Here is a 288,358-nt window from a genome sequence, read left to right on the forward strand (position 1 = left end):
TTTAATACCTGCTATGTTTCCATCCATGCTCGCCAGCTTGTAGTCTTCTTCACAGCCTTTTCTGGTCCATTACTGTGTTTCTTGAGACATTAACGCCACCTGTTGATCAGTGGAACAGTGTGAGACCATTGGCAACATGCAACCTTTTAACATACAGTCTATGATTGCGACATACCATTTCTCTGACCTTGTGGTTGATTTGAAATGCAATTAAGAAAAAAAAAAGTTATGTTGTTTTCGGTGTTTAGCATATCAAAGAGGAGGGCTGCTCAGGAAAAATACGAGTCATTTCAGGCTGTCTACAGGAACTTCTGCTCAGGTTTCTACTCTATAAGCTTTTCTCAGTTGTGAGGCCCCTGCTGGCTAACATTTGGATGACTTTCAAGTCCCTCTGCACACCATTGTTATTCCTCTGTCTTTCCCTCAGATGTCCTTTTCTCACCACAATCACTCACTTGCTCTCGACTCAGAGAGGAAAGCAAGCATGCTAGCTCCTCAGAAGACACACAAACTGGTGAGTACTGTCAAAAGAACAGAACAATTTGCACAAAGCTTTTGTTTCCAGCCCTTTGAGTGGGAGACAGGTAGGCACTGTGGGAATAACTTGGCTTTCGCTTTGAAAAACTGTGGGGACAGAGGTGTCAAGTACAGACGAACCACAAGAACAAGAAGAGGATTTGTGTTTAAGCACTAAGCATATAATATGGGACATTGTATTCTATTCTGTCCTATTCTGTTCTACCCTATTATGTTCTGGTCTCATTTTCTATGGAAAATTTATATGACACAGCACATAAAATATTCCTTTTCTTTATTTTTTCATTAGTTGCAGGTATGGCACAAAAAATGGGTGACAAATCCAAAGAAATACAGTGAAAAAGAAGCCTGATCATATATAAATATAAGCACAAAACAGAGAAGAGTGACAGGTCATCATTACAGGGTGTCAGCACAGAACAAGATAAATAACATCACTGAAACACAGCTTTCTCAACAACCTTGATATTACAGCATCAAATCTCATTATTTCCAAGGGTCTTTTCAAGAGTGAGGAGGTGGAGAGGGGGCATTCCTCAACTGCGGCAAACATCTTCGTTTTGTCATCCAGCACACAGTTGGCTGCACTGATGGTAAATAACTGGACATGGAAAATGTTGCTCCTGCCTAGTCAGTGATTCCTGATCAAAGCAGGTGAAAGAGAAAGAGAGGACAGGCAGAGGAGGAAAGCCACCGAGGAGCGGTGAGATGAAAGAGTAGGTACCAAGAGGTGGCAGTTTTCCCACAGGTAAAGTTGTCACACTGAGCAGCCAAGCTATCAAATAGCGACATACTGCTTCTTCCCTGACAGAGTAAAATGAGATCTCTGAAATGTGTCTACCTTTTCCAGTTATTTAGTGAGACTGCACTCAGCCTCCTGTCGAGAAGTTGCTCACTACTGCCTATCCACTGTTTGGAAGTGAAAGAAGTGCACCACATTAAAATGGCAGTTTTACTATTTAAAAAGAAAACTGAACACTGTGGGTAAAGTTTTAGGTTTAATATGACAGACATTTTGTTCCTGTTTAAATCCTTAAAATGAACTCTTGACTGCCAAATTCAGTGTGACTGTTACTTCTGCCGGGCCATGCTCAACCTCCATACTTTTCCCCACTTTTGGTTCTCGATGTCTTTGCTGAACCGATACCAAGAAAACTGGTTGTGTATAGTGATAATTAGGGCTACCAGCTGCATTAATATGACACTAGTGGAACTGAATCATTTCTTTCGGGGGTGGGACGGGGAGGGGGCTAAAATAGGATGATGAATGGCACAATGTGACAAAGCCCTTCTTAGATTGAACAGAAAATGAGAACTTTTCCACTCATAAAGAAATGTTGGCACTGTTCCTCTTAGAGACCTCCAGTTAAATACAAGGTTCGAATAATAAAGTAGCAGGTAATTACAGTTGTAATTACGTAGGTAAAAATATGACAATTACAGCTGAATTACAGCTGAATTTCTTTAAAAACACCATCCAGGTAACAACATTACTGCCTGAGTTCAGCAGCACAACTGAACAGGACTTCTTTACAAGATCTTTTCCACTTCATAATATTACAAGGTATGCACTTTCTAAGAATTAAGGCAATAGTTTGTTTTAAATTACATTTTTTTTTACATACCAACTGGCCATGGTTCTACTCACATGAATAGCTTTAATCAAATTTACCAGAGAACCTGGGAAATTGTTTCGACATAGTGCAGGTTACAGCAATTAAATTCAGTCTACAGCCTGCACAAACTCTGACAGACACCATCCCTTAATGCTACAATACCTCTATTTTAATGGTGTTAATGTAAGCACTGGGTACATTTATGCACAACTGCAAAATTCATTAATGTAATCATCAATGCACAAAAGAAATAGCACTTTTTTTTTTTTCTTATATGAAACAGCATTGAAAGCAGTTTCTGTTTGTTTTCTTGGTATTTCAGGACCTCACCATATCTGACAATAGCTTATTTTCTTTTTAGTTTAGTTAAGGTTAATATGTACCTTCTATGTTACACAAAGGTAGCATGTCAAACGTTTTCAGTATGCAAAGAGAAACTGCATTCAAAAAGGAAAACACTCTCTCTGTCTCTCTACCCTGCACTGCACACTGCTCCCCTCCTCCCATCTGCCGAATGGTTACATGCTCTCCCTCCCTCTCCTGCTATGAAGATCGACTTGTGTTGTTTGTTTTCAGCAGCGTTACAAAGCAAATAGGCAGTTCCCATTGTATACTGTGACCAATGCAATGTATAGCAATGCAATACAACTGATCCAAACACCTTATTATTAATGTTCTGTATTTGTTGAGACTATAAGCTTTAACACTTTAGCTTTTTGTGTTGACTGAATTCTATGGGGCGTTTTCAGACTATAGTGGTTTTATCCTATTGTATCAGATTGAAAGGGGCTATAAAAATGTGTCTACCTCAAGTACATTAAAAAATTACTATAGATTCAAAGCACCACTTTTCTGGCATGATGTCAGCAATACATAACTATGTTTGGGTCTGAGACACATCAAGGAATTTATAGAAAATGGTTATTGAGTTAGAGCTGGTGAAAAAGGCTGAGGTGAGTGAGGAGCTGTGGCAGCAAACAACATTAGCATAAATATATCAGAAGAATAATAGTGAGAAGTATCAGGTTATAATGGCACCTGCAGGAAAATGATTGGATGTTATGAGTCAGCTGATTAAGCCTGTGATTGTGGTGCATGAATGGAACAGCTGATGCAAAATTAGTTCAATGCTCTGCCGACCACCGCATTAATGCTACGATCGATTTGAGCAGTTATTACTAGACAGTTGTATTAGATTGCAGGACCTACATTCCCATTCTTAGAGACAAAATCTAAAATAAATACAAACCTTTAAATTTCATTTTACTGTGAAAGGTCTACTTTGTAGAAAAGAGAAAAAAAAAGGTACTGTCATTTTGTCTTTGGAAACTTCTATTAAAAACTGTGGCACTATTACCATAACCATGAACTCTTACATGAGTGTCAAACTTAAGTAGCTGCTGTGAGAAAAATCTCATACTGTACTAGTTGGTGGGAAAAGCAACACACACAAAATGTCTTGGGCCCAGGTACAGTGATGTAAAAACAAAACACTTGGCAGATGTGGACACATTCAGCTCCAGCACCTAAACGAATCAGAAACTAGAAATACCTCAAAGCCATTCCCCCTTGTTAGTTTATGAACACTTTCCACCTTCTGCGACTACAGAAGCCTTTCATCATTAAAATACAGTCAGTCAACACTGTAAGAAAGCACACTGTCACGTAACACTGTTTACATATTCAAAACCTGTTAATCCCCTCCAATTGTACTTTGAAGCAGCTTAGAGGACTTTTATCAATAAATAGAGCAGAGCTGAGAGTGTAAGCCACTCACCAGGCTCACATCCCTCATACACATAAAGGGCAGAGGCTGACACAGGGTATGTGAATTGCACAAAAATGGAAATCAAGGATATGGTGAGAGCTGTAATACCACGAGCCCAAACAATGATTCATTTTTCTGTCCAATTTCAATTGTGGTTCTGGGAAAATTAGACAATATTCCTTCACACACACGACAATTTTGCAGATATGTATGAATGTACCCAATATTTAATGATGTATACACCATAAAACTAGGATAAAAATGAGGTCTGTCATAGTTTCTGCCGAAATAATTCCATAATACACATAACAAATTTTACAGTATGGTGACTGAGAGCAAATACACAGAGGACATTTTGCATACTTTAAAACTCAGGCTGTTATTTTAAAGCAAAAGTTTGACATTTTGTGAAACACTTGTTAATCAATGAGCTTTAAACTTTGGAGATAGCCAAGCTAGCTGATAACCACCTCCCACTTCTAGCTCAGTACTGATAGGGATAGTTTGACATTTAGAGAAATACACTTGTTCACAATTCTTGTCCAGAGTTAGTAATATCACTTTTACAGCTGTACATTTAATATGAAGCTACCAGCAGACAGTTAGCCTGGCTTAGCACAACGCCTTTAAACGGGGAGAAACAGCTATCCAGGCCCTGTTCCAAGACAACAAAATCAACTTGCCAGCACCTCTAAAGTTCACAAATTAGCATGTTACATCTTATTTGTGTAATTTATACAAAAATTGCAACAATTTGTGGTTTTGCAGGGCTAACATACAAGACTATTTACTTGGTATGGGGAGCAGCGACTTCCTGTGAAATCTCTGCTAGTTTTCTGGCAACCTGCTTAAAATACAACTAGTTTTTACTCTTTGGTTTTTGTACAGATTAAACAAAAGAGATATGTTTTAACTTGTGAGCTTTATAGTTGCTGGTAAGTGGATTTTGTTCAGACAGAGTTTAGGTTGATGTTTCCCTCCTTTTCCTGCCTTTGTGCTAAGCTAACAGTCTCCTGGCCGTAGCTTCACATTTAACCGAGAACTAAGTGGTACCAATCTCCTCATCTAACCTTTGGCAAGAAAGTGAATAATCTAATTTCCCAAAATGTTACACTATTCCTTTAAACCACTCACAACAATACCGAATTATAACCAAAGGTGTTCTTTTATGTAAATCCAGCTGTAATTTCTGATTATTTGTGTGGCTACTATCATATGGTGATTTTCTGTTCTCATCATGAATTGACCAGGTGCTCAGGATGGCTGTAAAAGGAACAGTTACCAAAATATCTTAAGAAACTCATATCCATACTTAGTAACAGTGATGGCTACACAGGGCACTTTGGCACTTTTCATTACCTACTATACCACAGGAGGATATAGCGACTAGCTAATGGATATTTTATCTGAGTTCATATTTTTGGAAACTGTGTCAAGCTCTGTGCCAAAATCGGATGAACCTCCTGTTGTTGACATGTCCAAAACAACCTACGAAAGTCTGAAAGTTCTCATCATCAAAAGCACACAAAGGACATGTTTTCTTTAAAACATTACATCTAGAAAGACTGTAAGAAAACAACTCTCCCCAGAACTCCTTTTACATTCATTGTGATCTGGGCCTTTTGAAAATAAAAACATACAAATGAAAATGTCTGAAATTATCTAAAAAACCAAAAAAACCAAAAACAAACAAAAACAAAACAGAAATGGATAGCATATAATACCTGTGATTATGTCTCTATAATAACATCATACAGACCATAATGATATTGTAAGGATGCCCTGAAATGTTCATCATTCTGCTCTGTTTTGCTTAGCATATTTATCTTCTTTACATGTATCAGTTTCTTATCACACCTATTGTACACAGCTTTTATGCTCACACATGTACATGACCCACTCAGACTAACCCAGGCTTCCACTGAAGAGGCTACATTTGCTGGACAGCCACAACACCATGAACCTTTGACCAGTCGGCATTCATGAAGATTTCATTTATACTTTTGACTGGGTTCCTTTGCGTTCTGTAGCATTGTGTTTGCACTATAAATATGAATGTATCAAGTAAAAAAATGATCAATTTGCTGTTAAACATAAACTTGAGTGTCAATAAGCCTGAATTTGTGGAAGTAGGTCACGTATGTGTCGAGAAATATAAAATGGATTTTATATGTTGAGACCTTGAACTGTATGTTGTGCTTCCTGTACTCCAACATAAAACATTTATCATAAACCTTTGAATAGAGCTTCTTTAACATTTACAAGTTATACAGTTACCAAATTGGTTTACTTCTTATGCTTCCATCAGCTTTGATACTTCAGCAATGCAAAGGGAGACAACAAGAAGAGAAAGGAAGTTAAGTCATCTTCAACAGAAAAAATAAGAAACAAGACACAAGTCCTCAAAACATTTGTCATAACCAACAATGAACGGAATTTTTCATTTTCTTATTTTCTCTTTTTTACAATACATTTTTTAAAAACCCCGCTGGTTAAGGTTATGGTCTCAGGTAGATCTTCCACAGTCAATCTTCACAGTTTGTGTAAAAGCAGAGAAACATTCTCGCTAGAGTAATAAAATATCATGACTATTATTATGGTCATTATTATCTTTTATTCTCATATTGTTCCATATAAATGGTGGAGGACAGGGGTGAGGCCAATCACCCTAATGAAGAGCCTGCAGTCCCAAGGTTCCTACTCTCCTCCCTGTACAATGCAATGTTTTATTCAGCAGTTGTTCTTTTCTTTTGTTAAAAAAATGCTCGTCCGCAGGGAAAGAGAATTATGGGAAGAGAGAGTGGGGTATTCATTCAATGAAGTGTCTTTATCCTCCCGCATGATCTTAAACTGTCTTTCTGCAAAAAACAGATCCAGAGCCTCACTTTCACTGTTGCCGCTGTTTTTATCCAAATTGTTTGCAAACCTGTGCTCGGTGTCTGCCAGCACTGCCTGGTCGGCTGCCCTCACATTGAACTATGCGTAGGCATAGGCTTAGGCGCATGCACACACACACAAACATACACACTCGGACGCATACAAACACACACAAACACAAACACACACACACACACACACACACACACACACACACACACACACACACACACACACACACACAGGCAAATGTTCCATCAGGAGCAAAATCCGGGTGTTGCACAACCCCCATACTCCCTCTTAACAAGCATGCCCTCCCATCAGCACTTGTGGGGCAAAAGAAACATGTAGAAAATAGCCCATCAGAGGAAACATGAACAGAGACGTGTTCGATGTTGATTAACACCCAGGCTCACGATTCGGTTTGTAATCTGAAGGCACTTTGTTTCATGGCAGAAAGTAAAGTGGCTTCTGTTCCACAGACGGACCGCTGACTGAATATTCGAGTCAGGCCTCACTAATCGGACCTCTCTGTACTCTCTGCCTGTTCCTCCCCTCCTTCCACTCTTCCTCCTGTTCATCCCTCCTCTCTGCCCTCTTTCCACCTCTTGCTCTCATTTCAGCTCATGAGCTTGAACTTCTTTCTGCCCAGTCCAACTGTCTACACCTCCGCTAATTCCTCTGCATTTATTGTTCTGCCACCACACCGTCGGTTGGCCACTTGGACTCGTGAGCACAGTGTTAAAAGATACATAGGCAGCTACAGGGGAGTAAGCAGACAGAACTGAATGTTGCCAGAGTCCTTGTTTTTCTACAGTACAGCACCAAGCAGATAAGGAAATGTCAAGGTGTGACGTGAGGCTGGGCCAGAGTGAAAAACAAGTGTCGGTGATTGGCATCTGGTGCAAGAAAATGAAGATAAGATACACAGAGAAAGGTCTGATTCCATGTATTTGTAAGCAGGGAAATGTTACTTCCTCTTCGAAAAGTCAGCAGTGTTTCTATTCCGCCGCCTTCCAAAGATATTTTCATAACTTCATAAAATTGTTCTTGTGCTTTACAAACTGTCCCCCCTCGACGCTTGTGAACTCTTTCGCCAAAGTCCAGGCTCACTCATCGCCCACCTGTCTTTGTGCTCGTAAAGACGTCCAGAGTCCTGCACCGAGGAGTGTTTTCTGTAAAAGAGGTCTCTTTAAAAAATTAGCGCATCTTCTTTATTACTTTTTGTGTAACTTTTTTATCACTATTTTTTCTCTCTTTTATTGATTTCGGTCCCTCTGAGGTCCATCAGGGGACCCCTGCTGCTTTCAGGATGCATGAATCTTTGGTGATTGGATGCCGAGGGTATAGCTCACAGACGGTGGGTCTGAATATTCGCCTCCGAGATGACAAAGAGAAGGGTCACCTCTGACCTTCTAGGAGGGTCATCACCAAGGTGATGCATAGCAGCCATATATGGGAGGATGAGGAGGGAGCCTTGGAGCTGAGATCTAAATAGGTAATAGAAACAGAAAACAGTGGTAGCTGCTTTTATTACATACTCAAAAAAGCAAAACACAAAAATGCCTCCAGGCTCAAAAACAGAACAAATGTAACAACAACAAATGTAACAAGCCAGGTGCCTTTGAAGAAATAGTCCAACATTTTGGAAAATGCACTTATTCACTTTCTTGCTGAGAGTTAGATAACAAGATTGATACCACAAGTTGCAGTTTTATGGGGTATTTTGTGTAGGGCCACTTCTTGGTACAGTGACTTCCTGGCCTACAAGTGAGTCTGTGCTTGTTGTCTGTCAACCGCAAGGTGTCAATAATGTATTATTGTATGTATTATTCCGATTTAGGGGTACTGATAGATAGAGCCAGGCTGGTTGTTCCCCCCTTCTTTCAGTTTTTATGCTAAGCTGGCTCTAGTTTTGTATTTAACAGATAGCCATGAGTGGTATTAATATTCCCAAAAAACTTTCAGCAAGAGCATGAATAATCAACATTTCCCAAAATGTTGAACTATTCCTTTAAGGCACAACTAACCTGCATGACCAGGTCCTAAGACGGCAACATCTTCAGTCAGAAGTCACATCAGATCAGGCCTCATGAGATATTTCTCCATTTTTTACCCTTACATCACATCAAGTCATGTAAGATTCATTACGTGAGATTGAATTCTATAATTCATAACATTACTCTGTCCTCAGCCTTGGTGACCACTCCTCTAACTCCGAATGAATTAATGCTGTCACTTGGAATCATAATGGATCCAAATGAAAAATAACTTGAATAATAATCTTGCAGTGATAAGAGAAAAAGAATACTTAATCAGATCACTGACTCTGATTCTCTTTGAAATGCCTGATGACATGAAAAATGGAAATAGATTCATCTATGGTATGTTAAAGGGATGCCTAAGATTGAGAGGCTTCTGGAAATAATCCATAAATAACGTGAATTAAATCAAAGGAACAGTGTTTGTCTGCCTACCAATTGCAGGCCATTTTCTGTGTCCTGTTTTCTGTTTTTACCTTCTGTTTGTTCCAACAGTGCAATTACAGTGCTCCACTCAGCCAGCATGGCTATCATTCATGTGACTACAACACTGTTGCTATGACAACTGTGTTCCCCATGAGATGGTAGTCCAATGCTGGCAACTGTCTGAGATTAGATCCCCTGTAAATCTCAACCTTGTCCAGCGAGGTAGAGCGAGAAGCTGGAGTTCAGGTAAGGGGGACAGAGGAGGGGATCCGGGAGGTGGGCATGTGGTGCTACTCACTGGGCGGTGGGTCTCGACATTCCCCTTCCTCCAGCGTGACATCATCGATGGCGATGTCTCCCTCGATGCCTGGTCCCCGAATACCTTCCAGTACCACCTAAAGAGAGAAAAACAAGTTTGTTTTTTTAGTCTGTGAAGCCTCGATAGACCACAAAAACAAGAAGATTAGCACCACTGCATGATAAAATCTAAATAAGTACACAGTGTAATTTGGCTAAATAGCCCCTTATAAAAAATAACAGCAGGTGGCAAGTGTTTATTTCAGTTTTTAATGTTGCAAAATGTAAAACTAAGAATGCCTGTGGTGCTGGGACAGTTAGAAGTGAGAGTGGAAACAAAGAAAAGACACAGAAGTGCAGCTGAAACTATAATTACTTTCCACAACTGCAGCCGTAAAAATGATGGAGAATATTGAACTTCTACTCACAAAGATTAGGCTTCCTGATGGCAAACCATGAGTGATATTGCTTTCTCAATAGCAACAATGTCTATGGATCCCGTCCACTTCTCTGCTTAATATTGAGGCTTGTGAAGTGCTACATCAATATGCAGCCCCCAAGGAAACTAATAGTTCACCATACAAACACAGACCGAGAGGAAAATAAAGGGCAACAGGGGGACTGCTGCTAGGTACTGGACTGATTAAGTTTTTTGGTCTCACCTGGAAGGACGCTGTCGGATGGATGCTTACTTTGGCCTGCTTCCAGCGGTCACCTTGGTTACCACTTAGCGACCACACGGGACCCTCAGAGGTTGTTTGGCCCTTCTGCTTTAAGAAGGCGTTCAGTGTCCCTGCACGAAGAGGCGAGAGGCAAACAGGTCACACACGCATGCACGCACATACACACAAGCCTGAGCTGTGGACCCGTACTGAGCCATGGTACATTTGCTTCTGAAGACTAAGCTTAATAATAATTGTATACAGTCATTTTTAGCCTATTTTTGTGGTAATTACCTTAAACTTGGTGTGCTCATTCCTCCCTGCTGTGCTCCCAACAATACACCGCTATTTAACTAAAGTAGGTCAACAGTACTCAAGGTAACCAGTCTCTCGTCACCACCTTTCAGCGTTCTTTTGTATGTGGAAATGAATGAGACAGATTTGTGTTGAAGGCAAATTTCCCAGACACACTACAAATACGTGTTTTGTGGACTATTGTCAACTTTGTTCTGAAAGTTTCTAGTTTCCAGTTCATATTCTACCACACTTTATGGCTGCTGGCAGTTATGTTAATAAACTCACTCCAGAAGTACCTACAAAGGATGTTACATTACTTTCAACCAGATAGCTGACTTTTTCCTCCATGTTCATACGAAATCATTCAATGCTTCAACTAGACTTGGTCTTGTAGCTTCTTTGATCACTGGCAAACACTTCATGCAGTTTCTCTGACTGAGGTTTGTATCAGCGGGTTGGCTGTTCTTTGTTCAATTGTGTAACTGAGGAGTGAAAGACAGTGTGAGTGTTGCTGAGGGGTCTATGTTTATTTAGTTAGATTTAAATCTTAAACAACAGTGAAATACAAACAAAATATTTTTGGTTTTACTTTTACTCTTGGCCACTCCTTCGCTTTTGGGCTCTTTTAAAAAAAAAACTCAAGTCAAGGCTTACTTGTGTCTGTGGAGCACAAAAAGTTGGAAACTCTGGCTCCAATGGGTCTGTTTAGTTTAAGAGTTAGTACAGAATGACTTAACAATTAAGATAATATACCACCCAACCACCCAGATACAGCAGGGGGGATTCGACTGTGAACTCCAGGGTAAAACTGCGAGTGAGATTGGATCCGGACTTTTAAGTTTAATATTCACCTCTGTCTCCTGCATTACAGATTTATGTATTCTTCTGCATTCAGAGCAGAGCCAACCAGTAGCAAAGGTTAAACTCAGGTCTTATGAATTGATACATTTATTAAACTGTGGTTCTTTAAGCGATGATAAATTATTCTCTAGCTCATAATAATCCAAATTAATTACCACTAATGGGCAATGTGTGATGAGAATATTTGTTGAGTGTAAATACTTTTCCTGTTCAGAACAGTTCTTTCTAATTTACTGTTAGTTTCAAACTATTTCTGCCCAGTCCTGCTTCCAGTGTCAGCTCACCTGCATTTCCATTAAAGCTGCACAGCAGAAGCTACTGGATGTCACTGCTGAAACCAACTGTGCATTTGAAAATGCAATATGACAAACTCATTTCAACTGAATTCATATATAACCCCTTGCAATAACACAGGAATACAGTCTCTTATTGAGACAGAATAGACTATATACCAGGTCTGAATTGAAGACTCTCCTCTTGTCTGGCCCTGGGCTTTGATATAAAACTGTCAGATGATGACACCGAGTGCAACCACTTTACCCTCCTCCCCAAACACACCGATTGTGTTAGTTTTTTCTATTTGTCATGCAGCAGGACTGTGAGAGAGAGAGAGAGAGAGAGAGAGAGAGAGAGAGAGAAAGGTCTTTCAGCGATGGGCCAGAAGGAGCAGTATCCATGGACCCAAATCAGTTTATTGACGCTGACACCATAGTGGAGCTCAGTAGGACCACTGCTCTGAAGTCAAGTGAATTTCACAAGTATGGAAAGCAGCACCTTCACACTGACACAGCTGATGAGCAGAAATAGCAGCAGCTAGGACTGCAACCTTGTTTTTGATGCATCTCTGCCTCAGCGAGGTGCCTCATTACTGTACAGCTCCCTTCAAAAAAACATCTCGGTGCTGAAACGGGGGGAGGCCATACTGTATGTCCCTGTTCATATCCTCTCATCAGCACGCTATACACTTTCCCCAACGACAGCACAATCTCCAGTGAGAGATGAGCTGTTGTGCAGAACATGACCTGCGGTTTCATCTACCACTGAAGTGTTTAGGATGTAGGAGGATTCTTGCTGAGCTGGCTTGCTTACATTTTCTTTGAACTCATTGCAATGTAGGTGGTTATGTCAGTGTCATCACATCCCGAGCAAAGGCATATGCTGTATATTCTTTTTTTTTTTTCAAAGAAATACCTGTGGCAGACACTTGTGAAATTTAAAAATATCTGAGAGGAGAAAGATGTGAGTCTAGTGAAACGTGAGAAATAGCTACTGGATATTTTCAATTATGTAGTGAGGACGAGAGAGAGGGGGATCGAGGTGCAGTACCACCCTCCTTGCTAATGAAAGGATGACTCCATTGCTTCTCAGAAGGTCAGGCTTAAAACAGACTTGCTTGGTGTGCTTTGCCGGAGACCTAATCCTATAAACAAATGCGACACGGGCTCCAAAGGCAAACTTTGATGTGCGCTTCAGTAATTAAGTGTGACCTTGTCTCAGGTATCCCCCCGCTAGCTAACTACGGAGGAGTTTCTTTGAGCCAATGCCACTGTTTTCATCAGTGTGTAGGCGAGACTCCTTATCGACTGATTCTGGCCTTTAGCGCTGCCGTGCCACAACTTGACTGTGACTCACCTCAACAGCACAGTCCCAGAGAGCATCAAACTCCCGGCATTTCAAGACGGAGCCGTGCCATGTTTGATGGCTTTGTGACTCACAGCTCTAAATATGAAAACGCCTTCAACTACTTAAAACAACAAAGTTCTCTGTGATGAGAAAAATAATACAGTCTATGTGAACATACATTATTTGGACCATTTGTCACAAGCATTCATTCTCTGGGGAGAAAATATCACAAACCAACATTCCTGAGCTTGGGGGCAAATTTCTTTCACGGCTGGAGAGGCAGAATACTAAATGGAGCGTAGCTATAGAGGATCTGAGCAGGGTTTCAAGTCCTTGACATTTAGCCCATTCATCATAACACGCCACAGTCTGGGCATGGGCTTCACCACAGACGGGGAGGGCAGAGAAGAGAGGGTCTGGCTGGCGATCAATTTGAGCAAATTGGAAATGTCATGGCCTACTCAACCTCGGCAGGGAGCCGGAGGAGCTCTCATCTCCCTGCTGAGTAGCCCTCCAACACCTCTATCCTTACATTCTCTCCACCTCTCCAGATGTTTGGTCCGTCCCCCCGACATGGACACTTCCACTCAGCCTTTCCACTGAGGACAGTGGAAAAGTAGCCTGGCTAAATTTCAGCCCTTGTGGTGTCCTGTTGTCGACTTGGTGTTAAAGGATCAGATCACACACATGAAATAAGGAACATTTTCCCACTTATTGCTGCTGATGTGTAGCTATGCAAATAGTTTTGCAGCATTTCTAAGATATTTGCTCTTGAGTTATCTGCCCCGACCCATATATTGAAGTTTTGTTTGTAAATTACACTGTATAGCAAGGTGTATTATAACCAGAAGAGCGCACTAAGTGAAGGTCAGTGGGTGAATTTGTCAAAAAATAAAATGTAATGTAAAATTCTCACTAATAAAGTGAGAAAAACTTATTTAGGCTGGAGTTTATCCCCAAATTAGAAAAATAGTCTATTACTCAATGGAACGATCTGTAGGCCTATTTATATTATTAATGCAAATAAAGAGTCATTCATCTTATGCGATGAAGATTCACAAAAGGAAATATAGCTCGCAAGAATCTATCAGCCAGTGCACTAAAAACCAGAGAGAAAGAAGAGGAGGGAAAGCTGAGTGTGTTGATTTGGAGCAGCAGATCCAGCAGAGGCTCAGAGTGGAGCAGGTGGAGGGTGGAGACGGCGCTGATACCACCGATGTCTCACTAGAATACTGAGGTAAACGCAGCCAAATGTTCACTGTAAACATGTTATTGAAAGAGAGAAGAGTGTAGCTGCCAGCCTGTGGTGATTTCACAGTTTACTGAATGTCAAGTTCAAGTTTAACTCGCTCAAAAGTGCAACTATTTGTCCCCTCTTTGTGGTTATTTACTATCAGGACTCTCTATTTGGTTCTTCACTGTCTTTTTTTTTAAATCTATTTTTTCATTCTTATATTCATTTTTTGTGAACTAAACCATATCTTTGGTAAACTTGGAATTTTTTTTAGATTGGTCCCTGAGCTTTTTTATGGTGCAAATGTCAAAGGTGTTGGTCCATGACACAACACATGGTGCTCATGGCAGATAAAAAGGGAGACATTTGGTGGGCTGGGCAATTACAAGTAGTAAACAGTCCAAAATATGATTCAATAACACACAGTGGTGCAGTGACCTAAGACACATTGGTGCTGGACAGTTGATGACTGGAAAAAGTTTGTCCAGTTCCAAATACAACAACACAGGACACATCATGCATGAATACAACTATAAAGGACAGTGTGGGAGCTGCAGTGGTTTGATCAACATGCAAGTGGATTAGACTGGGTCCATTAATCTGTACGTGTAGGCCTCCCTACTAGAACCAACCAGAGCTCTTATTTTCTTATTGAAGAACTGATGCAATTATGTTGTTTTTAAACATATTTTAAGCAAAATCTAGAATTACTTTCTTGATATTACTGTAAATGCTTTCTGCAGTGCTTAAAGTGCATAACATCAGCTTGTTGTCTAACAAACTGCTCTCATACCTTAGCAGCATCTAGTCCCCAAGATACCAAGATGACCCTGCAACCCCACCCAGAGGTGCCCTCTCACTTGCTGTCTGGACCTGTGCAGTAGCTAATGATAACAGGGCGCAGCCGAGGCAGAGAAATCACCACTTGTGGCCCTCAACACTGTGTGAACCTGCTGTTTTGGTGCTTGAGATCCAATCTTGCTCACCACTCCCAAATTCACAAACACACCAGCACCACAAACAGCATGCACTCAGAGCAGGAGTGCTTGCAGTCGGTTGATTGGGTCCCTGGTGAAGGAAGCCTAAGAGTCAGATGTAAGCCTCGGAGTGCTCCTTCAGTCGGTCTGCCGTCTTCAAATGGGCCATACAAGTTTGTTATCCACATTCACTGAGGAATGTAAGAGCGAATGCCCAGCAGTAGGGGTTTTTTTGCAAAATGAGATATTGTTTGCTAGAAACATCTGTATTTACAAAATTTTAGCATCAAAGCACAAAACTCTCCACTGCACCCATGACAGGGACCAACTAAGTGTGTTGCTAATTGCTAATTCTGTTGCTTATACAAAAAAATGTTGTGCTTCCTTTTTTTTTTTTTTTTTTTAAACCACAGCGTGGCTCCTGTGTTTCCTGTCTCACAAACAACTATTTTTTCACGGACAGACACACACAAAAAAGAAAACCCCACTGGGAAACTAGTAGGAGGTGGACAGCAATTTCAAGAATCTCATCTCTCAATTTCTATTTCAAAGCCGCTGTGATGTCCCACAGATGCTTGATGATGGAAACAAAATTTGCGGTGTTTCCTCATCGACTGTTTAGTTCCGCACAGATAAAAACGCATCCCCTTCATTTAGCAGAGCATCGCCAGAGCAATGCGCGTTTCACTTGAAGATGTTTTTGCTGCTTAAGCAACCAAAGGACAGAACAGTGACAGAATGAGAGTAATTATTCATTCTTCATCTATTTCTCGGAACTACTGAGCAATGAATCTAATTAAGAGGTTCCTTTCTACAAATTACTCCAAAGAGTAATCAAAGAGTTTGTTATACAAGCTGCGGACAGTGGAGTGAAGCGTATGAGCAGTGGATCTTACCTATGTGTTTTCCATACATGTGGTAGAAGAAGCCAAAGCAGTAGGCAGGTGGGTTGGTGATACCATATGGGTTTTTAGGTGCTACGTTGAAGAATGGACTGACAAGCCGTGCCTGGTCCCCTTCCTTCCGCGGTCTCGATGTCTCAATGTACATATAGAAACCTTGAATCACAGGGACACATGCAGTGACATACAGACACACAGAAAGCTACTATAAGCAAGATTTACTGGTGGGTAAAATCATCTTCACATAAAACCTAAAATATAACAAACTATTCAGATTCTGGAAGATGTAACATCCTTTACCTCAAGGTTTTTCGGGACGAGCAACAATTAAAGTATCATTCTGGTTAATTTCAACTAGTGTCTTGTTTTGCAGTTTTGGTAAATCATTTGTATCAGTTATGGAGTGTAGAAATATTAGTGGTCTAAACCACTATTTGGAGGTAAAACCTGAATGGTAATAATCCATCACTGCACATTAAAACCGTGCACACAAAGATTAAACAGGCAGTTTGGGTAGCAGTTGTTTCCATTGTCACATTCCCAGATACTGGCAGTTAACCTGGTTAGTACCTATGGGACCAAAGCTACAAAGGTCTACTGTAAACACTGATGTATGTAGTACATTATATATAGTACAGTATATGTATCTGATTATGCTTTGTGGATATCTTTTAGGAAGTAGGACAAAGTCATTGCGTCTCACTGGGAAACTGCACAAACAGCGGACACACCCTGAAAAATAAGAATGCAACGTTCAGAATCCCATAACTACTTTCTCACTGGCTTCACTCTAAACATTGGGTAAAGCGAGGCATCCTTGGTCATGCTCGGCTGCTTTTTAGCCAGTCTGTGATAGCATGATGAAAATGAAACCTTCCATATCAGAGATAAGGAGCCAGGCTTTCTACGAAGGACAGCTCTCCTTTTACTAATAGCAATAACCAGGGGCAAATCGAGACGATAACAATGGTTGTTACTTTTATGCTCCCTTGGTCTGACAGTCGTGGACAGCAGTGGTGATGGCAGAGAGTCAAACAGTCCTCTGATTGTGCCTGAGCCACATAATCTGAAGCCGATCTCTGCCCAGCCACAGGCACAAGCACAGGCACAGGGAAGGTAGCAAGTGAGCAGCTCCACGCCCCTCCAGCCAAAATCAAATGGAATATCTCCCTCAGTTGAATCTCATATCAGATAATTATACGCAAAGAGGAATGGGGCTGGTAATGAAATGCTGGACATTTTGAAACCATTAGGTGATTAAAGCCAATGCATTATTTACAGCATCAGCTGCTGCTGGTGCCACAGCACCATAATAGGCACTTCTATTCCACCACAGATAACTTCCATCAGAGGATTTTATATGAATCCTCGCATGGATTCCTACAAATCCAATTTTGTTAATTCACTATTTAAGTTCTTGAATATGAAATACCTTCACATGTAATACATTGAATACTAAATACTGTGCAGATTTCTTTGGTTTAGGCATCCTCAGAAACAGCTGCAGACACTCTGTCACAAGATAATCTGGAAAATAAATGGTCAAGGCTGCTCATTGTTAGATTGTGCTGCATCAAACCTCCGGTGACACACTGAGTGCAGCTGAAGTCTTCTATTATGCAGTTGGAAACACTTTAATCTTTCTAACTTATTTCAATATTACAAAAAGTGGCACTTTTAGTGCCATGTTTACAAATAAAGCCACAGCATAATCAACATGTAATGTGACATGATAATTACACTGTTTGCCTGCTGCAATGTGGGAAATCCTGTATTTATGCATGGATTACATAGGAAATAACAGAGTGGTGTCCATTTAAACGTGTGCATTCTACCAACTTATCTCCAATCCAATGAGCAGGTGCAGTGTTTTCAGAGCCACACTGACAGCTGGCAAAAATAATCACTTACACCAGCTCTGTTTTTTCCTGTTGGTGCATAAGTTTACAATATGATGCTCAGTTTTATAGATAAATCCCCATCTGACAAATGTAATTGGGCAACGTGGTTGGTGACTTCTGTACTATTTGCTATTTTATGCACCAACATATTACATATATCTATCTATGTATCTATTCTTTATACGTATACATACATATTCATGCTCAGTGTCATGGGAAATTGAATTCTATTCCAGCATGTGTTGTGCAAAAGCAGGGAAGAACAGTATCACAGGCAAATATATTCACACTTGTACTATTCAATTCTAGCACACATACAGTAGTAAGGTAATAATAAGCTGCCTAGCCTTGGAAATAATGTTTTTTTTTTTTTTTTTGAAGTACAGCTACACTAATGATTGGACAATCAAAAGGGGTTTAGTAAATGGTTAATTCCAATTTAAGGAATACATACCCTGCTTGGAACCACTACGATCACCACTAGGCCCGGTGTTGGGTGTATATTTGGTGTCGCGGGTGGCAGCACTGTGCCGTGTCCAATCAAAATCATCATTCTTGTCCTGGGTGAACATGCAGATGGGCTCCTCCTCAAAGCTGCAGTGGAACTCTCCTAGTGAGTGACAGAGCAGAACTGGGCTCTTACATTCACATCATTACAAAAAAAAAAAAAAGTTATACAAAGCCTGGAAGCCACAGCACAGTATGTGAGCAGTGTGACACCTACTGTATATTTATGAGATCTCCCGGGGTGTGTACGTGTGTGCATGTCTCATGGGGGATATACAACAACCCCATCCTAATTACACCATACAATCTGGTGAGGGGAATTTCTAAATTAAGATGTGATCTCTGGCTGACTGTAGTGGAGATGTCATTGAGTGTGTTTGGTGTTTCTCAACATGCAGTTTGGCTCAGTTCAGAAAGGAAGTCTGTGCAGAAAGTGTGCTGCACTCACACCAACAGCGGTGTGTGTTTGCGTGTGTGAGTATCAAAAGTGGTTATTAGAGGCTATACTATGACAGCCCACCACTGAATCATGATGGATAGCATTCAATAAACACTCACTCACACACACTGCCTCAGTAAATAATATAAAATTAAATACAAATCTCATGTGAGAGAGGTTAGAAACAGTAAATTACAATTTTTCAAAGGCATTAATGGGTTTTCTAGATGTTGCTTGACATTGTAGAAGTAGTATTACCTGCATGAAGAGTGAATCTGTTGAACTATGTTGCTAATAATTTTTAATAACTCTCTTTTTTCATGGTTGAAAGTAAAAATGAGGTGACTGTCCTTGGATGTTTTGTAGTAGCTCACTAGTAGGACTTGATATAATCAGTTTTTAAAATTGACTCCGCCTTCCTGCTTCTCCATCACTCTCCATCTTCTCTGTAGTAGGTGTGCAGGTCGAGATATTGGGTGCCCCCCTCTTCCCTCTATCCCCTTCACCCTCCCCTCTCCTCTGTTGCTCTCCACGCCCCTTTGACAGCAATTTTTAAACTACTGGTGTGTGCAGAGAGGGAATGAAAGTGTGGGTTTGTCACCTCTTCACGAAAAAAAAAAGAGTAATTGTTACTCCAGCATGAGGTTATGATGGGTCGCATGTAGGGGAATGTCTACTAGTTTATATACTAATGAAGAGTCAGAAATCGCACATGTGGGGAACAACCCACTCACTTTAATTAAGGGGTAGAGGCAAGATCAACAGTGTCAAAACCTCTATTTAATTCATGTAACAAACAAAGCAAAACACCTAACCAGAGGACATGGTGCTGCTGAGCAGTGTCCTCAAAGAGATAGTAAAAAGGAGCATTTAGATTCAGGATGCAGGCATGTGTTCTGATAAATATTCATTGATTTATTAAAACGTAGCTGCGAGCAGTTTGGAGTGGTGACCTTGAGAGGAGCAGAATCTGCAGCTTTTACTCAGGTAATGGAGGTAACATAGAGGTAGAGAGTGGGTGGATGGACCGAGGGATGGAAGAGGGCAGTCGTGCTGCGAGGCAGAGAAGGGAAGAGAAAGGGATAGAAAGAAAGAGCAGGAGAGAAAGAGGTGGTGGAGTGGGAGAGAGGAGGAAGGTGCCAGGTTGCAGGCACTCTTGACTCTTCTCCTCATAGGCATGCAGATTTAAATGGAGGTCTAGCTCCTGGCGCTAGACACTGACGCCCCCATCCACTGTGAGCTAAACTAAATGTTTTCGCCTTCTGCGCCAGGGAGAGATGGGAGGATTTGGAGGATAGGCAGAGGAAGGACGGAGGAAGAGGAGGCGTGCAGGTAAGATAGTTTCCTTCAGGGATTTGGATAATGATGTTGGTGATTAGGATGTTTGTTATTATGTTGGCAATGTTTGTGTGAACACCCACCGAAATATATATCTATTTAAGAAAATAAACCACAATACACAAGAGCACACTGCAGCACAGCAAACAGTGATTAAATGTAGATTCTCAAGACGTGAATAATGTGAATTTGTAAAGTTTCAACAATGAAATGCGTCATAAATGGGACTAAACATTAAAGAATAGAAACACATATGGCACAGATGCATGCATAAGTAATGCTCACAAAACACAGAGCGTGCAAATGTACTCACAGACATACACAAAAGCTCATATCTCATGCAAACACAGTGTCCAAAATGTGCAAAGTCCTGCAGAGATTTAAAGCTCTCAACATGTCAACAGCCCAATGCAGGTTTACTCTCAGTTCCTACAGGGACGTCTTATTCATCATACTTCATTTAGCTCCACTTAGAAAGATCCTCCAGAGCAGTGTGACATGTTGAGAGTTAGATCTCTACGGCGTGTACAGTTACTTTGAGTTTTCCCACTGTTCTCACAGACTGTGCTACGACAGAAGGAGCTCGCTCTCTGGCGAGAAATGCAAAGTGAGGTTCACATTACTTACTCAGATGAGGGTTGATGGGAGCTGTGAAAGAGAAAGGTCAGGCACAGTCATTAATACAGAATATCTTAGCTGTTTAGCTGTTAAAAGGAAACATGCACAGAGGCACACACAGCTGTACAAGCACTCAAAGTGTTGCACTGTTAAAACACAGTTTGGCTGTTTTGTGTGCTCTCCTCCACCTTACACAGAACCCAACACAAGCATATCCACAGTAGCTGTTGCCATTAACCTTCCATCCTGCTTTCATCTGCTGTTTGGTGTAGAACTAATAAAAGTCTACATATATAATACTTTGCTCAGTGTTACACTATAGTAAAAACAAAATGAAAGAGGCCCAGGAGATGTCCAGAAATATTGTGATATTAAAGTGATATTAAAAGACGGGAAGCATATCAGAGAGTGTACACTTCATCTTCGTCAAGCTCTACTGCTTTCACAGTGTGTAAACATACAGAAAATATATATGTAAACAGGAAACAACCCACTGGCGCCCGCACAATATGGTGAGTATTGAGCAGAAAGAAAGAGACGTCTGGGATTTTGAAGTGGAAAAGGTGACAGCAGTTGTTCTCTGCCTGTTATCAAATGTAAAAGACAGAGGGATTAGGAAGACCAGCCTGGCCACATTAATAAGCTTATAGCGCAAACTGCTTATCTTTATTGCCATTTACCGGCATTGCTGATGTTCTTGACCAAGGTGACTTCCACTTAGAGCACTAAGCCTATTTTATACTTCCATTTAGAATCCAATAAATCATAAAAATGAGTAATAATCACAAGTGTGTCAGCTAATAACTTCCCGGTAACATCCTTGATTCTTCTTACGTTTTTACAGAAACTTTTGCATCAAACACTGATAAGTTGGGTCCACTGAAATCATGCAAGGCTTCTTTTGCATTCTGTCCACCCAACCATGGTTCAATGCATCCCTCATTGATAATTTAAGAAGCTACTGCCGCAGCGAACACAGAAAGGTCAAGGGTATCACACAGAGTTGCAACAAGCCAGTTAGTTGGCACTTCACTTTTTGCAGAGTAAATACCATTTAACCTGTCAAGAAGATTCATGGGCATTTTCATGATCGATTGCTGACCGGCTGAATAGATGCAATACATCAGCTTTACCACAAAACTATGTTGCTTTGTGATTTATGAAACCTTGCTGTTCATGGGGGGAATTGATTTTAATCCAGTCAATTAAAGTGAGTAATAACAAATCATTCCTACAAAGGAAAACATGTACTGAAGAGAGGGGAAGCACACGGGTTTGGTGGAATTGGTCCTTTTAAAAGCAGAAGGTAGCAGTGACTTCTGTTTATTGTTGTGGGGCTCATGGAAATGTACGTCCACTCGTTCACTTGCAGTGTTGGGAAAAGAAAGACACACACACACACACACACACACAGAGGGAAACAGAGTGAGAACAAACCATTGCACTTCCAATTGAATCATATAAAAGATTCAGTGAACTGCGACGCTGCAGCTGAATCCTCGCTGTGAGTGAGAGGCACGAGTGTGGAAAGAACTGGCTGTGCACCCTCCTCATATAAAAGCTTTAATAATCTTTTATGTTACAGATTGTGAAAATATCTGCCTCCCAACGCTCGATGCTTCCCTGTGAATCTACACTGGGCTGCACAGAGCGCCACTGCTGCAGTGACAGAGACTGTGGAGAGGGAGGAAATCATCTGGGCTGTTGCAGAGAAAATGTTTTAGATGACTACTTACAGCCTCAGGCCTGTGAAATGGATGCTGAGTTTTCCGTCAAAACTCTATTCTTTCGGCCCAGCTCCCCCCACTCGCCAACTCTTTCCCTCTCCACCTCCCATTTCTTGCGACTCTCCTCACTTCCTCCCCAATCCTGACCCCTCCTGTCTCCTTTTTTCTTCCAAGACTGTGGTTAGGAAAATATGTTTCGTTGTCAGTTTTCTTTTAACCTGCAGCTTGCAGAGTCTGACTTCCTGTGCCTTAGTCCAGATGAATGTGTCTGCTCAAGCAGTGTCTCTACCCCGACTGAGGAAATCAAGCTGAGCACAGAGCACGCCCAGAGGCTACTTTACTACCGCCGTGCATGCACACACAATCTTTAAAACACACATACACACACACTAACAGATGATTTAGTTTCCAATTTGGATGACTGTAGTGGATGTGGGAAAACAAACAAGGAATAAAATAAATTGAGACTGAGATCTATTGTTTACTCAGCTAGTTTGAAAGAAATCATTCTTTTCAGAAATTTTAGCCTTGTCTTTAAATACTTTTGTAGCCCCTGAAAACATTAGTAGACCTCAAAGGCTCTTCTCAAAATGCAGTGTTGCTAAAGCACAGGCGTGAAGAGCCCTCAAGCAAGCTGCAAAAGCTTTAAAAATATATCTTATTTCTTTCTTAATGCTGCAGCACTCTGCTTTCCCCTTCAGCCAAAAAAGCCTCAAATAATGATCAAGGATGAAATGTAATTTTGATAGCTCTCAAGATAAACAGTCCCAGAGATCTTGGAGTGAGGCGAGCTCTTTGAAAACTTCTGTTACGACAGGTCATGTACTCAACCCACGTATGAGGTGCACGTCTGTCTGACTCCGGGTTTCTACTTTTCCAACTGAGAGGACAAAACAAACTGCTGCTTGATGCATGAGTGCCTTCCATCCAAATTGCCTAATTTTGATTGAAACACAAAGTGAGCTCATTGACCGTCAAAGGACAGTGGTCCGCAGAGGCTCTTTCAGATACAAACACTGACTTCATCTTGGCAGGATTCCCTGCCCACTGGTCTGCGGCTGTATTACAAAGCAGCAGACAATTCCACGGCTGCAGCCAAATGTCCTCATAGACAAGAGCAGCCAGGCTGCTTCTTTTTTTTTTTTTTTTTTACTAACCTCATATAATCCATGTTCTCCATGATTCCCATCCATCATGTTTAGGGGGTCTGGGTGGGTGCCATGACGGTCTGAGAAAGCCCTGTGATTGCTTCACAGGTCCAACCATAAGTTGGAATGATAACACTGTGGGCAAATGTAATTCAGCAATTTTCCCCTCATGTCTCCCTGACAAAAATTACACAGGCAACATCACACTATTGTGCCCTTCAATCAAACTCTTATTCCGAGGATGTACTGCTCAGCACAGGTCCTGCAGTAGCACACACACACACACACACACACACACACACACACACACACACACACACACACACACACACACACACACACACACACACGGACACACCCTAACACAGCCAAACCATGTACAATTATTTTCTACAGTGTGTGTCATCCTGTTCCTGCATCAGCCAGCATATGCCACATTGGTGCCAGCCACTGAATCCCTAATGGACTTCCACATGGATGAGCTTTACTGTAGTTTAAATGTTCAGCAGAGAACTGAGACAAAAAGAAAAGGTGTGGAAAAAAGAAAGCAGTTGCCCAGGGAGAGACATTTGTGATGAAAATTTGTCATATCATGATATCAATGATTTTACAATGTGTTGATGTATTTATGTCACGATTATATAAATGGGGAACAAAAAAGGAAGCAACTTTGTTGGTGATGAAATGGTGTGAGCATCAAATGTCACATCTACAACAAACTGAGATAGTGTGTAAGCAACGTTAGAAGAAAGGAGAAACGCAACAGACTCATTTTACCATCTCAAGCAGAGGAACCCATTTGAGTGTGAGGAAATCCATGAATCACACGATGAGAGTGCAGCTGGTCTAAACAGATACACAAAGTATATTCACACAGCACAACCAAAGTGTCGGTAGGTTGTATTCCATGGGAAGATAGCAGCTAATTTCTGCAGAGTATGTCTTGACCTTGGGCATGTGTTACTATTTTTCAGCAATAAATAATAAGTATTATTTACTATTTTATGATAGTGTCATACATTTTATTAGCCAAAAAATTACTTGCAATATCACTGTATTATGTTAAATGAATAGTTCAGCATTTTGGGAAATACATTTATTCAATTTCTTGAAGATTCCTCTTCTTGCAGAGTGTTAGATGTAAAGATTGATACCAATCTGTTCACTGTGCGCAAATACGTAGCTGGAGCCAGCAGCTGGTTAGCTTAGCTTAGCTTACGGACTGAAAATAGGCTATGCAGGCAATAGAAAACATCAGGAGGCTGTAATTATTGTGAGATTTAGTGGGATTTGACTTTGGGAGAGGCATCTTACTGTATATGTCACCATGAGATGAATAAAAATGGAATATTAAGAAATAGCAGTGGTGTTTTACTGTGAGGGTTGACAGGAGGCTTAAACATTAAATCCTCCTTCTTGGAGCAAAGCAGAGAGAGAGAGAGAGAAGTGTTATGAGGAACGCCAAACAGATGCTGTGAGTCTGTCATTGCAGCAAAATTTAAAAGAGTCTTTGGAGTTTGGTGACACAACCATCCTTCATCCTACAGCTGGGGACACTATAACTGCTTTTGTGTTTTCTTGCCAACTCCCAGAAAAACTCCTACCATTGGCTTTGTATGCATCACAATGATCTCTTGGTGTATTGGGCAATGATGAGAAAACTAGCTCATACTTCGATTTTAGAGACACTAGGAGCACGATGTTTCCCCCCACAGCTAACAAACAGCTTAATAGTCATATTTATTTGTTTTGCTGTTTATTTCCTTACACACATTCATTTTCAGGGTCATGGGAACTACAGTCGGTGTGCTTCAGCGAAGGGTGTGTTTCCTGCCTTTCACTAGAGCATGTTCACCATTGCATGGTAAACACACAAACACACTAAGACAGTCAAATACACTCACATTCACACCTGAGAGTTATTTGGGTTATTTGACTCCTAACCTGTATGTAGCTTTGGTTGTCAAGGAAACTACAGCTGTGAAGCAACAGTGATAACCACTAATGAAAACTATCATTATCACTGTTTAAATACAGAGCAATTTGTCACTTTCTATTAAAGATTTAAAGGTTTTATTTGTCCCATATGTATGCATACAACATGAAGGTGTGTTACAAAAGCTAGTGTGCAATAAAGAATGATAAATAGACTATATATAAGACTATAAAATGTTTTGTTTTGCATGTTTGACCATGGAAACACAAATATATATTCAGCTGCGTTACTCCAAAAGAAACTGGGATAATGTGGCATGTGTACACCAGTGATCATTGCTACCTGCCTGCTGTCTGTATCAAGTCAGGGGAACTCAAACAAGCAGCAGAGGTTTTTCTTCCTACATTACTTACATACTAATTGTACAATATATACTAATCATCCAAGTGCACCATGTTGGCTGTTAGAATATACAAGAAAGGTGTCCACACAGCTGTTACCACCATCCACAATTTCTTTTAGTTTTTTGCATCTATGAGTAGCTCCTTCTTTTCCTTTGTGCATTGCATTGTGGGAGAGTATAACAGCACATTCAAAAATCATGGTTTCTTAGTGTTTGTTCTGGCTGTTTTAAGTAAACAAATGTTGTCATGTTTCAAGCGTAAACACACTGCATACTCAAATACTGCTTAAATGTAGTATGATGTATAGATTTGGGACTCGTAAAGAAACTGAACTTTGCATTAGCATTAACTGAGACAGTGCACTAAAGTTGGCCTTGCATCACCCGATTGGCATTGGCTGCTTTATAAATGCTTTGTAATCGCTGGCTCATTCATTAATTGCTTGGCTACCAGCTGACTAATATTATTCATTCATATTCCACTATAACTACCTCTTATCATTAGCTCAGTATTTAGCAACAATGCCAAAACCATTCTTTTTGCTGCAGCTCCCTTCACCACACAAACCTCCTCCTCATCCACTTAATTCTTGGTATTTAATAGTATTTAACGTTCATATAAATGTTATTTAAGTGAGATTAGTTCTCCCTGCAGAATCTGTGTAGCTGCTTGGATTCTTTGAGTTTTCCCTCAAGCAGCAGCACCTTTTCAAAATCTAACCAAATCTAACCTGGAACCATTTGCTTTACATGGTCAAGTCCTTGACATAAGTGTCTCTGAATCAGGAGTTTGTGCTAAATATAGATACATGTCACTGATCTAGGTTTAGGTACAAGAATAACTGGGTTTCTCTTTCTTCCATGAAAATATTACATTGTAGTTATATTACTAGAGATAGGATGAGACCCAAATCTAAACATACTGATTAATTATTTACAATAAATAACGAATATAATGAAATAATTTTAAAGTCACACATGATAATTTCAGTTCACCGTGAACTTGTAAAACCATGAAGCCTTCGTGCTATGACTTGCATAGAGATGATGGAAGTGATAATGGAGATGATCCTGGACTGTATTTCACACGTCAGTCGGGGTGTCTTACAGGACACGCTCTGCGAGCAGAGTGGATTCAGCTCAGTCCTACGTTAGGCTGCTGCAGTGACACTTTGCTGTGCGCGGGAGAACAGAGCAGCCCTAGAGTGATAATTAGTCCAGTCTCTAGTTGGGCAGGCGATTCGCACTGGCTCTCTTGTTTCCTTTTCTTTTTTTTTACTTTGTTCCTCTGTATCTCTCTTTTCTCGTCAGTCCCAACTTGGCTGCCTCCATCTCTCCTTCTGTGCCTCTCACTGTCTTAATTAGCCTCAATTGTCTTTACTTCACTTTGATTGGTTTCAGTTTGATTCAGTTCAGCTGAATTCAAGGTTTAACACAGGCCACACAAAATCACAAAGTACTACAAAAATAACAGCAGAGAAACTTTATGTCAGTTTCTCTTCTTCTCTTTCCCAATTCTCTTTTCACCAGTCATGATGAGCTGCAGTGAAACTGAATTATTCACAAATGCAGCAGCACCACTCAGGAAGAGCTCAGCAGTCAGTGCTAGACAGAAAACAGTCAGCCAGTTTGTTTCTCGAAATGCACATCTCAAGTACCTGTGCATCTGTTCGCTGGCACTGCTGTGCCAACTGTGTATACTACTGTAGCTTTTGTATTTCAGCCAGTTTATCATCCCACAGGCTGAAGAATCTACCTCCATTTTCAAGCTGCTATTTCATTCTGCAGAGAGATACAGTGTGTTTTGATGTATTCTCACTGGCCCGAGCAGTGCCCAGTAATTGCCATGATGTCATTTTGGCTGCTATACTTTCACTGTTGTACTCTTCAAAACCTACGACAAAGTCTACGTCTAAATGTTTGAGTCATCTGACATCTTGATGTCAGGATGATCTCTTAAGTGCAGAAGCAAGAAGTCTGCCTTTGCCCCAGTCCAGGATAGACCTGACTCGGGCAATAAAGGTCACGAGGAAGAAATGATTTGTCAGTTGATCAGCGTTCATTTAGCTCAAACTGGCAAAGAAGCACATCAAGCTGATTTCAAGCTATCTTCTGATGACTGGATGTGTTAGATGCAATTCAAATCATTTTAATGAGTTCACTTTTTCCTGATGCTGCCTCAAACAGATCATACATAATACATCATCATCGTGATCATCATAATGATTGCTGATACCAGAGTGAACTTTTGATATCCATCAGTGTTGATGAACATGTGTCATAATGCAGCAGCACAAACTCGAGCTGGGTTTAGTTTCTGAGTTAGCTGAAGGATAACATTACCAGCTGGAGCTCTAATTCTTCCACCTGTGCAACCACATGTGTAAGTGAAAGTGAATGTTGCTCTCCTGTGTCTACCCAACTCTGTTTTTCTGTCTATTTTCCAAACTACAGGGTGAGTAGACTGATGACAGTTGTCCAGATAAGACCTCCCCAGAATTAGTAAAGTGCGCAGCACTTACCGCTGTAGGTGACAATACGGATGGTGGAGTCACCCTCTCCAAAACGCGTGATGGGGGTGAGGCGCACCTCATAAGATTCAGGCTTTATCAGCTCAGTCAGGTTGTGCGTCATGAGCTCTCCTTTGTTGATTGTTCCATCCACAGGGATCTCTTGTTCCCACCAGCGCTGCAAACCCATCTGGATGGAAAGAGGAACCACAAGAGGTTTGTATCATTTAAAATCACTAGACACTCATAACTTCTGTTTCTTGACGTACATACAAAAACACACAGACATTTTATACATAACTGAACAACAAAAGGCATGAAATGTCAACCAGAATCTCCTGCTTAAGAAGTTTTCACCATCATCATCATTGTAATCATCAGCATTGAAATGGTATGATTCATATTTTACCCAAAGGTTTCAGGGAGCTGAAGTTCTAGATAATCCTATAAGTCAATCCATAAAATGTGAGGTCCCACATGGAAGTGTTTTGGGCTCCCCTCTATTTTTATTATGTGTGAATGGCTTTACTGGTTTCACATAAGAATGTGGACACACTGAAGACGATCTTCAGTAAGATCTTTGTGTATTGCAGACAATAAGCTGTCTCTCTTACTTGGATTTAATCCTAGCTAAGCAAACTTGGCCTGTATTGTCCTAAACTGACAGTTTTTTTTTCTGCCAAACTCTGTGTTAGAGACAACCGAGCCCAGTCTTTGGCTAGAAAAGCTAATTTAATTGATAAGGAAAGTAAAAGAAGAGATGCTTTGAATATTCAGTCTGTAAATCAATTGAAAGTCTCCAAAATACACCTCAAGTTAACCCCAGGGCTCTCAGCCAAAGTTAGTGTGTATTCTGTTTGCACATGTTGGCTTACAACCTTCCCAACAGCTCGGGAGGTCACCTTTCATGGATGAAGTTGTACAACTACAGCTCAGTGAGGTGCATGACATTTCCAACAAAAGAGCCCCTGAGAGCATCTCAAAGAACACCTTCATACACTTTGAGGAGCTCATGCCCACCACACTAACTCTAGAGTTGTTGACAAGTCCTACTGACATCCAAATGTTGGTTTGTGTTAAGCTCATATTGATGGGCTCACATAACAGGTTTTTTTTTTGGCTGGCTAGAAGTGGACAGGGCAGAGACCCTGTTATATTAAGTGCTCAGTGTAGAGGGTCGACTGTGTCTAACAACTGCTGGACTGAGACAGAGTCTAGGCCTGTTTGGCTCCTTGTCTTTATCTGAGATCTGTTACAAGACTTAAACAAAAACGTCTTCATCAAACATCATTTGGCTGGCTGGTTTGGCTGATGCCAACTCAAATAAGGTCCCAAAAATGATTGCCAGTCATTTTATTTTGCTTTATTTTAGAGAATGGCTGGAGCCTAGACACAAATAAAGAGACATTCTCATGACACAGTAACAACGGTGTTATCTGTCCCTTTAGATTCTGTGGTGCTGTGGAACTGGATTAAGTTACCTTTGCACATGCATGTGGAAATTGTACTTGCACATTAGAAAATTACAGTATTTTCATTCTAAGTGCTAAGAAGAAGTTGTAGCAAGTAAACAACCAAATTACACTGTCATTTACCATCTCAAATCGGTAGAAGTCAAGTCTTGGTCAACGCATGTTAGGCTGTACTGTGGAGCAGCTTTTAATAACTCAATAAGCTTTCACAGACATTTATTCAATTTACATGTTTACACTTAAACATGTAACATAATACCCATGCCTTTCAATGCTGTCCTGCGTTATAGTTATCATATTAATTACTACTACTGTCATCAAAAGGTATGTTTGAGTTGACAGACTGAGATCGCACCCTGAGATGGTGGTCTGCTGGCAGGGGTTTGGGTCGGGGGGGGTCTGCTTGCCTAACTGTAAAAGTCACCACATGCTACTGCTCTACATATTTTGTATCTTAAATCACCACAGAAAAAGAGCATGTACGGTACAAAGGGCATTCTTCTGCTCCTGGGAACATATTGCTTATATGACCACAACAAATATGTTTTCACTTCACCATCAGTGTAGGATGTTCTCTCTCATCTGCCAATTAACCTTGTCCATAGGCATTTGTATGATCCCCCAACATTAAATGCTACACAACAAAAACATTTTTTTCTCTGTAAGCTGTTGACAGCTAGCTGCTCATTAGCCACATTTACTTTCAAAGCAGCTCCCAGCCTCTGAATTCAAAGGCTGTTATTAGCAAGCAGCAGAGATAGTCTTATATTTGCAGAGAAAAATCTTGATTCCTTTTTCCCATTTAAGTTATGCTTCAGTCTACATTTCCGAGTACAGTAAGGACAAGGTTTTTCTGATGATGATTGTCTCATTCTTTTCTTGTTTTTCTTTAATCGTGTTCTGCCATCCCTTTATAAATGGACCTTGAACTGAAAGGAATTTCTATATCTTGTCTTTGAACAATGAAAAGCTGTCTTGAGAAGACTAAGCTCAGGTATCACACAGAAATTAGCTCATGCTTTTCATGTCTTTGTGATACAATACAGCCCCTCCGACATTCAAAGAAACAAAACGAGGGTATGTTGCTGTATTCGCTGCGGGGCAAAGAGAAGAGAAGTAGGGTACATTTTATCCTTGAGAATCAGTTTAAGGGGAAGAACTGCACAAAGACAAGTCACAGCTCCTGCATCACAATTAGTGACTATACATGCCCTTCTCAGTCAAGGGAAAAGAGGAAGTGTGTTACTCGCAGAGAGAGAGACAGAGATAGAGTGAATGAAGGTGTGATAGCAGTGAAGCAGTGTGTGTGTGTGTGTGTGTGTGTGTGTGTGTGTGTGTGTGTGTGTGAGAACAATACCAATTAAGTAATTACTTAGAGGCTGGATGAACCACAATTATGGGCTGCAAGATTTTCATCACCATTAGTTTGCAGGTAAATAGAGTGTTTTGTCTGTCACTGGTAATTGCAGATGGTGCACTTGTCACTACCTATCCTTTGAAAATTTTAGCTTTTCTCTAAAGTACAAAAGGCGTTGCAGTAAATTGCCATAAATTACACAGTGTTGGCCTGCAAGTGCATGTGTTTGTGTTTGAACACTCTAAAAAGCAGAAGTATCATTCCAGCACAATTGCTTTTTTTTTTTTTTTCAGTAACAGCGAAAACAACCTTTCTATACAAATAGTGAAAAAAAAGGACATCTGCTGTTTCTAATTAGACACAGATGTAAAAAAATAAAATAGTAATAATAAAAAAAAAGATACAGCCTCCTTTTGTTCGAAGTGTGTATTTGGCTGTCTGGATAGTGTCTGCAGACTGGTGGTGAGGGTGGTGGTTACAGTATCTGCACTGACAGGTAGTTACAACATTCAGAAGCTATTTCTACATCGGTGTTTATCCTCATGACCAAATACATTATAGTGTGTACTTAACACTCAGCAGGAAACAAATGAAACACATGAAAACCAGTATAGCTATAAGTACTTCATATTGAGCTAACTTGGCTAATTCATGTGTTTTAAGGAGTGGTACCATCAGGGAGAAAAAAGTAGCAGAAGTGATCATGCAAATTCTTAATGCCAAGGGAAAACCATGCATCTCCACAATGTCAACAGAACAACACTGTTTTCAGGTTTGTGACAATGCTTTTGTCAGAGAATGTTTATTTAAATGGTTGGTTTAACCTAAAAACGGGACAATTTTCTCAACATATACAGGAACACTAACTCAGAAAATTTCTAAATCCACAAAATTGGAGATATATGATTTTAACTGGTCAGCACGTCCTTCCCTTGCTTTCCTCAGCGTGTGGGTACCAAGGAGGGGTAGGCACAGTGACGTGACCAACATTATAAAAATGCGATATATTTAGAGAATCTACTTTTTCAAAGGTTGGAAACAAAACAAAAAAAAGTCGACTTCATTTTGTCTTTAAATCAAGAAATGAGAGATTCTTGGATGAGGGGACAACATTCCTGTTACGTCTTCTGAAACTACAAACTACAGGACATCAAATCTCACCCACATGCTTTTTTCGTGCTTTTGTATTTGGTTTATTTTTCTTTGACCCTGTGACTTGCAGTCAAAACAGTCTGAACTCATCCTACAGCATCATAAAATCCACTTCAATCCTATTTAGAGAGGACAGTATTAGGCTGGGCGGGGCACTAATGTTACATCTGATTGACATCAGCTATTTCATTCATGCTTTAGTCAGTGGCTCATTCATCAGCTATTTGGTTACCAGCTAACTGTATCGTGTTCATGCAGGTGTACAGTGTGACCATTATATGACATTATATGAGACTTTTCACTGATACACTCAATCCACCACCTGAGATTTATCTTCATGTTTGTGCTCAGATTCAGATCCAGTCACATTCTTTTGTTGCAGCACATTCTCCCTCAGTGAGCTCAGCCTATTCAGACTGAATAACCATTTTCCATGAATGATGAATTCTTGTAAGTGTCTGTGGCTGTATGTTATCAGTTTGAATGATATGTAACTGCAGATGTTTGAATGGTTCATAACGTAGCTAAAACATGAGTGTGACCTATATGAAATCTTGATGAAATATTTTCCAGTGGCCCAGCAAAGCTCTGGTGAAACAAGCACTGATTTGAGTGTTATTACTTCATGAGGTTGATAAAATGTTCTTATTACTTTAGTGTAATAGCAGACACTGTGTAGGTCTCAGAAAATAAAGGAATTTCATTTTGAATGGATTTGCTCCCAGATTGTAATGGGAGCACCATGACAATTTACTTCAGTAGGATGTCTTTGAGGGCTGTATCTTATCTCATTATAATTCACAATCCCCGCTGTACATCACTTTATTTGCTTATGTTCTTGTGGTTATCTAATAGTGTGAGCATAAATAACAGTGTTAATGTCACAGTCTGCCTCCAAGTTCCCTTTGGCCCCTGTCTCCACGCCTTGCTCACGTCCCTCCGTTTTCATGAACTCTGCCATTCTTCATGCACCCACCAGATGTCCCTGAACTTTTTTCCTGTTAGCTATTTCACTTGCCCACGTGTTCCACATCTACAATCAACCTGATCTTCCCTCTGCACTCACACCCCCGAACCCAGTTCCCTCATCACCCAAGCCTCTAGTCAAACCTGCCATTTTCACCAGTTCTTTGTCGGATCATCTGCTTGTGCCTCCTTGTGTTTTCCCTGTGTTCCTGCCACCAGTGTGTGTTATCTTGTTGCTTTCCTGCGTACTTGTTTGTCATCTCGTCTGCCTGTAAGCCTGTTTTTCACCATTAAAGTATCTTCACTGAGGCTGTCTGCATTTGGGTCCTCCCTGCCTGTGCTGTTTCCACAAACCTTGACAGTTAATATAAATATATGTGTAGTTGTGTATCTGTTTTGGAGACTGGTGTCAGATTAAAAAAAAAACAAAAAAAACAAAAAACATTTAATTGGGGACTGGTTAGTGTTGTTGCGTGGGTTTCCCACAGCTCCAGGCAGATGGAGGCCTTAAATGCTAATCTTGGCAAAAGCCGCCACAAACTCCAAAGGAACAAATGGAAGCAAATAGTTTCCACACCAAAAAGGAATTGTGCTTAAATGCACAAATCAAATCAAAATTGAAGTGTTGACTGAGAAAACATTTAGCTTTTCATACGTTTTGAATCATACACATACACACTGGCTTATGGATTTTGCACCTTTGTTTTGATTCCCATTAACGTTCATTGAATCCCTGTGTCTGTGCTCAGTTAGGTTTTCTTTTTACATCCCATTACCTTTCATTCTCCACATTTTCCCCACAGAGGCAGAGTGCCATACTGATTTAATTTCATTTGATTGTGGCGGCAGTTCATGGGGTTTTTATGGCAACTTTAAAAAACAGCAGGATTGATCAAAGGGATAACTGGAGCCAAAAGAAACACAGGAGTAATCAAAGTGATGCCGTAATGTTAGATGAGCGCTGATCTACTGTAGATTGCCTGCATGTGATTTGTATGGCTCCCATTGATCTACTAGCACACACTGACTTGACAGATCAATTGAAAAAGAGGAAGGGGAAAGGGGAGAAGAGTGAAGAGTAGGAAGAAGAAGCTCTAAGGTGTGGGTTAAAAAAGTTATTTTGTAGGGATTGGAGACAACCAATCAAGCTTCTGGACAGCAGAGAGGGTTTTGAAGTAGCGGCCTACAGTATCAAAACAAGGGCAGATGTCACACCTTTCCATTGCATCCTTGACAGGTGTGGTGATTTGTGTTTTGTGATTCTCGCCCGTGCATGCCTTTCAGCTGGAGCTTCATTCCCATTTCCCCCTCAGCTAGACTGTCTGTCACGAGGGCACTGGACGATAACACAAAGCAATCCATTACAGAGGGAGAGGGTCCACCGGTATTAATTCAAAAGCAGCGAGAGAAAATGATAATAATTCTCAGGGAATGGCAGAGGAGTTGCTGCTGGATCTATAAATAGATCGAAGTGGTGTAGTCCACGTGCCGGAGCTTTCTTTACTGCACCACTCTTTCACAGTCAGTCTGGGGGTATCTGCATTTATTTATTTACAGAGGAGCTTCTCCTCCCACTCATTTCACTCTTCTCTCTCGTTTCTTCTTGCTCGCTGCCTTTACTCTTTTTTTCTTCTTTCCGTTCCAAGCTTTCCTCACCAAAAGACATTACAAAGAATCGTATTATCCGTCTAAATCAATACTAAAAGCTGAGACTCAATCACTCACAGAGAGTAAACTGTATAGTAAATGCAGCCAAAAAGTCCCCACAACAAAGAATCTCTTTTATCTAAGACAATGGTACATTGGTTGTTATGCCTCCGAGGAAGGAAATAATGGTCACACAATGTACCCTCTTGAGATATTAAAGCAAGAAGGTGGAAATAAATTAATTCGCCCAAACACTGATTCTCTGCTAAATTGCACTGTGGTAGTGATCTCTTTTTAATAAACAAATTGCAGTAAAAAACGAAATGTTCATGTAATTTCTGAATTACTGTGGTGCCGTTCTAGCACAGATGCATATAATGTTAAAAAAAAAAAAAAAAGAAACCACTGTGCACGGGATCAGCTGAAAATAGAAAAAGCAAATGTATATTCCTGGCAAGTTTTCACACAAACGCCTGGCAAGCGCAAATATGGTCTCCGCAAGCGCAACATCATTTATTACCAAACAGACCAACTGAGATAGTTGACAGAAAAATCATTGCACTACACAAACATAACTGGTTTAGATTGTTTTTCAAGCTTCAATTCCTTGAGGGTGTAGTGTGAAACAAACATGAAATTATATTATTCATTGCAAACACAACTGTCAGGCTATGCTTACTAATTCTGAGCAGAACAGAGATGGATTTAACATTGCAGCGTGTGCTACATTTCTTTGATATATGCTTAAAAAAATAAATAAAATAAACAGGTTCCCAAATGGCTCAGTCCTCTAATGCAAAGGCAACCTGAAAACCTGCGGTGTTAATGGAGCTAGTTCACTGTTTCAAACTTTATCTAAAGGTGGTAGAACAGCTGCTGTTGTGAATAAAAAAACTAAAAAGACAAAGCCACATCACCATGAGGAGAGAGAGAGAGGATGGCATACACTGATTGCCAAAGAGAGAAAATGCAACCATGTCATCCATCAATTCTGTCTGCCTGTCATCTGTGGAGTTTACTTGAGAACCAGGGAAAACAGGAGCTATGCTTGTTCTCTCTCTCTCTGCGGGGTTCCCTTCCATTCCTCTGACTGAGCATCTGATGGAGAGCAAAAACAGAAGCAGTTCGTGGAAACCATGGAACTCGCTCAACCAACTGCCCCTGACAGGTTCTTAGTGATTCTGTTTGGCCCACAGAGGCTCGTTCACATCCTCAAAAACTGCAGAATAAGACAGACAATGAATCGAGGCGTAAGATATGGCGCTGTCAAATGGAATACAACAAGCGAGCGCATGCTGTGCAGACACTTCTATCACGTGCTTACACTGGCAATAAGAAAGGTTTTTACTGCCCCGTGGCACAAAACAAACTCTAATTCATCTGTGAAGGGTCAAACAGAGGCTGGCCAATATCAGTGACTCAGTGGTTATTGCACCAGCAGCCAACATTAAAAACGTATGTTCTAACTGTGACAAAAGCTCCTTGATAATAGAGTTCAGAGGGAATGAATAACACTTTGCAGTGCCACAAACATGAATGATGCATCTATAACTTAGGTCACAAATAGCACGACCGCAATTCTGGTCCAGATCCAGATGTCGTCATATCTGGATTCAGAACTGTAACCTATAAATGATTGAGAATTATTAAAATTTGACAGCGCCCTCCTATTATTAAAGCCAGTGCAGCTTAACTAGCCTTTATGGCACTGGTCATGTGATGATACTCAGCCAATCACTGCCACATGAATCAGATCTGAGTGAGAAACACATAGTGAGTAAGAGATAGTAGATAGTGGGGGTGTGGGATGTAAGAGGGAAAGAAAGAGAAAAGGAGGTGTCAAAGCTGTCCGATTGTCAGATGTGCTGAGATTGTTTATTATAAATATGGTTGAGACTGTTAAGATGTGTAGACTTTACAAAAATATGGAAATGGGAACTCTAGCTACACTTCTTATTTTGTTTTCTTCTATATCTACAGGTTAAGCAGAAGAACAAATCAACAGGCAGGACAACTCTTCTACCTGTCTGATGCCCAGTCTGTAGGCGACAATCCTGTCCACAGCGTTGGGGTTCATCTGGGTCCACTGGAGTTTAAAGCCGTAGACTCTGGGTCTGTTCTGCCACAGAGGGCTGTAGGTATCATAGTAGAACTCTGGGGGGTAGGCCTTTCCTGCAGAGACAAAGCACATTTATAATGATACTAAATTATTTAATGCTCACTTAAGATGAAAAATAAAAGCTGCAGATATGTTTCAAACTCCACATCCCCAGTTTGAAACTTTGTTTCTGTTGAAAAATATGTGGTAAAACTGAAGCCAAGGTGACCCTGATGACATCACTGGAGTAACATCTGAAAGGTCCCATCTGAGCCATAGACTATATTATAAAATGACTTGTCTAGGCTGAATAGTATTTGCTTGACTAGTGACCTGAACCTTATGCGTAAAATTGGTGGCATGTCCCTTTACGATTCATTAAAAGCTTGTACACTAATGAAGCACATTATTACAACTGCTTAAGACTTCCAGCCCCATGACAGCAGTGCCCATGTTTCACTGTTAAAGATTCCTTACTGTTTGTTTTTGAACACATTGACACGAAAACAGTTACAGAGTGAGTTATATGGCAGATTAGGAAAGCATTTTCAGATCTTAAGAAAATGTAAAAATGTAATAAATGTAATCGATAAACAAACATAAATGGAAAACAATATATGTATTTTAAAAAATGTTGGTGTAATTAGGGCTGTATTATCATTTAGTGAACTAGATGTGTAAATTAATTTCATAATGCTGCTATATTATACTAATAATTTGGCTGCAGCAATTTTTTTTGCACACAACGCAGGTATACTCTTACACATAAGTGTAAATTCAAGAATATGTAAGTGTGAATGTTTCATTGGTTAATAGTAAGAATTCTTTCAAGCCAAAAGAAGAGCTGAATTAGCATGACAAAGATGTACAGTATCTCTTATCTTCACTACATTGTGTTTGTTCTATTTTCACCCACTCTATATGATATTCCTTGTTGCTGCTATGACCCAGTTTTCCCTCAGGGATCATTAAAGTTTCATCTTATGTTACGTGACAGAGAACATTCATAGCACAGAGTCAAGGCATGCACCAGATTGTAGATGTCCTGACACTCAACTCAGCAGCCATCCCAGTAAAAAATAATGTCGTACAGCTGGATCTGAACCAACACGCAGATCTCAAACCTTTTCTTTCGATAACACGGTTTGCTTTGTTGGAATCTGTGAGGATTTATTGTCTACAGAATTGTGGCTTGAACTGAATAAATCTTTTGAATAAAGTTTTTAGCTTTCCAGTCACAGTCTGTGAGCTGATTTCTGACAGCTGAAGGAGCTGGCAGAACATTGTACTAAAGAATATCTAGAAACAAGCTTACAGGATGACCTTCCAGGCAAAGAATAGCAATTCACCTCAATGACGTGTTGTAGCGTTTGTCCCTCTGCTATTTGGGCTCTTTTATTGAAGGATGACAATACCCGAGGTAGATGATTGTTAATAACCGTGGAAAAGACAGTAGTGCAGCCATTGTTAGCTCAAACAAAAGCAGCACTGGGATTTGATGCACCCACACAGACATGCTGCAAGTAGTTGATGTATGTCAGGCAATTAGATAAACCTGTCAAGTTAGTTTATGTCACTGATGAGTTATAATGGTTTTATTTTCAAAAATTGTTTTAGTGGTCTCCTGGGTCTTTCCCTGGTGTGAAAATAGTCTTAAACCATAGATTTCCTTTTACTTCACTGTAAGTGTGACACTCAGGGGAGGAAGCAAACTAGGAGCTGTGGGAGTCTCGGAAAGGTCATAAGTTCAAACAGATATATATCTGGTTTTAATTTGCTATGTCACTGCTAACGGCAGGCTTGTAGTCCTTAATCCTGAGCTGGATCTGAACCGTGTAGAAGTCAAGATATGTTCTTCATTTTTCTTATTGTCATCAAACCCCATTATAAGAACAAAGTAGTTAAAGTTAAAGAGTTAAAAATTATTTTCAAGATGGTTTGGTAAGAATAAATAAGCTTGGGACAACAGCCACAGACGGACCCACACATTGTTGGCTTGGTCTTTTCATGAGATTAGTTGACATTAAGATACATATACAGATATCAACAGCCCTGTCCTTTAAGGGGAGTTCATATGTACAAACAACAGTCACAATGCTGGAGGAATCTGCACTGGGCTGCTGTATACGTAATCATACAGAACTGGCTGTAACAGATGTAAAACGCCAGCAGTATGCATTGTCTTGAGATGAATTCTACCACAAGGAAAACAATATGGGGCAAACACTGCTGAATAGTTAATTAGACAGGAGAAAACATAATCCATAAGACACTGAAAAATGTAATAATTTCTTTGCACCATACTCAAGGTGTAAACACATGCATTCTGATATAATAACTCAAATTTACATAAATCAAAAGCAGTGAGGTGCCTTTGTAGGAGGAAAAAAACAAGTTTAGCGGTTTCATTTGGCCTCTGACTGCTTTGATCAATTCTCATAATCGTCCATGATAATAAGTCAAAGTCAAACACTGAGGGCATTCTGTTCTGCATTTTAGACAATAAATCAGGTTAATGGTGCTTTGGGCAGCCAACTGCAGATCACTTGGCCTTTACATGGATAAAGCTATTTAAAATACAATATTCTGATCAGGAGAAAGGCGCACTCATTCATCAGCCAGATAAAATCACTCAGAGAGAAAATAAAAAGTGAGGGCAAGAGAAATACTGTTAATAATTAAACAATGTATTTTATTCCTGGATGTTTTGTCTTTTTGTAGAGTAAAGACGTGCTTCTGAGAAGGCACCCTGCAGTCTACTGCAAGTTAAACCTTTCTGTTCTAACTTAAGATGCTATAACATAAACTGCTTACATGCTTTGCTGAAATGCTAATGCAACCAGAAAAACATTTTCCAACAAAAAAAAATTGCAAGGATAATTACTGTCTGCACTTCACTTGGCACTGTTTTGCTGTATAGAGCCAGCTGTGTTTACAGGATACTGTACTGCAAATGTTACATAAGCCAGCCTGGCAGATACTGTCAGTTTTGTTCATGCAGTTTATAGTATACAGTAAGGCTGATAAGGAAATGAAGAGGCTGTAATTTGCAGTAAAGCAAAGGCGCAAAAGGTTAATTAAACTGACTTCTATCACTGTATGTTTTCACAAGTTGTCTTTAAAGATTCCAACACAGACTGAGTTAGGAACACATGACTGAAAGGACTACACACACACACACACACACACATGCACAGAAATCATTATACACTATATTGAATTAACTCAAGTGCTTTATATTCAACTATTATATCAATTGTATGTTTTATTTTGAGAAAAAAATACATTTCTTAGTGCACATTCACAGGAAAGGCACGAAATGCTGTCTATTCAAATATACAATATAATTAAGCAAGATGGCCCTCACTCCTAATAATACCTTATGTGTGGTGAAGCACATTACCTAACCCACTTACACTGCTTGAAACAGATAACCCTGGGTGGGAGACATCAAACATAAAGTACAGAAGACTTAATTGATTTTTTAAAATCCTGTTTATAACAGCAGAACCAATGCAATGATTCATAACAGCTCAGTGAAAAACCCTTCAGGCTATAAGTTGACCTTGTTTGCAGACTTCCTTTTCATTTTTTCAGGGTTTATGAACAATGTTTTCTTCTTCAGGAAAACACTTTGTCCCACCATATGCTGAGAGTTGCTATATGGTGCTGGGCTGATGTGTGAGCTAGGCTTTTGTGGCAGAAATGACGCTTACATATGGCTGCACAGCTGGCCGAGACAAACCCAACACCACCACACGAATAGCTAACTGACTATAGGGAAAAGGCATTAGAGACACTTTAAGACTCTGTGGTAATTGCCTGGTTGTGTCCTTCTGAGATGGAGAAAGAAATCTCTCTGTGGCTTTTTTTTCTTTATGATAAATTTTGAACATTGAACTTGTAATGAGTCACTTCAGCCCTTAGTTCCTCTACTTCCTCCCTGTTTGACTAATCCATTTGAAAAGAAAGAAAAAAATGAACATTTCTGTTTGATCATATTAGCTGGGATTGAATTTTGTTTATCTTGACCCTTTGTGATTTCTGATTTTATCCTTCTGGGTAAATAGAAAGCCACTCTGGAGTGACTAATCTTGTGATATTGGATTGATACAGAAGAAACCACAAAAAAAGAAAAAAAAATAGGTCGGAAAAAAAAGAGAAAAGGACAGAAAAGTAACAAAACAGATTGTGTCAGTCCTTCAAGTCTGAAAGACTTTCAGTCTGATTGGAAATAACATTATTTATATGCTGCCTTTTTTACTTTGACCATGTAATGTCAGTCATTACTACCTCCAGGATTCATCAATGTCAGCACGTCTCTTTGAGCTGCGGAAAGTATTCAACATCCATCTCTATTTACCGCAGGGGTGAAATTCAGCCCAGGTGCAAGCAGATAGGTGAGTTGCTAAAACCAAGTCTGCAACTCAAAGCTGAGGCACAATTGTTCATTGGAGACCAAGGCTGATAAGGTTTATAAGCCCCAGAGATAGAGGAGTGTTCTGTTTTGAAGGTAAAATCTATTTAGTTTTTTTTCTTGCATTTGAAGATATGATGAAGACAAAAATAACACACAAAACATCAGATCGTACCAGCTCAAAAAAGGCCTCGGAGGGTTATTTTAAACACATCTCAAAGAGCCAAACAAACATACAAAAAAATAAATAAATCAAGATGACAAAAGCATTATTCAAAACTGATGACAGATTAAGTAATAATATATTAAAATACACTGAATGCAGCTAAGGCATACAGATGGAAATGAAATAGTCAGAGAATGTGTGAGTCACACTAAAGGAAACACAATTCCCTCCTAAGATTAAGATATCTGATTGCAGCCAACTTTAGGCACCATGTTCCACAATGTGATTTATGCACCATTAAGAACATTGGCTACAATAAAAAGGGAAACTGGAACCATACAAGCACATCATCATTTAGAATCTGAATTAATTTCATGAGCAAACTCGCAAAATACAGACAATGAACATCTGAACATTGTCCCTGAGAATTTTCTTGTTCTTTTCTTCTAATTGACGACAGACTGCCAAGAAGAGGGATTAAGTGGGAGAGAAATGAGAAACATTGCTCGCCCTTTCTTTGTGAATTCCAGCAAAATTGTGCATTGCTCAGGAGACTGGTCAATGAAGGGAAACCGGGAGGACGATGTGTGGATTATCCCTGCAGACTCAGTTGGTTCATTATAAATTGTAGTTTTGCAGTGATTAGAAAAATGCAATATCTTATTGGTGGTGGTGGTGGGGTTGAAGTTCATTTTACTCATCATGGTTATTGATGCTGCACATACCAAGTCAGAATATCTCACCTCCGCTCCTTCATTTTTTTTCCTTTACTCTGTCTCTCCTGAGTCCACCACTTTTATAAAAGTGCAACACTAAATTGCTGGATTACCACTTTTACATTTTATGCCTGTTTATCCCAGTACCTGTGTTTCACCCAATCACTGCTTCATCAGTGCACATTTGCAGCCTAAGGACAATAAAAGCAGACTTGAGCATAAATCACTGTATCAGATTAGACTCTGAATCAGAGAAGAAATGCTGCCTGAAGATCCAAAAATGTTTTTTTAAATTTTTAATTTCATTTTTATTTTATTTTTCTCAATTCTAACTCTTCAGAGACACATGATTTCAGCATTAACTAAAAAACAGAGAACCTGAGCCAAACTCAGTGGTACACATTACATCCCTCTGAGGGGTCTCTCCCCTGGCACAGTTTGATGGTCAACTTGGCCATTACAGCCAACTCACTGTTTCCACAGATGTCCCAATGGCTTGGCACATAGGCATCCATGCACATGCACACACACTCTCCCATGGCACAATATACTTTCTGAGGCAACAGCATTTATATACTCCTGAGAATGGCCTGCTGCCCGACTTTGGTGTGTTTACATGTGTCTGTCGGCATGGTAACATGTATGTTGATGAGTTTAATTGAGACACCATGGCCTCAGGCCAAAACTCCTGACTGATATGTTTATTACGAATCTACAAAGCCTGAGAAGATGTCAGCGGGAGAGCGGTGAGAGTATATCCACAGAGGTGTCTACCTGTCTTCACTCTGTAAAGTGAGCAAACCAAGATACCAACTAACTGCATGAGCCATAACAAATATTTCATGAGATTCATCTTGAAGAGGGCTCAGAAGTCATAGAGAAGAGCTGATATCCAGTTTCTCTCCAGCAGATTATTTATTTCAGCCACACTACACAATATTGTAGATCAAATATTGTGCCTATTGAGTTCCAGGGTAAAATCAAAAAATCTTATAGAATAAGAGCTGGAGTTAAGGGAATGGGGCACGACACATTTCATAGATGATGGGAGGAACCAAAGTAGATTTTCTGCACCACGCTCCTGCACTCAGGGGGTTACTAAGAGAGCCTCCATACCTTTGGCAACCACTGAGTCCAGATGGTGGGAATCTGGAGCATTGGGCGGGAGGAATGAAGTGATGGCGGGAGAGAAAAAGAAGGAGGGATGGAGGATGAAAGGGAAGGAAGGGGAGTGGAGTTAGGATGAGGGAGGGAGGGTGAGCAATAGCAGGCAAAACCCCAGCCCTGTTGAGAAAAACAAATGGCTAGAGGGTACTATCTGCTTCTGTCTCTCTGCTCTACCCATTTTCACCAGGGAGGACTGATTTATGGCATGCACAAGGGTGGGGTGGAGGGGTGCCCATGGTCTCCATCTCTTTCTCCAGGCAAGCTAGAGAGAAGGAGGATTATAGACATTTAAAATGAGAAAAATGAAGAATGAGGGAAAGACGACATGGACAAAAAAAGGAGATAGAAAAATCGAGAGCAGAAAAGGTACAATTAGAAGACAGCAATAGATAGAGAGAAATGGACAGTATCAAAGAGGAGAGCAACCTAAGTGGCAGAGGATCAAAGTGACAAATACTCCTTCTGTGACCCTGCAGCTCCTGTCTCTAATGGGAGGTCTGGGAGATTGAAACCTTGGCCAGAGTTCCTGCGGTCACTCAGCGTGGCCAGACTAATTTGGTCCTGTCATAACATCCAAGTAGGAGATGGACACTTTGGTGCTCTTGATGACAAAATATAACAAAAAAGAGCAAAAGAAAAAAACAGAGGCAATCCAAAAAAAAATAGCAGGAAGGGGGTAAGTGTGTATTATCTGAAAGAACAGGTTTAGTACGTGAGGCAGAGAAAGAGCCGATATGATTGACGTTTCCCATTCAGATTGACAATCTGTGACGTTTTTTCTTTCAGTCTTCTTCGAAAATAATTGTCTGTCACACACAGAGGCATCCACACTGCTAAAATACATTGTGACAAGAGTTGTTATGTTATGTTTGAGGAGCCAATTTAAGCTGCCCAAAACATGATAAAGTGGAGAGCATACTGAAGAACTGGTTGTAGACATGCAGATGTGCACTAAAAGAATGAAAGCAAAATGCCTGCCATCAAGTGTATAAGAGACATATTCCAAGTAAAGAGAGTCTGAAGAATAACACTGTTATTCAGTTAACGTGTGTAACCTGTTCCAACGAGACTTAGAAATGTTAGGAAGTCCGACTTACGTATAAATTATAGTAGTAACGTAACCAAGCCTTAATTTCAACGCTAAGAAGTTTTTTATTCCAGGCCATTCATTTGGATTACAGATTACATTTTTAAAAATCCCTGTTTTCAACAGTAAACACACTGTGAAGTATTATTCCACTGTGTGCAAGCTGGTCCTTGACGCTATCAAATTTTGGGTAATGTTAGCCGGCCAAACATGTCATCCAAGATAGCGTTACCGTCGCCACACATACTAGTTTGTCTTGCTTGTCCAAATAAAATAGGCTAAGCAGCTAAACAAGGTTATGCTCAAGTGAAATACGAATCTAATCTTAAATTCTTTCTTCATCATACTTACAATACTAGAACAACAAGCTCTACAATGCAATACAACAACAATGCTCCACGTCCTCTATTGTTACATCACCTGTTGAGGATGCTAACATTGTCCCTGGGACCTGCAGCATTAGCCTCAGACTTTTAGCATGATATCCTGTATGTAGCAATCAAGTGTATTAAGTATTAGCTAGGTAGCTCCAGCTGACAGTAGCAGTAGCAACACTGTATTTTAACATGGGAGACTGCCGTTTGTTTCCCATTTCAAACCTTCATTATAAACATTCATGATAATCAAGATCATTCTAAGACCTTGAGTACATTTATTAGTGTAACCATGATGATGAAGGTCCTCTAACCTTAACGAAACACTTATTCTATATGGTTGTTTAGATTGGAGGGCTTTTGAGTTAATTAAGCAATAGCTGTAATTTCAGCCTCCAAAACTGATGGTTGCCAGCTATAAATAAGAAGCTTGGCACAGCTTGAAACTGCCACTGTTTCCAAAAAGACTAAGAATTTCAAGAGTTTATTCATATTGTTGACACTGTAAACTGCACGTTACATGATAATAGAAATGTTGACAGGTTTAGAAACAGTAACTAAAGGGGACTTAGTCAATTGGTATGAAAACTTTAAGAGACAAATCTTTAGTAACAAGCGCTCTTTACCTGTAACCTGGAAGGTGCATTTGCCTGCTCCGGCTTCATTGATGACATTACAGGTGTACTCCCCCCAGCCGTCTCGATTCAGGCTGCGGATTGTGTACTCAGTCTCGTCTCTTTGGGCATCGAAGGCTCCGGCGTGGAGCAACCGGTTTGATAGAAGCCACTCGAATCGCAGCACACGGGAGGGGTGGGCACGCAGCACCCTGCAGGTCATCACCACAGGCCTCCCCAAGCCCTGACGCATCTCCATGTAAACTGGCTCTACTGTTGGAGGGTCTGAGTAAGAGACAGAAAGGCTCAGACGAGTTCAGCAGACATTTGACAGGGACAATGCAGGTTACCAACGCAACTGAAATATTAAACAATATGAAAAAAAGCCCTTAAGAGGGCAGAGAAGAGAAAAGAATGAATAGGCATTGACGTCTGTACCAGCCAGACACTATTCAGATAAGGACCCTTGAGGTCAGACCAGGTTGTCTCTGAACTCCAGAGGTATTTACTAAGAATAATTATCCGGAAGACAGAATAAACACTCAGCATACTAAATATATAAGAGGTAGGTGTGAGACAAATAAATATTTTCAAAAACCTAAACAAGGACATGTTATGGTAAAACATAACAGTAAAAACACAAGGAAAATGGCTCTGAGTGATGTAGTCAAAGCTTGCAAAAGACATAAGAAGAACATAATTGGAAAGAAAATTGTAGCTTTTTCAATGAGGAGACATTTAAAACAAGCACAGACACTGAAAGGGAGAGAAACATTTTAGAGAATGGTTATACAGTTAACATCATAATATGAATTGGAACAGTGAGCAGAGAGAAATAGGTGAGATTTAAGCATATTGCAAGTAAACTTTAAACAATCAGCACCATAGAGTCAATACAACTCAGCAATAAATGAAAAACGACGAGTTAAAACAATTGTGGGGAGAGCGGCAATGGATGCAAGAAGATCAATTTTGAAGGAAAACTAGAGCAATGTTCTGAACAAAATCAGTCATGCTTCACAGGAAATTGGGAACAAGATGATGAAGTGCACTTCCAGCTTTCAAAATGGAAATTTAATAACTTATTTGACTATCTGACAGGCTTCACCTCTTCACACCAAGACGACCTGGTGACGAATCATGTAGTCAGTCGTCTCAGAGCGAAGTCAGGAGCTGAATATGACATCAGTGCAACCCAGACTGTAACAAAAAAAGTGTTTTGTTTTTTTTTTTATGTTGGCATATGTTAAATGTTTGCTGGATGCATTTGCATGTGGATAAAATGTATCTGTAGGTTGTTCGTGAGGACAAAATGTGTGTAAGTGGTTGTGTGCGGAAGCACTGAAATGCTTATGAATAATTTCCCCATCTTAAGCATCTTTGCTCTTGACATGCTCATACAGATGCTTTACAAAAGTCACGGCAAGGCTTGAAAAACAACAGTGGATGCTGAAGAGAAGCGACAGAATGACACAGAGTCTCTTAATTGCCTGAAATTTGCATAATTCCAGTCAGAGTAAAGGAGAGGCTGGTAGCTATAACCAGGGCTGCGAATGTTACTTTTCAAAATGTAATCTGTTACAGATCACTGATTACCTGATTGAAACTGTAATCTGCAACATAATCTTCTACATTATTCACACTCGATAATATAATCTAATTACTGAGCCTTCCGAACGTGATGGGATATGCAATTAAATGAAGAGTTTATTAAAATTTACAGCATATAATTTGATAACACTATTAATGTCATTAACTACAACCTTAATCAGCCATTTTTTAAAGATGTGGAAAATGCTAAAATCTCACTAGCTAATTTTATTTTCTTTTTAAGGAATCAGGGTTTGAATGTTGAATGCACGAGCTGTGTGTGTATCTTGTTTTTTTGTTTTTCTGTTGCACATAATTGAGTTAACCTCAGCCCAGACTGCAGAGCAGCGCAGGTCTTCCAGGCCAGAGACATGCACGAGATCATAGTGTGTGCAAAATAATCACCAACATATAACAGTGGGATTTTACTTTCTTGCCCTCTATGCTAATTATCACCCTTCCTTCAATTCAAGCAGCAGCTACTATGATTAATGCCACACCATTACATTGGATAATGACTGGCTGAAATGTGAAAAATAATAAACCATAAACAACACACTGGAAGATGGAAAAAGTAAACACAAATCTTCCAAGAGGCTTGGACAGAAAAGTAAAAAAAAACCTGAGGCTTTTCACGAGGTGGAGAGCAAAGTGGCCTTCATCCCTGCTAAATGAAACAGTAATCAGTTCCTGCTTCAAATGAGCCTTGCCTGGGCTTTTACCCAAACCCAATGGCTTATGTCGGACTCCAAAAGGAGGATCTGAATCTCTACTTATGACATTAAAATTGTAAGTTTGAGTGTGGCAGTGAATCACATCCTAGCTCTACAGCCTCCCTGAGTGGCACTAGACCAAATTGCAGTAAGTGCATTTGCATTTGCACAGAAAGACAAATGAAAACAGGGTTTGGGTCTGCAGCAAATAAAATAAGAAAAAATATATATCTTACATAACCAAAACATCCTTTAAACAAGGGCACATGCCTCATCTCCCCCCTGTGCATCTCCTGTGAAACAGCTGCCCAGCGAACATGAGGAGAAAGGAGCGAAAAGGTCCTCCGTAATATTCCCTGAGCTGTGCTCGCTATGGTTAGTGTAGCAGTGAGGGCGACGGAGGCTCAGAGTTGCTGTAAGTCACAGGCTGAGGGAAAACCCTGAGCTCTGGCTGAGGTGTAATCCATCATCAGTCACCGGTGGATACCTTGACAGTAATGTGGAGAAAAACAACATTTAGGAGCACGGAGGCCTTTTCCCCACGGTCCATGTGGACCGCCATCTGCAGGGAGGAGGACAGAACAAAGACATGGGAGTACATGGGGGAAATATGAATGTGTGTGTCTTTGTGTGTGTGTCAAAAGCTGAGGGGAATTTGTCTGCATGCATGCACCTGCATTTCTGAAATATTGCTTGACTGGTTTACAATAAACTTCAACTGCAGTCAGAATAGGTTTAGGTTTTTTTCCCCATGTGCTTCGGGTGAGTGCATCAAGAGAAGGTAGTGAAACTCCTGTGGGCAAGCCTGCAGGAGTAAATTGTACTGTACAATATGTGAATGTGTACCTGAACCGAGTGTGTGTGACTGCTTTTCCTCTGTGCTGTTCGATGTTCATTTGGTCTTGTTTTTCTTTTATTCTTTTCTTCTGTCATGGCTCACAAGATGGCAGTACAGAGATCTTTTACTTAAGTAATGGTACCAACATTAAAATACTACATTACAAGTAAAAGTTTCCATTCGAAATCCTACTTGAGTAAAATTACAGCTCTTAGTGCTGTGCAGAATAATGGCCTCTGATATATTGTCACTGTAAATTCTCATAAAAGCTGGTATACAAATGGCTGAGGCTAAAACAATAGCTGGAGCTGTGCCCAGCGCTAATAAAGTCCACTCGCTAATAGGCGAAAAACACTGAGGGGATGAAATTATCTGTTGCCTACTACAACAGCTCGCGTTCAGTATTATTTCCATTTCCACAGCGCTAACTACAGCAGTACAACAACAGCACTGCCATACTCACCACTCCGCTGCTCTTGGTTTCTCTCTTTTATAACGGCTTTTATACTCTAATTAATTCCGCCCTTTCCTTCTTTGCTGTACTCCAGATCAATGTTAAGCTACTGTCAACAACAGCACAATAAAAGCCTACCTATAAAAGCAGGGCTGCAAGACTTTTCATGTGGAAATTGTGGAGTGCGTGGAGAGAGTGGAATTAGTGCTATGTTAAAGGACATTAAACTGACTTCTTGAAGACAGAGGAAGTTTTGAGTTTGCATTAACTGGGACATTAGAAATAAAGACCTAATATGAGGAAAGGTTGAGCTTTCTCTCTCTTTATCACGGAGGTAAGGGCCACTGTTTGAGAATCGTCAGCATATATTACAGCATTTAGATTGTTAATACTGGTACAACAATGTGTAAATAGCAACTACTGCTGTACCTGGTGAAGAGGGAGCTGATTTCAACTACTTTATACGGCTGGATAGTTCAGTCCTGTGGTTTCCAACCAAGAGGTTGTGCACAAAGAGTGATAAGATAAATCTGAGTTATAATGAGCTGATTATAGGGGAGTAGGGAAGACAGAATAAAAACTATGTTGTGCTACACATATTTGTATTCAGGTTTTTTTTTTTTTTCTGTAATCATGGCCTATGTAAATGGAACCATCTGATCTAACCCCTGGATATCTGAAACGTGACAAGTGGCCCCATCTGGATCCTTCTTTTTGTAAGGGGTGGTTTTTAACCATGAATTGCAGTTTAGATCATGTCTTAATTAAATTAAAATCTTAAAAGTAACCTGTACCTGTAGCTGTCAGATTAATGTAGTGGAGTAAAAGGTACAATGTTTCCCTGTGAATTGTAGTAGCGCAGAAAGTAAATCTACTTAGTTACTTTCCACTTGGTGTGACATCAGTGCTCCTTGTTATCCACGTATTTACTGTCTGTTGACACATGTTGGATTAACATGTGACAAACCAGCGATCCATTTAGAAATATGCCATGTTTCGCCCCCACAACAGTGTTCAGAAGCTGTATGTGGGAGTATAAAAAAACCAAAACAAAAAAAACACAAAGGCCGTATTTTTGGATGGAAGCAAAGGCATCCTTGCAGGAGAATAACCTTTGTAGCATAACATGCTTCACTATCAAGTCTTGATAGAGGAAATAACATTCATTAGGAAGTCAAACAGTTATATACAGAATATAATATGATAACCCTGTTTCAACTGATTTATAATGAGTCCCTGTGTTGAATAATGTAGTGAAACGCTGCTCTGCATCAACGCACCCTCCTTCCCTCATGCTGCAGCCGCTGCAATCAAACAATGAACTTAAGCACCATCTACATTACCATACTGTTATTAAAACTTAGGGATAATTTATGAACTTAAATATACAATTAATGATAATCAATGTAGACTCTTCAGTGCGAGGAGTGGCCCAGTGATCTGCTAATAGGTTTACCTCAGTCATTGACCAAGTTATGAATTATTCTGTCTAAGCCGTGTGCAGCCTTGTGTTTACAACCTACATATTCGCTGACCTTTTCTGGCGTGGATTTGATGCAGCTGATCAATTCAACATTGTTCCATAAAAAAAAAAGGTTATTAAAATTTCATCCCCAAATGTGGTGTGTGAGCTCTGCTGTAATGCAAAAGATTAATTTGCTGGTGTTAGGCTGGCGTTAGGCTAATGTGAATCGCTCTAATATGATTCACATTAGAGTGGGCCTCAGGGGCCAGCATTGCAGGTCTCCTTGATGCAGAAAGGAAAATTAATTAAAAACAATAATCGTGTAATTCTGCTCATTACTTTTGCGCAGACAGTAGCTCTTTATCCTGGTGTGTCTTTTTGATGTATGTCAGATAGCGAGGTGCTCGCTCAGGGGGACAATCGCAAGGTTGCATCAGGCAGGTGTCATGGACGATGCGAGGAACAGAAGGGAAGCCTGGATAAAAGATTCCTGTGCATCTGTGCTGAAATAGAGCTTGATAACTCTCACTCTGACAGACAGTGGTATCTAGGACAGGAAACCACTCTATACCTCCTTCTTCTCTCTGTTTCTCTCTGTTTCTTCACCTCCTCTCTCAAGCCCCTGGACCATGCCAAGTCAGTTTGACTAAGAACATTAGGGTGTCACAGCTTGGGATTTGGCGTTTGCAATTCTATTAGAGCGACGATTCTAAAGGCAAACGTCTTCCATTCCCTCTACCTCCCCTCCTGGCGTTGCCTCTGCCAGCCAACAGATGCAGGTTTTTACATATCAAAGCTGTTGACTTGCCAGAGTCGTTCCTTCACGCCTCTAATGCTCTTTCCTTCAGAGGACTGTACCTCGGTCCCTTGATCAAGTTACTAAACGCGGCTTTGCACATGGCTCACCACCAAAGGCGGGTGGCTCACGCTGGGACCTGGAAATGGAGGCGAGAAAAGCATCTCAGAGGGATTGGCTTGTGCTTACACACCATGAGACAGGCCAAGAGAAGCAAGGGAGGGGGCATACCGACAGGCGTTCGGAGCAAACAACAAAAGCAGGGCCGGATTGTGTTAATGAAGTTAATTCTCGAGCTGAGAAAGACGAACAAGGGTCTATGTGTTTGGCAAACGTAACTGAGTCAACAGAGTGTGTTGATGTGTGCACATGGTGGACACATTTCCTCAATACACTCAAATTGCGTCAAAGCAATCTAACAACTCAAGAGCGGATTGTTTGTGCTTTTTAAACCTGGACTTTGATGCCGGCTATTAATTAGAAACAGGACTCTGACGAGCAGAACTGGCTCTGAAGCGAGAACATGGCAGAATGATTGATTTATCAATACCAAAGCCCTAATAAGTCTCTTCATTATGTGGTCTGCTTTGAAGATGGAGAACAGATGAAAGTGCTGTATGACATCAAGAACTGTAGAGTGAGAGAGGTGCTTTATTAAAATAATGCTACATAATCAGAAATAATTGCATTCTGAAAATACTTTGAGTTGAAAGGAAGAGACAGAACAATCAGGAGTGAACTGATGTGCTTCACTGTGTGTCTTGTAACGTGTCTGTCATCCAATGACGCAACTACATGCGAGAGCAAATCTCTCTGAGAAAAGGAATAAATTAATAATATCATGTGTCTTTCCCCCGATGCCTGGGAGGCTCAGTCTCCCCCTCCCTCACCTCTCGAGGCATGTCTTCTCCATCTGAGTGTCACTAACAACAGTCTCCCCCTGTAAGTGACCCTTGTCCAATGTCAGTGAGACAGGGGTGTAGGGTGCAGCAGAGTGTGATAGGAGATGACCTTTTCTGGTTGGATGTCAGAGGAGAGAAAATCTCGCCTGAAAAGCACCCGTGGTTTTGACCTCCACTGTGCGATGAGGTCATTCAAAGGTTGTGGACATTCATGTTAATAACACCATTGCTTCTTGAGAAAACAGGTTTTTCAGCTCTTACTACTGTACATCATACTGGATTTAACTGAGGAAGTATGAAAATATATAATTAATTTTAAACCCTGGGCCTAGTAGCTGGGTAAGACCACCTGAACTTATAGTTTGGTTTTAGGTCTTGTTCCTCCTCCTCCTCGAATGAGGCAGCTGTTGATTCTACATACTGTGAAGTTATTAGTTTTGTCCTATCTGCCCTGTCATCTCTACGGTTAGTCTTGATCACATTTGACATTTGTTTTCTGTTCTTTTACCCATGTCCACTGGATGCTGCTACACTGCATCCAGGTTGGACCATTGCTCTATCACATCTCTGTTGTGCATCACATTTCCTTTCTTCAGCAGCCACGCTTCAAATATTGTTTTGAGTTGTTTTGCTGAAGTATTTGTTGCACACATGCATTGAATGCAGGTTTGCAGCTCATCTGTTTTGAATTACTTTTGTGCCTTCATTAGAGATAGTGGGGAGAGGATGTTGTGGTTTGTGGTCTGTATCTTGACCTCTACCCCGTGGAGACGCTCCGTGCAGCACATTAATGATCAGTTTGGTAACAGATAGAACAGCCATTTTATCTTAGTTCTATTATCTGTATTTCATGATTGGAGTCACAAGTGACACACAAACATGAAAATTTGATTTTGCTCTTTATATGTAAAGCCATAGTAAATAAGAATGAAATGCAAAAATAGACCCAGTGTATAAAGATAATGAAGCAGAGAAAAGAGTAATAGTGTTTCTACAAGGTGTGTGTTTCCACTCCATTTTTCAGTCATCTGTATCACACGGTGCACTCTTACAAATGCGACCTGAAGTGTATTTTTATGCTTCAAGACTATTTTCCTGTGTTATATGTGTGTAATTACAGTGTGTTAGGCTCTGAGCGCTTCCAAAACATGGGTGACCTATAAGTCAATACTGTGCCTGAACGCAACCTGTGTAGACAGAGAACCAGAGGTGCTTATGCTACATCTTCTGTGTAGACACAGTGGAAGACATTGGTGCATCAGCTGGACTGGCATCAGAAATCTCCAGCAGCCATCATGGTGCTGGAAAAGTGACACGACCGCTTCCGGTGGGAATGATGTCTTCATTGTGGAAAAAGAAAATGAAAACACAATCAACTGCATTTCGTACCTACCATAACAGAATACTTACATAGTGCTTTTTGGATTTCTTGAATAGTTTTATCTGCTCTACTTAATCCAACAATTCTGACATTTTATGTTTTTAATCTTCTGTGATAATAACAACTCTCAACTCAATCCAAAGTGCCTTTTTATTTTGGGAAGACCTTGTTTAAATGTGTCATCTTTTTTGTAGCTGTACTATTTGGTGTTGCGGCAAATGAAAGAAAAAATAATAATTATCATAAACGCTGCAGAATTGCTGCCTCTGACAAAGAAGTTTTTGGACAGTAAGGACTTATTTGGTTTTCTCCAGCTCTGATTGCGCTGCCTTGAGACAAATGGTACAGTATGTGTCTCTGCTGCTGGATCACAGTGACCTCTTGCTGCTTGTGGCAGTAAACTGCCAAGCAGCATCATCCATTCTTCAGATGTTTTAAAAATAACTGAGGCGATGTGTGTTAATATTTCACGTGGACTACATGCAGTAGATATTTCAATGTAAAAAAGTAGGGCATGGAGACATGTTCAACATGAGCATTGCTGTGTGAATATACAGCACCATTTTAATCTTGCTTTACAAAAGGCTGTTAGCGCCAATCTTGTTCTTTCATTTTTGCATTCAACAATTTGTTTCGATCCCACCACACCCTCCGTCTACGAGGCGGCAGATCCAGCGAGTGTTGCTAATTAATGAAGGGCATCTTAGAGTCTAAATCCTTTGTTTACTTTTTGGTGTCAGCATTGGTGCATAGCAAAGCTACTAACCTTTGATATGGGCTGTCATCAATGCATAATCATAATCAATTCAGCCAAAAATTCAACACAGTCTTCTTCAAAGCACATCAAAACTTCATTAATTCTCTTAACACAGCACAGTGGGTAGCAGCTAAGCTGAAACGTGAACGCCATAGCAAAGAGTACAATAAAACTCTTGAAAAAATGAGGGCAGAATTATGTGCTAATCCTTGTCGGCTGGAACAGAACGGGGGCTGCTCTTGTTCCTCTTCAATCAAAATATTGGTAGTGGGAGTGTCAAGTTCGTCTTGAATCAAAACCCTAGTTGAGCTGCAGCCATAATTCTGTTTTATTACACACTTTAAAAGTTGTTGGATATTTTTCTGCTGTCTTATGTCTGGCAAGTCCAGTGCTGAGGACACTTAAAACATAGCAGTCAGCGTGCAGCATGTTAACTACAACACATTTCACAATAGTTTATGAATGACATGTTGCTGCATAGGTTCTTTCCAGATTACAGTAAATTGAGATGGAAGAATGCATGGATTAACTAAGTAGGCCATGAGAAAAAAACAATAGAGCTGTGGCTATGAGACTCAGTTTTTCTATTTCTTGTAATCACTTGCCAGAGAATGGTAAGCACCCTACATGGATCGCTTTCATTTCCTTCCTATCTTCCGCTCCTTTCTCAGCAGACAGACACATCCCCAGCCCCGTGAATGAGTGACATAGCTTTGAATCTCTGACGTTCATTCGAAATATTCTCTTTAAATCTCCATAAATGAATACAAAATGAATACGAGTGGGAATAAATTAGCCGCTCACTAATTAGCTGTTAAGCCATCTTTGAATGTCACATCTTAAAGGAGGGGAAGGGGTTTCTCACTGAGTGGCAGTGGCAGGGGGTCCGAGGCCTGGGGATATGGCACACAGTCTTTGGGGCTTCTCTGACACACACACACACAAACATGCAGACGGTCCCTAACAAGTGTGGACATCAGTATCTAGAGCTTTGTGCCTTTGTTAATATTAGTTCTGCTCAGTTCACGCTCAGCAGATAAAGTCCTCCCCTTAGTGTAAGAGGTGGAGTCAGAGCTGCTTCCTCTCAGACCTGACTGAGGGTACCAGGGGATGGGACTAATTTCACAGCCTTCAGAAGAAAATTGGATGGGCGTGGAAGGGAAGAAATGGGAGAACGTTCAATGCTGGTCACATTGGACTACAACACATAAAGATTAATTACACTGCATCCAAAGAAAATACACATTATATCGCTGCTGCAAGTTATACCACAACATGCATACCTACACATATATACTGTCTACTCACATTGTACGATCAGCTCCACCACGGCCTCCCGGGGTTTCACGTTGAACCCATTATACTGGCTGGTCTGGCAGCGGTACGAGCCCGTCATCTCCCTGGACACATTAACAATACGCAGCACACCATCGTAGCTCTCCATCTGCATGTTGCCGTCCGGCATGGGTGCCTCCTTATCCGCTCTCGACCACAGGATGATGGGCTTGGGCTTCCCTGAAACAAGGCACTCCAGCTCCACTGTGTCACCCTCGCGGGCCACCAGGGGGGACTTGCCCCGGGGGACTGTCAGGTTGGGGGGAACTAAGAAAGAGAAAAACAAAGGAGGGACTGATATGGGGCTCTAGAAAGTCAGCAGGCGGGGTAAAAGGAAATGGTCGACTGGGGGAGAAGTGGCGTGGAAAATATGGGGCGGGGGGAGCGAATGAGCATCCAAGTTGCAATGGCAATGAAGTTGAGTCAGCTTTGTATGGAAGGACCATGCAGATATCAGCAGCAGTGGCTAACAGCTGGGACTGGACGATCTGAGCATATACTTTAAGTTACACCGTCATGGAGGGCAGCAATGAGGAAGTTTAATGTTATCAAGCAATGGCAAACAATGAGCAATGCAATGAAGACCTGACAAGCAGATGCACTTCATAACCATAACGCTCAAAGAAAATGAGAAGTAATAGCCCTTTTCAACTAAATAGGTCCAGGTACAGCCACAGGAGCTAAACTCAGGAGCTAAAATAGGAACTAAATGTCCCCCTTGTCAATTCCTGTTTGTGCTTCCACTGCATTTGAAGAATCCATTAAAAAGATAAGGCAAATTAGTCTGATGAGAATGTTTGTGGCACAAGTTTCACACAAGGACACTGTACTACTGTATTTTCTGCCCGTGTTCTGTGGTTGTTTTTCTTCAGCTTTAGTTCACAGCTGTGAAAACAACGATTAGATCAACTAATTAAAGGAATAGTACTACATTTTGGTAAATACGATTATTTACTCTCTTGCTCTGGAGTTCAGCGAGATTGACATTGCTCACATTACTGTGGACAACAGTGGAAACAGTGAGAAACAGCTAGCCTGACCTGGTCTTAAGGTTAAAAAAATCCACCTACTACCACTGCTAAAGCTCATCCACTTGTTATATCTTGTTAGTTTAACAAGATACAAAAAGTTTTTAAAGTGAGCTATCTGCCAGACTATTGCTTGGGCAGGCACAGTGACTTTCCACAGTCTCAGCAGGTTGCCTGGGGATCTCACGCTGATTATAAGACTTCAGATACTGTATAACGTGTTAATTAGTGAGTTTTAGAAGTGCTGCTGGGTGGATTTTCATATCTCTGGACAGGGCCAGGCTAGCTATTTTCCCTTGTTTCTACTCTTTGTCCGAAGCTAATCATCTCCAGGTTCCAGATGTAAGACTGGTATCAGTCTCCTACCTATCAGCAAGAAAGCGAATACGTCTGTTTCCCAAAACTGTTTCTTTAAGTGTTGTACCTTTTGTTGACTTGATGCCTCCTTCTGTCTATGACTCACTCTCTTTATGTTGCAGGTAAGAGAGCAGTCAGGAAGCCGACAACCTCTTACCATCAGTTAACATTATAAGAAATGTCCAACCCTTGTCCTAGCACTGATCCTAACTGCACCCTGTGTTGACTGTACACAAGCTCAAGCAGCCATCAGCGACGTTCAAGACCGCAAACTCTACACTCATAGTTCCTGTGCTATCAGAGAGTATGAAAGCCCAGAGAAGGTACTTTTTTTGTTGCAAGGAACAATGGCAGAAGAATTAAGGTTCCTGAAATAGTTCCTGGGCCCATAGACAAATTCTTGCAGTGGAAACGGGCTGTAACTCAGTGAAATAAGAAAGTGAAGGAATCCATCCAGTAATTGTAATATCAACAGATTCTATGTGCTCTACATCTTCCTAAGGAACACTGCATTACCACTCTAAGATACCATGATCTTCATCATTGTCAGCATTGCCATTAAAATAATCAGCATAACAGTATCATCGTAATTGTCACATTTCCGCCACCATCATCATTTCAGCATTAGTAATTCTTATCACCATCACCATCGCTTGCATCATTGCCATCACTCGGCAGCCTTTTACTTCCCTGCCCTCCTCCTAATGGAGCGACTCAGTCTCACCCACAGCATCATATTATTCAGAGTATTTACAACAGATCCCTCCCAAAGGTGATATAGCTTTATTGCTGGCCGTGTAACAAAATATGACCCAATAAATATTTTGCCTTTGTTAAACAGACATTTTACAGCCTGGCTGAAAGTTATCAATGAATAATGAAAGAAGTGCAAAGTGCCAAATTGCTGGATGCAGTTTAAGGCTTCTTTGAGTGTGTGTGTGTGTGTGTGTGTGTGTGTGTGTGTGTGTGTGTGTGTGTGTGTGTGTGTGTGTGTGTGTGTCTGTGAACATGCGTGTGTGTGTTCTAAGTTTGGGAAGCAGGAAAACTAGCAGGTTGGATCAGGCAGTCTGGTTGCTCATCAAGCATGCTGGCCAAGTAAATTTGTTTAATTAGTAAACCTGGCAAATAGCAGCGGCTCCTAGAGTGCTGTGCATGTGTGTGTGTGTGTGTGTGTGTGTGTGTGTGTGTGTGTGCATTTGTGTGTTCATGTATTTTTGTGAAGTCCAAACCATCAGCAGACTCCAAGACTATTTTGTACTACTGCTCCCAAAAATAGTTTACAGCCAGTGTTCGAGGAGTGAAAATCTTCTCAGCAATGATGAAACCGTGTCATGCTTCCCTGATGATTTTCCAATCACTGTCATTCTGCCCAAACAATGGTGCAGCTGGAATGGAGTCAAGCCACAGTGAAGTTTCACAGTGATGAAATCACCCGCAATCTCCAGAAAACGAAAAAGTCCAGCCATATTCTTTTGACCCCATTTGAGTCTGGGTGAGAAGAGAAAATCCCACAGTCATCTCAGTGATCCCACTGACAGTTAATCTCCAGTCCTTAAAGTCAAAAGGTACAAACCTACTCAAAATGCTGGAACTACTGTACATAACACAGCACATGAGTCGTAGATGAATTAAAGCTGTAGAAGCAAGGTAAAGCTCAACTCAGTTTAAAATGAAAAGAATAATTCACACACCACCAGCAAATTTAGGTTATTGTTAACCGCAGAGAAAATAAATGTCAGAGACTGAAGACTGAGCAAAGGTTGTGAATGGGCCACAGTGTCTCTCTGAACTATTTATGGAATATGATTACAGGTTTGACATTAAACCTGCATTACCAAACCTGCAAATTCCTGTTCCACTTGGAAGCAGCAGAAACAAGCTGTAAACACAACAATGACATATTGTCACCCTTTACGTTTACATTCATTAGCCACCATTTGCTTAGTTTTCCTTTAGTTCAGTTACCACCAACTCCTGATAAAAATATCTGAATCTTTAGCTGCCAAGAGCTTCACTATGTTCACCAGCCGGTTGCTCACTTTGTCTGTTAGTACTGGACAGGTAACAGACTGGGTTTCTCAGAGTGTTTTCACTAAAAACAGCTGCCTGCAATGTCTGGAACAACGCTGATGAGAGCAGTGAAAGTGAACCAAAGCAAGTTGTGAGCCGTAAGACAAAAAAAAATTGTTCTTAAATCGCTCCATAGAACTGAGAGGAACTGTAGTCAGGTGGTTAGTACCTGTGATTTAGTCACCCTTTCATTTACTGTTAATATAAAAATACTGATCATAGCAGCTTTAAACCAATCTTACTGTATGTGGAAAATACTGTTCTCCTTAATCATTTTATTACAGCAGATGAAAACAACTAAGCTGCCACTCCAGCCATTGTTACCCACACATTTGGCTGCCTATCAGTGAGCTGAACCTTTATCCAGACCTTTTCAGGTATGTAATGCAAAAACATGCATGAAATAATGAAGACTGGTCATTCACAGATAAATCTTGGCAATGCTATTTGGCACCAAAGGAGCAGCAAAAAATGATCTTTCACAGAGACAATGATAGCGGACACTCATTTCATTCTTGTACATTTGCTGATTGGTATTCATATAATCTCTCAACTGAGCCAGCCAGGTGTCAAGAACTGACACATTTCCTTTCCACGGCATATTTTCTCCACTTTTCTGAACAATTCCTTGGGCCCAAACAGTGAAATGGTGAATTGACAGCAGCAGGATAGGAGGAGAGCAGCAAGCATCCATTAGTGAGTGGAGGAGAGGTGTATTCACTGAGTTGCATTACACCTGGCCTCTCCACAGCCCAGATTAGGCAGGGAATTACAGTTGTCGGCCTATTGGGTTTGGCAGCACAAATACTGGCTATCAGCTGCCATTGTCTCTCTCCGCACCATCGTGGAAACGCAAACAGGCATACATATGCACACAGACACTCGCCCATCTCTCTCTTGCTTACTCTGTGTCTAATTTTTACCTCCTGCTCTCTCTTTCCAAGCAAACACCCTGCCTCTGTGTGTGAGACTGGCCACTGAGATGCTCAGTGTGGCAGAGAGCCTGCTACTGGTCTTCACTGTGCTCTCATTGTGCCAAAGCCATCCAAATGCCAGTGATGCCTGCAGGGCATGCCCGCTGTGTGCGTATGCTTGTGTAGTGTGTGCTTATGTGGTTTTACGTCTCTGTATGTGCATGTGTGTGGAGATGAGTGTTTCTCTTCTCGCCCACGGGTGACACCATGCTGTGATCCTGCCTCTGTTCCTCGATGGGATGTTTCTCGCTGTTGTTCCTGGCTGAAGACATTGTGTCTATGTGTATGCGTGTATAAGTGTGTGCTTGTGCACTTTTTGGGCCAAAAATGGGGACAGGACCTCCTTGTTTGGCCTCTGTAGCCCTACACATCTCTAGGACCTTAGCTAGAGCGATCCTCCAAGTGTAGAGGCTGATTGCTGGAGTCTGTCAGCAGCATCCATCAGCACCACAGCAGACACCGTGCAATGTGAGCTGACTGCAAAACATGGAAATATCTGGCACTTTGCATTTTCTTACAGCGACGAGAGCTGGAGCGGTGCGTGTGAACGTCTTTAGGAATAAACAACATTCCCGTTGCCCCCTTTTCTGGTTAAGTGCTGTGACATCACTCCCCGTCACCATGGCAACATAGCACTCTCTACTACTGCAACTCCTGCAGTGTGTGTCCATATGTGTGAGAGTGTGTTTAGACAGCTTGAGGCCAATGAGTTGGTCACAATGTGACAGGACTCTCTGCTCCTCTGAGTCCTGGACCTTTGGGGACAGAGAGAGGAGTCCCATAGGTCCACTGTGGGCATAGTTGTGAATCTGTGTGTGTTTGTGTGTGTGGGGGAGACAAGCATCTATACAACAAGATGCTGAAGTGTAATAAATGTCTACAGATGTGTTAAAATTGCCTTAGTGCAATGATAGACTGCAGCGACGCACTGCTGACCACACTGACATACTACTGTGTGTGTTTTTGAGCCGCGTGCTGTTCCCCCGTGACTTTATAACTTGTCTTACGATCAATCATACAAACCCCTCATGAATCCATGTGAGTGAGTTTGTGCAGCAGCAGGTTTTCAATACCAAATACTCTCATGGGCTGTAGTTTGATTTGTGGCCACACTGCTCTCTGTAATGTTGCCCTTCTGTTTTCAAATACACACCTCCAGTACCACCACTTTTCCGCTACTAAGCAGTGAGCAGGACTCTGGAAGGACCAGAGTTTATGTACATTGCTCAAGGGGCCTCGACAGTAGTTAATGAGGGAGGGAAAGTGTTTCTTATTCATGTTTGCCTTCCAGATTTTCCCAGCTGGACAGGGAGGTGATTTCCCAGATGGCCACCTCCATAAGGCAAGACTTCAGGTGGTGCAGTTGAGGCTAGATGCTGGTACACTGTGCATAATGTGCCCGGTTATCAAGTCTTATTAACATATTTTATGGACTTAACTCAAAGTGAACACTGGTCACAGTATACCTACAACTGACAATATCATTGGGCCTGTGCCTGCTACTCTTTGATTTCCCCAAACCTCTATAAATGTAGATGTTTGTGTTTACTGAGTACACAGTGTTTTTCCCCAACAGTTTCGACATCTATAACCCTCGTCTGAAAAATCACAGGTGTTCGCCTGACATATGCTGCCAGGTGGTTATATGCCCATCATTCTAGTAGTGGCATGACCGTGGCATCTACTGTTGTCATATGGCAGATTTCTCAGGACAGCAGCCCAGCTGTGGGACAGCTGTTGGGCCCCTTCATCCCAATTCACAGCTTATTGGGACTGTTTCAGGACCTGTACTGGCTTGTTGCTCCAATGCTGGAATCTACTGCTATAATATGTTGTTAGGCCAGTTTGCAATTCATAACTTAATTTTGCATCTCACAGTGGTTAGAGACTTTCAATTGAAGTTTTCAGGACAGAAGAAGAGCTGCTAGTGCTCTGGCCAGCACTAGCTCGCTGCCATCCCTGCTAGCATCCTCACCACTGTCACCAGACTGAGAAGAAGCTGATATTTGTCCTGACTTTCAGACGTTTGGGGTCGACGTCTGTCCATCTTTGGTTTTAGAGGGATTTATAACACTTGTTGGAAGCTTTTATTGCACTTAACGTAATGAGTTGTCAACCTGTCTCTCTTCTTCTCTGCTCTGTGTGTGTGTGACATGGGGCTAAGACACACACACACGCACATACTTTCACAAAGACTACACTTTTAAAATTGAGCGACTCTTGTAACTTCTGACAAAGGAAAAACAAGACGCACTGTTTTTTTATATCGTTCAGTGTGTATCTGGCCAGTTCTTGAACCAGCTACAAATCAAACACAAAAAAAAAAACAATGAAAGACAATGAGCATCAACCAACATCAATAAAGAACCACATTCTGTGAAAACCCCACATGTTCAAACCAGAAGGAAGGAAGCAGCAAACAACTTGTTTCCACTCACAGTGACCAAACAGCAGTTGAACTTTTGCACCCTGTAGGTGAGTCAGCACGCAGACCAGATTCCTCTTCATTGGGGTCAGTGAATTTGCTGCTGAAACAAGCACGTCAGCTCACTCAAGAGCCGGAGGGCATGTTGTCCCTATTAGATTCACATGTGGCACGGTCACTTGAATGATGGCAGCTCATGGAGAATCAAAGTCAACCAGACAACAGGGCCGTTGAAAGGAAGACAGACAGAGATAAGCAGGGCTGCTGTGCGCGTCAGATGACTCAAAATAATCGCAGGAAAAATGGCTGAACATTGTGTTCATTAAACCAGCTCATCTTTTAATCAACTGAGCACTTAATTGATTTGCTTAATTCATTAACTGCAGTGATTCTTGAGATTGACAGAAACACTGGGTGCTAATTGAGGGACTCATCATGGAGGGATTTCTCCGCCTCTCAAGAAGACAGAGGTGACTTTCAATCCTAATACTTACTTTGTAATCGTCAATCAGACTGGGGATGAGCTACTGTGGTGCCAATGCTGAAATATATCAACAGAGACTATTCTCTCCACAACTGTTTAAAGGCCTGTAATGCAGTTTTTCTGAACTGAGATGGCAGAATCTAATGTTCATAGTAATTATAAGACAGCGAGTGCAATAAGCGGGTATCAGCTTTGTGAATCAGTGATGAAAACTGGCTTTAAATGTCAGAAATACATACAGAATAACTCTACGTGCCACTAAAATTTTATCTCTAAGATGGTCCCAATGGTAGTTCCAATCTGCAGCCAAAACACATTTCAGTTCCTCAGCCATAGAATGGCAATAATCACGTCACAATAATCTTGCAAGACACACCCACTAAACACACATTTAACACACAGGCTTAATTGGCTCGTTCCTGTTAGAAGTTTATGGGATGTTTTATGTTTCACACTAATGCTCGTAACTCTTTTCAGCTGTTTCTGTATCTTGTGGTTCTTAATCCTGACAGTATCCAAATGGGAGGTCTGCTGTGTCCTCGTTTCCTGACCATGAACATAAATACGCATTAGCCTTGCAATCTATGGAAGCCCTGATGAGAAAAGAAGTTGCTTATTTAATGAGCATGTCATGATAGTAAATATTAGTACTGTTTTGCAAAAGGGAGAAATCATGAAAGCTGCTGAAATCTGTGTTCATCAAAAGTTGAAAGAATGGGATATAATAAATATTCTCTTTTATAAATACGTGCTTTGGGCTGGGGCAAAGCCTGGGTTTGGAATCTGGAACTGGAGCCAATGCTGGAACAGCCTGCAAGCTCCAAAGTGTTCAGACTAGAGACACTTTAGGCTCAATCGCTTTCCAACCACTTCCCCAGCACGAAACCCTGGCAGACCTGCAGTGTAATCTCCTCTAAATGCTTTTATTAAGACTTCTAATTGCAGCTCGGGCTTTCTCCCTTCAGGAGAACAGGCAGTGGAACAAAAATGGGGCTTATTCACCCCAAAACAGGCTGCAGGCGTATGGCAAGGCAGAGGCACAAGACGCCTTAGTACACAACAGCTATACTGTTCCGCTTAGCGGAGACACTCCTCTGATTCATGGCATCAATCTGACTGAAAGAAACATCATGCATAACAGGCATTCTCCAGGAAAACAGCCCAGTCACATCCAGGTAAAGCAGCAGGAATTGTAACAGGCAGAAGCAAAACTCAATATATTATTTCCTATGACAGGAACAGCTCTATGGCAACGCAACACTTTCATAATATTTCATACACACATCTGACTGGAACAATGAAAGCTTAAGAAGCAATCACATCTAAGCCTTAAGGAAACCTTTCATTTCATACAATCACAATAGAGTCAGTCATTTCCTCGCTTATTTCCTCAGTCAGACAGCAGTATTTTTTTTTACACATTAAAGGGTCTGTGTTAATGCATTGGCATCGCCCAGGCACTCCAAAAGAAGAGACTGCACTACTTAAAAGATAATGAGGAAACAATCTTGGCAGGTGCGATTGATCCTACTGTTTTATAGCGCAGGGATTATCAAAGGATTATCTAACAATAATTATGCACCCAAGGTCGAGACACGGCTTTCATGTTCACGTTGTGAGTGGCAGTGAGGTGTGCGTCTGATAGGAAAAACAAGACGGTGAGAAGAGATGAGGGTGCATGAGTGTGTGAATGTGCCTGTCGATGTGTGTGAATGCAGTGTGAGCTTAAAAAGGGGAAATAAAGCTCGCAATCGCAAGTCACAAAACTTCACACAACCCAAAAGTCACTTATCAGCAGCAAACACATGCCAGTAAATTGAAGGCAAAAACAGATATCTACTGCGCCGGCAGCAACACCAACCCATGGGAGTCCCCCACATGGAAAATCTGGAAATCTGGGATGAGTAAGCAGCAGGCAGGAGACTCCCAATCGTGGCGTCTCTGAGGTGTCGAGTCGATCGGGCTCACATCCCTCGGTGGAGTTGATGGGTGTTGAAGTAATGCGTGGTGACACCAGAACATTACCACACACTTGCTGCTCATTGATTGACCTCACACTGGAGATTACCACCATTCCTGTCCCATTATATGTGTCATTGCTTTGTCTCTGTAACCACTGCATTTCACCATTATTGCAGAGCCTGTAGAAAACTGTGTTGTTAACTGTACTAAATATTGCTATGTAGCAGCCTTCTAAAAGTCAAGCTCTCTTTTGTTGCCTCTGAAGCTGTTCCAGGCCTTTGTCCTTCTGAAATCTGACATGCAGAGGGGCTGACTGATGTTCAACTATAAACAAGTAGATCAGTTTGACAGCTGATTTTGTCCTTTGATTATTCTCTTTATGACAGACTACTGATATTTATAATGTTAGCACCTGCGTCTTGCCTTCTTTTGAAACAAGTGATGTGCAATAGAGAAGCAGAGTATCTAAAAACACAATGAAAGACTGCTGCAACACTGCTCTGTTTCTAAGTGACTACTCAACATGCCATGATTGAAACTACAATGATACAGTTCAGTAGACAAGGTGGACTGATATGTTGTGTTATTAACATGCTGTATACATGTGTACAAACGTTAGTCAGAGCAGTGGTGGAAGCAGCCAATTGGATGGAAGGAAGATGGATGTTTAGTCTCTGATTAGTTAGACTGATGGAGTCAGCTTTGGTTCACAGGAATCCATTGAACACTCAACATGAAACAGTGGTGTTGGTGCTGTAATACAGTGGTGTGTGTGCAGTAACTGGAAATTACAATAGAAGACAGTGGTTTCTGAACCTTTTTCAGCCTGGGACAAAAGATGTTAGTCTAATGAGGATATACAGACACTCTTAACCTGTGGAGACCATCCAGGAAAAGAGCTTTAAGGCTCAGTTCACCCAAGTCTCTCTCTCTCTCTCTCTCTCTCTCACACACACACACACACACACACACACACACACACAAAAAGTTTTGGTTTCATCTCCACAGGTCTTGAAATACCTGCCTTTGAGACTTTCCCAGGAAAATCCCAGTTATTCTGGATACTTTAGAGAGCTCACTGGCTCACTGTCAGTTGTCATGTGGGACTATTTTCTGACAAATTGAAAAAATGGTTAAAATTGTAAACACAATGCAGTTTTTAATGCTGTGAGAACCACAGAGGAATTTCCCTTCCTCCTCCACTGTACTGCGGTGCATAATCTTCAGTGGGAAATTTGTGAAAACCTCTGCAGATAAAACCAAAACTATCTGCACTGTTAGAAAACACTAGCGGTAAAAGGGAAAATATGTCTTTCAGAATTAGGGTAAACTGACCCTTCAAAGAAAAATTCATTTTTCATTATTGCTACCATTCCATGCCAGCTGAACTACTGAGCAACCACACTATTCATCAGGCAGGTTTTAAACATGTGCCAAGAGGAATTACACAGTATATGTGGACCACTTACCTAGAGGCTAACACTGAGCAGAACATTACAGTTATTTTTAGACCTGTCAGTATGAAACGCTCATTAAATCTTCGATAGTAACTTCCTGGTTAACTCTGATCCACTGTACTTAAAGATTTGAGCACATTAAGTTTTACAATGCAGGGGGTGATTATGGCTTATTTTGATTATGGCTAACAGTTACAGTGTGTTATCCTCAGCTTTTTCCCCCCAAGAAATGGTTTAGATAACCAGACTAGACAGTTTCAGAAACACTACCACAGTTTTTTTCTTTACTCTGACAATCAGGATTTCCAGTGTGTGTGCTTGTGTCAGATATGTTGGCGGGAGGTGTGTAAATGCGTCACTGACACTAAGGGGTGTGAGGCTCACCAGTTGTGGATGAGATGTTGACGTCAATGCTGATCTCAGGGATGCCTCCTCCCTTCAGTGCCGCCACGCAGGTGTATGTGCCGAAGTCGGTGAACTTGAGGTCTATGATGTCCAGGTTGGTGGTCCCAGGGGAGATGTCAGGGTCCGTCTGGGTGATGACCATGCGCTCTGAGCTCCGCAGGGCACGCCCGTTCTTCAGCCAGCTAAACGTCAGCTCCTCTGGTGGGGTCGCCTCCACCTAGGAGATTCAGTCTGTTATTTATATTGCATTGCATTGAAGAGTGTATTACTCTAAACTGTTGTTTGCATATATGTGTGTGTTTACTCTGCCGGTGCATTTCCTTTATCATACCTGACAAGATATCTTGACTTCACGTCCAATCTGGATGTTGTCGTCATTGTGGTAGGGGTCAGGAGTGATCCAGAATCGTCCCTTTTTCAAAGCTGTGAAGGGAATTCAGATTTACATTTGAACACTGCACTTGTTTTTTCTGTAAGTGTGCGACATTCTGCAATAACAAGCCCTGAGACATTCACTGTAGGTTATGGCCCCCTTTGTTATATTGATGTGATTTCTGAGATGTAATCCCAAAGACAGCATTTTATGGATTTTTTTAAATAGATTTTTTTCAGAGATTTTACTTTCCTCAATGTCCACACTTGAGCTGTAAATTGCTATTATGCATCTCCGGTGGATGCACAGTAAATCTGTGTGTGTAACTCACACCTGCTCAGCGTCTGCACACTTCACACGCTGTTCAAAGACACGGAAAGACTGGATCGTGTCACAGCTCCCCGAAATAACTGATCTAAGCAAAATATGATTTTTGCTCATCTAGATGTGTTATTTCAGTGCCACGGTCGAGAAATCCTAAAAGTGGTTTGAACCTGAAGTGTAAGAGTAGTCACTGACATGACAACTGTAACTGTTCTTTTACAACAACAACTGAAACTTCAGCTTTTGATGCAGCAGATGGGTCAAACAGGGGACTTAATAGATAAAGAAGAATCGTGTGTTTGTTTTAAACACTTTGAAGCGCCCATAATAATGACTGCTACTGACTGAAGAATCCTACAGCATTTGAGCAGCTTCACATACTCACATAAACCCACACACAAACACACATACTGTGAAATTGGAGAGATACCTAACAAAATATCCACCATTTCTAATCCAATTTGGTTTGCAAACTCCATTTTCAAAGCATAGCTTCTCTGAATGGAAAAAAGAAGATGATTTCATTATAATGCATGCTGTATTGGTTCCAAACCCTGCGCCTACTGTTCAATTCATCTCCTCAGCAAAAAAAAAAAAATGACGGCACCATGGAAATCTTTTCATCTAGCAATTCCCAAGTGACATTATCATATTCAGTTTGGTAAAAGGAAAACGAAAACAAAACCTGCGTGTCAGATTTAAACACAGGAAATTGAAAGTGCAAAACATTGTGATGCCTGCCGAGCTGCACATTGAGGGGTGAAACGAGTGACACATGCCTCCTTGACATGATCTTCCTCCTCACGTTTGAAATCAGTGCCGGCAGGCAGAGAATACTATTTCTGACGCGTGTCAGATACAAATATTACAATCATGTCAACGTACTCCAAATTCCTACCACTGTGCACTTGCATTCATTCTTGTATCTTATTTACATACTCCTCCTCTCCAAGTTGCTGCCTATCAAACATGTTGTGTATAATTCAGTAGTACATGGAAACTGCAATTAGCATAATATGGTGTGCAGCATATCTGTGACCTTTATGGATGTGAAGATAATACAAGGCATCACCAACACACCACGATTATTTCCCATTTGGGCTCAGCTCTGTATCACTGTGCACATCTGCTACGTACGCCAAGAATCAATTTCCTTAAAGCCGACATCCGCGGTGTAAGGTTAATGAAACAATACTAAGTCTGTGGTGGAGGCCATTAAGTGAGCAAAGCTTTTCCTTCAGTCATACATGTCAGGCAGCTGGAGACAGAGCTGTAGTTATATCTTGACAGTTTGAAAAGGTTTTTGTGTCGCAGCGACATCTGCAGCAGAGTTGGAGGCTGCTTCTTAAAAATGAATTATCTCATCTGCTACACTCACACACACACGCGCGCACACACACACACGCATTTTTACACATCTGCATGAGTCATTGTGCTGTCACAGGTGACAGCGGATAAACATTTGGATTAACTGCTTTCCTCTTTTTCCATTCCTCTGGCTCAAGTATAGTCTTCTCTCAACTTGAACTGTAACACAACGAGGCATCTAACATTCACAGAGCCAGCTCCGCTTTACAGCAAAAGCCAGATTTAATCTTGTTCATGAGGTCCTCTGTCAGAACCATGACAGCTGTTTTGTCTTTGTTGTGATTGGCCACACAAATAATTGTCGGTGCTCTGGAGTAAAAATGTTGGTAGTGTAAGGCTAAATAAATCGCTCTCCACAAAATTGGACCTTTTGGCCAAATTAAATTCTGGGGTTGTGTAGATACACTTTCCTAACCACAGGATGTGATGAATCAAACTCTGAAGTGGCCTGTTGCCCCTGCTTAATCACTGTTGAGCGTAAATGGCCATGTAGACTATTTTTGATGTGACGGTTGGGGCAATGAGGAGCCGTGCACCAATCATGGATTAGGGCTGTAATCATAAAATATTTACTGTGTAGCAAGTGAAGGCTCCATCTAGAAAAACCTGGGCTTAGCACTGTTCTATTGTTTCCTTTTGTTACCATTTACCCTTAAATTTAACTGGTGATTGGCACCTCAGTGAAGAGAGCAAAACAGGACACACTCACTGGCCTCTGTGCTGCATTCACAGTATGTTGAAACAAGTGATGTCTCAAGGTTTTTCTAAGGCAGCATCAGGAGCGTCAAGGTAGATCGTTCCTTAAAAAAATCAGCGGAGGAAAATTAATCTTAGGAAAAAAGTCAGCTATAAACTGCTCACATTTATGAAGGAGAAGAAGAATTGATTGATTGAAAACTGCTCAACTCCACGCTCTGTAAACTTGTCATCATATATATAGTATTCACCATCTGCTTGTATATTTATGATTAACAGGTTGTGAACTGATTACTGACATCAGGGGAGAACAGATTATAGTCCATCTGACCTGTGTGCTCAAGTTCCACTTTTTAATATCTATGATAATAGCGGCACACCAAGGAGGCTGCTACATTATCATACTGTGCTGCTCAGACCAGTCACAGTGAGGGAGGTCACAGCCCTAACAAACAGTCAGTGTCCCTGTGTGTCATGGTCAGTTAGTCTCTCTCAGTGGGACACAGGTAACTGGAATCTACAATGTGAGTTAAGTGAGCTCATGTTTAGCCTCCACACATGTATGACTGTGTGCGATGAGAGGATCCAAATACAGCTTCAGTCATATTTGGGGCTGCATTACTGTTTATTGGTTGTTAACTGTATTGCTCATTACTTGTTACTCTGCTCATCAGTGCATCCAGCATCAATAAAACTCTTCTGCTTTAGACATCCAGGTCTCCTGAACCTTCTTCCAGCAGCTCACAAGGTTTCCATCACATCAAGCACCAAAGCTAATATGAATTTTATTTCCATTTCTTTTCTAGAAAAAAACCATCAAACTTTGTGTTTAATGTGAAAAATCTGATTTAAAAAATCAGAAGTAATTTGCAGAAAATTAGAGGAAAGAAATTTCAAACTTACTGCAATAACTTACTATATATCAACTTTGTTAAGAAATAAAGTCTAAGGTGCAAAGGAACATTTTAATTTGAAGATCCACTGCTCTCAGCACTTGCACAAATTCAGATTTAGATTCCACAACCACAGATATCAAGTATAAGTTAAACTGGGAGTAAAAATGTCTGATTACATCTTGGTGGTCACTTTTCTGTCTCCTACTTTTCCAAGACTTTTCCTCGTGGTGACTCAGCTTTCCCTCATTCCCCTACAGAGCTGCAGTGCACGTCAAAATACTCAACGTTGCATATGTGCACTCATGCATATTTCAGAGCTGGTTCCCTCCCTGCCTCCTCCACATTCAAACCTCCTTTCCTGCCATTTTATCTGACCATAAATATTGAATCGCAAGTAGGCATTCCTGTAAATCGACTACATTTGTGTACAAGAGAGATAAGTGGGCATTACTTCCCCTGGTTGTAGTAAATTTTGCTGGACAGCTGCAGTGACTAAAATGGTGCCTGTTCCTTTATGCATGGGAGAGAATCTAAAACTGGAGATATTTTAAAAGGCTGTGGTGAGTGTGTGAGGTGAGAAGTGCAGAGTTGGGAGAGTTTATCAGCGTGATCCTTCATTTGTGATAACCAATTCATGGCAAAAGTCAAATGAATCTTTAACAAGGGCTCTGCTTGGAGACAGAAGTTTCCCATTTGCTCTGGAGGTAAACTCTGTCTCCAACTATTGCTACACAGTTTCCTCAACATCATCAATATCTTATATGAGAGCTATTGTTTGTGTGTGTGTGTGTGTGTGTGTGTGTGTGTGTGTGATCTAAGTCTGTATGCACTGTATTTTAGGAAGACACTGTGCAATCAGCCCTTGTAATAAACATTAATGTGCCTTTGTAAGGTATGAGACAGCATTCACAACTCAAGGTCCACTTACTAGCTTTTTTTTCTCCCCCCAGAGGTTTAAGTAGTGCGATGCAGGCTTCATTAGCGGACTGAGTTTGCTCCGTTGTCATGGAGATGGATCTGTTAACATGGGAGCTCAAATCCATCTCCATGACTACTGAGTTGTTTTTTTTTTTTAAATCTCTCTCTCTCCCTCAGTTGATTTGATACATTATGTAGATACAATCCACGACCCATTAGATGCTTACCAGGGCTCAAATCAGTATTTTTCATTACATGTCAACTCTCAGGGTATCACTGACAAATCCACACAGTCAAAGAAATAAAAAGTGGTGTTGTCTGTCATAATTCAGCAATGAAATCCTAACAATCCATGAAGTGTCGCTCCTGCCTGACGCTGCCAGTCAACACTGGCAGATATTTCACTGGACAGCGGTAGAGGCAGTGGAGCTAGTGTTTGGTTAACAAATGGTTTATCTGACTTTACCAACATTTTTTCTCAGCCTTCTGTTTCCATCACCCCTCTCTATTTCTGTTCGTTACTTCTGTGATTTTGAGACGAGTTTGTAGTGTGTTTACAATGAGGCAGCTTTGACTCATTGAGTTTTAAAGTGCTAACTCAACTGCTTATGCCACCACTGCTCTGCTTGCTTTAACTACTCCTCTCTGTAACTTTACTGTCGGCGCTCAAGTCGCCTTCTTATACGCGCAGGTGCAGATGTTTGTGGTGCCACTGGTAGGTTTTATGATACCTCTGTGTGTTGTGGGTGTTTGATACATATCATCCCTTAGACTTAACGAATGCCATGCACTGATTTAGGCCATGTGATATGGTTAGAAAGCTACTGAGTGTGACTTGAGTTTGGTTACATTGTTGCATTTATGTTAAGAGATATGTGAATTCAAGTCTTGAGATTTTATTTCAAGGCAGCATCACCACTCTTGTCTCAAAAATGAGCACAAAGGTGAATTAAAGCATCTCTGTCACAAACATGAACCACTTACAAACCTGCAGCAACTGCCTGATGCTATCATGTATGATATGGACCAAAATCTCTGAGGAATGTTTCCATCACCTTGTTGAATCTATGCTACGAAGAATTAAGGCAGTTCTGAAGGCAAAAGAGGGTCCAACCCAGGACTAGCAAGGTGTACCTAATAAAGTGGCCGGTGAGTGTATGTGGCATCTGCTTTGTTAGGCGACAACTAGAGCAAGGTATGATAAGCAACATTTAAGCACGCTTCTCATGCACCACTGAAGGAAATCACGTGTTATTTTTAAAAGCACTGACAGTATCACAAGCGCTGGGGCACAAAACACAAGTCAACATTTGCACAAACAAATTCGGTATGCATTATTGACGAATTTGGGAGCTGGATCCCTTTTATCATCATCAGAGCTACCTGTCATTGAACCTTGACTGTGGCATCATGCCAAGGAGTAAAACACCCTCTACGGGGGCATTTTCAGGAGCTACGTTCTTCATTGTAACATCAAGAGAAGAAATGGGGGCTCTATTTGTGTTTACATTTGCAGTACATGTCTCCTGTGTGTATCCTGTTGCTCGACGGGATGCTTGCTGGAGACTGAATGCAGTTCAATGGTGGTCCAGTGGTTATTCAAGGCATTCTTTAGTTTCTTCACTGTACATATTGCAATGTTCCCTTTTAAACTGAAGTGCTTTAGCCTGCAGTGAGCCTGTATGATTCTCCATAGCTTTAATAGCCTGTGGGAATAATGGGTGGCCTGTACATGAAAAGCGCAGATAATCACACAAAGAGAAAAGCCCTGGTTGAGGCCTTCTTCTAAAGAGAGCTCATGTCACACTGCAGGATTACAATACCACCTCAGGGGAGCTTCTTAGCAGGGCAAAAGTACACACAGCCCTGACATACTGACTATGACATGCACGTATGTACGCACCAAATGACAAAAACACAATGGCATCACTTATGCGTGCACACACACACACACACACAGCGACACCACAAGAAAAAGGATGCGTGAGTATGTTCTTTTTCTCCCACTCTCTCTAGTGCATTCTCTCCGCCTTTGTCTGGTGGAGAAGAAAGACGTGTCTCACTCCACTGTCCCTCCGAATCACTGTCCTCCTGTTTACCCATCAGTCCATCTCATTTTTCAGCCAGTCCTGTCTGTCCGTCTCTCAGCAGGCATCATACTGCGCTCTCCATTCACTCTTGCAGAGAATATCAGCATGTGAAGCTGAACTCATCTCTCGGAGCCAGATGGATGTCTCTCTAACCGCCACTCTCCCCTGCCTCATCTGCTTTGCTCAAGGTTAAACACAAAAAAGGACAACGGGCATTAGCATGGTTCAAAACACAAGGCATTCCCATGGGATCGCGTACACGCATTCGCCATCCAAACACCTTTCATTTCCCTGTTATCGGTCCATGCATCTTCACATTAGCACTAACACATTCCCCATGCATCAGCACCTTTACAATATCATGACTTCTCACACATGTCCATTCTTTGGCGGGAAAAAAAAAGAGTCCTAAATGCTGCTCTCAACCTTCAGGCTGACCTCTGGCTTTAATTTATGCTGAACAGGATTCACATGCACACTCAGGCACTGAATGCACAAACAAAACAGGCACGAGCACATGTACAGGCACACTCACACATACAAATACACTCGCACACAGACGGTCCTTAGGGCGGCAGCCCAAGAGACTGGCCTGCCTATGCCAGTTCTGGCCATCCAGCCATTAAATCTGGCATTCATGAATGGAAATATATTCAGCTTTCAACCCGAATTTATTCCAAAGCAAATTTGATAAGGGTCATTCACATGTTGATTCACATACTGACAGCCAGGTTTTCACAAGACACGTCATGATTGTTTTCTCCTCACTAGATGGTCTAAATATAAACAGCGGGGAGCTCACACTGAAAAAAGATTTCATTTTTGCTTGTCTACATATAACAGCAAGCTTCCAATCACGGTTACAAAGTGTGGAAGGTAGCTAGTGTGTTCGACTTTGTATTTACGCTTGAACGTACGCATGTGTGTGGAATTAGTTGTGTCTACGATAGCAGGTCAGAATGATGGATGTCTTGGGTGTAAAAGCCTCACACCTGAATTTGTCAGGAATTCCCGGAGGAATTGTCGAGAAAATCCAACAACAGCGCAGCAGTGTTTGAGTTTGTATCTTTGATAGCTACAGGAATGCTCATTTTTCTACATCACAGAGAGGGAAAGCACACTGCTTTACGAAAAGACGGGAAACACATGCACAGAGTCGGCTGTGTGTGTCTGTGTGTGTGAGCTCAGGGAGACATGAAAACAAAACGCCAAGCCAGCTGCCTATTTCAACAACACCATCTACAGACAGCCCTGTCTCAACTCACCAACTCTCCATTTGAGAGCTGCCCACGCATATTTGAGAAGAAGAAACAACCAGCACAGAGTGTCTTTGCATTGTTGCAGCTGATATATCACAAACTGGTGTCTCTGTGGAGGACAGAATGGACTCAAGTGGCTGGGCAAAGCAGGGTATTGACCTGCATTTGAAGACGTGTTGCGGACCCTTAATCCATAAAAAGGATCTTGTCAGCAGGGTGATGTGATGCCAGTAGCCTGCTGGGCTGGCTGTGGAGATGGCCAAGCCCTGGAAGGCAGTCTGGCTGGTGGGACAGTATGGCCAGAGAAACTACCATCTGCTGGGGAGAGATGTGTGTTTTGACACACACAGCCCCCTTTGGCAACAGCAGTTTCAGAGGGCTTCTCAAGGACTAGAGTGGAGGGTGAACGAGCTGAGGCAGGCAACGATGAGGCCACAGGGTGACCCTGCAAAACACGCACAATAAACTCAGTGTAGCAGAAACCAAATGTTTGGTATTTCATGTACACGTGCAGTATGTGCACATGAATGTCAACAAAAATGCACGAATGCAGAGACTGACGGCACAGCTCCACAACATTTCAGCCTTCACGGTCAAGTGTACACACCTCCACACACATACTGCCAACTGGCATTCATTGCACTCTTCATTTTGATCTATGAAAGAGTGAAAATTAAATCATCAGGCATAACAGAAAGTACATGTGAAAATGTATTAGAAAGACTTTGCAAATGCTCACACAAAGACACATTCCCTCTTTTTGTGCCTCTCTTGCTGGCACACTCACACACACACACACACACACACACACACACACACACACACACACACACACACAGACACACACAGACACACACAGACACACACAGACACACACACACACACACACAGAAGCTAAAGGTCTGCCTGTGCTCTAGCCTCGAGCCTGGCTTATCCTCTTTCAATTTTCCTTTTCTCCTCACTTCAAAGTATTGTGTCAGTAAAAAGTTGCCAGTGGAGCGACTGCGCTGTATGTTCCGTCAAACACAGTTTAAACAAATGCACGTTTTTTACAAGTGAATATGGCATTTGTTTTCATTGACGAACCTCTAGCCAACTACAAAAGAAGCAACATGTGAGATTTAGTTGCTATGGAACAGCAGGAGGTGCAGTGCAACCAACTCAAGTGCCATGGCTGTACTGTATATGCAGCCCTGGCGGTTATTCCAATGTGTGTTTTCACTGGGCTGATGCATGATTGATTCACATATCCTCCAACTGCAATTTCATTTGAAGGGTTTGCTATTTTCAGGGGTATCTTTGCTTTTTTTTTTTTCTATATGTTGTATGGTGGATTCAGACAAATTTAACACAACATGGAGTGAAGTTAAAATCAAAGAAGAAACACATCATTTGTTTTAAATTTAACATCTAGCAGTATCCATAGTGATGTAAGTTTCCTGCTAACGGTGGAAATTTAGTGCACACCCATCCCAAACCAGCCACCCTGCCCCCTTTAATATGAAAAAGATGCTGTTTTGATGCAGCGTGACACTCAGTAACAGGAGGGATCAGTATGATAAAGTAACACAGACATGCTGCAAAAGCATGAACAAATGATGGAGGAGCTATTCTAATAAATGATGCATTGTGGACACGGTTTGGTTTTAAAACGTCAGTCGCAGAGTCAGAAGTCAGAATTTAATTATCAGTAGAAACGTCATGCTGATATACTGTACACCTTAAAATGAAGTCTGTGAGCAGGAGTATGGTTGAGAATGCTATTACAAAGCAGAGCATGTCCTGCTGATGTCTGCAGTGTGTTTTAAATGACAGCTAAAATCCATTATAAGTATATATTACACTCTATGTCATGAGTTTGGACATATTTCTGCCATTGTACAGTTCTACCGCCCACCCTCGGCATCTGCTGCATGTTGATCCCAAAATTGCATTTGCGTCAGTGACAGCTCATCAGACTCAGGAGAGCGCCTCGGAGATGTGTGATAACATGCTGAACTCATCTCCTGTCAATTAGTGATGTCAGACAGACCCCTCCCTCTGTTTCTCATAGCTCATCAGTCTGGCGAATAAATAAAATAAGGACAGTTCTCTTGGCTTTTATAGCATCTACAGCTCTTGTGATGGTTTGTTGGACGACAGGCTGCTTTGTTGTCCTTTCTAATTGGCTTTGCTTTGATAATCAATATGTCTCAATGTCCAAGCAAAATTGAGATGTCATTGAAGTATCTTGATCCAACATCTGCACTTAGGGACAGACTCAGGACAGAGTTTTTGTCATTTCGGCTCCTTCACCCTGTTATTAAGTGACTGACTATAACTATTGATTCAACACCTGCACTGACAAGATTCACTGTTTATCAGCCTCATGATGATGTCTCCCATTTATTTTCTGTTTTTACTGATCTTAAATTTGCTTTGTCACATATTGATTAATTATGTCATTTAAGCATCTTCCCATTTCATTTAAGACTGTCTAGATGCTTTGTTTTCACCTCTAATTCCCTTTAAAATATGTGATGACTCATTGAGTTACTCAGAACAGTTTGTCAGTCGTTAATCTATTTACCCCCCCCCCCCGTCTGAATCCATTTTGTTTAGATATCTACAGTAAGTTGTTGAGTCTTGAGAACTTTTAGGCCTTAGAAGAATATCCAAGTCTACTGATTAATGTCTATCTCTCTATAATGGATGTATTGTTGTCTTTTGAAGCTGAATGAAGGATATGATGAATCCAGAAGGTGGCAGAGCACCAAAGAATGTATCCTCACAATGTGTATGAAATTTTAAGAGTTAACAGTGAGCTGAGAATGAGGAGGGCATGGTCAAGGCGCCAATTGGTTGCAGCTTGCACAAATTGAATGCTTGTTTTTCCATAAAGCCCTGAAGTGCATAATCAATGAGTGTGTGCCCTGCATGACATTTAGTCAAGCAGAATAATGCATGTTTGTCCTGTTTAACTTTTAACGAGTACCAGAGAAGATGCTCTGCAGCCCTAAATGTGACACATTTAATGATTGTGCATTCAAAAATCATATATACAGTAGTTAGAAAGGGTGGTGAATTTTTTCTGATAATATTTCAGCATGATGCAAAGCACTGTGAGCTCCAGACAAATGACACATCAATAAGAAGGTGAGACTTACTGCAGCGATCGCCTGCAGTGTGCTCTGACTTATTTGTTCCCACAGGACACCTGGCACCTTCTCTTTGATGTAAGCCTTTCACTTCTTAAGTCCTCAACTATATGGGCACTTTCGCAATGCAGAGAAGGGGCTTATCTGTCACGAAGGCCATCAGAAATGATTTGTTGATGATTTGATTTCCATGCCAGGGAGTATATGGCTGCTTAAATAGATGCTTCCAGAGAGGCTGAGCACAGAGGCGACCTGATGATGGAGCTGTGGCGTAATCTCAGAGATGAAAGGAGAAAACTCTGAGGAACTTACATTTCTGAGCCAATCTACCAAACTCAGATTCAAATGCTCTCCATTTGTGTGTGTATGATGTTCTTTGGAAAGTTAAAATGTAAACAGGATAAGCTTTTTGAATTTGGATCATCCTATGAATGCTGTTTTGTTTGTGAGGCTTCCACTAATTAATGCATCTTTTTATTCACCTGCAGAGGGTTGCTGCAGCTTCACATTCAGGGCATTGGGATCCTCCGTTATGTCACAGATGAAAGCCGAGTCACACACCACCCTTAATCCCCAAGCTTAGTAATAGCAGTCGATTTAAGAGTATGAAAGTCAATTTCCTCATGCATCATTTTTCATCTGTGTAGGTCTTATAACAAAACAGCTTTTCTTTACCGATGGTGAAATTGCCTGTCTTAGGTATTAACCTTAAAAGTTTCTGTAGCATTTCACTGTACATATCACGTGTCTGGTTCAGAACTAAAAGTGCCCTCCACCTTCTGTGTATCCACTTTGATGGCAAACTGTCAATATAACAAGTATGCAAAAAACAGTACTTTGATTTCCCTAATGAGCTACAGCAAGATCAGATATTCTTCTGCCTCCTGCGCCACTCAGGTGAAGAACAGCTTGGTAAAATTGTTTTCCTAATAATAGGCAAAGAGGCAGCAGTGGACCTCGCTCTTTTTGCTCTTGTTAAATCGGGGTTAACCACTATTTGAATCAGTGTATTTTAATTAATAGTTTCATATGCTTGCCTCCAGCATTGCCCTTGACTGTCTTCAAGTAGCCTGAGCAGTAATAAGGGTGAGATCTGATACTCTCAATGTGTAAAACTTCACGTCTGCAGGACATTCAGGAACACCGTGACTGAATTAGAAATAGATTCATAATATGATTAACAAATTATAAACAAGCTTTAACATCAAGGTTTGCAATATGGCTGAAATGCTCTGACACCATCTTCAGGCAGCAAAATGAACACAAAATCTGAGCGTCCTATATTATATAGATTATTATATATTATATTTTATGACACATGCACATTTGTATTTATGCCTTATGTGTCCCCATCTTTACCCTTCACCCACGATTCAACTGTTTCTTTTTTGTTTCCACCATTCAATCTATCTTTATGGCTCATCAAAGTGTTCAATATTAAACAAAATAAAAAATAAACAAATGAAATAATTAGTAAATGAAATGAAATAATTGTATTAATGAACAGTGTACCTGCTAACCAAATTTAGCCAGCTAGCATCTGCTGGTCACAGCTTTTGTTTATCTTAACACAATGGAACAACCTAACTAGCTTGGTTGGCTTGTATGCTTAGGATCAGGGTTAGCAGAAGCTGCTAGGTTGAGAGCAAAAACGGGCAAAGTGTCTTTCTCTTTGGCTTTGTTGCAAACAGAATACACAGGTATCTTGAGGTGGTTGAATGTGCTAAAGAGGCTGAAGGTGAGAGGGCAAATACTGGTTACCACTCCACTGTCATGAGAAGTGACCTTATGAAATAATGTTTTATTGGGAAAAATGTCATTACTTTTGAAAAATGGCATTTTGAAATAAAAACAATATTGAAATAAAAATGAACTCTAAAACTATCCCAAAATTATAATGAAAGCCAGACTGATGAAATGTTATTTCATCATGAATTGAGTTTTAAATATTGCTTACCTAATTCAACTATTTATTTGTCCTTTTATTTATTTTACTTGCATTATTCTTTTAAATGAATATTGAACACTTTGGGGCTCCGTACATCTGGTCATTCAGTCACGCCTTCTCACCTCGCACCACGATGGTGGTTGACTTCTTGGCTGGGTTTCCCACATTGTTGCTGGCCACGCAGCTGTAGACCCCCGCCTCATCTGAGGTGATGGCCGGTAGCGTGAGCGTGCCCCCCTTCACCACGCTCCTCTGTGGCAGGCTGTCATTACTGCTGACCCAGGTGAGTATGGGGGGAGGCTCCCCACCCGTGGTGATGCACACCAACGACACCGTCTGGCCAGGATTCACCACGATGGGATCCTCCACCAGCAGCTTGATGGATGGGGAGGCTGTGGAGGAAGAGAGTTTGGAGTTAGGAAAGATTGGCAGAAGATGGACAACTTTGGCAGTTATGACAGTTACAGTATAACTCTGCTGAGAGAGTGCACACAACTGTTCTACATTTATGTAAATTTTCATATTGCAAAACAATAATAAAATTATATATCAACTTGGGTATACAATGCAGAAAGGTAATAGTCTTACCTGTCTTATTGGTGAGTCTGAAGATAACACTGCGGTCAGGGATTCCACACACATTTCTGACAGAGGCGATGCAGCTGTAGTTTGCGTAGTCCTGAGGACGCAGGTTCTTCAGCTTCAAAATCTTTGTTTCCCCCTGCAGCTCAGACCAAACCAACACTGGTATGCAAATGTGTGCAAAAATATCAACATAATCAAGTAAAAGAAATGCAGGAAACTAGGTGCTGTGGAGGAGATGGCAAAGGCCAAACAGCTCCAAAGAAAGGTCAAAGAGATGAATATGTATACAGTTTTAATGAAGCAAAAAGTGAAAAAAAAGGCAGCTGAGTTCAAGAATATTACTGTAGAATCACTATAGAAACGGTGTTGGTATTCGGCAAGAAAATTAATGTGTCAACTTGCTCAACACCAACGTGTGGATTACCATCCAGTCAATGGCCTTTCAGTATTTTTACCATGCGGCTACAGAAATATGGATGGGCTCAGTGGGGGAGCACTGCACAAAAATGGCTATCGCACTGAGAACGTGTGTTTGATCCCAGCCGGGCCTGTCAGCAGCGAGCTCCGCCCAGAAGGTTATGATGAGAATGTGAAACCTTTCATGTGGCTGACTCCAGAGCACGGATGTTGGGGTGGGAGGGGGCGCAGCAGATTAAAACATGAGTCAGCCACATGCTGAGGAAGTCCACACAACATGGCAATCACTCACGTCTTTCAAACCCTTTCATATCCAATGATGCTCATGGATAACTTAATTTCATTAGATTAGCCATGCAACCCACACACCACTTCCTTTCTTCCTACCGTCACCTCCTCTGCTTCGGAGCAGATATTAGGAGATGAGGTCCGTGCTATTCAGTGCACAAGCTTTACTCACAGCAGGGGTTGGGGGTGGGGGAGTGAGGGTGTGGGGATTGGAGGGAAAAATCTATTTGGAAAATGCAAGGGGCAGAGAAAGGAATGAAAGGACAAACACATTAAACTGAATTGGAGAGCGGGGTTTGATGGACATATTGATGGAAAGATTGAACACTGAAGTACACATCAGCTTCAGGAACAGGATGTATGGCTGTCAGTAAAAGGGCAAAGAAATAATAAAGGCGTGTATTGTCACTATCAGGTAAAAAAGATTTTCTCATCTTAGGGAACAAAGATGAAGGACAGAATCAAAACCAGTGAGGACGACTTAAAAAAATGCATGGTAGTAAAGATGAAACTGAGGGCATTTTTCATGCTAGCAGCAGGAAAACTTGTTTGAGTGAGGAAGTGGAACTAAAAAGCAATAGAAAAATGTCATAATTGACATGAATGTGATGTGCGCCTCAGCTGGGTGATGAGCGTTATGATACTAATAGGGCTTTAAATGTCTACCTCCTCACGATCGTGACAGCATGCTGAAATGGAACATCATACCACAAGAAAACATCAAACCCCATCAGAACTATCAAAACATATTGATTACTGTAAAGAGGTGAAAATATGACGAGAGATAAGAAATGGCGCCATTATACCTTTGATAACTGTGCTATTCTCAGGCACTTTGTGGAGAACATGATGGCACAAGAGGTGGAGGAGAAAGTAAAAGACAGCAGAAAGGACAGGGTTTCTATAATAAAAGCACAGCTCTAGGCCTCACTTAATTATGAACCAGTTCTACACAGAGAGTTTGAAATGCCACCTCTGCATTTCTACAGTAACAGTGGGAATATAAAAGCATTTGTTAGGCTGAAAAGGTGCACTGAAGTGAAGCTGGAGTAAAGAATAATGGAGGGTTGAAGGTATGAAGATGAATTTAACACATAAATCCTGGACTGACTGGACTCAACACGACTGTGTGGGCTCGATTTGGGTCAGTTATGAATTTGCTAATTGTCTGTGAAAATTTCGGGCCAGTTCAAGTATATTGTTGAAAAATACTGTTATTAGCCAATTATAATAGCAAATTACGAGGAGTTTAGTCAGGATTTACTTAGGGTTGGACTCACACAAAGCTAATCTCTGGGTTTGGGTTGCACTCAAATTTTCAGACCCAATTAAAGCTTTAATAGAGGGCAGGATGAAAGAGCGAGGGAAAGAGCAAAGAGGTATGAAGAGCAGGATGGAGATGGGAGGAGTGTCTGATGAGGCCCGGTTGTGCAGCTTCTTCAGTCCCCTTCACCCACTCCATTAGTTCCCAGCCATCTTTCTCCATTTGGCCAAACATCAATTTCACTTCCTTTTTCCCCTCCCTCTCGCTGTCTGTTTCTTAAGCCTCTTTTCCCTTCTCATATGTCTTTTTCTCTGTCTCGTACATTTCCATTCTCTCTGACGCCCAATTCCACATACAAATCACATTCAGTTCAATCAATTCAAAAACTACAATTCCCTTACTAGTGACAGAACAATCTCAGTCAGTTTCTTTGTTGACTGCACAAGGCCCTTTTTAGAACAAAGCCTCTCAGTTTGCAGATGGTAAAGAAATACCACTCGCTCAATTGAAGGAACTGATTGTGACGAGAACCCAATCTATCTGCGTCTGCAAGTTCGTGAAACTGGGCTAGTGAAACTAATATGGCTGTTCAGTGGGGTTAATGAGTGCAACTTTCACCATCCCATAGCAGAGCAAGGGGGTAGCGCTCCTACCTGTGGTACAAAAAAGCACACCCACAAAGCTACAAACTCTAATTCCCAAAACATAAAGGCAAATGAAACAGCAGCGCTATTATTATAGTGCTTCACAGTGTAATATGCAACAAGATGTGTTCATGCATCAATTCATCACTGTTGGAATACAAGAAGAGTGTGTGTGTATAGTGACAACATTTATTGCACTCTACTCCTCATCCAAAGAGGTTGATAAAGGTCATCATTTACATATTTTAGAGCCCGACTGTGGGCACCGTGTCATAGAAATTTGCAAAAAACTGCTTTAGTTCTAACAAAACTGTTTGAACTCTTGTGACATCGAAACATTATCATGGTCGTTTCACATCCTCTCACTGCTTTCTCTGCAGTTTGGAGAGGAAGGGCAAAAATTGCCCTGTCTTCATGGCAACAATCCAAAAAACACCATTAAAAGACTAATAATTTCAGCTTGAAGCCACTTCATGTGCTATTTTCATCCCTGTTGCATCTGTATTACCTGTGTGAAAAACGGCTCGTAGATCTCCACGCCCTTATCAGAGCCCTGTGTCAGGACCTCTCTCCCACGGTGCCAGCTGTAGCGGACAGGCGGGTTTGAATTGGCCACGCAGCGGAGGAACACAGTCCTCTCATAGTAGAACTGTTCCTTAGCTTCACCAATGCTCTGGTGCACCGTCACCACCGGGTCGTCGAGGTCTGTGAGAAGAGCACACACACACACACACACACACACAGGAGGAAACTATTAATAAACACTTTTCCATTAATTCAACTGACGAGCAAGTCAATAATTTCTTCATGATCAGTCAATCATTCTGACCACATTTCAGGCACAGATGCATATTCACTCAGCTGTTGTAGTGATGATTAACAAATCAGGTTTGAGATCTTCATATTATCAGAAAATACAATCTAGCTCAATCAGTGCTTCTTGATTGTGGTGAAAGGTCTGACCGAAGGGGTCACAATCCTAACTGCATTAGTAGAGAGCCGGTTATCGGCGTGCACACAGGGGTCGATGTGTGAAAGGAGGTGAGAGGCCCACTACTTGAACTACTTAAGTCAGTCGAATACAACCCAAGGGCACATTGAATTCCCAGTCAATGAGCGAGCCGCTATGTGTTCCAAGCCGCTCTCCATTGTGAGTTTCAAACATGAGCGAGGATGACAAATACTGTGCACAAAATGATGTTTGATGTCCATCACTTCAAAAGAATAATGTTTGGCTGCCCTCCGCACTGATTTTGGCTCTCTGTGATTTGACACATCTGCTGCTCTACCCATTTCCCAACAGATCTGAGGGAAGTTTTACCCCAACACTAGACAGTTGGTTATTTGAGGAAGCGCTTGTGGTTGATTAAATGGATTCAAAGTTAATCATCTTACCCGGCTATCACATTAAGCCTTGGCAAATGGTGTTCATCATAGCTGTGGTGTCTTTTAGCATGCTAATACTCGCCTTTTAGATTATGTCCATTTGCACGCTCAAAGAACGAGGGGAGCTAGCTTTTTCCCTTTCATCTCCGTCCGAGATGCAATCAGTTTTTAACACGAGCAAAAAGGCAATTTAAGGGAGAGGATGAGGGAAGCTAATGCAAGTTATCCCTCATGCTAAAATTCTAACTGATAAAGGCTGACCTTTTGCATATGAGGGAAAAAGTGATTGAGTATATTAATGAGTGAGTTAGTGTATCAGTGAGTGAGCAACAAAGTGGATGATTGAGTGATTGAGAGAGCTGGTGTGTGAGTCTGTGAGTCAGAGAGTGCAAACAGCTTACACTAAATGAATATCCAAATCTATAACGATTATAAGCCTCCAGAGAAAAACTGCACGTGCCTGAGGTAATATTAATGGATGAATTCATCACTTTTAATTCAGTAGCTGCCCACCCCTGGATTTGCTGAGGATCAGGTCCTAATCAAGGTGCCTGTGGGCCACGGTGCACAGCATCCAGCCTTGACGCACCAGCCGGAGAATGCTGATTCCTCAGTTTCATTAAAGACATGTTCTGCCCTACAGCCCCTTAATCAAAATCTAGCAGCGGTCAATACTTCATCCAGGATCCATTACAGTGTCTCGGGTAAGAGCAATTACCTTTTGGGGGGGTGGGGAAAAATAGGGGGAGTGGGTGACAACGCTACAGAGAAGACAGAGCGATTGCAGGGTCATTTTAGTGGAGCAGATTGCTCTAAGTAAATACACTGATTCATTATAGAGAGGAGGAGGAGAGTATGAATCCTACATCTTATCTCTGGCTCTTCCCAGCTCCTCTCTCATCTGTTTCCTGCATCAAGCAGTCAATTTACTAAGTGTGGCAGAAATGGAGTGATTCATTGACAGCGCTATCTACCCTAGGATACACGTGTCTTTGAGAGTTGGACTTGATAGGAGGTTGTGTTTTTTTTTTTTTTTTCCCCATGGTGACAAGAGTGTGAATGTGTGTTTCTGTATGTTTGTGTGTTAGGTGAGGAGTGGTTTGAGCTAATAATAGGGTCAAAATGATATGCAGAGAGGAAGTGGATGCTAGGAGCGCAAAGAGATAAATATGGAAATATGGAAATGTACGCACTGGATTAAAATTTGATGAATTTCAAACAAAATTCCACCTCCACCATCAGTCCTTCTCCTGTAAGGATGTTGTGTGTGTGTGTGTGTGTGTGTGTGTGTGTGTGTGTGTGTGTGTGTGTCTGTATACGTGTGTGTCACTGTTGTGCAATTAGCTTCTGAAGTCACGCTTGACTGATTGTGAAGCTTAAATCCCTGAGCCCAGAGGAAAACTGTGGTGTACAGGCCGCCTGCGCCAGAGTTGTTAGGGTTTGTAATTGCAGGTTTATGGCTTCACAGGCCGGTAAATCTGCCCATGTACAGCTAAACGCTCCAGTGAGCTAACCTTAGCATCACTCCTGCTCACTCTCACCGACCATGACAAGTCTCAAAGCTCTGGGTCTCTCTGATATTAAGACACACGGGCGGGGCAGCGTGACACACGGATGTGCAAACACTACACGCATCGTGAGTGTGAGTCAGAGGAAGTCTCACCAGACAAGCAGGAAAAAAAAGTACAACATTCAGTTTATCACCAGTCTTTTTTTTTTTTTTTCTCTCTGAAGTGAGGAGAAAATCGAACAAAACCCAAAGATGTTGATATTCCCGCTTGAATCGCAGAAGGCAGATTTCGGCATTATAGGTCTACCAAAACATTTGTTGGACAAATAGGCACAAGTGAGTGGTTTGGATAAAAGAGAAGATGAAGACTAAAGAAGGTGCTTCATTATCACATCAAACCTTAGCTCCTTCCTTTCATGTCCCCCCCAACCCCCTCCAAAAAAAAAATCAGACACCTGCATGAAAACTCACACGCATTACCTCACTCCACCTACCCACACCCAGCCACCCATCCTCACACACACACACACACACACACACACACACACAAACACACACACGCACACACACACACACCGTTTTTGGGGCTGTCTCTTGGGTGTTCATCTAGTGTGGGTTTTTCTATTTTTTCTTGGCTTTGATGTCTTTCACTCTCTCTTTACCTGATCTGCTGAAGTCACCTGGGAAGAGAGCACCTATCAGGCTCCCAGGCTGTCAGCCATGAGCGACAGAGGCCTGCGATTAATTTCACCCAATCACTGTCCCAGCTTGATTACCAGCAGGAGCACTGATCTGACTGACATTTGTGCGACGTCTTTCATGAGTAAACAGCCCTGTGATGTCGAAGATATGCAATTTGCTTTTATTTTGTGCCAAGAGACAGCGACAGCGACAGCGAGAGAGAGAGAGAGAGAGAGAGAGAAGGGAGGGGGAGGGAGGGGTCATGGTCAGAGAGAAACAGAGGGAAAACACGGAAAAGGAGGGTCGACAGCATGTACAAACTTCTAAATTGCTGCTCTCCAGATGCAGGGTTAATGAGGTGATGATCATCCTGTATAGCAGCTGTCTCCTACACTCATTCCAAAGAAAGGTGACTTGCTCTCTTTGTAGGGCTTTCTTTCTTTTTGCAGAAATATGGGCGATTAAAGAAGTTATTACCTGGCAGACTGCCCTGTGAAGGACCTCACCTTCAAGCCTCTTTTTTAGAAGCTGGAGTCTAAAAGCAAATCCTAAAAAAAAAAACCTGATTGATACACATAGATTGGAGGCAGTAAGTGGTGAACTTTTAAACTGGCTGCTGCAAATGTGTCTCCAACCAGATTAAATGCCCATCAAAGGCGTCTGTGGAGTTTGAGTGATTGTTTTTTTTTTTTTTTTTATAAAATACCACTGTTACAGTCAGATAAATAAAAATAATGTCTAGAGAGGACTGAATATGAGATTCAGCGTCTGAGATATTTGCACTCTGATGCATAATGTGTGGGACTGATATACTGCGGCAGACTAAAGACTGAAACTGCGAACAATATGCAACGACAGTATACTGTATGTAAACACACTACATCAAATATGACAGCAAAAATAAAACATGATAGACATCGTGTGTAATTTCAGTTTCCTGAATGGTCCACTTTAATGCATTTCTTTTATGTGGGTGAAAAGGTTAATAATCCATATTTGTGATATAACATCCATCTCATGCACCGGCCTCTGATGGAATATGTGAATGCAGCATGTAATTTACTGTCGGAACGTTTCCCTTCCCTCCATCTCTCAACCCCCTGGCAACAGTGACCTCTATCTCATGGCTACACTCCACAATAACTAGCTCCTGCTAGCTGTATCTATTTGGTGTCAGCTGCTGCTTTATACTTAAATGTGATTGTGGTGGCGGACGGATGTGTTTGGAGGGTGGGCGAGGGCATGATGCATCTATTTCAGCAATAAGTCCACTCTGACGATGGCGTCTGTGTAACAGAGATATCTTGGTAAACTGAATATCATTCACTGAGACATGAGATACGAGAGTGAGCAGCCTCATGCACCGCACCGCTCTCACTGCTGTTGTGGGGATAAAAGGAGGGAGAGCAGAGAATGCAAGGAGGAGCACATTCAGGGTGTTATATCTTACTGTGACAGCGCAACACACATTTCTATGATAAAAAAAAAAAAAGAAGAAAAACACAGTGACTGGACACATCATTCAATAAGATAGCTAAGTGCATCTCAGCACATAATTAAAATGGTAATGCACACATGGCTGGTGATCCAGCACTGATGGATATCTTATGGCTCTTATTTTATGACTGATTATTACTTATGGCTTAGCTGCACAGTACAGTGACAGCCTGGCAGATAAGACCGACACTCTAACCAGATTACTGTGAATAACTACATTAAGGTATTAATTTGAAGCATTTAAGATATCATATGTTTTCTACTGTTAGCCACCGCTTGTCTAGAGGAATGTTAAGGCTGCTCCTCTTACATGATTAGCCCACTAAACAGTTGGAAGGGTGTTTGATAACTGGAAAATGTTATAAATTAACTATTAGTTAAATGCTAAGATTTCCCCATTTCCTTCCTTACAGGAATAATTTAATATTATGGGAAATATGGTTATTTGCTTTTTCTGCTGAGAGTTGGATGAGAAGGTTCATACCACTCAGCGACTATTTCTGCCCCACACAGTCATTTTTACACATGAGATATAGTGTGTTAATTACTGAGCTTTAGAGGTGCATGTGGGTTCATTGTCTTACCTTGGGACATATTTACAGCACAGACATGATAGTGGTATTGATCGTCTCACATAACTCTCAACAAGAAAGTCTATTTCCTTGTTCATTTAATTTGAGCAAGACAGTTATGATAGTAGTAAGTATGTAAGTAAGAACCTACTACTTACTTATGATAGTAGTAATGATTGTTAAAAAAAACAATAACAAAAAAAAACATGATTATACTATGTATCTCACACACCTGGATGGTGGAAACAATCATTATATTTGGGCGCCACAGCTGAAATATTTTACTGTGTTTTTATGTAATTTCAAAGCACAATATAAGTCTAACCTTATATTTTTATTAAAACTATACATTCACTATGAACATACTTTGGTAATGTTTGTTACTGTGATTTGGACAAGATCATGATGTGTACCGGATGAGGTGAATATGTATATATTTTTGTATTTTTACATAAAACTGATGTTATGCACTCAATCCTGTAATTACTGTTATATTATGTGCAAACATCATTCAACTGCTTTCGAAAAGACACCTAATTAGCTACTTCTGTGATGAACTAAATGTCACTGTCATTTACTATTTCTATATAAAAAAGTCAATCAGAGTGATTTTGTTCTGGTTGCATCGGTAGAACAATAATGAATATCTAAATCCTTATGGCATAATCGCTAATAAAATAATGCAGATTTATTAAGATAGGTGACATGTAGGTGTGTGTCTGTGTGTCTTGGGTACAATTCATTATACAACTCCCCATCCAGGCTTTAATATTTTAAGTTTGTAATTGAAATTTAATCAGTGGGTCAGTTGCCAGGGGTCAAAACAACTGTTTTAATACTCTGTAAAGGGGCAGCCCTTTGAGATCAGGGCTTTATAAAGGCTACTCTTCTGTCTCTGCCAGGAACACGGGGGGGGTGGGGGGGGGTTGGACAAGTTGAGTTAAGGTTTGTAAAGGGCAACACACCACCCCTGCCATGGCTGCTGTGCCTCTGTGGTACTTTGTAACAAGTGATGAATTATTCATTAGTCATTTCCACATTGCTGTGTTAACTTCAACTTAAATTTCTACTGGGGGGAGAGGGTAGAAAGCTGCTTTCTCTTTCTCTTTCTCTTTCTCTATAAAATCTCCTTTACTTGACTTCACCTGCCCCTTACACCCACTGTCTCTCCCTCTTTCTCTCTCTGCACTGGGCATTAAAGTAACGTTAACTAACTCCCTCTCTGAGGCCACAGTCATCAGGCCTGGTTAAGTGTAATTACTGGCAATTAAAGAGGCAATGCAGAATGGAGTCAATGGAGCGATAGTGAACGATACAGCATGCTACAGTGTTGGTAGTAGAGTAGCTTAAATGTAATAGAGGACAGTGGTCTCGTTAGTATTGCAAGGAGATACTCTAATGTACAGTAAAGTGGGCTTGTCCCCTCGAGCTACTGGCTGCTAATGTGTAAAAAATGATTTAGATAATGCCCAGTATGGATGTTAAAAAAAAGGATTTTATTTGTGCTAAATGAACTTCCAGAGCTAAACTATATACTTCTGAATGCACCTTTTCCCTGGAAGTCAAAGCTATGCAAAGACGTGATGTTTAAGCTTGCAGAGTGGCTGATATTTCCCTCCAGTCAGATGAAGTCATCCTCTGCTTTAGCTGTGCTGTTTGAACTGTTGCTTTAAGAGCTGGAGCTGTGTTTAGGAAGCTGCAGCCCACTTAGGACTGCTGCACCTCCATCTTCCTCAGTGACAGCACTTTTCCAATTATGCTGTCTTTGGAGGAACACTGCATGTCTGTAGGTGTGTGCAGAAGACCAATGTGTGTATGTGTGTGCACACATGGACAATGTGTGTGATAAATGGAGGGGCAGACATCAGCAGCCTCACAGAACAGCCTGTAACCCCACACTTCCTCCTGGTGATGGAGATGAGGAAATAATGAGGCCCAGTTGTGCTGTGTGTGTGTGTGTGTGTGTGTGTGTGTGTGTGCGTGTGTGTGTGTTTGTGTTTGTGTTTGTGTGTGAGTATGTGTTAGGGGATGAGTAGTAATGAATCTCCTCTTCATCATCTCCTTCAGACAGTGGTGTCTGCCTCAGCCCATCTCCTCTCTAATTCATCTCCCTAGAAAACAAGCAGGCCACAGACCAGTGATCTAAACACCTCCACCACCTAGAAATCAGACATTAGAGTTGGAGGCAAAGCACCAGTGACATGATGGACTTCTTCTCTGGTTTCAGCCCAATGACCCTCTCCTTTGTTTAGTCTGGACAAAGAGCGACCAAGGATGAGAAATCTTCTCTCAGTGATGATTTGAAAGCAGTTTCTTTAAATAAAATAGTGACCATACATATTTCTGCTGAGGCCATATTACTTATGCCAGTAATAACAGCATTAACTGCATACTCATTAAATGTGATGAAGTGTATCTTAGAGGCTAGAGAGGGATATATTGGTAGAAGAAGTGTGTATGTGTGTGTGTAAGTGTGTGTGTGTTTTTATGTGTTTTACATGACGACAATAAGTGAAAAGGCAGTGACTTGAAAAGAAATTCCACCCGTTGTGTTGTTGTTTTGACAGCAGGCAGCCGGCTTCCAGTTGGCTGTTTAACCAGTGACGTAATGTCTGATGTATGCGAAGTGAGCGCTGGATTTCTTTGAAGACGCCACAAAAATTGGCATTTAAACATCCTGCCGAGTAGTGAATCACAGTGAGCTCAGACTTTACCAGTGACATCACATATTTGGAAATACTCTGGTCATTATATCAAATTAAATACTTCCTTTCCTTCAACAGATACGACATGGTGTTACACTTTCACCGCATTATGTCCCATCGTATCACCCTGTTTCAACAGGAATTACGTCATGTTAAGGAGCAGTGAGCACATTTTACAGCGTCTTTAATGCATGCCTCTAGCGCTCTGTATGATGTTACATTTCATACAATCGTTAATGATTCTCTTTTTCTTTTCCATCGTCTCATATCACTCCCCCAAAAAGAAAATAAGTAAACAACTATTTCATTTCTTGTCTCCTTGGTCTTCTCTGGCAATACCACACAAACCAAAGCTCTGCATATTTGTTTGAACAATATTCTTTAACTGATTTTTGCCTTAGAAGATTTCAAGACTTTTATCCTTACGGGACCTCTTCAAACAACATCTTATCATTCACAGTCATTAAATGCTGTTTTGCGTAAGAACAAACTTTTATAAAAGAGCAGAATTCAAGATTAATATCATCATGATCCATCATGAATTCTACTGTATATTTACATCTTATAATTGGATATTGTTGTCCATATCCAAAATACTGGCTTAATATTAACTAGCTAACTTGCATCGTCTGTGGCCTTTCCTCACCCAGAGAGAAAATGTTTAAAAAACAATAAGGCGATAAGAATGAAATTCTACAAGAAATAATCACATTAGCATAAGCAATACAAACACATTGTAGTATGTTTTAAAGCTCCTGATGGGGAGAAAAACAGAGGCAAGAGATGAGGTTAACTCCACTACTCTGATTAAGAGCCCCTCCCCAGAGCAAGTCCTTGAAAGAGTAATGGGCAGTCGTGAACTGGCCTTACCTCCATTAACCACACCAGCAAACATTTACATAATGTACACATAATGTGCTGATTCATTCTATCCTGATTCAAACAAGGCTCAGATAACTCACCGTGGCTGTATCACACCATTCATCACACCAAGTCATTTACATCCAAAAGCACTTAAGAGCTGCTACACATACATCTTTTTCTACATACATTATGGGATCTTTTCGGAAGATTGTGTAATACATCACCTCATATCATAGGATCTCATCATACTGAGATACTGAGATGGCGTTCCTGAGCCATTTCTGGCACATGACTGTTTTTAGCCCAAAAACTGATGACGGAGATCTCATGTGAGGTTTTTGTAATGCTTGAATTCAATTTTAAAAGACCACGAACTGTATTTCCTATGTAACCTACAGTATATGTGTCTCACAGTCCAAAAACATGCAGGTTAGGTAACTTGACTAAATCCCTCCCCCTGAACAGTGATTGTCCAATCATAGCTTAACAGCCCTACCGAGCACAGCACATCTGTCAAACTTTGGAGTTCTCCAGAAGTTGACATAGCTTGCATTCGGCTATAGTAAGAATGATACACAGCATTTAAAGAGTTTATAGGGTGGTATATTTTTTAGCTAAAGAAAATTACAAGAACAAAGTTTGAAGAATGGATTAAACGGTATGTTAATCGGGGCCGACCCGATAGCTGAGTGGTTGGGGCGCGTACCATGTGAGCGCAAGATGCTCTTATCAGACAGTCATCTGTTCGGCTCCCAACTGGCCCGACTCTTTCCTGCAAGTCATTCCCCTCTCTCTACCCCCTTTTCTGTCAGTCTCCACTGTCTGATAACAAAGGCACAAAAGCCTGAAAAAAAAACAAAACAAAACAAAAAAAACCCAGTATGTTTATCTACCTTAACAAAAGGTCAAAACATTAGCATGCCCAGCTAACTAGCTCACCCCCTACAGTAGTAACTAAGCCTTACTTCGAAAGCCAAGCTTATTATTAAATTACATTAGTTTGTGTGGTTACACGTTGCATTAAATGTTACCCTAGATAGCATTATGTTTAACAAATGCATCGGTTAGTCCTCATCCATAAAAAACATTTTCTCTTGCAGCATTTACAGTGAAAAAATATAGTAGAAAAATATAGCATAATACAAACAAGTATGTGAGCTAATAGTCTCACATTTGTACTTATCATATGTATAATACCAGGAGTATTTTGCTCTATACAACAATGAAAGAATAATGCTATTTTTTTAAATTTCCTTTACATGGTTTATCAACTGATGAGGATGTACATTTTTTTTATCATAGACAACATTAAAAATTCTGAAACATTTTCCACCCACTTATGGAGCTAATGTTGGTTCAAATAGTTGGTTTAACTGACAGAATCTGTTAGCAACAGTTGTAACTTGAGCCTCTGTATGAAATTGAGGACCCAATTCAAAAATTGACAATTTTGAGCAGTGAATTTGTTATCATTGTTATTCTTGGTCTGTGCCAAAGAAAGAGAAAAGAAAGCATGGCAGGAGTAGAACAATGACAATTTAAGGAAGTAGGGCAAAATTTCCCGTAGTTGCATTTTTGAACGCTGTGATAGACTTGATAGGCTGACATTAAACAAGATAAGCAGGTAAAGATGATGGACCAGTGGATGGATCATCTGATCTTTTATCCGTTAGTCAAAATAAAAGCCTTATACGACTAGAAGAAGGTCGATCCACCGGTGAAATATGACATCTCTCAATCTGAGTCATAAACCAACCCATTGACCCTGCCTCTGGCACCTGCTTCATCCAAATGAACCCACTAATCGATAGGCTCCCCTGAGATCACCATCCCACACACTGCCCTCTGCAATCATTCAAAAATATATTACCTATTTACTTTAAAAGGGCCTTTCCACGGTATACAAATACAAGCACAGAATTCAAATACTGAGTAATGAGGGGATACAGGAAGTCAAAACTCAATTTTTATCACCATGGTCTGTGAGTCAATGTTTTCCTGAAAACTGTCTTCCTTCTCTTGCTCTGCACACACATTTACTCAGGCACCTTGCAGCAGGGCGGCACGAATTGTACACCTGATGAGATAAGAAGCGCCAGTTATACTGACCGACTGGATAAAGCAAAGCCTGCACGGCCGCTAAACAAACACCATCAGCTGCTGTTTGGTCTCTGAGCTCCTTCATGAACTCCATCGATGGAGGGCAAACATAAAGCAGACACACTTCCCCAAGTCGTCCTCGCACCGCACGCTGCTGCACAGCGTTGCACAGCTGAGGAGGCGTATGCCAAGACAAGTTAAGCCTTTGACATGTGTGTGTGAGTCAGGACCTCACTGGTGGAGAGTGTGTTCATGCATAAGCATGTGCTTGAACCCAGTGGGCAGCCTCTATTTTTGTTTCCCCCTCGCACACATGAGCACACAAAGAAATGGACACACACATTCACACGTCTAGAATCTAGATGAACGCTGCTGTTGCCAAAAAATGATTCCAGCTCGGACTCCCATCCATGTGCTGACAAACGCACACAAACACACAGTATCCTCATTAAAATTCTCTGGCATGTGCACCAGCAGTGTGGACTAAGGGCTGTGTAAGTCCCTCAGCAGATAACACAGAGAAAGGAGGCTATTGTCTTATTCTAATCCTTCTTTTGAAGGAACGTAGAGAGAAATATCAGGGAAGGGGGAAGATGGGTGTGAAAGCTTCAGTAAAAATGATATCTACAGTCCAGTGAGTTGTTTGTCACAATGCGTGCGCCACCTCATTCTCACTATTTCACAGCCACTGACAAACTGGCACTGGCTGACTAGGCAGACAACATTAATATCATCTGTCCAACATTAACATAAGGACAAATGGTACAAACAGCATTTTCTTTCCTGTTTACTCTGTAAAACTTCTTTTTTTTTCTTTTTCACCTCTCTGCACTGTATCTCTGTGCTCTCAAGTAATTCACAGTTGCCAGGTCTGTTCAGACCATTTTAAAGCAAGTCTCAAAGTGGTCCTTTATCACAACCTGTACAGTAAATGCCTACATGAACTGCGCAGGGTTGAAGGCGTAGCAATTTCGTTTTCCATTTCTCCATCAGCTGAAATCATTCAGTCTCACTCTCTGAATTAATGTAACAACCTGTGTGTTTGGGCTCCAGTAATTTGACTTGAATTGTTTTTTTGTTATTATTTTCAGTATTAATTAATATGTCAATTTATTTGACAAATAAAATGATTTGAATGAACTGATCGTTTAGTTTATCTCAGGTTCCCAGAGACTGAGTTTTACATCTACAAATCCTCATATTACTGAAAATTAAAACAGCAAATGTTTGGTTTGGTTTGCTCACTACAGGACTTACTCCATTTTCAAATTTGTTGTTGATCCTGTTAATTTGGTTAATCAACTGATCATGCCAGCACAAATTAATCTAATCACAATCTCAATAGTATGTTTTTTGAAAACTTTGATCCTTTAGTAAAATACTGTAAATACAAACGTTTCAAACTCCTACCTTTCAGTTAATTTTTTGGCTTGTCACTTGGGTGGACATTTTCCACACTTGCCAAGTCTCTTTCAGATATATTGTGCCGGTGATGGTCAATGAACTCTCTGAGCCTGCAATAAGCTGCCCCTGCAGAACTCTTAAGCCCTCCTCGATCAGTCACTCAATGAAACATTAGATGCTGCAGCAAAATTAATGCTGCTAAAATTAAATGAAAACACTGAAAAGACTCCCCTGCAGGAAAAAGAAGAGAGCATCTTAAGCTTAAGATCGATCAGTGTAGGAGTTGGGCAAGGTTCTTTATTAACTTTGCAGAGGACTTTCCCCACAGACCTAACTGCAGACAAACACAACTGAGGTGTCAGCAGGTATAAAATGTGCTTAGATGGACTTCTGAGCTTTGTAAATACGTTAGCTTTGAGCTGGCTGTATAGCTAATATCAGCTCCTCTGGGCTGCAGAGGTCAGTTATTACCGTTAATTATCCTTCCTGTTTTCATCTGCAGCTCAGAGAACAGCAAACTTTTACTCTGTCTGTCTGTCCGTCTGTCTGTCTGTCTGTCTGTCTACATTTAGTCTTTTTATTTCTTACATTTATGATAGAGTCATAACAGGAGTCAAACAGGAAGAGGCTGCTGCTATGATTTTTTTTTTTTTTGGTAAACACAATTTAAGCCAAATCACGTTGCATATGAAAAAGATCTCTAGTATTTATTTTCAAAATTGGAAACAAGACCCTTAATTCCAGGAAGAAGAAAGAAGTAAATGGTCTCAAAAGAAAACCAAAGGAAAAGACTGTAGAGGGATCATTCACGTTTTAAGCCTCTTAATGTAAAACATGCTGGCTGCTCTAGTTATGTAGAGTGTCTTCCTTTTGCAGTAATGGTGGAGTACATTACAACTGCTAGCATTATTTCTTAAATGTAAACAGAGTAAAATGAACAGACACACATCAAATACATCTAGAAGAGAGCAAATGTGATTGAAGGTGTTGTTGTTGGGAGGTCCAGCTCCAAAACACCAGTTTTGGTGCTAATTAAAAATCGTAGCTGCAAACCACTAAAAATAGCACATGCTGCAGAGGCCCATCAATTAAATTCCCCCCCAGGGGACAGTTATAACATTGCTCAGGAGGAATGATGTGCTTTTGCTAGATGTGCAGCATAGCACAGTGCCAGCTAATGAAGTACACACAAACTGTTTTACAAGGCCACATGCAAGGACGACATTGGGATAACAATTCACTACTGTGTAATAAAAAAAAAATATATATCTGCTACATATTAATTTTAATCTTGATTCTTTATTTTTTTCTTTATGCTTTAAATATTCCTCTTTTGTTCATATTGATAGAGTACATTATTAGACTGCACAGTTTTACTGGCATCACTATATAATAAAACTATACTACTACTATATTGTTATTATTCTATGTTCATATGTTACTTTATAGGGTAGACATAGTTCTTATCCCTTTCCATTCATATATTGCACAGTATTCTACACTGTATTTACTAGTATGTATATTGTACTTTTATATTTGTATATAAAAATATACTCACTTACATAGACCTACTTGCACATACATTTGCCAAATCATCTTATATAGTCCAAAGTATTGTAATGTATATTTTGCATATAGCTTAATGTCTTCTCTCTTTTTTAATCGATTTTTATAAATTCTTTTTCTATTAATTTCTTATTCATTTTATTCAATTATTTAAAATATTACTTTAAGTGTTTTTTTTTACTTTTAGACTCTCTGTGATGCTGTAATGCACACACACACACACACACACACACACACACACACACACACATATAAAAGTTTGCAATTGTAGTGGATTGCAGTTTATTCAATTGTGGTCCACTAAAATTTAATGTCAACCTTGTCTTAAACAACATGAAAACTCTGACCTCAAAATGCCAGATGATGATGCTCATTGAGGAACCAAACTGTGTGATTATCCTCAGGTTCTGTCTCTGGTGTGTTATCTAGCTTCATTTCCACATCTGCTCCTCCAGCTCTTTAGTGCAGTCAAGGTGAAATGGTGCACAGAGGGAACAAGGCTCTGACTGTCAGCTGCTGAGAGGCGTTCAGCCCCTGCTCTGCTGCTCCACTAAGGCTCTCCACAAGCTTTCCACACAAGTTTCAATTCCACAACCTCTGCCTGTGTCAGTCCAAATAAACAGGTACAAGGATGAGGCTCACACACCGAGGGGCAAGAATAAGACAGAGGAGGAGAGGAGAGGAGAGGAGAAGAGAGGAGAGGTGAGGAGAGGAGAAGAGAGGAGAGGAGAGGTGAGGAGAGGAGGGGAGAGGAGAGGAGAGGAGAGGAGAGGAGAGGTGAGGAGAGGAGAGGAGAGGAGAGGAGAGGAGAGGAGAGGAGAGGAGAGGTGAGGAGAGGAGGGGAGAGGAGAGGAGAGGTGAGGAGAGGAGGGGAGAGGAGAGGAGAGGAGAGGAGAGTGTTATTATTCAAAAATGCATCAAATGAATGTAGGTTTTACTGGATGGGTGTCATGGACTGGAAGCAACTCAAGTGCATCTTGTTTAGTTCAGAAATGTTCTGCTCCACTACCTCCTTCTTTCCTCTGTGACTGAAAATTGGGTGTTTGGCAACAAATTAAGGGCAGAGGGGCCATCAATTTTCAATTTTTTTTTAGTTTGCAGCTTGGCATCAGAAAAAAAAGCGGAGACGGAGAGAGTGCAATTGAGGGAGCAAAGACTGAGGCAATAGTGAAAAATTAAGGAGGCAGCTTGGATATCTTTAAAAGGCACCAAACACATGATTTTAAGGAGACTTCCTTAAAACTGAAACAGTAAGACTAGAGATAAAAAAATCTGCCCTTAATGCGGCTGATTATGATACGCCTACACATAAACACCAAATCTTGGTGGGAAGCCTTCCGAGGGTCCAGCTGTGATCAAAGGGCAGCAACTCCTCTGTCCTTCCACTGTTCGACCACTCACAAGGTGAAATAGGACAATTGATTCCAAATCAATAAAAACAATAACACTAAATCACCTTTTTCTCTGAAGAATGCCAATGAACCTTCCCAATCTGTCGTACAGATACTTTAAAAAATAGAGAGACTGCACTTACAGTCGATGGCTATGTCAGGATAACGAAAGCGTTTTAGCTTAATTAACATTCTCAGGAGAGCGCAGGGGTCTCTTTGGATGCACTATCTCCAAATAACTACATTTCCATTTACAGCAGAAATATGGAACTTTGCTATATTAGGCTGTAAGCATTCATGTTGTTATATGCTGATCAGCACTAATTGTCTGTGCTGCAGCTGTGCTCAGTTTCTTGTACCAAATGATTCAAATGTAAAATCTTTTGGGTAAATTTATAAAATAATATTGCCAGACTATTATTTGGCATAATATATTTTTGTGGGGAGTCTGAAATGACTTAATTCTAACTGGAATATATTGGTAATATATATATTTTTTATATGTTGTACTACACTGCTCAGACTGACTTTGCAGCACTGTGAATAAAAACCCTTTCAGGGTCATGGCTGGAATTTGTCAGAGCAGAGAATTAAGCGGAAGACAAAGCAACCGTGGCCAATCCCTAGCAGGGTAACACAGATACAGACTGATAGTCACACCTCTGTGCAGTGTACCATTTTCAGTCAGCCTTGCTTGGACGTCTTTGTAGAACAGGAAGAAACAAATAATGACAATGGGAGAAAATCTAAATGTTACACAGAAAGCCACAGGACAAACCAGCTATGACCGTATTACTCTGACCCAACAGTGCTCAAGACTTACAGTAGACGTCCACCCTGATGGACTTGATGGCAGGAGAGCCAAGGCCATTCTCAGCCTTGCAGTAGTAGCGACCTCCCTGGGTCCTTAGGATCTTTGCAATGTGCAATGTTTCATTGAACACACTGGAGTCCTGGAAGCGGTCTGACACGCTGCCGGCTGTCTTGGTCCATCGGATCTGGGAAGAACAAAAGGTAGAAATTACATATTCCTTCAGTTCTAGTGTGGTGGCCATTAAACACAGCTTAATTTGGGAAGTAGTTATATGGAATAAATCAACGTGATACTGTGTACTCTTATATAAAAGATGGTCAGATAAATACAAGCTGACTGCTAATCAGAGTCTGGTAAAGATACTGGGGGAGGATGGAATTATCTTTGATCATTCAAATAGTTAATTTCAGCATAATGTACTGTATTTCTGTAACACAAATTTCATCATTACTTAACTTTTCAAAACAAATACTGTTTTCATCCACTAATTATTCCCAATAACGTTGACTTTCCACTTTCTTTCAATAGCTATTAACAGACCATCAATGCAACTCAATCCTGCTTGCACATTTTTCAAATTAAATGCCTGCCAGAAAAGTGAGGCATAATCCCTCACTTTTCTGGAAGGCTTTTAATTTGAAAGATGTGCAGGCCACAATGTGAAATCAATGTGAAATTTGCAGGAAATGTTGGCCTCAATGATGGTATCTTAACACTGACTGAAAAACAACACATTGAGGAAACTAGAAATAAACAGTGAATGAAAACAGTATTTATGTTATAGAAGATAAATCCTGAGCAACTTATTTTAGGGAAAAAGAGAGTAGGTTAGCATGAAGGAAGTGCTGGATTTGCGTCAACAGCAAACAACAAAGGAATACTTCGACATTTTGGGGAATATACTTGTTTGCCTTCTTGCTGAGATGAGAATACCCCTCTAATATCCTCACAATAAATATGAAGCTCAACATCTGTCAACACCTCTAAAATCACTGAAACCTTATGTCTAAACCTAAAAAAAATCCAAGTATAAAACTGATTTTTTTGTGGTTATGACATTGTAAAACAACCAGCTCAGACTCCAGGAAGATAGTGCAAAAAAAACAAAAAAAAAAAACATACACTTCTTGTGTGTATGAATTAAACAAATGAAAAAGAAAAACAGTGTTGGTAAGTGGATTTTGTTACCTTTGGACTGAGCCAGTTTGGCCCTTTCGCCTGTTTCCTGCCTTTATGTTAAACTGCTGTTTGTAGCTTTATATTTAGTGGCATCAATGTTTTCATCTAAGTCTCAGCAAGAAAGCAACTAAGCAAAAATCCCAAAACTGGAGCAGATGGGAAAACAATATAATCAAACGTAGGTATAACACACAGAAAATGGAAAAAGGACTCTCTAATATAAACCTGTTTCCATTAATGGCCTCTGTTTTTGACAAGATTCTGTATTTAATGCAACACACAGGCAACTGATTCCGTGTTAAAGTAAAACTGTTGTAATGTTCTTTTGTGAAATGTCATAGTACAAAGGTGAACGTGACAGCTAAAAATCTTCCTCTAACTTCCCTCTTTCCTTTGTTCCACACAAGACTGACCTCAGCGTGGCCTTCTCAGCATGAGCACCTTTCACTAACTGATGAGACCCAGTTAGCCCGTGGCATTGAGGTGTAATGAAAGGTGAAATAGTGTTACTCTCCAACATGCAGTTGTAATTGACTCTCCATCATCTCCCTCTCCTGTCCTCATTAAAGCATACAGCATGAACAGGTACTGTGACAACTCTGGCCTGGGGGCCACACAGTCAGAATCACCGAGCATAAAGCTCCATTCAATCCCTCATCCTAAGTAAGCCGCAGATGGACTGGCTTTGCCTGCAGAGCCTCACATATCTCTGTGTAGGCAGGGGTGGCTATGAATTAGAATCCAATATCTCCACACTGTATGGTGATAGCATCATCTTGGATACTGATAACATCCCATTTTACAGAGATAGCATCAGATGGAACAGGGATATCATTGCATGCAGGGATGGGAATTGGGTGCTATCTTGGGAGATTGCTGCTGTGCTGCTCTTGCTGTGGGGTTTTAACCATGATGACTCCAGCCTGAGGTTACCGCAGCTTAAAGTTTGGTCATTTTCCAAACAGACAGGAGAAAGGAAATGAAAGGGTGGGTGGCCCAAAATCTGATAATGGTGCCCTGTTCCAGAGGCTTTTTGTGGAGCTTGGGGCTACAGGATGACAAGGAGAGGAATTCACATACAGCAAAGTTGAAGTTCATCAGAGGAGTTTCAGATTCTCTGTCTTGCTTGGGGTGTTACTGTTCAGAGCGGAAGAAATAAATTAACTTACTGTGAAACTCAATGACTGTGTGCATGAGCTGTATTTCTCCCTTTTATCAACCTCTTTCTCTGAAAATAGACAAAGTCTGCAGCCAGACTCTGCTTCTGTCTCGTCCCTTTATACAAGCTTTAAGTGGATATATTACCATTAACAATAAAAGCCTTTAAATGAATACAGTGTACAGAAAAGGCTTTGCTTGGCTTGTTTCAAGAGACACTGAGAGAAAGGACTCTGTGAAAAAGCCCAAACTCAGCAACTGATCAATGCTAAAGCCGCACTGAAAATCTGGGGCCCTATTATAACAGTTGGGGACATCATGAGTTCAGCAAAACAATCCCTAAAGTTAAATAAGTTATGAGTATAAATTAGATGGAGCAAAGTTTTTGAATTCTGTGTCACTCTCTTACAGTACTCTGGATCCCCTCATGCAAATACAAAGCAAGCTGGCTTATGGCGACCTCAGCAGAATTCAATATTCTCCCAGCTTATGCCCCCAGTCATTTCCTTTGCCTTTTGTGTAAAGAGCTTTGAGTTTTAGGAAAGTGCAGTATCAATAAGTGCATTGTTAGAGTGACACTAAGAAGTGGGTATTCAAATAACTTTATATTTTCAAAAGGAAAGGGCTCCTGTTTGCTTCACGGGGGCAGCGGACCACATTATTGGTGTGAGCTTTCAACTCACCCTGTACCCTGGACCTATTTTCATTCCTTTGCTTCTCTGACTTTTTTTTATACATCTGAGCACCTCTACCCACAGGGGGAGTCCTGAAGTATGCCTGGTGAGAACAGTTTGACCCTCTTCACTCTCCTTAGCGCAATGCAAATACTCTTGATCTGAGAGGAGCTGGTGGATTTGAGCAATGTGATAATTGCTCCTCCTTGCCCACTGCCAGCCTGGCTGAGTTCTTTGCCTATTTCTGCTGCTCCTTTCTCATCCTTCAGCTGAAACTCATAAGGTGCCTGCGAGTATACACTGGGGAATAAGTCAAACTGCCCAAGATGTACCACCCAGCTGCTGTTTTACGGCAGAAATTTATTATTCCTGTCCGTGCCTTGCATTTGTGTGCATACATTAATACCATGAAATGTAAATGGGTTCTGGTTTTCACATTTCACCTCACACATTTTCGAAAAAGGAGCGTGTGCAACCACATTTTGCATATTCTATTTTTAAAAAAGCATCAGAAACATGTCAACACAGTAATAACACCATTCCCTCTTAAATCAGACATCCCAATAGAAAGACCAACATTTGCTTATAAGGAAATAAGAAACTCGTCCAGATTAGTATCCGACTGAAAATCCCAGCAGTGTTTGAGACCACACATGCTGCGATGTCATGATGAGAGCTAATTAAAATGCGCCCAGTGTCTGTTGTTATGTAGGGATCATATGCTGGAGCACGCGTCATCTGTGAATCTCCCATAATACCTGCTGTGACGTTTCCCTTTCCCCAACTACAGACTGGTTTCTAATTGCTTGCCATCTTTTCTTTTAGGCACTGATGATGGTCTGTAGCCCGCTCAGTGGCGCAGCCAAGTGTGGCTGAGCATGACAATCAAGTCATCAGAAGAAGCAATAGGGGGTCCAAATCACACATTGCGAGTGCACAGACTCTACAGGTCTATATTAGAAAATACTGGCCCTCACAAAAACTGGATGATCATATGAAGCACGTCAAGGTGAAGGCTTTGATATTGAAATTAAAAAACAGAAATCAGTGTCGCATAGGAAACCCACACTAACAGATATTAAGATGAAATTAATCAGCTTTCATTTGCCTTGCTTTAGAAGTACACACAGTACATTTGATTGCTGCTGTTAAATTCACTGTTAAGACACCTGAGGAAAGATGGCATTGGACGGGGTGCAGTTCACGGGGACACTCTGGCATGGAGCCCCTTCTGATGCTGCACTTTGTACCGCAAACACTTAAAAAACAGAAGGTTAAATCATGTTCAAAACTAGAATTACCACTTGCTGTTGTTTTCCTCAAACCAACCACATAAGTAATTTATATCCATGTCTGCCCAGACTCATATAATATATGCAGTAAAGAAATGTAATAAAAGGTATAAAGTGCATTTTTATTCTTTGGTTATGGCCATAAATGTGTTTTGTGAGGTCACAGAGACCTTGACCTTTGACCCTCGACCACCAAATTCTAATCAGTTCATCCTTGAGTCCAAGTGGACATTTGTGCAAAATTTGAAAAAAGTCCCTGAGATACTGCATTCAGGAGGATGAGACGGACGCGCATATGTACGGACAGACAGCCGGAAAACATATTCCTCCAGCCACGGCTGTCGCCACTGCAAAGGCATAAAAAGCACCATCTGCTAAGGACACCAGCACTGTAGGCTAACTGTCATGGGAGCATCCAAAACAGATCACATACTCCAATTGGTCTGTATAAAGCAAAATGTCCCGGGGCCCGAGGTCAGCTTATTTGTACTTGCTGACCCGTGGCGCTGTGAGTTGAATCTGGCTGGCCAATAACTGAAACAAAAAAAGGTGTTTGCAATGTGGTGTTGCTGGCTATTGGAGCCTGGTAGTCAAACAATGTAGTGTGGACATAATGGATGGAAGCCAGAGCAGGGGAGACGGGGGCAGATGGCTTCATCATCAGGGACTCTTTGATGTCTGTTCATAGCATCAAAGACAATGAATGAAGCTGGAGAACAGTGACCATGAAAGTATGAAGAGATAAGGCTGTATATATGCAGAGATAAAGGGAAAGGGTTTATGTGTCTTTCAGTAGTTCAGTATCAGCCGGTGTATTAATTTTATGCTTAGGGAAATACCATCAAACTGCACTGACATAAAATTTACATTGATAGAAAACAGAGAAAAGCAGTAAATCTTCAAATCTGAGAGGATGTAACCAGCTGATGTTTGGCAATTTGCTTGATCAATGACTCAGTTATTAATCAATTAATCGACTGACCATTTAAACACTAGATAGAGGGAGTTGATAGAGTGAAAGAGAAAAAGAGAGACAGGCTGGCCATGTTTGTCTTTCACAAAGCCATAGAAAGCAGGGAGAGGCTGCAGCACCATCATTGTTTGAGACACTGTGTGTGTTATCCTTTTGACCGAGCAATTTAAAGATACAGTCACAGAGTGAGGAAAAAGGAGGGGCTTTATGAGTAGTTCTGTTTGACAGAGGTGGGGCTTCAATAGATCATCACTGTTGATTAATCAAACAATTCATTTTCAAATTTAATCAATTAATCCTTCAATCTATATTCTGTCAAGAAAAGGTGAAAAATGCACAAGTTCCAGTAGCCTGACATTTTCAAATTGCTTGCCTGCTGACATTCATATTCCCTACAGGATCAACTGAAGTAAATTTGGTGATCCCTTAACTATTCATCCAGTGTGTCATCAGGTTAATTTTAGCCATGCTGTTGTTTCTGAAAAAGAAACTGCAAGTGTAATGATATTCCCATCAGTCATGGATCAAATGGACATATTATTCAGAGACTGAAAGCAAGATTTTCTGTCCCACACATCCTTCCGCTGACCTCTGCTCCATGCATCTAAGAGAATTTGACTTCGTTGCCCCTGGAGTCTGCCAGATGTCAACAGTCAAGTCTTCCTGCACAGCCCATAGTAACACCTTGAAATGCCAAACCCACGAGGCAGCAGCGAAAAAGAGCCTGTATTATACGGTATGTGAGTGAGTGACAGGAACATATATTTATTTGACAATTAAATGCGAAGGCAGACAAGTGTTGCTGCTGCCAAGTGTGCGTGTGTGTGCGTCTGTATGTGTGTGTGTGCAGTTGGATGCATATATGATTTTATTATTAGAAAACCTCTGTTTTTTTTCTCCAAGGTGGGTGGGCAGATGTGCGCGGCGCTGTCAGAGAGGCCGACTGTGAGGAAGTTGCTGCCTGGTTGGACACAATCCAGAGACTCCATCAGTAGGAAGGCCTGAGGGGCGTCTATGTAATTTAGGGACCGTGCATATTGATAGACATGTGAAGAATTAAACGGTGGTGAAATTGCTAACCGTGGCGCCATTTACTCTGTGGTTGGTCCTTTGTGGTGCTGATGTTGTACTTGGCACAACACCCCTCAGTCTGTGTATCATCATGGGAGCTAGCAGGATCTGAAAGTCAGGGAAAGAGACTGAAATCTGGACAGTAATGATGAAAAAAGCAATCTTGTGATTTGCTAATGCAGAACTAATTGAAGCCATTTACAGTGATTGAGCAGTGTGACTTGGCCCCCTGCGATACTGCAGTCCAGATGGTGAGTGTGGTTTAAGTTACTGCTGGTATGGAAATTGTTCAAGAAAACATAATTGAGAATGATTCCATAGTTAGGAGAAGCTACTTTCTCAATAATAGGTTTAGATTTGGGTGTGGGTGACAGGGACATTTCTCGACCAAGATAACTCAGTTTTCCCTACTAATATTCTTAGTAGTCTTATACTAGTAAGGTCTATGTGGAGCTGCCAGGTCTGTGAAAAGTGGCCTATTTTAATAAAAAGTGAAAGCGCGAGATATGGGGGACGCCTGACCTGATGATCTGTCATCCCTCGGGCTGCACTGTGCATTGGCAGCTATCTGCAGCACAGCGTTGGCAGCAGTGCCTGTGAGATGACTGAACAGTGGCTGGTATTTATAGTTAAGCGATTCAAACATCATCGGATTAAAAATGACATCTTTGCAGGGTTTAACTAACATCAGTCAGGTCATTTTAAGTTTTAATTTAGATGTGCGTTAGCGAATTTTGACATGTGGGTGAAAACGGCAAAGAAAAAGGTGGAGGATGTATTATTTAATTAAAGAAACAAACATCTTCTTTGACATCTGTAAATTGTTAAGTATTAATATTTCAGAATGGCTCAGTGTCTGTAATTTACAAACCATCAGTCTGGAGAAAACCATTCCTCTCTTCCTTTTTTCACAGGTGGCTGAGGAGTTATTATTGTGTGGTTACTGGTTATGGTTATTGTATGTTATTATATAACCTGGACATATAACCTGAAAACTTTGCCACAGCAGGTCCAGCTCATCTGTTTTTGTGAATGGCACGCATCATTTCATCAGGAGTAAACTGAGTAAACTGTAAAGTGAAAAGCCGGCTCTCAGGAGTCATAAAGAAATGGCTGCACTGCAAGGCTGTGATGTTTTAGATGGTATAAAGACAGATTCATGTTTGAGCATCGCTGAAGATGCAACATTTTATTAACTACAGCGAACGTTTGAGATGTGTGGTCTCAACAAACTGAAAGAAAGGACACAGGAGTAGCACAATGAGAATGGTTAGTGTTTTATCAATTTTTTGAAATATATTCATTGAGAATCTATCATATGAAATGTTTTATGTGAATTTTAGCACCATAAAACAGAAAAAAGTATGTGATACAACTCTTTCTCCTCTCTTTCAAGCAAATACATACAACAAATGCTTTGCACAATATGTGTATGTAGACTGGACAAAATGAAATAGAGAGGAAGTGCACACACAAACAACTGTTCATGTTGGTTGTCTGACAAAGGGCCCTAACCAATGATAAAACCAAATACACACCCAATACACATCAACAGTGCACTAGAACCTTTGCAAAGAGGGCTGATTAATTTTTCCCACATATGCTCTTGAAAGACGATGAAACTCGGCTCAATTAAAATGTGGAATTTTGGGCCAAAGAAAGACTCTGAACATGTTCTGAGGATTAATATTTAATTCTAATGAAAAGATGAGCTGTTATTTTTTCATTATTAACTTGCCAGTCTGTTTCCGATGAGGTCGTATACCCTTGTGTTTTTCCACCAACATCACAAAACCTGCCTTAGGTCCACTGTCACCCCAGATAACCTCCTCAGCTTCCGAAACCTCTCAGAATGAGTGTGCACTGCCCTGGGTCCCATGCCACTACCAGAGGGGGACAAAGCTGACACATCCCAAAGTCCGGAGAGACACAGCCGAGACCCGCTGTGCCAGGGGATCTGCGTGAGTCTCATAATGACTCAGTTTCAAAGGAGATCCTGCCTCTCCTGCCACAGCCATGAAGGGCTTTTGATCTCCCACTCTCCTCTCCTCTCCCCGCCTCCCCTCACTCTGCTGTTTTTCAGAAATTCTAATTAAGAGGAAAGACAGAGATGATGAGTGCCAAGTTGTCCCCCCTGACGACAGAAGGAGGTGAACGGTGTTTCTGAAGCTCTCGCTAATTTAAGAGGCCTCACCTTCTCAATAGAAATATAAAAATCAATATGTCCTTTTGCTTTGGCATCCACAGGGGAAGTGTACAAACTAATGGCCCCGTATATCGATCAAAAGGGGAATTATATTAATTAATGTAAATGAGCTTAGTCCTGTGCAGAGATAGTGCTGAATTCCGTGTAATTTGTGTTATCAAGCAAATTGGAAACAACATTCGATAAATGTTGGAAAGGTTAGTGTGTGCAAATCCTGCCCAGATTAATACGAGAACAAAATGTGATGGTCAGGTCATTTGTGGCGGAGCTGACATTTATACTCGCATGGATCACGTTAGTTGGTATTTTGTCTCAGCGAACAGATAGGCTCTTATTATTGGCTGTTTTCTTTCTTTTATTAACAAGCTTTTTATACAGGTATTTCTACGATTTGGATGAGAAAAGCAATGAGAAAGAGGCACAGCAAGAACAAATTAAAAGCCTGTGTTGCTCAGAAAACAGTGGAAGGTCTTTTAATTAGTTCAGATCAAGACAGTAAATAAAAGAGTTTGAGAAAAACACTTTTTCAGATGCTGAGGACCCATGTGCATTCACATGACCCTGAGTCTTTCTACTGTGGCCTGTTTCTCACTCATTACATTTCGTGCTGGCAATGTTTTCTCCTGTTTTGTTTCTGCACCCTCATTAGACTGGGAAGCTTTCATTATCAACATGCAGGTGCACAATGCAACCTAAACCATCAATAATTAAAGGATTAAACTTTTAAGCTGCTGCCACTCAGTGACGCTAATACAGAATTTTAAAAACAGCTATGCTGAAGTAGAGACAGTAGGAGAGATGGGCTACAGAATTAGCATGTCATCCCATGATTCACTAGTGTAGCTATTTGTCCATGTTGTTAGTAGAGGACAGACCAATGGGCACTGAGGTCCTTACCTGTGGCCGAGGATGCCCCGTCACCAGACAGGTGAGCTCCAGGGTCTCTCCCTCTCTGATGGTGTAGACTCTCTCCGTGTGCCTCTCCTCCTCAACATTACAGGCATGCCCTGAGTGTATAATGCGGACAGTCGGAGGCGCTGCAGAGGAAAAAGCACACACACACACACACACAAGTGTGTTAGCATTCGGGTCATTTCTGAGTGAGCAGTTTGAGTAGATTGCCTCACTTAAAACAGGCTTCCTCCAAAGATTGGTGGCCATGTTTGTACTGCACACAACACAGCAGGCAACTAACCAGATGCATTTGTAGAAGAAAAAAAAAAAAAAGACATATTTTACTCTCATAGCGATCACGCTGGTTTAGTTTTTCAAACGTCAAGGAAACATACTCTGGAAAAGTGATTCACTGCCTTACAATGTTTCATAGTTTTTTTTTAGAAGTAACTTGAAAGAGCAGCTCTCTTATAGACGTGGTGCTGATATGGCGTGTGCTGTTTGTGTTTTCAGGCATGTTAAAAAAAAACTAGGTGAGACAGGTTTCTCTTCTCTTAAACAAATCTTATTTATGTCAAGTATGAGATCCTTCAGTGTTTTTTATATATCGTTTTATTATTGCTGATAACAAAAATAAAAAAACTGAGAGAAACTGTAAATATTTTTTACTGTTCATTTGTGCGTGTATTTAAGCATGGTAACACAAAAAGAACTGAAAGACCAAAGGTCACTCCACCACAAAAACAAAACACAAAAAAAAACAAAACAAAAAAAAAACAACCAAAAAAACAGGGCAATAAACAAAGTAAACCTATCACATTTTAATACAGTGACAGCACATCTAAGTTAAATATATTTACAATAGTAAAATGGGCCTATATTTTCAGCTATTATCACACATGCTGAGTTTCCCTGTCTACAATTCATTAATGTATTAGTGTGATTTATGTGATCAAAAAGGGGCCTTTAATTTACCCAAAGTTATTTTTAGGTCGACTGATGCTACCTCAGGTGTATTCTTATCGTGAGAGGTGTCAAGAGGCCAAACATTTTCTCTATTGATCTTTTTCTGTCATTTTGAGTCAATATTTGACCTTGTCAAATGACCCAGTGACCCTCTACAGTGCCTGCAGACCTTTCCTGATGCAGAATGAAACACAATGCTGATCTAATCTTCACAAAAAAATGCAGAAAATAGATAAGGTAGCTGTGGCAGTAGCAGTTATCAATCAATATCACTCCAATTTGCGTCAAAGTGACCCTCAATTTGCATCACCCAAATTAGCCAGTGTATGCAGCCACAATTCAAATCCAGTGTCAGGTAGTTGGCCAACTGTAAACAACTGATGAAAAGTCGCAACACAGTTACTTTCTCTCAGTGTCTGTCCTTATCCTCCTAACTCCCTTGCTTTGGGAAAATGCCAGAATTAGTTCACAATTTAGTGTAATTGCCTGCCAGAAGAGTTTAATTACAAGATCTTATACAAATATGTTCACTTAGTGGAAAAATAAATTAGTTTGCAATATTTTGAAAAATGAGTCAAAAATTTTAATTATTCTAAAAGCAAATGTCTTAAAGGACCAGTTTGTGGGATTTAGGAGCACCTAACAGGGAGTGTGCAGATTGAACCAACGAAATACTCCTCCCCTCACAAGTGTGAAGGAGAAGCTACAGTGGCCTCCAGGAAAAATGAAAACATGAAAGGCCCTCTCTAAAGCCAGTGTTTTTTGTCTGTTCTGGGCTACTGTAGAAAGATGGCAGTGCAACATGGTGGGCTCTGTGGAAAAGAATTCGTTCCTATGTAGACACATGGGCTCATTCTAAGCTAATGAAAACACAACGATTCATAGTTTTGGTGATTATACACTTATGACATCATGATGAATATTATATCCCATTTCTGCCAATAGATCCCTCTAACTCATACACATTGGTCCTTTAAGATGATGGCGATACAATTTCACAAAATTTCAATATTGACCTAAAACGTTCTCAGCTGCCATTAGGCCATATGAAGAGTGGGTGTCCAACTTTAAATTGGTGGATATTTCATTTTGGAACAGAACTCATCATTTAGCACATTCATTTTAGCATAACTTCCTAATGTAATGCAATTAGGGATATAAAAATGCAAGAAACTGCAATATGGGCTAATTGCCTTCACCACTCTGCAGCACAAGCATCCTGCAGTACAACTTCAGGGCTACCCACAGCTGTCTGTCCACAGCTGTAATCACTGCACTGGCATTTCTCTCCACCACTTAGTTGACCCTCGTGAGACAGTAAGGACGTTTAAGTCTATCTACTCACCAACATGCAGTGGTGGGGGCTGAACTGAAGGGAGGAATGAGTGCTCATAGGTAAACCACCCCAAACGCTCAGTTCTACTGAGCTGTGAAAGCGCAGTTGCATGTAACCGACCCCTGACAATACTAGCATCTGTTAAGCATTTCTTCCTCTCCAACTTACATGATTAGTGAAGAGGTTTGGGATAAGATGATTTAGAGAGCGGATACGGGATATGATTAGGAGGAGGAGTAGAAACTGATGAAAAAAAGGGGAGAAAAAAAATCACCAGGCAGAAATCACAGGGACTGTAGTGTGCCTTTCATGTTGGAGGAGCAGCTTCCTGTGTGGGCTTCTCTCAGCAGACTCGGTCCCGGCAGCAGACTCAGTTCTACCTCTATCCAGGCTGCGATGCTAATGAGCATGGCGACACTCCTCCCTAACGCTGCACTGGGAGTCTCAGCCAGAGTGTATCCTTGGCCATGTGCTAACCACTTGTCCCTCCCCGTTACCAACCATGCTGTTTGTCTCATTCATAATGCCCCGTCCTGCCTGTCTAAATGCTGCGCAGATTGATGACCACTCATACAGATGCTAACCGGCTACTCGTAAAGGACTGCTCTTCCTCTTACCCTTCATCATCTTCCTCTCTCCATTTGGAGATGAATACACTGGTGGTGCATTCCATAGGGGGGGATAAGGGTCTGAGAAATAGGCTCAGCGTAAGGGAGCTTCATGCAAGGCTGCCACTTAAAACAAAAAAGGCTTAGAAACAAGACCCCCAGGACACTAGCCAAACAAAGTACTAATGCCATTTACTCCAATGAGCCACTATCTCTGCAGCATACTATCAGTCCTGGAGGAAAGTAGAGAAACACCCGTAATTAATGATCTTCAACTGCTATAGCTGCTACTGCAACAGCTACACACACACACACACACATAAACATACTCTTGCTCTTTGCACAGACAACACTTAGCTTACAGCGACAAAAGCAAATAACCCTCTCTTAAGCATACATAATGAGCACAGTAATGTTCTCACATTTGCACACATCCTTGAAAAGCTAAGATCTGCTCTTTCACTTGGCCCGAAGCATAAAGTAAAACACCCGTCATTACCACATAATTTCCTGTTTGTTTAGTTTTCATGAAGCCACTTGATACTGTCAGTAACTACTCATAGTATATTCAGAAAAGACATCCAAGAATGGATAATGTGACATTAATGCTGCGGGATTTGGGGTTGCATAAGGTGAGATGTCAAAGCACTGACAAGTCTGAGATAAAAGATGTCCTAGCAGAGGCGACACGGGTGGTAGACAAAGCGTTGAATACATCACAGCAGGATAGACACAGCTGGTTATACCCTTTAACATCTTAAATACATCTGTACAAGTTCATTATGTAGACTAGGATTTGCTAATATTCTGGAAATGTTATGAAAATGTCAAGTTGTCATTCAGTGAGCCAGGCCGTTTTTGGATCAATAAACTACAGTGGGGTAAATGTTTTTTTTAATGGTTTGCTTTGAATTCATATTATGTCCAATGGTGAAGGAGGTAATGGTGTATAAAATTACAACAATTGTTTTGCAAAGGCTTAGCTCGCACAGCGTACAATAATTTAATCTACTTTTAATTCCAGAACACAATGACTAAACAATCACCGTTTACAGATTTGCTACATTTGTGCCTTATGAATTTCCTAAACGTCTTACTCCAAATACTGTACAACGCTCAATACTGGATGTCAAACCAGTCTTCAGTGGAGGAAGAGGTATTGAAATCTGTTGCATGAGTAAAAGTAGAGATACTGCAATGTAGAAACTGCTCTGCTAAAAGCAAAAGTCCTGCATTTATAATAATGCTTAAAGGTGCCCTGGGGATTTTTCTTCTAAACAAGAAGTAATGTTTATGTTGAGTGTTTCTCAACAAAATGCATTGTGCCTATCCTTGAGGTATTTCCTTTCTCATTAAACAAGCCGTTTTTTATATTTAAAACTGTGCATTGTTTATATCCTTGCTTGCTTGCTTGTGGTCTTCTTCTCCACTGCCTTTGTTGGTGTATTTGCTACGTTTCCACTGATTGCATTACCACCAACAACTGTCAATCAGTGGAACAGCTTAAAAATGACAGCATAATGTGACCTGTGCTGTCTCTGCACATGATTGCATGCATCCTCATAAGTGTACCAACAAAATGGGCATACACTTGTCAAAACATTGCTCCACAGCCCCACGAGTGGTCAAAAATGCCACAGGGTACCTTTAAAGAAAAGGACTGAAGCATTATCAGCAAAATGTTATTAAGGTAACCACAGTAAAAGTACATTTTATGCTGAATGCCCCCATTCAGAGGATCAACACATACAGTAAATAACATTACTGGAATATTATTACCAACGCGTGAGCAGCATTTTGGCATAACTGGTTCAAATAGAGGTAATTCCAACAATTCATAATATGTCCACATGTAATTTTACTTTCCTTCGCTGCCAGTCCTTTAATAAAGAAAAGTGCCTTTGCAAATATAGATTTAGACAACATGTGGGAGGATGCCAGTAAATCAACCCCCTGCAGTCCCCTAAAAATTCTGTTTGTATTACCAGAGGCATCCTGCAACATGAAAAGTTGCCTGTGCATGGTTATGGTCAATTCTTCAGTAATCAAGTATGCTAGGGCACCCTCTTGTACGCCTTCTGTCATTACAAGGTTACATCCCTCCAGAGCAAAATTACAACATGTTAAATGAGTGAGTGGTCATGTAGGTTGAGCAGCAGAGCAGAGGTCATTTGGGAGCAATGAGCTGAAAAACAACTATTCTGCTGGTGGCACATTTGGATTTTAATTAGAAGCTTTTTCTGATCTTGTTTTTTTTTTTTTCTCCTGCCAGTTGGGGAATTGGCATTGGCATAAGAAGCACATCTGCCACTCACAGTGATCTGAGAAGTGCAAAACAGTGGAGGCAAAAATCAATGCTAAATACTGAGTGGATCTTTACAAAGTAATGCAGAGATATTCTGAAATCGCTTGTTTATTTGCTCTACAAGCACTTGTGATTAAACGGCGTTGTTGCAAATGTCAAGCAAATGTTGTCATGAACCTGTGGGTTAAGATATTAAATTTGCATAAATGTGCATCACTGGCTGTAGTATCACTCCCCCGCACTTCCCCACCCATCCAACCATCTGCAGGCATATACACTCAAACTCACACTCACTCACACACACACAGCTTCCTGATAGCTAAAAGTTTAAAAAAAGGAAGCGGAGGAGCTTGCAGGCTAGAAGCAAGAGTCTCAGATGTGCCTCTCTTCTTTTTTTATTTCATTATCTCATTTCCATAACAGTGACATCATGTTCCCCTCTGCAGAATCTCACAACGGGGAGAGAAAAGGTAGGAGAGAGGAGGAGAACAAGCCTCTGCATATACAATCGTGCACATTACATGATTAGTCTTCTCTCTTCTTCTTGTCTGTACATGTGCATGTGTATGTGTATGTGTATGTGTATGTGTGTGCTAAGTTGTGTCTGAGTGTGCATTATGTCCTTGTGTTGAATGAGCAGCTCCCAGTGGAGTGCCTGGCCTTCCCTGGCCTCGGCTGGGGGATGTGGAGACAGCTTTATCCACTACCACCAATGGAGATTAAATTGGATTTGGCTAAAAGCAGTCTTGTCACCCCAGTTCTAGAGTGCCTGAGTGGCAGAGTGGGTCCTTGGCAATGGTAGAGACTCTAAATTTGACAAACAAATGAATGTGAAATAAAAAAAACTCCAACAGCTGGGGCTCATTGTCGCTGTGGGCTTAATGTCCTCGGACCAACCCCTGAGGACCACTAACCATATCCTGCTAGTTTTCTGGCTCCGTAATCACCTCCTAAGAATGGGCCAGCCAGATAGAGAGAAGCAGGAGAGAGAGAGAAACAGAGGGAGAAAAACATCTGCGATATGCATACGGTAACAATTTTTAAAATAATTGTTTTTCATTATCACACCGAGCTCATTATCGATTCTGCGCAAGGACCACAGGAAATAAACTTCTAGTTGGTTATAAAGGGACTGAGGGGGAAGAAGCCAATTTCAGCTGTATGATAAAACTGCACAATGCCAACTTAAAAACAGCCTAGTCATAACACGGAAATAAGTTGAGCATTATTAAGTTATCCAACCAGCTCATCACAGTCATATGTGATGTTTGCGTTATGCTCTGTAATAATGGGTTTTGAAAAAGGATTTGGAAGATGAACATTGTGTTATTTAGTATTTGAAATTTCCATGCAACAGCATTAACATTTTATATTGTGTTTAAATATTTTTAAAGCAGCAGCACTGAATGTTTTTTTTTTGTGTTTTTTTTTTTTAATTGGGTTGCTTGGGGGAAGCAGACAGTTGCCTGTTGGCACATCCTACACACACAAAGCAACATTAGCATTCATTTGAAGTTGGCAAATTTTAAGTTAATATTCTTTTAGCTCTGTTTTAGTCTCCACTTACTCGCAAGGGACATAACTGACGCCTCAGCCACTAAAAGCTCCACTTTATTTTCCAGCTAGTTGCTTAGTTTGTCTGACCAATGTTTGGTGCTGCAGATAGTATACAGTGGATTTATCAGAGCTTATATAGTTGAAACAGCTGCCTGGTGCCACTGAAAACCAGAATGACAGGAGCAGTGAGAGTGAACCAAAACAGTTAAACAAAAATGATGAGCTGAAAGACACTAAATCTCTCTGAGAGGCTGAGAGTACCAGCAGTCTGGCAATTTGATTCGTTGCCAATATAAAAATGTTAATTAGTGTTGATTGAAAGGAGCATGATTCATGACTGACAGAGCTAGAACTACCCAACATTATCTATGATAAATTTATAGTAATCCTATAATAATTCTATAGCAGCCATATAGTAGTTATAGATGGAGATTAATATTCTTCTTCTTATTCAAATCTGTAAAGGGGACGTTGAATTATATTGCACATCCATACTGACTTGGAACATGAATGATGTTATAGTTAAAAACAGCATTTGCTGTGTCTTCTCACATGATGCAGAACATTGCCATTGGTTATACCAGCATGAATTTCAATTCAATTTTAACATTGAAAATAGGTAAAGAAGGTCCATTGCCAGAGGCGTCACACATTGATTTCTATTCTTTTCCATGCTTTCCTCCATGCCTTACACTTTAGAAAGTGTAGGCTTACACTACACCCGGTCTTTGCTGCAGTATAATTGAGAAGCAACCCATCCATGGTCATCCATGTGTGTAAAGCCTTGAAATGGTTTGCCAGCAGCACATGCATATTATTACATCAGGGGTTGTCAGAGCGTATTGATTACACAGTGTAATGCACTCGCATGCACTCCTCGGCCTACACTGTTATTGTAAATGAGACTCTGTATAGATCCGGCTTCGCACTATCAGCACAGATCATCTATCACACAGTGTGTACTGTTGAGCTGAAAAACACAGACGTTGTTAAGAAGCAGAGGGAGCAGCATCATGGAAAACACAACAAGGCGTTTGTCCAGCTCAGCAGAAAGAGAAGAAGTCATTATTAGTCAAGAAGTCATTATTAAAATCAAGAGAGAAATGTCAGGCGGTCATTTTGTGGCAGAAGGGGACAAACTGATGCTTACTCTTGTAAATTGGGTACTTGAGTTGAGATAGATTATTAGCAAAGCAGAGGGGTCCGTTAGTTTAAGCATTCAACAGACATGGAACACCATAAGAGCACAAAACAGCTATGCACAGCTGTGGCTCTCAAAAGTGCTATTTATAGTCAGGCGATACAGACATACACACACATAAACACACGCACAATAATACAAACACATACCCATGGACACACACGCAAGCACACACACCTTGTTACTCTAAAATTAGGCCAGTGTGAACCTGCCAAAGCCCTGCTGAGATGGAAAGAGAGAGGAGAGAGATGACTGTGGAGGGTGAAGGTGGAGAGCTCTAGAGGACAGATTCATCTTTGCTCCCACATTACGGCACTTCACAGCAGGGGTTATGGAGCTTGACTGCATACAGCTGCATCCATTATGTTCATGCAAGCTTGATGTCATGCAAGCCATCTTCAGGAGATGACACAAAGGAGCCTGCTTTCATCTGATGTACTAACCAAAGCTGATTAGTAGATACTTTGTTTTTTACTCTAAACCAAATGTTTGTGATTAATGCTGTGAGGTGCCTTAAGGTGTTTGGCTTGAAGCAGTGCTGTGATGGTACCGTCTCTGTCCATGGTGCTGAAATATACAGTACAGTTGTTACTTAGCAATGCCACTGCTACACCTGCTGGAGACAACGTAGGTATCAAATCAACCAAACCAAACAGGTTTGATTTGCCTAACAATGTTCAGCATATGAACATCTAACTTAATGCATTCAATCCACCATCTTGGATTCACTGCACCACTAAGTTTTCCAAGCAGCATTGTAATAATTAGTTAATTGATTAGTTGATTGACAAAAACTTAAATCAGCAAAAGCTTGGATAATCCATTTATTGATAGTAATTTTTCAAGGAAATATACTAAAGATTTGCTGAATATCGCTTCTCAGGTGTAAATATTGGCTGGTTATCTGGTTTTACTTCAATACCTTATGGGTTTTGAACTGTTGGTGGCACAAAATAAGCAATTTGAAGCCCGTCATGAGCTCTGGGTAGTTATAATAGACATGTTTCACAGTTTTTGGACATTTTAAAGAAAGGAAAATAGCAGGTATTTAGACTTATCATAGTGGGAAAACAACAGATGTAACTTATGTCATTAGTGATGGCTTTGTACCAAGTGCCCCAGTAAGCCATGCTGGTAAGCCAGCATGCACAAGACCAGGGCTCTGGAAGTGGCTTATATGGAGTTGTAATTGTTGTTAATTACACTTGTGATTTTTTTTGTTATGACATGACAAAATGTCTATTGTGAAAATAGTCAATAGTGGCCTTAACCTCTATGCTATTCCCATCGTAATGTAAATTTGAAATTCTTTCTATAAGAATAATTCACAACACTCTCAGGCTTCTCCAAGAACTAATTTGGCATCTTATTTTAATATGTATGTTTAATTACATTTAATATAATATAATCAAAGCCTGCGATAGACTGCTGACCTATTCAGGGTGTACCCTGCCGCCGGCTCAATGTCAGCTGGGATTGGCTCCAGCCCCCCCGTGACCCTCAAAGGATAAGTGTTATACCTAATGGAACAGAAAAATATAATCACATGTTGTGAAACTAAAAAGGCGCACAGCTACACAGGCCTACGGAAAAAAGTATCTGCCCAGTTTGCCTTAAAATGTCCTGTAAAAACAGAGAAAAGGATGGAGTGTAAAGTCTTGGTTAATAGAAAACTGTAACCCTGCACAAGTGCTGCATGTGTCTGAAGTTAACACATTTGGTAGAATAAAATAAAATCTTTACAATCACACACAAACACATGAACCCACTCACAATACTGAGTACATTTTAGTGGAACCAGAAAGCTTGAGCAGTGCTAAAACCTCTGCATCTGATCTAATGCCTAAGTCAGCTTAAGGAGCAGACATATGTTATAGGCCCATTAAACAGAACATGGCCAGAGTTCATTGAACACATCCTTGGCTCTTGCGAGCCAGAACAGTTTTATGAGGAGTAAACTTACAGACCTTTACGAGTACATGTCGGTAAATTCAGAATTTTATTAAAGAAAGACCTCGACAGCTAAGCTGCGCCTGCTAGCTCATGGGTTTATTAAGAAAGATCAAGCTGAGGTGTGAAGCTGCCAACGTGGATGTACAGTCAAACTGACTGACACTGTTACTGACTGACTGAGTATCACATTATGACGCCAGAGTATCACAGTTTCACAGTTAAGTAAGCCTTTGTGGGTTTTTCCTATCCCATTCTACCAGTCTCTTCATTCACGGTACCACATTGGCATGTAGGCCTGTTGTGGCAGTTTCATTTCCCTAAACAACACTAATCGGACATCTGTAGGGAAGGATAAAGCCCAGATTGGCTGGGACCATGCAGCAGTTCTCTGCTGATAGGCTTAACTCTGGGCAGCACTCACACGATTGGCTGACGCAAGGCAGCAGCTTTCTTTATGGTTGGCTAGTAGCGAGCCAGCAACAGCTCACCAAGGATAGAGTATCTGGCAAACCTCAGAAGATTGGGTGCTGCCCGCCAAGAAACTGTCTCATGATTGGCTGTGGCAACTCCAGAGAGAACTGATTGTCCTATCAATGCCCACAGCGCAGGCTGGATGACAGTGCTGCCTGCTGGCTGGCTTTGCAATATGCAGCTATCCATAACACCTCCAGGGGGCATATGTCCATGTCTTTGAATGTGTGAGTGTGTGAGTAAGTGAGTGTGTGACTGTATATCATCCATAACTTCTCCATTGGGGAGGTGTGCGGCTAAGCCCTGCCAGCAGGCTCTAACACCTCATTATTCTAAGCCAGGCAGGAAATGGGTTTTAGAGATCTCGCATTGAGCTATGCTCTTGGAAATGAGGGCTACAGGTCTTCCAATATCAGCAGCACAGACCCGGGAAATGCCTCCTTAGTTGACTTCAGACTAGTTTTATTTAGACTTAGCTGCACTGCAGCACTTCATCAAAAATCAAAATCAACTGACTAGACACAAACTATAATATCACAAAACCCAAACTGTTACAGTGTTATGTAAATTAATTTGGGTCTGAGAGTTTTCGTGATTTAATGAATTAGAATTTTTCCACTGAGTCTTATTAACTGAAGGGTGCTTACTCCATGTGATGCTAAATACAGCTCAGTGAAATGATGAAGATGGGAAATACTAGCGCCTAAAGCCTCATTAGGGGATTTTCTACATTTGGGTGAACAACTTAAGTAAGTTAGCTCATATGCACTGACTGGGACATTTTAAAATGTGTGAGATTATTCTTCCATTACAGACATGCATGCATTCTGAAAAAACATCACATGATATTTTATCATATATTTTTTTTACATACAGTACTAAAAATTTAACAAACACAAAAGGTCAAAATGAGTAAAGTCATTGCTTTAAGATCATAAGTAAGTTGATTTCACATAACTTTTAATTTCACTTAAAGCAGTAATAACTTCTGACTGGAGAAGCGACTTTGTTACAGCACATAAGTGTACGGTGGTAGAAGATATAACAAGAACAGATCTGCTGAGCTTTTATTCAAAGAATGCCTTAAATGCTGTGCATCCTGTACTGCAGTTTAACCACCTACAGTACTTTACTCACCACCACATGACACGGTGGTGATAAAAAAGAAGTGTCATAAGCTAAACCAGAATGTTGTTGAAAAAACATCCTCACAAACTTTGTTAGATACGACTGCCCTGCAAAGTGTAATTTGGCACAATAAGCTGTTCACTAACAGTGGTCACCTGAAGCTGGGAGTGACTGATGTAAAGGGAGGCTACATAAGCCATACAAACATTAAAACACAATCTATCTTCATAAAGCTAAACCAGTGCAAACTTACAGGTTTGTCCCTAAAAAACAGATGTGCTGCATATTGTTTCAGTATGTTATTTAAAATCCAAAATTATTCACTTCAGAGGTTTACTCTAAAATCAGTGCAGCAGGTTTCAGACTACAAGGAGGCTTTCTCAAATTCATCTGATAAACAAGGATTTTTTTTTCTGTGATCTCCTTAAATCTGAGTTTACGTTGTGTACATGCAGATGTTTTTGTGACATTACAACTAGTTTGGTAGTCAAAGATGATCAAATATGCAATTTGTGCAAAAGTGATATGGAAATTTGAAGCCTCAAGCATACATAGACTGAGAATGGACTTCTCAGTGGTGCAGCTGACAGCTTGTATCACGCAGTTAAAATAAATCCATATTTATAGATTCTGATTTTCTCAGTGAGGGAGAAGGAGTAAATGTAATTTAAGGTCTTTGTAGAAAGACCTTATCAGAAACAAATTTTTACTCAAAGCAGACACGTCTGGAGAGGATCTTTAAAAGCAAATAGTTACTAAAAGAATATTTAATAATTTCCAGACCTGTGAGATGTATTTCAGCCAGAAATACAGAAAATTTCGCACTTACACACATCAGCTTTCAGATACAGACAGAAAAAACATATTTTTTGGTATATTATATAATGACTTTATATATTTATAAAATATTGTAATAATACGACAATAGACCAAGTTATTCTGTCTGTGGATGGATTGAGATGTCTATATGCATGTATGTGTGTATATACATATTCAATTTGAAATTATTTTACAAGTGTTCTGAAAGTTCAAAATGATCAGATTTTCTACGCTGAAGTGCTAACAGAAGGATTTATATCAGAGGCTGTAGCCTGAAGGAAGGGAAATGGGCTTCTGTAATATCATCAGTTCTAGACGGGCTCGGGGAACGTGGGTGGGCAAAGAGAATGAGTCACACTCTTCCCTCCCTCCCTTGATGTACCCTTAAGCAAGACGCATACTGCAGCTGCTTTGGTCAATGGGACCATTGAAGCCTGTACTGGGTGGATGTTGAAATATGATGGGGAACTTTATGAGTGTGTCTGAAAAAAGTCCACAATCTCTAAATAAGTAATGGTTAAAAAAATCAACAGCTCACTCCAGTTTGTAAACTTTATTTTACATTACTATTAGCTCCAATGGCGCCATTCACCCAGACATGCTGATAGATTTCTGCCCTCTTAAAAAACTTCTCTTACTTACACTGTCTCCTCTCACCCTCACTATTATTTCTCTCAGCACAAAGACCTTTTATATAATTTTCAAATCCACCTCAAAAGCACTTGACACCTCATCCATCAAACACAATTATTACCTGAATGGACCGTGCAACTGGATCGTGGCTTAATCAATTGCATTACCACAATAATACACCTGATTTAATTTACTATTCGCGTGGCTCTGACAAGTCTGGTAATTCGCACCAATTAAAATGGTGTTCATATTCGATATATTTGTTCCTGTTTGTCTGAATGTCAGTTAGTATAAACAAGATGTTCACCTTCTAAGATTGACTCCAGAACAGAAAACAAACAGAAAGAGAAAAAGAAGAGAAAAAAAACAGATAAATCCATCACAGTTAGTTAAAAAACAACTTCTTACTCACAGACATTCAGCTGGATGAGAAATTACTCAGCCTGTGAGAAAATAAGAGGAAATATCTGACTTCTTTGAAGACTTGCATGTAAAAAGAAATAACGAGTTGGATCGCAGGGGATGCTCGACGTGAATTCAGGGCACATAATAGTAAATTGTTATTCTGATATGCAGGCATATGCAGAGCAAAAGGCAAGCGAAGGGAGAGTGAGCAGGGCGTGTGTGTGTCGGGTCAGATGACCAGCTGTAGGAGGAGAAGGAGCTGGAGAAGAGGCAGCGGAGCAGGCTAATGTGTTTCATTTCACTGGGCGGTTATCATGGCAGCGGGCTCCCTGGCACACACTCCAACTGAACACCAGTCTAGCGATTCTAAATGTTAAGCACATTGTTTAATAGTCCATTACGTAAATTGATATTGCTCATTGACTGTTGTCCTTGGCTGCCCACGCAGTGTCAGAGAAAAAGACAGAGATGTACTCTAGTGCAGTTGAGGGCTAATAGGGTATGCCATCACTGCTGTTTGGTGCTCTGGAACAATGTGCCAAAACTTCCCATCTGCTCCACATCCTCCCACCAACCGAATCCACCTACTAATACTGTTAAAGTCACTGAAATGTGAAAATATCTTACATCTTATGTGTGGCTGCTATTTGCATTAATAATTAATCTGCAAATGAATTGTATATCTATAAGAGAAAAGTGAAACATTTCTATTGTATATATTTTTTTGCCCAAGCTCAAACTGACACATTATATTGAACCAACAGAACCAAAACAAAAAGATTTTTAATGATGCAAAATGTAGTCAAGCAGCAACCACTCTCATTAGAGAAGCTGAAATATACATCAAAATCCTCTTTATACACCAGCCTAAAAAAATGAGATTTTTAATGGTCTGTAGGTGACAAAATGTCAAACAATATTATCATCATATGATTCTTTTTAAAGGTCCTTGACTCCCGCCATTCCCGTCATACACACAAGCAAATTGTGACAAATTGTGACTCTGAAACTGATAAATGGCAGCATCGTGCGACAGAACATTTTTGGGTGTTCACCCATGAAAAACCTTTTAGTAAGTCAGCATGGCTGCAGCCTGCTGGCAGGATTTTTTTTTTAGAATATCCAGACTTGTAACAGCTTAAAATGAGTATTTGCTGGATTGTATTAAAAACAGACTTTGATACCCGATTCTTACTATGTTTGTTGTGGTTAGAACACATGTGAACAGTATTACTACAGCATTGGATTACAGAGGTAAAGCACAATCTAAATGCTCTAAATGCTAATTTTGAAATGCAATTAAAAAAAACAAATAAGATGGAGGTTAAAGTCCACTGAACATATCAAACAGAAAGGTGTGTAGGAAGACTAAGGCAAAAGAACGCAAAATAAAGCTATGTGTGATCATGGGAAAGTCTTACATTAACAGAGAGAAATAAAAAAAGTACTACTAGACTGACATCCAATTGAATAAGATCTACTTCCCCCTGCAGCTGGAGAGGCATTAGGAATAAAGCTCAACCAAATGGACGGGTCATACATCATTGAGCATTACTCATGCTGTGCTGTGACTCTAAAACACAAATTGGATTACCTGTGCACCCACACGGATCACCCGAATTGGACAGGCACAGACATATAGACGGCACAGAGACACAAACACACACGCAAAAGTGCATAGAGTATACTAAATCCATAGGGTTTTATTGTTCAAGTTCACACATACAACACCTGCAGCCACACACACACACTCACACACACTTACACACACAGTGCAATTTTTGTTCCCAAACAATAAATGCCACATTACTGTGATGTACAGCAGAGGACCACATCATATAAAGGTTGCTGTGATGGAATCTCTGTTTGAAGCTGCCGGCCTGGACGTGTGAAATCAGATCCTAAAACTGTTTATGGTGCTGTGAAGCCAGACAGCATCTCTCTTCTCCTGTAAACAATCCACTGGAACCTGATGATTTATTAGCGAGGCATCCAATAAATCTGAATACTCATCTCTCTAAACAACCCAATTTTGGATTCTGAGTTTTTAGAAGACTGTTTTCTGTTCCTAACAATCTGGTGGCCGTGGCCCAGCCTTTACCACTGAGATCATCACTGTTGCTGCAGCAGCAGCAGAAGCTCTTCAGTAATGAATCCCGTACTTTACTGCCAGTCACTAATTGAGCCATTATTATTATCTGAAACAATACATTTTAAATGGAGTTGCATAACAATAGGTCATATCCAGTGTAAACTACAAAGCTTTTTGTGAATCTAGAGGGTTGTAAAGGCCACAGCGGCTGTTTAGTTTAATGGGAAATTAGGTTTTTGTTAGAGACATTTTGATCCCATTGTTTCCTTACTAATGCCAATACCAATTCATAAAAAAAAATTTACAGCTGTACGCGAGTAACAATGTTTAGATGTGATATTATTGCCGTCATTGTTGTATGACTTGGCTTAGGTTAAACTCTTTGTAAAACATTAACAAATACATTTTTTTATAGTGGGAACTGCTTATACTCATCAACCGCTTATAGTTGCCAGTGGCTGCACAGCAACTTCCTGTGCAAGCTACAGTTTTAGAGAGGCAAAGAAAACTGTCGTTTGATCTTGGTGTGAAACTACAAACTTTATCAAAACACTACGTGGTATCGGTTCAGTGCATAGACACACGTACTCGCCAGTTCCCGAGATGAGCTGATGGTATCAGTAGCACTGGAGTTGTTAGTGATCAAGCTTTTAAGTGCTCATACATGGATCAAACAGCAAGTTAGTTCTGATACCAATAGTGAAATAAGCTTCTTTTGGCATCACAAAGTTTTTCCAGCTGGAGGAAAAGTACAGCAGTGTAGGGAGAGGCAGCACAGCAGCACCACCAAACCAGAGAGTTCAGAGTGGTGGAAGAGCCCCCTCAGCAAACAGAAATCAAATAATAATCTTGATTTTTACTTCAAAATAAAGTTGTTTTCACATTTTGTAAATTATTGCAATTAATATGAGAAATTATGACATTAAAAGTGGAGTGAACACGACATTTGAGTAAAAAAAGAAGCTGAGCCAACAAATAAATGAGTCTTCACAGTATTCAAACAACTACAGGTGATTATCAGTGGGGAGTTGGGTTTTTTTCTGTTTATTTGTCTCTCTTTTTTCTTCGCTCAAACAATGCCAGTCCCACCTCATTCTTTTAATTATTATTGTTGTTGTTACTATGATGATAATTATTATTGTTATTATCAGTGTTTTTTTTTCATTTTATTAAGGCCTACTACACAATTTTCCATGAATTTTTTGTTTAGTAAAAAAATAGTGATTGTATGACGCTACTGGGTTAGTAAAGTATCCATACTACGAATTCAACTCTGCGCCGGTGCCTGCAAATATTTAATGAGAACATGGCATTGTTTCTTTCAAATGTTATATCTGTTATTTTTGGAGTAAAACTTTGGGACAGAGTCAGATCTCATCCGCATACCTCCTGCTGGGTAAAAAGGCTGTCTGAAATTTGATGCTAAGCGATCTGACAGCAGCCTGTGGTCACTGTAATCCCCCCAGAATGAGATTATCCTTTTGTGGAAACAGTGGGCCATGGTGGGCAGGGCACTCCCATCAGCTGTGTGTCTAAGACAGAGCCCATTGAACCCCTACCACTAATCTCTGTACACGGACACACCCTGACATCCTGCATATAAACTCGGGCCCGGCTGGGCTCCAGCATCAGTCCTCGGTGAGGTGAGTGAAGACTTGCCTCTGAAGCATTAACACCTTCAGACAAAAATGGACTTTAAAACGACTGTTTATCTTCTTCTCCTGCTGCTTCTGGGCTTCTGTAATGCTCACCATGGAAATGTAAGAAACAACTCACTAAATATAGTGTTGAACAGCTTGTATGCACTGTATGTGATGAATGCACATTTGACACACTTTGTCCTGTTCATTGTGTTAAACTGAATTTAAAACTGCAGAATGAAGAACAGAAGTTTATGTTCTCAGTTTTTTTTCCCCACAGGATCTTGGTGCTGATAATGGTAAGTTTGCAGCCCCCTCTAACAACCCACATCTATCAAACATCACACTTTTGTCTCACTTCTCGTTTGTCATTGACGACACAGAGTTGTGTGACATCTGCTTTTCTTCCATTCATTAGAGATCTCAGTGGATGGGTGTGCTCTGGAGGATATTTCCACAACTATTCTGAGAATGAACAATGGTGAGTATTCAATCATGATATCACGAGGACGGCAAGGGAACATTAGTTTTTGTTAATGTGTTTATGTTAATGCAGCTTTTCTACATTCAATAAAGGAAAACAGGTTTTTTGAGAACCATGGCCATGTCTTAGTTTGACTTCACCCAAATTCTGACATTTGGATAAAAAGCTCATATATTCTTTCATTTTAACAGGATCTAAAGATTTTCTGCTGGAAGGAGACGTGTTGATTCCACGAACCAGGAATGCAATGAAGTGCTTTAATAAGGCATATAGCTGTCTGTGGCCAAAATCTGCTAATGGGAACGTGGAAGTCCCTTTCATTTTAAGTGAAAAATATGGTGGGTTTCTATTTTTAAGGTAATGCATTTGTGAAACTATTGTGTACGTTAACATGTCGCTCTCATGTAATGAATGGATGTCGTTACTGGTTCAACACTTTTATCCACAAACGTAGACACCTCTGAGAGGAGTCAGATTTTCGCAGCCTTGAAGGACTTTGAATCAAAAACCTGCATTCGCTTCGTTCCACGTGCAGCTCAGAGGGCGTACTTAAGCATTGAACCGAGATATGGGTAAGTCAATAACCAAAACACTTCTGCATTTGAAGGCAGAAAGTACATACACCTATAATATAATATATATAAAAGTAGTGGGACACTCAAGATAATTGCATCTGTAAAGGGAAAAGTGAGCAGCATAAATGTGTATCTACACTCAGTTAATTGCACTGTGCATGACGTGGCTTACAAAATATGGTACAGTTGAGAACAGTTATAAAAGGTAACTGTAATGTAATGTAAAACACACACTGGCACGGATGGATGAGTGAACAGGCCCAATAGGCACAGGCCCAAGAGTCAAAGGCGTCAGGAGGCCCCCAAGCAAGAGCCTCTGCCAACACTACTGACTGTTAACATTTCTGATTTAAAGACACAGAGCTCAGTTACAAGAAGGGATGTCCTCACTGTGGGTTTTCTTCTTTTTGCTCCTGATCATGATCAGAGTCTTTCAACATGAAGAATCTGAAAACCGAATCCAGTCCAACATTCGTTTTATGTTGATTTTTTCCCCTAACATCACAGTGGTACAGTGTACTGAGGCTTCGGTAACATTTCATTTAAATACTGTACGGTAACATTAGCAGAGTAAAGAATGTAGTGTGCTCTTGTAATTAGCAAAGGAGTGTCAGTGCAAAGAGACAAAAAGATTATAAAGAGGCAAAGCAGCTAAAAAAAGATGTAAGAAAATCACAAAAAGGCACAAAACAATCAAAAAGAAATGCAAAATAACCACAAAGAGACACGGCCATATAAAGATGCATAACAACTACAAAGAGATGCAAATACAGTGACAAAGAAGTAAATGCAAAGTTACTACAAACAATGCAACCATGTCATTTGTGCTCACTTTGCATCTCTTTCAGTCTGAGGAGTCCTTTTCCTATACGGGAGAAGCATGCATGCATCTTGCAGGATGCTGCCCCAACATTTGTCAGTCCTCTCTTGTTGTTAGAATCATGCATCTGTAGTTGATAGCCACAGCTTAGCTCCCCGGTATGCTAACAGCAAAAGCTTCCCAAACATCACCAGAAAGCTAATTATTTACAGATTTACACACAGGGTCACTGGTAATAATAAATGTAAGGCTGCATGTTGCATATTAATGACCTCTCTCTCTTTCACTCTGTCTGCCATTAGCTGTTCCTCTCTACTGGGCCGTATTGGAGACAAGCAGGTGGTGTCACTGCAGAGGTACGGCTGCATACGCCACGGCATCATCCAGCACGAACTGCTGCATGTGCTAGGTTTCTACCATGAACACACACGGAGCGACCGTGACCGTTATGTCAGAATCAACTGGGAAAACGTAAATGAATGTAAGACTCTCACTTCACCGTTGACTGATTCAGTTGATCTATGTATTAGTCTGTTAGCTAGTTATTGGTCTTTTTTTGTCAACAGATTTTGTCTACAACTTCCAAAAGATGGATACAGATAATCTCTACACTCCGTATGACTACTCCTCTGTAATGCACTATGGAAGGTAAGTTGGAGCAGAAACATTACACTAATAAGGCAGTGTTGAATCTAATTCTATTCTGGAAACACATTTCTACATGATTCTTTGTCTCATTAACATTGTTTAAACCTGCAGAACTGCTTTTGGAAAGTACGGAGCAGAGACCATAACTCCCACCCGTGACCCCTCTGCTCCCATTGGCCAGAGGGACCGCATATCTGACATCGACATTCTCAGGATCAACAAGCTCTATAAGTGTTGGTATTACCTTTGAATAGAGGATTACTGTTGTATGTTTTCATTCTTACACTTGTCACATGAATGTGACAGTATGATAATAAAAGCTTTTATTGTCATTTACAGTGATGTATATGTAGCCTAACATTTTTGGGTTCTGCTGCAAGGTGGACGTTTAAAGGGGCATTACATGGATTTTACAATGTCAATTTTCTAATTTGGACAGACAGAAATTCTGTATTTCACATTGAAGGTAAAGTTTGATGGACGTGGTTATTTATCATACAGGAAGGATCTAACAAAAGACACTATGAAGTTCCATTTTTGGAAGCATACAAATATTAAGGACCACAAGTCAGGGACGATATCTCAAACTCTGCCACCTCAGTTTTGTCTGTTCTTGTTTTATCCGCCTCCTGCAAGCCCTCAACTCTATAGAGGTGCAGTACAAAGTAACCGGGTATGCTGTTAAGCCTTGATTCACTCAGTCTGAAGTTGTACTTTACAGTCTGCCATTGCTTGATTCTATTTCTTGAACTATTTGGTGCTCATTGTGATTCAGCAAATTCAATGAATACTCAAATTACCCTTCTTGTTTCTATGGAAACAGGACAGATGCCGAACATCCTGTATGATTCTAATCACTACAAAACAATCCGTTTATCTTCATTTAATAGAACAACTTTGTATGTAGGCAGTTGAAAATCAAACAGTTTTACTGTATCTATTATGACTGTATTTTCTCTAATTTCTCCATATCACTTTCAGTAAGAAAACAAAGTTGGGAAGTTTTGGCAAAGACACAAAAAGAGTTTAATTAGATACAAAAATGGCTGAAGGGCAAATGTGCGTCAATATTTTCATAAATGAGTTCATTTCCATTTCGGCTTATAGTAATTAAGTTTGGGATTTGTACACTAGTGAAGAGTACAGTGTTTTATCAGAGTGAATCAGTACTGCAGTATATTCAGCGAGCCAAACTTTGCAGGGCTGCGTCTCTGCGGAGAGGCATAGATGTGGTAGGACATGAGATAAACCCCTCTGCTACTACTCCCTAACCCTGCAGAGAAATTAGCTTTTTTTTTTTTGGCCACAACCCACACTCTTGGATGTGTGTTTTTTTTCCACCCTTTGAAATGCTACGCAGTGTTATTTTTCTGTATTCACCCCAGTGAGAGAGAGAGCAGTGTTGGGTGAGAAAGGAGTAGTGGGGGAGTTTAGGGGGAGATAAGAGAAGAATGCCTTGGAGAGAGAACAGATTCCTATTAAGCAAATTTTCCTCCTCGCGTGATGTATGAATGCACTAACAATCATGACAGCATTGGATGCATTTCTCCACTGCTCTGGCTTAAATGCAGCTAAAGAGACCATGGCACAGGCAGTGCTCAGAGAAAGGCAGTGAATCCGTATACTTCAGATGGACACAGAGCCTTTAATGTTTCATAAAGTAGTCTCGGTTCATATCAATCGTTCTGCCCATGAAATATTTAAAATCTACTTGTTTATTGAAATATTTAACGCTCCGGCTCTGTTCGTGCTCCAAGAAGCTCGGAGAGACTTTTCAGCCAGATATGAATTTAAGTATTTCTCCTGATCCTGATTAAAATGAGATTACCATTGAGTCTGAGATCTCATAACTGTAGTGCAAACATGCCACCACTGGAACACAATGTGGCTAAAAAACCTTCAATCAAACCAGAGTCTTATGAGAGTCATCTCTTTGAACTGTGAGGCTGACGTAAACAAACACATCATATGGAATATTTTATCTTTCCTTTGATTGCTCACAGATGTTCCTTCTTGATCTGGCCGAAGCCTAACAAAAATATATTACATAGAAGCTTAATCTGCCATGCATTACCTAACATTTAGTATTACCGAGTGTTATTTGATAACAGCTTTAAAGCATTGTCTGAAATGCTCTTACAGATGCTCTTTGACCGTCCTTTAAAGGGCAGTGTGTATATGACCAGCACAGTCTCCTGTAGGACGTCTGTTCTAATGAGAGCCGGCCGAGCGGAGCCAAATGCAGTCTGATCTGTGATGTCACTGGTAATACGCTGGCAGGCCATAACTGCTGGCTGGCTGAGCAGCTCTTACCACCATGTTATTAACACAGATCAGTGTACCTGCCTCTCTTCAAACACGATAAGCTTCAACACACAGCTCTCCTCAGTTCACCGTGTGAGCCGCCTAATACCGACCAATAGGAAATTAAAACGTTCGCTCAGAGTGGTGCTACCATCTCAGCCAGTCCAACCTTGGAGACAGTTTTAAAAAATTTCAAGCTTTTAACCTTCTAGGAAAAAAAAAGTTCTTTACACTCCTAACTGTAAGTTAGATATTTTTAAAGGATGGGTTCACCCTTGTTCAAGTCTGTAAACATCCTTCTCCATACTGACTATGAAAAGATTCCTTCTTAATGCAACTTTAATGTATAAAAGGAGACGAAATCCACAGTCCTTTTCCTGTGCTAAAGTGCATTCTTAAGTAAATCTCAATCTGACATGAGGCTTCAGCAGTCCAGGTACATCAAATGAATTTCTTAATTAATTGCCAGTTCATGTCAAAAAATGCCACTCCCCCTCAGTCATCACTCATTCAAATCTGAACACCAAGACATAATATACATATTTTGAGATTCATAGTGACTTACACTTCCTGGGGATATTATTGCCGATGCTTATTGCGAATAAATATTCATAAATCAATTTAGAAATCATAGAAAAAGATGCTCTTTGTGACTCAAGAACTGGCCTGAAAGTATCAACATAATTCAGCAACAGTGGTCGGAACATCCATGGTTATGTTGCAAATAGGAACTGAAAATAGTTAATTTGTCATATTTTTAAAAGGTACCACTTTGTCAAGTAAAACTCACTGAATCCACGGTGACCTTATACTTCGTGTTTACATACCCCAAAGCATTATGGGAACTGTATTTCCAGAACTTAAAGCATGATATCCCCCAAATAGGAGCGATGAAATACATTAACATCAACTTTGGCATGTTGCACTATTAATATATTCTTTTTAACTAAGCACTGGTTCTTATATTAATGTAACTATGACACTCATCTATTCATTCAGGTACTGGTGTTTGCCCTGTGTTGGAAACCTGCGACCGTACAGGCATCAAACACAACCGACTCAGCTAAAAGCCTGTAAATGAGAGAAAATTTATAGTTTTTGCGTATTCTCTGTTTTCTTTGTTTTCTCTGTTTTTGTTACTTTCTCTTTTGTAGCTCAAGGGAGAAACACATAAAGAGGGAACTTGATTTTGTCTAACTCAAGCTGTTGAAAACTTCTATTAGTTTTAACTGAATTCATTTTAACACAGAAAAAAACATCTCTTACAAACCATAAAATCCCATTAGGAATGGATCTCTTTACAACCACTATGGTAAGAATTGCAATTAAGCTGAATAAAAACCATATGTTAGCTTCCTCCTGAACATAATTAAAAAGTCTAATAACAAACAGGAATTAAAAAAAAAAAAAAAAACAAACAACAGAGATAGTTGTTTGCCTGGATCATTTGATTTTGAAGTCTGTGGTGTGCGTCTGCTTTCAAAGCCTGTCCTGGGTCACAAGCAAGTCAGTTGTTAAGTGCCCCTTTTGAGTGAGATGAAAGCAGCGCTTGCCAAAACAAGTAAATTTAGTTAAGGACGCAATCAAAAGAAATAACAGATTGGCATAGAAATTCTGGAAGTCTTTATTGTCGCCCTGCAGGACCCAACAGAAACGATTAGCCAGCTGTGGGATCGAAGGCGCCAAAGTAATGTGCTATTGCTGAAGCTTTCATGAAGTTTAACTCAGCTTCTCTTCTGCAGATCTGAGGAGCCTGAGGAGCCATATACGAACCTCTAAGATGTCTGAACCTAGAATAGCACGCTGACAAGTTACTGTCTGTTGTCACTGCATTCTTAAATCTCATAAATATTTCATGCCTTGTGTTCCCTGAAACTGAGATAGTGGCTGGCATTTCTTTAAATACAAAAAGAACATTTCAGAAGACAGCGAGATGAGGGAGATATGAGCAGATTCTGACTAAAGATTGAAATAAATGTATGTTGTCTTTACAGGCCATGTGGCGTTTCTAAATACAACACCAGCCTGTCTGTGTCAAAGAGAAATGATGTTTTAAAAAGGCCTTTGTAAATGTGTAAATCAGACTGAAGCATTAGTGTACAATCCCTCTGAGCTGTGTTCTCAGAGCTGCACCACATCTCTGTTTGTCAGCGCTGAGGAATTGCAGCTGTCGAAAATGATGCGGTCCCATTAGTGACGGAATCCAAGCTGAGACGGAGCCAGACAGAAAGCCGCTGTGGGGACAAGATGATAACAAGGTACTCATTGGACATGTGAGGGATGGTGTTTGTGCATCACTCTCTGTGTGTGTCTGATGAGAATGGGGCAGTGGAGGAGATGGCGGGGTTAAGATAAAGAGAGAGAGAGAGAGAGAGAGAGAGAGAGAGAGAGATAGTAGGCATGGAGAATAAGAAAGAGACGGAGGTGGTTAAGGGAGAAAAATGATGGTGGGGAGAGATAAGACAAGACAGATAGAGATGGGAACAATGAGAGCGGGACAGTAATCAGGGAGAGGCAACAGTGAAACACACGAATCAAAGCAGTGACTGAAGCAACTGAGTTGAGAGAGAGAGAGAGAGAGAGAGAGAGAGAGAGAGAGAGAGAGAGCAAGACAATACTCAGTGCCCTGAGAAATTGGCAGGTTTATTCACAGGGAGTTACTGATCTCTCATCCTGCAGATCATTTCAGCTCTGAACTGAGCTTCGTGCATCACAGCGGGATAAAGACACCGACACATTACAAAAGAGATCACTTCATTCACTGCAACAAACGAGCAGAGCAGAGCAGGTTATGATGTCATGCATCAGAAGCAGCTCTCAACAGTACGTTTAGCCACATTTAATAAGCAGGCTGATTGATTTCTTGATTAGAAAACAATCTGATGCTGAATGTCAGGTAAACATTTGAGATATACTATACAAAGTACATTTCAGCAGTTAGGTAGCTGTTTGTAACTGTTAATTCAATGTGATGTTAGGACACAGATATCTGCTACCATCTTCCAGTTTTTGACTGAGGTTCACACCCAGAGTCCCGTCTGTGTTCAGGTTTAGGCAACAAAAGCACTTTGGTAAAGGTCACTATATATACAACACATTGTCACTATATTTATAGAAGGAGGAGGACAAGGGTCTCTTAACATTCTCTCTAAGACTGTACTTCTCCAGTAAGATTAAATTATAAACAGAATCCATATTGTGCAGTTCGAGTTGTGCCAGAAAAAGTCCAAATTCCCACCAGAATAATAAACTTTAATAAACAACACATAAACAAACTCCTGCTGCCAGCTCAAGGAATTTATCCACACACTGTACACAGAAGAACAGAAATGCTCCAATCACATTAAACCCACTTCAGCACCAAGGACAGTGCACACTGCTATAGATCAGTCCAACAATGCTTTACTTACCAGTTTATCAATTTACAGCTAAAAATTAGACTCAAGTGCTTGAATGTTTTTTTACTCTACATGTGGATCAAACCACGATTCCATCAGCAGCCTTTATATGACACGGTTCTCTGCTATTTATCACAATACTGAGGCATTTATCAGGGAACACAGTGTGTGTGTGTGTGTGTGTGTGTGTGTGTGTGTGTGTGTGTCTGCTAAAAGCAAGTTGGAAAGTTAGTGTCCATGTGCATGTGAGCATGTAGTGTGTGTGAGCAGTGTATCAGTGCATTTGAATATGCATGCTAAAGGTGGGATTGTATAATGACTGCTATAGAAATATAATTGCAACCTTGAAATGTGGCAATTATATGTGGCAATTACACAGGTTGTATGCATCTGACTTCTATGAGCAGGGGAGGGGATGACAGCTTCCAATCCCTTCCAAGGCCATTTATTCCATTTTATATTAATAGCACCTGTCTTGCTTTCGTAGGCAGGACGCCTATGAAAGCAATTATCGTGGCATTAGGCTGTTCTTCACTCTTTGTCCTTAGTGGACTTGCCAATAAACCCAGGTGGACGCGATCATCTGACAGCTGTCTTCGATTTTAGGTTGATTATACGCCCTCCATTTTTTGTCGCCGAGCTAAATGAAGTTTTTGATGATGGCTCCCAAATGACTTTAAAGCCAATAAATTAGATCGTCATTTGCAATCAAACTGGTTTAATCACAGCTCGGTTTTATCATGAGTGCAGATGAAAAATTGAATAAAATGGGCAAACAGCCAATGATGAGATGACAGAATGATGGAGCAATTCCCAACAGAATTAGAGATTGATCCCCAAAGGTAGGACGTTTACTTGTTTTAAGTGTTGAACAGCAACAAATATACTTTGAGAACTGTAGCTGTCCCAGATATAGCCAATAAGGGGAAATTATTTTCTTTTTTTTAATCTAAATGTTTCTTTTTTCTTTGTTTACAACATAATGTTCCTAGGAGGACATATTGTCCCTGCAGAGACGTGTTACACATTTAAGATATTTTTAACTTGGTATACTTGTATATTGCCCAATTAAAGCAGTAATTAATGCAGCAGTGTTGTGCTTCCAGGAAAATGGGAAACTTAACGCATATGACAAACAAACAGCCGAGATCAAGCTCCTCAAGTGGCTGAAGCACCAAAAACAAAGCACACAAGGGTCAAAAGTCTCTGATTGTGCTTTGAAAATGTTATTTCTATGAAATTCACTTTGATGGCATGTTTGCAGGCTCTTCTCTGAGCTGACTGTGTCTCCGCACATCCTCTTGCCCCCGTGTACTTCCATCATCTCGCCGCAGACGGTCGGAAAATGTAATTTCTTCTCGTTGAATGAATGGTTTGGAGAGCAAATGAACGTCTGCTCGGGCAATATATGTCTCTGTCTTAGAGCAAAGCACACTGTCCACAAGGACATGCTAAATCAGCAGAAAGGTCAAACATTGTGCAGTACAGAGGGAGGCCTTTATGGGACAGGAGAAATAATATTTTGTCCTCTCATGTGTCTACAACAGTGTCTGCCTGTTTTAGTTCATAATCTGCGCATGACTCCGGCGATTCAAACCTGAATTACACGCTCCTTCCACTTTAAAATGTATCGATTCAGGAGAAAACAAGGTTCTCGTGTCTGGCCTCTGTCGTCATTGGACTTTTATAGCAACTGGAGGAACGTTCTACATCTGAAAAGGAAAAAATCAATTCGAGCTGCGTTTGAAACTCAAAAAGGGAATTTTCTCAGCGGTGGGCAGATATGCACCCATGAGATGTTTAACAAACCACCAGTAAGTCCAAAATATGAAACCTCTCTGCTCCAGGAAAGGAAACGGCAACAGTGTGCAGCGTTGTGGTTATACTCTCGTGCTCTTGGTTCATCGCATCTCACACAAACTGGAGAAGGAAGGAACAAAGGATCTCATAGTTCTTCCAGCAACCCTTGACATCAGGATTCAGGGAACTGCACTTCTCAAGATGCAGCAAACGGGAGCAGGCAAGCATGTTAGTCTGTAGTCTACACATAATGTGAGGGTACAGCTAATAATTTTTCAAGGCTGAAAAATGGTGAAGATGGTGCTGGTGCATTACAACAGTGCATAGGCTCATTAGCCTTTTCTTCAGTTCACCAGTTCTGATTATGAATCCTTTCATCATTTTTCGTGTGTGTGTGTGTGTGTGTGTGTGTGCGTGTGTGTTTCTGGCAGTGAGAGTTTGCATGTGTGTGCACATGTGACAATGACACAAGAGGATGTTTGCTAAAACCGGGGTGAGGGTTTTCTTTCTTCTGTTTAAGTGCATTTGCAGCTCTGAGCTCTGGCAACCTCATGTTTCAGTCCCACTGTGTGGCACAAAAGGCATCTGGAGGAACTTCAGTGCTGTTTCTCAGGTAGTGGTTTGGAGTGGGTGGTCTTCCACACCAGTTAGTACAAGAAACTAACTGAAATGAAGTTTTTTTTTTCCCTCCTTCCTATAACTAGCTTGACATGTTGTGTGCCAGTTATGATACCTCATGCAATGAGAGGCTCATTAGACCATGAAATTGAGCAATGTTACCTTGTCTTGTATAAAGATTCAGTGTTTTCTTGAAGATTTTTTCAGCAGTGGGGACAACACACCCCATCTGCACTACACTGAATATTAAAAAGTACACTAGCTTTATAATTATTTCTTTCTGGATTGATGTAATAATTATGTAATTATGGGTCATCACTTTGTTGATAGTGAACAAACACTGAAGGTCACAGTCCAAACTTACAGTCTCAGTTACTGATATGATAGGAAAAAGGAAAAAGTTCAGCTGGGCAATGCCCCCTGACAGTGATATGACAGGAGTGATGTCTCACTCTGCTTGAGCTGCCGCACGAATACAGCAGAAACACTGAGATTCTGAGGGAGAGAAAGGAGGAAAATAAAGAATCAGAGAAAGAATGAGAAGAGAACAGACTGTGTTGTTTCTGTGCAATGCAGATAAACTGTTCAGACCTTAACCTTGACTAACAATCATCACAAAACATTGTCTCTGGCAAAATTAAAATTATTTTTACTTTCAACATCCCTCCCACAGCTTCTCTATTGTCACAGCTGCTTTGCACCATTTTTATCTTTAGCTGTTTTTTATTCAATTTCGCTCTGTTGGATTATTTACATCAGTGCACTCTCATCAAAGTGTATGAGTTTAGCTCATTGGATCAAACGATGATGGAAGAAGTTCTCTGATGTTCTACATAAATAAAAAATAAAAGCAGTGGTATCAAAACTAGAAGTACTCATTATACAGAATTGCATATGAATTTGTGTGCGTGTATATATATGTGATTGCGTGTGTGTGTGTGTGTATGTGTATGTGTATGTGTGTGTGTTTGTGTGTGTATATAGCACTATAGCACAAAATCCGAGATTACAAAGTGCCTCATAAGGATAAAATAACAAAACAAACAACAAACACATGCAAACAAATTACTCAAGACAAAAAATAAAACAAAGAAAATACAATGAAAATAGAAACACAAGTAAGCGATGCAAAAAAATTTGTGAAATATTTGAAAGAGATCATTCAAAAGCTTTGTGAAAGAAATGTGTTTTTTGAAGCAATTTAAAAAGAAAAAAGATTTTGCCAGCCTTCATCGGGCAGGTTGCTCCATAGTATGTACACATACACACACACACGCACGCACACACACCAATAATATATTTAACATGTAAGTAGCAACATATTCTGTTTCATGTCTGTTTCATCTTAAAACATGATCAAACCTGTGAAGAGCAATGTAATCCCACTTAAATGTCCAGATTTTGTAACTACTGAACAACAACCTTCACAAAAACTGATTAGTAATCAATTTTAATTACCATGACTCATACATGTCTCAGTATTAAAATAACCGAAGAGTATTGCATTCACAACTGGAGTACATTACTGTAAAGTAAAACCCAAAAGAAAAACAATAAGAGAGAAAGGCGCTGCGAGAAGGATAATTTCAATTTGGAAGCTCCTTGAATTAAAGAAAGGCACGATCTCAAATCACAGACGTCCTTGAACACACAACAAGGAGTTTTTTCAAAGCAGTCCTTGTTCATATTCCCACGTGACAATAATGTAACTTTGCCAAGAAATCTATCTTTGCATGATTTACACCACAGTGAAATGACAGGAAATAAATGACATCAATCAGACAGCTTGTAGTGTGTTGAATGGGGCGGTGTCCTATCAGTGGTTAGCAGTAGTGTTAACCACTGATAGCACACCGTATGTGTGATCTGTCACGATAAATGTCCAACGACCATCAGTATGATCCTTCAATCACACTCATCAGCAGACGTCAAAGAGGACGCTTCGTAACCTACATACACAAGCGTAGCAGTGTGTCTACAGCTTGACTGAAGCCTGTGTCACAAACGCTGACAGCCTTTTCAATCTGATGATGAAGAATATGTTACACTAACTTCCTGGTGTAGGAGTTGTACCTGACATGAGCAGAGTAATAAACTTCCACGTCGACATATAGTGCACTTCTAGCTCTAACATACTGCAGAGTAAAAACTGCAACATTTTGGAAGTAGTTGTGTGAGAGGTGTAGTCAGGCAATAAGAAAAGTGTCTCTCCATGGAGTGTAAAATGGGAGGGTTTAGCGGTGTTCAGAGAGGGAGGACAGCAGGGGAGAGCCGAGGGAGTGCGGGTCGCCAGGGTAATTTAGCTCTGATCGCAGTGCACTGTCGTGAAAGCGCAGGGAGGGAAGCCCATGCATCACACTGCGGCTGTGTCCGTGGTGCACTCTTATGATTGATCACCTCACACTCGGCTTTAATTTAAAGTCAATGGCATCTATAGATACCTGTCAGAGCGGAGCAACCTCTAATGTCTCCTCACAGGCCAGGACCCTCAGTTCTCCAACTGAGGAGCCGCCAAACGCCAAAGCAGAGATGTAGCAGCCCGATCAGTCCGGGAACAGAAGGAAAAGAAAGAGAAAGAGTCTGGTAATCACTCATCCAGCTGTTTTATTTCTGGCAGCTGTGATGGAGAGTGTAAGGTGTTCACCGGTGATTTGAGTCAAAGAAGGATTGCAGCAGGTGAAACCCTGTTACTGCTGAGTGAATACACAATGCAGAGAGACATGAAGGGAAACCAGATCTATTATCCAAAATCTGAAATTTGTAGTTTCATTATGTAATTTAGAATTTTTTATTAACCTTCAGAGGATAGCAGCGGCTCCCTTTGACATTATCATACTCAAACATCTCTTACAATCAGTTTCCTCTATTTGCTTATGTCGCTGTAGGCCTGCTCTGATTCAAATTGCTCTTTGTTTGTTCTTTCTTTGTCTCGTTCTTTTCACATTTATCTCAATATCAGGGGGAGAGCCGAAAAGATATATAGGGGTATTGCAGATGAAGAATGAGATAAGTGTGAAATAGTTCCCTCAATGTACCTGGAAAATCTGCAACTGTATGTGTTACAAATGACAGCAGGCACCCAGGGGACACAAGATCACACCCTTCAAATTATTCATATCCTTCACACATTACATTTCATTTTTGGCAAAGAACTTATACACCATTGAAATCAATGAAATAAGAACAAGGAGTTCATGCTGAATTGCTTATATGCCAAATTACAGATTCTGATCTATGAACAGAAAATTGAATGCGTTATTTTCAGCTTTTTTTTCTAATTAAAGGCAGAAAAAAAAGTGCTTTTCTCCTGCACATGTTTAAATACTTGACATTTGAGTTGTGGAGAAAATGAGAGGATCCTAATCATACAACTGAAATGATCACAATTCAGTTATAATATAAATCAGACTTGGCCAAAATCAGTACCTCTTTTGTCATCAATATGGTGCAAGAGACATTTTTGAAATTATCCGTCTACACCATCCCAAACTGTTGTAAACAGGACCTGATTTTTTTTTTCTCTTGGCCTCCAACTATCATTGAGCTATCATTAAAGCAGACCCTCAGGGTCCCTGCTGGCAAAACCGTTTTCTGATTGGTTGTCTGTGACCTCCACTCGTGTATTTATAATGCAGGACCTCACCCTGGAGGGCAAGACAGGGCTCCAGGAAGCAAGTAGCCTGAAGCAGGAAAGATATGAATATTTGACATCTCCTCAGGTTAAAGGTCATGCACTGCAGGCACGACATACCAACACATGGGACACATGGCTGATGTGTGTAATCTACACATTTTACTGTGAATGCATGCACGTATATGTGCACACAGCAGCATAAGGTGCCAGCCACAGTACACACATACGTGTGCCTGGCCTTATGAATGCAAAAACCAAACTGGAGCTCCATTAAAAGCTTATTTTAGGTTTTATGTACAAACTTGTGTATGTGCACAAAAGTAAATTTTCTTTGCATTTTTTTGACCCCACATTAAGTCTCAAGTTTTTACTGCTCTCATTAAAATGCACATTAAAATTAGGTGGAAACACACTTAGTGTCTAATTGCAGTGTCAATCTACAGATTGTGATCGATCGTGATCAGTTCAATCTTCTCCTTCACAGATTCTTTTACTTGAAAAATTTTAGTGTCATGAAAAAACAAAATTATGTAGACATTCACAAGTAAAAAGTAAAAATCCCTCAGGCAACCACTCAAGCAGGTCCCGACCCCAACCAGTGGCACATTATTACAGAAAAGGTGAAAACAACAACAACATTAGAAAACAAATGTAATTCAGCTGTTTCATTTTGTAATGTACTCAGGACATACCCTATTTATGTAGCAAAAGTGTGGCCCTCCAAAAGAGACAAGATCTCTTTTTTTTTGCCTCGAGCAAACTAATACACACTACACCCACTGCAGGGGAGGAACATATGTCCTTTTTGTTCATTTCACGCACAGTAAACTGTGTCTGATTGTGCCATGTCACCCTGTTGCTCTAAATCTGTGTCTGCACTTGCATAGTGTACCTGTGTGAGCGTGCACGCATTATGTGTAGGCACGGGTGCATCTGCCACACGGAATCACATTTTTGGATGCACTCCATTTCACACTGTAAGTGAGATAAGTGCCTTTGCCCTGATCATCCATCCAGAAAACACAGAGGGAGCAAATCAATGTCCAGTCATAAAGCCTAAAGGGTCAAAGGGGAGGTCTGCTGTTGAACAGCGTTAGTCAAAGTATATCATTTCCAGGCAAAGGCTGAGCATCTAGCTGCTACAGGACACATCACACAGCAAGATAGATTTCTTTTTTTTTTTTTTTTAAATTGGACACTTTTACTGATGTGCCTTCAACATGATTTACTGTTTTAGGATGAGTGCAGCACATGAGGAAGCGACAGTATATAATCGTAACGACATAGCTTCCACTCCAGATCCGATGATCATGAATTGAATTAACCAGAACGAAATGCAATGAAGTGCTTGAATATCACCCAACCATACTTGAATCACATGAACGAGATGGCTGTATTATCGGCCACGCTTGCTCAAGGCCAGTATTTGAGTCGGTCTCCTAAGAGAAAATATCCAAGAATTAAGTCATTTATGAGGAAATAAACACACAAGTCTTAATCAGCTCCAACCAGGTTGTCATTAAATTGACTCATTTGGGATTAGAAGTCTGGAAATCTGACAAAGACTGGACCAACGCACCTGAAATCAAGACACTACACCCACCAACCAGCTGCCTGTGATAGACAGTAATCACTTTGCATAACTGATAAGCGTTTGCCACTAGTACTCCTGCAAACTGATCCACCAGAAAAAAATGCCCCACAATAGCATGAGCATAGTAAAGTAAACCCACAGAATGACTCATAACAGCAGCTGAAATGACTGTGGAGCTAAACCAGATTAATGAGACTTTCATGTGACATTTAATGCACTGTCTGTGCACATTTTGTGTGCACTAAACCAAACCAGTTCTAACACCTAACCAAAGAAATCAACAACTTTGCCTCGTGAAGAGAGGCCTCTAATTATGTTGTCAGTGAATTACACATTGTTTCTTACACTGTAGCATGGCATCATACACAATAACACGCTGTGACACACACAGACATAAAGTGACACAGTGTAAAGATAACACCGGCTTTCCACTGTGCACCGCTCAAAGCTGCATCTTACAATGAACACTCTAGCAGGAGAGTTTTACAGTCAGTGTAGTTGGGAGATTATAAAAGCTTTTATTGCCTTGTGCATTCCACTTCATTGCCATACACAACTAAATGCGCGCTGATTTGTATGTACATTACATGTTCAGCTTGAGAGCGCCCAAGCCAAACTGTTTCCTGCTCTGTACTTATCGGCCTACTCCATGCCATGGGCATGACAGAGCTTCTCTAATAGTCAGCACTAAGTCAACGTAGGCATCCCTGAAATGTGAAAATCAATCATGGGTGACAGCTCATTTGGGCTATCTACCAGGAGAAGGCAGAGAAAGGGAATAAAGGGGTACAAATTCCAATTACACAGTCAATGCCCATTTGCTCCATGGATATGTGTAACCTCTGGCCGACGTTGTTGACGCCTCCATCCAGTTGTATAATGAGCATGCTGTAGGCGTAACTTGTTCAATGGAGTTCAGTATTAGAAGAGTAAAGTGAGTACTGAATTGTACAGAAGATCCAGGTGCTTCTGCGCAGTGGTCAGGAGAGTGAGAGATGACATCACAGGCAGGTATTATCTCACTATCAAACTGTGACAAGCAAATTATACCATATAGCTGGTTGAACCTGGCTACATTCAGTTGATTAGAATAACTATAGAGAACAGCATGCTAAATTGCATGCTCGAATGCCTGTCTAAAGCAATAAACAGTATACAGTCCATTTCAGTACACAGTGTTTGAGACAAAAGTTCAACTTTAAATGCCAGCAACAAATCTACAGATGACTTCATCATGCCCCAGACTGACAGCAGCTTACATGACCCATTTAACCTTCCTGCAAACCATGCAAACCCCACAATCTGTTCATTGGCCTTCCTGTCACCCGTGGACAGAGCGCCATAGCGACCTGCCACTGAGTCAAACCGCTCAAAACTAATATAATTTTGTCTGGACAATCTAATAAAACACAAGAGCCATTTTCCCTCTTTTCTGTCTCTCCTCCCCGCCTTCCATATATCCTGACGGAACCGCAATGATTCATAAGAGCCGTGGTGGCAGCTCTCAGTATGCAATGAGTGAAAGGCACCTTGGGGAATTTTATGATCCATGACGAAGCGACCAGGATCATTTTGGATGTATGCATGTGTCACTGCATATTAATAATGGCCTCTGTCTCATGAAAGCGCCAGCACACCTTCAAAAGAGATAATTTAATCTTCTCCCTGCTGAGCCTCCTCTCCTCTCCACGCTTGCTAATACTTTCCCTCAGAACCCCAGTCAAAGGAGCCATCGCTTACATTGTGCACCTTGGCTTTAGGATAATAAAAAGAAGAAACAGGAAATGATAGAGGAAGTAAAGCCAACCAGAAGGAGGAAATAAGCCCCAGATTCAGAACACCACTGAGTAAGATAAACACAGAGCTGCTGGAGAATCTCCTTTCTTCTCTTTATGGATGTAAATTGAGTGGTCACATAATGTTACCAAGGCGATAGTTGTTTAGGAAATGGATTTTATTTTCTTTGTGGGCTATCAATCCACTGCTGAGAATCATATGCAGCCACTAAATATTCCCTCATTAAAAATTACCGTCCTGCAGTGCTCATTTTTTCTCCTGTCCCCGTTCTTGCACTGTAAGCCTGCAAACAAGCAGAAGAACAAGAGCAGGGTGCTCTTAAGTGAGCTCCATGCGCCCTTTATCTCGCAGAAAGATTTCATTCTCTTTAGAGAGCCGGCGCCCCGCAGTGAAGCCAACAAATGAGGAGAGCATTGTTGGATCCTGGACTTGTTTATGGGATGCCATGGCGAGCACTGTCAAAGTGAGAGCTGATGCTCATTATTCAGTGCCTGCACAACATACCAAAAGCTACCAGGCTCAGGAAAACTCAGCCGCAGTGCTTGGCTTTTGATATATAATGCTTCATGATCTAATCATCGCATGTAAAATCAAAGCTGATATGTAATAACGTTAATGTCCTCTTGTTTTATTGTCATGATGATGTGGCGCAGGCGGAGTAACAGTTAACCTCTGTCCAAGGGGAGTTGTCTCCAATGAACCCCCCCCTGTAAAAGACCTTCCATTATGTAAATAGATTCACCAACATATTCCCTGTGCCAATAAAACATTCAGAGCACACAGCAGCCATGTATTAGCACGCATGAGGACATTCTGCTGTTAAGAATACAGTAATGTCAGCTGATGATGCAAGTGCATTAGGAAGACTTGTAAACCTATAAAGAGAGCCATTAACAGTCCATCTAGAGAGAATTCATCCAGAAAAAAAGCAAAGTCAACGTCAAATACCAAATACAACATGGTACAGAATCACTAATGTATGCAAATGTAGGCTAAATCCATTCAAATGCTGCATAGAACACTTAGCATATTAACACCAGTGCTTGATCTCTTGATCTTGATGGGTGTTGGTTTGACTTAAATAAGTTTAAAAGGCTTTGCAGTACAACACGTGTAACAATTGTCTTTTGTGTATCACTGAGTAGCAGTGATTACTAACAGCGGCTTATTTTTTCAAGTTGAGAATATGGTCCATTAATTTTCTTCTTTATCTTTTTACAGCATTTGGAGTTTAGCTTTTATTGAGGGTGCCAATATATCTGGGGGGCACCACATATCTGAGGAGAGCAGCACTTAAAACAAATGCGAGGAACAAAACAGAGACTATTATATGTTAAGGATTTCTGGCAAAGGCATCTGCATTGCATTGTGGCAGCCTAGATTACAAGGCCAAAAACAAGCTGAGAAAATATGAAGAAAGCTTTGCAAATATTAGACAAAGACTTGCATGCAGCCTCGCACAGAACAGGAACAGAGGCACTAATCTACATATATTCAATGAGGCCTGAGAAACAGAATATACTATAGTAAATCTGATTCATCTTAACCCTCTGTGAGAGGATACTGCCTAATGGAGTGTGTGGTGAATCCAGCATCTCATGACCGACATCGGCCAGAGGTGTCACTACAGTGCAGGAAAGGATCAGGGAAAGCAGGCTGCTACAGGAGACTGGAGAATGCTGTGAGGCAGTTTTCATACAAGATAAGTTTCCTTTGTGTCTTGCTCTGTATATGAGTGGATGCATTAATCATCTAATGTAACTGGATATATGTGTTCGACGAATAAAACGAATGCCACAACAAGAGTCATTAAAAGAGCAATTTAAGCATCTCTACAATGGTTACCTGTACACCTTGACAGTGGGACTTCCTCCTTACTACAGACACACACTAAATACACACACATACACATGCATATGCATTCTTGATTGCTATCATTGTTGTACGGCATGGCTCAGGATAAATCCTTTGTAAAACATGAAGTACATGAATGCCATGGGATTTTTTATTTCACAATTTAACTGTCAATCAATCAATCAATCAATAAATAAATCAATGTATGAATTAAAAACTGTTCCTCTGTACACGTTGCCTTTTTGCTGGTGGGACTTTCCAGAGTACAGTATTTCAGACGTTTTGCTAACAGTTAACATTACATAATTTAGAGCAATGAATTGATTGCCAGTTAAACCAATGTCTTATCCGGGTGTGAAACTATAAAGTTTATTAATAAATCATGAGGTACCAGTCAGTACCCCATACTGTATTTTCGGCAGCATCTGGGGCATTTCTGATACTTATAACGGTGTAGAAACAACTCTTCAACTCAGATTTAAGGTGAGCTTTCCTGCTGCAGCAGATAAATGTGAAAACAGCCTTCAAATATAAAAATCTGCATGAACATCAATCTGCACAGTGAATGTCAAACATCCCAGTGAAGTAACAAAAGCAACATGCATGTGTGAGTGTAAGGGGGATTTAAAGGACTTACTGGAATCTGAAAGACAGAATAAACAACTTCACAAAATAGACATGCAGTTTGGTAATCACACTGAAATCTCTACAACACCATGTACTGTACAAAGGGAGTGAACAAAATAATAGGAGTAAATTTTAATTTTGATTTAACATTTCTGATTATGTTAGGCCATTCTGAGCAATCAGTGAGCAGGATCAAATTTATGGCAATATTAGATTTTAATATGATTTTTGCATCAGTGTTGTTTGATTTATCAGATATTTAATTAACTGGATTATACAAAGACAGACATTCACATTAATTATTTTATCCAGTCACAGTTTCTTAATTGATTTTTTATGACTTAAATTCAATTTAGGGTTTTATCCATATTGTCCATGCCTAATTGCAATGTTTCCTAAAAAACAAAAAATATTTCAGCTTGAGCTGTTGCAGCAGAGCTATGTGTGACTTTGCAATTTTATGCCATAAGTTAATGAGCTTGTGCACATAATGTCATCAGATAGGGCAGCAAGCAATTCCCACAGCTGTTCCCCTCTTGGCACTTTAATGACGTTATCATCATGGCTGACTCCTACTTCCGCTGCAGCCATGCTGACATGTACAACAAGCCACTTAATGGAGATATAAATGAGTCAGAGGCCATCTTGCTCTTGTTTTGCCTGCTTGAATGTGTGTGAAAGAGAAAGAGAGAGAGAGAGCAGTGGAGTAGGAGTAAAACATACAGGAACAGAAAGCAAACCCATGCAAGTGTGATCTTCTTTTTCTGCAGTATGTGTAAATGAACTGCACGGTTCAGAGAGTGCCATTTTATTCACTCACATCTCTCTTAGTAAACCATGTTTGGGGCTATGACCAAATCCCCTGCTGTCTTTAAGGTTTCTTTCTGTTGCCACGCTCTCACCTCCCCAGAAGAGCATGGAGGAGGTGAGAGGGAGAAAGCCTCATCTGTCATCACAGTTTAGATCTGTGTCCTGCCTCCACCCCTGTTGCCTCCACACTCCTTGCCTTCCACCTCAACCTCCAGCAGCGTATTATGCAACTTCAAAAACAAGGTCACGGAAATATCCAGAGAGGAATCAAAGCAGATAAACAGGAGGGAAAAGGAAAGGAGATCCTATTCCTGCGCCCTCTCTTCCTGCCCGTGCCCATTGCAGTGTGTGATTCAGCGGGAGGTCAGACCAGTGGAGTGAGAGAGCCCGCAGCGTCTAGCGCATACAGATGCCTGCAGACACACATTTACACGCACACAAACAACATGCACAAACACTACACTGACACATACACACGTCAAACACTGGCAGCTAGAGAGATCATGATAGTTCCAACAAGACATGGTTCATTGTGTTCTTATGTGTGTGTGTGTGTGTGTGTGTGTGTGTGTGTGTGTGTGTGTGGGTGCGCGTGTGTGTGTGTTTCTAATTATGCTGTATGCAGAGAGGTGCATCACTGTGAAGACAAATACTCACCCGCAGTTAAGATCAAATTTCCTAAACAAGGCGTCCTCTAGAGTAAGAAACCTTATTCTGACCCCTCTTTGTCATGCATTATTAATACGGCTTCTAGTTGAAAAACTAGCCCTGGTGAGCTGAAGGGACATCACACATTACTTCTGCATTGCACAGGGGATTAACAATACCAATTACTGCAAAGGAGAAGAAAGACGTGTGGGACTTAAAAACCAATCTAAAAAATATGTGAAATATTGTCCACACTGCTTTGTAAGGGAACGAATGACAATTGCATCAGAAGATTAATATGTTAACGCTCAATTAAACAAGGAAATTGCTCAGCGTCTACAGTCATGCTAGCACATCTTTGAGGTTGTACTTGGGTACAGTTTTTGTTGAAGGCTAACATCAGAATGCTAAAATGCTGTTGCTAAGCAGGTACAATGTTCACCATCTTAGTTTAGCATGTCAGCACGCTAATGTTTGCTAATTAGCAGTGAGAACAAAGTACAGCTGAGACTGCTGAGAAAGTTATTAGTCTTGCAGGTATTTAGTCATAAACTAAAGTACAGGGTAGACTGAAAGTGTGGCCTGATCACTGAGATAGTGGAAAAGTCAGAGGATAATTAAAGTGGTAACATCTCATCCTGCCATCTACTGTCCAACATGTTAAAGTAAGAACTCATGTTAGTTTTGATAACTTTAGGACACCTTCAGGTGAAGTTAGTTACCCTAGTTTACATTAGTATCAGTTTCATGCTTGCCTGGTAAACGGCTCCTAAATCATAATAAAAATTACAATTTCTGTGATAAGAAGAAGCTAGATTCTCGAAAATGAAATGATACCTTCTGTTGCACAGAAGAGTTGAAATTTTTCACTGCACAGACTGAAATAAAAAAAGTACGACAGATTTCTTCATTCCCCACCAAACAAACGACTTAAAAAGGTTTGATGATTTGAATTTGGTAAATGGATTCGTAACTGGATTCAAATTTGATTATGTGCTATCCAATCCAATCCCTAGCCACAACACTACCATAGCTAAAAACAATAACTTTCACCGACTCCAGTTTCTAAAGTATGATTAAAATATTGCTGATTTTTTTTTCCATTTATAACATGATCAGGGCTAGGATAATTCACCAGTTAATCTGCTATTTAATTAAATGACTTAAAATGAATCATCAATAATATAATTAAGTCATGAAGCAAGAATTTCAAGCAATTACTGACTCCAGCTTCTCAAATGAAAGGAATTACTGCTTTTATCTATTGTTACATTACTTTAAATGGAAAATCTTTGGACATTGAACTATTGGCAGAATCTATCTCATGAGGTCATATTGGGCTCAGAAAGGTCATAATCATCATTTGTCACTATCTTCTGACATTTTTAATCCTAAAGGATTACCAATAAATGAATTGGTAATCAATACTCATTAGTTGTAGTCATATAACTGAATATCGTTGGGTGTTGGGTTTTCACTTGCACAGAACAAGCAGTTTAAGGATGTCATCTTTGCCTCTGGGAAATTGTGACAGCATTTTTCACACTTCTTTCACATTTTGTAGAATAAAAGATTAATAGATTTTTTGAAAAAGTCTGCAAAAGATAAATCAATAATGAAAAAAAAACAACAACTGTGGCAGTTGTAGCTTGTAGTGTTTGTAGTGGCATTTTTTATAGACTAAACAATCACTAAAAATTACAAATAATACATACTAAAAGTAATTGTAGTTTCAACCTTAAAATATACCAACTGCACATAACATGTGACCACTATCCTCACAATCACAGCAGCTCATCTCTAAATGAATATTTAGTATGATAATGTGCACTATACAAACCAGTTAATTGCTCATTCTCCTGGTTATATAAATGCTAATGTTGTTGAGTCAGCTTGCAGACATTTTTTTGGATGATGAAAGTTTGCAAAGACTACAGTAGCTGTGCGTCATTCCAAACCACCGTGACATGAAATTCTGACTGAGTAAAACTCAGCACTATGCCAGGGTTTAGGTACATTTCCACCCGACAGGAATAATTTAACACTCTTGATACTTTTGAGCACCTGCCCCAGAGCTGTATCAACTCCATGAGAGAACAATCAGTTCTCCAATCCTCCCAAAATGACTGTCACTGCAAAATCAACAGTTATTAACTAGAAGCGCTGCAGTGAGCAGGGTGTGTATCCTCAGCTGCATGTTTCCCTGTGACTGCCACGCATGTGTACGGTCATGTCATTACATGTTAATGGGCTTTCCTCTGATGCTACAGCAGAGCAGAGAGACGGAGGCTGTGATGGAGAGAACAGGGAACCATTTGATGTTTGCCAGTTGAAAGAATAAGCCTTCCTTTGGGTTGTGCTTTCCACAGAGGCACGCTGGGATTGAAAGAGCGCTTGCCCAGGGCTAAAGGGGATTTTTGGTGGGCGTCACACATCCAATTACCTCGGTAGCATCACAGAAATCCACGGGGAATGTACACACAAACAGACAGACACACACATTCACACACATGCACGCAGGCACCCACGCACACACCAACATTTGAGATACCCACTGTAGGAGGCTCTCACCGCATAGGGGGCACAGCCAAATTTCACCAATCGGCTTCTGCTGGATCAGTTGCTATGGAATTCATGAATATTATCAGCATGTGCTGAAATGAGGCTTATGATATAAATATGGATAGCAATACGGAAACACCACCCAGGTTCCACCTCTTTGGAGAGCATTATTAATGCATTCAGAGAAGCTATTACTGGATTTGCATGGGCTCTTCTGATGAGCCAAGAGGACCTGCGGATTCACTAATATGTTGAGGTTTATTGGTGCATTTCAAAGCTGTTTTGAAGTCTTCTGTTCTGTGGCAAAAGCTGGGATTTCTAGCTGTTTAATATCCCCACCAACAAACTTTAATAACTGCATGGTCCCACATCAGCACACCGAACACTTACCCAGTCAAACCAAACTCATTTAAAACACAGCATCCTGGAATTAATGCATTCAGACTATTTTTTCCTTTTTTACTTCTACCTACACAGATTAATAACTCTAACATTTCCTCCTCCCTTAAAGCCAATGGGAAATCATACTTCACCAGATGTTACTATGAAATCGATTTTGTGGTACATTTATAATTATACTGGATTTGTCATTTCTTTTAATAACATGATGAAATGGCCTGGAGAACTGTGTCATTTTTACTGAAGCTGATAAATCTCTAACATCAGTGTCGTTTTAAATTACCTGTGCCACTAGAGGGGAAACGACTCCACATTTAGTAAACACACCTCAACTATGAGAAATTCAAACCTAGAAGAGGGTACTTAGATGGCAGTTTGGTTAAAGCTGTTGCCAGATTTCTAAGTATTATAAGTTGTTGTGAGGTAAAGTTTAAGAAGTTACTTCAAAATCATTTGGAAAGCTTTGTATAGTTTTGTTCTTCGATATTCGGGTCTCAACCCGAAGTAAAGCCCTACATGTGGACATGTATGTATTCAGAAGGTAAATACTAGTGTTTCACTTGAGATCCCGAAGACTGGCACAGCCATCCCCAAACAGTCAACAATAGATCAACTGTTGACCTGCAATTTCACAGAATCAACCTTACCCCCAATTGAGCTTGGAGGATAAAATCCATGGTGAGTTAGCTAAAGAGAAAGCTGCTGTTCAGGAAAGCTTTTCTGCTTAGCACAGAGACCTTTGATTACAGCCCAAGAGCAGGCTAACATAAACTCTGCTCCAATATATATTTTAGCGACCTTCTCAAGGTAATCATGCCAATGAAGGGTCACTGGAGAGGTCTAACCAGCCCATTCCTTATTATTAAGATGTCTTAACTCCACAGAGATGATGCCACTCTCTGAGGCATTTGGTACAAACCCAGAACCAAAGGAGAAATAATATTGCGTGCAAGGAAAAAGGCAATGTAAGGGCACGAGGAACATAAAATAGAGGGAAATGGGGAGAAGTAAAAATGATGAAAAAGGGCAGGAGGTCAGCTCGAGCTGCGACTGTGGCATTTGAGAAGGCCCCCTTCAGGCTTCAGTCATCTTCAGATGAAACTAATCTAACTGACATGAAAGACAAGGAGAAAGGACTGCCAAGTGTGTGTCTGTCTGTACGCACATGTATGGACATGTGATGTGATGTGATTTTTTTTTTTTTTTTTTTTTGTTCTTCAAGTCTGAATGACCACTGAATGACTCTTAGCTGAAGTCCCACTCTGGTAGAACTGGCCTGAACACATGTATTAACTTCACTCATCACGAGATAATGATGAGCTAAAAAATTCACCAAGGAAAAGCATCAGATTTCCAACCGAAACTCTTATAACTAAACTAATACAATTTCAAACATGTGACAGCAATTTTGAATTCATTAAGTAATTGGTCCCGGGATAATATGCAAAGTTCATGTTACTGTAAGTCTTTCGTTGTAATGATTCAAGTTGCCTATCAAACAGAAACATCTGGACACCAAAGACAAAAAAAACAAAAAAAAACAAAAAAGTGACTGACTCACAGAAAATGAAATCTGGGCTATTAATAGTTGATAGGTGTTGAGGCCAGGGAAGTATGAACCAAATCAAGTGAGAATTTCACTGAAGGTGAAAAGTGTGAGCTGATTGTGGTGAGGGAGAAGCTCTCCAACAGAAAGCACGTCTGGACTGAAGGCTAAAGCATACATTTCTAACAGGATGTACCAAATTGTGAGGAGACTTGGGCAACAGAGCAAGAGTTAATTCTTTTTTTTTCCAGATTCTGGATTTATTTGGTGTAATGTTCTCAGCAGCTGATGTATGGCTATCGGTTATTTGGACACCCACAGACTATAAATACTATATCTCCTGGTAAAATTGACTGCAAAGCTTTTTGCTGCAGCATCATAAATAAAGACAAGAAGGGAGATGGTCGACAATCAGAAGTGCACAAGAACTCCAACATCTGCATTAAATTTCGCGCTGAGATTTCCTCCTCCTCTGACTGAAATCTCAGTGGAGAAGTGCTTTGCCTACTCCAGACAACTCTGCTTGCTTTTCCATAGGAAGCCATTAACTGACAACACACGGTTTGAGGTTATCCCCATGGGTGTAACAGCCTCTGGGATATACTGTGTCTGGCGGAGAGATGAAGAAAGCATGACGCTAAAGAGATTAGCTATTACATTGGGAATTTCTGTTAGAAGAAAGAGGTTTTTAGAGACTATTGAGGGATACACAGAGAGCTAAATAATACAAAAAAAGGCTCAGCAGACAGTTGGATATCCCTTTAAAGAGGCTGGGAGGTTTAGTAAGTTTAAAAGCTAGTGTAAAAAACACACGTAATGACTGCATTACATGTTCACAGGCACTTTGAGTCACGTTCAGCATCCATGATGAGTCTTGCTCAGTTGGGCTGATGTGTGAACGCGGTGATAAACCGCATTGCTAAATTAAAATATCTCAGCAAAGTGTTGCCCTAGATAGATGAAAAAGCACACACGCACACAGAAAACGGGTACACATGCCCCCACACTCACAAACTGCATGTTCATCTGTGTTGAAATTTCACAGTGTCTCTGCAGAGCCACAGTCAGTCTGCTCTTGCCAGTAAAGGAAAGACTAGGTTTGAGGGAGGAGGAAAATATGCAAAATGGATATGTGTGTTTTTGTGTGGATTGGTGGGGTGAGGACGTATTGGTATGTAGTTTGTGCAGGGTTGTCTCTATGTGCTGCTCCCCCGCTGCCTGGCTGTTTGGCACTGGTTTTGAAGCTAGAGACTACTGAAGGCGTCATTGTCAACACATTTACTTTGCCACTGTTCCTGCTTGTCAGAGAAGCTTAAGCATTATTTGCTACAAAGATAAGTAGGCCCCTTCCTGCAGTTGCCTCACAGCAATGAAATAGTGGTGATTTTTGAAGAGACACATTCAGGCCCCCCCCCCCCATTAAACTTCTACCACCACCCCCACCCCCCTCGCTGCAATCTCATCTGCTCTCGTGCACAATTGTAAGGCTGCTGCGAGGAGCTTTCGTTTCTGCAATCACTTCACATTTGTTTCAGCGATTGATTTCCTGGCATGTGAGCGGAAGGAGAGAATGAGCGAGTGGGTAGGCAGTGAGGGAGGGAAGGAAAGAGCGAGCAAGGGAGGGAGGGAGGAAACAGGGAAGTCAGAGGACGTGCAATGCCAGGCTCACATACTGTCACCATGACAACAGACATCACTTCACAGGAGCAGCACTTAGGATGCCTGTGTGGGCTGAAGTGACATAGTTGAAGGTTGGCATTAGCCTCTTGTGGGTGCCACAACGTACCAATCCTCTCCTGGCTTGCTTTTTGCTTTATTTCCTCCACAGTACTGCTAAAAGACACCCTCTTGCTCTTGTCAGCTACCTATTGGGATTGCTGAGTGATTTGTACTTTGTGTGTAAATGCAGGTCCTGCCAGTTTGGCTTAACAAAGACAATTCAATTGCCTGAAATGCGTAAAGGAAGACAGGAGGAGACATTCATATTCAATGAGCCCCTTTCATCATTTGCGTCACTTTGAAGCTGACTAGCATGTATAATTCTCTGTGATTTGAAGTGATGCCAATCACGGAAATGATAACTGAAGATACAGAAACATGCCACAGACACTTAAAAGTATCTGTAAAATATCTATCAAGCACTTTGAGGATATAGAAGTGATGTTTTTGTATGAAACACAAATGCATGACTCATCAAGACCTGATGCATGTTTTAATGGATTATGTATCACTAGCTTAATAGTAATGAATGATCAAGTTTGTGAAATCATTTAACATTTAATGAATCATCAATTTCCCAAAAAAACAAACATATTTAAGTCATACATTCATTTACATGTCATCACATCAGCTGCGGACTGAAGCAGGTAAAAGCATAAGCTTCATACTCCATTTGATCAGCCTCTAAAAGCATAAATGCACCTGTTTCTTCTCTTCTTGCACACATTAAAATCCTGACTAAAGGGATTTTGGTCTGCTCTCATCAGTATGCAGCATGTATGGCTGCATGCCGCATTCTCTGCATCTGGCCTTGTTCATCTATACAAGTACAGTATACAGAATTTACAAGCTGGCCAAACTGTAATAGATGCAACAGGCATGACAGGATAATGAATGCATGAATGTCTGTTGGAAAAGAATGGGCGGTCAAATTAAAGCCTCTGCACACTCACACATTTTTCACTACTATATATAAAGTGACGTGTTTGTGGCATGTTATAGTATGCAGTATAGAGCAGAAAGGAAATGACAGCAAGAGACACGGCGAATGACATGCAAGGTCTATGGCTGGAGATGACCTGTTAAACCATGTTGCAATCACATGGTCAGCAGTAAGAACCCCGAGGCCAACAGGCCATGTTTGCTACAGACATTTTGTCTTTTAACTTTAACATTTATGATGGTCAAACATAGACAGTCCAACTTTCAGTCATCCTCAGGAAAAACACTAAGCTACTGCTGGCTGATATCACTAGGACATGAATTAACAACAACCACAGGATGTTACAGTTCCTGGTCAAGCTATAGGTCTGCTAGCAATGTAATTACAAACTGCATCCTCACTGACAGGTAACAGAATAATAATTCATATTTCTTTTTAGGGCCTGTGATTGCCTGTAGTCAGTGCTGCAACAGTTACTTGTAATTCATCTACCCAAAACAAAGTAAAGTCCTTTCAGACTGGAAATTTTTTCCATTTTCTTACGAAAATGGCGACAGAGACAGAAAGGGGAATGTGAAGGAAGCACATTGGGAGCAAATGGGAGTCTTATCCCAGGGTCTAAACATCATGACTGATAGCTGCAACAGCACTAATGACCTGTTTGACTTTTTAAACCAAGATACTGTAGCTTTAATTTATTGGAGTTGGACCATGTGTCTGTCCACATAAGGAAATTAACACTATTACAAGAAATTAAATCACTACAGATAAAAACCTTGCTGCAATACAATGTAATATTAGCATAACCAGGGTTGACATTTAGGATTTATATCTTGTTTTTAATGATCCAGGTGATAAATTGCCACTTCATTAGAATGCCAGAAGAGAAAGGGAAAAGTATCAGATTTGGTTCACTGCAGGCCTTTTCTGCAGGTTAGAGACCATACTAGACTTCATTAAAAGTACAGAATTACTTTTGATTCTAACTAAACCGGGGCACAAGGCTGGGCTTGTCATGCACCAGAACAGGACTTAATGAATGAATGACTACAAGATCATTAGCAGCAGCTTTCTGTCCTCAGCACTGTACAGAGCAGGACAAGTAGCTCAGGGTTTGGGGATGTGGGCTTAACAGTTGAAGCAGCCAGCCAGGTTACAATAAGCTTCTTTGGTCCGCGGTGGGGATTTGGCCTTGAATGATCCGGAGGTAAATTGTGTTCCTGAACTCATCCAAATCCTCACAGTAGAAGGAGGAAAGTATTACAGCTGTTCGTGGTGTGTGCAAAGTAGCCAAAGCTACAATATACTTTCTTTTTTTATAGTCTTGAACACAAAACACGAAGAAAAATATTACACTCAGTGAACCACTACACTGGAAATATATTCCATTCATCACAGCTGCACAATACTTTATTTTTTTCTTTTGGCAATATATACGTTTTAAGAATCATTTGGTTTAAATTATAATTATTCCACTGATCACATCTGAAAGCAGTGGCAGATTGATAGGCACAATTTAAAATATTACAAAGGCTTCATTGTGCACCATTGAGAGGCAACCTTGGTCTAAGCTCTTGTAAATGTATTAAATGTATTAAATGCAATTCAGAATTTGGCACCTATGAACATAAGTTCTGGAATGTGCAAAGATATTAATGTGTGATATTGTTAAGGTAATTCAAAAACTATGAAAGAAGTGCATCTGTACATATTTGGAACTACAGTACATGTAGTTTTCTCCAGAACCTCAATAAGAAAAGCGAAAACAAAGCATAGGAAAAAGGGAACAGAATCACTTATTGTCTGTGCAGAGGACACTGCAGAAGTTGACAACACTGTTAAAATCCCCTTTACTGAACAACTCTAAAGCTTACAACTCCATTTTCCATTTTGCCTACTGCCAGACTATACACAGCTGCATCTTTCAAAATAGCTAAAGGGGGCAGAGAGAGGGCAAATCCGAGAGTGGCATCCTTCCAGTGGAGGGTGCCACCCTGCCACACAGACACACACCTCACATAAACATGGGCAACATGACCTCCTGGCTTCACAGCTAAGCACCAAGTCACAGAGATAAAATTAAAGGGGCACTTCACCGATTCTACACATATGAGAAGCATGACTCAGCCTGTGGTAACAGGCTCTGGAGATGCTAGAGATGCTTTCTACAGTCAGAGAAAATAATCCTGATGATTTCATGGTGATGTCATTGTGGGAATGTAGAATCCCGTGTTTTTGGAGCTAGACCCTTACTTATAACTAAAGGTCAGAATATCTCAGCCTCTATTGCTTAAATTTGGACCATTTTGAACAAACAAGAGATATAAACCTACTATATGGCTGTACAGTGTATAATCTCAAAATGCAATAGCACAACATACTGTCAACATAAAAATATATAGGCTGTTGTCACAGGAGCGCCAGTGCTGAAAGTTAAGTCTGTTTCTGATTTTAATGTTGTTTGCTCTATAGTTCCATTCCATTCCAGGAGAAATCCTGGTGGGCCGCCACATCAGTGGGCCAGTCAAAAAATCTGAAACACCAGCCACAAAGGTATAAGGCTTTCTGTCCACTGACACACTAGAGGGCTTTTAATTTGAAACAGTTACAGGAGATGAGTTTAGCTTGTAATAAGGGAAAATGTAGTAACTTTAAAAGGGCAAACGGAGTGGATCAAAATGAGGCATTGTACTAAAACCCTGCTATGACCAATTAAACATATCAAACAGAGGGAATTAGAAATAAAGGCTTCCCTCTGTTACAAGCCGGCCTCAAATAAAGGCCTGTTACCTTCTGCAGTTGAGGTAAACTAAAGGCCCTGGTCTTTTAACTGTTGAAAATGCCACCTGATTATGTAATTGTAATTGTTCACACCAAATCATTTTGAAAAAGCCACGGCCAACATGCACTCAACTATCACTCACTCATTCTGTTACTCACTCACTCAGTCATGGACATCTATGGATGTAGTGCTGCCCCATGGCCGGTACAGGCAAAAACAGTCTCTCACAGGTCCCCTTGCTTTATGGACATGCAGTACAAAACTGGTGGAATATTCCTTTAATTTGAGCCTGGAGAATATGACGAAGGAGAAACAGCTGTTTCACCTTAATCGCATTGTATTGGAGTATTAAAGTTAAATTGTCAAAGATTATCAACTGAATACTCAGCACAGCAGGAGTGCTTCAGAGTTGAAGTTCAAACATTGTCTCTGCAGTGTATATTCAGTGGCAGTCTCAGAGGACTCGGTCCAAAGAGAACTGACATTCCGTATGATTAAATTGGTGCTATCTGAAGCCCCACCCAGGGGTACATGGTAATCCCCAGCGTGCACCGCACACTGTTCCACTGCAATGAATTACTTCTTCTACCCAGCTGTATATCCTCATTTGTCTCTGATTGAGGCGCATATACTGTGGACGTCCATTGGCTGTTCTCCGGGGGATGGAGAGGGAGAGACAGGCAGAGGAGACAGACAGGCAGGCAGATAGAGACTGAGAGTGGGAGGGAGGAGAAGAGATAGAGTTATCCGTGGTCTCATTACGGTGGGAAATGTGAGGGTCCCGATCCAAGGGAATGATGAAGGACTCTGTGGAGGAGGCCTCTGAGAACCAACAAAGACGGCTTTAGTTTCACTGGCAGAATGAATTTGCATAGCTTAGAAGCCAAAGCGTCTGAACCGGGGCTCATGAAAAGAAACCCAAGCAATTGCTTGGACTTCAATGCAAACGAGAGGGAGCGAGAGACAGAGAGGGAGGTAGAGAGAGAGAGAGAGATGCGGAGTGGGAGAAAAAGCAGTAGAAACTTTTTTCTCTTCAGTAGCACAAGACAAAACGAGATCAGGAACATCTGCACATCCCATGGAGGTTGTCGCCGGCTGACTTTGATGCAAAGAGAACATACTGAAGGCGGTACATCTCCAGATAAAGTAACAAGCAGAAAAGCATTTCCATGCAATCATAAGAGTCATGTTCCACTGTAGCCATTTGATATTATCATTGAGTGCAGATTAGTTGTCAGCAACATTACACGAAAATACCACTTGAGAATATTTAGAAGGTTTGTGGGTACATCATGGGATATTTCCATTTGCTATGATGGAGGAGCAGCTACTGGCCTATTGGAGCTCTGTCAGGCAACACAGAGATGAGCAGAGGTCAAGATAATAGAGTATTCTCCTGGAGAAGGGGGTGTGTGTATGTGTGCTGTGTCACAAAGAAATATACTCCAAGGAAAGAAAGAAAAGAAGAAGAAAAGATAGGCAGGATGGGAGAGAGAAGGAGTGCAGCAGATGTTGTACTTTAGTGGTGTCTCTCTTTTTCACTATGTGGCCTGGAGTCATGGAGCGATGACTAGCCTTCATCAATCCTCTTTAATGACTCTGGCAGCACCACTTAACACACTAGTATGCAATTTCTTCATTAGTACATCATGATTCCACCATTTAGTCAGCAGCCATGACATATACTGATGCACGGGGATAAAAATAATCGTTGGAAGTCTCATTTTCGCAAACTGTTCTATTCATCTGCTGTTGAGTTAATTTGGAAATCTGGAAGAGAAAATGACATGTGATGCTGTCTATCCTCCAGAATATGATACTCTAGTCTCAAAGGCATGACTAGCACAGTGCACTCAGGGTCTGCCCTCTATAAACCCTGATATGAACCTCTACCACTTCTAAGTTACTGGCACCACTGTATGTTATCCTCTCACAGACTGCATTTTATTCAGTCAAACACTCACCGCCTTTCATGTTTTGGTACACAATACTCCATTTCCCTGACCCCAAACCCCCACCCTCCCACCCACCCAGCATGTGTCAAAACCTTCAGTGAATACAATGGGAAGGGACACAGCATGCATGCTAATGTTTTGGCACTATCAATAATAAATGTTGACTTTTGAACCTTGCCATTTTCATCCAGACCACCTGTCTTTACACCTGCTGTATGCTTTGAACATGAGGTATACAGAGGAGATGGCTCCTCACTATTTACAAGAATGTGACATATCCATTTAAGCCCATAAACATCTCTGCACTGTATCTATCTATGTACCTGTAGCTCTTTTCCTGTTGCCGTACCAAAATATACAGCAGCAACAAGAAAGGAGGACAGATGTAAATCCTTACCAAAGCACACTTACTGGAGTATAGGTGAATCACAGCAGTGATGGAGAGAAAGGGGGTGACTATGCTCTGGGGAATTTTCAGGCTGCACAACAAACATGCATCCACACAAGCACAAACGCAGACAGTTAAATACTCAAACAGTTCCATCTGCTACATCTCCCTGTCTCCTGTGCTGCTGCTGCTTCAAGCCTACCAGTCCACACATACCACTATGGCAACACCACACTGAGCATCATGGGATACAACTCCTTCTAATGAGCTTGCATCTTCATCTGCACCCTCATGCTGTAGCATGCACAGCTTGCTAACATGAAGAATCCTTGGCTTTGATCTGACATTTATGTGATCAGTTTTGATGGTTGGTGTCATGCCTGTCTCCCCTGAATATATATATATATATATATATATGAACACATATGAATATGTATAACTTGTAGAGGCTGAGTTTTGTAGATACAGATATTGAATCAAGTAAAGGCAATGATTTCTTGAGACATGAATGTTTGATGAGAGGCTATGTCCTCAGGCTTAAAGCATAACATAGAGGAACGCACTAACTCCAAACAACAGCATCTACGTACACATCTTACACTGCCTAATGAGTGCTCAGAGATTTAAAGATGAGTGCAGACTACACATTTCGACATACGCTTTAATGTGACATCTCTCTGCAACAGGTGATGTGGCAATATGAATAACTGTGCATATACATGAGCAGAGCAGTCACAGCCGCCCTGACATGTGCTGTGATTTATAATCTCATTCACCTCCTCCCTTCAGAGCTAAAGAACAGAGGAAAAAAAAATCCTGGTGCATCATTGGTCAGGTGCAGCACCATGGCTGTTCCTGTCATGCTCACAGTAACCTTTTATTGCTACATCATCTCTGCACACACACACTGACCACAGTGACAAAGATCTTTTTAGTGCTTGGCAACCACTTCTCTACTTGACCTCGCATTCTCCCAGCATAACCTCTGCCTTGGTCAAAGCCACTGTCACTGCCGACAGGTCGGGATTGTGTGCCTCAAGGTTTCCTCCCTGTTCCAATGTTAGTGCACATGAATCATTATTTCCTTGCAGTGCTACTGCTGCCGCCGCCACCGCTGTTGGGAGGATGACGATTCATATGAAACATCATCTGTGCCACTGGTTGCACAAGCATACAGGGTAAGAGAGAGAAATGAGAGAGTGTGTGTGTGTGTGTGTGGGAGAGAGAGCGAGACTGAGAGAGATTCAGACAGACATAAGGAAAGAGGTAGCTCAAGCACATAACAATCATTCATGGCTGTGCATACTAAATGTCACTGCTGAACACACTACAGTTCTTGTGATGATATTCAAAAAATCCATTTGGCCTAATGTAAAGCAAGTGACATTTTATAATGATAATGAACACATTACATGTCTGTAGGTGACCAGTCTGAAAAGCTACAGGCTTCAAGACACATCTACCAGGTTCAAGTGTAATTATCTACGAATGTACCCTACTAAATTTAGCCTGCTATCCGACGTCCTGAGTGATGGATTGGACGAGAAAAGGGGCTGTGCATGATTGGCTACACGCTCGATTTGCTGTATAACCTAAGGGTTTCTGAAAACATTTGGAGACTCTGACTCAAACATGACATTCATACCTGGTTTGTCAACCTCACCCTCGCCCTATGTTGCATTTTTTCTGAATCACAGGACCTTGTGATACTCAAAAGGATATGTGGCCGATTTTATGAGCGACTACAGTTTTACAAGGTCATGATCACATTTGGTTTTAGCAGAAGCAAACTGCACACACTCACCGTACACTCCTTGGCAACGGATGCCCTCCACGATCAGCGCCAGCAGCCCCAAAACACAGATAATAAGATCCATCCTTTCACGTTAATCTCTGCATATCCAGCTCTCAATGGCAAGAAGTCCTCTCCCGGGAGGTGTAACTGAGGTGCATAGACACAGCGCTGCTCCGATCCACACGTCGGTTAATTCAGTCTCAGTATATACAGTAAAGGTATTTGTGGGTGCAGGAGGCGAACAGACTCGGGTAGGGGGGGGTGGGGGGGGGGTTGATGTCCACTCGCGGCACAGAGACGCCGCGGAGGATGCGGGGAGTGGGCTGCAGAAAGCCCGGCCTTATAACAGAGGCAGCAACCTCTCCTCGACTCCAGGTAGGCGCGCTTCTCAGAGACTCGGGGACTTTAGCGAAGACCCCCGAGGCGGCAAACCGAGGGGGCGCACAGATGCTGTCGACCACGGGCGGACGGAGGCTCGGTGCACACGGACATAGCTCCTCTATTCCAGCTGTGGCCGCGGCTCGCTCCGCGGATGCTGCTGCTGCTGCTGCTGCTGCCGATGATGCTGCCGATGCTGCCGATGCTGCTGCATTGACTGCATGCTGTCAAAGGAAGCCCATCACATCTGCTCAGGGAAAACAGCCACAGTCAAATTCTCACTGTTTCCATCCTCTGGGCGATAAACTCGTCAAGCTCACACAGTCACATCACGACTGCGCTCAACTCATCCCTCCCGGTGGCAACGACGAGGGGAGGGTCCAGTCCGGCGCGGAGCGGAGCGGAGCGGCGGATGGTTCCTCCACAGCTCCTCGGCGATGCCTGCTGCTGTCTCGGCGTGATGAGACCACTTTGTAATGAATTCACGCGGCGGTGGGAGCCGGATGTGCCCGCCGTGGAGCCAGTTGAGCTTCAGTCACGTTGCGCAATACGTGCTACGGAGACCGAGTGGCACCGCAAACGGTCCGTGGCTACGTCAAGAGGTGCGTGGCTTCCAGCGCTCATCTGTATGGGAGGCTTCGCTCGGCGCCAGGAAAGGCATGAGAGGCGCAGCTGCTGGACGCTGTGAGGGGGGGGGGGGGGGAGAGAGAGAGAGAGAGAGAGATGGGACCATTGGAATTCAGGAGGTCTAGCTTTGACAGACCTTTACAATCAACACCAAACACACAGTCTATATTGCCGTCTGCTCATGTTTCACCATGCCTCCTCTATCAGACAGGGAGGATGAGAGGCGCTCCGTCATGTAGCATTCATCTGCTGCATCAGATTTCTTTGGCTTGAAACAGTGAGATGTCACTGTTATTCCTGCCGCTGCCACAGGCCTACACTTTTTTTTTTTTTTTTTTTTTTTTTTCAAGCAATACATAACTTTTAAAGTTTTGAAGAAGTACAGCTAAGTGGTTCCCAAATGGGGTCCCAGTACGGCCTCAGGGGTCCTGCTGGCAGTTCCGGGGGGCTCCTGCAAAATGAGAAAAACCAATTCATTATATTCAGTTCTTCCATATTTAGTGACTAGAAATATTCCAGCTGAAGTGCATGCAGCAAGGACTATTCTGACCAGGGTCCTCACTCTTACCATTGTCCTCCACATTGTCCTCTACTGACTCATGAGCTTACAGACCATTTCAAAATATCATAAGAATTATATTGCAAATAGGTCCACTTTATTGTGTTTCCTGTTGAAGTGTTTGGCAGTAATATCAATAGCTGGAGGAATCTAAAACAAGGTTTGCTAGCAACATAATTTCAGTAAACTGTTTTAATTAGTATGATATATTCCCCAGTGGAGAAGCAGATACTTTTGGGACAAATGGGGCTGAATGTCAGAAGCCACAGTTTGATCCATGATTAAACAAACAGTAGAAAGACACGTGGCTGTGAATCAACACTCAATTTGGTTTCACTGTGATTCATGGCCATTAATAATCATATTTAAAGGCCTTTTTAATTCAGTTAATGTGCCATACATTAAAAAAATTGTTTCTGGTATTTTGTTACTTAAGCTGATGCAGTTTGGCAGAGTCCAGCATCAGACCATTCAATCCAAGAGTAACATTGCCTTGACAAGTAATTTATCAGGTGAGTTGAGTAAATGTTTCCCTTATAGCAGATGAAAAAATGTAACTTTATTTCACTTGTGACAGAAAAGAAAGACCATTTGGAGCACAGAGACTTTCCTTACAGGGCCGCCTCTTTATAGGCTGCTGGGGATCTGACTGTTTGGCGCCCTCTACAGGACTCAATTAAATAATTCTGTTATCATGCAGTCATTGGAGGTTATGGCCACTTTGTGACCAGGCTATAACTTTGGTTGTACATGCTCACTGTTTAAAACAGGAATAAAGATGACATCATGATTATTTCATTGCCTCATCTCCATTATTGTTATTAAGCTGAGCTGTCAATATCTGATCCTTAGACAAGGACTTCACAGTAGGACAGAAGAGTAAAATGAATTTAGGGGAGTTAATATTTGATATAGGCTATTCTAAATTTAATTTTAGGATCTAAATGATTAATCTTGTCCATCCATTTTATACTGTCATTAGTGTGGTGTCCTTGGAGCAGCAGAGATAGCAACTATAATTATTTAAAATTTGTTCTGTCTTTTCACATTGTGCATCTGTTTGTGCAGGTGTGAAAAAAAAATTATTATTTAATTCCAAGATAAATAAATAAAAATCTCCATTTCACAAGTCATTTAATATTGACTGTCGACTTCAGCTTGAATTTTCTTGATATATCTTGCTGGTTGTAGCAAGTGGAGTGGCAAAATTCATTTTAATTGTGACTTATTGTGGAGGTGGACATTAACCTACCTCAAAAATAAATCAGTGCTAAGATAAATATTGGGTTGTCAGAGCTTGGACGTGAATATAAGTCAGCTGAGCGTCCTGACAAGTATAAAAATGTGCGTTTATGTCATATGGTGAGATATGTGTGTATTGTCACTTATCCACTATCTGCTTTCTGCTAATCATTCTCTTTATCACTGTACTTTTGCATCACCAAACCAATATGGACCGCAGAGGGAGACAACAGGTCAAGCTTAGATTTTAACTCACCATCTGTCTATTGTGGATAAGTCTGCTCTCTGCTTTTCCCCACTCAGTATGTCTTCTCATTCCCCTGTGGAATATAATGTAACCTTTCATATCCAAGACGTCTAATGCTACTACCGTCCACTGACAGTGGGGGGAATGCAATTATGACGCCCATTGTGAGTACAGAGTCCACACATGGCATCAGGAGAGGGTTTATAAATATAATATGCCCTCACTACTATTGTAGCTGAAGCTGTATGACATTTCACTAAATTTATTCAGTCATAAAGTGCATGAGGTGTTGGATATGGTATGAAACAAGACAATTTGGCATTTGGGGAAGCCTCTCTGGGCTTCGCATTCATCTTCAAAGACAGCAAAGACCTAAATGACGTCACAGTTAAATACAAGGCCAGAGAGGGCAGCCAGGGAGGAGTGTGTATCTGTGTTTGTGTAAATGTGAGTGTGTGAGAAAGAACATAAGAGGGTTATGGCTTTGGTACTCTGACAATATTCAGCTCTGGTTGGCATCACACATGAGCAAATCTCAAATGGAACAACATGTATTTTTCCATCTCACTGCCTTAAAAGTCATCTAACAGCCAGTGGCCACCTGTGGAAACTGTTCCACTGACTACTGTGGCTCAGAGCTCGTCAGGCAATGCTCACTTTCTTTTTGTCGGGTTAATGCTGCCTCATTTTAATGGCCGGCATCACTTGGCGAATGTGGCATTTGAAGTGACTGATTACTTTAAACTTCAATCTGGTGAACAAGAGACACGTCATTCAGCACACTGAGGGAATTATGAGTTGGAAATGACATAGGCTTGTGCTTTTGGATTCAAAAGACTTTTAATGGTTCCAACAAACTGCAATTAAAGATTCCTCTGAACAACCTGAAGCGTCATTAAGCATGCTTTTAAAATCTGCAACATCCAGGGCACCAGCACCCATGGGGTTGTGGGATATACATTTCTGGCCAACACTCAAAAGTTGCACATTCCTGCCAGCCCCCGCATGCATATTAACTACAGCATACAAACTCACAGGACACAACCCAGCATCCCCCTATGAGCCACTGTTGACGAATGTTTCCCTTAGAAAATAGGTCACCTCCGAGCTGGCAGAAAGATTTTAGAGGGGGCGAAATTTAAAAGTGGGCAGATGATTTGGTTTCTCCGTGTCATGATTCGTTTGCAGTGAGGCGATGCCTTGCATGTGGCTTATCTGAGTCCAGCTGGAGGGAAAGTGACAGCGGGTAAAAATGCATCCAACAAGAGCACTCATGACTGTCTTCTATGGTGCAGTTGACAAAGATGTAAAAGCTAAATGCATTCTTTATCTGAATAAAAACCTCATGGATGAGTTAATGCATATTTGCTCTGTTGATCCTCTGAGAAGGAAACAAATAAATTCTCTTATGTTAATGTGGATCTAGACTGTATTTGTTCTTAATGCTCTTGGATGCCCTTCCATATGAAAAGAGCCACTCCATTTAGATTCTGTTTCTAGTCTGTAGAGGAAAGTTGCATCTTCAGCGCAGCCTTTTAACATGGACTAGTGCAGGAGCTCATGCTGAGAGGCAGGCCTTAGCCTGACTATAAAAACAAAAGGCCCTTCTGACAGGCATGATGTGTGTTCTATGATACAAATGTTCCCTCCGATACTCCTGTTTTCACTGGGTAGCGGCACTCTGACACACTCAGTATTCACAGCAGCAGGAAGCCTGTCGGCAGTATTTACACACATAACTTGGGTGAAAGGAGGTAGATTTCACAATGAGGTGCAGCGGTACATGGCAGCTGGTATCAAGATGCCGTCAGAAGCCAGAAACCGCAGGCCCTTATGATGGTCCCTGGTGAGATATCAGGGCTGGTCTCCAAAGAGGTTGACTTGTCAATGAATTAACTGAAGTGGTGTAAAGTTAACTGCACATTTGAAGCTTTGAAAAAAATGCAAAGCTCAGAACTGTAGCCTAAACAAGTTTGTAAATCACACTTTCCTTTACTTTGCTCCCAGGAGGACATAAGAATGTTTATGACAACCTTCAACAGTACAAACTGATTAAAATCCCCACAAATCAATGTATTCATCTGTCTATAATGTGATTACGAAAACCTTTTATGTCCCCCTTAATTTAGCTATACTGCAGCTCTCCATTTTAATACAGGGGAACTTCCTATTGGCCTATTGATCAGCTGTGCTCCCAAGTGATTCGTCCCAAGTCATCAGATTGATTCTGTCACGGCTGTTTTGGTGAGACAGCACAGAATTAACATGGCATGCTAATTAAGCTGTGTGAACCGACGATACCAATTAAATGAACCAATACTTGACATCATACCCAGAAAACTGAGACTGGCTTCATTTTAAAAGTTCTGAAGCAATACATAAAGTAGTCTGACAATGTTCAAAACACACTGCAGCAGGGTTTCTTCATATTAGCACACTCAGTACTTACAAATATTATCATTTATCCTTCATAGGCATGGCATAAACAATCAAACATTATATAACTTCCAACATAAGAAATTGTGGAGCTTTAAGATTTTGACAAAGTTGTTAACTCAAGGACCACTTACTAGGTTTAAGAGCTTTCAGATGCATCTAATGGCCTCAGTTTGTTCAGTATCCATGGAGACTGAAGTAGTGGAATAGTATGATAAAAATATGGTTAATGTTATAATTAGTAAATATGACTTATTCTAAGTGTTACTTATAATGAAAATATGACATAAGATTACAGCTGTGTTATTTAATATTGTCATTCATTTACAGACACTTCATAGGAGGAGTTACAGTTGTTAATTAATGCTTTCATATGACACTTGCTAACATTTGCTAAAAATTACATTATACTATATTATAAACCACACAGATATTTAGAGTGGAGTGAAGAAGAAACAAGACATTTCAATATGATTGTGTAGTGAAAAAATACATTAAGCCACATTAAAATGCATAATGATGTTCACACGTTCAGGTCCACTTTGTGAAGTTGAGTGCGGGTAAATTTCTGTTCAACAGAAAGCAAAGTGAACTACTTCACGATTGTATGTTCTAAAAATGACAGAAATGCTTCAGAGTCAGTATCAGCTAATTCGACCACCTATGTTTATGCATAGAAGCAACTCCACTACAGTTTCAAGCAGCTCTTAATGTTTGAGTTTGCACTCACCACATTACACAGGATGCACACAGACACACAGATAAAACAATGAAACAAAGCAAATATAAGCAAAAATACACATATAAGAATTATATACAGACAAGTAGACATATATATTTAAAATAATGTTAAAGTATCTTTATGTAATGAGAAAAAGACCTTGAAAGATAAAGGATTCTTATTATAATCAGAAACTGAGCAGATTTGTTTCTCTAATGGAAGTAGTAATACACTGCTGTGTATTTTCAGTGCAGTGCTAATTGCAAATACCATGATCTAAGCAAGCACAATCAGGTTTCCAATTTAAAACCCTTCAACTGCATAGTAAATGTGATTCCTGGTTTAGTATGCAGCACAACTTGACTCAGTGTCTGAGAATGTAATTATCTCTCTGTAAAGAAGGTAAAGTGAAGCCCATGTTAGCCTTCATGTCCTTGGCTGCACCAGGGCAGGAAAAGAAATCTTCAGAACAGATCCCATTCTGGGTCCATTCATTACACTCCATACTGCACTCGACAGACAGTAAATTACATTACTAAGTCTACTTAAAATTCCAGGTACAGAGTGACAAAAAGGAAGTTCTTTCAAAAGTAAACTTCTGATATTGGTTTATATTTTGGCAGGTCTCGGATCCGCACTAAATTACACACTAGTCCAACCTCTACCACTCAAAAGGCCATTAGTAATCACTGTACCTGTGTGAGTGTACAAACAGATGCAGGTAATGAGGTGTTTCATAAGAAAGATGCCATTCCAGTGTAATTATTTTCTTTATCTGCTGCAGATCCTGTGCCTGATTCTCTGTGAAAGCCTCATTGTGAACTAGAACTCTTTCTGAAACCACAGTAGGGCCATGGGCAATAGCAGAAAGCAATGAAGTATGGGTAAAGTGGTGTGTGTGAATGAAATACAAATGCCACTCCATTCAGCAGGACAGAGTTTGCCATAGATATAGACCCAAATGAAAAAGGGCCACAATCACTTTGGGCTGAGTTGCGAGCAAACAAATTAATTATTTATGAACAATGAATATTGCATATTGCTCTCAAAATTGTTGTTGCCTCTCCTTCATAAGCCAGCAGATTTGATTTACATGGATGGATATTCACTCCCATGGAAGCTGAATTCTAATCACTTTTTCTATGTTGGCACATAGAGCAGAAAAAGCAACCAACATGCAGTTGATGAATGATAAAAAATTCATCATGTATTTTTAAAAAATATATCTAAGTTAAATTATTTGCATTTCATTTCTTTCTTGAAGTACAACATAAATATTGTCCCTGCACAGGACACTGAGAAATAGTTTTTTTGCCTTGAGCGCAGTCACGTTTATGTTTCTATCATCCGTGGCCAATAAACAACGTTTCTCCAGCAGCACCACATCATGTTGTGCCCCATATTTTCACCCAACATTGCCTTCTGATGTGCCCACTTTAAAAGTAATCGAGTGGTCAAACAAAGCTTGAAACAGCCGCTGTATAACCATTGGCTTTTCTATTTTGCACCGTGGTTCAGGTGTAGGGTAATAATGGCTCTGCCATCTGCTCACCCCGTTGTCCTTTAAATTGTCTTCTTTTGCTATTGGCTTAAACCAAAGACATGCATTCAGAAAGCACACTGCTGTGTATGCCTGGCACATGTTCACTCTGGCTCCAAGTACCACCACCAAAAGATCATTTTCAAAATGAGCAAAAAGTGGAGTTTTAGAGGCTGATTTCACTTCATTCCTTACATCTTCTGTCCCTGTTCAGGGTCATTGGGGGGCAGCAGCCTATTGCAGTGAGCATTTGAAAAAAACAGGGTCCACTCCGAATCACAGTGCTAACACATATAGACAGACAACCACATTCACACCTACAGGCAATTTAGAGTTTCCACTTCACCTAGTCTGAATGTGTCTGGACTGTGGGAGGAAAATTGAGCACACAGAGAGAAAGCCCACACAGACACATGGAGAACATGTATACACCACACAGAAAGGCTCCAGCTAGTCAGGGCAGGATCAAACCCAGGGCTACTGATTATCACTGCTATCATGTTGTGCTCATTTGAGTGTGAACAAACAAACATGAGTCACAAAGCTATATTTCTGTTTGGCCACACCTGGTCTCCTGACAGGTAGCTCTAAGGGGTAACTTACGGCTCAGAAATACTAATTCATGAATTCATTTACAGGCATTTTTTCTGGCAACCTGATGAATTCAAGTCCAATTATGACTCACCTTTTACGTCAGTTTATCGCTCCAACAATTACTGAGAAAAAAATCTGGTTCTTTAGCTCCCAAATTGTCCTGTATGCTCACTTTCTGCACTTCTGCTGTTTGGTGCTGGGTAGGTAGCTGAAAACAACCACTGAACATGATGCAAATGTGAGAGAAAATTAAAACAATGTTTCAAGCTTTAAAACCAAAACAATGAGCTGAAAGAAGCTAAAACACTCCATTCAGCTGACAGGGACTGTAGAGGTGGGTGATGATTCTTGTTGGGATCACTGTGATCACTATAAGCAGCTCCTCTCACATTACACAAAGTATCTTCATCCATTGTTAACACAAGATATATTAGTAGGAGTAGCTTTAATTGTTAACGTTTAATTTTACAAAGTAAAGGAATATAAAAAAATGATCATGCTATACTCCTCTTCTGAACAAAGAGAGATTGATTTGGGGATCAATAGGAACTGATGTACACTAACATATTTAGCTTGTCTAGATTTCATATCAATCAAACTTTGCTGCAGGAACAGCGTGACAGCAGCAGCCAAAACACATCCAGGGAGACAGGGCCTGGGGGAATGATCTCTTTGCGAAGTGTCATGAAATTTTAGAGGTGAGCTACTGCTTACTTTATGGCAGGTGATGGATACGTGTTTGACCAGATTTTTTTTTTTTTTTTTTGGTTACATGAAAAGCTTTGCTGTCTGTGGACTCTGACTATGAAGGCGGTGTTTGATGAAAACTTTTGTTCATTGTACACGCTGTCATTACGAACAGCACAACGCTCAGCAGCTCAGTGATGCTGCTGGTCAGAGCCTTGTTTCATTCATTCTGAGTTTGGGTAACTTCATTACAGATGAGTAATAATAATATTTATATATATGTGTGTGTGTATATATATATATAAATATATATATACGGGAATAGCGTAGATTTATGATAAAATTCACGTATTAATAATCCAGAACAATTGCATGTATATTCCTACCTTGATGCTTTTCTTGTGCAGTAGCAGAATGCCTGGCAGAGTTTGTTGGTCTTTTAGGATCTATTTTACTCAACCTTCAGTTGAGAGTGCTTTTGAGGGAGTGATATGAGCCCACTTTGACGTGCTCTGCCAACAAATATTCATGATATTGTAAACTCCACAGTTACAGAGAACGGATTTGCCAAGGTTGTTGAAACCTCATCACACGGCATCATCTCTTAGACCTCGTCAGAAAATCTCAATCTTCACCCAAAGCAACACCTGGGATGTGATCTGCTCTTAGCACTCAGCTGACAAAAGAAGGAAGTAATATTTAATTCAGAAACAAACTCTGATCATTCAGCTTGTATTCCCTGTTTCCTGTGTCTACTGTGGCTCTCATTACTGTGTCCAAGCAACTGAGATGTAATTTTCCTGATAATTCAGGCTCCTTGACGTATGTGTTAGCAGTAGGTGAATTCTCACTTCCCTGAAGATTTTCTGAGCGCTCAAAGAGTAAATCTTCCTGTAGAGCTCATTATGAAATGAGATTTAATCGTTTCTGAGGTATTAATGCAAATTGCATCTTAGGATAAAGCTAGAGTTGTTTTGCACATCGCTCCATTTGGATGTGTGTCATAAGCATGTATGCAAATGCACCTCACAACATGGATATTGTGAGAACATTAACGAAAAATGTGGGTGGATCAGGGGGAATAGAACATTTCAATCATCTCTGTCTTTTCTCTATAAGTATCCTAATTTCTTACAACCATTCATCACATTTTCCGGCTGTCATTTAATTGCAGGGCAGGCATCCAACACTGCAGACTTCTATGTTGCTAATAAATGTGAAATGATAACGGACACCAGTAGATGGAGAGTGAGGACATAAACACAAAAGTTGCTGCAAGACATTATTTGGCGGTTTGACAGTGTGTACTATAATTAGGTGTGACAATTCAACAAGTGATTACTTTGATCTCCTTTGACATGAGAATTGCTAAGCAGATGATGTGTATGTTTACTCCACCTAGCTGAACAGAGCTCATGGAAATAATTTAACAATGGCAGTGCATCATGCCCTTATGGTGCATGTGTGTAACATGCAAATCCCCCCCCTTCTCTTCATATATGCACATTATACTGTGTGTTTCGAGTGTGCACAGACATACAAGCTCGTTTGTGAGTCTTGGAGAGTGTATTTTCCTTTGGCGTGTCTGTGTCAGAGGGGTCGGGGGGTTGGGTGTCTGGGGTATGTGTTTCGACATGATGAGTATGTCTCCGGAGAGCACAGCCAAGCAGAACTGTGATATGTGGAGAAGAGCCTAATTATGGTGTGACATGGGTTCAATACGCTGCCCTCAGCACTGCTGACCAAACACATCTAATGGGACATGCAGGTGCCAAAGAACATGGGAAAACGCAGGGAGGGCTGCTTAATAAATAGATAATCACATCAGTTTCCCCCTCTCTTCCTCTCTGGCTGATTAAAGGCAGCTCAGGCTGAGGTTCATTAAAGAGGAGAAGTAGCATTACTCTCACGATAGGAAGCTGACCACATCGACATCTGAATGTGTTTCACTCCTACAAGGTTCCACTGAGTGTTCTGTTGTTATCATAAATGATTCGCAAAACAGTGTGGTGCTGGAGATGGTGAGGGATGTGAGTGCGCCCCTAGATGAGAGAATGGGTAAAGGAGGCAGTCTGCAAAGAATTACACTCACCGTCTGCATACAAATCGGAGAGTCAGCGACGAGAGACAGACAGGCCAACAACAGATTTAACATCTCAGCAAGCGGGTGAGGATGGTGCAAGCTGGCAGCTCCCATCTTCTCTCTCTCCACTTCTATGCTCCATCTTCACTCAGCCAACCTCCCTGGTGATGATGACGGCTGTGGCGGAGCTGCGGCGGCGGTGGTGGCGGCGGCAACAGCAGCGGGCCAGCTGGCGTCCTGTTGGAAGGCCAAGTCGGGAGGGCAGCCAGAACGGACTGTCAGAGGCCTGGCAGGGCTGCCGAGGAGCCCGGCGCTCTCAATTCTGCTCAGCATGATCCATTAACGGGGAACACACGTGCACACACACACACACACACAGCAGATTTATTTGTATCAGTACACAGTACAGTCTTATATTCATTATACCATAACATCAGCATGCTATAATGTGCTGTAATGTTTACCATGCTCACCACCTTAGTTTGGCATGCTAACATGCTAACATTTGATAAGAAACCACAAAGTAAAGCAGAGACCGATTATAATCAATTGTGCAGGTACTTGATCATGAACCTAAGTATTTGACAAATTCAATTTTTGACCTGCTGACTGTGCTGGATGAAAAGTCAGAGGATCACTAAAGTTATTAAAACTCATCCTGAGAGGGTTATAACTGTCTGTCCTAAATTTCATGGGCTTCCATTCAAAAGCTGTTGAAATATTTCAGTCTGGACCAAAGTGGTGGACCAGCTCTTGTGGCTGTGCTGCATATCTCTCCATCTTTTCTCTATTTGTCACACACAGATAAACATAAGAATAAAGTCATTTTTAATCTACAGTATTTATTACAACTCTGATGGCAGATTATCATTTTTTATTGAATCTGCCATCTGTTTTTCAAGATCTAAAGTTAGCTTTTGTCACATTCCAATCAATTACACAATCTGTAACGTTAAAATTCAAAAGGACCTTTTCAGCCTTTTTTCATTTCCGTCTTTTTGTTCACACACTGACAGTCATCCTCCTGTCCGCCTGTCATATTCTCTGTTTGTCAGTCTGCCTCTGCCTGTCTCCATCCCTGTCTGTCAGTCTGTCTGTCTCTTCACTCATTAACAGGGTTGTGTGTAGCGAGGCTCAGCGGACATTACATGCGCCATCTATTTGCCAGATGTTATTGCTTACACGGTGGCGATTTCATAAGGTGCTGTGACAATTTCATTAACTTGGGGGAAATCAGACTCTCTTTCCCAGAGAAGGAGAAAATGGAGAGGCAAAGGGGGTTCGGAATCTGAAACGCTTTTACATTAGCAAGATGGGGGAGGAATACATCACCAAGGAATTACTTGGCACAATAGACACAGCAGAGCCATTCTCCTCTATTTTAATGAGATATGCTCGGCTCATGCAACCTGCAGTCCTGGGCTGTAGGTAAATGAAAATGCACCAGGATCCCATGCTGAATTGTTACCGACAAGAACATCGATCTGTTAGCAATGTGGCTGATTCTCCTATCTGCCCCTGTATGGTTTCAAATTTTCAAATTGAGATACATGGGATGATATCAGACATATCCCATTTCAAAAACATATTGTGCTCTATGAGAGTTAGCTCACTGTAGGGCTTGGAGTGGAGAAAAATTGCGGTCTTGTGCTGGAGCTGCAGAGTCATATGGTTACCGGGGTTTCATTGAAAGCAGAAGACGAGTGGCGATAGCCCTCCCTGATCACATTAGTCACATATCGATCTTGCCCCTCTGTCTGCTGGGTAAAGGTGAACACGCAGGACATAATCCTGTTAGCAGCTCTTTCACAAACCACTCGTTCGGATGCAGAGGTATCTATGATAAGAGCTTCTATCTGCCTACATCTAAGGTTTCCCTGGAAGAGCTGTTTTTAGCTGCCTTTATTCAGCTTGGATTGAAATTTACAATATGCAGTTTTTTTTATTTTATTCCGAAGATCAAAAGGCAAAAATAAGTTGTCTGAGTCTTTATCACCTTTCACACAGCTACCCACACACACACATACACAGAAGTATGCACACTAGAGTTATCAGACACTGCATATGCACATATAAATGTACATAAAGACAGTTCTCGACAGCTGTGCGTGATTGCTAAAACAGATGACGAGATAATGGGGATTCATCAAAAAGCATAACACTTATAGTCAGAGGACAGTGATGCATAATTCATCGTTGATCAAATCTGACAAGTTCTTATCTTCCTGTTTGGGTTTTGTTGTGGAACAATGTTGCGTCTTTCACGGCTGCATTGTCTCTGAATGCTGCGAGAGCAGTCTAATTTCCATTTTTGCAGTCGGCCACATTAGCATACATTTCTCCATGCAGTCGCGGGGGCTGGGAGGGAGAGGAGGGGGGCAACTGGGGTCCTCATCAGATAGGATTAAAGAAGGGACTCCACTGGAGCAGAACAGATTTAGGGAGAGACAGGCAGAGATAGTGAGAGAGAGGGGGATAGGAGAGGTGTACAGAGGGATGGAGAGGAAAGGACAGAGAAATAGCTGGACCATGAAACATGAGTCTCCGACCTAGCACATGGGTCCTCTGCAGTACATCTGAACTGAGTTATTAGATGCTATTTGAGCCACTTAGTAAAGTCGTGTCTGTTCAGCTTTGATTTTTTTTTTTTTCTACTGTTAAGATCAGTACCTCAAGCATGCATCCTCCCACACAGGGTCACCTCATCACAATGGTTCACATCAGACCTTGAAGCTCAAAGTGACCAGGACATGAGTCTCTGCTCGCGTGACTTAACTACATAGTTGTTCTTAGCACAATGTCATTTTGCCCTTGTAAGGTCCATTAGGGAAAATGATGGCATTTTTGCTGCAACTGAAAAATCTGGATAGATCATTTCAGTTGAGCTACGCAAGTTGAATACAATGACAGTGCACTGCCAGACACAGATATTTTATAGCATTCAAAGGAAATGTACTGTACAGTGGCAGATAGATGAGTTTTCACGCTCAGGATGACTGACGTGATAGCTCGCAGTCACATCTTGAACCAGGGGCCTCAAGATGAATAGCTGCAAATTCAAAGGATAATTCAGTTTTTATCTTGTGTTTTTTTTTTTTTTTTTTTTTATTACAAAGTGTAGGTTATTTCCCCAGTTTCTGCAATCGTGCTAGTTCAGTCAAATTCTGCCTTTTTCTCTAATCCACTGGGTCCAAGTGTCAGTCAAAATCAAAAATGATTAAAGCTTGTCCCTTCACAACAGTTCTTCATATGACATTTATCTAAGGTCTGTAACGACAAGCAGGATTGATAGTTTGCTGTGAGTGTAAACCTCAGGAACCGATGCTGAAGTAAAAACAGTTAACGCTAACTCAGGAATTCTGCATCATAAGACCTGTCTCCATGGTCCTATGCTGAAATTATATATTTATCATAAATCCAACTGAGCATAAATTGATTTTCACTTAATCCATTGCATTGTATGAATGTTTTATATATGTTAACAGTTATTTATTTATTGTATTTATCATTAATTCAAAATGTGTTCCCTGCTAAACCAATCACTATCTTAAAAATGTAAAACTTCTGTTTCATTGGAAAGTAAGCCATGTGCCATCAGAGGATGTTTGATACAATAAGACACTAGTTAACTGATTCTGTAGTAACTTCTTCTGGGACTTTTAGCTTCCATCATCTCGTAGCCTTCCTCAACGACACAGCACTGGCACCTTTCAGTCTGGCCAGGCATTTTCAGACAGCTGATGTGTTCTCTTTATTGTTCATTCAAGGCCAAATTTATTAAGAAAGTGCTGCAGTACAATAGTGTGCCGAGGCAGCTGCAATATTTGTGTTTTCAGCTCTTGATTTACTAAAGGCAGTGGATCATTTTGCAGTCAGCTCCAGGACTGAACCTGACCTCCAGACACAATCTGCAAGTGAAGGCGAGCTCATCGGTGCAGTTCAGCTCTGGGATTTCTCTGAGATCACTAAGCTCATGAAGGAATGATAATGTCGTGATGTTTATTCCATAACACTTACTCACCCAATATTGAATAAAATTAAAGCCTTTTGGTGCAGTAATATTATTGTGTCAGTGCGAGTCAAACAAACTTGATTTTGATAAACAAAGGGATAAAGAAACAGGTCCCATACTATGATATGTCACTAACAAAATTACAGTTGGTGGTGACTTCACAGTTCACTGATAGTTAAGTTCAAATTCAAGTGTCCTGAAAACAAAGCAACAACAGAATGCAACTTTTAACCTGGTGCTCCTATTCGTTAAATACACAGCAGGTTTGCCTCTTACAATTCCTCTAGTTCTCACTGGTAAAAAAACAGCAACTTTGAAATAAGCACCACTTCCAGTTTGCAAAGGGAATCTTTCCGCTCAGGTCAAACTACACATTACCACTGTGTCCTAAATTTTTCAGTGGACACGAGAAGCTTGGTGTGAAAAACATTACTGTGGGTTTCTGCTGCACCTTGAATGCAGTTTCTTCCCACAGTGGCATCAACAAAGACTGAAAAGACGAAAGATACTAATGGATGACTGATCACCAAAGCCTTTGAGTTTGTTGTAATCACAGTGAAAAAACCAGCAATAACTAAGAGCCGGTCGGGAAATACAGCATTCAATATTGAACGTCTTATGTCTTATATGATGCTCAATATTTCTTTTCACATGGAACACATATAGAGCGTACAGAGTGTTCCAGAGTTGAATTGCCCTTCATTTAATCAAGCATTTCAAAGATTTTCATATTCACAGAGAGATGTCGTCCATTTCATCTCCAACCACCCATCTTGAAAAAAATTGTTTTAACTGAAGAAATACAAAATCAGTCCAAGTCATTTTTTTTTCCCAGCCAGGTATATGATGGAAAGAGTGAGATTTTGTTCATTCTGTGATACCAAATGCACAACAGACGCTCATCCTGCAGCACGCTTGTTTGAGTGATGAATATTGTATTCATGTCAAGTAGTTTTCCAGCAGTGATTCATTGCTGTATTTATAAGGTCGGCTATTACAACACACGAACCGAACGGTGTCATGTGGCTGTACATGCTGTTGCGCTCTGCCTGCCCTGTTCCGCACATTCATGACTTCAGTCCTGTCTGTCCTACCCTTCACCATCACTCACCAGGCTCTCTCTCTCTCTCTCTCTCTCTCTCTCTCTCTCCTAAGAGCTCACAGACAGCCATCCATGATTAATTCACCATCCCATTCCTCTGCTCCAACTGGATAAGTTGAGCACATTAATTATGGACTTGTGCATGTGTGTATGTGAATGAGAGAACATGTTTTTGTTTGACATACCTTGATCGGACAAGGCTATCAGAAAATGTTCATCTTCATAAGGGGGTGTGTGCGAGAGAGAGAGCAGTGTGAGTAATTTCTATTGAAAAATTATCGATGCACCCATAATGCTCATTCTGAAGGACTCTTTAGAGCAGCTTCATCTTTTTCAATACAAGGACTAAAAATATGTTATTAACTTTGTGCAATCTTAGCTGACCATACTTTAGAGCACCAAGCTCAAAGATTTCAGCCCTGGTTGATTTGGTGAAACCGGTGATAACAGCAAATACAGCTTAATACAACACATCAGCAAAACATACTATTGTCATCTTATTAAAGAAGTCAGGCAGTAATTTGCCTTTTCCCATCATTTTGAGAACTGATTTTATGCTGCACACCGCTGGTTAGTCTGCAAACAGCAGGGCACAGTGAAAGGAGCCGGTTACCTGGCTGAGAAGTTGGAGGTGTGCAGCCTGTTGCCTGCAGCTCTTCATCTAACACCTCTTCAACATACAGTGAGCAAACAAACTCTAGTTGGCGGGGCATGAAAAACTGCCCAGATATACTGCGAGAGATGTAACGTGATGAGGGGATGTGAGACCAGGGGATGAGATGTTTTTTAGTGCCACTTGGGATTTCTCCCTCTGCAAAGGAAGGTTTAATCATTTCCTCAGTTCGATGATTGTGTTTGATTTGTACACAGTTATATTTTATATAGGCTCATTGAATAGGCTATAATAAAGAGTGATATTGATTAACTGGCAATTAGGTTATTGTCAGAAGAACAAAGTTATCTTAGAATCTAACAAGCAACTACCTCCTAGTCAGGTTATTTAAGTCTAAAACATGATATAACAGCCAGTGGTTTTTCACACAGAGCTCAGTGTGTTTGCTGATGCACAGAGCAAGTTAGGACCTCTTGACTGGGAAACTCTGAAACAATCTGATGCTTGTTTGTTTGCTCATCCACACCCAGTTAGGAATCAGTGTAACAGCTCACTGTGGCTGCTCCTTTTTGTTACATTACTCTCTGAATTATTTCAAATTGATCCACTGTTTAAAAAAACACTGAAAATGACCATCACTTTGTTTAGTAGATGCATTTTGATGTGATGAAAGCTAGTGGTTAAGTGTTAAGCTCACTGACAAATACATCGTGTCCTCTCCTGTGACTCCTGTATAATAAAAGCCCCCAATTCGTCAGTTACAAGTTAAATGATTTGAACGTGAATCTGCAGCAGTAGGAAATGTTCAGTTTGAAGGTCGCCACAGACAACCAGCTCATAAAACTGCAGATTTATTAATATTCCTCATTCCATGATAGTGACTCAACAGACAGAGATTTGTTCAAATGAAAATCTTTCAAGACAAACACAACATGTAATCAGTCACACAGCTATGATGACCATGTCTACAGTTAAAGACTGCAAATTACAGTCTTATTCAGAAAGACGTGCAGAGACAGAGGGAGAAAAAAATTCCTAGAAGCTAAGCAAAAGGCAATCTTTTTGTTAAAAAGAAAATGTGTTGATTGTGAGCAATGAAGTCTTCCACTTTTGGTTTGTGAAGTTTGCTGCAGTATATTGCAGCTCCGTAGCCCACTGTGTTGAGAAGACATTTGAGTGGGTCTTGCAGCAGTTCAAACTCTCTGTAACACACCAGAGACTGAACACACAGAGCTGAAGCTATAAACCCAAAGCTGATCAAAAGCTTATTTGCCAGTAAGTCAGGATGCTGAGACTTATATACCAGCATGGCTCCATTTCATTTCTGGACTTGTTTTACATCTGTTGTATCTTTAAAGATTTTTGATCAGATAAAAAGTTCTCACACAGTTGTAGTTCATCCTGTAGTGCAAACTTCAATTTTTATTTTGAATGCAAATTTTTAAAAAATGTAACCCATCATGATGCAAATCAGCAAATTTCTTTCAATTTCAAAAACCAAAGATATGTAAACAAACACTGTTGCTTCCATCAAACAGGCATATCTTTTAATGAAAGTCCCATTTTGTTAATAAGACATTAAAAAAAAAGGCTCTATCTTGGTCATGTTAATTAAATTCTGGAAATCACAGATGGAATACGGTGCTAGTACCACATCTGTTTGTTTGGTTATTTTTGTTGCATCTGTTGAAACATTATTTAATTTTAATTAAAAGTTGTAAAATGTATACTCACTCTAAAATATCTGAAAAATACTCACGGTGTGTAAAAACTTCTTTGACTCTGAACTAAAAGCTCTGGTTTGAATCTACTGAATAGACAGAAAAGCTGGCTGCAGCTTGTCACATTGAAGATATTTTCAAAATAGTGTGATCAAAATCCATGAGGTGGAACCTGTATCCCCGTAAAAGAAAGTACTTCAATCAAATGACGGTCAGGTGTGACAATGTTGCAGTGACGCCTGTTTATACTTGACACCAGAACCGGGCAGCTACAGCACATGTGTATTGTACGGTTCATCTTTTTTACTGGCCCTTGTGTTTGGACTATTTCAGAGTCTGTTACTGTACAATATGCAGAACATGGTCAGATTGTAGAAGTGACGGTGGACAGCATGAAAGAGACCATGACCTTGCTGAAATCGAAAGGATTTACATTTTACTGTGCTGCAGGAGAATTTCTGGCACAAAAACCTACACGGATAATTTCAGACAGTATAATACACAGTGAAGCTGTAATAGTGTCACACCCACAAGCAAAGACTTGCCCTGTAGCCAAGGACTCCATCTTTGCCAGGTGAGATAATCCCATGGAGGGTACTCATCAGATTGATAACAACAAAACTTCACTCTGTCTTTCCTCCAAGGTATTGCTAACCAGGAGCTTCAGTTCTACCCTCTGCCGGGGGCAAGAGAGTCCGTTCAACTTTTAAGTCAACTCTGCTTTTGCAAAGGGATCTGAATTAACATTGCTTTGTGCCGTGCAAGGCATATGGATATGGATCTGAGCCGGGATTTATGAGTCATAAATCCCGGCTCAGATCCATATGCACGGCATGCAGTGAAGTTATCAGTACAGAAGCTCTATACAGGACAGTTTGCATCTGAGCTGTTGGAGTCAAGTGAAAACTTATTTCTTATGTCATCAGCTCTGAGAAACAGGGTACAGATTCCACTCGTATGGAGCTCTGCAATAAGTGAGGCTTCATCTTGGCAGGGAGTTTAGGTTTAGTGACCACTACTTTTAATGCAGTGACAGCAGCAATATAATGAGTCCTGAAGATTGCTGATTCCTCTTTATGTGCCCCTCACAGGATATCGCCAAAACTCTAGCTGCTCATTATCCACGTGGCTGGATATAAAATTCTCTGTGTTGATATGAGTTTTAGGTGTGTTAGAATATACACAGAAATGCATATGCACATACACACACTCACACTCAAATAGACCTCTCTCCTCTACCCACTCTTTTCCATCTTATATATTTCCAGCCTGACTGAGCTTACTGCATTCCCCTACAGAGCCCTTCTCCAAACTTGCAGAGTGCTTGAGCAAACACTGTGTACTGGGCCAATTAAAACTCCTGTGGTGTGGGCGAGGGGGTATGGCAGCATGGGATGGATAGATGGGGCATAACGACCCATTTGGGTAACGACCATGTTTTTTCCCTTTCTCTCCCTTCCTCCCTCTCTTATATATATATATATATATATATACATCCATCCATACTGTACAAAGACAAACACACATCTCTCCTTCACCCCCCCCCCCCCCCCCCCCCCCCAGATTGTCTGTCACTCCCCAGTGCTCCTGGGAGCAGCTAATTGCACCTCTTGCACTCCCCCGCTTCCCCCTTGTGTGATAGGATGCCGATTGTGGCGAGTACTCACTTTAAGCAATCAATGGCGCGAGTTGCTAAACAGCTCTGCGCAGAGCTGACTGCCTAGATGGTGGCTGTGGTCGATGCTAGGCACTTTTGCGGCCTGTTGTTTATGCATTTCAAAAGGGTTTTTGCACTTGTACCACGTGTCGTGCATCATCTTCAGCTGAAGTGTGCTGTTAGGCAAAAAAGCACATGTAGCAGCAGCCTTTTAAAATAATATCCTCCCTGGTGGTGATGAAGATATCTTAAAAAGACAAAGACTAAAGGAAGGTGATAGTAGAAATCGAAGACACATCGAGCCAAAGGGATAAACAAACATGCATTTTTTTTCCCCCCAGTATGCAAAACACTTAAGTTCAAAGTTCAAACCTTTTCACTCGTACAAAAGGATGCTGCCGTCTCTCATGTGTCAGGTGTCATCACGGTTCCAGTCGACAGTGTTACTGCACGCAGCAGAATAAAGAGTGACTCGGCATAAAGGAATAATGATAGAATGTGACAAATTATCACTCACAACTTGTCAGTCATCCACACCCAGGGGTTGTTTGTTGTGACACAAATAGCAGCAGCAAACTTCGTCACAGGGAGGATGACATTTGCAAAGGTTTGGGGTTACGTCCTCAGTATGCAAGGAGCCGTTTTTATTCAACAGCTTTGCTCCAGCAGCTCTCCTATGTGTATTAACAAATGGTGGAATACTCTCTCACAGGATTGAGGCCATGTTTCGCTATCATTTATTCACTTTTGCATGTGCAGACAGATTCCACTGAATGCAAACAAATGCTGCTGAAGAATACATTCACAAACACAAATGTGCATTCTATGTGTGTCCTTGTCTTTATTCTGGGAAATTGCCTGCTTCAAGACTCCTCCTGGCACATCACAGAGACAGAAAAGATCTTTCTGGAGTTAAACACACAGCATGTTGTGAAAGAGACGTCAAAAGTGATCTGCTCATGTGATTACAGAGTAATACCCCTGAGCGCTGAATGTGAACGGTAAAAAAGGAAGCAAGAAAGAAGAGGGTTTTTTTTTTTAAGTGGAATGATGTTTGGTGAAAAGCTTTGACCTGGCAAAAAGAAAAAAAGAAAAAAACAAGGGTGAGAACAAACATCTTTCAGCACTGAGTGATTTGCTCCCATCATTATTTTCTTTAAAACCCTGACAAAATGAAAAAGAAGACAGGGAAGACAGGCTCCTCTACCTCTCTCCCAGTTCTCTCTCTTTCACCGCGATCCTACTGTAAAAACTGACATTATCAATGCCTAATTACACTTCAAGGTTCTCATCAGTTTCAAATCTAATCAAGTAGAAAATTAGTATTTCAAAATCATATTTTCTGAGCAATATTCAACTTCATTCATGTCTGCTAATGAGAGAAGCGTAGATACACTAGGCAGGCTGATGTACTCTTTAATTGTCCTCCTCTTGCCTTCTCTCCACATTACACAGGACCGCTTTACTGGCCGCTTCCTTTTGACCACAGCATGGAGCTCTGTTTATTTGTCTGCCAAATGAGATGATAATATATGTACACGTGTGTGTTTGTGTGTGTGTGTATGTGTGTGTGTCATCTGTCAGAGTAGTGCTGCTTGTGTTACATGCTCCACAAACTGGTATCTGTTTGGTTACACTGAATGGCTCAAATGTTAGTGTGTAATCCCTTTACACTCTAAAATAAAAAACAAAGGCAAAGCTGTCAAAGCAACCTGCAGCATCATGAGTGAATTGTCTTTTGACTTTGTTGCATCAAGTCGTGTGGACTTAATTGCCTCTACTCTCAGCAGAGTGAAAAATGTTAACAATTAATGAATCTGTACAGTTAAAGGGCAGAAGGACAGACCTGTCGCATCATTAGGGAGCTGGATATAATCAAAATGTGGTCGCATGATGCATGTGCGCTGACTGCAGAACAAGCCGAATGTTCAGGCAGTTAGACCACACTTTTGATCACCCTTTAATGACACTAACAATTTGGCTGGGTGCATGGGGTTCAAAGAAATAGTGATATGCAAACTAGGAATATATATCAAGCAGGCAGCGGGGTTACAGGAGAACCATTAACCTGAGTATGCTGGATCAAGCACCTGAGTTTGTAATCATCCACCCAGCTGAGGTGTGGAGCATTATTTACAGTTTAAAGGGAAAAATCAGTTTGTTAAAAGCTGGGTCTTCTTTTTACAGTTTGGCAATATGGCAGTCAAAGCTGACCCAGGAACTGCCTGTAAACTGTGATGGATGCTTACACCCTGGACTGACAGCTGACGGGATCTAACTTTACCGCCATTGCTCTCATCCAAATAATTCTGGCTAAACTGAGGGTTTGGTTAAACCTGTGTGATCATCTCACTGCCTGTGTTTCTTGCATCAGCTGACTTCTTTTTCCAGCCATGTCTCTGCATTCCCAGATCCCAGCAGTTAAGTTGGTGACTAAAGTCTAAAGTGATCATTACCAACAGGAACGATGGCAAAATCTACAAAATGAAGACAACGGTGGAGGGTGCCTTTAAAGACAGCCTAACATAAATCTGATTGCTGTTGTTGTTGTTGTTTTGTACCAGCATTAACATTATTAACTTTATTCTAAAGAACAGAAACACTGACTTCATTTCACCGGCTTAAACCTGTGTGATCATGTAATTTTGTAGCTTCGACTAGAAACCGATGATTTCTAGTATGAACTATTCACTCAAACAAAGTCATTAGTTCAGCCTCTCAAAAGGTCCATGTCTATTGATAGGCAGAACAACAAAATGCATGTGCAGTGCTCTCTGTGCCCTTTCAACAGTACAAATAAGCTAAATGGGCAAATCCTGGGCGGTTACCTTGTGAGGGTTTGTTGATGTGGATGTTAGTTTCCTTTTTAATAGTACAAGATACAAGTCTTGAATATACTGCACATTGGCTTCTTGCAGACACTGTCACGCACAAAAACTTCTGTTTCTGATTTGCCTGCTCCACATGACTGAAAAACTGTTTATAGATGACATTTCTGGGATTTTGCCTCTGTTTGTCCTTCAGTTGAAGCATCCATCTCGTACAGTACCAGAGCAGAATTCAACTACTTTTAAAATTTCAGGACCTGGGAATCAGGACATGTCTTTAACAGGTAACCAGTGTAGATTTCAGAATCATAAATACTCAACATTGTCCACATGTCACCACAGTTTTAGTGTGAAGGCAGGTGATTCAGGCCAGATGTAATTCCAAGCCACTCAGTCCTCTCCTGTTAATTAGATAATGCTTCACTTCTGCTGGCATCACACACTTGATGAACGCAGTCCTGGGAGATTACTTCTCCAGAGCAGCTGACAGGCTGGATTACCTAGACAAATTAATGGCTCTATAATTTGATTTTCCCGGGATTGCAACGTCTAAGCGACTCCAGCAGAGAGGAACGGTCTGAAACAGCCCTGCTGTGTGGTGACATTAGCTAATCACATCTGCATGCTAAAGAGACCGCTGGGCCGCGGGGAAACAAAAGGCCCCACAGAGGTAAGAAATGGGAACGATTTTCTCCAGGAACTGATCTGTAGGCAGAAGCAGCAGGATTGGCGGCTCAGAGGTACGGCTCAGGGTTCAACCGAACAACAGCTGCACTGAAGGATGTAAGAGGACAACATAAGAGGTAAATCCGCTACAAATGGAAGCAGCAGAATGCACTCTGGGTGGCCACTTGTCCCTGTTAGAGTGCCTGTTGCACCTGAGATCAGCTTCCCAACACTTGTCAGGTGTTTCTGTCAATAGCTATCGACTCCATTAGAAGGCCATGTATGTGCACACAATGCAGAGCACACACAAGTGAGTAAATCCTCAGCTGAATGACACCTCCTCTCTGCCCTGTACTGCTTAATTGAAGCTGTTCACCTTTACATACACATGATTCACTACACTGTAATGTCTCAATTAAAAAAAATGAAATCCTTAGCATCTCAAAATAAAAGCCACATACATGCTCTAACTCTGTGCAGACTATTGCAAGCCCATGGAAACAATGACATAATAAAGAACTTATGTTGCGTTTTGCCGGTTCACAGTGCTAATAAAAGTTGTAATGGCAGCTTTACCACTTGCACAAGTCCCAATGGCATGTAATTAAACTGTCTCATCAGGGAACCCTGGGCCTAATGAGCCTCTCACATTTCAACAAGTAAACTGCTGCTGCGGAACAGTTGTGGGCTCAGGCAACCATTCTCAATCCATTCTCCGGGGTAATTCTCTCTGAATGAAAGTTTTGCAATTTACTTGCAAATAATTTGGCTTCTACAAAGCCTAATTCATTTCTTTGTGTGTGAGAGTGTGTGTTCTGTATGACTGACAGTCGAGCTCTGGGTGACTGACGCTGAGTGACAGCCAATCAGGTAGGCAGCTCTGCCCGTCCAGGAAGTCCCATCTGTGCTGACAGTGCAGATTCGATCGGCTCCTGCACAGGGTTGGTTTGCACACCGCCCACGTACTGATGCACTGAGAGACGATGGCATATCAACACTTAAAACCAGCTAGCCTTGCAAAGTGTTTATGTTTCTTATGTAACGACAACAACAACAGTAGTATCTGGTGTAAGCATTTAGTGTGGCCACTCTCACTGAAGTGTGCAAAAAGCTTTAATTCCCATGGCAACGCAAACGATTTGGATATTCATCTCTGTGAACACGGTGCTGTAAGTGTTATTATGCAAGCTTGAAATTTTCGGAGCTTCATACAGGCACCAGTCCATCAGGGGCTGGATTCCAAGATTCATATAGCTCTTCTTTGTTCCCCTTTGGCTCATGTGTATTCAAGTCTAATTAAATGCAAATAGCTTCTTCATACATGCACACTACACATTAAAAGATAGCTCATCATGCATTATCTTTTTTTTCTAAATTACCAGTGTTTACATGTGAATACTGGATTTAAACTTTATGCGAGACTGACTCCAAAACTAATCCACTTTTCAACCATAATTCCCAAACTAGCCTGACATTATTTCAAAGAATATTAGCAAGGTAATTCAAGGTCCTGTCTCCCACACCAGTGTAACAATTGCATACTGAAAAACTTCTTTTATAGACACTTGAATAAGATGGGGAAATCACAACAGCACATTGTCAATCTTATCTATCAGTGGGACGACTGATTTCAATGAAAAAGGCACAGGTGTTATCCTTGAGAGCAGATCAGTCAGAGATGAGCAAATCTCTTCATCCTGGCACACAGTGTGCTCTGGGGAGACCTCTGGTGACATTCTCCCTCTTCTGTGGTTCGCAACACTGAATTGTGACCATTTGATCTCTGCATATTCCCTAAGGCACAAAATGGCTCTGGCATTTGCAGACAAGACAACGAGGAGAGCTGTGCCACACTGTAGTAAGGCGGGTCAGGATGTCAGGACAGAGCAGGGACACCACTGCAAGCCTCCCTAAATACTCCAGATGCGACAGAGAGAAAGAAAACAAGTGATGAGAGTGCAGATGAAGCTGCCTCCAGAGCTTCAGGAAACATGAAAGGAAAAAGCATCACTCAGGGGCTTTTGCTGGAAAACGTTCATAGATTAAAGTGGGAAAGTGCATGCAGTAGCTGGCAGGCTGGGTATAATTTTTTATTTGTATTCTGGATTCATTTCACTTGGAGGGTTGCATCTCCAACAACAGCTCCTCAAAACTAAATGACAATATACTTGATTTGTCATCGTCACACATGAGCATTTTCTTATCTGATGGTCCTGCTGGCAGGACGACATTGTCAGTATCTTCCAAAACTGTTATTATTGATACGATTGTTTTTTGATCTGCAACTGCTACAGTTCAGGTATGTTTTAGGCACAGAAACCACTTGGTTAAAGTAAAGTTAGTCTGGGAAATATTAAAATCATAGTAAAAAGAAAAGGATGTTGACCTTTAGCAGGAAAAGTCAAAAGGAAACAAACAGTGGCCTCCTGTGTCACATGCTTTGTTGACCGGTCCCACCCCAACCTCCTCCCTACAAACAGCAAGTGTAATGGCTCTTTAATGTGTTTAAAATTGCAGCACAGTCATAGTTTGGTTAGGTTTAGTTGCAAAAATTACTTGGTTAGGTTTAGGAAAGGATTGTGGGTTGAATTAAAATAAGCACTTTCTTAAGGTTAGAGGGCTGTCTTCATTGAGGTTACAATAATAAACAATCGGCTAATAAACAACACTGACTACAAACATCACACAGGAAATGAACTTGCAAACTTTGTTGCTCTGTATTTTATATACTACGTCATCCTAGGATGACAGTAAGTTTCTGCCCTGATGGAGATGTTCTGAAACTATGAAAAATCTATTTTTGGCACCCATCAGACCAACAGCTACATCTATAATAACAATGGATGGAAAGTAACAAATTACATTTACGTAAACACTGCACTTAACTACAATTTAGATTTACCTGTAGTTACAATTGTAATTTTATTCCACTTAATCATCATTTCAGAGGTATTATTAATTATAGCATTTCATAACATTCTTAACATTTCATATTTCATAAATATTGTTATACCTTAAACTAAAATGCATTCATGTTATATACTTCAGTATGTAACACTCTGAAAAGAGCCATCCTACTCAATGAGTGCTTTTAATATTTAAGTACATTTTGCTGCTACTTAGAAATTAAGTGGATTTTGGAACAGAAGACTCCAACTTTTAATGGAGTTTTTTTTTCATTGTAATATTGCTAATATTGCTTTTGTGTTAAGCATGTAGTATATACAGGAAAAATGGTCTCCATTCTTTTCTCTAACCCTGATCTTAACAATAAAACTGAATATAAAGACTTCATCCATCTTCTTCAGTTATTGTACTAATAAGCTCTAGGAACATCATCTCTCCATTTTCATAGTTTCCTACTTCTCTTTATTATCCGACCAGATTAGAGGCTGGTAGGCAACTCCCTGCAGCTTTACACCATTCTTATCGAGTAAGCAGAAACCACCACTATTCTCTCTTTCCCACGTGGGAGTCAGTAACCAATTAGCATGGTCTTTATGAACCCAATTAGCTGCACCAGTAGTATGCTGCCTCCAGCTGCACCAACATCTTCTCCACCAACACCAGCATTTAGACTCCATCCATTGGAATGGCTGGTGGGTTGTGTTGCTTTTTATGAGCCTCATCTCCATCCAATATAAAACATGCATGCATTTTAATTCCGTTTCATCAAAATCATTTACACCTGTAAACTGCTTCCTCCTGAACTGACTGACTGAACTTCTGATTTAATAGCTCTGTGTACTGGTATGATAAAACTAGCAGCCTAACTGCACTATTACAACAAACACCGAGCATTACAGTCTTCACTGAGTCTTGTAAGCTCTCAAAGGAAAAAGACAGCACTGACAAAAACACAGATCTTGGCTGGTCTCAAAAGCAATAAAATGTTTCTTAAGACATATCCTTAGAAAAGTATAGTGTCCCAGGTTCAAATCAGCAGACAGAAAAATGAATCAGTCTACCAATATGTCTCACACTTTAGGAGACACGTCATCTTGAGGTGAAATAACCCCTTGGACTGAGATTAAAGCCCGGCGCTGATACTTGGCAGGTATTTCCACAATTAGAAAACTCAGTCACTCTCCAGCATTTGTAGCATCAGCACAGGACAACATTAGCATTGCCTTGACTGTGAATTTTGACCCCAAAAGATAGGGAGTTAGTAAAGCGAGTGGAAACCTTATATCAAAAAATGAAAAAAAAAAAGAAAAAAAACCCAACAGAACATATTATTCTTGCTAAGCTTCCAGGGAAATTGGTCTGTCCAAAATGCATTACTGTATCATCTTACTGAAAGCAGGGTGATGAATATCTTTCCAATATGTGAGCGAAGAGAGAATTTCTATTAGCAAGCTGTTCAGATAATATAGTTAAAAAAAGGAAAAAAAAACCGGTCCAGCTGGCTGAGTAGAGCTTCAGTCTCATCTGTGTCTCCTGCTCTCTCTCCTCTGAGGTGTACTGTTCAATCAGCCTCCATTAGTAAATTAGATGTTATCTTCTCTGACTGGATCAATAAATTATCACATAACAAGATGTTGGACCTTGATTTGCATTACTGATCCTGACAGCATGTGACAAACTAATTATTTCTGAAGGACCCCCTCGCTCTCTGTGTGACAATTTGGGAAATGGAGTGGAGACATTCCTATGACTTTTGAATGCCCACAGAGCTGCTACAGCAAAATCAAAAGCAATGACACAGTCACATTAAAACCAAGCTACAAATAGACCAAAAGCTCACACAGGAAAGCCAAAGGCACCGATACTGAAATAAAAATAACGTCATTAGAACACATCCTTAGATTTTCTGTCTCTACTCCTTTAAACTGTTTTATTGGCTTAATAAATACAGGACATAAAAGAGCATTTTGTATTTTTTATTTTCTTTCATGTTTTTATTACAGAGACCTATTGATTTAATAAAAGTGTTTTTATTTCTAATATGCTTCAATGAATATCTTGCACTACTTCATTTCTCCTCCACATTGCATTTTTAGTCAAGTTTTACCATATATGCAGCGTCTGTCTGAGGTCAGCGGCAGCGCCTGTGTGATTTTGTTGATGCAATGTTGAATTGAGAAAATGACAGTTGTTGAAATGTCATTTGGGGTAAGGTAATGGCCTGAATCAGGAGCAAATGCGTGGGCCTGCGAAAAGGAAAGAAAAAAAATAGATACCTGGCAACAGTTAACATGTTGTTCCCTATGAATAATGACATACCTGTCTGGACCAATCAGTAGCAAATGTGTCGCCTTTACATGTGTTAGCTCATTAAATCCAAATTCGTTTTTTGTATTGTTTTTTTCACAGCGTGTCACAGGGAACTGGAACTTTATAAAGGACCTTGAGATGGTATAATTCATCACGTTTTTTTCTTTTTTGCCTTAATTATGTTGTCAAAGTTATAATATTGCAGTGTGCTTATGTTATGCAGTAGCATGTGCAGTTTTCAAGAATGTTTTGACATCCAAGATCAGATAGTGAGCTACTGAAAGGCACTGCACTGATGAGCTACTGTGCTGTATGTTAGAAGACTATCTAATTCAGAGGACAAACAAGCATTTACATATTCATAGTTTACTTAAAAAAGTGAATTTGAAAGTTTGCGGTCCACTCCTCATCTCTGCTTGAGGCCAGACACTCAAGGCTACATTAGCTGCTACTAGCATAACTCACCCAAATCTCAGACCGACCCTGTAGGTAACGTAGGAGCCAGGCTCTGACAAAAGATAATAAATAGAATGAAAAAGATCAGGGCTGAAACACTACAGTAGATTAAAATGTTTCAGTGATTTCTTTGAGGTAAAATAGTGTCGAACATTATCTAGTTTCAGCCTCTCGAATAAGAGTATTTGCTGCTTTTCTGTGTTTCATATTACTGAACCTTTTTGAGTTTTGGACTGGTGGTATCACCATTTAATAGATTAACATTTAATTGATTAAAAAGCAATTGGCAGATAATCAATAATAAAAATAGTCAGCAGCCCAAAAAACATATCTGAAAGAGAAAAGCTGAAAGAAGACACAGCTGATGTCAGTGTAATGTCAGAAAGTCAGACAGACATTTACATTGTAGATGGAAATGAAAACTGTGTTAATGTAAAAACCCAACTTTGGAGGAGTGGCATTGTCATGTTTAGCAGACATTGGGTTTTGGTTACCATACCTCATGATGTTGGCATGAGACATTCGAAAGACATTCGATTTTGGTTTCATAATAACACAACTTTATACAATATCTCTAATAAAGGTCCTTCTGTATGCTCCTCATGTCAACTCTATCACCAGCCATTAAGCCCATCTTCTTATTGTTCAGCAGGGCCTTCAGGTAGGCAGTGAACCAAGTCTTATCATTAGCAAAACAACGTACAGTCTTTCATTCCTCACTAGCTTGGTCACCACAAGTTGCCTCATCACGACTGGTTTATACAGGAATCTCAGGTGAACCTGGTTATGGTTTGAGTTTCTGAGTGGTAGGATTGTAGTGGACCTATATGCCTCTTTGACATTAGCATTCACGAGTCCAGTGTCTTATTTTCCCTGGTAGGGCGGTAGGAGGCATTGGCATGATTAAAATCCACAGAGATAACACATGGAGTATAAGAGTGGCGAGTCTGTAGTGCCCTCATCACATTGTGGATGACATCACATGTGGAGGAACCGGCAGCAGACAGCGGGATCTACGTGACAGTGGTTAACTGCTAGTACCTATATGTCCATAGTCCACAGCTGCTCCTTTACATTATGTGACACAGACTACAGCACTTATTGTTTACAAACATCACCAGTTTTCCTCCTCTTCCCCTTTTTCCACTGACTCCCAAAGCCCAGGATGTTAGCATTAGCGTCATGAGCCAGTTCATGCAGCCAGGTCTCCATAAAGCACATTTTTCTATTGACTCAGAGCTGCCACTTTTACGTTGCCCATTATCGCAGACGCCACTGCAGGTTTGTAGTGTCTCTGCTTTTCCCGCCGCTTTGCTCAGGCTGTGTAGCCTCTAAACTGCTTGCAGATCTCCTGTGGGATGATGGGTCTCAGGGGCACTGGTGTTCTTCGCAGCAGAAGCACCTGCTTGGTGTAAACACGGTGTAACATTGCGTACAATGGAAAAACTGTTAGCACTCATATTTCCATAAAAAATGGCTCGCAATATATAATCCAGAGGTAGTTCTGTGGTTAATAATGGCAGTAGCAACAACAAATCTGTTAAAAACACTTAAACAACACAAACAGACACACACTTTGACAGAGCTGCTGAAACAGGCAACCACTCGCACGGCACCATCTTTCAACATCGAAGAACTGATCAGTCAGCCACTGATCAGAATTGCTACTCTATAGGGAACCACTCTTGTTCTTGGGGATCCCCAAAGCTCTCAATTTACATTCGAACATGGACAGTTGGGCTCCACAAAAGAAATCCTCATGGAAAAAAGAAAATAAAAAACATCCTAAATGGTCACATTGTTGGGCCAGATTTCTGAAACACATGACTGCCTACAAATCTCCTGTGGCCTTGCATTGATCTGTGAGGTTCAACAGAAATAATGACAAATACCCTTGGATCCAGGGGCTGGATGTGTATCTAGGGCACATTACTGTTATTAGATGGCAGGTCAACATTTTCTCAAGGTGGATGGTGACTGCTTAGGGAGAAGTAGACACACTGACATGTGAGGAGAAACGTGTTGGAAAGATTAAGGAGAAAGCAAGGTTTCAAAAGGTATGTTGGAATGGGCTTTTGTTTGACTAACAGACGTCAGAGTGCAATATCAGAGACATAAAAAAGTAAACCTGTAAGCTAAAGATGGAGAATATTTGTCATTTTAAAGGCAGAGAGTTGGAGAAGGACACATAAGATGGAAACTGAGAGAGAAAGAGAGAGAGAATAAGGACAGAAGAAACGCTGAACAGAGTGGTAAAGGAGGTAAACGCCACTGAGTCTGAGGTGGAGAGTAAAGAATATGGGATTGGCTGGTTGGGTAAAGGGAGCTTTGGTCCCTGTAAAGTCACAGTACTGCAGGCTCATAACGCAGGGAAGCTGCTGCCTCCACAGATATGAGCAGTGGCTTTGGTATATGAATAATTCAGCTGGCAAGAAGGACACAGGGATCCGCAGATACAGTGGCATATGTATGGGGCCTCACAAAGGCCCTGAGAGACATAACGCAGCAGGAAAGAGCACAAGTTAATCCACATCGCCATAAGATCTGACCTTACACACCCACAAAATCAGACCTGGAAGAAGCTGCTGCATAGTTGAAAAAAAGACCATCTATCCTTACCTCTTTTTTACACACTGTATTGTATCTAGGGCTCATTAGCCAGTGCGAAATGTGCATCATGTTTTACAAGAGATTTGTTAGCATGGAAATGCATGCAAAGCCTCACTGTGGGACACAAGCTTTTATTAATCTGGTCAGGAGAGAGTTAATGTGAGAGTTCCTTGGCATGCATTAGATAGCGGCTGTACTAATGGGAGACAGGCTGCTAGGAACCTGGCCGACAGGGATTAGATAGAGAAGTGATCACAGGGAAGACTTCATCAGAAATGCTGAGGCACCAAGCAGCTCATTACTACTGTAGCAGCAAAGCTTTAGCCCAGTGGTCCTGCTCTGCTCTCTGCAGCATCACACACAGGAGCAGGCTGAAACACACAGCCAGGCAGGATATACAATATCTATGCAAACACACACACTGGAAGAATCCCATACATTGAAACCTACTGTTCATACACATGACACACACATGTAAGCACAACACACAACACCTTCATGTAAGTGAGTGCACTCTTGCCCTTTGATTTCTGGAGGAGTAAAGCTAGAACTCGTGCTCAGATACAAACAGACACTAAAAAAAAGATGTAAAGCACACATACATCGACACAATGTAGACTTCAAACACACACACACAATTTATATTTCATGCCACAGATGTTATGTGGGGAGTCTGAAGAAAAGGAATTATGCGATTTTCTAAAGACATCAAAACACATTTTCAATGAGGTTGAACAGTCCAAGATCCTCTGAGGAAAACAACATGAAAACACCACTTTTTTGAGTGATTTTGAAAGTCATCACAGCAACAATGCCCTCCTGGTAGAGGGGAATACTTGTGGTATCACGTTTTCTGCCCCGCTCTGGTGGCTCGTGATGACTCCTCATCTACCTCTCACGGCTCAGGTTCCATACGTTGCCACAGTGGAAACGCTGAATTGGTTTAGCGTTGCATCATGCATCAGCCTCCCATACAGCACCACCAGTACAGTATTTACACCATTCTTCGTTTGATTTTACTTGAAAAATCTTTAACCTTCAAGTCAGAAGCTTCCTTCTTTTTTTACTCATTTTTTTTGGTCAGTCTCTGTCTGAAAACGGATGTTTTAGAAACACTTTTGAAAAGGGATACTGCTTGGTAAAGCAACCATCAGCCTTGTCAAGGTATCAACCAACATGGCCAGTGTGTCTCGATTTGAAAATAAATTGGGGTAGAAAAAAGAAGTGAACTTCATCTTTCTTTCTAAAGTCTGTCAAATAAAAGACAGAACCGGAGACAGCAGGATATGATTGCATCTGTTTTACATCAGCACCTTTTACATTTGTGAAATGATCATTTGTTTGCTTTTTCTGACCCAAGACACTGAAGACAACAGGAAAGTAAAAGAATAAATAACGTAATAGTGGGGGTTGGGGCTGCACAATTAATGCAAATATTATCAAAATAACAATATGGCCAAGTCCAATATCCAAATCGCAGGAGCTACAATTTTTTAAAAAGGTAAAATGTGTCACAACATACCATAGATGAGGCATGGTGGTGCTACAGTGATACCCAGCTCTACAAATCATATTCTCTAGGTGTAAAGGAACATGCTTGTACAAGCCCCAGCAAAAATCACATCATTTTTTCAGTAAAAGTTATGCAAAAATTAACATTCCCCACTATAATTGTGACTTATAATTCAATTGCAATACTGTCAAAATAATTGCAATATGATTTTTTTGCATGTCGTTCAGCCCTAGTGGGAGGTTGTGTGCTGCATGAGCGGGTTCACAGGAGACAGCTCAGCACTGATGTGGCAGAGGAGGATTGGGAAATACAATATGCAACAGAGAAGAGGGATCTGTTCTCTCTGTTGTGTTGACAGACTTTCATATCCAGCCATGCTTCTCCAGTAAAGACGCCAATAAGAACAAATGTGTTAGAAATCATCATATACACAAACACACAGACAACCACACCAGACAGACAGGAGACATTAGCCATCATGCCTGTCACAACTTGGCCAGACAGATTGTGGGCATGAAGTGATCACAGCCTGTAACATGCCAGATCCAGACTGAGAAGTCCGTCACAATTCATGTGATAAACAAAGACAGATGGTTCAAACAAGTGAGGAAATGTTAACTATGGACAAACAGCAGCAAATACAGCCCAGCATTCTTCACTGGAACAAAACATTCAGACCAGCTTCACCTTGGATGTTCCAGGACATTCAGAGTCACAAGTGCAAGTAAACAACAGCACAAATACACATGTGTCAGCACAACATACCACCAAGGGCACATGGTCTCTTGAATTAAATTCACACTTGTGGACATATTGACAGTCTGGGGGTCAGCAGGAGGAACTGAACAGATCTACACAATAATCATTTCTGAAGTTCTTGATAATACTGTAGTACAATTAATGTAATAAAAATACAGGTTATCCTTGTTTTACTTGCACTATTATTAAGATTACATTCAACTGAAGGACACAGTGTTTTTAAAGCATACAGCATACAAGGGTTTCCTGTAATGATCCTGTTGACAATGCAAAAGGGACATCACAATACCAAAATGTTGGTTGTTGGTACCAATACCACTGAAATTTCACACCTCTAGATAGGAAATTTGATACCACAGCATAAAACAGAAAAAAACGCATATGCACACATACATGCATGCATGCACACATGCATGTGCGCGTGTGCACAAACAAACAAACAAACAAACACACACACACACACAGTCAGTGTGCAAGCAGTACTTTAGACTGACTAACAAGGGGATAGACCCATTATGTGAAAATATTCATTTCAAAATTCAGCGTTATATTTTGACAGACTGAATGGTGATGACTGTAGCCTGCTAATGTTATGAGCTGTCCCTATGTTAGCCTAAACAAGCTGAAGTCAGCCATTGTGAATGTCGTGTGGAGCTCTGTAACAACAGATTCTAGCTGTTGCAATTCACAGACAATAATAGCAACATTTCAGGAGATGAACATTTTGACAACATGTTAATATAAAGTTAACAACTGTAACTCACTCAGCCGGAATTCTGTGTAGGGATCCAGATGTCCGCCTTTGAGCTGCTTAGATAAATTTGAGGCGTTTCCTCCTGCGGCACCCTTTGTACACTGGCTTCTGTTTGTCCATAACTTGTCTCTGATGATCCAAGTCAAATAGAAAATATCTCCATACATCAGTCATAGTGTGTGTGTGTGTGTGTGTGTGTGTGTGTGTGTGTGTGTGTGTGTGTGTGTGTGTGTTTGTTTTTTTTCCACAAGTCATAACACATGGTGTTATTCTTGTCTACTGTGTCTTCCTTTTTCTTCTTGAGTTTGATGTCAGACTAGGACACTAAGGGTTATAATATTGCTCTCATCAATCCTGCTAAAATCACATCTCTAGCATCAACCACATCTACAGTACCTCCAGTGCCTCCAGTACTGTAGTTTGGCATCAACATGATACTGAAGTATCAGATCTTGTGACGTCACTACTATGCACAAATAACTTTTCTATAGTCCTGTAGGTCAAACCAACTAGCACTGTCAAATGACTTATGACTGTGCCTTACATGTTGGTCAACCATGGATCCAACTCCAAGTCTTCAGAAAGAGGCAGAAAATGCATGCAGCTGTTGCCATAGTTACCAGCTGTGGTAACCACTTTTTTCTTTTTTAATGAAGATGCGGAGAGATGCTTGGTGGTAATAGGTGGTTTTGAATGAGATGTGAGACACAAAAACAAACAAAAAGCTTTGAATTGACCGCTGAGCCCTGCCCCCTTTTAGTTACTGTCTGTCCAGGCTATCAAGCTTTCTGTTTTCATACTGCACATTTACACTTCATAATGATAACACTGACAGATTTACCATGAAAATTTGCAGTCATTTTTTAAACAACTGGTCCTTTATTTCAGACAGGTAAAGAAAAGCAAGCTTCTCATTTCTAGCCTACAGTTACTACCAGTATTAGACTAGTTCACCGCACATGCTAACAATTGCAACGACACCCACCAAACTCTGCATATTGAATATCACTTTTACAACAGTCCAATACACAGGGCTTCAACATGTGGAGGAATCCACAGCTTGACAGGTCTGCCAGGCCTGATTACACCAGACAGATGCTGTTCAGGGGAGAAGGGTTTAGCGAATGCTCAGTTGTCTTAATTTCATGAAAATGAGTTTGTGTCCAGTGTTTTGGACACACAGTTCACTCCTGAGGACGAGTACACCTGAGGATGTCTCCACAGTCTCCAACACACCAATTTTCACTCCATACACTGGACTGCTGTGCACATATAAATGAACAGTTTACTGTATTGTTAAGAGCACAGATGTTAGCATCTTTGTTCTGCAGCAGCTTGGTGCTGTTGTGCATCATTTAATCAAGTTCACCACAATGGATCTGACACGTGTAACCATATTTTGACAATGCGTGTCACTCTAATTAGAGATTGTGGATGGAAAACATACCTGTTACCTTTAGACGGCTGTGAAGTGAATTGATCAGGTGAATATGCAGGTGGATAAGAGAAACTGATAAGAATAGACATAAATCTTTACTCTGCCTTCCTGGCATTATTGCCAAAATTGCTATAAAATTGGATTTTTGCTGTGTATTTAGATGTGTCTACTGATTGATGAATGCACAGTGAAAATGAAACTGACAAGGTAAATATACAGAGAAGGGTCTGTGTTATTTTTGCAGGGTTTTATGTGAGTACGTTTCCACCAATTTAAGTGATGAAAATAGCACAGAACACAGATGCAGTAAATGCGTTGACCTGCTGACCTGGACAAGGCAGGTCACGCTGCAAAATACTGTGAATGCTTATACCAATATTGTTGTTAACTGCCAGCGAAGCACCTCCTGCTGCGCCGCTTCTCTACTTCGGCACATGGTGAGTCACCAAAATGCCAAAGTAGCAGCAGGCGTGGAGAAACGTCACTGCTCCAGAAAAAAGCCACTTCAACAGTGCAAAGCTGTGCTTTGTGCGATACAACAGACTAAAATAAAAACCTTGGCAACAGAGAGTGTCATTGAAAAAATTTAAAGAAACTACCAAACAATGTTTTAAAAGTAGCTGATGATGAGTCCTGCTTCTCAAGATGAGCCCACCGTGGCTTCCTGCTAGTTGCTACAAGTATTACAGCATCATTTTCATCTTTGGGAAAAGATGATTTTTTTAAAATGACCCCTTAAATTTAAGAAGCAGCAGAAGACTGGTTCCTCAGGTAGCATCTGGGTTCCTAGCAGCCTAAACACAAAGAGGAACTAATTTTCTTCTTCAGTTAATTAACTCTTGCTCAATTATTTTGACTGTGAGGTTGTAATCGTATTCAACCTATATTAATAAATAATTAAATAACAAAGAAAAATTGTTCCAGAGTCTGATTATGAGGGTAACTGTAACTGAAGATCCTGCAACTGATATAAGGCAGAAATGAGAAGAACACTATGATCCTGAAAATGAGTTCACCGAGGTAGATATTAAGTTTACATATCTCACTTTCACCTCTAAAAACAAGTCACATTCTTATTTTGTTTATTACAATTGTTGCCTTCTGCATCAGAACTGTAAATCCAAAAAGTGTGACTGTGTTCAATAAAAACCTGAGCGTTACACCAGGTGAGGTGTGCTGCTGCCAGCAGTGTCTGCTTGACATGCAGAAGGCGAACGATGGGAAGAAACTGGGGAAATTTAGCCGAAGCAATCCTCGATCACAAATTCAGTGAATCATTAATGTATCATATTGCAGTCAAGATTGCTTTCCATTTCAATTCATTTTTATTTAGACACCTAGTTTCATGTGAAAATAATCACAAAATAACCAAAAACAGAAATAATCATATTCATAACTACAGGAGTGAGGTAGATTGATGGGGGCTCTGTGTTACTTTATTGGCAGCTTGCTTGACTTGTGTGTGGCTTTATTAAAAACCAATATCTGTACAAAGGCAAACGCCCCTACATTAGATTTCTTTCAAAGATTGTACCACATGTAAACTCATCCAGTTCTAAAAATGATGACAGGTACAAGATAGAGTTCTCAGGTACACATTCAGGTGCTTTAAAAGGCAGTCACCCACTACACATTATATACAGTGCTGTCAATTAATTATTAGCTGCTGAGATTTGAGGCACTTTGCATCTAATTTAATTTAGGGTAATTAGTGGGTAATTTGGGTAACCACTTAAAGAGTTCCATCCCCACACAGCATCACCTCCACAACTACCTACACCAAGTGTCTACACTGGTACCTTCCGCAGCTCAGTGTTTTCTGAGACGTCACCTGTCTGTTAAATGTTTGCCAGAACACAATAAATGCAGACTTGTGTGCACACTCTGGGGATGATGCACAGTGAAGTGACAGAGGGACAATGTCACCGTTTGCAGCTGTTCAAACATGTTACCTACTCTCCTGTTGGGGGCTTCCCATGTAATTACACAGCTGTCACACTGTAATCACACTAATCATTGGTGAATCACAAGGAAATAGCATGGGCCACTCGCTCATTAAGAGGCATGCCTCCTAGTCATCTGCCGCCTGTTTGTTTTATAAACCTGGAGAGATAATCTTCTTGTCTGTGATGGGATTAAGAAAAAAAAAACATCACTGACTTTTCCAAAAGAAGCAAATGTGAACACAACCACTGCCAGTGACAGCTTGTGTGAGATCACACACATGGAAAAACTAATGTTAGTGTAGGGATCAGCAGTTCTGTGCTGACAATTGTTAATCTCAGGAATTAACCTGTGGTCAGGTTGACTTAGTGCAGCGTTCACTTTTTGATGGTTGAGAGACTTCGCACAGTTGGAGCATGGGAGAAGACGGCCTGTCAAGTTGTATTGATTAAATGCGAGCTGATGTGACAAGTTAAAAGGGAGGGTATTAAAATGAAAGTTTGCTGTCATGCTTCAGTATAAAATGACAACTCACAAACGGTCTCATACTCACATGTCCACATATAAAGTAAATATTAAATGTAACATCTTTAGAGTGACACACTCATGGTCACCAGCACAGTTATTCTGCCCAATCAGACTCTGTGGGCATGTCCAGAATATGCTTAAGTGACATCTCTCTCACTTTCCTATTAGTTTCTGTGTGTATTCATTATTTAAACCTGCACGGGAGTCTGATCACCCAGAAAGTCTAATCACTCAGAATAATTGAAAACACCTGAGTGGGTGTGGAGGTCTTTTAACAAGCACATACTGTGTTGCTGATGCAAAGGATCTGAAATTATCCCCAGCCAATATCACCTGACTGACACCTGCACTCCCAGTCTACCCTGCAACTTTTGGTGATCAACTTTAAAAGCATCATCATTTCCTGCCATGGGCCCAGTATTCACCTGTTTCCGCCAATACACACCTCCTCATTCATTCAATAAATGACATCCATTCACCCACACTGACACGGCACAACTCATTATTTTCCACACAAGTGCTGAGCAGCCCAGCCAGAGTCCTTCCCGTGTAGCCGGTCTGTCTGCATATCCAAGCCTACCTCTGGCATCACTGAAAAAAAAAAAAACTGAACCGCAGTCTATGGAGTTGTCAGTCCCCCCAAAGCCCTAGAAACATCTTTCATTACTGATATTTCCTGACTGCCTCTGAACTGCCAACTGACTAACTGGAGCTAGCCACTAAGTCCATTTACTTGGAGGAAGCGCTGACACTTATATTTTGGAGATCAAAGTGGGTTAACTCCACAGTGGGAGGATTATTTTTGATTAAGATTTTTATTTGAGGGGTGGAGGACGGAACTGTCTGAAGGACTTTCTTTTGTGCACTGACTATAAGAAACTGAAATCCAAAATTTTATTTTATGTGTTTTATGTCTTGTGTGGATATTTGTGCAGTTTGGTATAAATTACTGCCTGGTGAGCGTTCATGAGCTAGTTTTTTTTAAGATCATCTTATATATCTTTGGTATTTGATTTAATTTTAGTTGGTTTACACTTCACTTTTGACTGTCAAACTGCTAACTACGATGCAAGAAAAGTAACAGCAGAACTTTGGAACTGCAGTTGTGTGTGACAGGCCAATGTACTCCCATGTAATAGCTCCTGTAATTTGGAGTCTTATCCCACCTGCTATTACAGCTGCAGTTCTTAAGAAAACATATTTTTGTGAGTGCACGGTGTCTTTTTGAGGTTTTACATTTTAACCCCACAAAATGGAACTGAAGCATGTTGTGTTTTTTCATTTTTCTGATGAATAATGGGAAGAGTTCAGACTGCTTTCAGTGCCAAATGTTCTGGTTACTGAGGAGAGGAAAGATGATGCTAAAGAGATTCTGTTTCTCCAAAGGAATAAAATGGGGTAAGGGACAAAAAGCAATAAAAAAAATTAGCAAATGCAGTTTTATTTCTTTCTGAAATATAATCATACTCAGTATATGTATCTGACATACACCAGAGTATATTTTGACACACACATTTGCATTTTCAGGAATATTATTTTAGCTATGAAGTGGTACAGTTGTAAAATCTTAAACCTCAACATAAGAAAGAGCCGCTAAGAAAAAACTGCATTCATTGCCTGCAGGTGGAGCAAGTGTCAAAACTGCAGCAGCCATTTGTTTCCTGGCCTGCAGATGGATGACATTTCTACTTCTGCTGGTTTAAACAGCTGATACTGTTACTTGCCTGTAGGTGGAACAGACCGGCATGTGTGCAACCGGTTTAACAGTAATTAACAGCTCAGCCTCTAGAAGAATCAGCACTCTGTTAAAGTGAGCGAGCTTGTGAGGTTCAGGCCTGCAAAATAACTGTAGTGTTGTAGCCTAAAACACATTAGGTGGTAAAGTTTTCATGAACTTCTCTCTGTACATGTGATATCTGTTGTTCATCTATAGGTTATAACAAACATGCATATTCAGATTAGTAGGAGCAAAATCACAAAAATAACCTTAATGCTGCTCACTATGCATTGAGTCTGCAGATAGCCCCCCCCCCCCCCCCCCCGTGCCAGTGGCGATGCAGAGAATGAAGATGTTTTTGATGGTCTTACTCCAGGAATTTTCTGCAGAAGAGAGGATTAAACGATGGTGAGGTTTTAAGGCCAAATACCTTTAGGGTCTCTACGAAGTTAATCAAATGTGTTGGGGAAGTTTATTTATATGCCCTGATGTGATGTATGCATTTGGAATGGCAATGCCGTCACTCTAAACAACCCACGGGGCTGTAGGAGTACTTACTTTTTACAACTGGTATTCCCCATATGGTTGTATAATTTCACTCTTCACCATAGAAAAAAGGCATACTCTTCAAAGGGGCTTGTATAAATTGATTGGGTAAGAGCTCTTTCTATTCCCCCACCACAGCAATGTGAACACCAGTGCTATGCATCAGAAATAGACCTTCTTTTCAGAAGTATGGAGGAAATGAAGTGGGAGGGTGGAGGAGAGAAAAAAAACGCATGTATTCAAACTGGAGGCCTCACTGAATTGATGGGCACCAGGCGTGGAGCTTTTCTGCAGGGAAATCATTTGCATAATGGGAAAGTGGTTGGAGTTGGAGCTGAGAGCTCTCCTCTTGTGGGGACAGTCAGTGAAGTGGAAGGAGAGCACTCCTATCAGATAGAAGGCCAATACCAAGGTGCTCTGAGAGGGAGATGTATGCCAGCGATATGCTCCTTTGCTTCCTGTCACCTGCCCATTTCATCTGAAAAACAATTTACCAACAATCTCTCCGACGTCCACAGCCAACATGTACTCATGAATTTGCTTTTGAAAAGACTGCAACAGAACTGCTCTATCTTCATTCCACTAATGATTCTTGCACAATAGTTTCCAGTCAGCTTGCTATGATAAACAGAAGGCTGATTGATTTGAAAATTGAAATTCAGCCAAATTAAATTTTTGAGCACTGCATCTGTGGAAACTGAAGCAAGGTTAAGCTTCAAATCAAACATGCAGGCTCTCTCTATTATACTCTAAAACTCTGCTCACACTTCATGGTCATTCAACCATGAGTACAAATAGTGACACATATACCTATTCCCGCTTTAATAAATACATGAGATTCCAGATTTAGAGACAGTATATTGTTATATTATGTGGCTAATATTTGTGCACATACATTAAAGAGGTGCTCATGAAAAATTGCTTCAGAGATATAGTAGATACAGAGGACAAAAGCATATAGACTGCAGCACTGAGAAAGTGTCTTACTGCATGATTTATAGGTCTTTGGCCGTTTTATGCAGTCTTATGATGTATGTGTGCACTTACCAGAAAGGAGGTATGTAGTGTGGGCTAGGAATTAGGGATTGAAGTGAATGATGTTTCAGTCATACATTTTTCAAAAGGTTTTGGAGGTACTTGGTGGTTTGCTGTTGCCTGGAAAGAATATCAACAGCAGCTCTGCAGGTCCAGGAAGCAAAATAGCAGAGGAGGATATGTCTTCCTGGAATTATATAAAAAAAACTGCTGCTCACGATATTTCTTGCAGTATTTTAGGATTTTAATCCAAAACTTGATTTCCACTATTTTCCTAATATAATACTTTATCTTTCAAAAATGATAGTTGCCATTCAAGTGTTGACTACTGAATATTAATGGCACAAACCCTGCAAGCTAGTTCAGGCAGAAAATCTGAGTAGCACTGCATACTGAATCAGCTAATGTTTTAAGATGAGCGTATATATTGTCAACACCTATTGTATCATCTATATAAGATGACAAACTTGTATTTCATTATGTGCTGCTGCTATAGTATCTGTGCATGTGCTGATTTAGTTATAACCACCATGATGATGCTTAATCTGCTTCTCACCAGACTATTGGTATGTCATGCATTTATGGATGAGATGGATGAGATGCTGACATGATGCTGCTTATCACCTTGATGACAAGCATAGCCACTCAGCATGCAACATGCTGTCACATAGTGGCTTGGTACATTTAATGGCACTGACAGACTCTATGCCTGCAGCTTTTTAGCTGCTCTCTGGTGCTGGCAAATGTCTTGCTGTTGATTAAAAAAAAAAAAAAAAAAAAGAGCTGAGGTCCCTTTGACCTGAGTTCTCAAGTCTGTTTCCTAATGCCTGTTTTAATCAGTGGGGGGGCTGGTTCTCCACAGTTAATCAAACCAATTAGTTTTAACCCAAAGTCCTGACTGCTCACAAACAAATGGACTATATATGTTGGGCTAAATGTGCTGAATATTGTGTTGCTTTTAATTTGTTGCCTTCCTCTGCACATCAGGTGAACTCCTTTGCATTCATATATATGGAGGACAGAAGCAGAATATCTGATTCCTCTGAAAGGGCCTTGATGTTTATAGCGCTTCATATTCAAGCACTTAATATGACTAGTGAAAGTTTAAGGTTTGCTCAAACTGCAATAAACACCCGCAGCTCTTCATCTTATCCCTTCACTTACAGCTGCAAAACAAAAACACTGAAAATGTCCAAATCTAGATATACAGGGATTTCTGGCTTTTCTGCTGAAACAGACAATAATATCACGGGGCAGCACAGACAGAGTGTTATTAGAATGGCACTATAATAGTCACATCACTACAGTGCAGATTAGGCTGACCAATTGTAGATTTTTAAATGCTGATATAAAAACAACAGTTTGAAGGCTGATAACATCACTTCATGGAAGGAATTTTGACAAAGTCACACTTAGATTCCTCCAGCTACCAGCTGTAATGTAAGAAACAAGAAAAATAGTTAATTAATTCAATGTAACTAATAGCTAAAAATATATTAGATAAATTGACATATTAAACAAATATAGCTATTATCTATATTTCTAATCTTATGTCTTCATTATGTATTAAAATCTATATGAATGATTTAAGTTTAAGGTGGGGGGTGATACTACAATTGTTTTCTTGAGATTGATGTTGATTATTTCAACATCAATCTTTCAGATCAAGTGAAGTTTCCTAAAAGTAGAAACAAATGTTATCATCACAGAAACTTTCTTGATAATTTGATTTATCAGAATCAGAATCAGAATCAGAATCAGAATCAGAATCAGTTTTATTGCCAAGTATGTTTTCACATACAAGGAATTTTTTCTGGTGATTGGTGCAATTGATCAGCAACAGTGCAATTGATCAGCAACAGCTGATTAATTTTTGCAATTTTTTGCACATCCTGTTACATTGTTAAATGCCACTTATACAAACCATTCATGTTTGTGCATTCTCAGGGTAAGGGGGATCCTAAAGTGGGTGATTTCATATCATGAATCGACAGATAGCTGGATTATTTGGAAGAGAAAATGGACAAAGAGCTGACATTGTTGTATTATACTGTACATTCGAGAGACAACTTTTGTGAGGATAAATTAACTGAAAACGGGTCAGACGTGACATGAATGCCACTGGAAAAAACAGCTGTTCCAACGTTTACATTTACAAAGGTTTAGTCCACATCTTCTACACCTATCAGCAAAATAATGCACTGAAGGTTTTTTCATGGAGTGGAGAATTGCTTTCTGAAAAAAAATACCTCTTACATAGTAGACATTGAAAAACAAAATTATTAGTCTGTTGTGCATTTATAGCAGCACACTGATGCAGTGCCACCACAGAAGATGACCACAGACATGGCTCATGGCTCAAAAAGTCCTTTCGGTAGTGATTAATCGGCCAAAACAATTAATTGATCGACCTCTAGAGCAAATGTTAATCCCAATGAAAGAACATGACATTCAGTGCAACAGTGTGATACATCAATGACAGATCTCACTGATGAGTCTGTGGCACGGAGGAATGAACAACATCAGACTTTGGCTACACAGAATAAATTCATTGTTAGTTTTGGTCTTTTCATGGGACTTGATGACAATAAGAGAAATGAAGAGTATGACCAGTCTTATCCTTAACAAAATAAAGGAATGTCTTATACAATTTTTCATGTAAAATATATGCACATGGTGCATCATGATAAGCTTCACATCATTTTAGCTCCACTGATGTATATGACTGCAGGGATTTCAACACCATTGACATTCAAAACACATGTCTGTAGGAGCAAACTGAGACTAATAATTCTGCTCTCTGTGTTTTTGAAGGACGCCGTTGCCTTTAACAAGATGTGCTGTACATGTTGGCCTTGGTGTGTGTGTGTTAAATACAGACATTCAATTATTATTCATCTCCAGAGCAGAAAGAAATGTTGCTTGTTAAATATAATAGAGGCTTATCTTTTAAGTCACTTAGCTTTAAAAATAAATGCTGATTTAAAAAATAAATTAATTTTTCAATTTTTGGCTTGACTGCAACAACATTTTGCACTCATTGCAGGAAAAGTCTCATGAACAGGGTCGGAGTTCAGACACACTGCAACCACCTATATTTGTTTGTTATGCATGTACAGATGTAATTTCAAACCAAAAAAAGATTTCTCTCATGCAGGTTTTTGTCATGGTCACCCCATCACACATTTACTTATAGTGCGAGTGATTATTATGACTTGCACTGACAAGAGCCCGAGAGCAGTCACTTGTCAGTGCATGTCAGCATCTCATCAGAGGGGCTGCCACAGACCTGAAGCAACTGTAGCAGTAACCTGGTTTTTATTGTGGCATTTTACGGTGAGCAGACATTAAACACAACATTGATCACTGATGTAGGATGTGCTGACAAAACATTTACCTTCACCACTAGTTTGTCTTTGGTGTCCTACAGATACACTACAGGAGCAATAAGAAACATATAGCAACAACATCAGTAATGGCACTGAATGACAGCCCCAAACTGATAAAGAGTTGAGCTGCCATTGCTGAGAATTGTGTTGTGTTTACAGATCAATCAGGGGTGTGGTGTCTCTCTATGAGGCTGACAGTGAATTCCCAGCCCGGCTCACATCACTCACTCTATAGTAGAAGAGATTCAACTGATGCAGTGTTTCCTCTGTGGCTGAACATGATGTGCTCTATTTATCTATTTAGCATACACCTACCTACCTGATACAAAGTGAACACACACTCAGTGGGCACTTTATTGGGTACACCCATACAATCTTTTGCAAGTTAATACAACATGTCTGCTATAGATTCTACCTTTACGAGTTTTTAATGTTCAGTTTGTGTTGACATTGTACATTGTCTATATAATATTCAGAGGTGTTCGTAATTGTTTGTCTTCTCCATTTACATACATTAAGGGGTAAGAACATTAGAAAGATGTCTGAATATATCGCACTGAAGTACAGCAACATCACTAACTATGACCTCAAGGCTAAACATACATTTAAATGAACACCTCATTAAGAAGAAGGACATTTGTATTAGATTGCATTTGATCGTACAGGTGTACTCCATAATAACTATACAGTAACATAAAATAAGTAGATACACTGAAATCAACAGCAAAACCTAAGAATGCAACTGAAACCAACAAACCACTGGCCAGGACGACAGTGAAAGGTAAGTTCAAAATTTGGACCTTAAATATTTTTTGTCATGTTTCCATCCATATAAAAGTCAGAGGTTGCAATCGTCTAGACAACTCTATCCTGGTATCAGGTAGGGGTTTAGTGTCTTACACAAGGACACTTTAACAGGATTGTTCACTGACACATGGCCTTGTTGCAAGCCTGTACTGATTTAGGGGAAAAAAAGAAAAAAATTAACTGTGTGTATGTCTGGAGAATAGAGCTCATATAATTTATGACGTACATGTTGTGTCAATTATTTTTACAATTCTGAATAGTATGTATTACAACACAGAAGCGATGCATAAAAAATGTCATTTTTAAGTTGACCTTCTAAGAAGCAAATAGGTACTTTTTTTAAAAAAACTATGTTCCTTTCATTTTACAAATCTGATTGATATCCTGTTCCTCTGCATGCTCTATGAAATACTGCTAAATTCTGCTCTTTGTTGACAAGTGGAACTCCTGCTATAAAATATATATTGAGCTTGCTTTATTGAACTAAGATGTGCATTGCTCTACTGAGTATTTGATGTTTATTATACCATTAAAGAGAACTTTGACATTATCATGTGAATTTAGATTTTCTGGGTCATTTAGAAACTATCAAGAAATTATTTTGATTGAAGAGTTTAGATATATAGACCTTTTAGTAATAGGTCATATTCATGTATGTGCAGTTGCATGTGAAGCATATGTTTTGTTTTTATGTTACCTATTCATGAATTGCCTTGATCACCTTGTATGTTGTAGTCTCTTATGATTAAATTAATGTAAAAAAAAAAAAAAGAAGAACTGTTCATTTTTAAAAAGCACTTTGGATCTATGGACTTGTCTGGCAAATATAATTTTTCACAAAAGGCATTAGATTTCATATTGTGTGAGCTGACTCATATATCTAGATCTTTCATTCAACCTCTCTTTTCCTGCTCCCACCTGTACTCCTGCAGATATATACAGGGAGAGAGGGAGATGATACTGTGTATATTCTGAGCAACGCAGGAGTAGTACAGTGGCTAAGTATTAATTCTGGCTAAGTATTAATTCAGCACTTCCTCTCCTCAACAGCCACATTAGATTTGGAGTCTAATGATTTCTGCTGCAGCAGAATAATAGGATCTTTCTTCACGCCACCCTTTGAAGTCAAAGAGCCAGATCGTCAGGGTAAAGACTGCCACTTATGATGTGCCTTAGGTACAAATGAGAGGCATTAGTTTGCTGGACCCTCACATGAATATCAATAGCGTGGTCCATGGGCTGGCCTTAGCTAGGCCAGTCACTTCCTATTTCCTCTTATGGACAAAGAGTTTTCATTCAAAGCATTGTCAGTTTTTCTATCCACACCTTTTGATAATATGGACATTTACGAAAAGTCATTGTCATCAGCTCTAGATTGAAGACATACCTCCATCTTTGATTTCTCCAAAGTGTTTAACACTGAAGAACTTTCCCTTGACGCTGAATTTAAGTCCAGTTATGTTTTGGGTTTTTTTTTGTGACTTCAGAAGCAACCTTGTGTTGTTTTTGACCTAACCTTTGGTTTTTGATTGCCGTTTTTATCATCTCCTTTTGTCATTGTAATTGTTCTTACAAACTTCATTACCGGTGAAATCTCTGAATTGATCTGAATTATAAAAAGGTGTACGTCAAGAGCAGATTTTACAGCCAGAATGAAAATCTTAAAGGAAGCTAAAAGGAAAATAAAAAGGAAGCTATGTAATAATTTGGTCACGTTTCTGTGAAAAATGTTTGAATGTGCTGCAACTGCATCAAGTTATTAAATTCGTAAATGATTGTTTTCAACACAATATAATATACAGTTTTCATTTCATGTATATCATTTACTGGCTTATTGATTACTTAATTGGATCATTTTTAATGCGGTTACAGACAACACACCACTAATCACTTGCATACTTAAATTACAGATGATTACTACTTGCGGATCATTGCTCACCTGTAATATCTTGAAGAGTGTACAACATATTGCAATACCCCTTGCCAAATGTTCTTTGTGCATTTAAAGAATTACAAAAAAAACAGTAATAACAACAACATGTTTACTTGTAATATATTACAGCTCTTGTCAGATTTTATTGTATCTCCAGATTGTTGGCAATCATGGAGAAGTGAACATCCAAATATTTTGACAGTGTTGTGTGATTTCTCTGGCCTGTCACCTCTACATGACCAGTGTGTCTGCAAACATCAAAAATGACAAACATGTAAAAATTCAACAGTTCAGGTCTGTTGCTATGTACTCTGTTGGTCTGAATAGAATTCACCCAGTGTTCTGTCAATATAAAAATAAATGTGGGAGACATAGTCCTTTTACCACATAATGCCCGATGTTCAGGTGTTCAAAAGTAATTAGACAAACACATGAAGTCCATATATTTAATATTTTATAGAAAATCCTTAGCAGTAAATGACCGGTCTGTGACCCATACACATCAGTGGCTGGTTTTCAGCAAATGGATGCAGTTCAGTCAAATTGAGTTCAAGTGACTTGACCATTTGAGGATATTCCACCTCTTCACCCTGAAAAGCTCTTTGGTTCCTTTGGCTGTGTGTTTAGGATCATTGTCCTGCTGAGTGATGAAATGTCATCCAATGAGGTTTGATGCATTTGGCTGAATCCGAGCACACAGAATATTCCTGTGTACCTCTGCACTCATCCTGTTGCTTCTGTCAGCAGTGAAATCATCTATAAATGCCAGTGTGCCATTTCCATTGGCAGCCAGACATGCCCAATCCATAAGAGAACCAGTACTATGTTTGACAGATGATTTGGTATGAACTGGTCATGAACTGCTCTTTTTTCTCCACACTTGACTATTTCCATTATTTTGATAGAGGCTGATTTATGTTTTATGTTTATTTGTTCCAGAAATCTTCAGGTTCCTTTTTGCATTTTTTTTTGCAAGATGCCACCTGGTCTCTCTGGTTTTTGAGACTTACCAGTGTTTTGCAGTTCTTGATTGTTGATAAGCCTCATTATAATCATCTTCTTGCCGTGCATGGTTACCTCATTCCTCTTTATATTGACAGACAACTCCACCTAAATGTGAGTGGGAACTCAACTCTTCTGTGAGCCACTTTTGAAACCCTGCATTTTCTGCATTATGTGTTATATTGGCTATGTCTCCCAGTTCTTTTGATATTGATGCCAACGTACTCAAATTAAAGGTGAGATTTGGCACCAATGTAGTATCCTTTATATTATATTAAATTGAGTTTGATGCAGAACAGAATCTGAAGAACACAGAATGTAACTGTCCAAATAGTTATGATCTGGCATGATCTTGCATAGAGACAGGTCCAACATCTATCTTGGCAGCATTCATGCTGTCGGTACTTTAGTCAGAATACTGGAGGGAGAGGAAGAGAGATAAACATAAACATGTAAAATGATAAATACATATTTATGATTGTGGTGATTCAAAAGCCAACTCCATCCACATTTATCCTCTAATTCTTCACAGCTTTTCTACCTGGAATGTCCAAACCAAAGTACCCATACAATACAGTTTGAAGTTTTCTAGACCATGCTGTTCTGATACTATATATCAACACTTGTGTCAACACATGAAAACAATGTGGCAACTCCATAAAAAGCCTCATACATCATACCTCAACAAGCCAGTGTGCAGTGGAGCGTTTAACTCTGCTATTCCACACAAGCAGGTCATGTGTTTTCACACATACCGTATCTAAAAGTATTGTTCTATTACACACAGTAACCCAAGGGTGAGGGTTCTTCAATGAACTATGACCAAGCTTCGAGCATTGACATAATATTAAGTATTACCTTTAACAAATCTGCTCATGAAAAAAAATGAACCACTGAATACTTTATTGCACAGCACATAAAAAATTTATTTTATTGTTAAGGCAAAACTTAACAGTCATATGCAGATTTTGCACCTCAACAGACAGGTGAAAGGGCACAGTCAGGTAGACAGGAGCACCCTCAAAGCTAACAGGGACTTGGTGTGTTTCTGAAAGGAAAGCATGGACTGCAATCCACGTCTCCCTACTCGCAACACAACTAACATCTAACAGCTAATTTTGGTTTCATTGCATGTTGTTAAGCAGAGGGAGTCTACAAAAGACAGATGGGATAAGATGCATCACGGTCATGAGGTGGATTCGAACAGATGAGGCTGGGGGCTTGAGCCTGCTACTGCACCTGGACTGCTTACAGTGTGATCACGACCAACCATAGCTATGGATGTAATAACAAGCTACAAGACTGGGCTGGTTACACAGAAATGTTTATTCATATCCTCTGCTCTGATGTATTCTTGAGGTCAATCTGGGTTTACACATAGAGTCACAGTCCCTCTAGCGTAAAAACAATTGCAAGCTAGCACTAACTTTTTTTTTTGATAATGTAATTCCACATTCATATTATTTCCTATGGTATGGTAATGGAGATTGAATAGAAATGAGACACACAAAGCCTCCCTTCGCTCCCTCCCTCCGACAACATTTCAGTCCACTAGCATTAATTTAATGCTTCGTCTATCTAATATTGTAATCCTATAAAACTTTCTGCTATTATAATTTTGTCCATCGCCACCTCTGAGTCATGAAGCGCAGACCCACGAGTCTTTATTCCCACAGAGTCAAACACCAGCAGACTCCACTCTCTTTTCCGTTTCTACGTGTATGTGCATGCATGTTCGTGTGTATGTGCATGTGCTTGTACCTCTACCTTTGTAAGGACCAGTTTGGGTTATAGACCTTATGGAGTATGGCACTGTAAAGATATGTTGGCCAGGACTCACAATGACATGGAAGACGAGACCACATCTGTGTGTATATACACGTCTGTTTGCACATTTAACAAAGGTAAACACAGTGAACAGCCGTGCATGACGGCACTGCGAGACCCAACCCGACCCGCAGGTTATGGGTCAACCCGCACATCACTACTTCAGATGCTTCAGGGATTTAATAAACTGAAGGAGAAGCTTTTCATACAGCATAAAGCAGCTGTGGACAGCAGATACTATAAGATACCCCCCACATTCCTCCATAGATCAATGCTAACTGAGTTACTGATTTTCCTCTTTTAACCACATTAAACGATATTTTCAGTAGCAATTTTGGTTGGCGAGTGTTAATTGAAATTAATTATTCATACTGTATTTTAAGCTTTAATCGGTCGTTGCAGCACATCTGCAAAAATATTTAATTCGAAATAATGTGGTCAAAGCAGGAAAGTCAATAAATCATTCTGCATTGATCTATGAATGAATGTGGGTGATTTTTGTAGAACCTGCTGTTCCCAGCTGCATTATACTGTGTGACAAGCTTCTCCTTCAGTTTATTAAATCCCTGTGGCATCTGAAGGCAGCAGGACTGATATGTTGTTAAATCTGTAGCCTGTGAGAAGTGCTGTGCCAGAGCACAGTGCCGTTACGCACAGCCGTTCCCTGTGTTACATCCTGTTATGTTTTATCCTTGACACACATTGCAGTGTACACGCTATTAATTACCAAACTATGTGACCATGTATGAAGTGAGATACATTAGGTATATTGCTAAAATAGCGCAGGTCTAATGTAATCATAAACATTAACTAACAAATCAGTAACAAATTTTATAAATGACAAAAACAGATAAAACAACAATAATGAATTATATGAGGCTGTTAATGTGGTCCACATTTATATTAACAGCTTGTTTTCTTGGTTCTTCTTTGTTGGAGAGTTCGGATGAAGCCTGACTTAAGCGTCACACATACACATGCATTCATATTCACATGTGTGACGTGTCTGTGTGCACACCCTGACATAGTAGGTACAAACACACACATACACACACGCATACATCAGGGACACACTGGCTGCGTGGTGGCTGTGGAACATCTTGGTTTATATTGTGGCACCATGTTCACGGGTTAGAGCGGCCACACTGCCTGTGTGTCACACAACACGACAGCATGGCGTGATCTAGAGAGCATTTTTCACACGTGACTCCCAGCTCCCAGCAAAAATAAACAAGGAAAAGACCTGTTGATGTTATATTGCCATCATACCAGCAACATTACAGAAAACTGACACCTTTCACTATACTTGTCTATGTCTAGGCTGAATGTCAGAGTCAGGAAAAAATATAAATATAGTTTTTAACTATTTTAGCAGCTGCATGTGACATTTTCTGTCAAAAATAAATCTGAACTTAATTTATAATGAAAAGAAATCCAGCAATCCAGGAGCCTGCAACCTCTATGAACGAGGATAGATCTGGCAGTAACAGTGGCATAGAAGACACACACATGCATGCGAGCACACACCATGCAGGCAGTGTGTTCATGGCCCTAAGAGTCACACATTCGCACACAAGTCTGTCTGCATGGCTGAGTTATACTAATGACACCCAGACACACATACACATGTGGGACATTTAGAAGATAATTACAAGTGTGTGCACATACATCTTGTCCTCCGTGTCCCTTTTTTACCCCCTCATTTACTGTACACACCTGTACACATTACTAGGTGAGAAGAGTAGGCAGGTTGAGGTTCAGGGTGTTGTGAATGAGGCCTTATTCAGTCCCCACAGATGTAAGGGTGCAGTCTTATTTTATGTTCACAACTGCACAGACAGGAAAGTGCACACATAAACATACAACACTTCCTCTGCAAGCTCTTCCTCTCCCTCAGGACATGGCTACATGAGAATAAGTGAGAGTGAGAGAGAGAGTGTGTGTGTATGTGTGTGTGTGTGTGTGTGTGTGTGTGTGGATGTTGGGAGGTTAAGGCTGAAATGGAGATATTCGACAGAAACTGAGGCAGAGCACAAACTGAAGACTACTGCTGGTTTTCAGGCTGGATGAATTAACTGGAATCTGTCTCTTTTATATGGAAAATAGGCCGCAAATTACCACCTGAGATGAGCTTTGAGCCAGTGAGCCAGGATGCAGCCTTCCGACTTTTAATATGCATTAGATAACCTGATTTTGACATTTTATTAATAGGGAAACTGTCAGCACAGGGATAGAGAATTCTTTATTTAATCATGGTTACATTACTATGGTGATTGTGTATCAAATGAAAAAAATGACACAATAATCTAATTTTTATGACAATGGCATATTAATATATGTCAGAGAAAGAAGCTATTATTGTGGCCTGTGTACATTCTGCCGGCAGGTCTGTGTGCAGCTGTGCCGTCCTTGAGCGTATTGATTGCATGACATTGATATTCCTTTAGCATAACTGGTCGTACAACTAAAGGCTTGTCTGAACAATAGAAACTCTATTAAAACTCTTTAAGTTAATTTAAACTAGAGACCATCCTGCGATGGAATCGCACCAGCCACAAAGCTCCTCAGCATGTCGACGTTCTGACCCATGAGTGCTTAGTAATTATAACTACATTACCGAACCACACCCATTTTTGAACTCTGCCTTCATTTTGAGTTCAACTACACACCTGTAGAGTTTCATGTCTGTAGCTTACACTGCTGTGATGCTATCAGTGTGACAAAATTTGTCCACTGACAATTAACATGAGCCAAAGAGCTCAAAACCGCCTCAGTGGTAGTTTCCGATACAGTAGTAAGTGTCCTATACAAGTGTATTAAGACCAAGGTCAAAACTAAATGCAGATTCTATTACATAACACTGATCAAGCCATTGGAAAATAAATATTACTCAGGTAACATCGTCAACCAACACAAAGCCTGGAAGCATGAACATTGAGTGACAGCTCCATTATGAGGACATTAGTACAGGACAACATTTAAAAAGCTCTGCACATTGTTTTGCTTAAAACATTTTTACTGCAAAGCTTCCCTCTGTAAACCAAACAAGCAATAAACTTTAGCATGACAGACAGAGACAAAGGAGGATGCAATGTACCAACCTTATTATTGTAGATCAGTGCTTATCATTTCTCTTATTGAGGAGTTGCTGCACATGTGTGCCTCATGGCTATGAGAACTTTGCAGGGGTATTAAAGACGTGTTGCCGGGTGACATCAGTGAGATGTGAGCACACAGGCATGGGGCAGAAAACAACCCAAAATGACAACGCTTTTAAGGGTATCAACATTTATTAATTTATTAATGAATCACCTGAACCTAAAACTATACAAGAGGCAAAAAGAAAGAGAAATAGAAAAATGTTTTGGAAATCTTCATTATCTCAAGTAGGAAACCTGCCTGTTTGCTCAGGGAGCAGAATGAGCGGTTAGATCCAGCCATCTGGTCAGAGTCCTGGATGTTATGAAGGCTGTGGATGGTTTTGTACTGAAATTGTAAACCAGCTTTATGGTAAGACAGTTGACAGTGTGACTGTGTTTTCATGGCGGTTTAATTTATGTCACTAATGTTTGTCGGCTCTGTGTTTGGTGTGTGTTTAGAGTTTGAGTTTGGTAATTGGTGACAGAGAAGCAGACTGATGGCTTAGGGTGGACAATCTTATCATGCTGTTACGTTGACAATGTTCCACAGAAAAAATAAAACAGTTAGTGTAACAGAGTGTACAGAGTTTGTTTTTTTTTCATGATCCTGTACGGCTGATCAATAATACTGATTAAAGCCTGTTCTCACAGTTTGTAAGGAGTGAAGCTCTGCCTGTTTACACTGCAGTCATCACTAGCATGAGGCTTTGCATTGATGTACCTTGTCTGGCATATATCCAGTGTCTGGTATATTTGGAATAAACAGAAGGCATTTTCACTCTTATGAATATTATAACCAGAATGAGTGTCACAGTGATCTTAACTTGTGTGAAAAAGGGCTTATGCTTTTAACCCAGGCTGAGAGTTGTTTTTGGACACACCTCTCCTTTGTGTATAAGCTTGTTTAGCATTATCACTCCTAGCAGTTGTTTCTCACTGGAATGCATATCAGTCGACGGTTGTCTATCACAGGTAGGCTGTCTTCATCTCTGAACAGTAATTTTCTAGTTTCCAGCAAGTTGCAATTTCAAAATACTGAAAATGTCCATGTATAAGCTATTGTGACAATGTGGAAATGTGTTTTCTACCTCGCTGATGCGTACGCTTCCTCTATTGTTTGTGAACAGAAAAGCCCTCTAAGTACACATAATTTTTTAATTAGTCCCTCCCTTTAGTAATCATTTCATTCATTCAGTTCATTCAGTTAATGTACAATATTTTGGACAGCCAGGATCTTTAGCTGACAGATTTATATCATTTATTTATTTATTTATTTATTGTTCTTTGATTGATCCTTTGGAACACAACAAACATTACATACGCTGAAAAATATGTATTTCATTAATAATGTATGATAATGCCAGTTGTTTTCCTCTAAATCTTTAACCATCATATATTAAGTCTTGCAGCCAATAAGACTAGCGGAAAATCATCCAATCAGTCAAAAGCAGACACCAAAAAAGAAATAAAAGTGGACTGATATAACGTCTATAGGTTTACTTTGCAGTGAGACTTCTTGTGTTGAAAGATAATTAATGGCCCTGGAGAAGTGAACATTACCAAGACTTCATTCCCCTGGAAGGACATAGAATTGCAGAAATCATTTTTCTATCTGCAGGCTATTAATGGATTAAGTGGTAAGTTAAAGAAAACACACACATGGACACTTGGCACTTAAAAGCTTCATTTGTTCAACTTTAAGTTCACCACCCTCAACTTTTCCACCAGCGTTTTGCTGACATTTCAGCTAAGCACTATGATTTGCTTATCCATAGTGGCATTAGGTGGTAATTCTTGTTCTGTGAATTCAGACAGAAGGTTTGGGCTTTCCTCTTCTTTAATGAGCAACGAAGGCTGTACATTTAAGGCTGTCGCCTCACAGCAAGAATGATCTGGGTTCTAATCCAGGGCCTGGGGCTTTTCTATGTGGAGTTTGCATGTTCTCCCCGTGTCTGCGTGGGTTTCCTCCGGGGACTCCGGCTTCCTCCCACAGTCCAAAGACATGCACACTAGGTTGATTGGTGACTTTAAATTGCCCGTAGGTGTGAATGTGAGTGTGTGTGGTTGTTTGTCTGTATGTATCAGCCCTGTGATATACTGGCGACCTGTCCAGGGTGTACCCCGCCCTTGCCCAATGTCACCTGGGACCAGTTCAGATAAGCTGTATAGAAAATGGATGGATGGATGTTTTATGCCTTATGTCACCCACTACTATGGAAGCCTAGATGCCAGATTTTTGTTCTTCTAAATGTGAGAAGTTGAGCATCCCCAATAAGGTGATGAGGTTTGTTAGAGACTCTTCTAAGTATCTGTCCGTGATTTCTTATTTACCACTGTGCTTATGAAATCCAGAAAATGTAGTTTTAACGTTGTTTTGTTTGGGGGGTTTTTTGTGTTTGTTTTTAATGTAATGTGCTGTCATTTGAATTTGTGATAACACCTCATTAAAGCTTGCAGGGAAATGTAATTTGTGCATATACAAAATTAACAAGTGTTAATTTTTTTTGCTCTGTTTTTGGATATTGTATTATTTACTCCAGTTTGAGTAATTTACAAGGGCTGAAAAGCAGTGATTCTCTGCCCTCTGTGTTGCTGCTGTAACCACACCCAACAATGACATCACTGTGTACAGACACACGCTAAAGTACACTACTACATCACTGCAGCAAGGTCACAAGTTAAAGTAACCAATACTTTCAGTGATTGTTCAACTGCAGACTAAAGGTCCAAATCCCAAATATATGCAAAGTGATTTTAAGAAATAACAGCTCTGAGAAGACTTAAAGGTTTGGACTTTTTGATTTCTTATGTGCACACTTGCAATTTGCCAAAAAATGAGAACATTGAAAAAATCTGTGGCCTAACATAGATGACCACTGTGCACCATAACCTTCTTTATTATTATTATAATCTACAAGGAAAGGACAAAATGCTCATACATAAAACAACATTGTTAAATTTGATCTATTCAGCCTGAACCGAAGTAATGACTTTGGAAAAGCATTTTCACTTCAACAAATTCTGTATATGGCTCCATTTCTCCAATGCATCTGTCTGAATTTTATATACAGAGCAAAACAGGATTATCCTGTTGTGTTATATTATGAAATTCACAGGTGAGGGTTCCTTGATAATCACGCAAATTAAGAAAATTATGTCGAGGATTGAGGATCACAAAGTGTGGGATGACTGACTAATCTCTGTGGACGTGCAGGCACATGCTGATGCTGCTCACACAGAATACACACAAATACACACACAGTCACAATGGTGTAGGGAGCACAGGAGGGAGGACCTAAATGCAGAAACACCGGTAGGCAGGTGCAGTGAAGAGACTAAAATGAAATGATGACCAAGGTGGCAAGAACAGAATGCCAGCATGAACAGCAAGTGCAAAGTTGTTTTTGAAGTTATTGTTTACAGTCAGTTGTTTTATTGTAGAGCTGGGCAATTAACTGAAAAAGTATCAAAAAAACATTTAGAACCTCTCACCCACTTACCGAATTAACCAACATGAAGAAGATCCTCGTGTTGGTTAATTCAGTTAATTCTTACCCCAATCTGTGCATTCATGAAAAAAAAGCCTTGTGCCTCCACCCTGACCAACTAACATTACTCTGCGTTCTCTCAAAGTGAAGCTGGCAATATGAATGACAGGAGACACTGAGCCTCAGGCTACATCCACACTAATACCTTTTGGCTTTAAAACATCACTTTTGCTGCGTTTACGCCTGGTGTCCACACTTCTTCAGAATTTACGAGCCCCTGCAAAGGAGACTTTTGGAAATGCTGCATATGCTGTTTTAGTTTGAAAACTCTGAGGTCGCATTGTGGTCTGGACAGGCAGGAATGGAGACTTTTGGAAATGATGACGCAGACACCTGCCTCGTCTCCTGATTGGTTCTTATCAGACAGTGGTGAATGCAACATGGATAGCGACCAAGGGTAACACTACCAATTTGTTTAATCACTTACAGTACAATCACATCGTCGCATATGAAGAGTGCATGGCTCAAAAAAAGGAGACGATATGCACCAAAGACATATGCACCATCAATCATGAATCATTAATTGTTTGAAATGACCATATCACGCAGCAATGTTTTATTGTTAAATAGTCTATGAAATCAGCTTGCCTGTGTTCAACTGCGTCCTAACAAATGCAGTTGGATTTGTGCTCACACACACACATGCAACCATGCAACCAGCCCTTGTTCTCATCTTGTTTACAGTGCAAATGGGAATGTGGAGAGTCACTGCCTAAAGAGGCTTCATTAAAGCTTCAGGTTGATGACAGTCTCTGATATCAATAATCAATCATGAAACTCCATGTTACAATCTAGGCACTGCTAAAATCAATACATAGATGAAGCAGGCTACTGCTTAGTCTGCTCTGTGGCGGCTTTCTTCGTCTGAACATAGATCCCACTGTGTTGGACGCTCCTCAGCTGGTCATTTTCTGAAAACTACTTCCACGTTTTGTTTCAGATGGTGCTGCAAATTGTAGCCTTTGATGGCTCGGCACACAACTGGAAGTTTCTGCAGTGTCCCTACAGCATCTTCAGCTTGACGAACAGTAGCCTTTTCAAAATAAAAGCACTTGTAGAGGATAAATATGAAAGCAATAGACAATGTACTGTAATGTTGCTACTCTACAGTTCACATTCAGTTTAGCTGAGGCTTTCGGCTCTGACACCATATTTCACACTTTTTCTGCCACTCTACACAACTTCAAAGTCTGCTCGAGTGTTTACATGGTTTATGCTCTTGTGAACTCCTTGCATATATTACAAAGCACATGCAAAACTGCATTTGTCCTGCAAATGTGACCCCAAGCAAGTGTGCAAGTGTGCTGTCAGTACACACATTGCTATTTGTGAGCATGTGTACGTGTGTGTGAGTGTGTCTTGGGGGAAAGACAGTTACACAAGGTCACTAACTTCACAGTGGTGGGCTCACATATTTGGTTTGACCTTGATGTTTGCCACGCAGCAGGGGTCTGTGCATGTGTGATGCATGTCTAACATGTGACTGGTTCAACAGGACGGACCAAGAAACTCTGTGTGTGTGTGTGTGTGTGTGTGTGTGTGTGTCTCTGTTGGAATGTACTCTATATCTTCCTGAATGTACCCAACAAGCATTTTTTTACTTCCAAAGTATGGCTCTGTCTATCAACTAACCAATAATAACAATAATTTAATACACACTCACTATCCCTGTGAGGTTCACTTATTGGCATAATGCATTCCCTAGCCCCTTACCCTAACCTTAACCATTACACCTAAAAGCCTAACACTAACCAAACCTAACTGTAACCATAAATCAAAACAAAGTCTCAAACCTCAAAAAGTAGTCTTTACCTATGGGGACCTCAATCTTCCCATGGGTTATCATATATTCAGAGCCCCCCCCCCCCCCCAAGATTACACACACACACACACACACACACACACACACACACACACACACACACACACACACACAAGCACAACATTTCACAAAAGGGAACAGTAACCAAGTTGGAGCGTAACGTTAGGCAGCAGATTCTCAAAGCCATGCATGAATCTTCATTTAGCCTGGCTCCATCCTAAAATCCAGGAGCTCATCACTGCGTTTACTGCTTGTCAGAGCCCTGCACTGTTGCCATAGCAGTGATAGCCCTTCAGCTCTTAAGCTCAGTGAAAGAAGTAGTGAGCTAATGCAAACACTGACAACTGCTAATGAAACTCATCACAGAATTAATTCTGTTTTATTCTTTTTGCTGTGGTTGGTTGATGCTCATTTTTTATATTGTGTAACTGTAGAGCGTGATTTACTCGACCCAAGGCCTTTTTCCACAACAGACATTTTGACTTGCAGGAAAAGCACAGTTTACTACAGTGAGCCAGCAGCCACAATACAGGACTCTGAAACTGAAGCAGCTAAATAGAATTCAGCCATCATCAATTTATTGTTTAAACTTGGGAGACAGAAAACCTTGACACTTACTGAATGCATCTTCAGCTTTTTGTTAGCTTCTTTTTTATACATTACATAGTGCTACTATATGTGTTCAGTCCTACAGTAAAACAGTTGTAATATCTTTTTTACTTGTCACACAGAGTGAAGTATGAGCTGCTTACGTAATCACTGGTCAGCGTGGTTGCGTTGTACTGATTGTCATTATGCAACTTACCCAACCCTTTGCTGAATCCACTGAAGGCTAAGCCACAGTTTAATATGTTGTCAGAGAACCAACATTTACTTGCAGAGTATTATGCCTTGTATAAAGGCTCTTGCTATGCGTTCTCTCTCAACAGAGAAATAAGTCTCATCCTTGGGAGCTTTGTAGCACAACTGGGGCTGTGTACCATTTCTCCTCCACGTAAAAAAAATCTTCAATTGTACCTTAAGCTTTTGACTTAATGAGAAACTCCACCATCTGTGCCAGTTTCTCACATCTGTGTTCCTAAACCAGGAATGTGGGCGGTGACTTCCGGATCAGGTGCAACACTTGCACGCACACAGGAGCAGCAGAGGATGGTAGGTAAGGACAAAATGTGCTCTTGCTAGTAATCATCTGCCTAAGTGCTAATCAGGACTCCACTGATTTACTGTGTGGCTCAATGTGCTCAACTCACCACTCAATCACACAAACCGAACCCCATACAGTATAGCAGCTGTTACGACAAACACCCCGTCCCTCCATTAGTTCAACAAGAGCTATTCATTAATTTATTTATCTGGGCACTCACAGGAGCAAGGCCACGGAGATACAGCAGAGGGAGCTTTTTAATCAAGCCCCAGCTCCCAACTGGCTGACTGATGTGCAGCGACGCGTGTTTGTTTATCCAGGGCACAGCTGCCAGAGGGCAAGGTGACGAGGGAATTTCTCTCTCTCTGTTACTCTCCTCCAACACATTGAGAACAGTTCTGCATGAAAAAAAAAAACGCAAGGAGGATCTTGAACTTTTTCTAACGAGATCTAAAGCACTGGATGTAATTAGAAGCTGTCGGGAATGAGGACAATTAAGTGCGGTTTTGGTGGCCCCCAAGGATCTCTCAATGGGCCGAATTAGAAAACGGGTGCAAAAAGATTGATGAGTTCAATGTTTTCCAAATGAGCAGCCCTATACACGTAATTATACCACAGAAATGAATGGATCATCACGATACAAACTCAGGCGAGGGTATGCTAATTGCTCATCAAATGGGAAGGCTGCGGTGTCAACTACACAACTGCAGTATTCACAGTAAAAAGAAGAGCTAGGGAGGGGGCTCTGCTGCTCAGATTAATGTGATCCATCTTCCTTTTGTCTATGTTCATTATTCTATATTCACACTGTAACCCCAGTTATCTAGTCCTGCACTCCATGCAAGTCACATGCAGAAGGACACTGCAGTAGTTACTTACAACACTGTAACATGTCTGCTATTAAAACACTGCTTTAGAGTGATACACGATCTCTCAACCACCCTATTTGACATGTTGTAGATTGGGGAGAAAATTGAAAATACACATTAGTGTAGGTGTCTTTCATTTCATTCCTCATTATTTGGCCACTTTCCATGATGCATCTCACTCCTGCTTAGTTTACATTCAACTCAACTTTCCCCTGGCTTTGCAATGACACGGTCAGATGGTGCAGAGTAGGACATTTTGTTACAGACTAGACATCAGTAAGTAATATTTAGTGGAGTGATCTTGGGGATAATGACATGACTAATTTGAATAAATCCCCTCTCTATGGTATGGAGGTTATAATTATTATCAGAGGTTATAGGACTTCAGAAACAGCTGCCAGAGCGCCTGTTAAGTCGGGGGAAGGAGTCCAAATGAAACTTGGTTTAAACTGTGAGGTTAGATCATTAGACCTTTGATCAGACTGTTATGACTTTCATTGTCAATATCCACACATTTTTTCCCTCTTTATTTGACTATGTGGCTAACACCGTGGAAAATACTCAACATCATCTTGGCCTTGGTCCTCACTTGACTTTATGTAATTTACATTAGGAATGACATTTAATCTTTTTGAATCAGTTTTTTTTTATTCAGTATTTGAAACTCAAAACAAATCTTCTAAATAAACATTGTGAAGTTCAATCTTAAAATCATCAATCTGACCATTATCACTGACTGCAGAGTCAACCCAACTAATTTTACCTGCCCATTGGGCCTTTGATATCCTCATACCAAACCCGAGGTGTCAGTGGTACAGGGGACATGTTGGCAGTGGTCTACTTATCAAATCCACAGGAATGGATGGCAAATCCCTTTTTCCCTGACCTTATCTGATATCTGTCCTGCAAGCCTTTCACCGCACTTATCCTGCATTGCATTAGACCATATAGCCTTCGGCTTACTGGGCTGGCGTGTATCCTTCCCTCCTTCCTCCCACATCCCCACATGAATAAGTGAGTGTCCAGGAGGGGATGTCTAGATCTCTTTAGATTTCCTCTGGGATGCCAGGTCCTGCCTAGTGGAACACTGACCATTTAGGGATGCCTGCAAAAGCAGGATTCACATTGCAGTGGGTTTGTATGAAAAAGTTCATGCTAATTCCACTACATATTTAATTATTTTTTCTATGGTTCAAGAGATGTGCCAAGACACTCAAACACATGAATTGGTGCTATAAAAGAGCAGGGTTTAAATTTGTGGGTTGAACCAAAGGAAGCTGATTATAAATGTTTCCAATGTGTTTACTGTGCTAGTTCCTAATGGGGGAGGCAATGTGTCAATAAAGAGAAAATGAACAAGAAAAAAGGCAATATTCAAAAGGTTCAATCACCCTCAGAGGGAATGCCTTGACATGTTTTTCTGCTGCTAGCACCACAAAGGCAGAAGTTTCAAAGAGATCCATGAAAGACACGGGTAGAAAGGCACATCTGTCAGTACAGACATTAAGACGCTTCAAGACATTCTCATTCTATTAAAATTAAGGTCACTGCATGTATGTATGATTATTTAAATTACACACAAAATGAGAGGCAATGCTGCTACATGTAAATATATTGACAAACACATAACATAGAAGAAATTACATAAAAAGCCAGGATGCATTCAGAGTTGCCATTACCAAGTAGTAGTTAGCACCATGCCAGAGGACAGGAAGGAACGCGGGGACAGGACAAATTCTACAAAACACACAGTAAGTCCTCTATCGTGTAGACATATAATGTGCAGTGGGGGTTAAACAAACATTAGAAAATCTATGTTCAACGGTTCCATGTGGATCTTAAATCTGAATAGTACATAGTTGTGAATGGGTTGTTTTGTTTTTCTTGAGTGGACAGCATGATGCACACCCTCGTGACACAATACACAGCCCTACCAATGGCAGTAGTCCACATATCAACAGGTGGCAGCAACTTGCCAAGATACGCAGCAATGAAGAAGAAGACTGCAAGCTAGTAAGCGTGGATGCAAACAACAGAATTGGCTTTGTAAATGTTTCATGAGGAGGAAAATATATTCAGTATGTTTGTGAAACCTCAAGGACACACACAATGAGTTTTGGTGAGTAACACTAAATATAAACATAATTTTTGTTTGTTTACAAGAAAACGCAACAGGGTACCTTCAAGCAGGAATCCAGGTGCTTACTAGAATGGAGGGCATCTGATAAAAGGTTCAAAGTCAAACATATGCTTGACCAGTCTAATATTTAACACACATTTTTGAAATTACATATAATTATTCACACACACACGCACACACTACATCTGAATGCATTTATTTTTTGTTCCAAACCATCTCACGCTCAAAGCAATTCAAAGCCATCTGGCCCGTGGGCCAGCAAAAGGTCTAAAGGTTGAAACATATATATATATATATATATATATATATATATATATATATCCCATGCTGTTTGATGCTCTGGTGGTCTGCCTCTATACAGGTGTGTGTGGGGTGGGCAACGCAATTCTAAATGCTTCAAGTCACTTTGGTCACACTGCCTTTCCCACACCGAACTGATAATGACAGACTGATTATGGTTTGCAGAAACTTTGACAGAACAAATTAAAATTATGTTGCCTAAAGGTGCCTGTCAGAAGAGAAACTGAATTATGAGTTCAGCATGCATAAACATGTGGATAACTACAGGGAGAGTGGGAAGTGCTATGTATCATTCTATACAGAAAACCTCAGCTGTAATTTAAATATTTACAAAAAGGTCCCTCGGTCTCCATTTTGTGGATGAGTATCTGTGGTTCAGTTGTGATGGCCAGTTTGGATCAAATGTCAAGAATTGCTGCTATAGCTTAAAAGATAACTGATCGATTCATTATTCAACTGAACAGAAAATTCAGTGGAACCTAGAGCTCCAATGAAGAATTATCTTAATCAACTAATCTATGATTATTTTCTTAATTGTTTTGTCTATAAAATTTTAACCAAAAAATTTCCTCCCAAGTTTGCAGAATTCAAAGTAAAGTCTTCAAATGTCTTATTTTGTCTTACCAACAATCAAAACCCCAAAGATACTCTGTTTAGGATGAAATGTTCACATTGTTGTTTAATTGTTCACAATTAAAACATATGCAATGTCTATATAAAGTCTGCTAGCCCTGACTAACATTAGTCACCATGAGCCACTTGTAATACCAGACCAAGTAGGGCTCTAGCAGCAAAACCCTTTAATTTATTCAACTGAGCAAGGGTGTGTGCTATGAATTCAAATTTTTAAGCAGAGTAATGTGAAAACTTTTAGTCTTGCTTTGATTTATTTATTTTTTTTTCTGGTAGCTCACATGTGCCTTCATTGTTTCTATGGTTATTCATGCATTCTTTAATTCATTCATTTAATTATTCATTTAATGTTTTTGTTTTATGCAGAAAAGTTATGTGGGAAGTTAACACAGGAATGCTCTTTGTCGCCTGAGTATTCAGTGAAATAATTTTGCAATTGGAGTCCAGAATGGAGGCCAAGGAGCAAAAAAACAGCAGAGTTCTGTGAAACATGGTCATACTTGGCCTCAGGGGTCCTTTCTTAATTTTCTCCCAGCTGCCACATTCACACAACAGTTCCTGGATTGTATTTAGATATAACTAGAATTTCATTAATTAGTTGGAAGTTGTTCTTTGTGTGTGTACATACACATGTGTGAGAGGGAGAGACAGACAGAGGAAAAAAGGACCAGAACATTGCAGTGTAAGAGAAAGTGTAACTGGAGTTAATGGGTTTTTAAATGGAAATATTTGCTAGTCAGGACCATGGACAGCACCACAGAGAAATTCCAGCCAAACATGAAGTGAGAGAATAATCCAGACCCTTATGAAGGAAATTGCAACCAAATTAAATGCACCCAAGTTCATGTGAAAGCACACTGGGTTGCGCAAAGTATCATTTGCATGTGTATTTATGCGTGTCAGACACATGACTTTTCTGAGACCTTTAGCAAACTACACCGAAATCCATTCCATGCAGGATTTCAACAAAGAGGGTTGAAACTAATAGTCTGGACACATGTACTCCCACCTTGTGACAACTGAGCTCCAGTGTTAATCATGCCTGGGTTTAAGGATCAAATGAATAAACATGAGCTTTGTTTAATTATGGCCTTCAATAGAGAACATTCCTGAGATTGGGAGGACGTAAGCTGTCAGAAGGAGGATAATCTCTCACACCTGTAGGATGACACATACTCTAAGTCCCTTTAACAAATATGTCCAACCTAAATGTCTTTGCTTCCCTTTAAAAAGAGTGTAGTCAACAGTTACCCTTAGTGGAAATGGGGGAGGAATGGAAGACATGGACAAAAATATAGACACAAAGAGACACATAAACAAGACAGACAGAAAAAAAACAAGAAGAGAATGAACTGTGTGCCACTTCCTAACCTCCATGCTTGGAAGGTTGTGCATTGGTCGGGTTAACCTACCGGCTGTCTCAAGGCAACTCTTCAACTCAACGCCCAAATGCTGGTGTCTGCCTCTGAGCTTATCAGGCTTTCCCAGATGGTGATTTGGGCACATGGAGGGAGTGAGAGGCGCACTGAAAGGGAAAAGGGAGTAGAGAGGAGTGGAGGTGAGTTTACGAAGATGAAACAGACTCTACACTTGGGGTCAAAAAAGATCCGCGCAATGCACACACATTAAATTTTTTATTATTTTTTTTTTTTTTGAAAAAGCCCATGGATTCATTTCTGCTGGAACAAGTACAATTTGTGTGACAAGTACTATGATATTTGAAAGCTCATTTAAAGTGAGGCATGGGGCGTTGGTAAAGTTCATTAAAGAAAAATAAAATAGTACCAACAAGCTTATGAGTAAACAGTTGAGCACAAGTGAAGGGCAAGACATTGTGCATTCACTGAGGTGTTATAATTACATATTTCACCCTACACTGTCAATGTACTCATTTATTTTCATTCCAGTGTTCATTAGGTTTTTGCTATTAAATGGCATCATCATAAAGTACCATGGTAATTTGTTTACAGAATGTAAAATATGTTTGGCCACATTTATGTCATCAAAACAGTAAGTGTCATCATGATCTGTGGGGGTTCAAGTGTTGTGTTACCAAAATGCAGTGCTACAGGATGCATCCATGCAAGCTTGAGAGCTAATTGACTGTAATGTCATTTTATCTGCTTCAGCAGGTTATTGACAGCAACATCCCAGAAGCCTGTTCATCCTTCTGTCAACTCGTCAGCATGGGAGACGCCATTATCATCTCATTACGGCTCACGCTTTCATATAATCCTGACATTTCCGCTCGCTCTCTCTCTCCCTCAGCATTGGGAGCTGCCATGCTTGGTTGTATTGCAGTGGAATGTTGTGTGTATGTGGGGACGGCGGGTGGGTAGAGGAGGATGAGAATGTGAGGTAATAAAGACAGTTTTCATTTCCTGGACAGTCCTTATCCATCTGTTTCTTCTCTCTAACAACCTCAAATCTCAACATTCTTGTACTTCAGCAAAAAAGCTGCATGCTTAAATACAACTGATTGCTGAATCCACACAAACAATTTGAAAAGAGTTGGCAGTGTTGTTTGTGGATAGTGTAGCCTTGAATGATGCCTAGTTATTACTGAAATAACCGTTGTGCAGTCAACGAAGGAAAGGTCACCGACAGACATGAGGAATGGGAGGGTGTGTTGCGGCGATGGAAAGAACTCAGACTTGTGTGTCCGGGATTAATCTTGTCTTCCTAGAGCTACCTGGGGAATGAGAGAACATGCTTCATGCTGAGAGCAGGAGAAATCTCATGAAAAAAAAACAAAAAAAAAAACAATCGAGGGTGTGTCTTTGAAAAGAAAGACACAAAAAAAACTATTAATGTATCTGCCCACACTGAGTTTACCGTTTCCCCATGTGATGCAGTGATCAGATGCTCTTTTAAAGGTGTGCAGGGTCTACAGACGACCTTCTCTGTGAACCATGTTTCTTTTCATCTGCTGTTTCTAGCGACCCTCCGCTGTGCCCCTTATTAATCTTCTGTCGAAAAAAACACTCTGTTTCAACCGAGCGCCGGGTGCAGAGGGATATCAGAGCAATCGATGCGAGGAGTTTCTGTAAAGGAAGCAGCAGTGGGAGCCGGTGATGTGGGCGAAGGTGAGAATCTCAGTATGAATCCTACAATTTATCCTGTACAAGCTGCAGAGAGAACAGAGGGAAAGTTCCATATTTCCACTTCAGCAGCCATCAATAGCCTCCAGGCTGTCTCCCACAGCACTGCTTCATGATTGTAGCTGTCATAGGATGGTTAGGTGTTTGTCAGGTGAAACTGAAGCATGCCCAGATAAACGAGCACACGTTCAGACAGTATGGAAAATGTAAGCTACTGTATTCTTTAAATCCTTTCATTCGAGACTATGATATGTAAATAGTATTTAAAGCGATTTTACCCTCCGTGATCACTGCTGAAATGAAAAGGACATTACTTAATTACATCTGGGGAAGTAAATATTATGTGAGTTTATTGATCTTAACTGGGAAATAGTCACCGTCTCTGCAGGTGATATTCAAGTGTCTTGCTCAAGGATACTGCAGCAGAGCTCCAGCCTCTTACATTAAAAGCAAAAAATTACAGCTGCAAGCAGCAATACAGCAACTGGGGTCTCACAATTTATTCATTGGAGTAAAATAAAAGGTTAATCGAAAGCTCCACCATATTCACAAGGATTAATTCAGATAATTAATGTTCAAACAGATTTTAGTTTGTTTCTGTGGTTTTTTTTTTCAGTTTGTTTTTTTAAATGGTGATGTTTAGAAATTCATTCTAATATCGCTACACTATCAACTATTCATTCAAGGACAAATCTGCAAAGTTTGATGCATTTTCATTCATGGGAAGGCAATATACACTCACCGGCCACTTTATTAGGTACACCTGTTCAACTGCCCATTAACGCAAATATCTGATAAGCCAATCACAGAGCATCTATGCATGTAGACAGGGTCAAGACAACCTGCTGAAGTTTAAACCGAGCATCAGAATGGGGAAGAAAGGTGATTTAAGTGACTTTGAACGTATCTGTATTGTGTACATTTATGAGTTAATGTTATGTGAATTAACCACCTGTTGTATTGCTGTGGGGACATACATACATGCATTGTGGTCACTGAATGCTTGTCTATTCATTTTTATTTAATTTTCTTTCGGAACCCAGTTCTCACGGGTTGGTGTGATCCTGGAATAAACCCTGTTTATTAACCATGACCTCGTACATGAGGTACGAGGTCATGGGTTTACAGAGACTGGTCCGAAAAAGAAAAAATATCCAGTGAGCAGCAGTTCTCTGGGCAAAAATGCCTTGTTGATGCTAGAGGTCAGAGGAGAATGGCCAAACTGCTTCGAGCTGAAAGGAAGGCAACAGTAACTCAAATAACCACTCGTTACAACCAAGTTATGCAGAAGAGTGTCTCTGAACGCACAACACATCAACCTTAAAGCAGATGGACTACAGCAGCAGAAGACCACACCGGGTGCCACTCCTGTCAGCTACGAACAGGAAACCGAGGCTACAATTCACACAGGCTCACCAAAACAACAGAAGATTGGAAAAACGTTGCCTCATTTTATGAGTCTCGATTTCTGCTGTGACATTTAGACGTCAACAACATGAAAGCATGGATCCATCCTGCCATGTATCAAACTGTTCAGGCTGGTGGTGGTGGTGTAATGGTGTGGGGGATATTTTCCTGGCATACTTTGGGCCCCTTAGTACCAATTGAGCATCGTTTAAACTCTTGCTGACCATGTCCATCCCTTCATGACCACAGTGAGCCCATCTTCTGATGGCTGCTTCCAGCAGGATAACGCACAATGCCACAAAGCTCAAATCATCTCAAACTGGTTTCTTAAACAGGACAGTAAGTTCACTGTACTCAAATGGCTTCCACAATCACCAAATCTCAATCCAATGGAGCACCTTTGGGATGTGTGATGAGATTAAATCTGCATGAACTGCGTGAAGCTATCAAATCAATATGGACAAAAATCAGCACCTTGTTGAATCTATGCCACGAAGAATTAAGGCAGTCCTGAAGCCTAAAGAGGGTCAAACCCAGTACTAGTGTATGTAATAAAGTGGCCGGTGAGTGTATATATCAAAACAAATGAGTAGAAAATTTTAAAAGGTGATGATGATTTATCACTGTGTATAGTGTGGATCTGTTGTGTCAGCTCCAAGCAGTTTTCAACCAACAGCATTGCTTGAGGTGTGATACACCTGCAAAAGACTTCAACCTACAAGTTGTCACCACCTGAAATGTCTAGATGCTTTTCTTAATTTAACGTGGTTTGTGGTTCACTGATGATTAACAAACCGAGAGAGCTGTATAGTTCCAGTGTTTTACAATAACAGAGTGTGATAGGGCTCACACATGCATATCTGAAGCAAACATACATGATCCATCAAAGTATCCCTGGATTATCCCCAATCGGGATCATTTGGATAAGATTGGGATAACCCATATAATAATAAATAATAAAAGAGTAACAGATTATCCTCCTTAAAGAGTCACCACAGCTCATGATACAAATACACAGAAACCACACATTTCACAAAGTCAAATATTCTTACCTTCAAAGTACCTTGTTGGGATTTTTAATCATTAAGATGAGAGCTTTATCATGTTTGCTGTATGCTCCTGGCTCAGCTCAAAAGCAGAGCGTTAATGTATATGTGCCTACATGCACAGCAACATAAATATATTTTGCTTCAAATCAGCAGCCTAGAACTTAACTGACAGATGTACTGAAACAGATTAGCATATCAGTCTGCAGGCGGAATATATTAGCCTATTCTTCATGTCTGACATATACAAGTACGTGGATCTGTGTTTAACTCTTGCTTCCACTGGAGTGTATTCCATTGATCTCTCAGACTAACATTTCAAAAAGCTTGCAGGACAGGAAGACCTCACATGCAATCCATATGCAAGAGACAGGATTACACAGTACACTTAAATTGGGCTTGGCTCTGAGATACACTGAAATGATATGAGTTTGAGTGCATGCACCATGACGCTGATGACATTTTCAGATTTTTGTTGCAGTCGCTAGAATCACACTTCCATCTTTCCATTTGGACTGCTTTACTGGGTTAAATGGCAAGATAAAAATATTGTGATGACTCTAATTTGTCTGCTTGCACATAATCACTGACTTTTTTTTCCTATTTTTCTTCCAGCAGCATTACCAACATCACATGTTTGCACTCCCATTTATTTCAACTCTGACACATTAATGACAAATTGAAGGGAAAAAAAACCAAAAACAAAAAACATAACGGCCTGTACCAAATGTGCGACAGCTTGCCATAAATCCACACCGCATAAATTGGACCAATTATTCTCCTCCTGTCATGAACACACAGCCCATTCAGTTGACTCAGAGCCTATGCATAGCTGCTGTTGTTTTTGTACTGCTATTCTAATGTGCCACCACAGAGCTGCGTTCTACAGATCTGCCAGACTGCCAGGAAAGCTCAGTTAGCCAGCTCTGTCCTATCAGGAATACCAAGTACATGTTCAGACTACTCAGGGGATGCAGATACAGATGCCTGTGTTCAGCCTCAACTCGCAGACTGGAGGCAGAACGCCACCATATTACAAAAACAAAGCCTAATCGTCTGACTGTGTTGCTCATCAGAGGAAACATGACTCCTCTTGTTCTGCAGAGCTGAGGCTTGCTTTAGCTGCACTGTGCCTTCACACATATGTATGCATATAAACACAGTCTGTGCACATACAACATGCAGCCACACATAAGGGCGCAGGCACACAGGTTAACAGACAGACAGGCACACATACACACACACACACACAGTGTAGTCATTATTGTATTTCTGAGGCGGCAGAGAGGGCAGCGTGCCCCGGCTGTCGTACATGAGGGAACATGAGTGATATGGCTCTGTTCCTCCAGGCCTGGCTTGTCGCTGCTAAATTGTTGTAATTTTCTTCTCATGGACTGGCCTGCAACCTTCTACATTTCACCTTGCCACTGTCCTTAGGTCAGAGAGGCATTAAAAGCTGTACCCTCATACATCTAATACAGGCAAGAATATTAAATGTCATCTTGAAAAAAGCAGGAGATTTTTTATTTTTTCACCACTTTTTCTTCAGATGATCTCTAATCATACAAACTACAGTAGCAGTGCAGCCCTACACAGTAAATGTGACTGTAACATATACAGAAACCAAGACAAATTGCAGTGCAACGGGACATCATCTCAAGCTCCTCACTACAAATGCATTTCCTCTCCCTCATTTATTCAACGCCTGCATACAATCTATGCCCTCCTATCCAGCTATATCTTGTGCAAAGTGTCACACAGAAGCATCATGGTCAAACAGAGAATCATAAGGATTAATCTCAAACTGTTCTATATGCATCGCTCTACAGCTCCACTCTGATCTGAATGGAGGTGATGGAGTTGTCAGTTTCTTTAACCTAAAGGTCTGATAACATCTCTCCTAGGTTTGCTTAGCTGTGCTCACTGCAGAAGACTTAACAGAGTGGGCTGCAGCATAGAGAGGACACCTGATCTGCCTCTGCTTATTTCAACACACGGCTAGTGTTCAGATACCTATAAAGAGTAAAAGAAAATTACAGGAAAGAGGAGAGAGAAGCATGTTGCGGAGATGTGTTTGCTTATCTCCATAGTCAAGTGCTGGAATGTGACTTATTCCATTGAGAGAGGCCCGAGGAATCCCACTTACAGTCAAATGAAAAAGTAACTGCATGGGTGCTTCTTTTATTAGAGTAAAAGTTTGTAGTCTGTATGTGTTTCATGACACGTGTGTACACATGACTGTGTGTCAATGTTTTTTGAGGACAAACTAAGGAAAGTTAGAGAAACAGAGAAAGGGAGGGGGAGGAGGGGGGGCGGAGGGAGGATGCAGGATGAGCTGAGGGAGAATAGCAAAGTGTCCATGTGCGCCCAGTCCTGTACTCAGCTGCTGAGTGTGGCTCTCAGGTTGCCATTTGTCCATTCCCCATTCCAGAGAGAGGGGTGAGGCGCTGAGAGAGACTCCCTGCAGCAGATGGCAGAGTTATGCTCTGCAGAGGTGAGAAATAGCCCATTAGCCTTACCAAAAATTACAGAACTGCCTCCTCTTTAGTGCTCAGCCTTGAGTGCACCTGACCAGACTGGGACTGTGCCTGGCGTGATCATCACACTGTAATCAGACTGTTGCTCTGTTGATAAAAACAACTCAGTTGTTCATCTACTTTAGCTAGCTCCATCCTTGCTGTATGAACATCAATTTAATTAGAAGAGGTCCAATGGAAATGAATAATAATATTTATGAAGGATTAAGAGGGCAAAATAAAAGGATTTTAGCAATTAGACTCCATTAATGCATAGCATCTTCGCCCTTGGAGTCTAAAAATGCCTACAGCTAAAATTAGCTGCAGTTCAGCATTCATGATACTTCTTATAAACATATTGTAAAAGAAGCAACAAGATGAGAAAATGTGAGTTGTCAGCTAATCTTGAAAATCAGACTAAAGGGTTTATGTCCATTTAGAAACTTAGAAACTTCTTATTTTGACAACTATAACCGCTAAAAAATAACCACTCTGTAAAGGCAAAGCCACACTCATGTGACAGTTATGACCCTAAGATGCAATAACAAAATGTAAACAGCCCTTTTGTGGCTCATAAAGTGTCTGCTGTTGCCGAAACTAATCAGTTGATAAGAGCAGTCAGTGCACACACGAGAATATGTAATGATCTTGTTCTTCAGGATTTCTTCAAGAGCAGGTCGTTTTATGGAACATCTTTTTGAATGTGATTCGTGGCAAATTACTGAAATGACATTTCTATTCATACTTTAAGTATTGCCATTGGAAAGTGGCACAAAAGGATGAGGGACTTGGGAGACTTTTAATGCCTTCCCATTCACTGAATAAGGTGAGACTGAATTAATGCGGCAGCTTTCCAAGCAAAAAGACACAGCGCTACAAAGTGGGGACTTGACAAGCGTGTAAGGATTAGCTTGCGTTACAATTCAAGGAAGCTGGTTCAAAAAGACTTAAACAGACATAGATTGTATATGTTCTGACATGGCTTTGAGTATTTATGGCAGGCACCTCTGACCATTCAGAGGAAACACCAACTCTGCACAGGCAGAGTTGACACAGCTGCATACAGCACCCATTTTATCTGTAGAGTATGGTCCTTATTTTTTTTTTACAGGAGACAGCAGTCAGACTCAAACAGCCAGGGGACACAGAGAGAGATTTTTTTTGCAGTGTTTTGAGAAAAGAAGGTGAAACAAGGCACCTACACTGGAATCATTAGTTTAAAAAGGCCATTTTGGTCGGCTTACATTTTCAAGGTGTAGTAAATTATATTTCCATTCATAAATAAATATATGGTGTCACAAAGGTCAACCACATTAATTTAATGGGACATTAGAAATGTCAGTTAATGTCCTAAAGCCAGGTGCTGCACACAATCAAACAATCAAATGTTCACAACAGAAATAACACCAGACTGGATGACTGCACACTGCAAATCTTCATGACTCGTTACCTCCAAACATTTAGTCAAGGCAACATGAACCACTACAATATGTGATCAACAGTAATGTGTGCTTCCATACCAACAAACATATTGCTATGTTGTCTGTAATTACTGGATAGAAGTGCGTGCTGATGATGTCATTAACCTGCACTCAACTAATGTACAAATAGTTAAAGTACATGTTGTTACCTGCCAAAGAATTTAAAAGTGACTTGACTGAAAATGTTTTCGGTTTTGAAACACAAATTACTGGCAAAGCCATACAGGATGCATTTGGGCAGATGTGGGTTTCATCATTGTACAAGTGTGCATCTGTTACATTTCAAAAAATAAATAAATAAATAAAAATAAAAATTTCCATCATGACTAATTGAAATTTTACATTTTGTATTATTCAGAGAGTGGCTATTCAACACCCAGTCTGGTTCATTAAAATCTCAGGGGCCAGCTGTTTTGTTTAGAGTTGCCAGTTAAATTAATCCTGAAACTAAATGTCAGCGTTTTCGTAGCAGAGGTCAGAAATCTGACAGGTCAGCTAATAAACTAAAGTGGTGCTCCTTTCATTTTCATTGAAGAAGAAATGTAGCTTTTTTGTGTTAATCTACAGAAAATGAATCACCAACCTGTTTAACAACCAATTAATCACATCACACATTTTCAAGCAAAACTGAATGGGTTTTTTGGGGGTTTTTTTCATAATAATTCACTGGTTTTAGGTGCTCAGATGTGATGATATTAAGTGTTTCTTTGTCATACATGAAACCATAACTAAATGTCTTTGAGTTTTGGATTGTTTGAAGGATAAATCAAGCAACTGAAGATTCTACCTTGGGCTCTGGGAGACTGTCATGGGCAATTTTCACTGTTTTCCGACACTGTATAGACAAAACAATTAATGAAGGAAATACTCAGCAGATTTGTTGACAGTGAAAACAAATGTTAGTTGCAGCTCTGCATGTATTAACTTAGTAAACCACAGGGTGGCACTTAGAGTGAAAAGAGAAATGCTGCACTTCCTGATAGATAAATGACTGAGTCTTTGCATCTTTGCGTACTAAACAGATACCACCTTTAAAAAAATCATTGTCAGGTTTCAAAGTTGAAAGAGTACCAGTGCAAATACATGACTTACGCTCCTCTTGCCTACATGGTGAGCATACAAGAAAACTATCCAGGACATCATTCAGTATTCAACCTAATCTCTCATTATAACTGCATGGATTAAAACCATACATACTGCAGAGGCTGTACATTAAATATCATTACCACACAGTCAGCAGGAAGACACACTAACAATTAAGTTCACAATGAGGAGATTCCAAAGTTATGGTTTGTCCCCCATATTGAGTCTGTGTCTAACAAGTACGCAATAACAACACCTGAGTTTTTAAGTGCAGGATATTGGCCGAATATAAGCTTCAACACAAACCTGCGGCGAGCAGAGACATACAGGAACAGACAGCATTGACTCACAGGAGATGCTGGAGTCCTTTCTCCTTTCCCTCATGGAGACGAAGTGGTCGATATCCATGTAAAAATAAAGTCCAACTCCACTTGTCGCGGTCATATAATCCTGTGCAGCTGTGAACCTCTCCCCTCATGTGGAAGGTCCGTCGCAGGTAGCTAGCATAACAAACCACTGTAGCTAATGTGCTCCCGGGACATCTGCTATCCCGGGGCCGGTTTTTCTTACAAAGACACTTCAGACTGCTCTGTAGTGTTAGTCCGGTCTTAATTGTGCTAAAAGATTAGTCTAATGCAAATAAGACCGGTTCACAAAAATAAAGACTAACTACATTTTAATCTGCTTACCCCCAGGCTTAAACCTTATGTTACCATGGTAACAATTAATGACGCCTGACCAGTGGCACCCAACAACAAAAAGCAAAGGAACATGGCTCATAATTTGTTTTTTTGTTTTTGTTTTTTGTTTGTTTGTTTTTTGTTTGTTTGTTTGTTTGTTTTTTTGTTTTTGTTTTTCGACTAAGATTTTCTTTTTATTGTTAAACTCTTTGCTGAATTTCCAAAGTGAAACTATTGAATTCTTCCAAAAGACAATTATTTTCTGCTGGGGTAAACCAGCACCAGCTCAAGTCCATGCACAGTTCAACAATGGCCTTTACAATGGCTGACTTTTCACACCCCTGAAATTTTTATATCTGTAGGATATTAAAGGATATCAGCTTCACCTGGCGCACCACACAAGAACTTACATTTATCAACCATTACAATCCAAAGGGGCGCCGTTCAACCACTTTTTTGAAATAAAAAAAAAACAAGCCTGTTGGAGTGAATTGGATGACTTTTCTTTTAATTATAGCAATTACTTAGGCCAAATAGCTAAACAACTTACAGACGCTGAGCTATTGTTTTAATTAAAAGGTAGCAATTTAAGCTTTCATACTGTACTGCCACAAAAAAAAATCCATATCAAAGGAGAAAACATCACACAGTGTAATAACAGCAAAGCATTGCTTGAAGATTCATACTGTTTTTTTTAATCAGAAATACAACCCAAATCTCCAGAAAATGTTTGTGAATGGATGCAAACGGATACAAGATATCAGCCGGGGTATATTCTAGCAGTATGTTCTCAACAATTTGCCTAATCAGCAGTTGTGATATTAAGAAATAGCTGTAGGCATATGGGTGCACTGAAGCCCGGCATTAAGTCACCGCAGAGTCAAACAGTCAAACAATTGCAGAGCAGCCACACAAATCAATTTTTGCTGTTGTACTGAGAGACAAAGTCAGGTCAATCAATTCAGCTTCAGATAGTTAGAGCTCTTCTCTGTGTCCGTGCATTATCAGAGGCGGAAGAAAAACAAAAAAACTGGCAGTTGGGTAGTGTGCACTGCAGTATGTACAACTGAAGTATGCGCTCTATTTCCCTTAATCTTTCATCTTAACTATGAAACTACAGCATTCCTCTGAATTTTCAAAAGCTTACAATGTTCCTGTAATACACAGAAAGAACTACCCATGCTCTCTATCTCTGACTCTTCACACTTGAGATGTGATTTGACGCAGTGAAACAACAGTAATCCCTGGCCCATTGCAGCAGCAACTAGTTGAGCACATCAAAGAAAAAGGAATATTAATAATATAACAAATGAAGATTATAAAACACACTCAACCAACAATCCCAACATAAGATATTAACATTGCAAGGGAGTAATGGGCTTTCATTACAACTGTGAAAAAGCTTAACCAAGGGGAGCTTATGAGGAAACAGTGAGGCTGCTATCTGTGAGATGAATTAAACAGAACGAAGAACGAAGCTCTGAAACACCAGCGGCTCCGATGTTAGAGGGCCCACAACAGTGCTGAAAGCCCGACAAACTGAGTCTTTTAAATGTCGCTGTCGCTCGCTTCCCATCCCCTGCATGGCCACACGCACTTGAGCCAGTCAGTTGACCGTGATGTCATTACAGCTTAGTCAAGAGCAGGCGCAATCACACCGTATCTCTGCTCACAAACTGAACATGAACAGCACAGTACATGTTGTGATTCAGCTCCGAAATCACCTGCTCAGAACGGGAAATGAAAACTGTTTGTTAAGGACATCACTTGGCTTTAGTGTTCTGTTTTGTCCTGTCTGAATGGGAACATTATGTATGTGATTAAGTGTAGCATGTACAACGTGTTCAAAGATGTATTCACCCTTTAATAGGCCTACAGGGGGCCACGCAGACGCAAGAGCATAGGCAAGTACAGAGCACCATACCACCAGACCTCACTTTTACATGCAAATAACATGTGCAGTCGTGAAGATTTACGGCTTACAAACAGGTAGAGGACAAGGCACATGTTAATTGAGCACCCATAACCAGAACACGACGTGTATATAAATATGCATGAAACAGTGCAAGTCACGCTGTGTATCTGATCTACCTATAGGAGGAACCTCATCGCAGGACTTGATGACGACAGTGTCTGGCATGTAATGTGGCGGGCTGAATGTAAAACTGCAAATGCTCTGTGGGACTGTACCAAATCTGTGCTTTTTCTGTTGTTTTGCAGATGATGGGATGCTCACCAGAAGCTCAGAGTTTCCTGTCAAAATTCTGACATTTGTTAGATCCCTGATGGTTTTTGTATTTAAATGAAAGGGCCATTGGCAATGGGATTTTCCCCCTGCTGTAATAAAAATGGTCCCAACTGCATTTGGAACACAGTGGTGTGTTATGATTGTGCGACTGTTCTGTCCAACTTGGACTGGGTATATTTTTTGTCTATATAACAGTGGAGTGTGTCTACACATATAGTGTGCTTCCTCTGGTGAGTATAAAAAGCAGCAGGAGGAGGTGAGAAAAGGTGATAGAAGGTATCTTTTGGACGAACTAAATGAACCAAAGCAATGACTACCCATTACTTTGGAAACAAACTCCCCACACAGTTTGCTAAGGGATGTCAATCACACCCCCATGTGCAGGTTGGGTAACCTTTAACAGAGTGTTTAAAGAACAACATCTTCAGTTCAAACTCCCCATAGGAATGGGTTCTGTCAATTTTTAGCCTTTTTTATTTTCTTGAACAATTTTACAGTGAGGTGCGCTGATTAAAAAAGTGTAATTTTTCATTTCTCAGGGCATGTAAGGGGATTTATTTTACAGTGTCACAGTGGTCAGACTAAGTGTTCCACATGTAGGAGGCGTGAGCCAGCAGTCGACTGAACAGAACCAGTGAGGAAGCGAGGCACAAAACGAGGTTAGCAGAGGCAGCAGTAATGTGTAACCCCAATCATGTCGACGGAACTGAACTACTTATTTGCATATGCATATATGCATGCTTACACAGACACATAGAGACAATGCTGAGGCTTAAGTATGGTATATCATCTAATAAATTCAGGATGAGCCAGAGGGACCGTGCTCAGACAATCTTGGTGGCACTGTCAGTGTTAACATGCGTTTCCTGTCCTCATTTAGATGCAGAGGGAGTGGACAAACTTCAGAATCAATTGTAGGCGCTGCTCTGATTCCAGAACCGCAGGCAATTATGCCAGCTTGTACGTGTTGACTTCTAAAAACAAAGACGTTGCCTTAAAATACCCGGTGTGTGCGTGGGTGCTTAGGTGCACAGATCTGTCTGTGCCTGCATGTGTACCGTTCATACCTGTGTGAGCATTATCTGTTCTCACATCTCTGTCTAGTTTTGTCTTTTTATGTCATTTTGATCACTATGTTGTTGTAAGCTGCAGTACTGACGGAATAATCTATTTATCATGCAGGATTCACATTTGGATGAAACACGACAGATTCCCTTTGAGGTTTGTGTAGATGAAACGTTCAAAAGAAAAACTGCTCATTTAGTTCTAACATTAAGCGTGAACGCTGAGGCCAGCCAGGGCAGAATCTATCAAGCAAGAACCACAGACTGTCCTTGTTCCTTGTTCAAAATTCTCCTTTTCCAGGTCCAACTCAGAAACATTCATCCATCTGTTTCATCATTAAGTATTGCTCAACACCCTACAGTAGCACTGTCTTTATTGCAGTTATTCCCGCAGTACAGAACTTCCCTAGAAAGCAGCCTAATTGGATGCCAAACCTGAAAGAGACTCCTGATATACTATAAATCTAGTGAAAAATCTGTTACTTTAATGAGTTGCTTTCATGTCCTCAGGTTCCACTAAGACTTTGAAAAAAGAAGGTTGCCTTTAGAAATGACAGGCTAGGTACTGACCTATTTTAATGCCCCCAGGGTCAAGTTAAACACCAATTTTGAACTCTTCTTTCAGTATGAAATCTATGAAATGGATTTCTTCAAAAGCATCTGGGCTGATAAAGTTACCGCAGTGTTGTGCACATGATTCTCTGCCTACTGAGGTCCACTCAGTAGGCAGCGAATCTGTGCACTTCTGTGCACTTAGTCTTTTGTGCAGTTAGCACTGGGAAAAAGGCATCACGCACTAAACTTGATGGTACAAGAATCAAGACTGAATGCCCATTAGCTGTTAAATTATGTCTCCCTTTTCTGACACATATGCACTGCAATCATGTTACACTTTTCCACCCTATGTTCCATATTTCAATAATCAACATTTCTTATGTTCAGCCTTGTTTGTGAAAAGTCTTTTTTACAGCATCTTGTTTCATACTTTGCATTTATTTGTATATCTTCACTTATATCACAATACAGTCTCAAGGAATATTTGGTTTTGTTTTTCAGATTTGTAACTGTGACTGTGCAGTAGATGTCTGTTTAATTAAATTAAGTCCTCAGCAATTCTCTGCTGGCTTACAGCATACCATGTACTAAAGAACCCTCAGTGTGCTAAATGACTGTAGGCAGCAAACAAGCAAAATTACTTGCAAAGAGCCAGACGCACTTTGATGGTTATGCAGTGCAGACTGTATTCCATAAGATGATGTTCTGGCACTAGCATGCCTTCTTCAGAGCTTGAAGAACAAAACAAGTCACATCAAATAAAGTTTCAAGGGCACCCAGCTCATATATCCCTCAACAACAACAACAACAACCATATAGGTTGCTTGTCCCTGGAATGCAACCCATTGAAGCATAGCAGCGGCAGGTGTACTGGACCTTCATCGTCATGGTAACTATGATATGATCTGTAGGGGTGTACCAGCGGCAGGTGTACTGGACTGTCATGGTCATGGTAGAAATACCACAACCTGTTGGAGCGTAGCAGCTGCTAAAGGCCTTCACTGTCATGTTTACAATATTAAACACACAGTTAAAGTTGTGGTTAGCAACTATATTAAACAGAAAAACTCAGTGTGGGTGCACATAAGGAATACAAATATATATTAGGAATATATTTAAGTATAGATAAATACTTTCTAAATGTAGAATTTGCGAAATGACTCTCACACTGGATAAAAGCTGCCATTAAGGTAAAATAACAGCTGGAAAAAAAAACAGCAGAGAGAAAGAAAGATTTGTTTCATTTTATTATTCCTTTTATTTCTCACATCATGGTGTGAGGAGCACATCTAGTTCTTGGGTTGACATCAAACAATCAGAAAATAGATTTTTTTGAAATCTACCAGTACTTTCAATAATATAAGAGGCTGCCTAAATCAAATATCATAGTCATGTAATATCTCATATGCAGGCAGAAGAAATGAGCTGTAATCATAACACTCATAGTCTAATAAAGCTGATATGTGAAATGTGATAGCAAACAATTGCCACCGCACAGCAGACATATTTGAAGTCATGTTTTTGGTAACCTGATGAATCTAAGCCAAATGTAAGTATGCTGATGAAAAACTGACGTGAGTGCTGAGAGAACCCAAACATTAGAGTTGCAGGCCGTGAAACCAAAACAATGAACTGAATGATGCTGAAGACCTGCACAGTTGGGTGGCAATTATCTGTGGGCCCTTCACAATGAGCAATGCGTTCATATTCACATAGGTTTTGATGCAGTATGAAACCAGACATATTGAATACAGCAGCTTTAACTACCATGACAATATATAACATGATAGTAGATGATGAGACTCTCTGTTCTGCTGGAGTTAAAGGAAGACAAGCAGGGTGTCTGTTACCCAAGGCTCAGCTGACTGTGAGCTCCATCTCCAGAATATGAATACAGTAGAAAATATTCACTGTCTATACAACCATGAGAAACATTGCCTCTGCCAAGGACACGAGCAGTATTCCCATTGTGGCTGTTGCTCCATGTTGCTGAGAGTCTCCTCTGAGTATGCTTAATAATTAATCAATGACACACTCAATTGGTCACAATAAGCACGGGGCTATTTACTTCAGAAATGAGTATCCGTGCTCCTCATCTGCTCTGCGCTCCATCTATTGATTAGTTGTCCATCCATTGAGCATCTGTCTCTCTTTCACACACATGGTGTTGGCCGTGGTGCTCAAATTGTTTTCCACCTGCTATTAACACGCAAAGCTTCCCTTACCTTTTAATGGAAATCCAATCTGTCAGTGTCTTGAATGAAGAAAAAAAAAATAGCCACATGCATTATTATCATAAAATGAAGACAAGGCAGTTTTGTGTCATGTTCGACTAAAATTTGAAAAAATATATACATATTATATCAAGCTATTCAGGGTCTCATTGCTGAACTGATCTCAACACAAAAGTCATTTTTAATATATTTTATTTTACTGAGGCAATCATTGCTGTTTACACAGTCTCGTCACTGGCTGGTGCTTTATAAGACTGTTATATAATTTGCCAATCAATCAATCACACACACACACACACACACACACACACACACACACACATACACACACACACAGTGTTAATATTATTTTCTAACAAACACCTTTCACCTTTGTTATTATATAGTGATAACGAAAGAAATGGGTTTTTAAGCAGCCTGAATTGAGATGTCCCTTATGCTTTCTAAATCCTCTTTTCCACTATGATTTAAATTGAAATTAATTGGGGGAAGAGCAAGTACTGCCTATAAGGCAGACATTTGTATGTGGGCAATCCATATAATTTTCACAAACATTGTCTCTGTGAAAGAAGATCCATCCTTTGTGCGCATTTATTGCCCATATACAATGTTCATGTTGCTTTCCCTTGAGCCAGAGGAAGTTATCAAGATATAAAATAAGTCAGTCCCATGGCCCTTATTAGAATAGAGCTTCAGTCTGATCAAGTATGTGGCTGAACTGTATCCTTCTTTTAATCTGGACCAGACTTGTTTCTGTTTCCGTCCATGTCTCCACAGTGCCCCCCTCAGGGCTCCACAACACTGCTGTTACAGTAGCAATATATGCTGTCACACTAATTTTGGACATGGAGATATGTTGTACATGGAATTATATTCTTGCAGACAAAAATACTGGCTGTCATTAATTGAACTGACCCATTCTAATTAAAGCAGAGTATACAGAACCTGTTCAGCATGCCACAAACGTTGCTGCTTTTGTTTGTTTGGTATTGTCTCAAGAGTTTCACCAGCACCACCATTTGTTTTGGTGCTGATCAATATGCATCCATGGGGAGATAAGTACTGCTAAGTATATTTGTGTATGCCAACTGTGCTGCACCACCACAGCAGCAAGAACCACAGAGTAAACAAAACTTTCATATCTGCTGAGCCATGTAATGCAGGCTGAGTTTCATCCTTAGAGTACACATGGTAAACAGCACAATAAAGCATTGTATGTATCTGAAATACATTGACTGGATTTAATGTGAGAGCTTCCGTGTCAGAGCTATACATGAATAACATGAATAACAAAGGGTTCAACATTGACTCGCCCAAGCTTTTCATGAATACAGCAATGCAACCATGCCTATGGTCCTTTTTTTTTTTTTAAACTAAACCCAAATGAGTGACAAAAAGGTTGTTTTTCATGTTATTTTATATATATATATATACATATATGTGTGTGTGTGTGTGTGTGTGTCATTTGATACAATGTGTAACTTCCAGTTGAATAAAAATCAGCCAGACTGATGGTCTAATCACTTTGGTTTATTTTGCAGCTCTCAATGTAAGAGCTAAAAGGAATCCAACAGAAAGAAAGCTGCTCGTTTAGCATCATATAGTTAGCAAATAATGCACATACACACAAAAAAAATTATGTTGTAACCACTTTCAACTGAAGTTAAACTTGCTATCATTTACTCTCCCCTTTTATCCTTTTGTTGTTTCTCTATACTTTACTGCCATTCCTTTGCTGATTTACTACTCTTTTTGTCAACTTCGGTGTCAACATGTGTACAAGCCCTACAAAATAAACATCCGTCTCAACATGAAACAAACACAAACAACACAATTAAATTTCAATCTACACATGCAAAACATAATGAACTGGGGGTCATTTCCACAATGACATATCAGAATACATTCTGCCTCAAATATGTCTGAATCATTTACACTGAGACTGAGCAGCAAGGCCGCTTGAAGCTTCTGAAGACCACTCCTCAATGAGTAACTCCATTTGAGCTCGAGTGGATTATCCTACCTATAGGCTCCTTTCTATAGGTCCATCATACCCACCTCCAATCACCACCCACCATCTCACATTATGACTGAGTGACAATGTCCTCCCCTAAAGAATGATGCTATAGGTCATCTGTGAAGCAGCTGTAGTAAGAGGTTGGTGTGGATGGATGGGTCAACAAAACACAAAACTTTCATACAGGAGAAACCGATAGTCATCATTTTTTATTTTAGCCATGACCGTACCACAACCTTAACTACATGTTTATTAATATAACCATGATGACACGGCTCCTCTAACCTTAACAAAGTAGTTATTGTAACCATAAATATCATCTTCCTCTAAAACTAACCAAGGTGTTTTTGTCCCTAAGCCCAGTTGCGACTGTTCCATAAGCTTAATCACTTAATGTTTATATCTACTATTGCAACCATGATGATGAAGGTCTAGTACAGATGGTGCTGTAGGGTCAGAGCAAAGGGGCAGGGACAGCTGACCTGAAGGGTTTATCAGGTCAGAGGACTTGCTGCACTGAGCCTATAGTTGCACATCTGACCCCTTAAGTACCCATCAGGTCAAATAGTTCTACTACACAGTCTGTGGAAAATTGCTAAATAATCACGTAATACCAGCTCATAAGGCAGTATGTGGAGCTGCAATAAAATGAAAACCATGTATCTCTAAATTAAGAGTAAGTATTCCTTAATGGGTTGAGAACACTCCCCTGTTCTTAGGGTAAATAAAACATCTAAAACTATATATACACTAAATGCATAAACTAAATACATTGTCACAAAGATGAACACAAGGCTGCTTTACTCAATTCATGACATTGTGGGAATAAATGGTTTACAAGACAGCAATGTATGCAACTGTTCAATTGTCTGAAAGGATGTTAAAACAAAACAACTAAATTTGGGTCTAACAAGGACTCGGAGATACACACCAATTAAGTTATAAATCAAGATTATTTCATTAAGGAGTTAGGAGTAGAAATCAATGGACAAATGCTTACTGGCTTTAACAATGAGATAAAGGCCTAAACTAAAAGGACAGGAACATTTATAAAACAATTTACAACTGGAGTGGAGGGCCTGAAGAGAACAGCTTGTCTAGGGAAAATTTATTTATATGAGGCGTATTTTAGAGCTTTGCTAACCACAATGCATACACTTAAGCATGTTCTTCGTCCATTTGCACACTGTTACTGTCATCTGAAGTAAAAAATGTAAATGCACAGATGTGAATTTCTAAGCACATAATAGTCATGCAGGGCAATAGAACAAGCAAATACTAGGGTACATTTCCCTTGGATGTTATGTAAACCACATGATAACCTTTTGTGGTTAAGATGTGGGCTTAGGAATATGAACCTGAAAGAAAATATTCTTTTCCCAAGATTCTCGATTGGAAAGCTTTCACAGGACATTGCCATTAAATCAACTTCAACATCTAACTGCTAAATCAATACATCATCAATACTGGGACTGGAGACATTTCATCAATGCAGACAGCTTGTCTCCTGATGGCATCTCTCACGATCATAGCAGGATAATTTAATGCATTTATGCACCACTTTGTGATTGGTATTGTATAACCGGGGTTGGTGAGCACAGGAGCTTAACGTATTCCAACTGACATTAATGAGACATCACAAATTTATCTACACACAGATGCATTACTGGCAGTCGTTCAGTGTTCCTGATGGTTGTGGGATGTTGATGAATTTGTCTTGCCCGCTCAGCTAGTCACGGATCATGTTCTGTGTCTGTGAACAAGACATTACTCGCACCATGGTGGACTAGTGAGGGACGAGTAACGGCTATAAATAACTAACCTCCAACTCCACCGTCTCAGCAGAAGTAAATACTGCTCATTTTAGGGACGTGAGAAGAGAAGTGATTATGTCCTACTGAATATCGATCAGTTACTTAAAAGTATCTGGACAACAAATCACATGATTTGGATAACATAACTTTTGCAGTCGGACATCACTTCACCAAGCTGGCTGGTTAGCTAGCTAACAGTGAGGGAACAAACACATGACGTCTGAGCTAACTATTTTTCTGAACTAGAAATTAGTATGTTAGTTGGTATGTTAAACTACTTTTGAAAACAAATCGAAATATCAGACTTAGTTTAAACTTGCATTTGTTTAGCTTATCCCTTTATTAGCATGAATAAACTACACTGACTTCACTTTAAGCTGTAATGGTGAACGTGTTAGCAAACAGTTGCATGTTTACACATTTGGCAGTTAAGCAACTTTTTTGGCATTCATTTGGAGTCACCTGATAAATATAAGTCCAATATTAACCTTATAACCTTATCCTCTGGTGTGAGTCTCAAGCATCTCTTGATCAAGGGGTTAACATGGCCGAATTCTACCTTTTGTTCACCAGTTAGCTGCTAACTTAGCCGTATATGATTTGATGTTGAGTAGCTAGTGTGGATTTATCAGAGCCTTTTTTTTTTTTTTTGCTGAAAACTGCTGCCTGCTGTCGTCAAAAAAAAAAAAAAAAAAAAAAAAAAACCTGAGTAAACCTGAAATGTAAAGTTAAGGGCTGTAAAATCTCAATACAAGATCAAATTGTAGAAACGCTCCGTAGAGCTGACAGGAACTGCAGAGTAGATGATAATTCTCTGTTGAATAACTTCCAGCAACCTCTTTCACATACTGTACAAGCAGCCGTGTGATCTATGAATATGAAAATATTGATTATAGCTGCAGATCAATTCAATTGAACTGATTTAACCTCACTACATCAATCATTTCAAGGTTCCTTTATTTTACTAGCAGGTTGTTATATTTGCACAGCTAGCTCTCTGCTACATCCCTTCATGGTGCTCATGTGCTTCCTGGTATTTGCAGTTTTCCATTTAATTATTTTACTTTCTCCTCTTTGTTTCTCTCTTTCTGCTCATCCTCTCTTCCCTATTGCAGCTCTCGCCCCCAGCTCCCTGCTGACAGCTGGATTACCATGTATCAATGCAGTGCCAGAAACTGGCTGCCAGACAAAATCATGTTTTGTCTCATCCTTGGCTACTGCAGTGTGATGAAGGCCAACAGCGTATGACATTGGGAACAAGAGAAAGGAAGCCAGGTGTGACCAGAGACAAAACTGACAGGAAGTTGACGTTTCCATGAGCACATAATGTATACAACTGTGTAAATGTGGTCGCTCTGAAAATGTGATGACAGAAAGTGATCAGTTTCAAATGAACGAGGACAGACCTTTATTAGTATTGTATGATTAATTCTAAAGCCTACAGGAATTATCAGTATGCGGATGTGAATATCAGTGCCTGCACTTATATGTCTGTGGAGATCTCAGTATGTGCCTGCATGTGATGTCTTTTCGAAGGACTTATGAATGCTTATTGTCCCAGAGCCCATCGTGAAATTGCAGTGCGATGAAAAAGATTCTCACTGGCTTGCAGGCTGAATATTGGATTCTCCAAAAAGTCAATAAAGGGCTTGATCATTAAAGTGAATAAATATTCTCCCCCCTCAAAGCTATTTCAGGACTTGCAGTTTCCTATCGCTACTGTGGCTATTTTATTATTTACAGTATTGTGCTGACACACACAATCTTACTGCATGTAGTGTCTTATATGAAACGGAAAAGAGGTGCACTGAGGGAAAGTTGCCAATAATACAGAGACAGCTCTATTAAAATGGATTACCTTTTCCTCCACTCTCACTCATCCTCTGCACTCCCCAGAAATAATATATAAGACTTCTGTCAGAGCTTTTGCAATAGATAGGCTTTCTATATAATATCTGTTTGTCAGAGGAGTAGGAGAGGTTATTTTGGATCTTTTGGTAGATGTGGAGGAAGCAATTGGCTGAGGAGGTAAAAACTGTACCATAAGGGAATATACAGTATTGCACTCATTTATTTGATTCCAATATAATTGACTCAGAGTTTTTACTGCTGCAGCAAGCTGGCATGAGATGCACAGTGATAAAATCCAATTAATTATTAGGTAGTTCATATAGTTTACAATGAAGCTGAATTACTATTGCCTAATTGATGTTTAAGTTTAGTTAACAATTGGTACCACTTTATAATAAGTCTCATTAACCCCCGGTCCCTATAACATGTAACTAATTCCTTAGCGTTAATGAATTATTTACTGGGGTTTATAAACTTATAATGCAGACAACTTGTGAAAAAAACCCATTGGCTCCTGTTTATCTTCCTCCAACGTTACACTTGTCTTTTGCTTTGTCTTTCTTTTTGCTCCAGTGGACCTCCTGACCTTTGACCTTCTAGACAAGTGGAATTTGGTCCAGATGCCACACATCTCATTTCCATGAAGTTAGAGTTCACTGGAGTGAAAACCCTGATGAATTAAAGAGCTAAAGATACAAATGAAAAGTTGTTCTTATTTCTAATCTATGAGGCATTAGTAAAAATGTTTGTTAATCATTAAAAAACAGACCATTTCTAAGGATGATTTGTGAATGTGACATCTAACCTTTTCTTAAACAAGAGTAAGAGTCTCCAGCTGCTCTGTGAGGTTGTACATTCTGTTTTTAAGCACAGCAACATAAGCATGCTAACACGCTCACAGTGACAATGCTAACATGAATCATGAGTGTATACAAAAAAATTTCATGGAAATCCATTCAACAGTTACTGAGATGTCTGGACCAAAGAGGTGGACCAACTGACAGACAGTGCTCTCCCTCTCTTAAGTGCAGCCCTCCCTAGTGTAACAACCTCTTCCACTGAAAATTTGTTATCATCTAATAATTCTGGACAATCAGGATCCTGACAGATTGGAAATTTAAGGATTCATGTGACGTCATACAGTAAGAACCACAAACGTTTGATAAAATTCATCATCCCTGAAATAATGCTATTGTCCCTGTGGTTGAAGTAGGATTGTCAGTGCGTCTTCCACCCACTGATGACTAATAGTGTCAGGAGAGAGCTGCCCAACTGTTTATCCCTGTATCTGTTGGTTCTCTGTGATCTCTCTTCTTCCATTTGCTCAGACATTGTTTCTGATTATTTACCGAGCGCCAATCCCCTAAACCCAGACAGACAGGAGAAGGCTGATTTGTATTCATGTGGACCTCCACACAACGTGACGGTGTGGAAGGAAAAGAAGAGTGAGCAAGAATTTGTGAGTGAATGTGTGTTCAGGACATATATCTCAGTATCTGAGCATGTCCAGGTGTGTACATCAATGGCAATATTTGTATGCATGTGTGGCAGGTAACTTCACCTCCACAAAACCCAGCACTGCCCAGACCAAGTTAATTAGTTTATTTATGAGGGAGGCGAGCGGCAAGAGGAGGCAAATGAAGACTTAGTATTGTTACTTATCCTGACAGAGCAGGATAGTGGAGAGATTAACTGTGGGTCCAAGATACAGCTCTTGTGGATTGATGACTCCTGAGCAACTGTGCGACAGACTCAACAGCTCTTGATACTAACAAAGTCCCATGAAAGCCTTTTACCTCCCATGAGTGACAGCCATTGAAAATCACATACATCACTTGTCACTGTTACCAACAATGCACAGACCAACATTGCCATCGGGACTGAGTGGACAATGGGAGTCATGTTGGGGGCATCTCTTCAAATATGGGGGAAGATGTGGAATCTGCTCTCTGTTAAATATGCTGAAACTCTCCCATGATAAATGTTTTAATGCCTTAATCTCACAAAGACTTTATAACTTGATTTGTCTGTAGACTGAGGCTCGTGGTTTGTCCAGTACCTCTCCAGTGGGAAGTTTTTGGTAATGACTGGTAAGCATTCTTCCCCTCTCCACTCTTTCTCTGGTGGAGTGCACCAAGGGTCCGTATGGGGGCCGACATTGTTTTCTGTTTTTACGTTCCCCTTGCATCACATCAACAACAGTCACAATATCTCTCTTCATTATTATACAGATGTGTAATGGCTCACACCTTGTGTCTAACCCAGTGAAAGATGGACATCGCTTCTCTCCTTCCTCCCTCTGTACCAAAATGAAACCAAAGTATCTCAGTTACAGCCACTGCCATCTTGAGCTGGTGACGGTCATCAGGTGGTGGCACTGGTGGTGTCATTTGGAGTCATTAGTGATCTAGGGTGGAGGATGGCAGGCTTGTTAAAATTAAGGTAAATACAACAACTAATCATATAGTCATATTTAAAAAGTCAAACATCTTGCCATGCTATATTTCTACAATTATAGGTGATGTAATTTTCATCACAACTTGGTGGAAAGCCAGATCATCTACCTTTAGCTCATATGGTGTGGCAAATGTCCTGTTGATCCACTCTGGCAGAAATGACCACAGACACAAGAGTGTGAAGTTTGTCACATGTAGTGTGGGCATTACGCTTGTAAGCTCTTCCTCTCCCTCCCTCTTCATCCTCTCAGAACCCCTTACTTTACTCAGGCCTTTGAACCTGATGGACTTCCTCAGTTGTTTTTCCCCATGGTGAATGCAGTCAGGGGCTTGTCTTAAGGTCAGCTAAAAGTTATGGCTTCTGCCTATTTTTATCTTGACAAATATTTTTTCCTCAACTGTGGTATGTATGCCTCTGATTTACATTAAACACTATTCGCAGAACATACAGTTTATGTGTAACTTAAGTTTTTGGCTGGACATACAGGTAAAGACCTTTACCTTACATTAGGAATTATTTAATTATATCAAGGAAAGTGTAAATTACATAACAACTCTATATCTCACATACTCCTGTGGCAGCTGACAACAGTCAGTGTTGAGCTTTTGACTTATTCTTTAAGTGTAAATGGCAGCATATATGTAATGTAAAAGGACTGGCAGAATGTATAAGAGAAGCCAAATAAAAAATGACATTACGATTCAATCAGTATTGATTTGATCATCTCCAAGTGTGACTTATTGGTTTCTTACTTAAACAACTGTATGTTTACAAATAGTTTACAAATGAATTCCTGTTGAGCTTTATGAAAATCGTCACGCACATAGTCATATGCCTTTGGGGAATACAAGTGCAGTGTAGTGACAGACTGCTTCAGCTCATCAGAGTACCTAGATGACTTTTTCCCCTACTGCATCTTCCACAAGATGAGTTTTGGCACTTCATCATTTGACTCCAGCAAGGAGGCACACTGACTTGATATCAGAAACTTCCACTTGAGTTCTTTGGTGCAGACTTTTTTTCTTTAAACACCTGAAGATTTGGTGCTGCCTCCTCATCTTACTTTTTCAGACTCTCCTCTGTGGTCAGATTTTTCCATTTCAGAGACCCCAGAGACTCTAAGCTGTAGCAGTGATCTTCTTGAATGCAGCTAAGTTTTCCATATGTAGCTGTTGATGGTGCATAACCGTGATCCTCATCATTGACGTCCACTGTTACAGCGGCGTCAGCCTGATGGATGTCATTGCTAATTGGGATGTTCTTATTGGCATTTTCAGTCGAGATGACATTGCTGTAATCGGCAGTAGATGTCAAGCTATGGTGGCATTTGTCAACTGGTGACTCTTCTTTATTGTCCACTGACACTTTGCAAGATAAAAGTGTGGAGCTACTTACTTCTGTGTCATTACTTACCAAAATCCTTCAGCTTACCCCTGTCAGAGAGGATCACATCTGATGACTTGGAAATGAGAAAATGGTTGGGACTGCTGTGCCCTTAAATTATTTTTGAGCCTTATTTTCCCATGTTTTTGGATGAAAGACATGGATGATAGGGACAGAAATCTTTGGAATCAGTCAACTCCTGGGCAAGAACCATAAAACTGTCAACCACTAAACAGTTGCCACAATGTACTCAAATTGTGCATTAAAGCACGTCCACTGAAAGTGCTTGTTTCTGCCACTGACAGATTCAGATTTTTATTGAAAGACTGACAACATTATGGATAGGACTCCCACAGAGACAGACCTTTTGTTAAGGAGTAAGATATTTTTGTTTAACCAGAAATAGCTGTTATAGCTCTGCTCAAAGCCACCAGGCTCCATCACAAAAACAATAATTTTACCTCACAGAAAAACAGAAGTTGCTGGTCTACTGCTACTTCAATTGGTCTGTCTGTTATTGTGTCGTACTTAAGCAAAGGATCTGAATACTTCACAAGTTACACAATAACACAAAACAACTGTGTTCTGTGAGGGAAAATTTTTCTATGATTGTTGACAGAAAGGATATGGTAACTATAATGACTTTTTACCTTGACAGGTCTTGACGGTGTTGACGGCAATGATCACTGTCCATTATCCAACAGAATCCTTTACCTTTGACTCCGCGGTGAAGGCGTGCTCCTCGTGAGCACTGTAAAGACGAGATGATGGTACAGGTTTCCAGCCCGTCCGTCTCAAGTTCACCACCCACCGGTTGGTGGCCCTACTGCTTGAGCCGCCTGACTGCATCTCTGGGCATCCCAGTTCGGCGCCCTGCTGGGCGGGGCAGGGCAGGGATGGAGAACGTATTGGGGCCAGTCGGGGATCTGGCCCCAGTGGAGGGGTGCATGCCTCGCCTGCCCTTGTTGCTCCCCTATACCACACACCACATTCCACATGACACTAGGGCTCTGAGGGGTGGTGCGGGGACAAGGCAGGTTGATGATGCTATTGTTGTCGTGCTGCTCCTCAATTTTAATTGCACATTAGATATCACATGACACTAGGGTCTTGGGGGGCGGGATGGGGCGGGTGAGACTCTGCCGTCTACCAGCGGTGGAGTGCCCATTCCCTGACTGCTGCCCCAATCTTAATGCGCTATAGTCACCCACACATCCAACTCACTCACACACTCTCCGGTGTGTGGCAGGCTCTCTGCCGGGGGGATGGGCGGGGCTTCAGTTGAAGCTCTGCGTCCGGCTTGCGCTGGGATTGGTGGTTGTGGGCTGGCTCTGGGGTTTCCTGCCCGCTGTCCCTCTACAGGCCTCCTTGCGCTGGGGGTTGCCTCTGTACTCCCTTGCGGGCTCCCCCTTGAGTCAGGCACGTGGCTGCCGGGGGGGCATGCTGCCACAGGTCCTTGGGCTCTGGGGGTGGCTGGGTGTCTTGGTGGCCTGGTTTCTGGCCACCTGTGTCTTTGGTCTGTGGGGGTGGTGTTACTGCAGCCCCCACATCAACTACCCACCACATCCAATGACAAATCGCTACACACATAACACCTTACCAGGAGGTCTTTGTTGATAGTTTGCAACATCTCCACTAGTTTTAATTTAACATATATCAGCCATATTACCATGGAGAGTATTTCAGTCCAGTTAATGAACTAGCATCAACAGACTGACAATATTATCAGCTAGAAACTGGTGAATTGATATTGCCAAATACCAGCACAGAACACTGTAAGCATATGAGTCCTCTCATCATTTTACTGCTATTACTAAGGAAATGTTGCACGCATGTTTTAGTGGTTATTTTTTAAAACAGCACACAACGGTATGGATTCAGATTTTAACTTTAGTGTTACTGTTTATACGTGTCTGGAGACAGGCAGAGATATACTGCTTTTTACTAGATATTCAATAAGCAGCCCTGCCCAGGGAGCTGAACAAAAGTACGGTAACATTACTGACTGGGCTAGCCAGGTCACAGTCAGTGATGCAGAACTAATGGCTTTACTAAGGTTAAGTTACTCACTTTTTAAAGTTCAAGCACAGTGGAACAATTTATTTAGACACAGTAAGTTAATTCAGATTTTGACCTTATTATTTTGTTAAATAAAAATGAATTACTAACTGCTAGCTACTGATCGCCTGCACCTTTCCATAAACACAGTTTTCCTTCTTGTAGTATTTCAATGTATATGTGATAGGATGTGTGGCCCCATGCACAAGATGGGTTCCAGCTGCTGAGGTGTTACCCACCCTCGACCCTTGGCTCCTGAGTGGAGTGGAGCAGGGGTGCTGTTTTCACTATTTATTTGGTTTTCAATAAGTTAGTGAGGAGATAGTGAGGTTTTATTTCCATTTTTGGTTTCTTTTAAGAGAACTTTAAAGGCAGCTCTTATTTTAAGTCCTGCGCTGGTTATCTTTATTTCTTTGAAAAATATGCACAAGCCCCTTAGAGTTTGCCTCATGGTTGTTTGTTTGTGTTAATTAAGCTTCTTGCAAATTTATTTTACCAAACATATCTGCTTTTATGTTGCTTCCATTTCCCCCAGCAAGGCTGTGCCAAGATGATACACAGGTGTACATTTTTTTTTATAACCTAATGATCTTAATGGACTATTGATTCTCCATTAGTGTCTTTGTCCAAAGTTTTCTGCAATTAAATGTTGACAGGGCTGAGGAGTTAATCGTCAATCCCTCTCCGACTGACAAAACAGTTCAGCAATGCTTGGGTTGTTTAACTGTGTAATTTAGGATTTTATTTTTGTGTTTATTTTGTGTTTTAATAGTCACATCACAAAACTGGTCCAGTCATTTTTCCTGCAGCTCATAAATATCTCAAAAGTTATATCGATCCTTGCACTTCAAGACACTGGAAAAGTTGTCCGGGCCTTTTTAACCTCCCAGTTGGGCTACTCTTAAGCATCAAACATATTTTTCGGGCTTAAGTCAATATTTGATTAATCATCTTCAGTTTGTCCAAAACTTTGCTGCCAGGCATCTAACAAACACTAAATGAAACTCTCATATTACTACAATTTCAGCATCAACACACTGGCTCCCAGTTTGGTTAAGAAGTGATACAAATTATTTAAATTATCTATAAGATATTAAACGGTGAAGCCCCAGAATACACTGCCGAACTGTTACAGCCTTCTTTGGCAACGTCCGAGGTCGGCAGGCCTTCTTACCAAAGCCTAAACTTTGGAGCAGATTACTATATTTTGTCAGAACCACTTTGTCTCAATGATACCATTGCCTTTTGGCTCCATTTATATCGTAATGTTTTAATGTAGGCTATTTTCTTTAATTATTTTTCAGAATTTTGCAAAGTATAGTAAGTAAGAAATAAGTCCTAGCTCCTCACCTCATATAATTCACCATCTTCACTTAAAATGCTTCTGCTGGGACATCAAAATTAGACATTTATATTTGACCAGATTACATCTGTTCTGACAGCCTTTCAAAGTTTTCAGTTCAAAACAGATTGGATTTTAAAGTTCTTCTGTTGACATATGCTGTGGTGGAAATCATTGCACAGCAACCCCCCCCCCCCCCCCCCCCCCCCCCATCATTCAGCCTCTTCATCCACCCTGTCATGTCCTCCAGTTACAGGATGTTAGTTTGCTGAATCAAGGAAAAAAATCTGCAAGCAGCAGAGCATTTTCCTCCCTGGTTGCTCATCTCTGGCACCAAATCCTGTTGCAATTAAATCCTAGTGGAAACCTTCAAATCCAAAATCAAACACATCCATTCTCAATGTACTCGTTTGATCGACCCTAGTGCTGTAAGACTCCATTTAGACAGAACTGATATAGAAACCTAGTGTCACCTGTGGGCTGTGTTATGATTCTGCAATTGACTGTGCTTACTGCATTGTTGTTTTATGTTGCAGCATAATTGCTTCATTTTTTTTCTCTGTGTCGTTTAAATCCAGTTAAATAAAGCCCTTTGAGACATGCTTGTGATAAAGGTAATGAAATTGTAGAAGGAAACAGGAAAGGGAAATTCTGCTTACTTACAATCAACCTGGCCTCAAAGTTAACAGGCTTAAAAAACTAGAGTATACATGTATGTAACGCTCTTATTTTTAAGTCCGGATGTGGAGCTTTTCCACAGTAATTATCTTGACAGATGTTTTTGTGTTTTGAAGTACGCGTGGGTCCTGATCATTTAAAACACTGTACTACCCCCTGACAAAATTCAAAAATTGTAATTGGGGATAATTATGCTCCAGGTACCATAATTGTACCACGGTTGTGGGATATTACAATGGCAGTGTGCCGACATTAGCCAGCAGGGTGTCAAGATTGGGTAAAAATGCATCAGCCACCTTAGGACACTTGTCATTGCTGTTATTAATTGTGTTTGGTGAGGCATATTACCAGCAAAGATTGGCAATTAATCAAATTACCACAAACTGCCACGGAGTCAAGATGAGGGTCAGTTTCTCACTTTGTCTGGCTCATAATCTAGCCCTGGGAAGAAGCTTATACATCAGACACCTTGCCACATTGGACCACAGTGCTACTACAGTATGTAATAAATAACCTCTAGTGCTGCAGTTCAAACTGGACGTTTGATGGATAAACCAGCTCCTGAGGAATTAAAGCATCCCATTGTCTTAGTGTTTTAATGATCCCATAATCTTAGCTCACATTGTTTTAGTTATAAATGTTACCAAAATATATAACAGGATAGATTCTTGCACCACTGAACAAATTTTAAGTGCATTTTATGGGCTCAGTGGCATTTTGTGAACTTTCAAGGGCGTTTTTCCCTGTAGGCCCAGTGAATCTCCAACCTTGACACAGACTACTACACACGCTGGATTCAGTATATTAGACAGTTCATTTACTGTCCCCCTAACTGCACTTTCTTACGCCGACAAATGGCCAACAAATCAAACTCAACACTAATAAGAGAGGTTGTGGCGGTTGTGATTGAAGCGTTCCCTTTCTGAAGCAGACAATGGCGGCGTATTTAAGTTAATGCTGTTGAATAATTACCCACCCTGGTGAACAGACTCAATAGCAACTGTCACTGTTTGCATTCAAATTATTTGCTGGCCAATTAGTCATTATGCAAAGACTTTAAGCAGAGAAGCTCTGGATGAAATGATCAATCAATTCTTGTCCTCGCAAGGCGCCCCCATCCAGCTTGTACACTGGGTACTTTAAAAACTGCAAGGAAAAGACCTTTTGTTCACATCTAGCATCTTAGTTCAGTCAGTGTAGCAGTAAATGTTCCTCTGTTGGCTGTTGAGCTGCGGGAACAGCAAGTGCTGTCATTCAGTGCTCTCTATATCCATAATAGACCATCTGTATTCATGCGGTACAAGCACACACAGGTACACACACACACACGCACGCACAAACACATACACAATACTTGGCACTTAAGAATGACACAAACTCTTCAACATTCAAAGCCACTGTCAGAGGCCTGACTGAAACACCTTTGCTACAAATTACTTTAAAGAAAAGATAGAGCCTGAGTATAGTTATGCTCCCACTCCTGTTGTAATGGGTTCTGATGCCTGATACGTAGAAGCTGAGTAATGACATGCAAAATGCACACCGCAGAGGCAAGGTAATGGATAAAATCTATTTTTCTTGTTACATACATGCCAATTTGGGGTTGCTAGAGTGAGTTTGTTCAGCTGGAACCATAGACGTTTGGTAGAGCTGACAGTAATGAGCACATCAATAAGAAACCTAAGATCTGCCCCCTCAGCCCTCCTGTCCTACCCTCCTGATGAATCGGAGTCTCCAAAGACTGGACCAATTTATGGTTATAATATGGCTTCCACCAGCTCTAACCAATACTGCTGAGTGGGTGCTGTGAATGACTGCATATGAATGAAGAAACAAGAATACATGTGCTGTCTTCTCCCCAGGGTTTGAAAACTGACACAACAGACATGATTTTATTACCTCTCTTGGTGCGATTTGTGATCAGATCAGATACTGAGAACGTCTTTGTTGCAGCAAGGGATGCTATGTTTGTGAAACCCTTATATAGAAATAGATTGACAATTTGTGAAATAAGCTTGACTTTCTAGTGTAGTTAGCTTAGCATACAGACTGGAAACAGGGAAAAAAAACACCTAAAGCTCACAGAATTACACATTATTATATATTTTTTTATATTCTTTTCATAATAAACAGATTTTGTTTTGCTCGTATTTCATTTGTACCAACCAATAAAATACAATAAAAACAAGATTTGGGAGATTTTTTGTTTCTTTTCTGAGTGACCCTTGAGTTGAATTGTTTGCGAAACTCCGAGGGACGTTATGCAATGTTGACAACAGGTTGGCTCGTGAATCATATTTACAGCTTTAACGGGAAAAGTGTTGCTTTTACATAGACACATAATGGCCATAAAATGGATTTGTTTGATCACAGACCAGGGTGTAAAATTGGCTGCCTGTCACACATTTATAACTGACTTTACCCATCAAGTCCCCTGGAAAGAGCACTCATGTCTGAGCATGTAACTTGTGTGTGTATGCGTGTGGTTTTTGTGGAGAACACATAAAACACACACACACATACACACGTGTTGTAATCGCCATGCAAATAACAAGGGAAAGTGACATTTCATTCCTGAATCGGCTGCCAACGGAGCGGTAATGGCAATAAAGTCGCTGCAATAATGAAATCGAGCAAGGGCTAAAACTGAGGTTTTGTGGCAGTATATGTGTGACTGTGTGCATTCATCCACTCATGCACTCAGGCCTACCGTGGGCACATCTGAGTGAAATTAATATCTAGCCAGAGAAGCCTCCAGTGAGTTCCGGCTGGGTCGCTGTCATTCGGAGAGGCATATGCAATCAGGCACACTGTTAAAAAAGAAAAAAAAGACATTTCACTTAAGCTTGCTGCCTAATGCATGCACGCACATCAGATGGCACCTGTCACCGCACGCAACGGGAAGCAATATCACAGTTTCAGCTGTGTTCTGATAAATGGATTAGTTCAGATAAGCTGGTGTCCACTGCAGCAGCTTCACAGAGGGTTGACCAAGTGTGTAGATCCACAGGAAAGACTTTCAGATGGACGTGTGCTGCTGGATTGTTCAGTTATAGGTTTCATTACCATAAAGTAAAGATGCTTAGTATTATTTTGATTATGGGTTATATGTAAAGATGGGATTTTCTAATATTTATAGAAAAGTAATCAGATTAAATGCCTTTGGCTCACTGTCAAGCAAACCATAAATCTAGCCTTTACTATGATTGAAATTCCTTGTCTACAGGTGACATGTGGCATCAGTTATCATCTCCGGTTTGCTATGCAAATAGGAAACTTATCTTCTTTTAGTTGTTCCTAGTTTAATAATGATACCAATTAAGGATTCAGGTCAGGTAGGTGATTGAGCTGTTGTTATCTCCATTGAGTAAACAAGGTTTCTTTCTTCTCATCCCTCGGCTTCATTAGCAAGCATAACACGTGGCTGCATCCTGGCACTCACAAAGACATGAATCTATACCTCAAAGTGGACTCCAGCATAAACAGATATAGCCATGTAGAAACATAGGCACAAGCACAGAAATAAAGGCTTTAAAAACAGTGTCCTGGGGCAATGCAGTATGTTTACCTCTAGCCTAACTTAACTCTTGATGAACTACAGATCTGATTCAATCATGAAAGGATTCCTCTAATCCCAAGTGTAACGTTTTTGTTAATGCAATGAAATGAAAAACAATAGGGTAATGCATTTCCTTTATAGGAGGAAAGATAAAATGTTTTTGTGTTACACGAGGTCACATATCTTTGGTTGTACTCTCTGATGCTGGTCCCCTTTCTCTCCAGCAGACAATCGCTCACATGGACAGCAACAAAAGAACCCCACGTGTGGAACAAAGCCACACTTATGAATATGTACAGTGCAGATCTCTGATGCAGAGACAGTATAATTCATGAATGTACAGGGTCACACAGTTGATTGTCAGCGATGACACAGGCCTTTAGGATATGGAAGACATAAAAAGCAGTAATGAGGTCTTATGATAAACAAATCTATTGGATATAAACACATTTATGAGGGATAGGGATGAAATGTGCCTGTTAGCAACGGACATGATCTAATTTTGGTTTTCTGTTCATCTTCCATTTACATAAAGACTTCAGCCTCAGGCTCTTTACAGTCTGAGCTTTTCTCACCTACAGCTAACTGTAACCTAAAAGATCCTGTTGATGTTCCTTCAAATAAAACACGATATTTCCCCTGAACGGCCCTCTGTTTCACAAATGTATGACAACAGACACCCCTTCCTCTTTTATCACTTCACCCCTCCCTCTCACTATCCCACTCCCTGTGTAAACTGGGAATGCTTTTCATGCTTCATTAAGGCTAGCAGTGAGTTTCCATTTAAATCCATTACTTTATAAAGCTCAGTGATACACAGCGGTGATGATGTTCTCATAACCCCATTTAAGATTTCATTGCTGCTAAAATGAGCTCTGGTGTAATTCACAAGTAATAATGACATTTGGACCACTGTCGCTACAGTTTTGTGCCTCTTCCTAATTTCTACGGCGTTTCACCAGGCAAACTCGACAGGGATGCTTCATCGCAGCCTATTCACAGGCATCACTGTTAATTCTGCATAACACCAGCACACCAGTGAGAAGACACCCATACAACATGTTCCTCATCAACTGCTGAGAAACGCGCTCATAAAAGCGGACCTAACTCCCAGAAATGAGCAGATGTAATATCTCCAGTCATTCGCAGACACATGATGTGAAGTCCATTTGGACGATTGAAGGCCCCCCTGGCTCCCCTTAGTACAGAGCTTGCAGAAGAGACGGCTGTAGCATTTATTAACACTGATAAACCTCTTACCTGTACATTCCCATCCCTTTTACCTCTTAATAAGCTCCGTTCATCTGAATTCCATTTGGCCACAATCAGCCACAGTGATTTCTCTCTCACTCAAGGCTAAATTATGCCTCGTACATCATCATTTCCTTGAGCCCAAGCAGATGCTCTGTGCAGAATGAGGTTGGGTGGGGTGTATCGAATTAATCTAAATAATTGGTCCTAGCTTGTTTGAGCAGGCTCTCACACTGATCTTGGACAGTGTAATGAAGTTGCGACCCCCCCCTTCTCTCCAAAATGAGGCAGGCCAGTCAGCATTAGTATATCTGAGGTGAGGAGAGATGCAGTGTGTACAGGGTACCCCTGAACCCAGCACTCATAAATCATAAACTCCATATTGTCGCCCTAATCTTGATTATAAATAACACTCTCAGGTCCAAAGCTGCTGAATTATTCATGTTTTACTAATGGAGGTATTTAAAGATATTCTATGTTGCTTTACATGTATAATGTGAACACTTACCCTGTATAAAACATTTAGCAAATGACTCTTGGGATGTGCACAGACAGGCATTAGCAGAAGCTAACAGAAATGTTTCTGCTCGGAAACAACAACAGAGAAAGGCCGGGGCAGCCGGCAGGGGAAAACATAACATGATGCTTTTTTTTTATTTTACAGAATACACTCTGGTTATATGGGTTATATGCCCAGCAAAAGCTTTTTTCATCTGGTAGCTCGAGGAGATTTATTCTTTAGGATAGGTCCCTGTTTAGACAATGGCAATATGATATGAAACAATATGTGCTGTTTTTTGTTTTTATGACTTGTTTGGTATTCAAGACTTAGCAGCACTTCAGCCTGAAGGTTTTAGGCTTTTAATTGACAAGTTGTCTCAGTATATATAGCCTCAAGATATAAAGTTTATTGCAGGGTTAAACTCTTGCTTTTCCTTGTCTGAACAACAATTCCTGCGGCTGTTACTATGACGATAAACTTTCAGTTAGTGGTGATTGAACGATTGAACCCTTTAGGATTTCTAAAGTTTATTTCTGCATAAATATGACCTCGAACATCCGATTTCCACACAAGTAGATAAAAAAATATTATACAAAATATATTATACTTGGTATTCAGCGAGGAAAATGATCCCATATTTCATACCTGTGAGTGACAAAAGCATTTGAACCTCTTGGATAAGCAGCTAATTTGAAGGTGAAATTAGAGTCGAGGTGTTTTCAATGCAATCAGGTGTGAGTGGGCACCATTGTTACCCTCCCCCTCTTTGTTACCAATTAGTGGTCAAAGATCACTCCAAGAGTAAGGCGTCTAATAGCCTGTGAGGTCACAAAGGAGCGCAGGGTAACTGATGAGCAACTACAGGCCTCTGTCACACTGGCTAATGTTAATGTTCATGAGTCCACCATCAGAAGAACACATTGGTGAGCAAACCACTGCTCTCCAAAAAGACCCCCCCCCCCCCCCCCCCAAGCTGAACAAGCCAGAAGGTTACTGGAAAGATTTGTTGTGGACAGATGAGACCAAAGGAGAATTTTCTGGTTTAAATGAGAAGCAGGCTTCTAACTATCTGTCATCATTGATGAAACAATGAATTCTGAATTATACGAGCAAATTCGAAAGAAAAATGTCAGGACATCTGTCTGTGAACTGAATCCCAAGAGAACGTGGGTCATGCAGCAAGAAAACGACAAAAAGTTCCTGAAGCGAGCAGTTCAGGGTGGAAGCTGTTCTGTAAAGAGGAATGGGGTAGAATTGCTCCAAAACGATCTGCAGGACTGAACAACAGTTACTGGAAATGTGTGGGTGCAGTTATTGCTGCACAAGATAACACCAGATACCGAAAGAAAAGGTTTTGCCACTCACAGATATGAAATATTGGATCACTTTCCTCAATAAATAAATAATACTTTTAGGACCTGTGTGAAAATTGGACAACGTTTTAGGTCATATTAATGCAGAAATATAGAGAAACATCTAAAGGGTTCACAAACCTTCATGCACCACTGTATCTTTCTCTTCTTTCAGTGCAATGATAATACATAAAATATACCATGAAACTTGGCTTACAAAAATTGAATTTACATGAAATATTGAAAATTACTGGTCAAACGGCTAAGCTCCCACATCAGGCTCATCTTACTTTGATGTGGTTAGGTAGCCTGCAGTAAAGAGTGCAGAAATGTGAGCATTCACTACATTAGAACATTTTGTTTCTCTGATGCACTCACCTCCTACTCCTGATAAATAAAGTTGGTAAGGAACAAGAACAAGAGATCAACCATAGCTGAAACTGAACAATCTTAACGGCAAAGAAAACGAAAAAAGTCCTTTCCTCTGTTAAAATAAAATGAAAGAATGGATTTTTGGAAAAAGTGAACACAATGAAATAGTTTGAAAAAGGCTGATACAAGAGGGTCAGCTATGTCAGCAAAGCATCAGAAATAGAAATAATAAACCAAAGACCTTTTACCATGGACAGAAGTTTCTTCAACCCTAATTAAAAATTTGAAAAGGCTGCAAGGCTTTTGTTCTTTTGACTATTGTCCATAGTGTTGTTTTTGTCTCACACTTACTGGACACTTTTAACTTTAGTCATCAGTTAAGTTAGCATGGCCTCTGTCTGCATGGCATCCTACATATGGTGAAATTTGACAGAAGAAAGCTTCCAAAATTCAACATTTTTAAATGGCGCCAAATTCACTGTTCGTCCGTGGAGAATCATTGTAGGAGACACAGCTGTTATGTTTTAGGATTACTGCAACCAAATGCAAATGAAGGCAGCGTTGGTTCTGTTCAAGGACTTATTTAACAATTATAACAGAGAAATCTTACTTTGAAGGTGAAACAAATCCGGTCTGGGGAAGCAAGGAATCCAAAATCCAAAAGGTCTAAATGTGCAGCAACCAAGGTTAAAAAAAAAACCAAACAAACTGAGATAAACACTCAGGAATAGTAACAGATGGACAAGGAAACGCGAGGGAAACTGAACAACAACCAGGACTGAGGGGAACACAGGTAACGAGACATTTATCGTCAAACGTATGTAGGATTTTGAGCCCCCAGCACACGACATTGCCTCAGACAGGTCCTTCGTTATTCGCAAATGTAGTAACAGACAGAATAAGACAGCAGGCGCCGAGTCTCCATCAGGTTTTATTGAACATCCTGTATATTTGGCTGAAATTCTGAAACACAAACGTTATCCAGTCCTCAATCTTATTTGTTGCCATCTCAGTATCTGTGGCTGGCAGGTTTCTATTTTATACAGTGGCATTTTGGTCAGGTAGTGGAACAGAACTCAGCTTCACCTCAGCTGTATCTCTCCCGGGGAGCAGGATTAATGCAGATTGTTTCAAGCAGGAAAACAAGACTCTCCCATTCGGTTTGGATCTAAGTCAGAAATCAAACCGTGGCCTCGGTTGAGGTTTTGTGTTGCTATTTTGCCCCAAAGCAGCTTTGATGAAGTGTATATAAAACAGTGATTGATGTGGAAAGGCTGGAATGAAGGGAGAGGTGGGGACAAACTCAGATGATCAAAGATCAGAGAGATGTGGAATGGAGAGGGGAAATGGGCCCTACATGGATGCTTCCCTTTAAACTACTTTTATAAATAAGACTTTGAAATTCCCTCAACCTTTTGTCATTGGCCCACAGTGATCCTCTCTGACATTTATGAATTAATAAAAAGACAGCAGAATGTCAGCCTATCTATTTGTAGGTTTGCCCAGAGAGCATATGTGTACACTGTACTCACCCATTAAGTTGTCCTCTGACTGTAACACACACATTTTTAAATATACACACATACACAAGTCCACAGTGGGGACTTGTGTATGATTTGCTTGATTTGCTCTCTCTCATCGTCACATGCACACACACACACACACACAGCAATACAACATCAGCAGCTCTAAATGAGGCCACTAAATGACATGTATCAGCTACTTAATGAAAGCAAACTACTGTGTATTCAGTAAAAATGCCCTTTTTGTTTCCTGCACTGTGGAGCTTGAGATAGAGTACGCATAAATGGAGGGAGCTCTTGCTGTTCTTTGAGCAGGGGCACAGAAGCATGCTGAGTGTTACTGTGATTTTCTATGACAGCCGTGCCCCAGTGCAACATTCATTTAAAGCACAAAGTAAGCTTTGTCCATTTGTTTCTGTGTGTGTGTGTGTGTGTGTGTGTGTGTGTATGGATGTGTGTGCGTGCGGGGGGTGGGTGTGTACAGGACAGGGCAGGGACTAGATGAATGCAGAACAGTGTGCATTTCCCAGCCAGGTGGAATCAGACAATGTCTTCTTTAAATGACAGATGAGCTCGGAGACCATCTACATACATCATGTTTTGCTAGACTGATCAGCAGGAAGCGAGGGAGCGAGACAGAGAAATCCCTATAGCGCAGGATTTTGGACTTAATAATTTCATGAGAGGCTGAACACTGTGAGAATTACACCAGACAGACAGGAGAGCCTGCTTATTTTCAGCACCAGTTGGCTGGTATTTTTGCCCAGTCTCCCTGACTGCTTTTTCTGTTGAAATACATCGCTAGGTCAGACACACAAGGACTGTGCTATTTCTTCCATTTTGTCCCATCTGTTTAACATGGCGCATTACAACACAATCAGCAGATCCTGGCACAGTGTGTGCCAGACACTGGTGGAGCAACTGCCACAGAAACCTGTGTATGTACACCACGTTTTTTTATTTCATTTTCAGTGGATTCATTTAGAACTATTATTACTCCTGTGAGTTTCACCAGCTATTTGTGGATCCAGTGTAAGTATATATGTAAAGGTCTTCCATAAGACATTAGTAATTAGATGCAAGGAACGATCTGTAGTGCCATCCAAGCACAGCTGTGTCAGCACTGCAAGCTGCAACATAACCTTTGATGCATACATATGGAGGTAGCCATGTTTAGGGTTTTTTTTTTGCTATCTGTTTTTACACAGTTTAAGATGAGTGGAAAATATCTGATTATACTAACCCATGCAGCAGCTATCAAAAATTAAGCCAGCATGCAAGTGCCAAAAATTGCACTTAGTCCAAGAGCCACTTGAGGCTGGGTCCAAAAGTGAGTCAGTCCCCATAGATTCCCATGATGAAATACCCAACTTTACAGCAGAAATAAACATGTTTACAGCCCGGTATAAAAACAGATTTGGTCTATGTAGCTAATTTCCTCTTTCATGACAACATCTGTTTGGATTTTATTGAGGCTTAAAGTTATGCATAATTCAGGCCGTGCTGCTTTGAGTGACAGGTGAGTGCACGCTTGCCTCAAACACATGCACCGAAGTCTTGCCTCCACACACACCACCTCTTTGCCCATTTTAGGATAAGCCGGGAGTTGGGTGGAGTCAGGCACTGCCAAGATGGCGACAGCGGAGCAGCCCACTCTGAGCTTCAAAACCGCTCTTCAGAAACCTGTTGATGATGACATGGAGGCTTCATCCATCTTTATTTACAGTCTATGTGCCAACCTAACCAGTGAGCTGTATGTAGCAGTTACACCTGTCAGCTACTGAGTGTAAATGTTCATATTCATTTTCCTTCCCATTGTCTTTCTGAATTTAGCATGTCTTCTATAAAGTGCTTTAAATTGCCTTGATGTTTGAATGGTCCCATATAAATAAACTTGCCTTTCCTGCTATAGCAGAATGATCCGGATCACTGAAAATATTTTCACAATTTTTGGGTCTTCAGCTCTGTTTTTGTTTGTGCGAACCGTCTGAATTCTTCAACCTTCCTATCTCTCATGGCACTGGCCATGTCCGTGGCTCTGAGAACCATTTGTTATGCGGGTTCATGAGATCAAGTGGGTGTTTGTCATTCCCAAGCACACTCCTTCACAGTGGTTGGCTGCCTGTCTCCTTGTGATACCACAGTGAGGAGAAAGCATGACACAGACCACGGTGGTCTGTTGCACAGAAAAGAAATGTACACCGGCCACTTCTCATATGTTACTCTGATTTGCTCCAATATTACACTGATTTGCCATCAAGATGGTCAGGCAGGAGGTATTCGCCACAGCAGTTTGATTCCACTGTCAGTCATGCAGCAGCTGCTCATGCTCCCCCAGAGATAAGGGAGATGCACGCTGGAGGAGCGGGGCTCGCACACATACACATCGACAGTCACAGCAGGCATCAGTGTGACCCTACAAATAGTGATGAGGTCATTACAGCTGACACAGCCAGGGCTGGAGCCTGAAGGCTGTGCAGCAGTAAAACAGAAGAGAGTACAGCATGTTCCCCAGAAAGGCCACAGGTCAGGATGTGCTCGTCCCCGTGCTTGTCCTCAGCGGTGGATACAGAGGACGGGGAGCTGGTGACATCACACAGGGCCACTTGCAGTGACTCACAGACACTAATTATGGTTTCAACCTCCTGCTCTCGCTCAGTTTGACTCCTGTCCACCTCACTGCTGACATTTCCACCCGCGACATTTTGACAATCTCCCTCAAATCTCTCGTTCTCTCCTGCTTGAACCTCATCTCTCACCTTTCCGTGTTTGTGTGTGTGTGTGTGTGTGTCTCTTCCACACACACAGACCCACATCTCTTGTATGCAACGATTAAATCCAAAAAAGATAAATTCACACTCACTTTGGTTCACGACTTGAGCACTCGCTCACTTTCTCTCGGTGGACCTTGCCGTCTTTGGAAACCACATTTTTAGCTCCTGTAAGAGCAGAGAGGCAATTGTGACCTGCATCTAGAGGAAATGGACTGAATGGTGATAACGCTCTGCCACTAGAGTGGAAAAAAAGGCAACATGTGTTGGGGTAAATCAAAGCCTTTTTTCGGTCAGGTCTGTTGATCTGTTAAGGGATGATTTACTCCACATCCACTCAAGACAGGTGAATAGAGAGTGGTAGAGGGGCTTCACATTGAAGAGCAAGACGTGGAAGGATGAGGCGGCGAGAAGTGGAGAATGTGACAAGAAACTTTGTAAAAAAGAGGTTAGTAATAGGGAGGGTTTGGTCTGCTGCGGCAGTGGGTGGGTTTCTGTTTGCACTCCTGCTTAGCTCTCAGCTGGCTGATATGAAGGAGCCTTGGCAGAGCAGTCAGCCAGCAGCCAGCACACCTGAGGAGTAAACATGACAGATGCTGATAGACCCTGACACAGACTGATAAGCTTTTTCTCCCACAATCCCCCAGCGCTGTCCACAGTGGTGCAGAAACTTTATCGTGCCGCACACCGTGCCAAACCTTACGCCGCCACCATCGCAGCCACCGCTGAGCCACCCTGATAGGCAGGCAGCGCAGTGGGATCCCCTCCCACAGTGTGACGTAGGCTGCACACGCTCAAGCCGGTGGGGCTGGAAATTATACTTGACTCCTGCGATGATTCATCTCATCTTGGTAACCAGCATATTTTATTAACAACCTGAGGCCTGATTGAGTACCACTCCAAACCCAAGTGTAATGATGTAGAGCAGGCTATCGTAGACAGAGAAAATGAATGATGAGATGCCAACATCACACCAGTTATATGCAAATTGGCTGATAAAGATATCTCTTTATATCTCTATGCGTGGGCTGAGAAATAACCGAATCAGATACAAAGCAGTTACTGTAAAATATTTCTTTACTTGTCCCAGGATCTGTGCATGTGGTCACAGTAGAAACAGTAGCTAGAGCAGTCAAACTGAAGTACATGCAATAGTATAATGCATTCAGAAAGTATCCAGTATACTTTTTCTTATGTTAGCCTTGCCTTGTGCTAAAATAAAAAAAATTCCCCCTCAACTGTATTAAACTGAATCATCACATTGACATAATTATTCAGACACTTTGCAATTGACACTTGAGGTGCTTCCCATTTGAGATGTTTCTGCACTCTGATCGGAGTCCATCTGTGGTGAATTCAGTTGATGGGACATGAGGTGGAAGGGCACACGCCAGCCTATATAAGGTCTCACAGCTGACGATGCATATCAGAGTAAAAAACAACAAGCCATGAGGAGGAAGGAACTGCCTGCAGAGCTCAGAGACAGGAATGTGTCGAGGCACAGATCTGGGCAAGGATACAAAAAAAAAAAAAAATTTCTGCTGCATTGAATGTTCCCAAGAGCAGAGTGGCCCCCACCATTCTTAAATAGGAGAAGTGAGAAGTGTGGAGCAACCAGGACTCTTCCTAGAACTGGCTGCCCAGCTAAACGGAAAATCAGGGGAAAGGGACCCTTTTCAGGGAGGTGACCAAGAAACTGATGGTCACTCTGGCTGAGCTCCAGAGATCCTGAGTGGAAGGAAGAAGGACAACCACCACTGCAGCACTCATCGGGGCTTTACGGCAGAGTGACAGAGGAAGGCCTCTGCTCAGTGAAAGACACATGAAACCTGCTTGAAGTTTGCAAAAAAAGGACTTTGAGACTGTGAGGCACCACTCATCACCTGCCTAATACCATCCCAACTGTGAAGCAAGGTGGTGGCAGCATCCTGCTGTAGGGGTATTGTTCAGTGGCAGGGACGGGGAGGCTGATCAGGGTCGAGGTAAAGCTGAACGGAGCAAAGACAAATGCTTAATGAAACCTGGTCCAGAGGTCTCAGGGCCTCAAACTGAGCAGAAGGGTCACCATCCAACAGGACAATGACCCTGAGCACACAGCCAAGACAATGCAGCAGTGGCTCAGGGACAACTCTGTGAGTCTCCTTGAGAGCCCTGACTTGGAAGCAATCACACACCTCTGGAGAGACCTGAAAAAGGCTGTTCACCATCATCTCTATCAAAGGTGCTTCAACTCAGTACTGAGTAAAGGCTCTGAATACTTATGTCAATATAATATTTCAGCTTCCCCTTTTAATCAAAGAAATTTCTAAAATTTTGTTTTCACTTGGCATTATGGGATATTGAGCATAAGGCAGCAACGTAATAAAATGTGAAACCAGTGAAGGGCTCTGAATACTTTGTGAATGCCCTCCTGCTGCACCCACTGCTGAGGTCTGTGGACCACAAGGGATGTCCTTGTCTACACCAGAACTATGCTCAGCAAATAATATTTGCACCTGCTTCACAGGTGTTGATAGGTTTTAGGTTAGGAACTGTCTCATGCTTCAAAAGGCAAAAATAAAAAAGTGTATATTCTTTTCCTTGATCACTAAGAAGTAATGGTGGAACTAGTGAAAGGAGCAGCACGATGCAATCATTCTTACCACCTCTTTACTCTTGGTGTTTCTCCCTGGTGCTTGTTAAAATGCTTATAATTTCTATCGACCTGTCTCCATTGATGACTCTATCTGCTTATACACACACACCTAATCAATTGTAACCTGGCTCTAACTGATCCCTATCACTCTCAATTACGCCAATCAGAGTTTGGTCTGCTGATACCCTCCAGCCTCTAAATATGTGGACTCTGCATCATGTTAACTGGTATCGGATCCTCTGGTGGGCGGACAGGCTGGAATCAATAAAGGCAGAGAGGATCCCAGTGCAGCAGCAGCACACAGCCGAGAGTGGGCAGGTCATCCTGCCGCAGGCGAACAGACAGTGAATCTACTGGGAAAGACGTATCTCAGCACCAAACAATGACTATTATTTTCTGCGTGACTTCTTAATCCTGTACTTGTCATTGCTGTGGGCAAGAAAGCATTTTGCTGTAACCAAGTGATTTAACCCTGATCCCTGAAGTCGTGGAAAATATCTTAAGTTGTAGTCAAAGGAACACGAAGTAATTTCAGGGTATATAAATGCACAGACTTTACAATAAAAGTTATATAACATCTCATCTAATGCGCAAGAACACGTCATTACCATTGAAATTACAGCTTTGAAGGGCTTAGGAAGACTGACTGCTAGAAACATCCTCTCAACAGAGGTATCCATAAAGGGAGGCTTTCACTTCAAAAAAAAAACTGAGTGCTATAAGGTTAAAATGGCAGCAGGCAGGAGACAGGAGCAGGCAGTAAACATTCCACAACAAACACTTGTTGATCTGCATTTCAAATGCAGCTCTGAGCGGCGACTAACTGTGCCAGTCAAAAAACTGCTCAACCGCAACACAAAGGCGATCAATCTCATAAAAGTACTCGTATTCCCATGTGTCTGCGGTTTGTTGTGGTTTTTCTTAAAACCGGTGCAGGTCTGCTCAAAAAATATCCATTCTGCACCATCCTCCATTTCACTCAAGAGGAAAATGGCCCTCTCTGCAATGATGGCATAAGGACTGTGTGTCATATTTAATGCCAGTCATTTTCTGACATGTTGGTCAGTCCACAGAGATGTTGTACATAATAGCCACAGGCATAATGGTTATGGTAGGAGTGGGATTAATAAAAAAATAAGCAAGAAGGGCTAGAGCCGGAGTGAGCAGCAAAGCCTGCTCTCTGTGCCTCCATCTGAGCTGCTTGGTTTTATAACACTCTCTCTCTCTCTGATCCTCTCTGGCTGCCTCGCTCGCACATTCATCCTGAAAAATAGAGCTGCATCTGTCACATTGTCACTCACTGAATCGTCCTCCATCTGAATAACCTCCTTCAAATATTCAAAATGGGGAGCAGGAAAAAAAAAAAAAAAAGGTTTGGATGAAAAAGTCCTGCCCACCCATTACTCCAAACTCAGCCGGTGGAGGTGTTGTCACGGAAACCAGCAACCACTTTTAACAATCAAACATGCATGACAGTTCATTTTCTCTCCTGGATTAGAAGCGCGAGCGGCGGGGTGTGAGCAGAGAGACAGCGAGGCCAAGCAGTAGCTGAGCGTGACAGTTGGATGGCAAAGACGCAGACGTTTCAAAACTGGAGGCACAGTGGAAAGAATTAGCAGCTACTAATAAGATCAGTGGGTGGCAGCTGTTCGCTCACTATCTTGAACATCTGTTTGTCATATCAAACAACTCAGCAACTGACAATCCAGAGGAAGCGGCGCAACACGAATGTTTACCTGTTGCAGTTCCAAGAGAAGAAAAAAAAAATCAAGGAAATCACATATCAGTCTGTAATAAATGTTAATCTCGTCCTCGTCGTCCTCTGTGGTTGAAGAGACCCTGCTTCTTCATATGCACTTTAATACAATGCACATTCAAATCATGTTAAAAAATTCAATTCCACCAAGGCTGTCTCAGATATTCATAAACGTGGGTAATGAAAAATGTTAGCATGGGTCATATTCAGGCCAGGCATTGTGAATTTAAAGGTTAACATCCAAGGCAGTGTACAAAGAGCCTGACAGACATGGTTATGGGTGGATATTTCCATACTGCATAAAGGGTTATGGTTATGTCTAGTCTCTTGAAGGCATAAAGTCTGAATATACCTATATTCATACCTCCGATTCGGTGAATATATACCATATATGTGCATGACCGCAATGGGGGATTATGACAAGAGACCACCCAGTAAAGTAAAGTATATGGTGCGATTGCCCAGCCATGACCTGTGTGAGAAATAAATTACAATGCTGACAGAACATCACATCCTCTTAGCCCGAGGAGAGCTGAAAGACGAGGTCCTCCGTGACACCATTTCTCTGCGGATTGTTAAATGCCACTATTTGATCTTTTCCATTTATGAGCGATATTTTTTTCCACTCGCCCTTAAGCGCTGTGCTGTGCTAAGCTACATATAGCAGGCCAGTCGAACACTGAGACAGCCGCTGACCTCCAGCACAGTACTACGTTCCCTCTAGCTCACCAAAGCAGTTTGAGGTTGCTGAACCTGCTTTGGCTTTAACACCTTCTTCTTCTTTCACCGTGAGCTGTTTTCAGATCAGACTGAAAATGATAACCGATAATGATTTCAGCAACAAAATGGCTTCTTTTTTTTTTTTTTTTCATTCTTTTGCCTGCACCTTTCACTTATTCTTCAAACCGCCCTTCTCAGCAGACTCATCATGGCTCTTGCTCTTCCTCTCATCATCAACAGCTCATATATAAAGACAGTGGGAGATGTCGAACACACAGCAAAGATCAGGGTATCTGTTTGAACGTCTTATGTATTCACTCTATGCTTTTTTTCTTTTTGTTTGGCGACGGCTGCTCTCCCGCTGTGCCTGCCCTACACTGAGTTCTCTTTTCTGCTCCAGCTGTACTCTCCACTTCAAATAGCATGGAGTATTCAATTAGATATGCCCTGAGCTGACAGACTGATCAAGGCTGCTTCTTACCATTCTGCATCTCTCTCTTCTTTTTTTTTTTTTTTTTTTTTTACACTGGGACAGGAGAGCTCCTCCCCAGAGAGCAGCACAACACCTCCTGTCACCTCACCTCCCAGTGCTCCCGCCTCCTCTCTCTGCAGCTCCGAGCCTCAGCAGTGGTGCAACACTGCCCCCACAGGTGTATGTCACTTCTGCAGCGTCTTTTCACCCAAGGGTGGCAGCCACACACTGATTTACTGACTGAGCTATTTGGCTTATAAGGGATGGTGTCGTACATGACAGCGTGAGCTGTCGAAGGCATCTTTTTTATTCATGGTGCAGAAAACTAAGGTTTTGTCGACATGACTTTTGATCTAATAAATGAGGCTCAAGTTTCAGCTTTTGTCTTTTCATTTAAAAACAGTACTTGCTACATATCCATTGCTTTGGAAGAAAACCTCCCGACTCCTTCATTGTGGATCAGTTATGTTTGATGGATTCCACTGCGTGCCCAGTGTAATTCATGAAACCTACCATCGTGCCAACCATTTCAGTGCATGCTGAATACCAAAAAGAAGCATGCAGGATCCCTTTCCTATTTGTCATATTTGGTGAGCAGCACATTTTTCATTTTTGGCTCTGTACTTATTACTTCAGCTGTGAAATTACACAGTGACTGAGAGGTGTAAGTGCAGATCATCCACCTAACTTTGCAGAGAGGAGGGACATCCCATATTCTCCAGTCATCCAGCAGGTAAGAGCCCTGGCCATTAATATTCAGTGTGTCAGTTTTATGTTTATACAGTACGGCTGTTTGAGCTTCATGGGTCGATACACTGCTCTTTGGTCTGTAAACTCTGACGGTGTGCACAGTCACTACCCAAGAACCTGTTTCATCTCCTCTATAACCTGTATTACAACTGGGTTATTTTCCATGACCGCCTTAAAGGTTAACAGCATTGTCTGTCATATAAAATCCAGCGTTTAAATGTGAAACTGGCTTCAACTTCCTGTCTCATTGTCAGTATTTTGGTAAAAGCCATGAATATCATCACCGGGAACCTGAGGCACTACTGGTTACAGTTATGAAATAATAACACACATCAGTTTTCACAGGCAAATACTGACAGAACCATTTGAACCCAGATTATTGCCCCATACTGCACATTCGGGGTTGTTTTTGCTTCGTCGACTCTGTCGTTCTTTTTGTTTAAACTCTCATTTGTTACTGCCGACATCATGTTGCTCTGAGGGCACAGGTCGGCCTTTTTCTCAGCAGACATTGTTGTAGTAGGAAAAGCGCAGGTGTTACTGAAAACACTAACAATGGCTTGGCTCCATTTAAATGTCTCAGTAATCCCACGCCACTGAGCCAAAATGCAGCAGGACCCTGGAACTAGCTCTCCTACATGGAAAGCAGCCATCATTAGTGTTATTATTAATTACACCTGCGCCCTCCCTGCTGCCACATATCAGCCATGAAAGAGTCGAATGCTTTTACTTTGGCGAGGAGTCTCTCCTGAGAGGCCGATGGTGCTGACATTTTATCATTTCATGTGCCATTAGCCCGAAGACAGATAGACTGTATATTTCTCTGTGGCGCAATATGGACCACACCGTTGACTGTGAGTGAATAAAGTCTGTATCATTTGCATTGCTAAAGCAGTTCTCAGCTTCCATAATCTCCCTTGGAATCTTTAGAGAAATTAATGTTTGCTAAAGTCATCTGGACCTAAATTGAGGCTTTGCAGCAGGAGAATGCTTATCCCGTGGTGGTTTGAGAATTAGCCGCTGTTTGAGTGGAACAACTGAGTCAGCCAGGAGCGCCGTGCTGGACCGCAATAAAGCTCAGTGTAGTGCACAGCTCACTTCTCAAGGGAATGCACTGAAACAGGGGGAGATGTTTTAGACAACACTGTAGTGTGGCGATGTTTGTGGATATGGATATCACTGTTTTCTACTAAAAGGAATAAATGGATTATTTAGGATTTTCTAAAGCATCGGAGTTACTACTGCCCAAAGAAAATTAGGGTATCATGAACAAAAAATCCAGTAATTATCAGTACTTAGAGCTGCTTACACCACAGCCTCATAGTCACTGCATAATTTCACAGCGAGAATAAACTGCTCCCGCATTTACTGTTGCTCATTTTTTTCCCCAATTAATCTTTCTATTTGTTCTTTCTGTTCCCAGCTGCAGCATGTTTTTTTTTTTTATTTTATTGTGTGTTTCTTTCCTTTCTTTTTTTTTTTTCACCATCGCTCATTCAGCACCGATTGCACTCAGTCGAAATTGAAGGAGAGCATGAATGAACTGTGTGTTTGTTCACAGCCCTTTTGAGGAACCTTGTAGCAAGAAGTGCCTCTCGGTCTAACAATTGAAAGCAGGTAAACTCACAGGAATGTTTCCATGCCAACAGTGCGCTGCAACATTTTCAGTTCACTTATGTTCCCTGTAATCTTGGAGATGGACGGGAGACCTCCGTGATGTGCCCGGCAGCCAATCCTTGGGTCCCCAGCCATTGATTTGCTCGGACTAGTGTTTTATTCAGATTTACTTTCAATGTTAAGTGTGTACACAGTAATTTATTTATAAGGGAGCATGTACAAGCTTGACATCCACACATGGTTGCACACACAGTCTCTCAGAACCAGCAGAATTGATTTTCCCCGCATGTACATCACCACTGCAGCGTAGTTGTCACTCAGGGATAATAAAATGGGAGTGCTCCTGTGTTACAGACAATCCCAACAAACGGTCTGCTTTCAGAGCAGCAGCAGGTATCCTCACAGTGACACACATGCACCCACTGTTGGCAGAGATGCAATCATCAATAAATGTTTTGAGTTTTTTTTTTTTTTTCCCTCAAATATGCCCATATCTGTGTTCGAATATTTGAAATCTACACAAAGCAATACTTTTGCAAATCAAGAGAAGAATGTAGAATGTGAAATATTTGTTCACAGTGATGTACCCACGTGGTTAATGCAGTTTCACTGAGCATTTTATTCTCTTTCAGCTCATTGTTTTGGTTTTATGGCCATTACGTTTGTTGATGATGGCATCAGCGTATCTCAGCATTATGGGAATTATAGGGCCCAGTTTTTGGTACTTAAATCATACTAAATACTGAAATGAGAATATCTCAGCCTCTGCTGCTTTAATTAGCCTCCACCAGTCTTATTGAAATGCAACACTACAGTATAATCTGGAGTACACTTTTAACATGGTTTCCAACAGCTGGCAGCTGCTCCCAGAAAACAAGCTCACATAAACTAAACTAAAAGACCAAACTAACAAAGTTAGTGACACTGCTGAAAAAAACAGTTGAATGTTTAATAGCTAAATGCAGATATATTTTCTCATGCCAGAGGCAAATAAACTGCTGTATATTAAACTTACATGAAGTGGTGGGAAACATAACTCTAGATAAATATGTTGCGACACGACAGCTAGATGTGTAAAAAGGCAAGTGTTTGCTCACACCTAAGCCATTACTGCTTTATGAGGTGATAATATGTCAGAGCTGTGTATCTGTCTGCCAGTTGTGGAGTTCCTCTGCCCCCATGTGGCCAAAAAGTTTTACGCCGTCATGCAAAATGTGTTTCTTCTTTTGATTATGTTTTACAAAAGGTGCATATGTCAAGTCCAGCGAGTGGAATTAGCAAATGCGATTATGACTTCAAAGACTTTTCATTCCAGTGATTAGAAAAGTCTTTGAAAGTGTTTTTAAATGACCTTCTGTGTTTATTAATGATGGCCAGGTATGTACCCTTCAGGAAAATTGATATGTGGCTCTCTTATTATAACGTGGTGGAATGCAGTGTTACATGAGAGGTCCAAGCAAACTGGCCTAATGTCAGAGAAGACTCTGGTTGGATGACACAAACTTTTCAACATATCCTGTCTTGGCTGTGGCGTACTGAGGAGGCTGAATAACAACAGCATTAATACACTGGTGGGGGGAAAAAAATGAAACTGAACTGAACATCAAAGACAACACCTTCCAACCGCCCCCATACTGGACTGATGCAACATGGAGCACTTGTGTGTTCAGCTCCCTCTGTCCAAACAGCTCCTGCTACTGTCAGCCTGTGTTAATGCAGACTGCCGCTCACACACACTCCACAAGCTCGCCTTTATGCATATGAGTTATTGCTTATACAATGCAACACAGACATATTTGATGTACATAGACATGCTGCATCCTTGCGGGCTGCTCTGCGCATAATGTGCTTCCATTTGTAGCTTTTTATGGCATAATGATACCTGACTGCTCACATTATGGATTTCTTAATGTGTTCGATCGAAACTGTGAAGTACGTCCTGCAGTGCATGTCATCTAATTTTTATCTTTTATGTCATCAGAGTGTATGTGTATATTTCACTGCTACTGCATCTGCTTATTTTGTACATACATTCGTTTTTCTGTCTCATTATGAAAGCTTCTACTGGTCCCATTTTGCACACTTCCATTTCTTTTCATGCAACTCATTGTTTTCTTACAGCATGTTATCATGCTCAAATTGCAGGTTTGTTCATGTAACCTTCATTTCGCTCTAATCCCACCTTTTTTTTTTTTTTTTTTTTTTTTAACCACATTCCAATTACCCAAATAGGATCATTGATGATTTATCTTGACCCTGCTGAGGACAAAGAGATCTGTTATTTATAATAAACAGGACTTTGCCAAACATAATTTATTTGTTGCCTCGGATTAAATAGGGCCAATGCCAAACCTCCAGTTGATAAGTCATCAAAGTGCGAGGCGTGATCTAAATATAAACCGTAGATCTGGCATGGTTTCAAATGAATTTCTCAAAAATCAAAGGAACAGCATATCTACCTTAGTAAAATATTTTCAGCGCTCTTTCAACCTGTCTAGAAAAGATTCTCTTCATCAGCCTGTCTCAAATCTCTATTACTACACTAAGAGGCAAATAAAACCTTAAATTAGGCTTTAGAACTGTTCGAAGAGAATGGGTAAAAGGGATGGTTATCTACATATGATGAATGCAGAAATACCAATTGTAAGCTCTATTGTGTAACGCTTTTCATTGTCGCTGGCCTTGAATCATGAATGTGAAGTGTTGCTGCCACCTAGTGCTCCACACTTAACCTTCTGCCTTAAAGCCAGAGGACATTAAAAAAAGAATTGCTCCAGTAAATCCTGGCCAAAGTCTATATATGGATCTGTACAGAATGCCACCTGCCAAGGTGCTTCGCTGCTGCTGCTGGAGCTGAGCTTACTCAATATTTAAAGTTTGGTAACCAAAGTCACAAGGAAGTACTCTATTAGCCACACTACAGGGGACCAATCAGATTTCATTAATTTTGAACAAGACCAATACCTCAGCGTGTTACCAACTCTTGGATGTGAGAGGGGCATGTTGTTTCATGTGAATGCTTGCCGACTTAGAAATTAATCTTTGCAACTGCCAAAGATCAATTACTCTTTACTGCTCTGCTGTTTATTGTGATGTAGGCTAGATCCTAAATGATCAGTTGCTCTACTTCATTTCTTGCTAAATAGCTCAGCAAATGTCCCTTTAAAGATTAATATCTTTGATCACAAACTACAGAATCTAATTTGAGCTTCCATCTGATATATATGGCATCCAGCTGTGTGGCCTGGTTTCACTGGGTATGTATGACTGAGGGCTGCCTCTTCTACACTGTTACATTGGATCAAATGTGTCTTTTGCTTTTCTTATCCATCTCTTTATATTAAACTGACATACTGGTGCCTCCCTACTTCTTATCTGCAAATGATGTCTAGTTACAATACATAAAAATGAGGTGCCAGTTGCTTTCCAGTAATTTGGCAACAAAGACACTTTTAAGATGTGATGCTACGCCAACAGGCCTGCAATAACCACCCTCATTAAATTACGTTTTTGTTCAGACTGCAAGTTTTTTTTTTTTTTTATTGCTCAAGGACATTAACTGGCTATAAACTGTGTTTTACCATAGTGACGGGTATCTCTGTTACATTTATATAAAAGACACTTGAATCAACAGCATAAACAAAAATGTAGCTTTCATGAATATATTTACAGCATATCTTGGGTTATAAGTGGACTGTAATTTGAAAGTTTAAGTAGCATCCAGTTTGTTCCTTCCAGGGGATGAGTTTAAGTTTTATGTACCATGGGTTCCTAAGCTCTAAATCTTCTCAACAGTCCAGAAAACATTATGTGAGAACAACTGTGAATCTATTTTTAACCAGTTGTGAGAGATAAAGTATTTGACAGAGTTGTGGTACAATTGTTTCTTAAATTGTTGTGTACAGATACTTAAGTCCTTGGTGTATTAAAAGTCTTGGAAATGGAATGACAGTTCCTCATTTACCAGTGTCTTGTGGGTGATCTTCCCATCTTTGTTTTCAATTCTCATCTTCCTTGCATATTACTAAGTAACACAACCAAGCATTATGCATAAGAAACAAGGCATAAATAAAAACACACAAAACAATTAACGTGGACAAAAAAACACATTTATTTGCAGTGCTGAATTATCCCATCTTGGCCGGCCTTCCAGAGATCACCATCTGAGGATGTGTCAGCGCAAGACATCTAGTCCAGCTGTGTGAAAAGAATAAAATCAAGTCGTTAGTTAAGGTTGAGGAGACTGTCAGCATTATTGTTCCAAATTCTTTAGACTTAAAAGCCAGATTAACTGATAACTAAACCATGAGTGCAGTACTCATCCAGGATGATTAAGTCCTGCAAATATGTGCTGCAAAACTGCTCATTAAGAGCCAATTTTCTGGGAATAAGGTGTTTAAAGTGCAGGTTTAAACAAATAAGAACGACATCAGTGCTCAAGTTGTGAAGTGCTTCACTGTTTACAATGAGTCTTTACGCCACACTAGGCTATGCCTTTACTAGCACTCCGGTGTGATATGTGGTCAAATATAATATATAAACACAAATGATCTGCATTAACATAAACACGAGTACTTGCCTTGACGAAGCCGATGTCTTTAGCGTACTGCCTGAAGCACTGGCGGCACATGTTGAGCCCGTATTTACGGATCAGACCATGTCTGTTCGAGCATACCCGGCTGGAATTAGAAGGAAATAAAGGTTACTTTGGTTATTGACATGAATGAGTAAATATGACTGAAGCTACCATTCATTCATAAGGTTACTGGTGCGGAAGTTCGCACACACTCAGCGCCGGTTACCATAGGGAAGCCTTTCTCTGAGCATCACGGCTAACATTAGCTTAGCTTAACACACATTCACTGTAGAGCTAAAACTGTCAAGTCTTTAGCAACCTCCAGAAATCGCATGTGAGTGTGTAGTGGGATTTCTGAACATTAAACACGAACAGTTTTTCCTTTCAAGAACAGTGAGCGGCTGACTGAACGCAACTGCAGCGCTGTTAAGTTAGAGAGGCACATCCGCCATGTTAGCTCGCGGTCCGCTCCCATGCGGTGCGCGACTGCTGATAAAATATCAACCAGCGGCGGCCACGAACGCATCGAAACCGACTCGTTTCAGCTCAAGTGTCGATAATTTACACATTCAAGGCAGGACTGACCAGGATCTGGATCCCTGACCGAATTTTCTGGGGTGACTCCAGTAGAGCTGCTGGTGGCCCATCTTGTCTCTTTCGCTCGAGTGTCGGAAAGGAAGAAAGAAGGCCGCGCATGCGCCAAAGAAGCGTCGGGCCGGCGGTGCTTCCGGTTGTGGAGGTTGGATGTTGCGCCTCCTAGCGGCGGAGAGAGCTGCAGCAGGCGGCGGGAAGGACAGGTGAACACTGCGGGTTGGGGTTTGTGGGATACACGATGAGTGGAGGCGTTTCAAATCAATTTAGGACTCTTACTGTAGCTGGTACTATCAACATTTGATTAACTGAATAAACATAAAGCATTTCAGGAAGAGGAACTGCAGGATTTTTATTAGACCTAATTTGAACACAGTGTGACTGGCTTGTTTTTTGACAAATTAATTGGGCAATCATTGATTTTAAAGACAGCATTTTGTGCTTCAGTGAACAGTTAATTTCCAGATGGATTGAATATTAGGATAGATGAGATGAGTTTAATTAAATATGTAGCTAGTTGGTCATTCTGGTAATTTCTGTTTTATAATGAACAGAACATAGTGTTGGCCCTATTTACAATTTATAATTTAATACAAAATTATATTTGTTTTTTAAATCGAGATTAAATAATTATTTTAATTTATATATAAAATAAAATGTTTTTTTGTAAAGCAGTGTCTAGAAGTAGAAGAAGCAGCACATTTGGACATATGTTGATGTACATTATAATATCTGAAATTGTCCTGGCAAAATCCAATTTTTGACTAATTTGTGTGTGCCATGATAGAAATTGGAGTAGAGCATTTCTGTCATTTACCTATATAGATAAAAATATCTAAATATAAATATTCTATCTATATTGTTGTTATCAAGTTATCGCACCAACAAACTTTATGTGCATCAAAAGCAGCCTAAAAACCACTGCTGGGAATGAATAAGGCAACACCTGGAGCTGCTCCATGGACAATGAATAAAGCCTTAGGTCACTGTGACAGCACCCATGGCAGTTTAACTATATATATATATATATACTCTTTGAGACACTCCCCTCTGGCAGGAGGCTGCGGTCCTTCAGGACCAAAACCTCTCGCCACAAAAATAGCTTCTTCCCATCTGCTATTAGCCTCATCAACAAGGCTAGAGAGCCCCACTGTTGCTGATCAATTGCACCAATCACCAGAAAAAATTCCTTGTATGTGAAAGCATACTTGGCAATAAAACTGATTCTGATTCTGATTCTGATTCTGATATATATATATATATATATATATAAGTAAAACAGCGCTGAATAAAACCATGGTAAGTACTATGCTCTGTTTTCCATCTGAGAGAAACAGTTGTTTGTGTGTACTGACGAGAAGCACTGGGAAAACACAGTGTCAGCTATTTTTTTGTTTTAGGGTGGATTTTCTAATCAAATGTATAAATGTGTATATTAAGCCTTGGCATGGACTTGTGGGTTACTTGAAGGCACAGTAAAGCTATGAAGCAGGCAGGCTCTCAGCATCAGGGACATATGATGATATGTCGGGTGCCTCGGGTGCCCCCCGCTGGACCAGTGCATTGTGGGACAGCGACAGGGGCAGGCAGTGGTTCCGTATTTGGGATCTCTACAGCTAGCTGGTAGTTGCGTTTCCATGCATCCTGCTGGGCGGTATGGAGGAGAATGGGACCCCACCGTCTTGATGTTTGTCGCTGAAAGGACCGCACGGCCTCCCCGGTGTTAGGTAACTGGTGTGAATGTGGTTGTGAAGGCTCGCCATGGACGCTGTTGTTGGCGAGGCTCGGTGCGGACGGGGAGCTTGTAAGTTGCTAGCTGAAGCTAACTCACGGTTAGCATTTCTCTGGATGCTCGTTAACATTAAAACACTGTGACCGAAACGACGACAGTTGTTGTTTACGGTCGCTTCGGGAGTGTTTCACATCGGTCGGCGACGTGACGGCGGCGGCATCCGTATTAAAATCGATGAAAGCCGAGGCTGGCTCCGTGTGCCTGACAGCGGCCAGTTCAGGGCAGAAAAACTAACCGTGCTAGGCTTCAAGTGAAACGTTGCATGTTTATACGAGCAAAGGCACACGATGGATACAGGCACTGGCAGAATAAAGCGGGTTTGTTAGCAGTACAATAAATACAGTGGGTTAAAACAGCTGCAGAAAAAAACCTTTCACTTGATGTGGAAGCTGCAAATGTATGGAAACCCTGTGAAGAGGCATAATGCAAAGGTATGAAATACATAGATTAGATAGCTTTGCCATCTAATCCGCTTGTTATAAACTGTTTGAAGTCTAAATCGAATATTATTGCCTGAAAGTAAATGTTTACTGGTAACATTTGATTTTCTTTGTTGAGTTTTATAGCAGCAACCAGGAAGGTATCCACTAATATTTTTAAGTTCAGTTGGTGTCAAATGCCTATCCCAGGCATTGTTAGTGCCACACTATGACCATTAAGCTGAAGAGTCTCCAGACATAAAGGAGACCGATGAATGTGGTCAGAAAGGAAGTCAGGGAGACCACTGATTTAATAAAAAAATAAATAAAAGATGGTTTGTTCAGCATGCCTGTGCAGAAAGGACTAATCAGTATTTACAGTGCAGTTAAGCAGAGCGACTTATGCAGAAAAAAGTCTTAAGTTTTAATGATGCCTCTTCTAGAAACCATTGGTTTGTTATGTGAAATTAAATTAGCTTTTATTGTAAATGTGCTTCCACTAAGGGTGGATGATTACAGCTTTCAAATTTCAATGATCTAATGATGTTATCATCCTACAAACTTCTGTTCTTCAAATTAATGACTCAGAGCATGGTATGTTTAATTAAAATGGAAAAAAACAACCAAAAAAAAAAAAAACCACTTGGTGTTGCACAATGTACATTACATGAGTCCATACCCTTTATATGCATAAAATGTGAGAGTAAAAGGTAAATCTTGACCTCGGGGGCAGCAGTTTGATATAATATTCTTAACTTTAGGACCAATAGTTTGCTTGTAACCGCATCTCATGGTCTTCATTTCACAACTGAGTTTGTTCAGTTGTCATGGAGTTGGCTCATTTGTCAACATGCAATCTACTTTATATATTATATGATATGCTGAGCTATTGAGTGGATCTGGAGTTAAGATTATTTTTATCAAACTGCTGCTGAAAAATAAAGTGTCAAACTCATACTCCACAACTTTTTATACATACAACGGTTGGTCTCATTTGATATGCAAAACGGGTCATTTCCATGAATATCAGTTTACTTTCTATTTGATTTTTGCATGTATTTACCATATTGTGATATGCTGCCTATTTGGAAAATATTCCTCTTAAAACTTTGATAATGATTTTAACCATGTTGCTCAGCTCTAAGTTTATTTCCTGGTTTATTTTTCATTCAGGTGGTTCATGCACACTGCAACACTGCTGCCTCCCAGCACCCGTCATGCCTTATGGAATATTCATCCACCACCAATGACATTCCAGTGGGATCCATGTTTACAGCGACAGTTCATTTTGCCAACAATTAGCCTCATTACAGCTTCTTTTTAATCAGGCTTGCTCCCAGTGCAAAGCACACCATCACAACTGCAAACCTGTGCTTTTTGTTATTCTACAATCAACTTCTCTCCCTTCGCAAGAGGCTGACCCCCTATCATGAGATTCCGAATCTACAAGAGGAAGGTGGTGATACTGACTCTGGTGGTTGTCATCTGTGGCCTAGCTTTCTGGAGCAGCGGAAGGCAAAAAAAGAACGACAGTGGATCATTCCCCAAGGAAGTGGAGGCAGTGAGGAGAAGCAGCAGCATTAGCAGTAGCAGTAGCAGCATCAATAACCATATCCAGGTGCAAGCTACACCTGCAGTCAGCCGGGCACCTGTTCCACCTCCTGTTATACAAGCAAATGACACACATCCAGAAAAAGCAAAGGATAAAGAGAAGATACCCAAGCCGGAGGTAGATAACACCACTTTAGTCTACCGTGGCATCGTCTTCCAGCTAAATTTTGACCAGACAATAAGAAATGAGGAGAAGTTTAAGAACTCGCGACAGAAGGACGATCTGGTTGTGGTGGTTCAGGTCCATAACCGACCAGACTACCTTAAGCTATTAGTGGACAGTTTGCGGAAGGTCAGGGGTGTGGAGAGCATACTGCTGATATTCAGCCATGACTACTGGTCTCCTGAGATAAATAAAGTGGTGGCCTCTGTTGACTTCTGTCAAGTCCTTCAGATTTTCTTCCCCTTCAGCATTCAGCTGTACCCCCAGGAGTTCCCTGGAAATGACCCTAGGGACTGCCCGAGAGACATTTCCAAAAAAGAAGCCTTAAAGTTGGGATGCATTAACGCAGAGTACCCTGACTCATTTGGCCACTACCGTGAGGCCAAGTTCTCCCAGACCAAGCACCACTGGTGGTGGAAGCTGCACTTTGTATGGGACAGGGTCCGGGTTCTGAAGGACCATAAGGGTTTGGTTCTGTTGATCGAGGAGGACCACTACTTGTCTCCAGACTTTATCCATCTCTTAAAGCTGATGTCAGCTCTCAAAAGGGAGCAGTGCACAGACTGTGACATCCTCTCGCTGGGGAGCTACAGCCACATTGGCTACTCCAGCAAAGCAAATAAGGTAGAGGTGAAGGCCTGGAAGTCAACTGAGCACAACATGGGGATGGCTCTGAGTAGAGAGACATACCAGAAGCTTATTCAGTGCACCGACACATTCTGCACTTATGACGACTACAACTGGGACTGGTCCTTACAACATCTGACTGTGTCCTGCCTGCCGTCCTACTGGAAGGTCATGGTGAGTGAGGCGCCACGGATTTTCCACGCCGGAGACTGTGGCATGCACCACAAAAAAGCTTCTTGCATGCCGATCAGCCAGAAAACCAAGATAGAAAACATCCTACAGAGCAGCGGGAACCAGCTGTTCCCAAAGAACCTCCTGATAGCAAAGAGACTGCCAGCCAATGGAGTCGGAGGGGTGGCCCCGCATGTGAAAAACGGGGGCTGGGGAGATATCAGGGATCATGAACTCTGCAAGAGTTATGTTCGATTACAGTGACCTTAATTGCTACTATTATATATTATTGTCTCTTTTGCATCCTCTATAAAGAAAAAAAGCCTTTTAAAAGTAAATCTTTATGGACTATTCTTCATATTGCCTGTTTTATTGGACTGTTCCAAATAAAGACGAATGTTGGATTTTTGGCTTCTTTAACAGAAATATGTCTTTACAATGATTTATTTAAGTGATTCCTGGCAAGTCTACGTTGTTTTGTAAGTTGTAATTAACAATAATATACTAAACAATATATTGTTGTGTTTTCTCTAACAAGGCTTTCAGATTAAAAATATGTGTGGTTACTTTAAGTTACCAAAAATGTAGAACATCTCCAAATGGTGGTTAGTTGGAAAGAGCGGGCAAGTGCTCATTGGGGCAGTCATAAATTTGGTGAATCTGTGGACTTTGCAATCCCACTGTGCATGCATAATTAATTTGAAGTTATTTATATCACATAGATTTGCTGAGATCAAAAGAGATCCTTTGAGACACCTTGTTCCATTTAAATAATCTCCCACTTAGCTTATCTTCAACAGGTTTTTAGAGCACGCCAAGAGTCTCGTTACTCCTGTGACTGCAGAAAGGTGCAGAGCATCAATAAACATACCAGTGACACTTGCATGATAGGGCACATGGACGAAACTGCAGTGTTTCAGATGAAGCCATGTTTTACAGGAGTACAGGATCAGTGCAGGGCAGGTGTTTTATTTTGTTGCAGTGCATCACTGTCCAGTTAAGTATTTTACATATATACCTAATCAGGCCACTGTATCTCTGTGCAGAGATTTAGATTTCACAGATAAATGCACACAACACACACAACACTCCCAAGACA

The 288,358-nt window shown here is 40.7% G+C and overlaps 4 protein-coding genes and 1 long non-coding RNA gene across 9 annotated transcripts; 2 read left to right on the top strand and 3 right to left on the bottom strand.

Annotated features, from left to right (window-relative positions):
* Positions 1-794: 794 nt before the first annotated feature.
* LOC139621900 (MAM domain-containing glycosylphosphatidylinositol anchor protein 2-like) lies at positions 795-163,170 on the bottom strand. 2 transcript variants are annotated; one of them, XM_071478864.1, is made up of 18 exons: positions 162,240-163,170; positions 109,420-109,559; positions 99,979-100,153; positions 83,988-84,184; positions 80,870-81,002; positions 80,404-80,673; positions 67,604-67,695; positions 67,252-67,489; positions 56,084-56,377; positions 45,892-46,164; positions 37,264-37,412; positions 28,659-28,836; positions 20,932-20,952; positions 18,475-18,630; positions 16,114-16,275; positions 10,226-10,356; positions 9,565-9,661; positions 795-8,288 (listed from the first exon to the last, which is right to left on the bottom strand). In XM_071478864.1, the coding sequence occupies exons 1-18, from the start codon at positions 162,310-162,312 to the stop codon at positions 8,200-8,202; spliced, it is 2,868 nt and encodes a 955-aa protein (XP_071334965.1). In that variant the 5' UTR covers positions 162,313-163,170; the 3' UTR covers positions 795-8,199. The 2 variants fall into 2 exon arrangements, with proteins under 2 accessions (XP_071334965.1, XP_071334966.1); XM_071478865.1 differs by lacking the exon at positions 20,932-20,952.
* Positions 126,161-129,374, top strand: LOC139621899 (low choriolytic enzyme-like). The gene is made up of 8 exons (XM_071478863.1): positions 126,161-126,650; positions 126,811-126,829; positions 126,949-127,011; positions 127,206-127,352; positions 127,469-127,586; positions 128,712-128,890; positions 128,976-129,057; positions 129,169-129,374. The coding sequence occupies exons 1-8, from the start codon at positions 126,579-126,581 to the stop codon at positions 129,305-129,307; spliced, it is 819 nt and encodes a 272-aa protein (XP_071334964.1). The 5' UTR covers positions 126,161-126,578; the 3' UTR covers positions 129,308-129,374.
* A 426-nt stretch (positions 163,171-163,596) lies between the features above and the next one.
* LOC139621901 (uncharacterized) lies at positions 163,597-238,530 on the bottom strand. 2 transcript variants are annotated; one of them, XR_011691107.1, is made up of 4 exons: positions 237,999-238,530; positions 228,427-228,539; positions 173,354-173,666; positions 163,597-163,686 (listed from the first exon to the last, which is right to left on the bottom strand). It is a non-coding gene; the product is annotated as an uncharacterized lncRNA (long non-coding RNA). The 2 variants fall into 2 exon arrangements; XR_011691108.1 differs by lacking the exons at positions 163,597-163,686; positions 173,354-173,666 and adding exons at positions 190,812-191,096; positions 191,626-191,668 and having other exon boundaries at positions 237,999-238,527.
* Positions 238,531-281,400: 42,870 nt separating this feature from the next.
* Positions 281,401-282,629, bottom strand: rps29 (ribosomal protein S29). The gene is made up of 3 exons (XM_071478867.1): positions 282,471-282,629; positions 281,889-281,988; positions 281,401-281,506 (listed from the first exon to the last, which is right to left on the bottom strand). Exons 1-3 carry the CDS (start codon positions 282,530-282,532, stop codon positions 281,498-281,500), a joined length of 171 nt encoding a protein of 56 aa, XP_071334968.1. The 5' UTR covers positions 282,533-282,629; the 3' UTR covers positions 281,401-281,497.
* A 1,394-nt stretch (positions 282,630-284,023) lies between these two features.
* On the top strand, positions 284,024-287,663 carry mgat2 (alpha-1,6-mannosyl-glycoprotein 2-beta-N-acetylglucosaminyltransferase). Of its 3 annotated transcripts, none has more exons than XM_071478869.1 (2): positions 284,024-284,280; positions 285,861-287,663. In XM_071478869.1, the coding sequence occupies exon 2, from the start codon at positions 286,117-286,119 to the stop codon at positions 287,521-287,523; it is 1,407 nt and encodes a 468-aa protein (XP_071334970.1). In that variant the 5' UTR covers positions 284,024-284,280; positions 285,861-286,116; the 3' UTR covers positions 287,524-287,663. The 3 variants fall into 3 exon arrangements, with proteins under 3 accessions (XP_071334970.1, XP_071334969.1, XP_071334971.1); XM_071478868.1 differs by having other exon boundaries at positions 284,024-284,203; XM_071478870.1 differs by lacking the exon at positions 284,024-284,280 and adding an exon at positions 284,313-284,699.
* Positions 287,664-288,358: the final 695 nt, after the last annotated feature.

The sequence above is a fragment of the Trachinotus anak genome, unplaced genomic scaffold (genome assembly GCF_046630095.1).
Source record: "Trachinotus anak isolate AG129_WGS33_773 ecotype Australia unplaced genomic scaffold, CSIRO_AGI_Tana_v1 ptg000005l, whole genome shotgun sequence".
NCBI classification, from domain to species: Eukaryota; Metazoa; Chordata; class Actinopteri; order Carangiformes; family Carangidae; genus Trachinotus; species Trachinotus anak.

Coding starts and splice junctions, on each gene's coding strand:
- LOC139621899 (XM_071478863.1), top strand. CDS start 126,579: ATGGACTTTAAAACGACTGTTTATCTTCTTCTCCTGCTGCTTCTGGGC. Junction 127,012..127,205: donor TATTCTGAGAATGAACAATG/GTGAGTATTCAA, acceptor TCATTTTAACAG/GATCTAAAGATTTTCTGCTG. Junction 127,353..127,468: donor CATTTTAAGTGAAAAATATG/GTGGGTTTCTAT, acceptor CCACAAACGTAG/ACACCTCTGAGAGGAGTCAG.
- LOC139621900 (XM_071478864.1), bottom strand. CDS start 162,312: ATGGATCTTATTATCTGTGTTTTGGGGCTGCTGGCGCTGATCGTGGAG. Junction 20,953..28,658: donor CCGTATTGTCACCTACAGCG/GTAAGTGCTGCG, acceptor TCTCTTTCACAG/CTCCCATCAACCCTCATCTG. Junction 16,276..18,474: donor TCGTAGTGGTTCCAAGCAGG/GTATGTATTCCT, acceptor CTGTGATTCAAG/GTTTCTATATGTACATTGAG.
- rps29 (XM_071478867.1), bottom strand. CDS start 282,532: ATGGGCCACCAGCAGCTCTACTGGAGTCACCCCAGAAAATTCGGTCAG. Junction 281,989..282,470: donor GGTCAGGGATCCAGATCCTG/GTCAGTCCTGCC, acceptor TTCTAATTCCAG/CCGGGTATGCTCGAACAGAC.
- mgat2 (XM_071478869.1), top strand. CDS start 286,117: ATGAGATTCCGAATCTACAAGAGGAAGGTGGTGATACTGACTCTGGTG.